Source organism: Ooceraea biroi, chromosome 12 (assembly GCF_003672135.1).
Source record: "Ooceraea biroi isolate clonal line C1 chromosome 12, Obir_v5.4, whole genome shotgun sequence".
NCBI classification, from domain to species: domain Eukaryota; kingdom Metazoa; phylum Arthropoda; class Insecta; order Hymenoptera; family Formicidae; genus Ooceraea; species Ooceraea biroi.
In genome coordinates, this window is record NC_039517.1 from 10,329,617 (window position 1) to 10,582,991 (window position 253,375).

General features: G+C 39.0%; 15 protein-coding genes and 3 long non-coding RNA genes across 35 annotated transcripts in view; 8 read left to right on the forward strand and 10 right to left on the reverse strand.

The window, feature by feature from the left end:
- The window catches only part of LOC105281448 (twitchin), a 74,591-nt gene extending 60,534 nt beyond the window's left edge, over positions 1-14,057 (reverse strand). The window contains exons 1-31 of the mRNA XM_026973992.1: positions 14,048-14,057; positions 13,529-13,582; positions 11,140-11,196; positions 11,002-11,058; positions 10,859-10,915; positions 10,735-10,782; positions 10,580-10,630; positions 10,425-10,478; positions 10,104-10,163; positions 9,694-9,747; positions 9,488-9,520; positions 9,160-9,198; positions 8,992-9,030; positions 8,855-8,893; positions 8,649-8,687; positions 8,463-8,501; positions 8,284-8,322; positions 8,131-8,169; positions 7,948-7,986; positions 7,795-7,833; positions 7,608-7,646; positions 7,457-7,495; positions 7,270-7,308; positions 7,094-7,132; positions 6,907-6,954; positions 6,708-6,752; positions 6,328-6,372; positions 5,862-6,011; positions 4,853-5,038; positions 4,657-4,671; positions 3,118-3,297 (exon numbers count right to left, since the gene is read on the reverse strand). Of these exons, the coding sequence (XP_026829793.1) occupies positions 3,118-3,297; positions 4,657-4,671; positions 4,853-5,038; positions 5,862-6,011; positions 6,328-6,372; positions 6,708-6,752; positions 6,907-6,954; positions 7,094-7,132; positions 7,270-7,308; positions 7,457-7,495; positions 7,608-7,646; positions 7,795-7,833; positions 7,948-7,986; positions 8,131-8,169; positions 8,284-8,322; positions 8,463-8,501; positions 8,649-8,687; positions 8,855-8,893; positions 8,992-9,030; positions 9,160-9,198; positions 9,488-9,520; positions 9,694-9,747; positions 10,104-10,163; positions 10,425-10,478; positions 10,580-10,630; positions 10,735-10,782; positions 10,859-10,915; positions 11,002-11,058; positions 11,140-11,151 (1,602 nt within the window). The 5' untranslated portion in view covers positions 11,152-11,196; positions 13,529-13,582; positions 14,048-14,057. The remainder of the gene's footprint in view (positions 1-3,117; positions 3,298-4,656; positions 4,672-4,852; positions 5,039-5,861; positions 6,012-6,327; positions 6,373-6,707; positions 6,753-6,906; positions 6,955-7,093; positions 7,133-7,269; positions 7,309-7,456; positions 7,496-7,607; positions 7,647-7,794; positions 7,834-7,947; positions 7,987-8,130; positions 8,170-8,283; positions 8,323-8,462; positions 8,502-8,648; positions 8,688-8,854; positions 8,894-8,991; positions 9,031-9,159; positions 9,199-9,487; positions 9,521-9,693; positions 9,748-10,103; positions 10,164-10,424; positions 10,479-10,579; positions 10,631-10,734; positions 10,783-10,858; positions 10,916-11,001; positions 11,059-11,139; positions 11,197-13,528; positions 13,583-14,047) is intronic.
- Positions 11,279-13,518, reverse strand: LOC113563009. 4 transcript variants are annotated; one of them, XR_003407288.1, is made up of 10 exons: positions 13,126-13,518; positions 12,951-13,004; positions 12,781-12,840; positions 12,427-12,693; positions 12,170-12,319; positions 12,015-12,068; positions 11,876-11,932; positions 11,729-11,776; positions 11,494-11,610; positions 11,279-11,357 (listed from the first exon to the last, which is right to left on the reverse strand). XR_003407288.1 is itself a non-coding variant. In XM_026974001.1 (10 exons), exons 1-10 carry the CDS (start codon positions 13,296-13,298, stop codon positions 11,553-11,555), a joined length of 852 nt encoding a protein of 283 aa, XP_026829802.1. In that variant the 5' UTR covers positions 13,299-13,518; the 3' UTR covers positions 11,474-11,552. The 4 variants fall into 4 exon arrangements, 3 of the variants coding, with proteins under 3 accessions (XP_026829802.1, XP_026829803.1, XP_026829801.1); XM_026974001.1 differs by lacking the exon at positions 11,279-11,357 and having other exon boundaries at positions 11,474-11,610; positions 13,126-13,176; positions 13,246-13,518; XM_026974002.1 differs by lacking the exon at positions 11,279-11,357 and having other exon boundaries at positions 11,474-11,610; positions 12,427-12,483; positions 12,556-12,693.
- Positions 14,058-15,115: 1,058 nt separating the features above from the next.
- On the reverse strand, positions 15,116-37,370 carry LOC113563007 (muscle M-line assembly protein unc-89-like). Of its 5 annotated transcripts, XM_026973993.1 has the most exons (20): positions 36,882-37,370; positions 28,460-28,954; positions 28,021-28,042; positions 25,918-26,080; positions 25,188-25,329; positions 22,442-22,577; positions 21,850-22,053; positions 20,749-21,050; positions 19,945-20,162; positions 19,145-19,550; positions 18,743-18,915; positions 18,466-18,636; positions 18,252-18,331; positions 17,863-18,028; positions 17,379-17,540; positions 16,843-16,992; positions 16,597-16,647; positions 16,181-16,198; positions 15,411-15,458; positions 15,116-15,270 (listed from the first exon to the last, which is right to left on the reverse strand). In XM_026973993.1, the coding sequence occupies exons 2-20, from the start codon at positions 28,770-28,772 to the stop codon at positions 15,139-15,141; spliced, it is 3,057 nt and encodes a 1,018-aa protein (XP_026829794.1). In that variant the 5' UTR covers positions 28,773-28,954; positions 36,882-37,370; the 3' UTR covers positions 15,116-15,138. The 5 variants fall into 5 exon arrangements, with proteins under 5 accessions (XP_026829794.1, XP_026829795.1, XP_026829796.1 ...); XM_026973994.1 differs by lacking the exons at positions 16,597-16,647; positions 16,843-16,992 and having other exon boundaries at positions 36,882-37,368; XM_026973995.1 differs by lacking the exons at positions 16,597-16,647; positions 16,843-16,992 and having other exon boundaries at positions 17,487-17,540; positions 36,882-37,367.
- An 11,453-nt stretch (positions 37,371-48,823) lies between these two features.
- On the reverse strand, positions 48,824-69,649 carry LOC105281443 (Na(+)/H(+) exchange regulatory cofactor NHE-RF1). The gene is made up of 2 exons (XM_011342692.3): positions 68,552-69,649; positions 48,824-54,368 (listed from the first exon to the last, which is right to left on the reverse strand). Exons 1-2 carry the CDS (start codon positions 68,975-68,977, stop codon positions 54,033-54,035), a joined length of 762 nt encoding a protein of 253 aa, XP_011340994.1. The 5' UTR covers positions 68,978-69,649; the 3' UTR covers positions 48,824-54,032.
- LOC105281442 lies at positions 60,595-68,016 on the reverse strand. The gene is made up of 3 exons (XR_894315.3): positions 63,450-68,016; positions 61,618-63,218; positions 60,595-61,023 (listed from the first exon to the last, which is right to left on the reverse strand). It is a non-coding gene; the product is annotated as an uncharacterized LOC105281442 (long non-coding RNA).
- Positions 69,650-72,495: 2,846 nt separating the features above from the next.
- LOC105281444 (rab11 family-interacting protein 2) lies at positions 72,496-81,695 on the forward strand. The gene is made up of 7 exons (XM_011342693.3): positions 72,496-72,803; positions 76,267-76,305; positions 77,727-77,973; positions 78,448-78,823; positions 78,971-79,254; positions 79,487-79,925; positions 80,032-81,695. Exons 1-7 carry the CDS (start codon positions 72,773-72,775, stop codon positions 80,200-80,202), a joined length of 1,587 nt encoding a protein of 528 aa, XP_011340995.1. The 5' UTR covers positions 72,496-72,772; the 3' UTR covers positions 80,203-81,695.
- A 272-nt stretch (positions 81,696-81,967) lies between these two features.
- Positions 81,968-85,832, forward strand: LOC105281445 (dnaJ homolog subfamily C member 2). Its single transcript, XM_011342694.3, has 5 exons — positions 81,968-82,154; positions 82,500-82,775; positions 83,389-83,773; positions 83,852-84,959; positions 85,251-85,832. Exons 1-5 carry the CDS (start codon positions 82,103-82,105, stop codon positions 85,299-85,301), a joined length of 1,872 nt encoding a protein of 623 aa, XP_011340996.2. The 5' UTR covers positions 81,968-82,102; the 3' UTR covers positions 85,302-85,832.
- Positions 85,833-96,067: 10,235 nt separating this feature from the next.
- Positions 96,068-96,936, reverse strand: LOC105281446. Its single transcript, XR_003407293.1, has 3 exons — positions 96,768-96,936; positions 96,410-96,568; positions 96,068-96,122 (listed from the first exon to the last, which is right to left on the reverse strand). It is a non-coding gene; the product is annotated as an uncharacterized LOC105281446 (long non-coding RNA).
- A 10,862-nt stretch (positions 96,937-107,798) lies between these two features.
- LOC113563088 (serine/arginine-rich splicing factor RS2Z32-like) lies at positions 107,799-111,880 on the forward strand. Its single transcript, XM_026974197.1, has 2 exons — positions 107,799-108,390; positions 110,803-111,880. Exons 1-2 carry the CDS (start codon positions 107,821-107,823, stop codon positions 110,803-110,805), a joined length of 573 nt encoding a protein of 190 aa, XP_026829998.1. The 5' UTR covers positions 107,799-107,820; the 3' UTR covers positions 110,806-111,880.
- Positions 111,881-112,621: 741 nt separating this feature from the next.
- LOC105280797 (ubiquinone biosynthesis O-methyltransferase, mitochondrial) lies at positions 112,622-115,875 on the reverse strand. Of its 3 annotated transcripts, none has more exons than XM_011341606.3 (4): positions 115,789-115,875; positions 114,940-115,422; positions 113,267-113,447; positions 112,622-113,148 (listed from the first exon to the last, which is right to left on the reverse strand). In XM_011341606.3, exons 1-4 carry the CDS (start codon positions 115,858-115,860, stop codon positions 113,021-113,023), a joined length of 864 nt encoding a protein of 287 aa, XP_011339908.1. In that variant the 5' UTR covers positions 115,861-115,875; the 3' UTR covers positions 112,622-113,020. The 3 variants fall into 3 exon arrangements, with proteins under 3 accessions (XP_011339908.1, XP_011339910.1, XP_011339909.1); XM_011341608.3 differs by having other exon boundaries at positions 114,940-115,502; positions 115,789-115,863; XM_011341607.3 differs by lacking the exon at positions 115,789-115,875 and adding an exon at positions 115,588-115,782 and having other exon boundaries at positions 114,940-115,502.
- Positions 115,876-123,542: 7,667 nt separating this feature from the next.
- Positions 123,543-127,048, reverse strand: LOC105280796 (ubiquinone biosynthesis O-methyltransferase, mitochondrial). The gene is made up of 4 exons (XM_011341605.3): positions 126,952-127,048; positions 126,107-126,592; positions 124,078-124,258; positions 123,543-123,959 (listed from the first exon to the last, which is right to left on the reverse strand). Exons 2-4 carry the CDS (start codon positions 126,566-126,568, stop codon positions 123,832-123,834), a joined length of 771 nt encoding a protein of 256 aa, XP_011339907.2. The 5' UTR covers positions 126,569-126,592; positions 126,952-127,048; the 3' UTR covers positions 123,543-123,831.
- A 4,206-nt stretch (positions 127,049-131,254) lies between these two features.
- LOC105286428 (alanine/arginine aminopeptidase-like) lies at positions 131,255-137,182 on the forward strand. The gene is given in 8 exon segments (XM_011351379.3): positions 131,255-131,484; positions 132,139-132,535; positions 133,168-133,350; positions 133,914-134,020; positions 134,281-134,306; positions 136,079-136,138; positions 136,854-137,134; positions 137,177-137,182. Coding segments are annotated over 8 exon segments (1,290 nt in total).
- Positions 137,183-137,269: 87 nt separating this feature from the next.
- LOC109611462 lies at positions 137,270-140,088 on the forward strand. Its single transcript, XR_002193857.2, has 3 exons — positions 137,270-137,428; positions 138,024-138,507; positions 138,593-140,088. It is a non-coding gene; the product is annotated as an uncharacterized LOC109611462 (long non-coding RNA).
- A 6,535-nt stretch (positions 140,089-146,623) lies between these two features.
- Positions 146,624-155,091, forward strand: LOC105280695 (aminopeptidase N). Its single transcript, XM_026974344.1, has 11 exons — positions 146,624-147,173; positions 147,401-147,883; positions 148,780-148,978; positions 149,327-149,432; positions 151,090-151,171; positions 151,461-151,828; positions 152,266-152,540; positions 152,959-153,149; positions 153,757-154,053; positions 154,149-154,224; positions 154,785-155,091. The coding sequence occupies exons 1-11, from the start codon at positions 146,656-146,658 to the stop codon at positions 154,917-154,919; spliced, it is 2,730 nt and encodes a 909-aa protein (XP_026830145.1). The 5' UTR covers positions 146,624-146,655; the 3' UTR covers positions 154,920-155,091.
- A 3,583-nt stretch (positions 155,092-158,674) lies between these two features.
- Positions 158,675-160,252, forward strand: LOC113563082. The gene has a single exon (XM_026974166.1). The coding sequence runs from the start codon at positions 159,119-159,121 to the stop codon at positions 159,551-159,553; it is 435 nt and encodes a 144-aa protein (XP_026829967.1). The 5' UTR covers positions 158,675-159,118; the 3' UTR covers positions 159,554-160,252.
- Positions 160,253-164,254: 4,002 nt separating this feature from the next.
- On the reverse strand, positions 164,255-226,873 carry LOC105280692 (muscle calcium channel subunit alpha-1). Of its 5 annotated transcripts, none has more exons than XM_026974418.1 (42): positions 224,993-226,873; positions 211,632-212,198; positions 211,240-211,345; positions 204,447-204,586; positions 202,127-202,449; positions 197,164-197,360; positions 196,775-196,878; positions 195,481-195,641; positions 195,274-195,376; positions 194,837-194,982; positions 194,630-194,703; positions 194,316-194,467; positions 193,970-194,087; positions 193,803-193,895; positions 193,489-193,609; positions 193,240-193,331; positions 191,193-191,365; positions 190,702-190,811; positions 190,465-190,579; positions 190,193-190,322; positions 189,945-190,111; positions 189,671-189,767; positions 181,532-181,639; positions 177,112-177,164; positions 176,468-176,614; positions 175,968-176,169; positions 175,535-175,804; positions 175,382-175,465; positions 175,082-175,273; positions 174,895-174,997; positions 174,515-174,669; positions 174,158-174,382; positions 173,826-174,030; positions 173,605-173,738; positions 173,424-173,525; positions 173,255-173,356; positions 173,066-173,175; positions 172,774-172,911; positions 171,192-171,520; positions 170,556-170,972; positions 169,186-169,274; positions 164,255-168,571 (listed from the first exon to the last, which is right to left on the reverse strand). In XM_026974418.1, exons 2-42 carry the CDS (start codon positions 211,976-211,978, stop codon positions 168,131-168,133), a joined length of 6,675 nt encoding a protein of 2,224 aa, XP_026830219.1. In that variant the 5' UTR covers positions 211,979-212,198; positions 224,993-226,873; the 3' UTR covers positions 164,255-168,130. The 5 variants fall into 5 exon arrangements, with proteins under 5 accessions (XP_026830219.1, XP_026830218.1, XP_026830221.1 ...); XM_026974417.1 differs by lacking the exon at positions 181,532-181,639 and adding an exon at positions 188,830-188,937; XM_026974420.1 differs by lacking the exons at positions 170,556-170,972; positions 171,192-171,520; positions 181,532-181,639 and adding exons at positions 172,187-172,230; positions 188,830-188,937 and having other exon boundaries at positions 169,186-169,313; positions 190,702-190,808; positions 202,127-202,279; positions 202,343-202,449; positions 224,993-226,872.
- A 4,951-nt stretch (positions 226,874-231,824) lies between these two features.
- LOC105280691 lies at positions 231,825-242,636 on the reverse strand. Of its 5 annotated transcripts, none has more exons than XM_011341409.3 (9): positions 242,523-242,636; positions 240,130-240,366; positions 239,850-240,015; positions 239,499-239,669; positions 238,789-238,917; positions 238,493-238,682; positions 238,008-238,413; positions 236,149-237,915; positions 231,825-235,984 (listed from the first exon to the last, which is right to left on the reverse strand). In XM_011341409.3, the coding sequence occupies exons 2-9, from the start codon at positions 240,345-240,347 to the stop codon at positions 235,561-235,563; spliced, it is 3,471 nt and encodes a 1,156-aa protein (XP_011339711.2). In that variant the 5' UTR covers positions 240,348-240,366; positions 242,523-242,636; the 3' UTR covers positions 231,825-235,560. The 5 variants fall into 5 exon arrangements, with proteins under 5 accessions (XP_011339711.2, XP_011339707.2, XP_011339709.2 ...); XM_011341405.3 differs by lacking the exon at positions 242,523-242,636 and adding an exon at positions 241,857-242,481; XM_011341407.3 differs by lacking the exon at positions 242,523-242,636 and adding an exon at positions 241,324-241,510.
- Positions 242,637-249,240: 6,604 nt separating this feature from the next.
- Positions 249,241-252,432, forward strand: LOC105280689 (THAP domain-containing protein 3-like). Its single transcript, XM_011341403.2, has 4 exons — positions 249,241-251,143; positions 251,213-251,374; positions 251,893-252,021; positions 252,110-252,432. The coding sequence occupies exons 1-4, from the start codon at positions 251,076-251,078 to the stop codon at positions 252,408-252,410; spliced, it is 660 nt and encodes a 219-aa protein (XP_011339705.1). The 5' UTR covers positions 249,241-251,075; the 3' UTR covers positions 252,411-252,432.
- Positions 252,433-253,375: the final 943 nt, after the last annotated feature.

Here is a 253,375-nt window from a genome sequence, read left to right on the forward strand (position 1 = left end):
AGAATAAGTGCACTCGGTAGTCGAGTAAGGTTGCAGACGAGGCATTCGCTTCGCGAGTTCCCAGCGATTTATCTCACCTTGCGCTCGTCCACCACCTCGCCGGGACGAAGCTTCCTATGCTCCTATGGACCGAAATCTCTATTAACCACTACTGCGAGGTAAACGTTGCGTGTGGGTGTGTACGTGTGCGTGTACATGTGTACGATGTACGTGCTGTAACATTGTCTGTTTTAACATGATCGTATTGTTCGGTCGACATTCCGACAGTCCCTACCGCTGGTGGACACGTCTCGAGACGCGCGTTCCTCTGCGCTTCGTGTGTTTCTCTTGAACTCAAACCAAGTCTCTCCCGAGGAAGTCTCGGGCCGAAATTAATTACATCGAAGACAAGCCGCGCGCCCGGTTAATTTTGGTAACTTTAATTAATAATGCTCCGCTATTTCCGTTCGAAACATAGTTTTGGTGGGTCTCTCACACAGAGTACCGAAACTAAAAATATTTTTCACTAAAAATATTTTACTATTGCAAGTCTCGAGACAAGGCGAAAACGTTCAAACGGAAAAGCCGTTTGACGAAAGATTCAACGTGAGATTCGATCTTGGAATAAATTAAGTATTTAACGCGCAGAGTTCACGCTTTCAGAGGAACGCTTTCGAGCGTTTTGCACTCAGCTGAAGTAATACCACACAATCGACAATTATCCGTGTTTCTTCGACGTTCTTCTCAGCAGGGGCCATTTGCCTCTTCAGGTCCTCGCTTCCCGCAAGTCGATATACACCGATATCTCGAACATCCTCGATTCTTTCCATTTCATCCCTTTTTCTTATTTTTCCTTCGGCGGGAACACCCTTTGCTGGCGTTCGTGCTCGTTGGGGAAATAACGGGACTCGATCTTTCTCGGAGGAACGTAGGAAAGAGGCAGGAATGCTTCAGAAGCTGGCCAATTGTGGATGTTTCATTGGTAAAGGGCTCTAATCTAAATCTCACGCCTTGCTGACATTGAAACGACGACGTGCACCACTCGACGACCACGTCGTCGGGGATTCACGTCGACGCGCATCTATCATTAGACCATCACGAGTACGATCACTATATCATCACTGACGTACACTAAAACTCAAAAAAAAGCTACAAAAAGATCCTAGGGCCAGCAGTAGCCATCATCTACCTACTTGTTCGTCGATTATCTTACGCGACTCGTTAATCGTCTACCTAATGGGACTCGGACGTACAACTTGCACTCTGGAATATTTGCACTTCCACATAATACAAAATGCTACAATATAAAAACAACTGCGACTTCGTGTATAATAATTATAAAATTTTATAATTTTATAATAATTATATTAAGAGTTATATAATAATAATAAGATATATATAAACTTTAATATGATTTTTCTTTTCAAAGTATTTTATTTATTTACTTATTCATCATATTCAAGAGTGCAAATTGGCAATTTTAGATCATCCTGTTTGCTACATAAATATGTCACATTCGCCGTCATGAGATGTAATTGTAAATGAAAATAATTTTATCGGTGATGCGATTACGATTTCGTGTGCATTAGATCTTATAATACTGAATCGTGATTTAATATTCTATTAAAATCCTTCCTTCTTCACCACATCCTAAAATCATTTATTTCTGGACATTGGGGATTTTGAACTAATTAAGAGAATATTTGGCAGTCGGACAAGGATTTGTCCTTCTGATAAATCAACAGGTTTAATAACAGAGCTTTCCCGTTTCTTTAAATATCAATGCAATTTTTGCAAGCTGGATGATCTTGTGAACGTGTAAGAATGCAACAGAATTTATATAACTATTTAATAATGTATATACATTATTTCCATTATTTTTTTTAGATATTACATTATATATTACATTATAAAATAAAATGTGTATATAAAATAAAAAAATAAAACTGTGACTGATCCGATATTGAATCGTACTATTTCATCTTTTTGTAATTAAAACCCGGTTTTTTTAAATTAAAAATGCCGGCTTCTAGTACATTTTGCAAAGTTGTTAAACTATTTATATATTCTTTTTTAGGTTTGTCATTTTACAGACATCTAAACTTTGAAAAATATTAATATAATAACTCTATTATTTTTCAAATATATTACGTAAACATTTGAAGTTTTATTTATAAATTTATGAACGTTTCAAATTGATGTTACTTTTGTGACTCATGAATCAAGCTCTCAATTCGTTTCTGAAATTCTAATTAATCATTTAGAAAAGTTGGATCATCAATAAACATAACTCGAAGATACAATCATATCCCATTAAAAAAACCTTACAAAGGTGAAAAAAGTACGCCAAGTACATAAAAAAATCCCACCTTGTACGCAACAAAAAATTTAAAAAACTATTTATTATAAAAATCAAAAATAAATATAAAATCAATTGTTAACTAGCCAAGCACCTAGAAGCAATTCCGTTTGAGTATTTTATCTAAATAATTACATTATATATTATATTTTCCCATGCATACCCTCTTATCGCATGACGACATTAAAGTATTTGGCGTGCCGGGTCGCATTAAAACATACTGTCAGATACAAGATATAATACAAATCAAGATACTGTACAAATTTAAGAATTTTATAAGATATTTACAAGAAGACATGTCTAATGCGACCCGGGCACGCCAAGTACTTCAATGTCGTAATGAGATAAGAGAGTATGCATGGGAAACATTTAGATAAAATACTCAAACGGAATTTCTTCTAGATGCTTGGCTAGTTAACAATTGATTTTATATTTAGTTTTGATTTTTATAATAAATAGTTTTTTAAACTTTTTGTTGCGTACAAGGTAGGATTTTTTATGTACTTGGCGTACTTTTTTTCACCTTTGTAAGTTGTTTTTTTAGTGGGATATTTTAATCGAAAGTTTGTGTGACGTGAAATTCCGAATAAGCTACTTGGTAGCACGCGACGTCTATGCAGTGGCTCTCATCGCCCGGAACCTTGTTCTTTATGTACTTGGCGTCGCGACGCTACCGCGTCGCTTGATCAGAACAGAAAATTCTGTTGCATTCTTCAGCTTGGTCCCTTATAAGGTAGTCTATATACCTTCGTGTTCACACAGTACATTCCGTAACATACCTCGTCGCTGATGATCAGGCTGGGTCTACGACCCAATTCCTCGGGTGGTATAAGCGAACCGCGTCGACTGCCAGCACCGCTTCCGGGTGCTAAAGAGCCCTTCCTACTGCCGATTGGTGACACGTCCTTGATAACTTCGATCTTTGGTGTCTCTGGTGCCTTGATCTCTGGTAACTTCGGCTACGGCGGTCAAAAATCGATTGATTAACGCTTGTCGTGCTTGTTTCTTATCAATCCAGTTGGAAAAGTGAACAGAAGAAAGTCTTATAATCTTCGATGATCAATTTAAGATCGGTTCAAACTATGGTATCATTTATCAGTAGCCGTAACTTAGTCCTCTTTCTCTTTATCAGAGAAAGAAGAAGAAAAAAGAAGAAAGACAAGATTTAGCTTCATACATAATATCAGATGATCTTTTTGATTTGATTGTGAATAAATTTGCAAGACTTCGCAAAGTGATGCATCCGATCCTCAATCGATCTTCAATTCGATCATTTACGGAACTTAATCATCGCGTACACTTTGATAATATCTCTCGGATCACAAGGATTCACGAAGAACTTGAAAATGGCGGAGGTGTCGAGGCTCGCGTTAACGCGATGACCTAATACGATCGCGTTCGTAGGGCGATTACGACTGACCCCGCAATACCAGGCGCGCATCGAATTGTAGGCCCGCCGGGGGCGGGGATCGGTTGTAATAAGGCCGAAAATAGCGATCGACGTTTTCTTCATCTTTATCTGCTACGACGACGACGGCGACAAAAAACCGATTTCACGAGAGGGAGTGATATATGAGCGTTTATCTGCCAAAATAGTTCTGTCGCGGGCGCGGCGGTCGTGCGTTGCACGGGATGCATTCATCGTTTGCCAAGGCGAGATTTGGGCCGGCTGATTATATACCTTTTTCCGCTCCCCCTCACCCTTTTCATATGCGCAACGCGGTAATTGCGATTTTATGCAGGTGAAACGAAGATATTTATGGCGCGAAAACGAGCGTTTTATAATGAGAACGGAAGACACGAGGACGGTTCTTCAGGCCAACGGACGTATCATCGCAGTCATGAGAGAAATTATGCTGATTTCTAATGCAAATAGTTTCTAACTATTATTATTAGTGGTTTGCTTTAAGTTAATTGCTTGTTTCGAAAATAGATTCTGCAAGCAAATGAAATAATCGTAAATAATTGAAATATACATAAGGGAAGTACTTGGAAATTTAGAAAAGAAAAGAATTCAGCGATTTCCCTAAGCTCTCATTATTGTAGAACATCTCGTATAGGTGTTGTATTTTTAGACGGACGATTCTTTAAAAGTTTCCCTCCGAGCTCGTGAAGCGAGATGCTCTGGTTTTGCACCTTCGCTTCTATAATTAGACCACCCGCAAATCGGGCGTAAAAATTAATTATCCCGAACGTATCGCGAGCCTCGATCAAGACGTCCTCAACCGATGTGGCGATTGCGAAACCCGCGGAAGGATTTGGCGATCTGGCAAAATCATATTTTCCCTTCGCGTTATTAATAAATGGCGAGCACTCACCTTAGAGTCGACTTTCTGCACGGCGCCATGAAAACAAAAACACATAATTAATACAGAATTCCAACATTTCAATCAACTTATTGCTAGATTTAAAACAGGAATAGTTTTCTTAACTATTATTTAATATATTCTTAATTATTTTTAAAAAATCATTACATAATGTTGCTCATATATAAAGATTTAATTGTTTTGTTACCTGTGTAACCGGTCGCTCGAGTTTTGTCTTATCTCGAGGCACAAATTCTCCAAAATCGAACTCCTGAGGTTTCTCGAGAACGGCCCTTTCGTAATCTGGAATTTCCGGGAGCTCGTAGCTCGCCTCTTTCGTCGCCTTCATTGCTTTCGCCTTTTTAACATCGACCTTCTCCGCTTTCTCAGTTTTCTGAATATTGCAAATGTAATAACAAACAATAGTAAATTACTATATCAGATTTAAAAAATTTAAAGATTCCTAGCAAAATTAAGAATTTTTCTGACTGTTGTGATAAAAAAATCTCGATATTACGAGTTTACTTTCCCTTCAAGATTCTTTTTCTTGATTATTCCTAATTCTTGTAGAAAAATTCTTGATTCTTGCGAGACGTTCGAGTTAGATCAACATAAAAGATAATACATACAAATAGATGCACAATCTTACCTGCGTCAATTTGTTACGTTAACGAATTATAATTTGGTTTAGTGTAATGTGTAAATCTTGTGTAAATGTACAAATGTTTTTTTTGTATAAATATACAAATGTCTTTTTGATTTCCCGAGTATCTTGTTGGGAAATTGACGGGAAAGGATTAAGTGTGAATCACAGATAAGTTAGAACGTATCAGAGAAAGAGATGAGAAATGAGTGCAAAAGAGTGGCGTTTGAGAGTTTGGCGCCGAAAGTGTGCGGAGAACGCAAATATTATTCACAGAGTAGATCAATTCAGAGAGTTTAATATTGTTTAACAGTTTGGTTAACAGAGAGTGTTTACCATTGTTTGAGAGTGTTTAGTGTAATTATTGTGTATTAAGAGAATGAGAAACATCTTGAAATGAGAAAATTTGCGCACAAAAATACCTTTCGATGCTATTTAATTAACTGTAAAGTTTTGTGTGCGCGGTGCAGATTGAGAAGTTTAGAGAATAAGTTTAAAGACACAGAAAAAGTGCGACATAGGAGAAAGATTGCAGCAAGATCGTTACGATCAAGATCCCCATCAGCGGGGCTACCTTTAGTTCGATCCTGCTAGCCTCAGCCTGCTGAGGCTTTTTCGCTTCTCTCGTAACCGGTTTAAGTTGTATCCCCTGAAAGCTTTCGGATTTAACTTCCTGTTTCGGTGGTAAACGAAATTTCGGTTTGGTCTGGATGGCGTCCTTCGGCTGCATGAATACATTATTTTTACCAAAAGGATCTCTTAATCTCTTGGGCTGGGGTCGACGTGATCAGCGAATTGCGATACAACAGACACACTTTTCCAAAAGTAAAAAATGCAAAACTCTAGTCTAATAATCTAATCTAATTAATATTAATTTAATGCCAAATCAAATCTCGTGATACTGAAAACGTCAAATTGCACACTAATCTAGTATTACTGAAGCTACTTTCGTTATTGCTTCTACTTCTACTTATACTTCTACTAGGACGATACGTTACTTTATACGATCGCAAATAGATATAACGGAACAACAAGCTTACCTTGAGCTCGACTTTTTCTAGAGTTTTCTTCTCCTCCTCGAGTTGCTGAAACAAACGAAAAATTGCAGTTTTGTTAATTAGATTTGTATATAGAATAATTTTAAAAATAAAAATATACGGAAAGTTTTATAATAATTTTTCTTTAACAATATGTATTTGCTATCACGCACATATATGTGTGTGTGATGCACTGATAGATGTAAGAGATTAATATCATACTTATGTGACAGTAACTACTTTTTTTATTTTCATAAAGACCAATAAAATTTATTTTATCGGTAAAAAAAAGATGAAGCGTAATCTGTGGTGCAAGTTTTTTCCATCTGACGATGATAACGTTAAGTTATACGCATGATAATGAAATGTTATCTCTTAATTACCTTGGCAGTCTTCAGGCTTCTCTTAGTCTCTTTCTCTTCTTCCTTCTGCAAACAAAAGTATAACAGTTTTTAAAAAAGCACACAATTTCAATCTTCGAACAAATCTATGTTCAATTTTTATTTTTATATCTGCACATGAATGTTAGATTGTATTTTCTGTATTTAAATATGTGTGGCATGATATGACACACATGTGTACCTTTGGTGCCTCCAATCTAGCCTTGGGTTTCTCCATGGGTTCTTCTTTCTATAAATGTAATCGAAATTTGTTATACCTGAATCTTTCTTTCGTCGTGTCGATTACAGAGTATTGTGATTCTAATGTCGCCGTGTTGAGTAATGTGTGTAATTAAAAAATAGTTTGAACAATCGTGACGTGAGTGTACCTTCGGTTCCTCAACTTTAGGTTTAGCTTTGGGTTCCTCCTAAAAGTGTATACGCACGATGATATACGGTTTATTTTTCGTGTCAATCTCGTTATAGTACGGATCAATCTATTTTGAAAGCTTAACAGCTAGTTTCACTACTAAAATATACGGTGCGACAAGTGTTTTATGTATACCTTTGGCTCGTCTGGTTTAAGTTTGGCCTTTGGCGCCTCCTAAAAGTGTATGGGTGATGTTTACAAATTGTTTCCTATTCAGCGTATATTTATACTCGTATTTGTTATATTTCAAGTGTCTTCTGTATCAACCATAATCTGTATTTGTAAAAGTGTGTGGTAGAAAATAATGTGAGTGTAAGTGTACCTTTATTTCCTCTGTTTTAGTTTTGATTTTCACTTCCTCCTAAAAGTGGACGTGTAAATTTTTATAACGCTCAGTTTTTCTCATGTTATAATAGCTAACCGAATAATTAAATTCAATAAAAAGAAAAAAATGCGATAAGTGTTTCGTGTACCTTTGGCTCATCTGGTTTAAGTTTGGTCTTTGATGCTTCCTAGAAGTGTACGAGTGATGTTTAGAGATTATTTCCTATTCTCGTATGTTTAGTTGTATTTATCATGTATGCTGTGTTTTTTCTATCGATCCTAATTTGCACTTGCAAAAATATATATTACTATAAAATGTTGTGAATGTAAGTGTACCTTTGTTTCCTCTGTTTTAGGTTTAATTTTTACTTCCTCCTAAAAGTGTAAGTTTCCATAATGCTTATTTTTATTCATACCAGTATTGTAATAGATAACTAAATAATTAAATTTAATAGAAAAAAAGAATGTGATAAAAAGTGTTTCGTGTACCTTTGACTCATATGGTTTAGGTTTGGGTTTTGGTGCTTCCTAAAAGTGCACAAGTGCTGTTTAAAAATTGTGTTCCTATTTGCTATATTTTTATTCATATTTATCCTACATGGAGTGTATTTTCGACTGTAATCTGCATTTCAACAAGTGTGTTGTTACAAAATTATGTGAGTGTATGTATACCTTTATCTCCTCTGCTTTAGGTTTGATTTTCGCTTCCTCCTAAAAGTGTAAGTGTAAGTTTTCATAACGCTCAGTTCTGCTCAGTATTGTATACTTGAATAAGTAAAATTAATAAAAAAAGGGAATGTAAGATATGAAAAGTGTTTTGTGTACCTTTGGTTCGTCTGGTTTAGACTTGGCCTTTGGCGCTTCCTAAAAGTGTATAAGTGATGTTCAAAAATTGTTTCCCACTCACTACATGTTTTTTGTGATATTTGAAATGTCTTTTTTATCTATTCTGTAATTTTCATTTGTATGTGTGTTGTTACAAACGCGTGTGAGTATAAGTGTACCTTTATTTCCTCTGCTTTAGGTTTGGCTTGTATTTTCTCCTAAAAGTGTATGTTTAAATTTTAATAATGCTAAATTTTATTCATGCTAAATACTATTACGATACTAAATAATTAATTGTAATAAAAAAAGAATGTCTTATTAATTGTCTTATTAATTGTAATAAAAATAAGAAGTGTCTTATGTACCTTCGGTTCATATGGCTTAGGTTTGACCGATGGTACTTCCTAAAAGTGTACGAGTAATGCTCAAAGATTGTGATAATTATAAAAATGTGTTCCACTCATTGCATCTTTTTACTCAAATTTGTTGCATATGGAGTGTCCGTTTTTATCAACCGTAATTTGGATTTGTAAGAATGTGTTGCTACCAAATGATATGAATGTAAGTGTACCTTAATTTCCTCTGGTTTAGATTTGGGTTTTATTTCCTCCTAAAAGTGGACGTGTAAATTTTAATAATGCTTAGGTTTGTTGTATTATATAATAATTAAATTTAATAAAAGGAAAGAAGATGGTAAAAGAAGTGTACCTTCGGTTCGTCTGGTTTAGGCTTGGCCGATGGTACTTCCTAAAAGTGTGTGAATATATTTAATAACGTTTCCTATCTGTTATGTTTTTAATAATATTTCTCATATTTGTTGTATTTTTCGTAATTGTGTTGTTGTATATTGTCAAGGTAGTGTATGTGTGAATATACCTTTACTTCCTCTGCTTTGGGTTTGGCTTTCGGTTCCACCTAAAAATGTTGAAAACGTGTTTAAACGTAGATGGAAATGTCCCAAGTCACACATTTATGGCATGTTGTTAACATATGACTGGTCAATGGCTGGCTAGATATCAAAGTATGGCACGTGAGTTTGGAGAAATGAACGTTATGTTATGTTTTAATTTTCGTTGTATGCGTGAGATATTAAATGTCTCGGTATTAGATGTGGATAACGAAACTGTTATATATATATATAATTATGACTGTTATGTATACAATTATGATGACGTAACGATGACAGTATAATTGTTTTGTATACCTTTGCCTGTTCCGATTTCGCTTTAGGTTCCTCCTAAAACGTGGAAGCGTTCTTAGAATTGTCAATCTTGTATATATTTTTTTAAAGAAATTTAACGTATAAATTATGAAGCAATATTACAATATGTAAAATAAACCAATTATAGTTGGAATTTTGTATATGTATGTTTCTATCCTTGTACATGGAGAATGTGCTTTTTCGTGTACCTTCGGGGCTTCAGGTTTTCCGAGGGGTTTCGGTTTCGCGGTCGGTTCCTCTTTCTAGAAAAATATTTGTATATCGTGAGATTTATATATTGCGAGATTGCATCCCTGTTTACATGTATAACATGTATAAAAATGTTTATAGATTTATCTATGTTTTATATATTGCGATAAAAGGCGTGAAACATTTGCATATTAATGTGATATTAATAATAAATCATTATTAATATATAATTAATATAAGTTTATATATAAGTAAGCGTACAGCACTGCTGCAGTAATTAATAATAAATGTTTTCAGTTAGATTGCAAATAATTACATATTATATTGTTTCCTGCATCGAGATATAAAATTAAAATCTTATCTATATCATGTAATTGTAACTATGTACCGATAATATGTGTTCGTGTACCTTAGATTCATCCACCGGTTTAGATTTCTTCTTCTTTGGTTTCAATACCGATTCTTTGTCCTAGAGAATATATTTATAATCAACAAAACTATAGAAATAATTTGTCAGAAGAATCTAATAGAAGAAGAGAAAGAAGAAGAAAGAGAGAAGAAGCGAAAGAAGAAGATTATCATAAGAATGACAGAAGAAAATGCAATGGAGAACAGTTTCAAAGAATATAGGAAGCGAAAAGTAAGTGAAGAATATCGAAAATTATACGACAGACAGTGTGGAGAGAGTCAATAATCAGTATTGACAGAATATATGAAGATCATTCTGTACCTCAGAACCTTCCGTTGATTTAGTCGACGATCTACGTCTAGTGGACAGCTTTTTCTAAAAAAGTTGCACAGATATAAATCAGAACTGCCGATTTCGGAGAGCGCGCTACGAGAACGCTTTAGTGTATCTGAAATGTAAAATCTACGGATTTGTACCTTGGGTACTTCCTCCTTGTCAAGTGTAGAGTCAAGTGTGTCATCTTTGCTCTAAAATGAAAAAAAAGAAAATAAAAGAACAATATCAAAAGTCTTCCGCGTCTAGTGTATGCGTGTTTAAAGGGGAACGATTGCATATGTACATAAATGTGTACCTTGATTTCGTCTCCAAGTTTTGGAGCAATTTTGAAAATCCGCGATTCCTAAAATACCGATATATTGCAATTCTCATTGTAAATACAATAAAAAATAAATATGCAAAGTTCGCGTGCCCCGTACCTCCAATTTCCTAATAGGTTTAGGCGCATCGTCCTCGGTTTTCGAAGCCCAGATGTCCTACGATCGCATGATTATTTCATTACACTGATCAGTACAAAATTATACGAAAAAAGAAAATATAATATGCGCGTCATATTATGTACCTCGATATCGTCATCGGATTCGTGTGTTTGTGGTTTAATTGTAGGTAGAGAAACGTCCTAAAAAATTAAAGATTGTTTCACAGATACGCGTCCGCCCTACAATCTAATCTATACATATGCGTATGCGTATGCGTGTACCTTGTCGATCATGATAGAGTTCTGTCCGTTCTCGGTGGATTTCGGCGCCCATACGTCCTAAAATAACACGTCAATTAAAAAAAGAAACAAATAAATTCCGTTGCACGATAGAGTCGCATGTGTACTGTCTAACTAACGTAATTGTAGTGTGTGTAGTAAGTTTTGACGTCTTGATTGAGTGGCTGTTTGTATGGTGTGTGTGTGGAGTTCGTGGCGTCCTAAAATAAAAGTGCATTTTACCAGAAAGCCTCACTAAGGTGCATGAGTGCATAATACAAAGACGTAAACTGCCTATTAATCGTAATGATAAATACTCTTCATTAATAATTATATTTAGTCAGTATAACTGTCTACCTCGTTGTTTCGCGCGGATGTGCTTTCACGCGCTTTTGGCTTATCCAAAAGTGTGTTATCTATCTCGATTTCGTCAGGTTTCGACACACGTCGCCTAATCTTAGATATCGGTGTATCCTATAATATTGATACAATTTTTATGCAAATTTAATCTTCCTTTTGCTTTAAAGCGTATTCGATAAGTGTCGTGTGTAAGTAATACTCGAGCAAATGAAAACAGTATTATATGATGTACCTCGACATCCTTCCGTGACTTATCTTCCCGCCGTTTGGACCAAATATCCTAATAATAAAATAAAATAAAAAATTATCGTTTAAAAAATACGTAAGAGAACGCTAGTAAAAGAGTGCAGTGTAACGTAACGTGTAACGATTTGTGTACCTCGATTTCTTCGTCAGACTGACGACGGGTCGGTTTATCTTTAGCTTTCGGCGAGTCCTAAAATAATATCGCATTTAGAAGACATTTACATCTGCACGAAATATACAGTGCGGAATATTTAACAAATTAATTTGCATACTCTGTCATGTTTCTTGGATTCGACGACGCGTTCTTTCGGCTTCGACCAAATATCCTACAATATTAATATTGTAAGAGTATATGCACTCTACGTCTAATAAAATATATACAACAATATGTGGGTGTAATGTGTGCGTATGAGTGCGTGCTGTATACCTCGATCTCTTCCTCAGGTTTACGTGGATGTGTTGTGTACGTGGATGTATCGTGTGGATGCGTGTTGCCTTTCGGCGCGTCGTCAGATTTATGTAGCTGTGATTTAATTGTGGGTGTGTCGTGCAGAGGTGTCTTATCTTTTGGTACATCCTAAAATAATATTTTAGACATTTCATTTGCTGGTGTAAATTCAACCCCTAATTATTCCTCGATGTAACATATCGATAATTTATTTAATAAATTAATGCTTCGCGTACTTTGTCCCGTTTCCTGATATCGGTACCGCGCTCTTCCGGCTTATTCGACCAAATATCCTAAAATTATCAACGTTTTGAAAATATGCAGCATACACCTCGTGAATGACACGGCAATATGATGTTATGTACCTCGATATCCTCGTCGGATTTTTGTGGATGTATTTTGTGCACGTCACGTGAAGGAGTATCGTCTTTCGATTTGACTTTGTCGGATTTCTGACGTGTCGCATCCGCGGGTGTTGGAGATGTGTGTGTCTCATCTGTGTCCTAGAATAATATTACATTCACACAGTGTGTTACACGTATTTCTCGCAATCAGAATGCGTGTATAATCTGTGTCACTGATTCGCATACTTTGTAATACGGCGCGGCTTCGTTGTCGCGTTCTCCCGGATTGTGGATGCTCCAAGCGTCCTAAAATTGACATCGTCGATAAAACGCGAAATGTTTTATTAAACGGTTATTCATACTGTTGAAATTCACGTAATATATGTATTTTTGTATGTGTACAATGTTTTGTGTACCTCAAGTTCGTCATCTGAATCACGAGCGCGTGGTTTAATCGCAGTAGGAACATCCTAGAAATAAATTATGTTCGTGTAATCTTTTGTATATCGCAAATATTAAAAAATATTTAAAAAATATTTTTCTCCTTTGCACTACATAAAATATTCATGTTATCGCGTGAAGAGTGTGTACCTTCGGTTTATGATCAGTTTTGCGCACGTGAGAAGTGGTCTTGGTGGTCTCCTACAATGACACTTTACTAAGTACATTACACATTTTAAAAATTCGCGCAACAAGAAATGCGTCACATACCTCGTAAGTTTTTTGCGGTTTACTATCGCGTTGTGTCGATTTGGGCGAAACATCCTAAAATTATACAGTGTAATGTGTGTATTGTAAAAATAAATAATAAATAATTGAGAGTAACGTGTATGTATTTCCTGTACCTGTACCTGAATTTCGTCGGGTTTGTGTGTATGTGGCTTAGTCTTCGGTGTCAATGTGCTCTAAAAAAATAGTGTTATTTCGTTAACAAGTAAAATTAAAAAAATAAAAAATAAAACAATTAGTGTAATTAAATTATGTTCAAGTGTACCTCGCTCTCGATTGCTTGCGAAATGACTCTCGGCTTAAATGCGGGCGGTGTGAGCTGCAACGACGACATATAAATTTCTGTCGCATATTTTCTTTATATAGGTATAATAACATTGATCTCCCTACATTTGTTCCTACATTTGTTTTTACATTGTCGTTAAAAATAAATTTCCTATTGCATCCTTAATCTCTCATCAGTCAATGATAGACTTGACAGATTGTATAAATAAATTTTGTGTCGAAATAAAATGGTGTGACTTTTGGCATTTTCATCATAAAACTTCTGTCCCTTGCACGATAAAAGTTTCACTAAATATCACAACTGCGTGCAAGAAACTGCTCGGGAAGAAACAAATACTATTTGATTAAAAGTAAATCAAGCTGGTTTGGCAAGCAATAAAATTAAACACATCAAATTTGATTAAATAATGGCACAGAATTGATTAATCAATAGTGGTATATTAAAATCCCTTCTCACGTCGATTCGGAGAAGGTAATAGTTCAGTTTTGTTATACTTACTTTTTATCCCCTCAGAAATTATAATTATTGAGCAATTAATTAATGAACTAATGACAAAATATTGTGTTAACACGTCACGTAACTAATTAAAAGTTGACATGTTCCTACCTTTTCGACGGCCGTTTTCTTCTTTTCTATAATGGAAGATCGTCTGCTTTCTACCTTGACTTCCTCCTCCGTCTAAGATAAATAAAATATCATGCATGAATTATATACAATTGCTTCAAAAAATTGTCACAAAATTTTTATCTCATAATAAATGACAGTTCTTAACAATTTTTGGTTTCAAGGATAGCTGAAGCAAGTAACAAACTATTGTGTACAATAAAATATCTCAATCTAAGTTGTTCTATTTGTTGATCAATGATCCCGAACGTTTATTTGAGGTGACAGTGTTGTACTATTATTTGTAACTGTTTTAACAATGTTTGCATGTGATGTTTTAACAATGATGCATGTATTGTGTGTGTGTGTGTGTATGTGTGTACCTTCTGTATTGAGAAGCGTCGTGGTGGTGTGGTAGTGCCATCATCGATTATCTATCAATAATAAAATAAATCGAAATAAAAGTTTATACGTTACAAAATATTTACACATAATAACATAAGAAGCTTTTTCTGTAAGAAGACTGGAAAAACATTTGCGCAGATGCGCGATGTGTAGTAAGTATAATTTTTATATTTTATAATTATACGAGATCTATACCTTTTCATCAGTTTTAATAAGCGAGCTGCGGCGGCTTTCAGTCTTGATCTCTTCCACCTGAAAGAAAAATAAAAATAAAAATAAATAAAATAAATAAATAAAATAAAAATTCATTTATAAAAATGTTTTGCACAATTTTAGATTCTTAAAAAATATCAATGCTTACCCTACTGATCGATTCTTTGCGACTCGCCACGGTCTTTTCAAGTTTAGGCGTACTTTCTCGAGATACCTATAGGCGTAAATAACAATATTTAACGTAATGCAAAATATATGAAATTAACAATTGTAACAAGTAGAATTAGACGAGACTAATATGTATCAAGAATAACTTTTTTTGTATTTACCTCCTTGGATTCGGCCTCTTTCTTCTTTATGATCTTTTTCTAGAAAAATAAATAATTAAGATTTAAATAATAATTAGAATAACTTAATAAATGCAACAGATCATATCTGAAGATAATCGTGCTCACCTTTTCTTCTTCCTTTTTATCTTCGATTTTCTCGGCAGGCTTCTTCTGTAAATTAAAATAAAAATATAATTATTTAGATGCAAAATGTATGTGCAGCAAGCAAATAGATTATGCATTATATTTTTATTAAAATATTTAATAAATTTAACATTTAATAAAATATTGATTTTAGTTGATTTTCTTACCTTAATGGATTTCCTTTCTTCGACATTATTCATGATTTCTTCGTCCTTCTGCATACGCAAAGAAGTAAAACGTTAGAAAATAATTAGAATACGCACTAATCAGATATGCGGCTGCAATTATCAACAAATGATATCCCTATTTATGCAATGCGTAACTCCGATCCTTATTTTCAGTTATTGTCACTCAAATAATTCACATTTTTTTTTATTTTCATGCGAACAGGCGAAGCAATGCAAAGGAAGAATCAAGCATGCAAAGATTTGGAAATGATAGAGTATTGGATCAAAATTTAAATTGGCATTATATCGGGCAATTCCGTAGGAGCCAGCTTCTGGGAATCGAGGAGGAATAGCGGCTTAGCTTTTACAAGCTTGCGAAACCTGCTTTTCCTAAACGAAGCAAAATAAATATCGTAGCGGCTGTTTAAGCGAGCACGTGAGATTCGTTCGAAGAAACACAGCGGATGCGCCGAAATTAAGCGGATGCTGCAAAAATAAAACAACATGAGCAAAGACGTAGTATTCATTTGCGCAATTGTAATTTCTCGCAATTACAGGGCGAGCAATTTCATAGCCGAAGAAAGTCTGAGGTTAAAAATAATTTGCGGCGATCTATAAGCATAGTTACCTCAGCGAAATGCTTTGCCAATGCTTCAAATGTAGCGAATTAGTGTAATCAAAGAAAATCGGAATTCTCGTTCGAGCGGATTGCATTTATTTTTCGAGCGTATACGTTACCGGAATCCGACTGTCCGGCATTTCACACTCACCTGAAGAATTTCCATTTTCTGAAAAAAAATACATTATGATCTTTATCTATTTTCCATTTTATTAAACTTCGAATTGCTTTCTTTATTACATAATTATTATAATATCATATATATTTAAATAATCGACGAATTATATAAATTATTATAAAAGATGTACTAATCTAACGTAATAAGCTCTTATGCACATTGTAAAACATGCAGTACACATAAGCAACATAGATGACAAAACAAGTAAACGAGATACACAAAAATAACACGATGGAGACAAGAATAGATAACAATGGTTAAACGGGATGATGCAACGTAATGAACAACTTTGATCACTGTATGACGTGTTTTGATTATGTACTGTTTGTATAAAAATATGTTATATATACTTTTTCTTAAAAAAATTAAAAGAAACAATCATATCGTACCTTCCCAAACCCTGGTTTGTCGATACCATTCGGTTTCAAATCAGGCTTATCCTTAAAAATAACAAGAAACAAAAATGATTTATCCCAAGTCTTCAAGTGTCCGTATAATAAAAATCGTCACTTGTATAATTACTTTAAAAATAAAATTAAACAAAATTGCTTGTGTTAAGAACAAAAGAAATATTTTGTTGTCGAAGATTTAACGTGACTTTGTATAATGTTGGTATATGTCGTGTATGTGTGTACCTCGACGCGAGAAATAATTTCAGAGTCGGATTCCTCGAGAATGGCTTCTGTGCTGATAACGCTGGACTCAATCACACTCACCACTTCCTCTTCTTCTTCATATTCTTCTGATCCGTCATCCTCATCATCGCTCCATACCGAACTTATTACCTTGTATATCGAGACAAATTTTCAACGATAGTTGCCAATTATTGCGTCGAGGGGAATCGAAAGATTGATTGCTTTTCTGAGATTATAGATTAACATGTAATAAAATAAGATAAGAAATTCAAAATTCAAATAAATCTTTATATCAAAAAAATTTTCTATCTATATTATAATCAATATCTTGAAATATTATTAATTACGAAGGAAAAAAGATGTAAATTTTGCAAAACGATCGATCTTCCCATTTTCGTGTTATACTCGATTTAATGTGATCAGTGTAAATATGTTTTGTTAATCACAAGGAGATACAGAACGAAATAAACAAGGCTGCTACAGAAAGCGATTGTTCGAAATAAAGTTTCGATTAATCCGCTCATTTCGGCCGCTACCTTCTTCTCCTCCTCCTCTTTCTTCTCCTCGACCTTCTTCTCCACTTTCTTCTCCACCTTCTTCTCTTCCTTCTTCTCCTCCTCTTTCTTCTCCTCCTTCTTTTCGACCTTCTTCTTCTTCTTTTCTTCCTCCTCCTCGTCTTTCTTCTTCTCCTCCTTCTTCTGAAATTTATCAAGGGAATTGCATGCAACAAGGGGGACATATCCATCATCGGAGTCGTTGGGAGAGAACAATGTTTTAAAATGCAAATAGTAACTTGATATCAAATATAGGTACTAATTTTTCAAAAGAATATGACTAGATTATTGTACAATCATTTACAATAGTTCATGTTTCAGATTTACGTAAAAAGGACGGTTATCACAAATTAGATTACATAAAAGTCCAGTTTACATAGAAATAAAAAAATGTGGTTAATGAAAGGAGTTTACATTCGCGTGAATAGTGAAATATATAATACATTAATTAATTATAATTATTTACCTTGACGACGAGTCGGGCCGACGACTCGTCCTGGCCGTATTCGTTGCTTACGACGACTTTATACGATCCTGATAATTCGGTCGATGCTGAGGTGATGGTCAGCTTCATATCCAGACCATTGAAAGAGATCATGATATCCTTTGATGCTTTGACGACCGTCGAGTCTCTGCATATTACATTAAATAACAGTAAAAATTTTATAGAGAAATTTGTCAAAAATAATAAATGCGAAATACAGTCGGATATAAAATATTATTCAATTATTAATTCAAATAATATTAACGTATATGAATATCTACAATTGAAATTTTTCATAATGTTATATATTTTTGCATTATTTGAATATCTAATTAATTAAAAAAGATATTCTTTTTGTATTAAGGACATACCTGTACCACGTGACAGTGACTTTCCGATCTTGCGTTGCGAGAATAGCGACGAGTTCGACCGTCTTGCCTTCCTCGACAGTCTGAAAATGGAGAAGAGCAAATAATTGATTAAAACAGATATTTACAGATATTTACATATTATCATTTTTTCGCCGACTTGATGTAAAAGAACTTGAGAAATATATTACATTTTAAATATAAGTGTAATACTTACGATTGATTTTAGACCAGTAACGATTTTCGGTTTTTCGCCTTGGTCCGGGATCTCCGTCACTTCCACCACTTGTGACGTAGCTTCGCCCTTTTCGTTGCGTGCTACCAACTTGTACACGCCTTTGTCTGCCGTCGACATTTGTTCGATTTCGAGTTTCACAGTAAATTCACCCTACCCGAAAAAAGTAGCTCATTAAAATCGCAATTTTTATAGATTATACATATAGTTGTCGCTGAGATATGTGCGGATACAATACAAAATAAAGTATGGGACTCACATCTTTGACTTGCTCGACGTGCAACTTGTGCCTGTTGTCTTCTTTAACAGCCTGATTCTCCTTGAACCATGTGCAGTCAGGCGCGAATTGGGAAAGAACGTGACATTCGACTATTACAGTCTTCTTCTTGACGATCTTGACCACCTTCGGCTTCTCCTTGATTACGGGTATAACTATAATCGCAAAAGATTGGAAAAATTAATGTAACTATCTTAATTTGCCTTCAGTACAATTTATCTTTCCTTATTTATATCTTACAATTACTGTGCGTATTAAACCAATTAATAGCCATTATTATGTTCTATATAATGATAATTAATTAAATTAAATTAATTTAATTAATTATTATTAATTAAAATAATTAATTACCTAATTAAAAATATATATATCATAGAAACTCACTTTCGACGTTGAGTGTAAGATTCGCGTTGAGTTCGCCGAGCTCGTTCTTGATGTTGCATTTGTAGAGGCCGGAATCCTCTGATCCAGGATCATTTAAAGTCAGTTTGATATAATAGATATCCTCCTTTTCTTCGACGATACTGATGGAGATCTTGGAGGACTCTTTCACCACCTGGCCGGCATGGGTCCACACGATCTGCGGCTTCGGCTTTGCCTTGACCTTACAATCCATTACGACGAGCTTGCCCTTGTTCTGCGACTGTATTCGTGGTTTCTCCACGAACGTTGGCCCGTCACCCTCCGGTTCCGGTTCCGCCTCGATATTTAAATTCAGATTGGCGTTGCTCTCACCGTACTCGTTCTTCACGTGACATCTGTACGTACCGCCGTCCGGTGCTGATGGATCCTGAATGAAACATTATGAATATATTATCGCTACATAATTTAATTTAATTTATACAATAATTTAAGTATGAACAAATTGTGATTTGTGAAATCTAATACTACAAACTTTATGTTTATACTACTCTTTGCAAGCTAATTTAATAAATAAACGCTACAACACATTAAAATCGGATACAGAACGCCTGTAGAATTGTAACTCGACCATCATCAAAAACCAGCGTCTACACAATAGTCAACGATTTATTTAGCACTCTTTTATACATCTGGTTATTATTTTATAAGTGTTTTATATTTTTATGACTGTAGTTTGCGTATAATGTAAATTCCATAATTCTTTATTCATGTATAATTCAAAGAAATAATTAGAGCGACTTTTAAAATGTTCGAAGAATCACCTTGATTTCCATGATCAGCTCGTAAATGTCCTCCTCGACCGTTTTGGTCTTGATCGAGATCTTGGATGATTCATTGACCACGTTGGTACCGCGGAACCACGTTACCTCCGGCTTCGGGTTTGCCTTGCATTTGCATTTCATGGTGATCAGCGTGCCGCTCTCGTTCGGTATGATGCGAGGCTTTTCGACGAAGGACGGAGCGAAACCCGCGCCTTCCTCTGCATCTTGGAAAGATCCACGGTTAGACGAATCGGCATAAAGTCGGCGGGGCGCAAACGCCACTTCCGGTGTAGTACATATATATCCGGAAACGCGTTCTTGCCGTCGCGATTCGCAGCGACGGGGATCGCGATCGCGATTTTCGTCGGTGGACTCGCGATCGCGACCTCCCGATTATGTTAGTCGTGTTGGCAGAGCTCAATGAGTTACGAAGCGAATATTACAGAGACTTCACGATTGGTTAGCATTAGCGCGGCTGTGCTTACCTGATGAACCGTCATCGTTAGCGTGCATCGATCAAAGAAAGACTTTCGTCGCCTTTATCGCGCGACCACAAAACTTGTACTTCGCACGTAGGAGACTCGAGGAAGAAAGTCGACGAAAGGGATCGTCGTGGACGGAGTCGGCAAGAGGGATCTCATTATTCCCGTAATTCGCAGCTTTTAGATGAGAATTTCAGGGAAACGCGTAGACGAGAAAGGTACCCATATATTAAATGAAGATAGCGAGAATGTAGGAGACAAACGTAATGTAAATGTCGAGGTACCAATGAGAGCCCTCCCATGTGCTTCGAGGGGGACTTGCCTTGGAAATTGAGGGAGATGTTGGCGTTACTCTCGCCGAAGTTGTTAAAAGCGTTGCAACGGTAATTCCCGCCGTCGGCCTTGGTCGGATTCGAGATCTCGAGGGTGAGGAGGTACGTGTCCTTGCCGGTGGCCTTGCGCAACATTTTTACGCGCTGGCTGTCGGCGATCGTTTTCTGACCCTGGTACCACGTTATGTCTGGCACCGGATGTGCCTCCAGGATGCACTCCATGATGAGCACGTCGCCCTCCTGACGGATCGTCGGTTTCTTCGGGAAGCGCGGCGGCTTACCATCCGGTATTCTGCGTAAATCGACACGTCAGAAAAACGCCGATCCCGCGAATTAAACGTACGCAGAACGTAAAGTTCTCCCGATGGACGACGATGTCGTTCTTCTATTCCACCTGCTATTCCGCCTGTCACGCCACGAGGATATTCCCTAGGACGCGGCGCGATGTCACGAAGTAGTATTTGTAAAAACCGCAAGCTCTCTTTTAGCTGTAATTGTCGTCTTAAATGTTAATTCGTTAAAATCTTGAATATGATGTAATTAAATAGTATAACTATATATTTTTCGAATTCAATAAGACAAAAAAAGAGCGTGTGATTTCTAATATATTTCTTACACAGGTATTTGTAGATTGGCCAGAGTTATAACAATCGTAGAAAGAAAAATTAAAGAAATCACAAATTGTTTTTGTCCAAAAATACCTGTGTCGTGCTTAATTCAACTAGTTTTAACCATTTAATACAATCGTCGGTATTTAGAACGTTTACAATGAAGTTTGTAATATTTTATAATAATAATACCAATCAAATATAGCGAACTATAGTAGAATGCAATAAAAAGTAAGAATTTTCATAATATCTATTAATTTCATTTATAATTAATATGTAAATGCCTTACATAAATTTCATATCAATATCAATAATCAGTCCACTACACTTGATGTATTACTATTGTTATTTTAACGTTGCAATCTTTATCAATATCACGTTTTCGCAATTTGTAACACAAATCTTCATCGCGCCGCGTCGAATCTAAACGGAGAACGTGGCAATTTGTGGCGTGCAGGGCGGATTCTGTCGCGCGATGCCTACTTGAGCCTGTCGCCACCCTCGAAGTTTAGATTGATGGTCGCCACACCTTGACCGTGCTTGTTCTTCGCCACGGCTCTGTACTCGCCCGCGTCTCCCTTCGCCACGTTGTCGATCCTGAGCCTCGCGAGGTGGTACAACTTCTGATCGAGTTCCAGAGATGTGTTGAACCGGCCACCCTCTTTCACTTCCTCGGTACCGTGATACCTGCGTGATATCCCGCGAACGTCCAAGTATCCGCCGATTTTATTGATTTTGCATCGCGGATCGCGGCCGCGCGCTCAAGAGTGCACATTGTCTTTCTACATTTGCTACCTTTGCACCGTCCACGTAAATGCAAATCGTCGGAAAAAAGACGTTATTAAATGCAAACTGTCTCAAATACTGTCTTTCAATTTTAAACATATCTATCTTTTTAATTATAAATCTTCAAACATGCTTAAAATCTTCTCTTTGAATTTTTGGATTTGATGCTAATTCGATATTAAGTTTTTGATAATAAATATCTTTAATTGAAATTATTTTTACGACGATTTAGCAGCAGCTTTCCTCAACATGCCTCTTCTTCGCGCGTGTCGCGGACCTCGAATCTTACCACTTGACACTCGGTTTTGGATCGCCGACAAGTCGGCATTCGAAGGTGATGGTGTTACCGTCGTCGGATTGTCTTATCACCGGTCGTTCGGTGAAAGTCGGTTTAATACCGTCCTCCGGTACGGGTGCCTCATCGCCTACGTTCGACACAAACGATCGACATGTCCAAAATTGTTCGTACATATATTTGCTTGCCTACTCAATCCTTTCGCTGCAACTATCACTATCGAATGTGCGTCGATCATCCCCATTCCCAAATGATCATCTCGCAAAAATGTCCGCTTTATATGTCCACAATTAAAAATAAACTCAACATAAATATCAACGTTAAATTAAAAAAATTGTAATATGCGAAATAAGCTTTCTTTATTCCCCCCTAGATTTATATTTCTCATTTAAAGATTAAGATCATTTAAAGATCTGTACAAAGAAAAAAGATAAAAATAGGAACTCTCGGCTATAACTAAGTTTGTTCAAATTTCCGCAAAATAATTCAGCAGCGAAAGGCTTAAATACGCGAAGCATTTTACAGTGCGAGATCGGGAGTCACGTATCGATTTGGCTTAAAAGTACTCTTCAAGTTTCCAGACATGCTACAGACGTTTCTCTGGCAAAATGAGTGCCGCAGTTTTTAATCTACATTATATATATAATTCCATCTCGACATTTAATTTCCACGTGGTCAAGTAATTTACTTTGTCCATTCGTACCGCCGCCGCAAGTAACGCTCTTAGAGATCGACGCTCAGAGATGCACGCTCAAGGATCGCGATCCTTGCCGAACGACATCCTGTAAATTAGGTTGCTTCCTCTACTCTTCTTCCGTCTATTCGCAAAGTCTCGCTCTCGTGGAGTATAAAAATCGTGTTCTCGTGGTGTCACTTGTTCCATTTCGTTCGGTTTTCTCGGACTTCGACTTCGTCGGACGCACGCGGTTAGATTAAGATAGAAACACTGCATAGTTATGCCACAAGCTTTGGTCAAACGCTGTTTGCGAGTGAGTGAGTGGTGTGGTAATCGTACGTACGACTGTCCGTGATGCGTATCAACAATTAATTATTATTAATTTTAGATATTGATCTCATCGTGTAACAGAATCAGGAAACCCGTTGCCGGCATTTGAGAGGACCGTTGTCGCGCGGTGAGTACGAGTGTATGTGAGCAATGTACGTTAACACACGGTATTAATCGGTGATCGGTGAATATGTACAGCGTGACAGAACACATAATCTCAAACATCCGTTTTGCTCAGAAAAGACGTACCTCTACGAATTAGAGCCGATGAGAGAATGGCTAGTGAAGCACGTGATACAAAAGACACATGTGAGTATTATATGTACAGTATTAGAACCGCCGTCGTTAACTACGTAATACTTTACTATTTATGAGAAATACATTTCCGTACTTGCTCCAGTCTCTTCTTTATGTGGTTATTTTTCGATAAATTTATCTGCGAAAATTCAATTGCACCTCCGTGCAATTAAAGGAAGGTGATATGATTGAGAAAATGATAAATGTGGAATCAAAGTTGGAAACAATAATACGCAAGTAAGGAAATATGCATGTCGTTAGCAGATCTAACAGATAACCACAAAAATTCGGTATAACTGTACTTTCGTGTGTCTGCGTGTGCGAACGATTCTCGTTAACGTTTACACACGACAGGCACGACAGAGTATGAGTAGAGAGAAAAGATGTCATCGAGGCAACCTAACGAAGCGTCAATAATGGCTAATCTACGATCGCATCTCGTGCAATAAAGTGCCAATTACGTGACTCGTCTGGATGATCAAGTACGTGTACTAATTTGCGGTTGGTACGCGCGAGATGCGATCCGAATTAATACGTGATTTAAGCAGCAGTACACGTTGTTACAAGTTGATTATTCTAGTCCGCTCTCTACGCAATTTTACGGTGCAAAATACGGTGAGAGACAAACGATAATGTTTGCCGTTTAGTCGATTAAGATCAAGATAAACGGGTTGTATATCGTGGCTCGCGTCGAGCCGATATCGATACGTGCTCATCGCTCGACCGAGACAAACCATTAAAAAATAAAAGTACCGCATATATACAAGAAAGTAGAAGAGAGAGAGAGAGAGAGAGAGAGAGACTGAAAAGAATGAACTGAAAAGATGAAACGGAAAAAATTAAATAATAAACTGCGGATATAGAGAGATACGTTGGTGTAGAGTCGATATGGAGGAAACAGATAAACGGGGCACAGGCCGTAGAACTGAGATGAAGAAGAGAGTTGGAAATGAAAGAAGAGATCGTCGATATACATCCCGAGTGAGAGAATGTGAGAGAAGAGTTCAGGAATGGAACCGAGGATACACTTTATGTCTTCCGCCTTGAAACCGTGGAAGAAAGAATAAAGAAGAGTAATATTTACGTTACTTCTCTCTACAAATTTCAAACAAATCAAATTTATTTAAAAATAAAAGAGATGAAAGATAACGTAGGCATGAGTGTAAAAATTATTAATAAAAATTAAATTTTACAGTAAACATTTTAAAAGCTTTGGTACAGATGGAATACAGATCAAAAATTATTTCCCACCATTTGGAATGTCAATAAATTTATTGTCATGTTTTAAACAAAAAATCTATTTTTGTATATTTGTGAAAAAAATTAAGCAGATTGCTAAAGTATTAAAATGGATCATCGGTAAAAATGTACTTGGGTTATCGTTATCGGTTATGTACTTGGGATAACTATGGTTATCGCAAATCTCAAACTACTTACTGTCGAAATTCAGGGAAATCGTAGCGTTGGACTCGCCAAGCTCGTTCTTCGCCGTGACCTTGTATTTGCCAGCATCCTCAACGGTCACGTTCTTTATTTCCAGGGTGGCGAAGTACGAGTGGCCATCTTTGTCGACAGTCAGCTAAAATGATTCAGTAATCGTTTTCAAATGGTGCTGAAAAATCTTAAATGTCTTTAATTATTTCGCCTCTCTTTTTCTTGGAACAAGATGGGATAAATTTTTGAATACAAACTTGGGAAAATTTTGATCAACTTAAACGATTCTACACAATATGTCTGAAAAATGATAGGATTAACACTATTCGCAAGTTAGAAAGTTAGAAAGTCGTAAGAATAAAGAGTGCTGGGAAATGGCAATCTGTTTAAAATCTGTTTCTTAAAATCCAGCAACTGAAATAACAACCAATCTGTTCACCTTTTCTTTGCAATCCTACAAGTATCCAAACCTTTTTGCTTTGAACAAGATAAATAATTTTTACACACAAGTGTTTGAATAGATATCAATAGTATCAATCTCATTATTTTCTAGACATATATAAAAGATGTTTGAATAATTTAACTTTATCCAGACGCAATGGATAATAAAGCATGTACGAAAAAATTGAGTGATTATTTTTCTATTCAATTTCTTTTGTACATAATCATATTTAAAAATTGTTTAATTAGAAGAATAAATGCATTTTGCTTACGATCAGGTGCATAAACGAACCTTATGCCTTGGCGAATCCTTGACCATGTTCCCGCTGTGAAACCATGTGATTTTCGGCGTGGGATCGGCTGTGATGCGACACTCGAAGAGCAGCCGTTTGCCATCATCCTCCTGTCTGATCGCGGGTTTCTTCGCGAAAGTCGGCGCGATGCCGTCAATTTGTCTGCAAGCGTGAGATTAATGCTTCGTGCGAGCCCGCCAATGAATTCACGTGCAATTATTTATCGTTCGCTAACACGTTAATCGCTGCGCCGACTGAGTCTACGATACGTGAAAATTTGGCACTTTGCATCATGTTTTCCGTGCCACCGATGACTTTAATCGCACTTCCGGCGCGACCGCGAACGCATTAGCAAACTGAAAGACTGTCACTGAAAGTCACATCTGTCATTAGTAAAACGCCGAACACACACGCATAAACGGTTGCAAAATTAGTACAGTACATTTGTGCACAGCTAATGGAGTAACAAACATTTTTTTCAACGATGTTAAATAAGAGGAGTTAAGGGAGACGGCCGCGTTTGGCAAGACGAGCGCGACGAGAGCCGCTTTACGCCGTCTTCTCTAAATTCGTCTTTACGACGGAATTGCGTGATCCGAGTTACGATCACCGGTGTTTATTCTCGCAAATTGAGAGCCAGGACAAGAGGCATGTGCTTAACACTCGCACATCTCGAACGGACCATAAGTGCATTAGCATCAGTGAACACGTTGCGGCTAAGTTTAGCGAGGAAGTAGGCTGCAGCTGTTTTCCCTCGACTTTCACTCTCATCAACCGTACGCCGATTTGTTTCCTCGCAAGTTGCGAGCTTTTGACAACCGATCGACAATCGAAACTGAATTCGTTATCTTCGCCGATGCATCGAGGTGCGACGCGTGCATGCTCCTCCGCTGGAACTTTGCAAGTTACACGACTGTTTTGCATAAATTCATTAGTCACAGTCGAACATTTTTTTGCATGCATCGCGCGACGAATTTTAGGACACGCGTGGAAGCGGAAAGGCTCGCGTTACTTTTAGAAATTCACGGGAATCACGTCTGTCGATGCGATCCGAAAATACAGCTTCTCGACGGCGTCGTCGTCGCAAGAGCACGTTCAGAGGAGACTCTCGACCCAGTTTCGAATTATCTTCGAAAATCGTTCAAGCCGCGCCGACACACGGGAATAAACGCACCGGCGGTATGCAAACGAAGATTTCAGGTCGAACAAGCGCTCTTCTTCAAGAGAGATCGCACAAAGATATCATAATTGATCTAACAGCTGCGTGACAGTAAATTGTTATTGGAATTGACTCGTTATCATTGTAACAGGTGCAGCATCTCGCTTCCAAATCGCAGTCTCTCTCCTACGATCGCAGGCATCAGCTGGGATAGAGACAGATCGTTCGCACGAGATTTTCCTCGCGAGAGAGACAGTGTCTGAAATAATTCGGCCACTTCGTGGTCGAATCGCGCGCGAGGCACAAACGGTATCCAAAACCAAAAGACCTTAATTCTATTTTCATCCGCGTTTCGCAGTTCTATCTGCGTGGGTGAATCGGTAAGGAGCTTCATCCGATCATCCAGCTAACGCACCAAGCAGCGATCCATACCACGATTTTTGTGGGATCGCGCGGCGTGCCGCGGTGCGAACACGCGCTCGAAAATAGCGGGCATACCGCGACGGTTATTCTCGGTTGGGTCGATTTAACGTGCACTCGAACGTGTTATCGAATGATAACGCAGTAGTAGGAAATGATACACCGAGCGAGTTCAAATTTTATGTAATTCTTGCAAGATAGTGTGTCTAATCCGAAATTTCACGACAGCATGTTAAATCATCGACATGCAATTAAGTCAGCACTCGCTTCAATCGTAAAACGCAGCTTAAGCGATACACTCACCCTCCTCCAATGGACTGTTCGGCAGCTAAAATCATAAATGAACGAAAGAAAGCGAGGTAAGCGAAAAATGCAAAACTAAAGCGGAAGATTTATGTCGGAAAATTAATGAAAGTGTGTTAAGCGCGCAAGCATGTAAGCAAAGTATGTGACACGAGTTAATTCAACAGAGCCTGGAGAAGCGACAAACGAGTTTTCCTCTCGGTACAAACTTCTAACTTACTTCTCTCTAGGCTCATCCATTGCTAGAAAAATAACGGTGAAGTTAATCGGGGAACGAATCAAGAGAAAATTTGAATAAAGCAAGTCGCATAGATATCTCTATTGATAGAGCAACCAATACTTGAGTCTATCGAAATTTTTCACTTCTTAAATTTAATATAAAATCAATTTGTTTTTTATTTTTAAGAAAACGGAACATTTTAAATATTATTAATTTACCAGTTTTACATGAAATGTTCATTAATGAGAATTTAGTCGGCCTTTTCCTTATTTCTGGAATCGCAAGTAGATAAAGACAAGCATAAACTGGCCTGGCGTAAATAAAATATTGTATATCGTATAAAAATTAAATTGTATAGCTTCAACGTGACATACACGTACAATTTGGCTATAAACTTGTAAAGTACAATAAGAATCAAGACTGATGGAGAAAGACTTACGACTGAAGTTGAGATTGATGGAGGCGGCAACCTCACCCATCTTGTTCTTCGCCTTGACCTTGTACAGGCCAGCGTCTGTTTCGATGACATCGTCGAGCTCGAGCACCACCAGGAACTTGTTGGTCCCGACGCTCTGCACCTTAAAGTTGGTCCTGTCATCCTGGCTGAGCTCGGTCTCGCCGCGGAACCAGGCGATGTCGGGCTTCGGCGAGCTCACCAACTGACACTCGAATATCAGCCGGTTCCCGTCGTCCTCCTGCCGCAGTTGCGGCTTCTGCGTGAAGCTGGGCGCGAAGTCGTCGGCGACCCCCATCGTGCTGGAGGCACGCCTTCGCACCTGTCCCTACACCGGGACCCGGGTAGACCCAGTCCCTTCGCCCGGCACGTTCGGTTCAAATGGCACCGACCTGCGGCACCATTCAACCTGCTTTTGCCGCGGTTTCCTTGCGAGCTCGACGTTCACCGTCGTCCGTCACTCGCAGAGCTCCGAGAGTGCTAGAATTTAAAAGGCACATGTGACGATCAGTGAATTGTCTGAGAGGGAAGAAGCGGTTTTCTAAAGCAGACTAATTGGTAGTTCCATTTAGAGGAAATAATACCGCCAAGATACGTAGCATCGTTGTCAAATATACTGTACGTAATGCTTTCCAGATAGAGGATTAAAGGATTCTTGAAAGGGGACGCGAGACCAATGAAGCTGACTGTAGTGTTTGCAGTTCAGAGTTTGTCGGGTGACGTTCATCGATTGCACGAGTCTCGTCACTGTGGTTCAGTAAACCTTGGCAGCCGCTGTCACCTGTAGTTGCCCCAACCGCAGCTATTTTTGCGCGAGTGCCTATACTTAGCCTTCTTTAGCGTTGCTTACGACCGTGGCACCGTGTAATGCGTTTGTCACTCGCGTTCATCCGGAACGGAAGAATCGATGAAAGAAGACACTTGAGATGATTTATATTAAATTTAACACGTGTCAAGGTATTTCGATTGCACCTCGAGATTATTACGAAACGCGCAGGAAGAACCAGCTACCTCTAAAGTTGTGGAAACATCAGAGATTAACTGAATTAACTGATTAACTGAAGTTTTTTGAGATGGAAACTGGTTGCATGTTTCAATTGATGTGGCGATATTAATCCCGAGCAACATTAATTTATAATAGCAATAAAATATTCGCGTTGGAATATTTCGGTTGTCTGTTCTCATTCGCGGATCTCGAAGGGAAGACCGCCAGAAAACGATGAAACGAGGCGATACCTCGCAGCCGCGACAGCGAAAAAAGGCCAGGCCAGGATGATTTATTATATGTGATAAATCCGAAATGGACGGTTTATATAATTCGCGGGAACTGTTCTCATGCGTCACGTATTCTTGCAGCAACCACGGAACAGCGGAACACTTCTTACATTTCTTGGCTGTAAGTTCGCACGCCGTCCGTCGAAAACGCGAATTCCACCGAAATAATACGACCCGGTAAATAATGCTCGCGCGTGCTGGCGCGTTTCGGTGAGATTGCCGCGATACACTTAACCGATGGCGTCTGTATTTTCAGATCGTTCTGGAACTGGCCAAAGAGCAGAGAACTATGCCGTTCGACGAGGCGACCATGCAAAATGATGTCGTTTCGAATTTCAAACTCGTTCCTCCAAGTAAAGTTGCGCGTCCAGCGTTAAAATACGCAACTTTCTCATTTTTTATTTTATTCACATTTTATTAATTGTTAGTCATAACATTAGACTGTAAAATCGAATGCCATGAGTAATACAGGAAGTAATCTAAAGGTAACTGAAAATAAAGCTCATAGTAGCGTGCCGCAACTGAAGTATATCGTGTGACGACAGTTCGTTCGGGGACTCGCACAGTCCGAAATATGAATCGTGAATTATTTTCGCATCGGTCTAATAATAATTCCGCGCGCTCCCGCGCGCAAAATACTCGGCGCGAATGAGCGACGCCTGCTTTTCCTCAAGCTGCGTTTCGCTGCGTCGAAAGGACCTCGTAATTTACGAGTGTCGGGCCTATTTTCGGCGGGTACCACGCGGTCGTCGCGGGCCATCCGAAATCCCGCCGATGAGGAACCATTAGCGGCTACGTTTAACTGCAAATTGAGCGCGGCGAACGGCAAATTTTTGCGGTATTCGCGAGTGTCGGTCCTACAGAAACGCGGGTCGTATTTTCCACGAGGCACCAAGGCCGAGGGAGCCGAGTTGGATGACGTAAGGCCACTATTATTAATGCGGCTCTTGGCTCGAAAATAGGTTGGGCCAGTTATCTTGGTAATCGGTTATTATGTTTGGCATCTACCTGTGGTGGAAGCCGCGTGCATTTGGGTCGCGATACAAGTCGCGTCGGATGTAATATGCTCGTGGCGCGATCCGGACAATCGTTTCTTTGAGCGATGCCGCCAAGTGCCAGAAGCCAGTCGATTCGGTTAGACGATCGCCAGATATGTGGCAAAACGATTTACACGTGTGACGTGTCGGTTCACGCAAAGTGACACGAGCTTTTGTGGCACCTGTTCCTTCGCGCCTTGATCGCGCACGCGGTATTTATCGAGAATATTATGAATGATGAACGCCTCAGTAAATACATGGTCTCTTGTAAACTTGTAAAATGCTACCGTTATGTGTCGCGCATAATATATAGTATGTCTGAATAATAATGGAATTGACACACTGCACAAATCGTAAACTCGAAATATTATTCAAAATTGGGCGCAAATAAAATGGTAATTCAAAAAATGAGTCAAAGTCAGTTTACAGGTTATTTACATTGCTGTTTTGTTTTTAGTTTTCGAAACGTTTGTCTCCACTTAAATACGTTTTAAATACGGAAATAAAGTAATACATAAGTATGGTTTAATTTAATCGAACGCGATTTTACGTAATATATGGTATGTTTAAAGAATGATATATCAATTTACTCATGAACTTATGAACTTTATGATACTTATAAAATTCATATATAAGAAAATAACGATAATTCTAAAACATTTTTGTTAATAATAATAAATAAGATTCACGAATAACAGAATATTATAATTTGCTTTCAAATAATCATCGTTTCTCTAATTTTTAACATGATCACCTCAATCAAATAAAATGACATATTTGCGTCTTACTAATGTGGGAGACAGATTACAATCGTGTAAGAAAACATGAATTAGTTTCGTGTAACACGCGACAGGAAAAGACTGCCAAGTGCAAGGGTAGGTAGTCGAAATGACACGACATCCTTCCGGCGATGTGATATACGCGTAATTGGTCGGTTGCCACCGTTTATGCCGCAAAATTGGGGGAAACAAATCATCGAATTGTGTTAGCTCCAGCCAGGCGATGGAAATATGATACGCCTGGCTACTTGCTCGCGTTTCTCTCAAATAGTGCCAGATAAACTGTAATGCACAAAAAGATAATTATTGATTACTTGTTTCTTCTTAGTCGCTTATGTTAGCGAAAAAAATTTTGGGAATGAGCTTTTTTTTCCATCTTTGCTTCATCAAGATTGAATAAGGACAAATAATTAAAATTGTAAACATTTATTTTTCAACGCTTTTACGAATTATATCATTCTGAAGAGATATATCGTCGACACATAATTTCGCTCAGTGGTTGATCTTTTTAGATGAGACCAAACAGATGCGTGCGCCCAAGGAGGTGCCGGACAGACCGACGAAATGGCGTACAAAACGGACGGACCGAGTGTTACAACGTCACGATAAGACTTGGCAAGTAGCCTCGCATGCATTTTCGGGATTACTACACTTCGTAATAGACCGTTCGCATTCCGTTTCTCTCTCGTCCCTCTGATTTTCACGCACGCTGTGCTTGTCATCTGACATTCGAGCTTTCTAATAAAAAACATAAAGGTTATATTAATCCCTTTACTAATTGAAAATCCCAATCTTGAAAGATTCTTAGATTCTTAAATTCTCTAAATAAAGCACGTTTTTTGAAAATCATGTTGAATATTTTTTCACCTAAACAACGTAGATAATTTAAACAGTGTTGTTATTTCACACATTGGTAATTGAAAATTAAAAAGCGCGGATTGCCGCGCTCAGGCATTTCGCAGAGTACGAGGTCCTTGCTCTTTGTTAGATATTCTCTTTTGACAGGAAGGCGTGCTTGTGCCAAGTGAAGAAGGGAATGATGACCGAAGATCAAAAGGGACTTTCGAGAATTACATCATCATGTTAAGCGGCGTGTTATCGTACTGGTAACTTTTCAGGTAACGCAAGGAGCGAGATCGTTTTCAGGAGTGCAACAGGATGATAATTGAGAGATATATAAACTGAATCGTCAAATGTGTAGGTGTATCGCGTGTGAAAAGATGGCTGTCGACATTCGGATGACCTAATATTTTGCTGGCTATGTAGAAAGCATTGCTTCACTTTGGCATAATTCTACCGGCTATATTTGTGATACAATACATATTTGATGACACTGTGACCCAATAAATAAGTAGCTCAGTGCCACTAGAGAGGCGTGTAATGGACATTGAACTGAAAAATTGAATCTGTTAAAGTCTCTCGAGGGAGAGAAGTAGAAAGTTTAACTATGGATCAGTATCATCAAATAATCAAAGACATAATTACTCCTGGCAGAGCTCTGAGCCACGTGTTTTGAAACGATACTTTCTATTTTGTCATAAATTTATATGCCAACATATTTCTAAGTATGGTTACTTAAAAAAATATAGTGCGTAATACAATTGTTCAAGTGTTATGAAATATGTAAAAACATATGATGCATTACTCTAGTTCTATTTTAATCACATTAATCATATAATCGTATTTAATCGTGACTAATGTGCTTGCATTGTGACGTACTTAATGATCATGTGAAATCATGAGTAATCGGAAAATATTTAGCACTATGCATAACATATTGGGATCAAAAGGGATGATTCACGACTTCTTGATGCTTGATGCTGACGTTAACGGAACGTACTTCTTTTTCGGGAGGAGCAAATCAAATTCTTACAAAAAACGAATTGTATTTATAATTACGCAAAAATATGGTAATTATCTCACAAAACTGAGTTGAAATATTTCAAAAACAATAATCATTAATATCATTGTTACATCCATTAAAATCCATTAACTTCTACATCATATTATTATTTATGTTTTAATAAATATAATATTAATAAACTAAATAAAAACTTTAATTCTATCGGAAAAAATTTTTAAGATAATACACTACTTAAATTTAAAAAGTTTCGGTGTACTTTGATATTGCTCAACACTCAATACTGCTTAGTTTTTGTCACACAACAATGATTCATCCCTCGACAGCTCACGAGAGAGAGTCGCAGAATCAACTCCCACTCTCTCGAAGGAATTTATAATTATTAATCAAACGCGAGAGATTTCGCGAGCGTACTCTTTCCTGTCTATACTACTGGCCGCGTTACTGGCGTCACACCGCGATCTATTTTCACCGACTGACTCAAACGAGACGACGGCGGGTGCACTAAAATCACCAATCGACGTCCTGATCTATCCGCGATAAAGCGCGCGAGATCATGTAAACAAGCGTTCCCATTCGACTTTTTGGCAGAAAGCTGTAAAACGTCCGGTCGCGAAATCAGAAATTATGCAAAATAACGTCGCGATGCTGAAAGGTCCGTTTGGCTCGTATATAATAACAATGTTATATATTATTCGCGTAATATCACCGCGGAAAATAAAATAAAGACGTCGACTGTGATTTGTACGAGCGAATAAATAACGCGGAATAATTTCAAGGAAATTATTTATCGAGTGCGAAGAGACGAGTTAAATTTGTAAGTATTAAATCCGGTGCTTTAAATCTCACTGAAAAGTAACGCGATGTTTGTCCGCTGCATTAAAATGCGATTCTTTATGAGTTGAGTGAGACACCAACATGTATTCAAAATGATTGAAGTGTTACACGAACCATTAGCTATGCCTAACACGCCGTAACAATGTTCACGAGGGTCAAGTACACAAATTACTTTCTAGGCCGAGCTTTTATTATTAGTTCACCGTATTAGCCTTGAACTATTGTCAACTAGTCATCAGCGATGATCAAAACGGGGTTGTTGATCAAAAAGAGTTGGTACCGATATGTCGATTGACTGCGACATCGATAAAAAGCTCATAACTAAATTATTAAAATTCTAAAAATTAAATAGATAAGAAAAAGACATATTTCACGATTGTTACAGTGCCAACATAAATGATTTATCTTATTATGGTACAAGAGATTAAAGATAACGTTATGACGTCGATTTATATAGCACTTGTCAAAGTTCTCATTGACATAGATAAAGACTCGCAAGGAGAACTGCCTAATTTGTCGACTGTAATTATCGGACAATGACAAACAACGCCGAGAATAATGCATAGTCACTTCATACTGATCGTGACTGAGTCTGATGATCAACAGGTGAAATGCTCTCTGCTTGGTCGACAATGCGTCCAGAAATATGCCGATATACACATGCAAACACGCTGATGTGAGTGATCAAGCGATTCGAAGTTTGCACATCAAACTTGTGGACCAGAATGTTACAATTTACTTTGTAACGGTGCAACATTGCAAAATAAACATTGCAGATACAGGAAAATTATTCTGATGAAAATGTTTCTGATCGTTTTAAAATATTTTCAGTACCATGAATTACGGACACAATTAAGCAGACACATTTAATGTTAAGCAGCTCTCACGTTCTCCAAAAGTGCATTTATCTTAACAGTTTGATTTAATGTCAATTTTCTGGACTTCTTCGCGCGCCACGATTCATCGTTTTCTCGCGTTCTCGTTTCTCCAGCTTCCCCGGATCCGTCGAATCTCGCGGAACTCGCGGTATGTGGGATATTTTTAAATCGGTCGACCATACGCGGGGTTCCCGCTGTTCGAGATTGGTGAGGAGATAACTACAGTTCTCGCCCAACGAAGATTCAACGACGATTAGAATGACGCACAACTCGCAGATTTAGAGAGACCTAGAATGAAAATTTCTGCGGACTGTAATTGGAACGAGACATGCGACTGCGCTGAATGTGGCACAAAAAATGCGGACTGTCAATTTAAGCGACACGCTGCAAGAGATGAGATAAATTGAGCCCACGTTAGCAGGGAGCTAGACGTGAAGACGAGATGGTAAATGATGCGTTAGACAAAGTGTCGGACAGCAGGGTGACGCGACGACGGACAACGGCGAGATGGACGAAATGATGGTCGTCGGAACGACGAACCATCCTCCTGCTCACGTTACGTCCTCCTAAAAATAAGTGGACTCCGAGCCTAGATACCTAGATAGTGGTGTATACGAATAGTCGCCGTCGCCACCGCGGCGGAACTCGTGGCGATTAGTCATGTAAAGTACGATCGGCGAGCGAGAGAGGCACTTCTGGACCGACAGTATATTGGTGGCATAAATCCTGACGATAGAAATGCGAAGCTGAAATGCGAACGAGCTTGAACAGCTCGCGACACTCTGCTCGACGAAATAAAAATCTCGCGGAAAAGTGATCGATGCCTGACGATGAGACTGACGAAAACGTCGGAAAAGGATCTAAAAGAAGTGCGAACGGAAATTATCACTTGTTTAAAAATATTGAAGAGATTATTTAATTATTCAGAAGAATCACCTGCTAACTTAAGAAACGCTACACAGTACAATTAATGTGGCTCGTGATAATCGTCGATCGCTATCACTTGCTCTTCGGCTCGTCGCACTTTCACTTCCTGATCCCACCTAATCTCTAACACTCACTCGTCTCCCACGACGCGTCTGTTTCCGCGGGCACACCTGATTATGTAATCGCGAGCAGAATTTGCAGAGTACCAGAATATTGTATAAAATCTCTAGATTTGATCTCTTGAAAAATAAGGAATATTAAAGAGATTGTACGTGGATTGTACGTGCGAGTCTCATTACTCGACAAATTGAAGAGAAAATCGAACGTCGTCGAATAAATTCATTGCAATTTCACTAAATATTGGCACGATAAATCTAAATCAATAACATTTAGATATCTAAAATTTCTATTCTTTTTTTTACGAGAAAAGCTGATTGTCATCGACAACAAGCGGATAAACCGTCGTGGGACCGTAACATACCTCTTTCATCCACTTGTCCCTTCAACTACCCCGACAAGTCACTCGTGTGGTGAGCGTGCGCGAAACTGTGGTGGTCCGTCACTTGTTGCTCACACTTCGGCACTGATCCACACGCGATTCTTGAGGCGACATTAACGGAACTGGACGAAAGAGACCAGGGCGGAAAAGGGAGAGAGGAAAAGATGTTAGCCGGAGTTTGAGCACTCTTGAGCGGACTAGTGAAGAAAGTCGCACTGACTCGCACCGAGTCCAGCAGTCCTCGCGCACGCTCCCTCGCAGCCACATAAAAACGCGCGTCACATCCGCATCCAACGCATCATCGTGAGACTTACTTGAAGCAGGTTGCGTCTCCTGGGCTGTTGTATTTCAGGGGGTGGAACGAGTTCACCGGCACCTGGCCGGGCTGTTTCTCCTCGGACACCTGCGACGACCTGCGGCGTAAGCAGATCTCGCCACGCGTATTTATATATATGTATTCCCGGATCACTCCGAGGCACCCCCCGAGGCAGACAACGAGACGCACACACTCGGGAGACTCGACTGACGATCAGGAGCTCGCGAACAAGAACTGGAGAAGTTAAGAAAAACTTCCTGCTTTTCCTTTCTACAGTGGTGATTCGGTCGTCTTCGTCTTCGTCTTATGGATCGTCGTAGTCGTCGTCGTCGTCGTCACTCTACTCGTGCGGTCGCTCGTCACCCTCTCGCGCTTCTTCGTGTCGCCCACGTTTCCCTGACTATCTTGACCTTACTACACGGAGTGTCTCTTATTGGCCGTCCCAATCGCCGGGGCCCCGCGCGCCAACTAAACGCGCGAGAAGTCACGACGCTGCCTCGAGCTTTGGAGTTCCTCGCCCACCACCACCGTGGCGAACCACCACCACCGGCATCACCACCACCACCAGTTACCACATCTTAATTGAAATCCCGCCGGGTCATACACGTACACCTACGTTACCGCGGGTGAGCGCCGCGACGCTAAGTATACCGTACACCAACCGTATACCACCCCCGTGCAAGGCCGCATCCGATAAGTGATAACGGCGCTACCAGGTCAGACCAGTCAGCACGCAGCTTTCCCACACGGGCGTTCTTGTTCACGTCACTGATGAACAGCTGCTACTCCGCGCTGATGAAGCTGCTACTTCGGTATCGCTATCATGGCTGCGTCATGAGATTCATTGATGCTCCCGGATTGATGAATGATGGGGGATGATTAAACTCCTCGTGCAGGTTTCAAGAGATCGGCCGGGGTTGCAATGCAAATGACAAGCCTATGAGAGTTTTAAAGATTGTTTTTCCAAATTTGCGGATTTTTTCAAATTGTTTCATGCACGTTTGTGTTTTGTAGCAAGGTCAATACAAGCAACGTGTTTAATAAGTGTGATGATCGATATTCTTAATAATCGGAGATACGAGGAGTATTTTTCACGCCACTAAATTTAATTTATTTGCTCAGTATTTATTTGCTGTTGATGCGTGATCGTTTTACGAGCTGCTGCACGATGCAAAATGAAATTCATTGCGACGATTTCGCGCGATAAAGAGTGAGGTTGGCGATTTATCCAAGGTCGGGGCGATTCGCGAGTAAGCACCGACAAACACTCGCAACCAGTGCTTCAAGCTGAGAAAAAGCGCTTATTGTATACCTACTGCACTTCTTTCGTAATCGAGAACGCGTGTGCCGAAATTCGCCCCGCTTGTCTATCTAGTGCGTCGTTATACAATAATGTTTGCTTTTACCACGAGAAAATCAACGGGAATCACTCGAATTCAAAACCGGATGTTTTTTGCAAGTTTCTCATTAATTTCATATCAAGGTATGGAGCCAGTCGAAAAGTTCGGTTCGATTTATCATTCAGTAGAAACAAATCATCAACCAAGTAATCACAATCGGTGTCTATGATCACAAATTATTGGTAATCACAAATTATTTGGTTGATGAATTATTTGTTTCAGTAAATGTTAAGATTAGGGGCGACCTTATGAACTTATTCTGTTAATAACTTTTTTAATAAACAACGAGCGATGGCTAAAACTTTTTGCAAGCTAATCAGACCCATACCCTTGACAATATATATCAAGGTCATTGAAATTGCTGAGATCGCCCTTAATCTTAATATTTACCTTTGTTTCTACTGAATGCAATAAAGTACAATCTGACGCAAAAATCGAAGCAAACTTTTTATAACATATTACGCTACTGCCTCAACATCCACGTAACACAAACCCTCCGCAACGATTTTGTATGAGATCTGCGTCAAATTGTTTACGAGAACCCACAGTTATTCGCGTCTTTTTTCGTAACGCTCATACAGCCGACAAAATACGCTTAGCGCATTGACGCGACTTCGTCATTGCGCGTTCTATTTCTTGTCACTGGCGAGTTTGTCATATGGACGCGGCCGTCGGCAACGAATCTAAAAATGAACCCGCGCTATCGACAGTGGAACTAAATGACTGCCGAAAAGTCACCGGAATGGAATCTCTCACGTTGGCGTGTTCGCGATGAAATTAGATAGCATTAGCGCAACACTGGCGCATTGTACGAGACATAGAACGTTTTCTATCGTTAATCATCTGATTAACTTTAAAAAAGAAAAAAAAGAGGAAACAAAGTCAATAATCGTCAATTAAATTACGCATTTTTAGGCCTAGGTAGAGGGAGGTGCGCAGAATCGACAACAGGAAATGAGCGACAAAGTGTTGGCGACGTTATGAAACTGAAAAATCCTAAGTGCTCTGTCTGTCAACACCGTCGTGTTTAGCACGCATCTTAAAAAAATATATATATATAAATGTTAGTGTATCTAAAAGTATTTAAAATCGCGTTAATTGGATATTGCTAGTCTGCAAAAAATAAAATATCCAAATCTACGCGCATTTTGTCTGCATTCTCGCATGTATTCGTGAGCTTCGCCGAAACGACACTCAAACTACCCCTCTTATATCCGAGAAGTGGTCTTTTATGTACAAGGAATATTTAACCGCAGTAATAAATTTTGGCTGATCTCTTCTCTTAGTAAGCGGACGTTATGGCAATAATTCAGCGTTGAGAGGCCGTGAGATGACTATGTAGTCCCGGCAACCATATTTCCTCAAACCATCCGCGAAGCATTACAACGAGCGTCTTGAGCAACGACGTAATTGAGTTACCTATCTTTTTCTCTTGCAACGCGCGATCAACCTGTCGTAGCCGGCAACGGAGTCGTGTGTCGTCAACCCTCTGCCTTCGTTACACATGATATACCGACGTCTCTCGGAAAAAAAAAGGTAACGTCACACACAAAACAGCCGCCTAAGCCTGCTAGATAATTTACTGAAGTGAAAGGACACATAACTCGGACCGCACGAAAATAGCGGTCATCATTTGACCATTGTCAAAACATGTCACGGGTCTTTATTTAAATGTCATATTCCGATGAAAATAACTAGCATTTTTTCATGCTATCTATGATATTAAAGAAAAAGATTAATTTGACTCGAGAATTAAAATTAAAATTAAAAATGAAAGCTTTTTAATAAGAATTACAGAACATATTTTATCGGTTTTTATCGGTTAACAGCGGACAGCGTCGTTTTATATGTGTGAAATTACATTTAACATATTTACGTACGTTATAAACATATAGTGTCGCGCCTTATAGTTCGTTAACGAATTCAACATTACCAGCATTGCGGTTCTGTAAAATTTTTTAATTTCAATGCAGATTCCTGTGTCCTCGACCGGCAAAATTGATTCGCCAAAGAGATATCTTACACGACTATACATTATAAATAACAACAGAGTGCACGCTTTGCGCTCATCCGGAAAGTGTTACAACGACGTTCTTGTTAAGCCGCTCTCGAGAGTAGGAGTACCACGAGATGAAGCGGGAGATGAAGAATAAGAGGAGAGAAATCACCAAGGGAGAAATCTCACGCGAAGCATCGAGATACGAGACTCTCTCGGTTCTGGCAAGCCGAGCACTTTTCTAAATATACACGATCGCCCCTCACCGGCGAATCTATCTTTACGTATTAGAATCTATACCTAACGACTACGAGTCGCGCTTTTCCACACTCGAGTCATCGCATAACTTGAAAAATTAGACAAATGCCTCGACTAAAGACAATGAAATCAGACTAACGCAAACTATTAAGGAAAAAAAGATCTATTTTCTTGTAATTATTTATATAAGATACAGGCTTAAGTTATGGATTTCCCCCTATAATTTTAATTACTTAATCGCTGAAAAATAATCGTGGCTTTCAATTTAGAAACTGAGGAAAGCTACCGATCGACGCGACAGACAAGTTCTAAAGCTGTCCAATTTACAGCAGCTCTTTTACTGTTACGCCGAAATATAGGAACATGACGTCACCAAAGAGAGAAATTATGGAAGAATTTACGAGCGATCGTTTGGGTAGCGAAAATAATCCGCTGGAGCTGCATGCGGCGGGACATAAAAAGTTCACGAATTTATCGTAGCTTCTTTCCCGAACTCAAATCCACTTTCGGTAATTTGTTGTTTTACACGTTCCTTGCCGTGTGTACCATTTTCGGTATACATTAAAACTCATTTTCAGCTAAGTGATGTGCAAGGAAATGAAAGAAATGAAGAAAAGAAGAGGGGCAAGAATGCTAAGAAGAGAAGAGGAAGATTGAGATTAAAAGGCTGGGAGCTGAAGAAGGAGGGAAGATAAATTAGCGTACAGAATAGAAAAGAAACAAAGAAACAGGGGTAAAAGAAAGAGAAAGAAGAGAGAAAATTGAAGAAGAGTAGAGAGGAGTAGAATTACTGGCCACAAGAAAGAAAAGGAAAAGGAAGTAAGGAGGTTTCAATAATAGGCGAAGAAAGAAGAGTGAGAAGCTGGGGAACAAGATAGCAGAAGAACGGAAATGAAAAGGAAGTAGAAATGACTAAAGTATATGAAGAACGAAGAGAATTGGATGCAGTAGGAAAAAGGAAAGATGATACATGGAAAGGAAACATGGAAATAAAATACTGCTGAAGGAGATTTGGAGATTTACTGGGAATTGTAAGAAGAAAGGAAGAAGTAAATATGATAAAGCAGAAAAAGGGAATAATTATAAGAACACGGTAATGTTCCCTATGCTCGGCGCAAAAGGGGAAAGTAAATCTAGGACAGGATCATAGAAGGTATGAAAGAAGAAGAAGCGAAATCAACGAGTCAGGTAGAAGAGGATATATAGAAGGCAAATGAAAGAAAAAGAAAGATGCAAGGAAACGAAAGAAATGAAGATCAAAAAGGATAAAGGATAACAGGGAGAATTAGTAATAGGTAAAGAAAGAAGAGAGAGGAGATGGAGATCAAGAAAGCAGAAGAATGAAAAAGAAATAGAAGAGGTTAATGGAAAGCTGGTGGGAATTGCAAGAAGGAAGAAAAGAGGGACATACGAGAGGACTTATGAGAGAAGATATTTTAAGGAAAGGAGTTCGACTTAGTTAAAGAAAAAAGATAATGGATCCTAAATCATGAAGTAGGGAATGTGGACGAATGTGTGTGGTAGGGAATTGATTGTAAATCAAGTCCCTTTCTAGGCGAAAGCTGAAAGTAATAAACTTGATTAATTTGATTATTAAAATCGCATAATTACCGAAAATAATTGTTGGTATCACTATTACATGCTCTATGATGATGTTATATGATATGTTGCTATGATATGTTTCACTATTTACTCTACTAAAAAATAAATTTTCAGCTCACAAAACGCAAAAAATAGATAATTTTTTACATATTTATCTATAAACTCTATAACGTGTACTATTTTTGGCCTGAAAATGACAACTACTCAAAACCGGCTTGGCAGGTAACGTGTTAAATTCATCGTCCACGAGAAAAGAATACCCCGTCGGCGGAACTGCGTTTCTGTCTCGCCGAACGGCGAAACATCAATACTGTTTTTGACGCTACGCTGATTTACGAATAGAAATACGAATAAAGCTCGTCGAGAAGAAATAAGCAGATCGCGAAGCTCGCCGACGTAAATCGCGCTTTCACAGAAGCGCGACCGAGAATGGCGCTAAGGAAGAAAAATGCCGAGAGAGGACCTTGGCAATTAGCGCGTGTGTGCGCGCGCGCGCGGGCGCGTAAATAGTGCCGTTCATTTTGCTCCACGGGTGTGTCCTAAATTCGCGCAAACGGCGAGAAACGAGGGTAAGGCGAGATTCTGCATCCATTCCAGCTGCACCTTCGGTATTGCTGGGATTTTTCACGCGAACCGCGCGATTCTGACTTGCGTGCGACGCACTGCACTCTTGAACTAAATAACATACGCGTGACGAGAGTGCAGACCAAGTGATCTTATTTTCAAGCTTGTTTACGTTCAGTTTTGATTTGAAGTCGCGATGAGGCGTGCCATCGGCGTCGCATCGAAATGATTCACCGCGAGTATCAATGATTGCGCGCTCTTCATGCATAGATTGTCCCTGCGACTACCCCCGCTCCAATTTACCACTTCGAGATTTTTCTACTCGTTCGTTCCTTTATCGCACGTTCTCTCCCGAGAGCGAGAGCGAGTCCGAGAGTGGGCGAACGGCTCGAGTATATGGAACAGCCGTTCTAAACTTAGTTGTCGGTCTGTTCTGGAAATAGATGTTATGAGTGCGAGGACAGGACGAGACACTGGCCTATTATATTTGTCGTCCACCCGAGCGACCCGAAAGGAGTGCCGAGCACGGATATCAGATCTATCTGGATCATCCACAAAGCGGACACAGGTCGATCAAATGCCGCGCGATGTCATTTAAAAGTTTCCCGCGCTCTCGTTCGCTAATGGTGTGCCGCGATTTCGGTGTCGAGGTCGGAGAAGCGCTTTTGACAAATTAAAAAGTCAGAATGTGTATAATTTTATCGATATAAGAAGCGTCATGAATCGTCATAATAAATTGTGAGAAATTTGCAGTATTAATTAACGAATTTATCGAACGTCGTGAGATTCGTTGGAGAGCGCAACTTTCTTCGCGCGGGGAGAGGGGGGGGGACTCTCGTATTTCAGACTTTTAAATATTTACTGATAGACTTGAATCGTTTCTGGAGCGAGTCCGGCCAGTTTTCATTGAAATATCGTATTGAAATATCGTAGCCGCGGAATAATATCGGTCGCGAGATGAATGGTAAACCGAAGATTCGGTGGACCGCGAAGCTGTTTCAAGAACTCAGACAGTTCTCAAAAAGCACGTTCTGCGTTCCACGAAGGGATGTGACGAACCGATTGGACTGGCGAGGTATGGCACGTGTTTCTAGAAATCTCAGTTTATGCAGAGATGCAAGAAGCTCCGGGCGGAAACCAGCCTGACCGGCGTTCGAGACGTCTGCCTTTAAAGCGCTTTTACTACTTGCGATGGCGCGTAATGGTCCGAGAGATGTTAAAATCTCCATGAGCGCGTCGGCGAAGTCGACGAATCAATTTGCTCGGCTGCTGTCAGATTTGAGAAGGCTGAAATGCTCATACTCGCATAATCAAGGAGTTAACGGCTGCCGTGCTCTAATAAAGGAATTACACAAACGTTTCTTCTTTCCATTATTCCACCAAATAAATGGAGTATAATGGAATAAATGGAATATAATGGAATATAACCGAAGGAATAAATTGATAATAGTAATAAATAATAAAATAATCATAATAAATAATAAATAATAAAATAAATGAATATATTCGATAATTGTTAAATTATAAAGGTCAAACAATTTTTTCCTAGTAAGTGCATAGTATCGCACGGTATACACGGTAACACGGTACACGCTTGGTTACTGCATTGTCCGCAAAGATAAGGAGATGAAAGACAGAATGGGCAGAGGGCACTCGACACGCGTGATTTTTACGAGATGAAATTGAAGATATGCTCGATATCGGGAATGGAGACGATCGGCACGATTCCAGAAAGCCGGCAATCCCCGATAATCTCGAAATAACGCTTCTCTCCTGCTCTCTCCGTCGTGGGCCATCTCGTCTCTCTCAGCCGCGAAACAACCGTCGGTATTTTTGGTGTCGGCACGAGGGGGACGTGCGCGAGGACGGCGTGGCGAAGAGGAGGAGACGTCGAGAGGGGAGAGTGGCGGAGGGGAGGTACCAGATAGAGGGAGGAGAGACGAGCATCATCGAGAAAACGACTAGCGCCGTCGCTAACGGCGTAACCTGAGAGCCTCGCGGACCCCGCGACCATATATGTCCGCCTGTCTCTCTCTCTCAGTCGCACCGGGCATCTCGGCGTCGCGGCATCTCTGTCGCGTGCGCGAGATCCTCTCCCGCTCGCTGGAGTACGACGGTCGCCCTCACATCTCGCTAGATATCGACGCATATGCATCAATACCGTCGGAGTATCGATGCTCCCTCTCTTTTCCTTTCTCTCTCTTTGTCATTTTCTTTTTGATTTTTCTACCGGAGATACTTGATATTTTATTTAATATTTTGCAACCTTCTACACACACAAGCGTATACATGCTGATTCTGTTCGCAACGAGCGTCGATACCTTACTCTGATAACGAAGTACTTTCGACGTGGATACTTACTTTTTTTTGATATCGTTGTTAATATGTTGTTACTGAATAATTTTTTTGAAAAGAATTTTTTGGGAAAGATTTGTCCGAAGTATAAAAGAATCTGGATTTAATGATGCTCCGATGTATAACTCCGACATAATTTAATATATCGGAGTTATGTAAGAGATATACTGTATACTGTGTAAATTTTTCTATTGTTTCTGTTCAATTACTTGTTTGTATTGTTTTTTTTCGTGATTGACGCATTCAAATGTTGCTTGTTGCGATTCGCATTGGCATCTGCCAATGTTTCATGTCGAATGTATAGATTGTGCATTGATATTCGATATCCGGGCCACACGGGGCAGTATCTAAAGTATCGGTAGAAGAATGAGTGTGTCCTAAATTTGCACCGTGTATAATATTTCCTGCCTTCTGTTTTCGAATTACGTAATGACGCTGGTTCTCGTTCCAGACTATTGATATTTTTCTGTGGCACGCACACGTGACTCCACATCTTTTATTTTATCACCGTGGAACGGAGTGCAAACTGCAAATATTTAATTTTAGAAGAGCATGTTTTTCACTACAATCTAGACCAAAATTATTATATATCGGCATATATAATTTGTACACAATGAATAACAAGTAATCTCGATCACTTTCCCATTGACTGGTTTTGCAGAAATCGTAAAATATCTATTTTGTATATTTATATAATTTTTAAATCCTTTCAAAATTTTAATAATAATTAGAATATAAAATACATTCTTGTAAAAGAACATATCTGTAATTATTTATATTTGTAATTATATTTTTTATATAATAAGTAATAAAAGTATATCTGAATATATTTCATCATAACTCTGGAAGTGATTAAAATAAAAGTCCTTAATAAAATTATGCGCTGATTTTAATTACGAGCGATTAGTTTTCTGCGATGATCGACGGAGCATATCATATGATAAGAGAGATCTTTTACAGTTTGATCAACATGTTCGATCAATAAAACAGTGCAAGCGATTTCTAGATCATGGCGCCACTTGTCGAATGTATGTACATATGTTCGTGCTTCTTCTCTCTTCATTTTAATGATTAGAAAGCTGGAGTGACTGCCGAATTGCGACGCGAAAGCGCCAACATTTAGATCAAACTGAACAAAATTTTGATTCTGATTCTATTCTAATTGTTGCAACACCATCCGACTGATACACGCTTTAAAAACATGGAAGAGGTGCAAAAATGTATCGACGATTTCATCGACCCAAAGCTGCCATCATTTTTTCGAAAGGGGATTTAGTTACCCGAAAGATGGAAAGTTGTCAAAAATGATGGCAAATTCCGAGGATTAAATATATATATTTTTTTTTCTGTAAATTAATGTTTAATTTCTTTAAAACAGGCACCGAATTAATTTGTGACCTCATAAATGCCAGCTCACGAGAAGATTGCCTCTGGCTTTATTATTCTACATACCAATCCACGAGTAGATTGCCTCTGGCTCTATTCTACATGTTAGGCCGCGAATTGACCGCCTCTGGGTCTACTTATTCTACATGTCAGCCTACGAATTGACTGTTTCTGGTTTTATTTATTATTCTGCATAATAGCACAGATCGCCGATGGTGTTATTTTTATACAATATTTTCTTACTAACCATAGCATCATATAAAGTATTACACAAACACAAGTATTACATCACACAAACTACATAAAGTATGTAGTAAACTACATTAAATATTTCTTAAAGTATTAAATATTTCTTAACTCGCGTAAGTTGTATGGCCGAAGTAATTCGTTCGAGTCATGTCGCCAAAGGAACTCGCGCGCTTTGCAAGGCCGAAATCAGCTTAAGTAGCAAATTAAAAGGATATCGCGCGAGATTCTTCAATCGTAATTCGCGCGAAATCTAACAATTTGCCTCAATCATCCAAATTTCCTTCAAAAAATATGTATCACAATTACAAGAAATTATTTTCATGTCAATTAATCTGTTATTACATATATTATATTTAATTTTGGTTGCTTTCAGAAATATTTCATCCCAGAGGCAATTTATTCATGAGCTGGTTGTTTTAAGAAATATCACATGCAGTTTGTATGTGTGCTATATAGTTATAAAAAAATATTAAACGTCAGGGGTGGTCTATTAATTCGTATGTTTGCATGTAGAATAAATAGAACCAGAAGCAGTTTACATGACAATAATATTCTAAATAACAATTCAATTTCAAGCATTACTTACACATAGCATTTACTTTTATGTCATATAAGTAAACAGTACACGGTCGGTCTCGCTGCGCGTATACTTGGCGCGAGACACTACCGTGTCTCTTGATAATAATATATTTATTGCTCGATGGTGTCATTCGCGCGAATACTTCTTGTAGCAAATAAATGCGTTACATCTCACATGTCTTGTATGCACAATCAAAGAGACGAAACAGTATATTAGTTGCGTTCTCACAGAAATGGTGGAGGAGCTCATTCTATATTCTAAGCATTTTTAATATTTTGTATATAATAATTAATAAATAATAATAATAATAATAATTAATTATTAATTTATCATTTCTTACCGACATGTCGGTAATATCAGTGATGTCGGTAATATCAATCACGATTTTTGTAATTCCATCTAAATGATGGAGCTTTCGCGTCGGAGTTCGGCAATAACTCCAAGAATCCCCTTAAAAATATAAACATTCTAACAAACACCTTTTCAGCATCAACAAGATAAATCTCATGAAAATCACGCACAAATATGGATTCCAGTATAAAGTAACTTTGTAAATTATAACCCACACAGCAAAATATATCAGCTGACATAATCGCATATGTATATGCCTACAATTTTAAGTCATATCTGAGATATTTTATTTTCAGATATTCACAGAATATCTGTAGGATATCTCATTACTCTATATCACATTTTTCTTTGAAAAAGATATCTGTGCAACATTTGCACATGACTATCTTTATTCATACCTGATCGAAAAGCATAAATATTTTTAAGACGTCTCTAAGATATCTCTACGACGTTTAAAAACATATATCCCAGGCAGCCTCTGGTTCACCAAGCGACCGATAGATGGCCAGGCCAGGCGTGACGTTCTCGCAAGTAACATTTGCGTTATCACCTTATAAATAATCCGGACAAACGATCCAGTACTCTTTTCTTTTTCTCTTCTTTTGGACTCTTTTGAAGTAAATAAGGAGTGCGTAACTTCACTTTTTCAAAAGGTGAAATTTTATTACTTTTGGACGTTTCAATAAAATGGTTATGAAACGTTACGTCAAAACGTTTATAAAACGGCTTTGAAACCTATGTGCGCTGCCTGGGATGTTGTCTGGAATATATTATTTGTCGTGATTTTTCCGTTTTGAGAAATAAATTGCATATAATACCTGCTTTTAATGAGGCATACATACATATCATCTATATATACAGAATCAGATATCACATCTGAGATGAAATTATCATGACTTTTTATAATCTTGGAGATGTCTCTGAAATATTCTCATGATATCTTGACAGTAATTTACAATCAGATATTCTGACATTTAGATATTTTCTAGATATCTTTGTGATATATTTTGCTGTGTGGGAAACAATTGTTTAATCGAAACGTATGAGTCAAACATATTGTACATTACAAACATTAGGTAATTTTTGAAAATTATATAACGCGGCTCCTGCATTCTGGAGGTATCTTAGGAAACAAAGGATGGAACAAAGGATAGTTGGAACACGTATTCGCAGGGAAAATAACTTACACATGCACGATTCTATACGTTATCTTTTTACACATATACGTAAATATATTTTCATGAGTAACGTACCAGCTAAATCTTACCTTAGTCCAAACATAATGCTTAAAGGTAAACGCTTACAATACAGTAATGTTGAACATAGAGTGCGTAGATCGTAACATGTGTACTTGGCCCTTACTTTAAACGTGTGCGTGTATGTATACGTGCGCGTGGTTATATACACTCCAAGGATCTGATGCAACGATTAGATATCGGCGAGATCGAAATCCCGATTAAGGTCACTCGTTAAGGAAAATCACGTCGAGAAAAGTCATCGTGTTTTCATCACTCCGTCCGGTAAAAAAAAATTATTATTGTCACTTTTGCGCGTCATATGACCGATACGGATAAGATAAGCTCGATACGACATCGGTGTATCGACGACATGAATAATGCGTGAACGTTTCTCGAATTCAACGTTGAGATTAAGCATTGAAAGCTCTCTGAATTTTACGTCCAATATGTGTGTGTGTATAATTATATATATTTATATAAAATTAATATATATAATATTTACTAATACATGTATCGTAAAGACTTTTACACCGCAATGAAAGCAACGCCGCCGTTTTCACTTGTCGTGAAAGGCACGCATTAATTAATTATAATCGGTCGACCTTTATTGCATTGCGTAAATTTGTTTGCACTATCGGTTATCGTCTATTGAGTCACCCGCCATTTGTCTGATCGTTGCAGCAGTCCCTATGCGCAAAAATCCATTATTTACAGAAGCCGATAGCTATTAGAGCTCCTCAAGGCTCCACGACGAGACACGAAATGTTTCAGCGGAATAAAAAATACTTATTCGCTTGTTTGCGGCCGTCAGGAAGAAACAGACAAGAGCGAGAGGGTCACAACATTCTTCAAGATCGTGCCTTTTCTCCGCGCAAATGCGATATTTTTGCTCGACGACCGAGTGTCGAGCGCGCGCGCACGCGCGCGTGATTTGTGTGCCTCGTTATTATACTTTCACCTGAGACCAAGCCGCCGAATGACATAACGGTCTACGCGTACCAGATGCAATTAACACACAATAACAGATACGCGGACGTAAGGTTTTAACGTTAATAACTGTTCTCGTCGTAAATCGCAGCGGCGGCATACCGCGGAGTATACGGAGCCTCGGTCGAATCGATTCGTTCATCCAACGAAACGATACGGCGGAAGATGCGTAGCACAACCAGGTAGCCAGGGGTCAAATTGCACAAGAGTAAATCCAAGGGCAGATCGCCGTTTCAACATTGCGTTCATTCAACGACGAGTGACATTAACGGCGTCGTAAAACTTATGTTAAAGTAACAAGATAGCGACGCCGCTCGAATCTCAGGTGCACCGATTAATCTCGCGGCGATCGGCAACGAACTGCGAATGAATATCGTACATATATCTGAACGTAATAAACATTGTCTTTCTCTCTCTCTCTCTCTCTCTCTCTCTCTCTCTCGATCTCGAAACGTTTCGTAATCCTTCGCGCAAAGTTATGGAAGACTATGGGACCTCTTCTTCGTCTACTTCTGTGCTCCGTCGTAACGCAGAATTTTATACATATTAATCTTACACGTATCGCGCAACGATGAATCAACCTGTGCGAATCGGTGCCTCGCCGACACCGGATGCGAATCTAATTTTAATCTCAATTCCACCGGCGAGCCTGGAGCCGCGATTTGTTCCATTCGGTGCACTGATGAGGCATCCTCAAGCGAAATCGTTACCAAGGAAGAGGAGACTTTTGCAATCACAACTGAAAGAAAACTGGAAACTAAAGTAACATGTTCGTTCTTGTTACGAAAAGAAAGGGGGAAGACGTTTGCTAATCTCTACTTTTGCTTTTCAGATTTCTTCCTCGTAAAATGTCGACGGAGGAAGTTTAATGCCAAGAACAGTGACTTGAGGTGATTAAGATAATGCAGGGCTTTCTCGCCCTCCGTCTCTTTCTTCCTCCTCTTCCTGATAAGCGCAAATTAAGTGAGAAAAACCTCGGTTACTCAGGATTAATCCGTTAAACGTAAACGATGTTTCGCTCATTGCGTACGCATTTACGAAGGAAGACATCTCGACAACGCAACGCGGTGCATCCGACACAGGTAAACGCGTAATGACGACAGTACACGATGACAACGACGACGACGACAACGGCAACGACGGTGATAATTGCGAGTTGCGTAACATGTCGTCGTAATATTTAGCAACGAGCCTCGAGATGTGTACCTAACTTTTCCGCAATCCTCGATGGCGAAGAAGCGCGCTGTGGTAGGCGAAGGTGGAATCCTGAAAGGCGGCTTCTCTCTTGTTGCCATTGTAACGCGACATTCCTCCGTTCGCCGATTACGTAACGCCTTCGCATTCGAGACGGCCGGTTTATCGAACGCGCACACGGGCGCGAGTTGTAAATTTCAGCCGCAACTACCTGTTCGCCGTTATCGTCGCTCTCTCTGATAATATTCGCTTGCACGCCCGTAGAAGCCGTCGCGCTTAATTAACTGCGTCCCGCTCCAAGTGAACGCCTATAAGTATGAGTAATATTCAAGAAAACCTCCTCCCTGTCCCTGAACGCGGAGAAATATTTGTTTCATCGCCGCATTCTGACTGCGCATTCCGAATAGTCGCGTAACATCGGGTACAAGTGCTCGACGATTTTACGAACGTAAGGTAGCATATTGCGTGGTCTTAAAGCTATATATTGAGCAATCAAGATTACGATCGCGTATCACGTTTTCCACTCTCAGCTTCTATACTGACGCATTAACCGATTAATATTTCAAACGCTATTACTATTCTGATATCTGCTGCGTCTCTGCTGAAGATTTTTCTTACATGTCCATTACATGCACTCTACGCGTAATACGTAAGAAATGCATATAATGATGGAAAAGTTATTCGAAGGACGTCAGTGCGGGTTCTCCCACGGGATGCGCGGCAATCAACCACCGTGGCGGTCGTTAACCGGAAGTCACAATAAAAAGAAATGCGGTAGACGAGAGGGAATACGAAGAAAAGCAAGAATCGCGTGGCAAGAAGCGAGTTAAATGCGTAATATCTTCGGAAACCGTTCTTTAACTTCTTCTTGGTGCATTCGAACTCTTGCCATCTTTTTGCCATTTGTTTTTGCCGATTTAAAAATCTGTGAAACATATCGCAAAAAGATGTTAATATTTGCAAAAAGGCTACATTACTTTCAGTGGTTACTAAGTATTAAATGCGTAGAAATGCAATATCGCTCGTTAACCGCGAGGTGATTTTCAAATTCGCATTCTGTCACCGTTGGAATAATCGAATCATGTCGTCGCGATCGCAACAGCATTTAACTGGCACGATTCACGCGATCCACTAATATTACATTAATGCATTATTAGCACGTCGATGCTATCTCTTATCGGCAGATACGTGACCGGGGGAACCATTATCTTCCATTATCGGATCGAGATCCCGTTGGAAAACAAAATCACGTCCCGACTTGGCTCGCGCAGTTCGATACTGAGCTAATTGGAGCATCGAGATAACGCGCGATCAACATCTCGCGGAGAACATATTTCGAGGAGTGAAGAAAACGAGGAGAGAAGTGCAAACTTTGCGTTCGCGTTGCTGCGCGTGTCCGTCCGAAAGTGTCCGCAGAAGCGCGCAACGTAAGAACGTAAGACTCGCGTCCTGAATTCGATAACGGAGATCAACCGAGACTACGACCGACCGTACTTTCTCCTACATCGCAGCTCGTCCTTGGACCACACAACCGACGACTGACTGACTCGGCGAGGTCCGTTGCAGCAGCGGCGCACGCGAGGAACGTCCGTCCTTGCGAGTCCTTACAGCCTCGTGCTCGCAAACGCGAGGCTACACGAATTCCGCATGCAATCGAAATTAACGTTGTACATTTCGCGATCGGTCGGTCGGTCGGTTGGTTGGTTAGTCTACCGACCGACCGACCAAATCGCCAACTCACGCGAACATTTTCCATGCCTCGTGCGAAATTGTCGAGGGATTCCGCGCGCATCGAATTCTCCGCGTATTTTGTCCGCGTCAGCTTGTCGTCCTGGCGGCGCAGCCTTAACAAAAAAGCAGTTCTTTAATAAACCGCGACAAATCGCGAGCTAGTTACCGCTCGCGGGTTGACTCAAATTTGAAACATCGTTTGCATATTCGTTGGAGTTCGACGTTGAGATTGAATGCGTCCTTTGATCGATGAACGTCTGCCGAATCGGTTTAACTACGTTTTATCGAATGCGCTGTGTGCTTCTGGTCGTAAATTCGAGTGTAAATCTTTTTAAGTGCCGATCTCCAATTTGTCGAAATATCTCGTTCGTCGGATTTTTATTTCTCTGCCGTTAACTCGCGACGAGAGAGAGAGAGGGAACTCTTGGGCCGATCTCGCCGACGAAGAATTCACGTGATCGACGTTACGTTCGGGATGATTACTACATCCGAAGACGGCGATAAATACTTGCCGGAGAAAGTCGTGGGAAGAAGCGGCAAACGGATCTCCCAAATTTAACGGACGGGACAGCACTCGGGAGTAGATACACGACGAAACAGAAATACATACGTATCGTGAACATCGTGTGAGTGATCGAGTCGAAAGAGCGAAATTTAATTATTCGCTAATGTCGGGACGCAGTTCTGGTCATTTACAACAGGAACATTTTTAAAACTAAATTGTTGCTCTGGATATTTAACGTTATTTTTGTGCCACTGTATAATACTAATATAACAATTATTATTACAAAAATAATACGCTGTAAAAGCGTAACTTTCGTTGAGAACTAATTCTCGTGCCGCAGCTCTACGTTCAAGATTGATAAACCGATGGCTCGAAACTCGCCGCAATTTCTAGCGCGGGAGCGACGAAGAGATTGCACACACGTGAGTTCGTCCGAGACGCGAGTAAATTGGCAATTAATAATATTAATTGCACGCGAAGAACGTTTTATCGGCTTTTCTTGTTCCGATACTCCTCCCGTTCTTTGCGCGCTGCGAACCAGTTTATCATAATGTTACAATCCGCGATGCGACGATCTAAACGACGCGACCTGTCGTGTATTTGTTACAATTTGATCGCTTGATAACAAGATGTGTTACATCGCTAGGGACTGGGAGCTAGCCGTCGCGTTGCACTGGATGACCACGACAACGACGAGAGGTGGAGGCGGAGAAATAATAAAGGAATGAATTACTGGCTGGTCGGGCGAGAGGTCTACAGTTTTTGCACGATGTCGAACTTGTCCTTGAAGCCGATCGACTCCTTCTTCGGGTCGTACTTCTTGCGCGCCGCTAGCTGGGCGCGCAGTTCCTTTGCGCTCATCTTCAGGTTCAGCCCCTGCGGCCGGGGTTGCTCGTTGTTGTTCGCACCACCGCCGTCCACGCTGCCGTTACCGGTGCCGTGCACGTGGTTCACGTCACCATTGCCGTTTTCCCGCATGCCGGTCTCGTTGCTGCCTCCGCTGCTGTTGCTGGCCACGGTTATCGTCTGCGCCACGGTGCTGCTGTCGCTGTGCGCCGTGTCGTTCGAGCCAATGGATTTCTGCGTGCTCTGAAACAGGACGAAGAGGAGACACTTGTGTAACAGAGATCATCGAAGAAATGCAAAGAATTTTCAAAGAAGCTTATCAGAATAAGACGGAGATCGCTCGTCTCGCGAAGCAAAAACGGAACGGCAGAAACAGAGATTTTCAGGACTGAACGACACCATGTTGTCTTTCTCTCTCTTCTCTCGAGCGTTTTCGTGCGGAACCGCCGAGCAGAGGAACGCGCGGCAAATGCGCGTAATACAGTTGGATTCACAAGCGCCTACTATGCTCGTACGAAAAGCATTACGAGTTTCCGCTCGAGTATCCGCGATGCTATCGACGAGACGCGCTCCGACGCCGAAATCTCTTCCGCGCGATATCGCGCCGTCGTTGCTCGCACCTGGCGGGTAACGCGAGTTAGCGCGGATAAGGATCGGTGGTCCCACCGCGCGCGAAGATACTCCTAGTGACCTTGGGTCCTGATGCAATTCTGAACGGTACTTAAAGGAATTCCATTACTCGGCGTCATGCGCGACGGTGGAGAGAACCGGTTCCCGAGCCGCGCGCGCGAGCCGTTTAAATCCCTTCGAAATAATGTTAGTCGGCTATCGTTGCCACGGCCGCTGCGATCCTGCATGCTGAATTTCACGAACGACTGGGCTCGCTGTATCCCGAATCGATCTTATGGATTCTGACGACGCCAGTAATTCATTTCGCCCGCGAAGGGATAATTCGTTCCCTCTGCGCGATTCGATAAGCTGATAAGTTCAAGTCGACGTATTATTGAATTAAAAATATCGAGATACGAAGAAAAGACTAATCAGATGAAATTCGCGGCGGCTCTCCAGGTTCTCTCCTGTCCGCTGCGAAGATCGCGGTATCCTTGTGAAGTTCGACGTAATTTTCTTTCGAGACGTTGAGAAATCAGGACTACGCGGTTAATAAGAGCAAGGCCTAGGCGCGGTTGCTCTTGTTTCTGCATAGAGGATTTGCGATATCTTCGCTGTCTTCTCGCAGCTCGTGGGACTTTTGCGTATGTTGCGGATGACGTTTTTACTCGCGCTGATGCAACGTCGCTATAAAACTGCAAGAATTTGTGCCACGGAGCAGCGACGACCATGAGCTTCTCACTTCTCACGACCGAGATATTTTTTTCTTTCTCTTTTATTCTTCTGCGAACTCGATCGAGAGCCAGAGTTTTATCGAGAATTCGAGTCTCGTTTAAGACGCAGGCTGAATCTTGAAATCTTCGCCAGGTTTAATCGGACGAGCGACCCCGTAAATCAGACGACATTGCTTCATCTACGAGAAGAAACTTCAGATTAAAGAAAAGAAAAAATCTTCCGGGGTAGGAGGAAGGGATAAAAAATGAAGACTAAATCGCCTGTTTGTTCGCGCGCACTACAAGGTAACTTGCGCTCTTTGAGGAAAAGCGACATGTAATTTGTTGCACGTGCGTTGACGCAAGAATGAAATCGCCGATCAAGGGGGAAGCACTCGGACGGGACTGTGCTAGCAACGCGTGTATGGAGGACTCCGACATAAAACGTGCGCTTATCGACGGGTCACGCAGACAGGTATTTAATTATACCTATGCGAAGGAACATGGTGCAATGCTCGTCGACTTTCTTTCTTGGAGGGGAATCCCCGTTATCTGCATACGTATTCAGGCGAGACGTGTGCGAGTTTTTGGCATGCTTTCCTCTAAAATCGTTCTAGAACGAGACACGGAAATCGAATAAGATCAAGTAACGGAATTCGAGATGTCTCTCTCGGCGTGGCGTTGCATCGGATTTCATCGATCCACGTGGCGGATCAGATTGTTAACTCGGAACAAATGCGTTCTCGCTTTTTGCGAAAATATCAGCTGTTGATACATTAAAAACATATATATACAGGGTGATTCAGAACAACCACGCGTCCTTGCAAAGACGTATTCTAGAAGTAATTCTGAGACGATTTTTCCTCTACTAAAATTTTGTCCGAAGTTTACTTTTTGAATTATGAAAGGAAATAGTTAACGAGTAACGGGCCGAGTATAAGAGGCAGACAGGGGCGGCGCGCGACGCGACTTACCGCGGCGCGCGACGCGGGGCGCTCAGCTGATCACTGCACACACGATACCTAAATACATACATGTGACACACACACACACACACACACTCACCTGTGCAGATGTTCGATGTTCTCATACTTGACGAATTGTAGCTTGACGGATGAATAATTTCACCGTGGATAAGATCGCACTTCACGTTTCCATCCACAAATCCAGTTACAAATCCACACCGAAGTAAAAAGCCAGAAGTCTTTTCTGTCATAAATTGTCACCACGTATCGATACGCACTCGGATTTACTGACGCACTTGAGTGATAAACGAATCTATCGATTTATTATTGCTAGTTGCTACCGATAAATCATTCGGCGACTGAAAATTATTCAAAGAAAGAAATACACATTACGCATAATCACAGTAATCAATCAGAAATTTTCTGGATACGTCTTTTATAAATTGTATCACGTATCAACACTTTCACGGATTTATTCACACACTTGATCGATAGAATGAGGCATTTACGAATGCCTCTATCAGTTCATCACTGTTAATCACTACCGGTTAATTATTCGGCGATTAAAAATTATTCGAAGAAAGAAACGCGTTACATACACAACCCGACTAAACCGGACGCGAAGATAACTCGATAACAACAATCAGACAGGTTATGTTTTTACAGTGCCTTAATTCGTCAAGGCTGACTTATCGATCGAATGTAAATTAGATCGATAAATCAGATTGATACTATGATGACCGACAGTGGGACGCTTCGAAACATTCGTACTGCCAAGTACGAATCGTAGATAATGTCTGCTTGTAACGTGTCGATTTTTTAAAAATAATTTGCGAACTCGAAGAGAATGTTCGTCGAAAATAAAATATTTGGTTGCCCTGAAAAGGGCAGATTAATTATTTTAGAACACTTCTTTTTACAGCAAGTGTTCGAAGTGTCCGCCGTCCATTGTGATGCACGCTCTCATGCGTCTCATTAACATTTCTTGCGTTTTCTCCAGAACTTCGTCCTCGATTGACAAAATGGCATGGTGAAGTTTGTCATTTAATTCTTCGATGGTCTCGGGAAGCTACCTGTAAATGACTTCCTTGCAGTAGCCCCACAAGAAATAGTCTAGTGGATTGAGATCTGGAGATCTTGCAGGCCACGGTATCGGGCCATACCGGCCCATCCAACGTCCGAGAAATTGCTGATTTAAAAATTTGTGACGATTCTGGCGTTATGTGGACCAGCACCGTTCCGCGGACGAATCGCAGACACCCGCGAGTCGCGGAGGGGGTATCAGTCCCCCGCGAAGATCATATAAATAGGATGAAGCAATCGATACTGCAATCAATCATTCCTCGATTATTAGAAGAATCCGTACCGAGCAAGACATCCCAGGCCTAGCGTTATACTTGAAGCAGCTCAAAGATTATATGAAACCGGAAGCGTTTTACCGAAGAAAAAGACACTGGTAGACATCGTGATGTGAGAAACTTACGAAACGTGGAAACAGTCGTTCGTGCTATTGAGCAAGAACCTGAAACTAGTATTCGGGACATTGCTCGAGAGCACGAATTGTCTTATTCCACAGTCCAAAAGATATTGAAAGAAGAAAAATTGCACGCCTATCATTACACTCGCGTGCAACATTTACAACAAGAAGATTATCCTCGGAGGAAGAGATTTTGCGAGGATTTCCTCAGAAGAGTGAACGAAGATCCAGAACTTCCGTCTTGCGTAATATTCAGCGATGAATCGCTGTTTACGCGAGACGGAATTTTGAACTCACACAATATGCATGTGTGGGACGCCGAGAATCCTCGACCGACACGACCCAGAAATTTCCAAGGTCGTTGGAAACTGAACGTCTGGGCTGGAATTATGGGTACACAAATATTGGGCCCAGTTATTCTTCCAGAAACATTGAATGGAAGTGTTGATACGTGATACAATTTATAAAAGACGTATCCAGAAAATTTCTGATTGATTACTGTGATTATGCGTAATGTGTATTTCTTTCTTTGAATAATTTTCAGTCGCCGAATGATTTATCGGTAGCAACTAGCAATAATAAATCGATAGATTCGTTTATCACTCAAGTGCGTCAGTAAATCCGAGTGCGTATCGATACGTGGTGACAATTTATGACAGAAAAGACTTCTGGCTTTTTACTTCGGTGTGGATTTGTAACTGGATTTGTGGATGGAAACGTGAAGTGCGATCTTATCCACGGTGAAATTATTCATCCGTCAAGCTACAATTCGTCAAGTATGAGAACATCGAACATCTGCACAGGTGAGTGTGTGTGTGTGTGTGTGTGTCACATGTATGTATTTAGGTATCGTGTGTGCAGTGATCAGCTGAGCGCCCCGCGTCGCGCGCCGCGGTAAGTCGCGTCGCGCGCCGCCCCTGTCTGCCTCTTATACTCGGCCCGTTACTCGTTAACTATTTCCTTTCATAATTCAAAAAGTAAACTTCGGACAAAATTTTAGTAGAGGAAAAATCGTCTCAGAATTACTTCTAGAATACGTCTTTGCAAGGACGCGTGGTTGTTCTGAATCACCCTGTATATATATATATATATATTGTATTTTTACAACTTGGAAAGAGAGCATTTTTGGACCCATAGTTTATATGACTTTTTCTCATCCTTACAATGAGTAAAGCATGCTCTTAAAATTTGCCCACCTATCTCTGAAACACCCTGTATATCTCAGCGTGTGAATAAAAAAATAAAAGATCATGCAAACGCGTTAAGAGACTTTTCACGTGTTTGCAGCGGAACGTGACATATTTGCTCGCATTTGAGTTGGTCGCGTTACGCAAAGGAGGCAGGAAACGTCCTATTTCGTACGAGATGGAGAACGGCAGGAGGATGATTATTAATTGTATCGGGAGTACAATATCGCAATTCGCGATTGTTCCACCGACTTCCCCGAATCCCCCATTACGCAATCGATCGGACGCGTCATTTGCAGAACTGCTGTTCGTAAGATGAAACGTATGACAAAGAGAACTTATAACAAAATGCAGACAATATTTAATTAAATTTTCTTGGAGCTTTGGAATTATCTGAACAGGAACCAACTATAAAAGAATTCACGTATTTCCGAGAGAATTTCGATCACGCACGTATAATTATTACATTCGCTCATGATAAGGGAGGATCTCTCGATCCTTTGTTTCTCCCACGCATCGCATTATCATAACTGGTATGTTATAACTTCATGAAAGAATAAAGAGCTCCCAGCGTTTACATATTCATAACTTTATCTAAAGAGAGAAAGAGAAAGTAATTACCTTGCAATCACCATCGGGACAAACAAACTTTAAACTATCCTATTATTCTGACTTATTAAACTGACTTTATAAGCTCTCAATGTCTGACTTTATAAGCTCTCAATGTTCAAAGAAATTGTAAAAGATCGTAAAGCAATCGTTAAAAAAATTATATACTTTTACAAAATAAATATTTTCATTTCTAGTAAAATAATTACGTAAAATTCGCAATCTGCTCTACACGAGTTCCTTCAACTCGTCCAGATCATTCTACGATCTTGCAAATTTTTAATGCTCAATTAAGTTCGTCATATTTCACCCGACCTCAAAACCGGTACTCGCCGCCATTAAGAAACGCACATTATTCTTTCAAAATAAATCAAATCCACGTAACAGGATCGTGATGCACGCAATCGCGCTGTGACGGATCGACGCGAACGCGGAACTTACGTAATCTCCGTGAAAATCACCGGAAGCACATCGGAGATGCAGCAGTTTGTTGAATCGGAAGGAAGAATTCTCGCGCGCGCATTTGCGCATTAAGCACTCGCCGGTATCGATATATCGTGACATCTTGCGAAAATACATTAACGCCGTAAAAATTAGCGGTGGCGTCCTCCAAAAAAAGAAAAAAAGACGCGGCTTCCTGCGATTAATGGCGTAATGGCTCGCATCCGAGCAGCGTATTGCTTCACACACGACGGCGCACACAGGTGCACTCGCACCGATAACCGCCTAAGCAAACAATCGAACAGATGTTCCTAAGCGCCAACAATTCCTAGAATGCGAGATAGCGTCAGGGAAGGGGGGGGGGGAAGGAGATTTTCGTGCTGGAAAATTCATGCGGGAAAATATTTCCGGGAACAATATCGGAAAAAGCGAGATCCGGGATATCGCGGAGGAGGCAGACGTATCGAGAAACCTGGAAGCTTATCATGATTTACGACACGGCTCGGCGGATGCATGGGAGATCGTAATTAATAGATCGGGCTTTCAATAATCTTTCGATATTTATTCGATATTTATTCGTAGGAATGATCGAGTCAGTCGCGCAACACACTAGCTAATTTATTCCGCGAGAAAACCGCGAGAACGAGTGGGTCTTGCCAGTTACGACTTTTCGTACGCCAGCAGCTCTCCGGCAGTTGAAATGACTCATTCTCTACCGCATGGCACGATAACACACGTTATAACTACTGCGGATTCGTTCCATTCGAGTGATTCTTTTCCTCCTTGAGCGCAGTTCTGCATACGTTATCATACTGCGTATCGAGACGAGAGAATTTTCGCATGAGACCGCGAGCTACCGAGATTACCTTCCCGTTCGCCATTCTGGTCTCCATAGTCCTGAGAAACAAATAGCAACGTTTACAAAAGATTACTCGGGAACTGGGAATCTATTTCTTGTCGGTGTTTAAGAAATTCTATTTCTGCGTTTCCGCTCGTTAACGCGCGCATTTTCACGGCCGAGTCGTTGGATTTTCACGAATAACTGGAGAACGGAATGTTACGAGAGGAGAAGAGCTCGTGCAAGAGCCGGCGAGATTGTAACAATCGCGGGGGCTGAGATAACGATATCAACGAGAGAGCGGGAGATACCAGCCGAGAGAAGACGTCCCTCCGCCGCGCCGGAGAAAGGAACTTTACGCGCTTCGCGTCGCTCGAGTTCTCACGTAAACGCGAGCGAATCGTTACGCGTCGTTTTATATTTACGTCGCTTAATTAGTGAAAGGTATTTCGTCACTAAGTATCGCTAAAGCTCCTACTTCCGATTCATGAATGAACGTAGCCGTCGTATTCCTTATCTATTCAATGTGTATCTGTCTGCCGTATATTTTCCAGACGCGTTACGCGTGCAAAAAGCGTTATTTTATTATAATATGTATAAGTTATATGTACAATTTCTATAAATTAAATGTCTAGAGAAATGTAGCTGATTACCTTTCAGTTCTGAAGATTAAGATCACAGAATTCGTTGTGAGTTTAAATATTATTATTTAAATCCAACGTTGCAGCACTCTGTCGCGCTTATCACGCTTCTCATTGCTCGTTTCTTACTGCGAATTCTCTCGCCAATTCCCGCCGCGACGAAATCTTCCCGGTTGATGTTCAAGGGTCAAACGAAGTGGCTAAACTGCGGTTCGCGACTGTCTGCGTCTCCATAAATGAATTATTGTCTGGACAATAACGCGCGTATATAAGCTGGGTATTAATAACGCACACGTCGTCACTTTCGTCCCCGTCCCTGCACCACTCCCCTGACTCACACGACGTGGATTTTAAAATAGCGTTTTACCAAATGCTGATTCTGATCTTTTTGAAACTTCGACTTCGAATACGACGATGATCTAATTATGTCTACTATGTAGTCACCTAGGATGCAGAGAATGTGCAAACACGCGAAGAATACCCGCTCGTCGTTGACGTCTATTACATCTTAACGTCCGACTCTCGTATTCTTCGCTGATAATGACTCGCGGATGACAAGCAGTTCGATAAATGCTCTCGCGTTATCTGTATAATGATAAAAAAATTAATTTATCACAGATGCATTTATCAAGATTAATTTATCGAAGATAATGATATAGGTGTATATAAGTGCATAGAATGGTCAAGGCTTTCTGGAAAAAATGAAAGTTTAGAAGAAAAAAACTGCGGCGATAGTGCGCCCAGCACTTGCAGCACTTTTGAAAGGTCGATTATCACGTGCGATCGGAAGCAGGAAGTATCAAATGATAATTTTTATGCTCACGCACAGCTCGACAGTACATCCGTCAGCACGTGCGAATCTGTAAAGCTTCCGCTTATTCAGCATGATTCAATCATATTTCATTCATCTCCATGGTGAGGTTACATTTGTAAATACCTTTATGATGAGCGATACAATGCCGACTGAAAATAGCGTTTTAAGCACGTGACAAGGTGCTACCAGCTCCTTTAAAAATGCATACAAAAATATCACAAAAGTAGCGTATAAAATAATATCTAAAAAATGACTATACGTTACAAAGATTTGAAAGATTATCAGTTCTCAAAAATGAAGGACACATAGTTTTTGTTTAGCAAGACAAAAAGACAAATAACACTGCAAGTTCTCCGATATAGAGTAAGGTTGCCACTATTGGACCACTTTTTTTTGAATGTCTACTAATTTGAAATTATAAGTAATAAAGTGAAACTAAGAATGTGATTTGAAATCATTTATTAAGCTTTACAATCAACAAGTCTCAGCATCTATCAATCAACATTTAAAAAAGAAAATGATAAAAAATAAAGAGATTAAAGGTTTCCATAACTGGACCCTGGCACCTTTTTTGGTCCACTTGGCGTCATTCATTGAATCATCGATCCAATAAAAGAAACTAATTATTAGTGTTGTTTTCGGTACAGAATATATTCTGCTGGCTGCATTTAAACCGATCTCTTTTTTCCGCAAAGCTTCTATGACAAGCTTCATACTAGTTTCGTTCCATGTGTAGTAATTACCACGCTCTTTCCGTATTCGATGTGAATCGATTTCATTTTGAGACAAATTTGCCATTCTGAAGAATAAAAAAACAAAGTCACTTAATAGCCTTCACTTGGACCGATCTAATCATAGTAATCGTTAGGTGGTTCAATCATAGCAATTAGGTATAAATTTTATGATGACGATTTTTTATTTTGAGGTGAGATCTAAACATTTAACTAAACGATGTAATAACAACTCAAATCAATATACTTTCGTGAGGGAACATTAAAAATAAGATAAAATCATGATTAGTAGTACATACCTGAGTGGTTATTTCATAATTTTTATTTTGTTTGGTATTTAAAACCTACTGCCACGTGTCAGTCTGCAGTAGCGGCCGCCATGCAACTGATTGTGAGCGTGAGAGGGATAGCGGAGGGACGCGTGCGTTTGCGTTCTATCTCTTTCTTTTGCCGACAGTCGTTTTAGTTTTCGAAATACCTTAGTGGTTCAATGAAGGCAACCTTACCCTAATAATCCAAGTTACGATGATACGATTTCTTGTTGATGAACTTGATAATTATAATTATAATGTTAATATCGATTAAAAAACATAAAAAGCATGAAAGTAAAGTTTCTAAACGCGCTGGAATGGGCCAGTAGCCCGCATGCCGTCGATCGAGAGACCGTCTCATATTTTAGAACGTGATAGCGGTTATTCACATTCCTTTCACGTAATAAACACGCGCTCTTACAACACCGAGAACGCATACGTGCACGATATCACCATTTGCAATTGATTAAAAGCGACGTGACAATCGCAGAGTCGCGTCGCGGTTAGCTCTGCGATTCTACGAACGTGCGAATCACGGCACACGAAACGACGTTACGACATTAATCAACATTGTAATCTCGCCTCATTAACATTCGTCACGATCTGTGATAGCTCATGCGTCGATAATTTGCTGGTGCGTTTAACGCGGGTAGAAGACGGCGAGAGGAGAGGGTAATTTAGTAGCCTAGAAATAAAGGCAAGAAATATGGCCATGTATAGCGAGCGTTTCATACGTCCTTGATCGATTCGACCTTCTATCTCCGAATCAGAAAATAATTCATTATTCTCATTTCCAAGACCTCGACTCGCTAGATTTCTAGATTCGATAGACTCGGTAGACTCCACCAGCGACGTATCTATGAATTTTTTTACTCTTTAAACGAGGAAAGAAGACCGTGACAAAAGCAACTTGCACTTCGGAGGAAAAAGATGTGGACGCTGCTTTCATGTTTCATACACGTCAGTCTTTTGCGTTTCTTTTGCCTTGATAGTTCCGAGCAAATACCTGCAGATGTTCCCGAAAGAAAAACCACAGTATCGGCATTATTAAGTCTCAGGTAGCGTTTGCTTGAATTCACATAAGCGCGATAAGCGTTTGCTCGAGCAAACGCTAAAATATCGTCGCCGATAACGATACGAGTGAAGCGCCGACAATGGTGCCACGATGCGAATACTGACAGATTATTTGCAGAGCGATAATTTACGCCAATTAACCTTCTGGTCTCTAGCTAAATCAGCTTCAGTGGAATTAATTGAAGTCACGAGAGAGCCCCGAATAATATTATCTGATTTCGATAATGATGTGACTCCTATAATGCCGTCGAAGACTGAATCTTTCAACTTCTTAGGATTACAGTATAAATCAATGCAACAAAAATAGACACGGCGTTAAAGATAAGTATTTGCAAAACGATATGAAAAGTGCCAACTTATGAATGATGGACGGGTAACGACGTACTTGAAACGTGTACAATGCGATTTGTCGGAATTTTTATCACGCGTACAGCCTTGGCTTCGAACTACACGGTATCTTTGGTGAATTGTGATAAATCTACCTTTTTTTAGATTAGAATGCGCAGTAAAGTTTTGTACTAATTCAGTTAACAGATATTGAAATCCTATCTTAACAACTATATATGTATTGAGATATTGATATACCTATCATAGATATATCCAACAGTTCATTATCCAACATTCAATAACATTTCAATAACGTCTCAATGAAACATTTCAACCTGATACTCGAAAACTGTTTCGCGACTTTTTTACAAGGACTTGCGTGATTGACGTTCAAATTATCATAATGTCTTATCTACCGATCGCAGTAACACCTTTTCGCATAACTGATAATAAAGAAAGGCGACACGATGCGATGAGAAATCCACGCGCGCGAAAGATAATCGCGCACTCTCCCCGCACGGGGAAAAAGAATGACGATTTCTTCTCGTTTTACTAGTCAGCTGACGCGCGCGACGAGACGCGTCATCGCAGAGAGAGAACCGAGCGGATCGAGGGGACCGATGAGAAAACAACTCTTGTTCGGTATCGGGACGTTGCGTTTGGCGCGATCTTTCTGCGAGCGATGAATTTGATGGTCGATCCTAAGTCACGTCTCTCATCGTTAACGTCACTCGATAATCCGCACGTAAATACTTGGTCCGGCACGCGCGTTTCTATCGCCGTGACGTCTAATCGCGTTCACCACAGCGTAAATCACGGCGAAATCGATTACGAGGTGCATCTGTGAAACCTGATTTCCGAGAGCGCGAGCAATCTCCTGTAAACATCACCGTACAAACGAGCATTTAAGGACGTTCATCGGCTAATCGATTTTCTATATATTTGCTTGAAACTTGGACCATATACTAATAGTGTTATTCATATACCTGCTCAGTTATAAGAACCGTGCCCGTACCAAAGTCGAGATATTCAATGTCAAAGTTACGAATTTTAACATGTAAGGTATAGGCGAGGCGTGTTCTAGAGAGATATTTTAATTTCTTACGGCAGAAATTGTTTATGTATTTTGTTAAAAAGTTAATATATGATTCATGACGATGTTAGGAATGACATATTACAAGATGGAGATACGTAGTGGTATCCTTTATGCGTAATTATAATTCAAAGTTCTTCATCTGACAGTATTTCGAAGCATGTCGCTATGTGGAAGGAGAGTCGCCATGGAAAAGTGTACAGTCTACGCTAAACGTCATGAAGTAAGGAGAGGGCCGCGCTATACGTGGAAAGAGAGCCGAACGTGCGCAAAACTTTTGGCTACGATTACAACCGATGAACGTCCTTAAGTGAATCGCATAAAAAAGCAAACAGTAAAATATTGAAGACTGCAAAAGTCGTACAAGTGTAAAATAAAGCACGGCATATTGGCAGATGAGATCTGCATTTTGCAGGCCGCTATTGATCTTGTGTCACGTGACGGATTATTGTATGGTAATTGCATAAGGATGAGTCGTACGCCGAACGGATGGAGGACTTTGAAATCCGCGTGCTAAATTTAACGTTGACGCGAATATCGAGGATCTATAATGCATGACTAATTTTCATCGCAAGTACCTACAGGCGGAGAGAAACCTCAGCGTATTTCTTCTGCGTGTCGTACTCTATATTTTCTAATTTCCATTCCGGCTACCTTTGCCGCAATACATCGATCATGGAAACGGCTAAAAGAGCACGGCGAAACTTCTCGCGCGGAGAAACAACTAATTGCGGCACGATGACGCACGTGCATTCAATGGAGCGCACCTGCTTATACTTTACGCTGCTGTCGAAGCTGTGCATGTAAGACGTAAAAAAAAGTAAAACACGGTAACCGCATTTCGTGCCACTAGATCTCGGTGTGTACTTCGGACACAGAAAAACAGCTATGGAACGTAATAAATATAAATCAAACTTATTTCACAAGCCGTTACAAACACTTAATTTGCGAAAGTATGCAATTCTGATTAATAATAAAATTGTATGCAGGTGGTGCGAGCTTTCCGGGAAAACCAGCGCTTATTGCGGCTTCGCTTTATCTTTGCCCAGTACCATAAATCCAGTCATATTCAGTTTTAAAAAAATTAAAATCAAAATTTCGTTACCTGCAATGAGGATGGACACAAAAAATGGAGGCATCGAGCGAAATTACAGAAATTGATAAGCCGATTCTCGTATCGCCTGATGTTTCCATTTTTCATCCAATCCCTTGTATTTGCCTTTTAAGAAAGATTAATCACTCGAGAAGACGCCAGTGGAATGTAGCAAAATATGATACATTGCTAAAGAATGTCACGTGGTGTTCTGGCACACTTGTATGCTACACGATAATAACAGTACGCTAATGATTCGGCTTTTTCAAGAGCGTCGATCACGGATCGTCGATATTCAGCATCAGCGTACGTCGCGGTGCTGCGAGCGTGCCAGACACTTTCTAGCGTGGACAGACGAACGTAAACACGTGAGCGCCGAGCGGTCAGCCACGACGGCAACGAGAATCCAACAGGTGGCCCCGTAGCAACGCGGACTCGGATGAATTCCACGCGAGTGCCACGGATTCTTTCGTCTTACGGGCGCGTCGTCGTTACCGGCTCCCGGAACTTTCCAAGTCGAGGAAAACCGGCGATTAACCGGCGCTCGTGCGTTCGCCACGAGCACTACTTCCCTGATTTATTCGGGTTTACGCACGACCCAACCTCCCCGGCAGACTGTAAAGATATAACAGTAGATAAGTGTATGCGCCTTTCCAGAGAAAACTGATTATTTATTTTATTGTTGAACGCAGGAGAAACCTTCGCGCATCTTTCCCGGCAATCTCAACTTGGGTTCATCTGTTGTAAAAAGGAAAATTGTTATACCTGTCTCTCGGCGACGCACGCGGCTCGCATCGTGTCTGCGCAGCATTTCCATTTCTGAATCGCCAATTTAAAGTTGCGCGCGCGATTCGATGCGGAATGGCGCCCGTAACTTTTACTGGCGAGATTCAAATTTTTTAACGTTCATTGTGCGAACGTGCCGCGCATCTGCTTCCAACAACCGACGCTTATCCATAATAATGAATTAGCATGAAAAACAAAAAACCTGACCTTAAATTCCTTAAATTGAGTACCAAGCCTTTTTCTATCACACGCACGTTATAAAAAAGGAAGGAAAGAGGGATTCTTCGTTTCTGCGAAGGAAGAAAGAAAATTGTCGAGGAAAGAAAATGCAAAAGTTATTCGTTACGTATATTGACGCATCCCTGACGCAATATTTGAAATATATGTACATATGTGTATATATATATATATATATATATATATGTATATATTATATTGCGTAAACACGTCATTATGGGATACATACACAAATTATATATATTATATATATATATATATACACACCACATATATATCACATATATAATGACGTGTTTACCACGCAAAAAATTAGTAAGCAGCCTTGAGGTGAATGTAAAATAACGAGTACGCGGCTTATCGTTCGAGTGACTGAAGACTGAAGAGCGCGGTGCGTAATAAATCGCGCGTTCGGTACTTTCAGAGTCGAGATACGAGAAAATATGTTAAATAACCAGGGTCCCGTCTCATTCCGCTCACCTCGTCGACGGAGCAGTTGGAGTTGCCGTCGGATCGGTCCTCGACGCTGTTCGGATTCCTCTCGGGCGTCTTGATCACCTTGAGGTTGGGCATGGTGCCCTTGATGACGATGTTGTTATCCCTGAAGTAGTCGTCCGCCTCCTGGTCGACCACCAGCAGCTTCGTCTCGTTGGCGAACGCCTTGATCCGCTCGACCACCTGGTTGTGGGTCTCGTTCGCGATGTCGATCTCGTTCACCTCGATTATCCGGTCACCCTGGCGCAGCCCAGCCGCCTGGCTCGGCGAGCCTTCGTCCACCTTGCCGATGAACTGGCCGTTCTTGCCCTTCTGCGCGTGCAGGTTGAACCCGTAGCCGGGGAAGTCGTCCCACTTGACGATGTGGCAGAGCCGGGCGCGCGGCACCTTGTCGTCCTTCAGGGAGGACATCGCGTCGGTCTCACAGAGGCGGACGACGAAGCAGATGCGAGTCGAAAACGCACACGCTATACGGGGGACCTGTTCCCGCTGATCCGCGGAATCCGCGGATTCACCCAACACACGACGCGACACGCACCTCGAGAGTCACGCGCCGATGTCGGAACGGCAGCCGCGAGACGGATGTGTACGCGCGCGGGGCCCGCGGTCTCCCGTTCTCTTCTGCTTCTTTCTCTCTCGCTCTAGTGTCGTATCTAACGACCGCCGAAACGAACCCACCGATCGCGCACTGTCACCACCCAGCCACCACCGAACGATCGTTCGAATCGACTGGCGATACGCGACGACGACGGCGGCGGCGGCAGCGAGCGCGGATCCGCGGTGAGTCGCTCGATTCTGCGCAATGGCGGACGCCAATCGGTACCGTTGGACCCGCGACTTGCCGAGTATCGAGGCTTCTCCTTCCTCTCTGCCTTTTCCTTTCTTGCCGATATCGCGCGGTTTGCGTCGCGATAACCGCCTTCGCCTTTCTTAATGTTTCTACCTTCCTAAGCAAGATTTGAATTTGCGCCACGCGAACCGGAGGTCACGAATGCGCGCGATTCACGTGCGCCAATCTCGTGCGGAGCGAACGGAACAAAAATCAGGGCTCGACACGTTCTTGAATAAAAGGCCGGTGGAAATCACGCGCGAAACACCGTCGCGGAGAACTTGCCGTACTGGAAAAGCGCGAGTAAGCAGGAGATAATAATAAATACGAGAGAATTTTGAACACGAATCGATATGGTGGCGCCATCTGTGAATAGACGCGCGATGCGCGATGAGCGGTAGAGTACGTCGGTCTACGCACATCCGACATAAATATGTTAATTTCGTCTTCGCTTTTCCACGAAATGCGAATGAATGATTCGTATTCGTGCGTGGATCATTGCAACGCGAAGGTGTGATGCAATCGCGCGGGCGTGTGCAACAATGACGATTCGAGCAAACATGAATGCACTCATCGTAGATAAAAGGTATCGTCCCGATTGTAAAACGCAACGACGCGACGCGCACCCACGATAAAGCTGCATGATCGCGCCAATAAAAGAAGGTGTGACCATGCTGGACAAGTGGTTGCTTGGAGACGTAATTAAGCGATGAAAAATTAATGACACATGATTGCGCGATTATCCTCATTATTCAAGTACATAAACATTATTGACAAAGGATGCAGCGCCCATGTAGGTTTCGTAATTAAAAAAAAGAGATTATAAATTGGTTGAAAACAGATAGAAATAACATATAATTATATCGCTTAATTACGGAGATATTTATATCGGATTGAAACTTTGATAGGATAATATGCAACCCGAAATTTAATCATGCAGTTAAAATCGTGACATAATTATGAGTTACATCTGACTTTGATAATTAATTTAATATGTTTTGATTAAATAATAGACGAAATGTGAAGCATGTAATCACGTACGCCACTAACGGAAATTAGTATTTTGATCGAAAGCAAACCGATCGTTCGAGTTGAAAAGTTCCTATTAAATGATTACGAAATAGCAAGCACGGTGATGCACGGCAATTGCGGTGCGACACGTACACGGCTATCACCTCGCCACATCCGTTCTTCTTTGCGAGATTCCTTTATACATTACAAATACACTTCAAATATAATGGTTGGTTGACCACGAGCTCGAATTGACTTGAAAAATTTATTACAGACTTGAAACATCGAAATACATCCTAATTGAGAGGATAATCGTTAATTCTGAATTTATGTCAATGTTATTCTCGTTTATTGTATTCGTTCTTGATGAAAGCCGAGCTGATCTTTTTGCTTACGAGGAGAATCCAAGATACGCACAAAGTGTTTCTCACGATTGTGCAGCGCAGCCCTTATCAGTGCAGAAATCGCAGACTGCGAGTGCTTAATTAACATTTCGTTCAGGATATGGTTAATCAGACATACGAGAAACGAACGGGAAATTTTTCACACACGAAGGCCAAGTTGCACAATTAAGACTTAGTATATGCGTGTACCTCTCAATGTCTTTAGATTCATCGCCTTGATACATTTTTCATTGTAACGACTTGCACTTCAGGGAAGCCTGTGCAAAGATTAGAACCCAAGTGTCCGAAAGTTGAATTCACGTTCTCAAACTGTGTGTGTCACGAGATTTCATAAAAATATTTTTAAAATATCAATTTATTAGCGAAATTATTATTAAATTTTTCATTCTTTCCTCATTTCCATCTCCTATTAGAAAGATATAAGTAAAAGTAGAATGCAGAAAAATTTAAACAGTATCAAAGTAACTCAACCGACGATCAACAGATTTCAAAATCAAATTTCTCTCTACCTATAGAAAACGAAATCAAAAGTTTAAAGCAACTTTAATTGACTTTAATTGAATCGGTATTTCACACTTCAGATTCCGAGTTTTTAAATTTCAAACCATTTGCAGTCTGTCTAATAAGAGCGTGGTGATATAATGTATAGAAAACTTGATTTAACAATACTTAGATACATTCTGTTCAATTAGGACTAAAATGCAATTACATTAATAATGTCTCCAATCATCAGTGGCGTCGATTGACTGACTCTTCGAAGCATGCTTTGCGCTACAATCAGTCAAACAAGAGAGCGTGATCGGCATAACTTTCAGTCCGTAAAAGATGGACCTAAAACTTTTATAAGAGCCGGTAAAGGGCGCCTTTCCTTACGATGCACTGTAAAGAAAGTTGTTGAACTTTTGGCAGGGAACGACAAATTTTGTCATGTGTGTCGCGTTTCGAAGCTATGTTTTGTGGCCGTTACAGTCGCCTGATGCTAATCCAATCTAAAATAGTACATTACTAGTATGAAAGCATTTTAATTTCAATCAAGTAGAATGGATGTATATATTCAGTTTTATATAATAATAAATTTTCCTATAAATTAAACTGAATTCTTAAATTCTTCTTTGACAGACTGCCAACCACACTCTTATTAGACAGATTATGCGTCTCTCAAAATCGAATGTCATTGCTTGTGGAGGTTCATTTGCGGTTCATTTGCAAGTAGAATTCTGTTTGTGTACTTTAAATGTCACGGATAGTACGATCGCGTGCAACAAATCGTCATTTCATGGTCATTTCATTCAGTCGTATTAAAAGAAGAAATCGTTCAAGTATAATATTACATTAAACTACTTTTTGAAAAACTTGGGGAGGGGGTGGAGCTTGCTTCGAACCCTCCACGAGTTACCCAACATTGCAATACCATCGGAAATGGCCTCATAAAATCTAAAAATAGTTGGATCATATATATAACGACATATATGATATGTGGCATATGGCTCTGGAGGCCCAGCCAATTCATCAACATCGACATCGGTCGTACAGTCGATTCCGTTTGTTCCGCACCTGGCGGAGTGGCGGACGCACGTTTAGTTAGCGGTTGTCGGACGCGCGGCAGGCAGAAGTGAGTTTGTAGTCGTCGCTCGGCGCTCGGCGCGGTGAACTTCGGTGAACGTTCGGCTGCCGCTGACGTGACAGACTCGGTTCGGTTCGGGCGCGCGCGGAGTCGGGCGACCGCGGCCGAGCGAGGCGGTTGCACGAGCTGGTACGAACAACCAGTGTGTGGGACACGGCCGCATGATGCGGTCGTTTTGTCTGTAACGCGTCGTCGCGCGTCGTCGTCGTTGTCGTCGGAAGCTTCACGTGGAACATCGTAACGTTTGAGCGCAACGAACGGGTCCCGACGAGCGACGAGGAGTAACGAACAAGCAAGAAAGACTAGTGCGGAGTTCCCGCAGCCCCCTCCCCCTCAAAATGTGGAGTCCGACGCATGTTCAAGTGACAGGTGGGTAAATCGCTGCGAACAAACACGCGTGCCCGCCCCCTTTTCGACAGATAATTTCTGCAATCTGTTCGGATGCGCCCGCGGTCGGAGCGTGCCGTAACGCGATTATGAGCCACGAGTAGCGCCAATACATGCGCACGTACGTGAGGTTACGTGTCACTCGCACGGAAACTAGGCAAGCGAAACCTCGTCGCGTTTGCCCAGGAATGTAGCCGGGCCCGTCCGAGGCCCCGCGATCCGTGCGAATTGCAACGCAGAAGACCGTCTCGCGACCTCGCCGCGCGGTTGCTACATTCCAGGCGCGTCCAAGATTTTTTCGAGATATAGCTCTTGGGAAAATTGAATTCCGTGGAATACGACGGAAACTATTATGGCAAATGTTTTTGAAGAAGTACCTTCTGTTGAAGAATCATGACCTTGTATCTTCGGCGGGATTATCATCTTATCGATAACATAATCGACTAGATTAAAGCCGTTAGGACGTGCATGAAATTTACTCCGGCGATATTTATCTCTCTTGTTATCTTGAAGCAAGGATGCAGGGAATAGAAACGACACGACGAACACATGAACGATATACCTACGCCGTTGCGCTTCTTCTCGATGTGTCATCGTATCTTTGTCGCACCACGACGTGTATTTAAAGAGATTGCTCGTCAGGAATGCACCCTGCTCGAGAGCTGTTTTCGCTTTTCATGTTCTCCGCTCGAACGTGCGAATCTCAATTCTGTCTGAAAATTATCATGGAAAACCTTCCCATACCTTCCCTTTCGCTTAAACTTTTAAACTTTTATCAATATAAATATCACGTTTACACTTGTTATAAAAAGGAGATAATGTTTCCGCGGATGCTGTTAAAAGTTTTGTCAATTTATGGCACTTTGCGCGCGTAAAAAGTTATTACATTTCGAATTCTTGATTAGTTATATCAAATATATCTTGTCTTTCTCCGCCGTATTTTCTCCTTATCTTTCTCGACTTTCTATTGACTTCCTTGAGATTGCGAAGAGACGCAAAGTCATCGCGACTCTTTTAGTGTTTGTAATAGCTTCTTGTAACAGGTTCAATTACTGCCGACAAGCAATTAAGCTTATGTTAATTATGTAGATGCGTCGTCGTTCGGACTGCAAACGCATATTACTTCGGGCTATCCTCAGCCTGCATTAACACATGTTTCGTTGCATGGAAGAGTTTATCGATATCTAAATTACATTATAATAATGCTGAAATCTTTTTCAACATATTGATTCACCGCGCGCTCTCCGTTTGGCCATATCTAATGTGACGCGTGTCATTGATATTTCAACCAATTACTCATCGATGATATCTGATGTGATAAAAAAATGTGTAGTATTTTCATATGCGCGCGTTCAGTTTCCATCAAGACTGAAAAACCCTCCGAAAAATTCCTTTCTTTTTCCCCCTTTGCTGCTTCCTTCAGCGACAGTCGAGTTCCAACGGAATTCACCGGGTCTTCCCAACTTTCAACATTAGCTCAGCAATGAAGTTTTCAATTATAATAGATTCTACCATTCACCGATCGATCGCGAGATACCGGGCTCGTTACCGAGAATGCGGTTTTAATTCGCGAAAGCGCGCTCGTGCTTAAGAACACTTGTCCTCCCAATTAGCGCGCGCGTGCGAAACTTTTACCTTCTGGCGTCGGCGCAACTACACCGGTTGTCAAATTGGGAGTCTCGCAGCTGTAACGCGATACGCGTGCACACGGCGAGGAGGAAAGCGAGACACATCTGCGCTGGATACCACATGAGCGTTTTGCTCGGCCAACGGTCAGCTGCGAGTCCGGAAAACTCGCCAGGTGTGTTCGGCCCCGAAGAATGGGTTCCCTCGGGAGACCGCAAATCAAGATCCCCTGCGTCGTTCCAGGATGAATCTGCCGACACGCCGCGAACTTTGCAGACTCGAGAATTAATGGAACGAGCTTGACGACTGAAGTTCTCGCGCGATGATGCGGATCTTCGAGATTCTCGAGATCGATGGACTCGAAAGAGACTCTTCGAGGAGATCTCGTTGTGGCAATCGTTGCGGTTAACGTCAGTGGAGCGCACGGAGCGTTGAGAAATTGCTGCTATCCGGCCAAACGGTATTTGACTGCGGCTTCCTCGCGGTATAAGGGCTCTCGAGCACGTCGGACATACAAGTCCGGGCCTACCGCGAAGAGAATGCGGCGAGAATCGGCTCTCCCGGCCGTGTTCGATGCGCGAGAAATCGGAGAATATGCCTCCTCGTGCCTCGCGCATGTTCATTACGGTTCATCGTGTGAGAACGAGGAAGTGCCTGCTTCTTCAGTTCAGTTATTCGGTAACGCTTCGCGTTACGAACTAACGGATCACGCTTGGGAGACGCAACTCTCATTTCCTTTTTTTTTTCTTTTTCTATCGCTGCCGCATTTTATTTCATGGTCGTTTTACGAATTTATACTAATAATGATACTTGCTAAAGCTGATAAAACACGTGGTAAAACACTTGAAATTATGCATCTAAGAAAGAAAAATATTGACAAAGCAACATGCAATGAAATATCATCCCGACTTTCTGCATCAGTTTCTCATTACCCAACTTGTCTCTACATGTGTAAAATCTTATTATATTATAATTAAAGATAAGCGCCCGGCGAGAAAGGTCGCCTGCGACCTGCATTTGCGTGAAGGTTCTCGGAAAATGTATGGGAACGATTCAGCTGTGTTGATATCATTGTTCAAATCGCGAATCGCGGTCAAGGTTTCGCAAAGTTGAGCTCGATTGATAAGTGGTCTGCGCACTTTTCCTTCGGTTACAATTCTCGGTGCAGGGGAAAAAATGAGCGATGAATGAAACGAGCGATTTCTCGCACGTGGAATCGCGAGATTAGTATAATGGGGCGGTACAACTCTGATATGTACGTGTCGCGTGGCTTTTACTGTGATATAAGCGAGAGCGATTACGCGCGAGAACCGTGACGTCTCTCTCTCTCTCTCTCTCTCTCTCTTTCTTTCTCTCTTTCTCTCTCCGTGAGATTCTCTCTCGTGAACACGCGAAAAGTCGAGGAAAGTCGACCGAGGCAGAAAAGTGGACAGTACTGTACGTGAGAGCCCAAAGAAATCTCCGTTTTCACGACGGATCATAGCCACGTGTTCACGACGGCATCACCATTTAATTGCCGTGCATGGAATGAACGATTGAACGCGGTTATTCGTGCACACGTGCTCATTTCTTCGGTTCGTTAACGCGCCAGTAAGGTCCATTAACGTTAACGACACGCGGCGGCTTCAGCTGCAAGATTAATCGCGATCGAGTAATCCGTCCGGTTGGCGATTTATTCCGCAAGAATATAATAACTGCGGAACGTAAACACTTAAGAGAAAAATAACGCAATATTGTAATACGCATTAATGATAGACTGTTAGAATTGCTCGATGCTTGTACCACATTTAGCTAACATTTAATTTCTCTTTGTTTGCAGTTCAGAGGGCCAAGGACTTGCTGACCAAAGGGAAGCACAGTGAGTACCACATTTTTTGCCCATCCGATCAAATGCAGATCTTTTCTCGTCGATGCATCCTGTGTTTCTGTTTGAGAATAAAAACGTCATCATGTTCTAAAATGTTTAAAAATCTGTTAAAAAATCAAATAAGTATGTGAAAAACAAGAAATTTGTTTTAAAAAATTAGGATTCAGTTACATGCAAAAGATTCCTTGATTTCTCGATGTTGGTTTGATTTTTGACAAAGCGTCACGCGTAAAGAATGATCTTAATAATCTTTCGCAATAGTTCACACAACTGTCGTCCATTCCCGTCATTTGTCGAGACGTGCGTAGTCACGTTTCTTACCTACCTACGCTTTACTCGCGTGTTCGCTCCCGATACCGAGTGACCTCGTATTTAGCGGCTATTTCAGGTCATGAATCATCCGGTTTTCGCTAGCAAAGCAAGTTGTGTTTGTAAAACACAAGTTGTGTGTGCAACGCAGGAGTTTTCGTGCGTTGCTGTTACGCCAGCCTCGAATCTCGTCCAACGCGATCATGCGATTCCGTTATGCTGACGGAATCGAAATGACACGGTTCATCGCAAAATTTTACATTATTTTACGGGTTACCAGAACCGTTGAACTGGTTTCTATCGTACCGTAATTAAGTGACAACCATGTACTGTGCTTTATGGCAAGAATGTATTATTTATTAACGATATTCTAGAGAATAAAACTTTTAATAAAGAATTAACAATATACGATGAGTATGTGTTAATTTTCTAAAATTAACTATTGAACTGTGTCAGTACGATTCTTTACCAACAAAAGAAAATAATTAACGTAATAAATAAAGATTTTAAACGTACTTTTTTTTTTAAAGAGTTATACAGCTTTCAACTGACATAACACAAGCATCTGTATTCATACGTTATCTTCTCGATTTAATAATCAGCGTAATAATGTGACAAGTTAACGGCTTCCCGATGCGCGTCCCTGATGCACGTTGTGACATTACTGTATTTATTGCCTGTAAAATGAGCAAACACAAACGCTGCTAATGAGTGAGCGTGAATTACCAGTTAATATTGCGAATTTCGCATCCGCAAAAGGACATACATTACAAGTATCGATAGCCGTTCCACACGTTATATCCGAGAAATTACGTTTCACCATCACGGAAAGATGAAATTACCCTTCGTTATTAATTTTACCCGCTTTACTATTATTTATAACCACCGGTCCAAGATAAGAGATTGAAACTGGAATTAAAAATCACATCTTTCACATGAGCGTCGTCGAGTTACTCGCGCGACAGCGTGTCTTTTTACCGAATGAGACCTTTAATTCCCGTTAGGTACGTCTCGTTAATCTTTCGACCTCGCACGCGCGGTCGACCGCTCGTCGCCCACGCGCGAAACGACAACCAGCGCTGAACTGTGAACGTGCTTTGCAGAGACCAACGACTGTTTCGTGACGATTGCCCTCGGTAAGGAAAAGTACCAGACGTCGGTGAAGGAGAAGGCTACCAAGGACGTGGAATGGCACGAGGAATGCGAGCTGCTGATCCCGGAGCAGGGCAACACCGCGGAGATCGTCCTCACGGCTTTGCACCGCAACTTCCTGGGTGTCGACGAGTTTCTCGGCACCGTCAGCGTACCACTCTCCAGCTTTGACGTGTACGAGAGACCTAGGAACAGATGGTACGATAGAGTGCTATATATAGGATAGAGTGGCATAATTGCCGTTATGTTCCATGCAAATCTCGCCTGCCGCTCATAGGAAAATTGCCCGAGAAAGGGAAACCTGCCGCGTATCGCTATTTCATCAACAACCACCCGCATTCCTCTATATGTATTGTTGTTGCGCGACATAGCAATTAACCGTTCGCCTCGTGTGGCAATAAATTTTTAACATGTCCAAGTATGCGAGCTCTCTTTAACCCTTTGTGAAGTTTATGAACGCGAGCACGTTCTTTACGTTATTTTTTTTATTTTTCATACTTTTTTTGCTTTTGCACATATATCGCTCGCGTATCTATTTCTATGTCATGCATTATTAATGAATGGAGGAACCAAAAAGGATAGTTACTTCAACAATACTTTTGAATATTTGTTTATACTACGTACGTATAAAATTGAATAAAGAAATAAAATAAATAAATGCGTTTGCGTTAGGTATACTCTTAACAGCAAACCAGGCAAGGAGAACACGAAAGAGAGAGGCGAACTCGAAGTGAAGATTGGTTTCATCGTGAAAGCTGGGAGTCTGACTGATCTAAGTAAGAAAGAGCGGCACAAGAGCTCGCTGGGCCAACTGTCAAGCGCCGCGCAGTCGATCGGCGGCAGTTTGCTCAGTATCGGCAGCCTCGAGAAGCGCAAAGGCCTCAAAAAGCTGGCCAAGTCGATCGGGAACAAAGTCAAAGGCAAGAGCAAGAACCGACTCGACGGAGATAATTTGAGCGAGAAAGCGGAAGATCAATTCAGGATCACGAGACAGGAACCGGGCGAAGCTGACCCTGGAGTGATCAGCGAGGACGAAGATGAGTTCACGGTAAGTTGAAGCAAATTATATTAGTGTGGTAATTAGTTATAAACAATTGTATTTTCTTTTTAAAGGATGTCATTAATAACCAGACTTCATAATACTTCACATTTGATAATTGATATAATATTTCATTTAATATAATACTTGTTGCAGTTTGACGATTTATCTCACAAAAGCTCGGCATCGTCGCTGAATGCACCCGTGCCGAATACCGTGAGCAGCGGCAACCCCAACGGAATATCAAATGGCTCACAGAATAACGTATCCAGTGAGGTACACCATACACCTCCAGCACCGACCAATGCTGCACCAAGCAAACCACCGCGATTTACTATGAGCGCGTCCGCTACGAATCTGTCAAAGGTCGACAATTTGACAAAGGATGATGAATGGGGCTTGAAGTTGTATGGCAAGCAGGCGAGCAGCATTCCTAAAAGGTGAGAATAACGCAGATCATATTTACGTTATCAAATTATAATCTTCGAGAAAATACGAAATAAATAAAATATAGAAAGAGAATCGTTGCGTCCAACTTCACATGGAAATGTGCTTGATGATAAATTGTTAATAAAAATAAATTGTTAATTGAATAATAAAAATGCAACAAACATGTATGTACATTAAGTAAAAAATATGTGACCGATGGCGAAATAATACGATATTCTCCAGGTGGGAAAGCAAGCCTAAGATCGTGGTGGACGAACATCAAGAAAACAAGCGCGAAAACGCGTCGCCGGCTCGTTCGCCAGTCGCTTCGCCGGTCGTTTCGAGATTGAGAGATCCACCGGAACCGCCCTGCCCGGCACCGAGAGAGATCCTCTATCCGAAGAACAAGGAGCTCGCCACGAGCAAGGAGAAACTCGCGAAGGAAGACAAGCCGAAGGATAAGAAGGACGATAAGCACGGGCCGCGAAGTCCCAAGGAAGAGAAGCACGCGAAAAAGGACAAGAAAAAGGAGAAGGAAAACAAGTTTAAAGATGCCAACGATGAGAATCACCTGTCTTCCGAAAGAATCATTATCGGCGGCGAAGATGCAAAGAACGCCGTGAATTTGAAGAGTCGTTTACCGCACGAAGTCCTCAATCAATTCGAGGGAAAATCGAGAGAGGTGAACATATTCGTATAAGTGTAGAAAATTCTGATGTTAACATTCCTGCTATTATATTTCTTTTTTTAATTAGTTTTTATAATGATTTGCGTTTTATTCATTTCAGGACTTGATAGAACTGGCGTTGCAGCTGCAGACACAAGTCACGGAAAAGAACAAGCGACTTACCGATCTAGAGGATTACATCGACGCGCTGCTGTTACGTGTAATCGAATGTTCCCCGCGACTGCTTCAAAACCCGTATCAGAGGCGACTGTCATCTCCCGGGCATCAGTAGATTGTTAATTTTCGAAGCTCGGAGCTCTCCTGTTTCTATTTAGGGGTCATGATATATAATACCTTAGTACCTTAATATCTTAGTGATACCTTCTTTTTTAGACATGACTGACAAGTCGCATTTGTTATTAATGTTGCCTCGTATTCTAATTTATTTTCTCTCGCGAGTTAACGGCTTGGAGAAAGGGATGTAACATTTTCGCGCAGCAGCGTTGCATAAATCCGACTCCCCGTAATTTATTTATGAATCTTGCGAATGTCGAACCAAGCAAATAAGATAATTTATCGAAGTCCAGGTTCATGTCGCTGCGAACGCAAAAGGACGCCTAGTAGAAAATGGTTTGTGGTCCCGTAATTCCTCGTCTTCCTCCAGTATATCGGTATCATAACGTCAGAGTACGTTCAAAGGCTTACATTGGTTCGCGCTTAAGATTTCCGTCCAGTTGATTCTTTGCCAGGAAACCAGCGAACAAACGACTGTATTTCTTTACACTATTACTTGTTATTGCATAAGCGATCTATCTCTATTTTGTAAGCTACATAAGATCCCTAATGGAGCGAGAAATTCTTCCATGCGAGATCTGCGCGCGAGATTCAATGCTCTGCAGAAAAAGAAAATACGTGCCTTGTTAACTGGCGCATTATTGTTAAATAAAGATAATATCAAATGTTCAGTATGGTGCATTTAGATTTTAACTTTTAGAATTTTATAATTTTTCATGATGCTGAATGCCTATGTAAATATATTAGATGTTATCTTACCATACTTTTACCAATTATCTACAACAATGATTAAAACCTACTGTTTTTTGGATCATCCTTTTTCTTTTATTATTTTCTATTACTATTTATATTATTACAATGGTCGATTGTTTCGTCTATTTTTTTTTATATTGAAATATAAAGGTATGCAATGCCACAAGAACTAGCATATACTATCTTATTACATCAGTGCATATAAGGTATTCTTAAACGAAATTACAATTAAATTAAATAATACTTATATTAACTAAAATTAAATTAAATAGTATATAATTATATAATTACTACATAGGAGCGTACATATGTATGGTGGTACGTGGTACACCTTGTATCAGCCAATAACAAGTTAAATCACCGACAATAAGTTAATCAAGGCAATAGCAAAATTGTATTATATTGCATACATGCATGTATGTACAAGGCACTGGCATGAAACAAAGACGTAGGATATTTTTTTAAAGATACAGACAGGACGCCCTGCGGCTTTCAAACTCGAATACCAGCATTGTCGGTAATCTTTGCTGCAGCAGTTTCAATACGCTATACATATATCGTTTATCCGGCCTAAAGTCCTATCGATCCTATAGAGACCGGTTAATCAGGAGTTTATTGTATATTGGTCGGTAACTGACATATCGATATCAATAGCTGATATTATCCAACGATTTATTTTATACATGTAAAACCGAATTTGTAAATTGCAATTTTTCAGTAAAGTACAGTTGAATCGTTTTTATGAGAAATTAATAACATTCAAATTTTAACTATTCCTCCAAAAAAGCGCTTTTGTATTTATATATTTTGAGATAATCTTGATGATTATTACGCGATTTATTTCGTAATGTAGCTGTAAAATTCCGATTAACTGCATTGTAATTTGCTCAAAGACTAACGTGCCTCTTCCATAGACATGTATATGTCTATTTTTAAAAAAAAAGAATCAAATTGTTGCGATACATTACGATAGTACAGTATCGATATATCGCATCTCTGTACCTCCTTGTCTTGCGCGCTGCTTCAGCATCAGCAATTCAGCACGGTCGGCGATGCTCGTAGCGTGGTAGACTGTGGTAGATCGTGAGCTGTCGTGTATTCCGCATGCGACTTTAAAATTAATCCCTCGTGACAATTACGTGACAATGACGGATGGCACCGAGAACAAGTATCCGGCTGCTTTTAGTTCCACATCTGGTAAGATATTGGAATTTCCGCGGTCCAACGATACACGACACCGGCCGTGGGAGGTTAGAATAGGTTAGAACTTTCGCAACGCAGCGAATTGTTCGTGTAAACTCGCGCGGTTTGCCATTCTGTCAACTGTTGAACATGGAATAATTATTAGCTTAACCCGCTCTTGCTTCTGGAAAGAAATCTCTAGATCACGCGAGAGCTTTCACATAATTTTGCGAACATATTCGTTCACGATTGATACTTTGACTCGCGCGTGTATATGTCACGCGTTTTCCTTACTCTACGTGTCATAATGGCACGAGAGATCCTTGTAACTTTCTTGCTTCTGAGAGAGACGCATTGCAGATTCAGCCAAGACCAGTACCAGCACGGCGGGTGCAGTGGTCTTATACTCAACCGCACAAGCATGGCGAGCCCAGTTCTATCGCAGTCTCACACGCACCGGCATCTCGGAATCGTCAGACGAAGAGGAGGAAGATTTCTCTCAATACCAGTTTGAAGATGACCTCAAGTATCTTAGGTCGCTCGATCCAAAGAACTGGAAAGATCAGGACCATTACGCCGTTCTAGGCTTGAAAAATCTCAGGCATCGAGCGACAGAAAATCTCATCAAGAGAGCCTGTATGTAAATATATATATATATATATTTCATAGGACGTAGATATTGTATTGATAAGGTGTCAGCTGCAAACAGTAAATAGCATCTCTATGGATTATTCGCGAACGAATGCAAACGCTTATATGCTTATTTTTACACTTGAAGAACAGCTTGTTTTAATAATAAAATAAAATCAACGTTTTTTACAATAGATAATTTAGAAGAAACTTGGAAAACTTCCATTATCTATTGTGGTGCCTAAAAGAAAAACAAGCTAGTGAACCACACGAGTAATGATCAACAAAACGATTAAACTTGCAATGATTGCAAAACCTACAAAATCGATCTTAATCTACTAAAGATTCGTTAGACAACAAAAGAGCTTTGATCGACGTGATGGACATGCATATTTTTTATCTGTTTTGTTTTCAAGAGCAGTCTCGAGCAAACAGTTTTATTGTTTTTTCACTATTGAATATATGTTTGCAAACTATTTGATTTGTTAGCTGAACAAAGACCTATTGTCGCTACAGAACCGTTATGATTCGATTAACTCTAGAACGTTAAATTAAACTTAACTAAACTTAAAGTTAAAAATTATACAATTAATTTATTATTGTGTCAATCTTAAATCAGATAAGCAGAAAATATTAAAACACCATCCCGACAAGCGCAAAGCAATGGGTGAAGAGATCCGGCCAGACGACGACTATTTCACGTGCATAACTCGCGCCTGGGAGACTCTGGGTAGTCAAGCGAAGAGACGAAGTTACGACAGTGTGGATCCTTATTTTGACGATAGTTTGCCGGACGAAAAGGATTGTCGGTGCGATTTCTATACGGTGTTAGGCAAAGCATTCAAGGACAACTCACGGTGGTCCGTGAAAAAGCCTGTGCCACAATTGGGTGGCCCGTACGCGGTGCGTGAGAAAGTTGAGAACTTCTACACATTCTGGTACGACTTTGAGTCGTGGCGCGAATACTCATATCTCGACGAAGAGGATAAGGAGAGCGGTCAAGAGTAAGTACAAATCGTACGTGATCCTTCTTTTTGAAAAAATTTATAGGCATGGTATATTTACGACGAAATTGATTGCAGTCGGGACATGCGTAAGTGGATTGAGAGGAAGAACAAAGCAACGAGAGCAAAACGAAAAAAGGAAGAAATGGCACGAATACGCAGCTTAGTAGACATGGCGTACAACATAGACCCTAGAATAAAAAAGTTCCAGCAGGACGACAAGGATAAGAAAAATGCCGTGAAAAGAGCGAAGCAGGAGGCCGCGAAGGCCAGACAGCAAGAGGAAGAAAGAATAGCGCGGGACGCGGCGGAGAAGGAAAGATTGGAGAAAGAGAAACGAGAATCCGAGGAGAGGGCGAGGCAAGACGCGTTAAAACAGGAGCGAGAGGTGCAGAAAAAGGCGTTACGTAAGGAGAGAAAAGCGCTCAGAGACTTTTGCAAGGCGAATAATTATTTCGCCGAGAATTCGACAGAAAATATCCGGCATATGGAGAGCGTACAGAAGATATGCGAACTGTTCAAACTGGTGCAGCTGGAGGAGGTGATGAAAAAACTGCAAGCCGACGGCAGAACAGCATTTCTCAACATCGTTGACGAGACGGAGCGGATAATCGAGGCCGAAAGACGCGTCAATGTAATCAACAACGATACTAGAAACACGCCCGAAAAGCAAACCAAGTCCTGCACGGCACCTTGGAGCGAGAACGACTTGCAATTGTTGATAAAGGCGGTTAACCTATTCCCCGCCGGTACTAATCAACGCTGGGAAGTGGTGGCGAATTTCATCAATCAACACAGCAGCGGTCCCAGCAGCGGAGTCACTCGCGACGCTAAGGAGGTTCTGGCGAAGGCCAAGAGTCTACAGTCGACCGACTTTAGTAAATCCAGTCTGAAGGAGCAAGCGAATAAGAAGGCCTTCGATAACTTTATTGCCGAGAAAAAGAGCAAGGACGCGATCGAGGAGAGGATGCCAGCTGTCACGGAACGTCTGGATCATCCGATCGCGAATGGCGTTACCATCGAGCCCAAAGAGCCAAAGAAGGAATCGACGCCGTGGACGCCAGCGGAACAGAAACTCCTGGAGCAAGCACTAAAAACTTATCCTACCACGGTCCCGGATAGATGGGATCAGATTGCATCGTGTATACCCAGCAGAACGAAAAAGGAGTGCATGAAGAGGTATAAGGTAAGATCTAACATATTATTGTTTTACGTTATTATTATAACGTAATTCGCGCTCATCTTTTGTAAAACTCGAAGAAAATAAATATAAAAAGATTACATAAAACTACGAAGTGGTCGAAACATGGATAAAAATAGCAAAACGGCGGAAAATAAAAGTAAAGATATTTTAGATATAATATAATATATTTTCTTGTGTACAATACTTTATGTACAATAATACACTATCACTGTTGAATACTACATTGTCGGCAAATGCAGATCCGACGTATAACTTGTTTTTCTCTGCCTGCAGGAATTGGTGGAGCTCGTGAAAGCGAAGAAGGCGGCGCAAGTGATGAAATAATATTAACTACGCTCTAAGCTCGAAATTTCCTAACTTATTCAATTCTAGGTAACTATAATTCCAATGAGTGACGGCCAAAACGTTCCTTGAGAGATTCAAACCAGGGATTATGATTGTAATGGGAATTCAAAACTAGAACAAGACGAGGGTGTTAGCTTGCTCATAGAGTGCCAGTTTGCATGCATACCTGTGCCTTGCCGATACGTGCACGAGCTAGTTGCACGGCATACGGTAAAATTCGAGAGTATTTTGTTCGACGGATTATGTGGCCACGTTTTATTCCCACATATTCTCCACTCACTGAATGTACCTTTGAATATCGTGCCGCCAGCGGTCATTACCTCTGCAATGATAAAGCTTACCGAACTAGAAGGATCTCTTGTGTATAGCTTTCATTTTGCAATATGAATTTTCGCGATCGACCTACGCCTTCATATACTGTAATAACAATAAAATAAAGAGAAGTAGCTGACAGAAGAACGGTGTGGAAGAACCACGGACTTTATAAATAAATGAGAATGTGTTTTGAAAGTCGCTTCCTTGGAGATACCTGTTCATAGTCCGTATCCTCGCAATCCCGTTCCATAAGTACCTATTCCTTGTTTATCCTTGACACTCTTTTTCCACACGAATGTTTTCAGCGAACAAAAGTATCGTTGAGTATTTCGTTAATCTCAACGAAAAGAAAGTACGTACACATGACTAAGTCATTTATTAAATCTGTGCTCAAACTTTCGGAATTTATTTTATAATTTATATAAAAATAATTTTATCCAATAAAGTTTTGAAAATATGACATTTATGATATTTTTCGGTCTCATGTTCGTTACCGAAGACTACTCTGTAAATGAATTGTTTCTCGAGGATGATACAACATGAAAGGAATTCGTAAAGACAAAGGTCACTGCTTAATTTTATTTTCCTATTTTTCTCACTAATAAATAATCTGTAAACGATGGAAACAAGCAATTGACAACAGATTATTTATATCGTTGACAACAGGTTGTCAATTTGATGGATTCTGTTGATTTTGTCCCAGTGAAATCTGTATTCAATAAATATATTGAAAAATCTTATCTTGCTTGTCGGCTTTTTGAAAAATGGCTGCTAGAGATAAATCCATCAATGAAGCGGATTTTGGTATGTATATGATTATTTAAAAAATATAATTATACATAAGTTCATTAACCAAATTTATTCAAATAATAAGTAATTTTTGTAAACGTAGTGAGTTGCAGAATTCAATGGACCGATGCCATGACGAAATTGCTGTTGGAGGAGATAAATACGTATATTAATTGTCATACACCTACTTTGAACAAACAAGCTTGTGTAAGGGAAAACGTACAAGGTTGACGAAATACGGCCCTGAGATGTTGCGCGCATATCGGCGAGTCTAGCGGATCAAAACTATGTATAAGAAAGTTCGAGAGAATTCGATAGGGCGGGCGAATGCGAAAATAAGAGCGTGTAGAGTCAGTCGTACCTTAGCCTTCGGACGATGTACAAGTATTAGAGATATAGCTGCGTTAGTAGATAAAATTGGTGCGAATTATAACTGTTTATAATAATAAAGTCATTTCTTAAATTATATAATAAGTTACTGCAAGACGAATTTACCACCTGCTCCGAAGAAATCTGTGTTTCTCTCCTTAAAACTTACACTTGGAAAACCATTGCTACAGCCATTAAGGCTGCTGTGTCCTCGCCGCGGCCATCTTTGTTTATGACGTCAGAGGCGAGAAAATCATGAACATTTACGTTGCGCTTTGTATGGAAATAAAAACACATATGCACAAGGTGACACTCGTGATTAATTCAGCATACTTGTAAAAATATCCGGCCGCTAAGCCTGAAACGGAACAATCAATACGTAGCCTCAAAATCAGCCTAGAAATTGGACTGATTTGGACAGAAAAGATGCTAACTGACTAAGTCTCACATATGATATCACACTCTAATTATAGTGGCAGGAGATTTTTGTGATATTGCTGCACACACCACATGTCACTGTAACGCACAATAACGAATATTAACGATATAAAGCGCAACGTAAAAGTGCATGATTTTCTCGCCTCTGACATCATAACCAAAGATGGCCGCTGACGTGCTGCACTGACATTTTCGGTTAAAATCGAAATATCCGCAATATAATACATAAAACTTTGTTACAAAGTGCAGCTTATATGTATATAATAGGAACAAGGTGGAACATTCTAACACATATTAATGCGTACATACTTTCGTTATGAATTGTTTTGTTGTTTGTATTTTATATGGTTAAGGTTACAAGTCCTACGGCCGGTATTCATAGTTGAATCTTATATTTAAGACCGTTTTAAGTTTATCTGAAGATGCTATATGGATCATTTCATTGGCTATGGAGTATCTGAAGATACACTTAAGACTGTCTTAAATATAAGATTCGACTATGAATACCGGCCTACCACGAACTACCGTGGCAGCACCTTCGATTCGGAGTTCTCGGCTCCGGGCCCAGTAGCCTTAAGGGGATCCTGGAGTGGCCAGTGAACTCCGTCGCAGCGTCTGTATTACCGGCGGAATCGGTGATTTTCCTGCATTTTCTTTTTATTGAATTCACAGAATGAAAAATCCTTTTCCACGATGAAAGTACACACAATAATGTAGTGTGAAAAGCAGGACTTAACTTTCCAAACGGAAAAAAATCACAATTTTTTATTCAGCCACGATTTCACAGGCATACGTAGGCACGAAATGATCACGAATCTTTCTGCACTAATTACTTTTACACTAAGCTTCTAAACTCATTTCTAAAAGCTTCCCCATATTCTTTCATTTTGTTCTGTCCTTGCAATTATCGAATTTTGGCCACACAAACTGCAAAACATTTATATTAAGAACATTAATGTACGAGGTGACGTCACAATAAGCCGATAATAAAACTGTAAATTTTGTTCGTCGTTTTTAACATAAATTCGAGTTGCGCTCAGTATATTTCTTTGTATACTTTAATCGTGGAGAAGGATTTTTCATTCTATACAATCATTAAAGAGTAATTAGTACAGTAAGATCGACCAATTCCGCCGGTAATACAGACGACTCCAGGATGAGAAGCCTTCATTTGCACACAGTACAATTGGACACGTTGCAAATGAACACCGTGATATTAGACACATAGGGTGCGTTCGTTTACGCAGTGGCTGCCGCAGTTGTTGTTCGTTTACTCTGCCTGCGAAAACGACTGCAGCACAGTTTGTCATTCGTTTATGCAGAGATATATCCCATCTGCGCAGCTACTTCAGAGGTACTGCTCTGGATGCTCTGCTTACAGTGTTGCATAAATGAACGTAAAACTGCTTCCATTTAGGCTGGTATATAAGATTCGACTATGAATACCGGCCTTAAAACGCTTCCATATTGAACTTGGGCTGCGTTCCGATTTTCAGTACTGGCAGTGAATAGAGACCTCATAATCTCACAACATTTCGTATATTAATTAAACAACATTAATTAACCAACATTAATTATGATTTTCTCAAGATGTTTGGAAATTGTTTACAGTATTTCTTAAATGATTTAGAAGTGCAAATTATCAATTGAATAATATAATTGAATTATTCTGTCATAATATTTGAGACGTGTTTTACTATTGCGTTATTGATGCTGTATTAAGAGCTCTCCATGTTATAGAGATGTTTATTATTTATTTATGAACAGACCGTTTACGAAATGTTGTGAGATTATGAAGGTCTCTAGCAGTGAATAATGGAACGCAGCCTTGGTTCTATATGAATGGGATCTGCCTTGAAAATGAGTTATTTCATAAAAATAAAGAACGAGAAAGGTGAAGAACAAGCTCTGCAAATTGATCCTACAAAATTATAATTAAAATTAAATTAAATATATTAATATATAATATACAAAAAGTTAAAGGTAGAACATTTCATTTACCACTTCCTTTACAACAGACTTTGAATAAATTATGTTCTAAACTGATCCAATAAACCTAAATCACGAATTTATTTTACTTTGAAATGTTCCAACTAAATCAAAAATTATTTGGAAAATCGGAACGCAGCCCAAGTTCAATATGGAAGCGTTTTAAAATTATAATTAAATTATTTACTATCTAACCATAAATCAGAATCTGAGCTACTATCACTGTCGATCAGTTCCATTACCGTATGATATGAATAACATTATTCAATATCACGTCCATTATTATTCTAAAAATTAAATTTTTAAATGAAATGTGCTTCAGATATTTAAAAAACAAGTAATAACTAACCTTTAAACAAAAGGGTAAATATCTTAAAAATTACTGCTGTAAAATTGCTAAAATTTACTTAACGATATGTACCGAGCCGCTTTACCGAAACGCAACTGAAAGTCCCATTTGAAGCGCTCCAAAACACTCCGCACCAATCCGCACACGCGCAGCCGTTCACGCAGGAGTGCGTTCGGCAAATTATGTCACGTGATCAGCAGATGAGATACGCAGTGGATGCACTAACTACTGCGTAAACGAATGCAGCAGCCATAAGGTTGCGCACCGTTCGATTGGACACATTACTTTTGTGCACAGTGCGTTTGGACACATAGGTTTAGTGCACCGGTCGATTGGACACCATTGCTTTTGGACACATCATATACTTTTGCATAATTTTGAATAAATATACACATTTATGTAATAGATTTATGAAACTGAATATTGTTATTAATTTTATTTTGCAAATAAACGTTTGTAATATTACAGTTCTTTCGCGCACGTATCTTTCTCACACAGTTCTTTCGCGCACGTATCTTTCGCACACAGTTCTTTCGCGCACGTATCTTTCGCGCACGTATCTTTCGCGCACGTATCTTTCGCACACAGTTCTTTCGCGCACGTATCTTTCGCGCACAGTTCTTTCGCACACGGTTCTTTCGCGCACAATGCGATCAAGCACATATACCTCTTGTCTGATAAAGTTACTACGATAAATTGTCCCCGGCGGGACCTGCGGGAAAGGGGTGTCGTACTGACGGCCCGGGCAAAGGGGACCCTGAGGGACCAGGGGAGAAGGGCGGTGCTGCTGAAGTGGCAGCGGCGACTCTCTGACCCGGGAGGATCGGGTCGGAGGGTGGCCGGGGCCGTCCAGTCCATCCTCTGCGAATGGGTGGACAGGGGATGGGGGACGCTGACGTATAGGACGACACAGGTTCTCTCCGGACACGGGTGTTTCGGGAAGTTCCTGTGTCGTATCGGGAAGGAGCACGGACCGCACTTCCACCACTGTGAGGCGGAAAGGGACACGGCGGACCACACCCTTGCTGAATGTCCAGCGTGGGGGGTGGAACGCCGTGTCCTTACGGATATAATTGGGGAGGATCTTTCGCTCCCGACCGTCATGGGGAAGATGGTCAGGAGCGAGAGAAACTGGCGGGCGGTCTTCTCCTTCTGTGAGCAGGTGATGCTTCGGAAGGAGGGGGCCGAGCGTGTGCGCCGACCAGGGGTCGGGCGGAGGGGTCCCGGCCACGGATGAAGGCGGGGGGGGGGGGCCGCAGGGTGTTGTAACGGCACCGGCGGCCCTCTTGTCGCATCCGGGACGGGAGAGCGGTGGAGACTCGGGAGGGAGGTCGGGGAGACCTCCCTCCGGAGTCGTAGGGGGTGGACCCCAACTCAGGGAGTTGGGGCGGAAGGCGCGACGACACCTGTTGGGGGTAGAGTGTCGGTGGGGCATTTGCCCGGGCGCTCGAGTGATAGGTCGTCGAGGCGTTTGTCCGGGCCATCATCATCGTGGGGTCGCAGGACACCATGACCTCCAACAGGGAGTTTTAGGGATGGACGGGCGAGGAATGACTTGGGAATGTCAGCTCTCGCCTTAAAACCTCCTCTCAAACATAGAGGGGAGGTCCCCGCGGAGTGGTGGTCTGCCACACTCCGTGGGTGGGGTTAGGGCCCGCAAGGGCAGCGCACCGGCGCAAGGGACAGTACACCGGGCAAAGTGGGGCGCGGATGAAGTGTCGTTTGACCGATCCTGCGCCTCGCACAGCCAGGACTGGCAGATGGAGGTAGGTTTAGTGAGTAAGAGTCTCACACTCCCCGCGCGTTCCGCCCAAGGAGCGCGGGGGGGGCCCATGACGGGTTCCTCCTCCTAAAATAAAAACTTTTTTGTAATACATGCAGATTAATTAACATTTAATCTAATTCTAACCAACCCTGTGGACCTCGATATAGTATGGAATCGAGGTCCACAGGGTTGGTTAGAGTTAGATTAAGTGTAATTAACTTTTTTGTAATACATGCAGATTAATTAACATTTAATCTAATTCTAACCAACCCTGTGGACCTCGATATAGTATGGAATCGAGTCAGCGAGAGATCGCGGTTGTAACAATTTGGAGCGTAGTAACTTTATCAGACAAGAGGTATATGTGCTTGATCGCATTGTGCGCGAAAGAACCGTGTGCGAAAGAACTGTGCGCGAAAGATACGTGCGCGAAAGAACTGTGTGCGAAAGATACGTCCGCGAAAGATACATGCACGAAAGATACGTGCGCAAAAGATACGTGCGCGAAAAAACTGTGTGCGAAAGATACGTGCGCGAAAGAACTGTGTGCGAAAGATACGTGCGCGAAAGAACTGTGTGAGAAAGATACGTGCGCGAAAGAACTGTAATATTACAAACGTTTATTTGCAAAATAAAATTAATAACAATATTCAGTTTCATAAATCTATTACATAAATGTGTATATTTATTCAAAATTATGCAAAAGTATATGATGTGTCCAAAAGCAACGGTGTCCAATCAACCGGTGCGCTAAAACTATGTGTCCAAACGCACTGTGCGCAAAAGTAATATGTCCAATCGAACGGTACGCAACCTTATATGTTTAATATCACGGTGTCCATTTGCAACGTGTCCAATTGTACTGTGCGCAAATGAGGCTGTCCCCTTCAGGATCCCCTTAATGGTAATGGTTATAATTTAACTACAGATAACTGCTACATCAAATGGAATAGCATGAAAAAACGATACAAAAAGATCAGAGATACAAAGAATCATACTGGTGCAGCCAAACAAACGTGGGAATATTTTGAAATAATGCATGATATGTTGAGGAAAAACCCAGAAGTTACACCACTGTCTATTCCCATATAGCACAAAATATTCGGAGAATATTCTAACAACATGATTTCCATATATTCTAAGAATATTCGAAAAGAATATTCATAAACAGTTCCACGAATGTTCTAAATGTTATTTGGTAAGTACTCAGAATATTCTAATGATATTTCAATGAATATTCTTATAATATTGTTGGTAATAGAGTTCGCTAGTACTATTTATGGGTTATTACTAGTTTTATTTATGAGAAATGTTTTTTATTGGTTGTTATCAACTCTTTTTATAAACGCGCCTTTTTGTTTTATATATATATATATATATATATGTTTGAGTCGGATAATTGCGTTCGATGGTCACGCATGCTCACGTTTCCTTTGTTCGTTTTGCAAAGAGTACAAAGTTATTTTCTTACGTTATTGTAACGCTGTGTAACCTGAGAAATATATCTCAGTTTATTTAACTCTGCTGAGTGGTGTCTTTAACCCATTTATAACAACAAATATTTTATTTCTTATAATATTTCCCACAATATTCCTAGAATATCCTATACACTCTAAAAATGGCTTCATCGTAAGTGTTTGAATTATACACATTTAAGCAGAAATGTTTGACTTATCAAACGCAAGTGGAAAAGCGTTTGAGTTTCAAACACTTTTGTATCAAACATTGCTATATATATATATATATTAAAATTGTTTTGCTAAAATCAAACATGAGTCAAATTAAACAGATATATACGTTTGATTTTTAAACGGGAACAAAATAAAACACAATTTGTGTTTGATTATTAGAAAGTCAAACAGATTTATATTTCAAACACTTTCTAATTACACACTTATGAAACAAACACAAACTTAAGCACTGAATTCTTACAAAATTTCAGCAAACCAGATGGCGCTCGCGGCGCAGTTTCTCGCGAGCAAGAGTTGCCTAACAAGGTATTTATTAAATCGCGATACACTGGGAATATCTGATAATCTGATGGTCGGACTAAGATGCAGTAATCTCTCGCTCTAGGAACCAATTCATCCACTACGCGCCACAAATTCGTTAGACTTAAAACATATAAACATTTGATTTGCAGGAAATTTCAATTAAGTAGAAAATCAAACACCTTAATAATATAATTAATATAATTAAACACCAACTACAAACCCAACACTTATAAATGTTTGAAATGTCAAACATTAATAAACATCTTGAAAACGGCGACAACGAAAGTGTTTGAAATTTCAAACACTTATTATTTAGAGTGTAGAATATCCTATAGAATATATATAGAAATAGTCCATAAACATACGCAAAATGTGCATAGAATATGCTACAGAATATTTATAGAACATTCAGAGAATGTGAGTTTTTGTCTACTTCAAATGTTCCATGGAAGGTTCACAGAAACTCTGAAGCATTATATGAGAATATTCTAAACATTCTCCGATATTATTCTATGAATGATCATAGAACGATCTTGTGCTGTATGGGTTGCATCGAGTACACGAGGTTTCGAAATAATCAATAATGAAGAGGAAAACGAAGAAAATGACTTAAATTTAACAGAATCAACCAACGTTTTAAAGAATCGACCAATAAGAAAAAGAAAATCTAAAATACCTTCCTGGATTGAAGAATTAAAAGCACAAAGAGAAAATCATCATAAAGAAAATTATAACCAAAAAGAACGTGTTTTTTGTCCTTATTAGAAAAGCATTAAAAAAATAAAGATAAGTGTAAAAGAAGTGTTTAAAACAATATTTGAAAAATAAAAATAAAGTAAATCTTAATAAGCATTGTTCATGTTTTTTTTTAGATATTAGAAAATTAAAAATATTGTTAATAGTAAATTATTTATCTCCCAGGCAGCACACATTGGTTTCAAAACCGTTTCATCAACGTTTTGCCGTAACGTTTCATAACCATTTTATTGAAACGTTTATTTAGGAGAAAAATGTCCACCAAAAAAACGTTAGGAGAAACGTTTCTTTTTCGGGAAAATAAACGTTTCAGAAACCGTCAGAAAAATATCAATTCTATAATATATTAGTGCCTCAAAGATAGATCAGTGTTAAGTAACATTTTTGTAAAAAAACTAGACTTTTATATTTTATGAATTAACTTAACATTTCCTTAACAACCTCATTCATGAAATATAAAAATTTTGTTTTTGCAACAAATGTGACTTAACACTGTCTACCTGTGAGATACTGATATATTATGCTTTCTAAATATACTCTTTGTGCAATTAATAATAATGACAAATATTGCTTGAAAATTTATCAATGATGCTTCATATAAAATTTCTTTGGCAAATTAAGAAACAACATTTGTCACTTTGGTTTTTAGTGTACAAAAATCATTTGGAAAGCTGAACGTATATCTTTTTATGCTTTATCATATAAATAAAACTTTGATATATAAAAGTATTTTAAATGATTTCTGAAATTGGTATTGGTAATATAGAAAATTACACCTTATATACTATATCAAAGAAGACGCTTTCTTTGAATTTCCCTTTACAATCATTCTACACACACACACGCACGCGCGCGCGCGCACAAACACACACACACAATGACGATAAAAAAAGAGCGACCAAAGAGGTTCCCCTCCGAACGCGCGCATGTAGAGTTTAAACATTCAACTACACTTTTTATTAAAAGTTATATTTTTATATTTACATATATATACATGTAAAATTTCAGGACCACCCTGTATATATATGTGAACTTCATATTCTGTTTTTGATAACATTTGCAGAACATAATTATATAAATAATATATTTTAGAAATACAACACAATTTAGAATTGTACATTTGTACTAAAATTTCAGGTTTTTTTTGTATATGTTTTATAAGGAAAATGTCGGTACAACTTAAAAGTACGATGTTTTTAGTATTATAAATGAGAATAAATGTGATACTTAATGTTTAAAGAGTAAATAACAACGTTAAAATAAAATAAATTAACGCATATAAAAGTTGTAAAAGCATTACACACACAAGCTACAAAATAAACTAAATGTTAATGTAATATTAAACTAATACATAATATAAAATTGAAACATTATAAAATAAAATGCTAAACTGTTACTGATATTTTTATGGTATTAAAGTATATAAGTTTTGTTATATCTTTTTACCACCGTTAAAGTATCAGGAACATCGCCAACTAAAAATGTGTAAAAGTATATAATATTGCACATTGCGTATACATATATGTACTAAGTTTTAAATTTAAGTTTTAAATGTAAGTTTTTAAACTAAAAGTTTTTATCGATTTTGGTTTTAATTTTTAATTACATAATTGTATTACGCATAACATTATAACATAAAAACTAACAGTGCTTTTATATTATCGGTCATCTTTGCGATACATTATTAGGTGGTAAAGAGATATATACTTATTTTAATGCTTCAATGAGAACACGTTTCAGTGACGAGTGCGAGTACATTGCAGAATACTATGATAATACATATTCCTAATTGTCCTGCAAATTACTAAATAATAAATCTCAAATTCTTGAAATGGAATAATAGAAATATGTAAATACAAAATAAACATTAATATCGAAACTGAAACGATGAGAAATCATACTTTTCTTGAATTTGTCTTCAATGCCCTGGAATCGGCTATATAAGGTTACACGAAGAAGTGCTAATTTGAGTCCATCTTTTATGGACTTTTCTACATCATATATTGCAGCATTTGGTTCAATAGCCTTGACAATAGCTAAAAAAGGAGATAAATTTACATATGATCAAATGCCATATATTAAATGTGATAAATGTTGATCAATACTACAAATTAAGACGATACAACAATAAACATGTGAAATTATGATTCAACAATAATACAGTTTTTGGAAGAAAATTTAATTAGAAAATAATTATTTCAGCGCAAAACTTATATGTAAACATCAATAAGAAATTAACATATGTAATATCGTATGTATATATGTCTATCATGATTAGTATTTATATAAAATTTGTTATAAAAGAAGAAAAAACAAGACAAACCTATGACTAAGTCCTTTATTTTAAGAATCTTGAAAGATTTCTTCGGTGTTCTTCCTGCCCAGTTAAAATTTCTAGCATAATTATTTGTAATTATTCTTTCCAAAGTCCTTCTACTGATCTGAGAAACAGTTGTGCACCTGATATGCTTAAAGTATTAACCTATCAAACAACGATGATAATTAATGTGTTAGTTTTATATGAAAAACATAAAGCAATAAAAAAAGATAATCACAATACAAAAGAAAGAATTTCAAATTGTAGTGTAAGAATTTCAGTGTCGAAACATAAAGTTTAACTTTAACACTATTTGACACTGATGAATAGATCAAATAAAGAGGACAACAGAAATAACAATTACCATGTACTCAAAATTTGTATTAGTACCCAAAAACCTTTCGAATTCTTCCAAATTTTCATCACTGTCAACTGGAAGTTTGGGAACACCTTCCATATGAGATACTTTCGATAGTCGGAAGTGTACTATAAGTTGCTTCACTATTGAAAGAAGTATATTCATAGTTTTCTAATGCTCCTAATTTTGTAATCATAACACGAAACAAATCTGAAAAGAACATGTAACGTTTAGACAAATAAAAGTATTGACAAAATAACAAAATCTAACTTAGTTTGTTCGCAATCGATGCTAATCCGTGCTATTATGATTTTGTAAATATAAAAAAATCCTGTCAAAACCGTACTTGAAAATTAGTTTGCAGATAATGAAATATCAGATTTAAATTCTTTCAATAATGCTAATAAATCATTTAAAGCTGATAGTGTGATATTATGAGTTAAAGACCAATTACTCAATCTATTTATAAAAGTATTAGATAATGTTTTGTCGTGTGAGGAACAAAGTTTCTTATTGTTAGTAATGTCAGGCTCTTGAATCATTTCAAAAGTGTCATCAAATTTCTCAGATGTATTTGCTGTGTCAGAAGTTTCATTGGATGATTCCTTATCTTGGAATTCATTATTTTCATGACTCTTTGTAATATTGAAATTCACATTTACATCTTGATATACATCACATTGCGCATGGCTGGTTGAATGTGATGTTGATGATTGTGACAGAATACAGTCATAAAAATCGGCATGACTACCCAGCAAACACAGTCATATAACAATGATATTGCCATAATATAACAGAATGTAACACGCAACATAACATGTTCGTTACATGTAACGTATATGTTAGTTGTAATTTCCCACTCAAACGAAATTGCAGTAATATAACAATAATATAACGTGTTACTAAAATGTTATTTAAATGTTATATAAATGGAATACTTATTATTTATTCTTTTTTCCTCTCTCTACAACTACAGGTGTATGTTTAATTTATTTTCCTAAACGTTATGTACAAGTTCGTGCATTCCTCTTATTTATTATTCGTTCAAAAATGTATCACTTCATCGTAGAAATGGACTTATGATACAAGTTGTGCCCTGCCGTGATCACCGTTCCTATATATATTTTGTATTATATTTTGCATGCGAGAAACGAAGCCATCTACCGGACAACTCGACATCTGAATGTTAAAAATGATATATAACATAGACAGAATATGCAAATATTACAGTTATATAATATCGCATATTTCAGTTATATTACTGTTATATTATTATAACCAATGTATTGGGTCGTCCGGAAAGTTCGTGTCGATTTTTAATAGATGGCGTTGGAACATATCTGAATATATCAATGTTATTGAAAACATACGATTTATATACATATGCTTAAAGGTGACATTTCAACGCATCTTTAGGAAAAAAGTTGTTTCAGATAAATTGATTCGTGTCAGTTTTGTACTCTTTTGAAGATGGAAGAAAACAAAGAACATTTTAGACACTTGATGCTTTTCTATTACCGGAAAGGCAAAAATGCCTCACAAGCAACAAATTCGATATGTTCTGTTTACGGAGAAGGCGCTTTAGCTGAAAGAACCGTACGTAAGTGGTTTGCTAAGTTTAGAGCTGGTGATTTTAACCTTAAAGACCAAGAACGCTCGGGCAGACCCTCTACTATTGATGATGACCAAATCAAGACACTGATCGAGAATAACCCGCGCTACACGACACGTGAATTAGCAGAGATATTGAAAATATCGAAAACCACTGTCCACGATCATGTAGTGAAGCTTGGTTACGTAAGTCGCTATGATGTATGGGTTCCGCATAATTTGGCCGAAAAAAATTTAATGGATCGCATTTCCATCTGCGACTCGCTGTACAAGCGCAACGAAAACGTACCATTTTTGAAGCAATTAGTGACGGGTGACGAAAAATGGATCATTTACAACAATGTAGAACGAAAAAGATCCTGGGGTAAGCGAAATGAACCAGCATTAACCACTCCGAAAGCCGGCCTTCATCCAAAAAAAGTCATGCTCTGTGTCTGGTGGGATTGGAAAGGAATCCTATATTATGAGCTCCTACCACACAACCAAACGATAAATGCAGATAAGTACTGCTCGCAACTGGACGAATTAAAGACAGCGATTCAGGAAAAACGTCCAGAATTAGCTAATAGGAAGGGCGTCGTGTTCCATCAGGACAATGCCAGACCTCATGTTTCTTTGACTACCCGACAAAAATTGTTGGAGTTTGGCTGGGATGTGCTACCTCACCCACCGTATTCACCAGACATTGCACCTTCAGACTTTCATTTATTTAAGTCTTTGCAAAATTCTCTTAGCGGCAAGAACTTCAACTCTTTGATCGACATAAAAAACCACCTTGAGGAGTTTTTCGCCGAGAAACCTAAGAAGTTCTGGGAGAATGGAATCTGCCAGTTGTGTGAAAGATGGACAAAGGTTGTGAAACAAAACGGTGCATACATAAGTCAATAAATATTTATCGATATAAAAAAATGTTGCCTTTGAATTTTCCTTCAAAATCGGCACGAACTTTCCGGACGACCCAATATAACAGAGCAATATAACAGTTTTGTAACGCAGTTATATTGCAGTTACAAAGTAAATTATGCAACTTCAACATTAATAACATATAACAGTTGTTATATTACGTGTTACTTCTGTGTTACATAATAGTTATATTTTGTGTTTGCTGGGTATAATTTAACTCTTCCAACAACTCATTTACTTGCTTTTTAATAATTCTCTTCCTTTGCTTTTCAGAGAGAAATGGTATTCCTTTTTCCTGATCCATATGTAGGCTCACTTCAAACACGTTGTATAAGTCTATGTAAAATTATAAAAATATTTCCGTTAGTGTTAATTGACACAGAAAATACAACTTCATATGCGTTCGCGCAGCCAGAATATAATGTACATAACATAATAATATATAATATATATAATAATATAATATAATATATGTTGTTATTGCAATTTTTATGTGTATATTTTTAAGGGGAATTTTTATGTGTATATAAGGTATACACGTCTTATATTTTGATATAGTGCATATTTATTATCTATTAAGAATTTTATTTATTGAAACAATTTATCTGCTTTATTTAATTTGTCTTGCTTTCTTTACAATATCATATGATATTGTTATGTCCGAAGTCTGTCCGGATACGTAACAATATTTATAGGTTAAGAATATTTATGTCGAGATAACTTGTTTCAATAAATAAATTTCTTAATTAGGTAATAAATTCTCAATCATGTAATTAGAATATATTAATAAATCAGTACACAATGCTTATACTTAATAGACTGGCTTTTCCCACCTTCTGTAGAGAGACAGAGAGAGAGATGATGATGAAATCGAGCCCGAGCCTAACTCTTCTTCTTTTTGCGGAACAGAACAGCTTTCCGTTCAAGGCAATAATGGGAAATAAGGTTAACAATTCAATTAACCAAAGCGCCAATACTCGCAAGATAGCCTAGGCACACACAAAAGAAAACCCGACTACATAATACACGAACGTGTACAAACATGTGCGTTCCACTGCGCTCGACAATCAACAGGCCAATGCTTCGACGTTCGAATGTTTAGCGTAGAAGAAAACTATATAATTTCTATTATCCCGACATAGGACTGGTTCTTGGACGAACAAAATTTTAAACGCAAAATTATAAGCCAAAACCTTTTCAACGTTTGTGTTCTGACCATTTCGCTAACATTGTGTGATAACTCGGTTAAGCGTTATTGTCATGCCGAAATATCGCCGTCGTATCAATACAGTTACTTTCTCATGTTCAAAAATCTCCTTGAACTCGAAGTAAAACAGCTTCCTTATAATACAGGTTTCTCGGTTATTTTGAATTTCTTTAATGTGAATGGCTTCGCAGAAGCGTGATTGCACGCGAATACTTTATAAACGTGACCCAACGATGTACATATATTATTCCATACTCTCAGCACTGAATGTCAATCTGGTTCGAAATCGAAGATTTTTTTTTCAAATATGTAAACCCTTGGATCTATGAAAGAGAAATTCAATATCGAATAACACTCTATCGACTATACCTGTATACTCTTTCTCGCATCTGTGGGAACAATATACCTCTCATATTGTCAACTACCTTGTTACGCTAAATGGCAATTCGTGACTATTTCGATTACGTATTCCATGCTCTCAGAACATAGAACAAACTTATTATCATTAAACTTTCTATAAACTATCCGTCACGTAGTTCAAAGTACTTTGTTCGCTTTTTTCTATTTCTCACGCAATTCTTAATTTCTCATCTTGCGTCTGCTTGAGAGCTAATACAGTTTCGAAGGTATTCGGTCTAAACGAGTATATTATCGCATCGACTCAATGCATCGACATGCGGCATCCTGGATCCGATCGGTGTTCAATCTTATAATCGTAACTTTGAGAAATAAAGCCAACGCGAAATACGTGGATTGATACTCTATTCAGCTACGCAAGACGGAAACTATTGCAATCTGTAATTATCTGAAATGCATGCCGTACAATAACATGAAAACGTTTGACCGCGTAACGACAGCCACACTCTATTCGAAGCTCGAATATTTGGACTCGCCAAGGTAGTTCGCTTACTGAATAAAAGACGTCGAAAATCCATCGCTGCTTCTGTATCAGTATTGCGCCGAAACCGCTTGCACTTGCGTCCAATGCATTCGTTTTAGATCCGATGAATATCGCCAAACCGTTTAAACTCGTAATTTATTTTTATAAACGATCATCTTTTCTGACAAACGGAATTGATTCTTCCAGCAGATCTAAATGGTTCCAGCGGAAACCTATCGGCCTGAATAACTCGCAACCTACGTACGGTACTGCCGTTAGAATTGGTCGATTCTTCCGAAATGTTAACGCTTGGATTATTGCTCTTCGTACAACGGACCTAAAATTCATGCGAAATTTTCGCTAACAACGTTCCATATCTTGCCAAGCGAAAACTTCTTAAAATAGATTTCGCTGGATTTTTTCCAAGCATTCTGCATCAAAAATAAATCATCTTAACGATCGAATTCCGACTCGTGTACCGCGGATTCTTGCCCAAAGGCATGTTGTCGAATTATACCTTCTGTGTATAGCGATAATAGCGTAAATAGCGATTCATCGCTAAATATCACACGAGAAGGAATGTGGGATCTTGTTCTGTTCTTCTTATAAAATCTTCGCAGAACCTTCTTCTCAGAGGATAATCTTCTGGTTGTAAATGCTGCACGCGGGTGTAATGAAACGCGTGCAGCTTTTCTTCTTTTAAGATCCTCTGTACGGTTGAATATGCTAAATTGTGTTCTCGAGCAATGATCCGAATACTTGTTTCGGGATTTTGCTCGACAGCGCAAACAACTGTCTCCATATTTCGCAAATTTCTTGCGCGACGATCTCTCCCTGTGTCGTGTTTGTTCGGCAGGACATTCCCTGTTTCGTACAACCTTTGCGCTGCACCAAGTATGACACGGGCCGACGGATGTCTTGGTCTATTTGGGTATAATTCGACGTATCTTCTTGCAGCAACGTTATGCTGCCCGTTGCATTCGCCGAGTGCCATCAGCATATCGTAGTATTCTTCGTATGTGTATGCTGCCATGTCGTTCTCCTAATGCTTCTTCTAATGTCGTTCTTCTAATAATCAAGGGATTATTGATTGCAGTATCGATCGCTTCATCCTATTTATACGATCTTCGCGGGGGGTCGCGGAGGGGGTATCGAATGCCAAAACACTTTTGGCATTCTGATAGTAATTGCTAGTTCACACGACGATTGAAATCTAACAGCTACTGTTGTGAAAGTAGCAATCATACTGAATCGTTTCAACATAGTGAACATGAATACATGTGAATACACATAACATAAACATCTTCGACCTTCCAAATTCTACACTATGTTCCGTTGTTACTTATCTCATATTTCTTTTCAATATTGGTTTATAACTTTGTAATAAAGCATTTCTAAGCAAACTCGATATAAGAATTTTTTCTTATTTCCACTAGTAGAATATGCTCCCGCAGTTTGTCGGTTAAAACCCGGGACACCCTGTATATATGTGAGTCATATACATACACCAATTCAGTATTTTCTATTATTTTTGAAATTATAGTTTTGTATGTTATAAACAAATTATTTTTGTATTGCTAAAATGTAATTTCTAAAATGATTTTATAATATTATAATATTATATTCTATATGTACGTATAATAAAATTTTATATATGTAATACATATATTCGGTTATTTTATCTTTTTTTCATATAAATAGTACTAGTAAATAGCAATTCTTAATGTTAACATTTTCTTGACATTTATAAGATATCAAATTCTTGTATTCCTTTAGATGTCATTTATGTGATGTCTTTTTGTCTCAAATATTGACGCATTAGAGAGCTTATTGACATCATTATGTTATCTTCAAGATGGCATTGTCAGAAGTCCAACTCTCAAACTTGATTACTTGAAGAGCTCTTTTTGATATCACAATGCTCACTGGGTTGTCTACCAATCATGCGAACGCGCGCTCGATGCCAGCGCGCGCAATAATTATGTTATTTTTCCGCGAAATGTAAATATATAAATAAAAACATAAATTTAAAAATAAAATAGGTAAAACAACTTTTTTTGTTTCACTTACAAAAGAATCATCACATCACATAAATGGACATGACATATAATACTTACATAAAAGGACGTATGATACATAAATCATTTTCAATGAAAAAAGTTTTTAAATAGCTTTCACGTAATTATAAAAAACAAAATCTCCATATATCCAACACTTTGAAATTTACCAAGATAAAATTCATAATTATTGAAATTAATCTCTGCATTTCAAAAGTGTAAAATTATGTATACTTAAGCGCGCGCACACACACACACACACACTTGTGTTGATTTTTGTCTCTTGTTCCATAATTGAGTACATTGAAACGATGTAAACTAATTAATACTCACGAATTAAAACGAAATAATTAATACTCACAAATTTAGAAGAACTTAAGAAATTATTATTCTTTCTATATTAATTATATAATTTCGAATCAATTTAATAAAATTAATTTTTCGTTTTTGTGGAAACGTGAAAAATACGTTTTTGAAATTTAGGTCTAGAAACGGTTTCTATTTAAACCGTTTCTCAAATGGTACTTTATGTTTCTTAGACATTAGATACGTCTAAGAAACATATATTACGCTAACATGTGCTGCCTGGGCTAGCATTTAGTAAAATACTTAGAAATGTATTAATACATTTATTTATTAATTAAAATAATAAAATCACATTTAGCAGTACAATTGTAAATGTTATTTGTAATGTTATTTTATTATTATTATTGTTAATATATAAGTTTATTAGAAATATCTGTATTGTACTTAACAAAATAAGTTCACCAAGATACGTTTATTAAGATTGTGTATTTAAGATATTTAATAAGATTATATGTTTATAATTTAATTTAATTTTAATAGAACACATTTAATTTAATCAAACAATTTTTTTCACAAAATACGAGAAATAACATCTCTTTTTTCTGCACCGTCCATAAATGCAATTTCGTCATTATTTTCATCATTTTGCATTTCTATTGGATCAAATGCCATAGGTGCATCTTCATTGTCTATGCATATGTTATGCAAGATGCAACAAGTGATTATAACCAACGGTATCATTTCTGTATTGTACATATAAATATATCTTACTTTTCTGAATCTTCCTTTCAACATTCCAAAAGCACGTTCGATAACCACACATGTTTTGGATAGTTTTGTGTTAAAGTTTCTTTGTAGATGGTTTAAATGACCATTATCTCTATAAGGGGTTAACATTATAAAACTTGACAACGGATATCAGTACGTAGCTAAACTTTTTTTTAAGTAAGTGCCCACACAGAACAAAATGTTCATTAAATATCTAATAAATATCTACATATCTATTTGATGTCCATATCTATTATGGACCGCCGTATAGTTAGCAGACAAATATGATAAATCTTATTTTTTTTTATTGCAATCGTTTGGGAATCATTTGCGAAAGTTTAGGAAACAACTTTTAGAGTTTGGGAAGTAATGGTTGTTTAATAATTAATGAAAATTAGTTGAGCGTATAGTTAGCAGACATCATTCCAAATAATGTTCTTTTTCGCTTCTTTCAACGCCAAATCATTTGGGAAATACGCCTGTAATGTTTTTAGAGTTTGGGAAATAATAATTGCATCTCAAAATAAAGTTTCATGTCATCAACCAGGGCATCTATCACGTAACTTTTCCCCTAGGATGGAAAATGAAAGTTTCTTCATCTCAGTAGTAAATCATAACGTAAAAGTTCACGAGAAATTTTCATTTTTCATCATTTGCATTGCAAGTACAATTAGTACGATTCCAAATAGGTTTTCAATTCATGTGAAGCGAGGTTCCATGTAAAGCAAGGTTCTATATTGTAACTTCCACGCAGTACTTTTTTTTGGTCACCTAAAAGTTTTTTTTTTTATGTGGAAGAGTACTAGGTGACGGGCGAAGCCCGTCTCCTCGTGCTCTTCCACCCAAGCATATATACTTTCCCAGTATAAAAAATTAATAATATTAAAGTAAGAAAGTTTATACTGGGAAAGTATATATGCTTGGGTGGAAGAGCACGAGGAGACGGGCTTCGCCCGTCACCTAGTACTCTTCCACATAAAAAAAAAAACTTTTAGGTGACCAAAAAAAAGTACTGCGTGGAAGTTACAATATAGAACCTTGCTTTACGTGGAACCTCGCTTCACATGAATTGAAAACCTATTTGGAATCGTACTAATTGTACTTGCAATGCAAATGATGAAAAATGAAAATTTCTCGTGAACTTTTACGTTATGATTTACTACTGAGATGAAGAAACTTTCATTTTCCATCCTAGGGGAAAAGTTACGTGATAGATGCCCTGGTTGATGACATGAAACTTTATTTTGAGATGCAATTATTATTTCCCAAACTCTAAAAACATTACAGGCGTATTTCCCAAATGATTTGGCGTTGAAAGAAGCGAAAAAGAACATTATTTGGAATGATGTCTGCTAACTATACGCTCAACTAATTTTCATTAATTATTAAACAACCATTACTTCCCAAACTCTAAAAGTGGTTTCCTAAACTTTCCCAAACGATTCCCAAATTATTGAAATGGAAAACAATGAGAAATATCAAAGATTATAAACGTTTTTCCATTATATAGCCTACAGTCAAAAAGTCCCTAGATTATACTGCACGTCTGGGTGATGTCTTTCAACTCGATTTTGAGGGGAAATCATTATTTCCCAAACTCTGAAAACATTATAGGCGTATTTCCCAAATGATTTGTCGTTGAAATAAGCGAAAAAGGAAATTATTTGGAATGATGTCTGCTAACTATACACTCAACTAATTTTCATTAATTATTAAAAAACTATTATTTCCCAAACTCTAAAAGTTGTTTCCTAAACTTTCGCAAATGATTCCCAAACGATTGCAATAAAAAAAAATAAGATTTATCATATTTGTCTGCTAACTATACGGCGGTCTATTATGGATAACATATCGATATTTAATAGATATACAAAATATCTATATCTCTAGAATAACTATTCCTTATAACATTTTCTGCAATTGCAAATGTGGTAACAAATTATGTTTGTCGGAAGGTCGCAAATGGAAAACATACTTTGTTGCAATTCTGTTAGCACACTTCCGTCAATATGCAACATTTTCACCGTTCTATTGTCAGATCTGCTCTAATGTTGTCGTCAATTTGACTGTGGAATATGTTCGTCAGATTTGGTTCACATTGGAGACCAACTGAGGACACAGTAGGCTTTGGCTTTGGCATTACAGTTCCGCTGATATTTGTTTCTCATTTGGCAACATCCCACAACCAAAATGTTTGCTGGGTAGAGGGGATATCTTTTGGATATTTATATATTATTTATATATCCATATTCACCAAGTAATTATTGAAGATATCTAGTGGATATTTACATATTATTCACATATCCATATTGTAGGCATTCGACGTTGCGATGCTCGAATTTGAAATTCTATTTATCACGTTTGTGTCTATCGATCACCTGTTTGTCGTCTTCTGTTGACATCTAACAAGGCCACAGAGGAAAGTATAAATTCGCTTGCTTGCGGAGACATACAGACATTCGACGTTTCAGTAATTTGGTAACATCGGTGAAGAGTAACCGTAACGAGAAGCCCGGAAAGTGATAATAAAGCGAGTGACCGTTCTGACTCCAATCCTCGACACTGTATTCTTCATAATAAAGAACAACGATTATAAACCAATTTTTGCCCTATAGTAAATCAGAAGTGGGATATATGCCTCGTTACGGTGTACAGTTTTGCTCGTTAATCGCCGTATTTAGATTTCGGAATAATTTTGTGTTTGTGTGAAATTTTGCTGACAATATGCCTGGCGGTCAGAAGAGAGCTTTGTGTAGTTCGACGATCTCCGAACTGAAGGAAGAGCTACGCACCCGCGACTTGCCCGTTTCCGGAAATAAAAATGAACTTCTCGCGCGACTGTTAGAAGTCGATCCAGACTTCGATATATCTGGGGAAAACGAAGAGATCGAGGAAACCGCTCGAGTCCCGTCGGTGACGGGTGAGGATCGGCAGGAGAGCGGAAGAACAAACGGACAGTTGAGAGACCATTCCGATCTTATGCAAGATGAAATGGAATTCCTTCGACGGGAGAGAGACCTTTTGCGCCGTGAAATCCAACTTATGCAGCGTGAGCGAGACTTGCAAACTTCGTCTGGTTCGAACGCACTTACGATGCAGTCGACGATCGGCATTAAGACGATTGCTGATCTTTTGGCTGAATTTTCGGGAGAGAAGAATGATTTCCGAAATTGAAGACAACAATTGGAACTCTTACAAGATACGTACCATTTGGACAGTAATGCTGTTAAAATTTTGATAAGTTTACGATTACGAGGTAAAGCATTGAGGTGGTTCCACTCGAGGCCTGGTCATTTAGAGATATCAGCTGAGGAGCTCGTGAATGCAATGAGTGGCATATTTGACCATCGTCCAAACAAATTAGCACTGCGGAAGGAATTTGAGAATCGCTTGTGGCGTAAAGACGAATCTTTTTGCGACTACGTTTTCGAGAAGACGACTCTGGCCAATAGAATCACTGTCGACCCAGAGGAGCTGATTGATCTGATGATCGATGGTATCCCGGACACCCGATTGCGAGATCAAGCAAGGATGAATCGCTATGAAAGGGTGGAGGATCTCTTAGACGCATTTAAAAAGATCACACTTTATGAGCAACCAAGGAGTGATCGAGATCATCGAACTGTTAAGAAGCCGTCATCTGTGAAGCCGACGGCGGGAGCGGATGCGACTCGTCCAAAGGAGGCTCGTTGTTTTAACTGCAACGAGGTTGGCCATGCTAAAAGGGACTGCACGAAGCCGCAGCGTGAATGGGGTTCCTGCTATTGCTGTGGCAGCCTGGAGCATCATTCGAGGAACTGTACGCAGAGTCGTCCGACGGCGAGCACTGTTCCAACGCAGGGGACATCGAGATCAACGGAGACTTCGACCCATCTCATTCAGCCAACGCGTCCTGAGGTTCCGTTTCCGATTCCAATTTCTTTTACAATTCCGAACAATGACAGTAATATTAATTTTGTTATTAGCGCGATAATTGATTCGGGATCGCCAGTTAGTTTGATAAAAGTCGGTTTATTGCCTGTCGGTTCGTACAATACAGAATTACCTCAAAATTAGACATACCTTGGAGTAAATCAATCGCCGTTGGAGATTCTGGGCATTTTCGAGAAGGTCGTGGATGTCGATAATTTTTTGATGAATATTCGGTTTCTTGTTGTTCCGGACGAAACGATGTCTCACGTCGCGCTACTTGGCCGTGATTATTTGTTGTCGCCTCTAATTAAAGTCATTTTGGGCCGTGAGTTCAAGATCGAGAAAGTAAATTCAAACGCGATCGAAAGTGAGCCGGATACTCATGTCGGTCACATTATGCAAATCGATTATGTTGATACGCCCGAAAGTGTAACAGAAAAATTAGATATCAATCCGGAAATAAATTTCGAGACATCTTCGGCATTGGAGAAAATGTTCTGGGAAAAGGACGTTCTAGACTCTGAGCCTCCAATCAGTAATGTAGAATTGGCAATTAAACTCACGGACGACCAACCGATTACTTTTCGACCTCGTCGTTTGGCTTTTAGCGAGAAAGAAAAATTACGCGAAATTTTAGATGACTTATGTGCGAGAGGGGTGATTAGACCGAGTACTTCTCCTTATGCTAATCCTATTGTATTGGTTCGGAAGAAGAACGGTGAGATACGTTTATGTGTTGACTATAGAGAATTGAACAAAATTACCGTGAAGGAGAATTCTCCGACACCGAACATTGACGATTGCATTGATCAGTTACGTGGGAAAAAATATTTTACAAAACTTGACTTAAAAAACGCGTTTCACCATGTTAAAGTTTCCGAATCTTCGATAAAATGTACGTCATTTGTTACACCTTTAGGACAATTCGAATTTTTAAGAATGCCTTTTGGGCTTACTAACGCTCCGCGGGTCTTTCAACGATTCGTCGGGTCAATATTCCGTATACTGCTTAATGGAAATCGGATTTTAATATATTTAGATGACATTTTGATAGCTACGGAAACAATCAGCGAACATCTCTATTTTGAAGGAAGTTTTCCGCTTGGCAAGGAAAAGTGGGTTACGTTTCCGTTTAGATAAATGTTCGTTTCTTTATTGTGAGATTACTTATCTCGGTTATTTGATTGACGAATCTGGAGTTCGACCTAGCCAGGAGGGCGTTAGATCTGTTCTGGAGTATCCGATCCCGCGTAGCATAAGGGAAGTACAACGTTTCGTAGGCCTTGCGAGTTACTTCAGGCGTTTTATTCCGAGGTTTTCCGTCGTGGCAAAACCATTTTACGATTTGCTGAAGAAGAATGCCACATTCCGTTTCGATCAAAAAGAAAATGATGCGTTCGTTGAGTTAAAAAATAAATTAGCGAGTAAACCGGTTTTGGCGATTTATTCATCGGATCTAAAAACAGAATTGCATTGCGACGCAAGTGCAAGCGGTTTCGGCGCAATACTGATACAGAAGCAGCCGGATGGATTCTTCCGACCGGTCTTTTATTTCAGTAAGCGAACTACCTTGGCGGAGTCCAAATATTCGAGCTTCGAATTAGAGTGTTTGGCTGTCGTCTACGCGGTCAAACGTTTTCATGTTTATTTGTACGGCATGCATTTCAAGATAATTACAGATTGCAATAGTTTCCGTCTTGCGTTAGCTGAATAGAGTATCAATCCACGTATTTCGCGTTGGGCTTTATTTCTCCAAAGTTACGATTATAAGATTGAACACCGATCGGGATCCAGGATGCCGCATGTCGATGCATTGAGTCGATGCGATAATATACTCGTGTTAGAGCCGAATACCTTCGAAACTGTATTAGCTCTCAAGCAGACGCAAGATGAGAAAACTAAAGAATTGCGTGAGAAACTAGAAAAAAGCGAACAAAAGTACTTTGAACTACGTGACGGATTAGTTTATAGAAAGTTTAATGATAATAAAGTTTTGTTCTATGTTCCTGAGAGCATGGAGAATAACGTAATCCGAAATAGTCACGACAATTTGGGCCATTTAGGCGTAGACAAGGTAGTTGACAATATCCGAGAGGTATATTGGTTCCCACAGATGCGAGAAAAGAATAAAACATATATCGATAATTGCTTAAAATGTATTGAATTTTCGCCGCTCAGTGGAAGATCCCAAGGGTTTTTACATAGTATTGAAAAAAATAATCTTCCATTTCGAACTTTACACATTGACCATTACGGTCCGCTTGAGCCGAGTAATGGAATGAAATATATTTTATCTATCGTTGACGGGTTCACGAAGTTTATTAAAGTATACCCGTGCAAATCCACGGCTTCTGCGGAAGCAATCAAACATCTAAAAGAATATTTAAAAAATTACAGTAAACCCCGTCGTATTATAAGTGACCGAGGAACTGGTTTTACTTCTGAAGCCTTCAAGGGATTTTTGACTGAGCAAACCGTCGAACACGTATTGATAGCGACGGCGACACCTCGCGCAAATGGACAAGTAGAACGCTTCAACCGAGTTATCACACCAATGTTAGCGAAATTGTCAGAACAACCAAACCGTTGGGAAAAGGTTTTAGGCGCGGTAGAATTTGCGTTAAATAATTCTGTGTGTCGTTCGGCGAGAGAAACGCCGAGTCGCCTACTGTTCGGGATTAATCAATTGGGCGAAATTAGTGATAGTTTGCGTCTTGTGTTGGAATCGGACGGAGAAGATGAAAGAGATCTGCTTGCGATAGGTGATAAGGCCTCCGAAAATATTGCGAAGTGCCAGCGGGCAAATGAAGAAAACTATAACCGGAAGCGTAAGCCGACGACCAGATATCAGAAAGGAGATTATGTAATGATTTCGAATCGAGATGTGACACCAAGTGTAAATAAGAAATTGTAACCGAAATTCAAGGGACCTTATGTTGTAGAGAAGGTTTTAGACAATGACCGATATGTCATTAAAGATGTAGAGGGGTTTCAGTTAACACGCGTACCATTTACAGGAATTGTCGGTCCTGATCAAATGAAGCCTTGGATCCGTTATTAAAATTAGTTTTCGAATCGATATTTCGGCGAGATGTAATGTGCGATCATTATTTTAATATTATACAATTTATATTTGTTACGACCTCTTGACCGAGGACGGTCATTATGTCAGGGCTGGCCTAACTGTAGGCATTCGACGTTGCGATGCTCGAATTTGAAATTCTATTTATCAGGTTTGTGTCTATCGATCACCTGTTTGTCGTCTTCTGTTGACATCTAACAAGGCCACAGAGAAAATTATAAATTCGCTTGCTTGTGGAGACATACAGACATTTGACGTTTCAGTAATTTGGTAACATCGGCGAAGAGCAACCGTAACGAGAAGCCCGGAAAGTGATAATAAAGCGAGTGACCGTTCTGACTCCAATCCTCGACACTGTATTCTTCATAATAAAGAACAACGATTATAAACCAATTTTTGCCCTATAATATATAACAAACAAAAAAAGAAAGTCGAATTAATTGCAGCAATGTCAGCGATGTATTTAATCGAAGTATATAAATCGATACATATATATAGCGATGGAAGATGCGCATGTGTGTCTTCTTCTTTTTTGTTTGGCACCTGATCCCCATACGGGTATGCACATGTGTGGATTGCAGTCTGATTTCTCAATTGCCCATGATCAATTTCGTCTTGGGCGGTAAGATGTTCAGCCTACTTGACGAGGATATCGGAGCCGTGAGCCGCCGGCTGCCGGCTGCAAATTGGTATTCCGAAGGGGACAGTCGTCAGGTGCACAACGATTGTCCCGAGTTCTTTTTTCAACTTGTTATTTCGTATTTCGTATTTAACTATCACTTTTGCAATTGGCCATATCGAACCTGAAAGGGATCGAGTGCCATTAAACATTAAGAAGAAGAAGAAAGACGAGGATATCCTTCAAGTGAAAGTATGCATGATGTTACGCGAATTTAAATTTTTATTATTCGGAATAAAAAATTTCGATGATAACATAACGATTCTCTTCAGGTCAAACAGTTCGGTAAGAAGAAGATTCTGGGACGTATTCATCGACCGTTACTATACTGAATTCGATATGAAGAACGACAGAGTGGGATTCGCGCCAGCAACATAGGAGCTTTTTCCTTGTTGTTTTTCGCTATAGGCAATAGAGAAAATGATGATTTCGCGAATGATCCAATACACTTTCTCTAATAACTTCCTATAATTTATTGCCTTCTAACTCGTGATTATGTGTGCGAGTGTATCGTTATATGTTTATGATATATTTTAAATTAGAAGATATAGATGATATATTCAATGAGAATTCTGTATATCCTTTCCTTAGCATTAATATTGTATTACAGTGAATCGACTAAATTTATTACATTAAAACGCATTCTTTTCATACTACATGACACCTGTATACATCCTCCCACCTTTTTTTATTCCACCTTATTTATTGTTATAAGTATATGGATACCACCTCGAGTTATAAAGCGCGAGTTTAATATGTACTTTTTCTATATAATAATGTGATCCTTAGTAGACGCACGTACACACTAAAGTCCCTGACACAAACAAGAGTAGCCATAATTGTCAATCGTTTAATTATGCGTCAATCTTCTTTTTCTTAACTGCATGAACTGCATAATTAATCCCTTTATATGAGGAGAGAGACAAAGTATACGACAGGGGATTGAATACTATACCCTCAATTAAGTTTGTTTTGCAGTCATCTATGACAAACAAAGATTAAAAACAGACTTTAGTCACAGCACACACAAGTATTTGCATGAATAATTGTTACAAGATTGAAATTAATAGTAGAATCATTTTGCTGCATGTAAAACTTACATTTTTCTAAAATTCGTTCAATTTCATCAGGAGCGATAAACTTACTCCAATGGTGAGTGCCACAAGGTATCTTTTTCCAGATATATTCTGCTATTATAATAGCACCCAACCAAGACGCCAGAGTTTTGTTTATTGTGGTCACGAAAATTGATCCGCCGGGTTTCAGAATCTTTACGGATTCCTGCAAAAAATACTTATAAGCTATTTTATGTCCAGTGTGTGTGCAATATATGATATATCTGTTCGATTGTTTCATTTGTTTAATAATAATTATACTCAGTTGTACCCACTGAGATATAATAATACTGGAGTAAGCACTGGCTGCCACTCTACGGCCGTAAGTGGAAAATGGCAGAGAGACAGAAAGATATATTTCAGGTCATAGTGTCTTTCTCCGATGTACGAGACGCATGAGCATATCACTCGCAGTCACTAGCGGATCCTGATGTCGATAATGGGGGGGGGGGGGGTTGACAAACTTATTTGGTTTAATATTTTTCTAGTATCACGCTTAGCTTATACTTCAGGATCAATGACGAGGACGTGGTGACACTTCTGATCCCATTTTATTTTTGATAAATTTTTTCAAACCAATTCAGCAAAACTGATTTCTTTATTTGGAAGGGGGGAGGGTAACCCGAAAACCACCCCCCAGGATCCGTCAGTGCACACACACACATACGCTCGGTTAGTTTCGGCGAGTAAGCGCCCGCGACAGCGATAATCTGTTTTAACGATTAAGGGGGGAGACCAGTATAGCGGACGGAAAAATAAGAGTTTCGTGAATTTTTTAATGAATACTATATATGTCAATGAAAATTGGGTTTTTTCTCTTTAAAGTATATCCTTTCATGTGCATTAAAAAAAATAGATAACTGGATATGTTAATTATTTCCTCTAGAGCTAACGTAAGCAGGTCCTGAAAATAAAACGGAGTCAGCTGGTTGTCAACATTTCGGCCAAACGGTTGATCTGAAATCAAAAAACCAAAAAGATTCTTAAGATATATGTTTCTGGCTATCGTTGTACGTAGCGGATTTTTGAATTTCGGAAAATTACCAAAGATATGCAAATTTTAAAAAAGAAGTTTAATTTTCATTGTTTTTTTAGTCTTTTTTTGTACTTTAAAAATCCAATTTTTAATTAAAAAAAAAATCCTACGTACAACGATAGCCAGAAACATATATCTTAAAAATCTTTTTGGTTTTTTTGATTTCAGATCAACCGTTTGGCCGGAATGTTGACAACCAGCTGACTCCGTCAGGACCTGCTTACTTTAGCTCTAGAGGATGAAATAATTAACGTATCCAGTTATCTATTTTTTTTAATGCACATGAAAAGATATACTTTAAAGAGAAAAAATCCAATTTTCATTGACATATATAGTTCTCATTAAAAAAAATTCACGAAGAATTCTTATTTTTCCGTCCGCTATACTGGTCTCCCCCCTTAATGCATTTTCTTCCTAGATTTTTCAAACAAATTCAGCAAAACTGATTTCTTTATTTGGAAGGGGGGGGTTAACCCCCCCCCCCCAGGATCCGCCAGTGCTCGCAGTGCAAGTCGGCACGTTTCATCTTGATTGTACAGGACCTGAATTTCAACTACCTCACTCTTTCCGCGCCAGCCGAGCCAGTGCCCACTCCAGTATTATTATATCTCAATGGCTGTACCTTTAGAAATAACTCAGGATCTGTCACGTGTTCCACAACCTCAGAAGCTACAACAGCGTCGTATGATTCTTTGTTATTCAGAGAAAACTCTTCTATAGTTGTGCAGAAGTAATTAACTCGATCTGATATAGTAGGATCCAGTTGCACATGCTCTTTAGCAACGTCAATCAAATCTGTAGCTGCATCGATCCCAGTCACCTGCGCTCCTGCTCTAGCCAGAAACTCGGTCAATATACCACCGCCACAGCCGATATCCGCGATTTTGATTCCGTTCAGCGGAAGAGTTGGATTCCGTGATTCGAAATCGATATCGGCCAACCCTTTTCTAATGAATTCTAGTCTGACGGGATTAAATGCGTGAAGTAATTTTGCTTTTCCGTCTACATCCCACCAGAAATGCTTCCAATCAGAGTGATGATCGATCTCCTTCGGATCCACTGTCGAAATCGCGTTGGCCATTATGTTAACGCATTTAACACTTTCCTGTGTCAATCAAATGTGTAATGTCAGAGCTTCTTGATCAGTATTGCTGACTTCTGAACAAACACTTTATAAAAATATGACTGAAAGTAATCATGATTAATTAATTTTTTTAGGATCAAAGAGGAAGCAAATACAGTTGTATAAAATTTGGACAGAATAGCTTACTGTATTGAACAATGTGATTAAATTGAAACCAAATATAATTTTGACTTGTTTTAAAAAACACTTTCTGATAATATATTGGAATGCATAGAAATTCTGAGGACTTTCATATTCGTCCTTAGTCATAAATACAATGCTGGATCCAGACAATGATCAAAATTATGATTCTGGAAATATTGATAGAATAAACTCTGAAGATGTTACCTCTAATGTAGCCACCACGCTTATGGTTGCAGATGAATAAAAATAAGTAGCAGCATGATAAAATATCAGCATGAGTTGCACAAAAAAACTTACATGTATGCACAATGCAATTTATGCTAAATGACATGAATTTTCATTTTACTTGTTATTCTTGGGATACACTAGCTATACAATAATAAATAAATAAACATACAAAGTTGTTCCATAATATAAGGCTTAAGTCGAATAGCATGTGTATATATAGAGATATTGACATATTACCTGTGTCCCTCTTTTTTCCTCGTTCTTTCGTATAACCTGATTACATAAGGTATTACATAAGGTTACACGTCGTTATATTTTAAGCGCGATTTTTTTAACTGAGTTTATAATATAAAATATTATAAGAGTTATTAACACTTAGAGTGTCGCGTCACTCATACAGTACAAAATTACCTTTTTAAAAAAGGTAAAAACTGCCAAGTATACGCGTGGTTTATGCCTCGAAAAAACCCAAGTGGTAGTATATTTTATCCTTACCTCGACAAAAAAGTCTATTTTAGTCTATTTTTAAGTATCTTTGTGCTTCCAATAAATTTTAGTAGTAGTATCTTTAACATTTTAAAATATTGTTTTCGGACCTTTTAAGAAAATTCTCTTTAAATATTATTAGAGTATTTTTTCACAAAAATGTATGAAATCTTCACATTGCGCCAATTGCAGAGAGAATGTGTTATCTCGAAAAGTAATTATTGTACAACTATTTAAAAAAACCCAAGTGATAATATCTTATCAATTACAAACAGAATATATGTATATGTTGTCTTGAACAAGTATTGTCGTACAACTACTTTTAAAAAATAAAAAATAAGTGATACATATCTTTTTATTGTTATTCAAGGATGTTGGAAATAGTAATTCCTGCACCCTCTTACGGTTTTGTCTATTCTCTGATTATGTGGAAACACGCATTAATTAAATCGGTATATATGCTTGCGTAGCGCGGCGAAGGCTCTCTCTCCCTTTAGGTAGGCCGATCGCAGGTAAGCTCATCGATACAGAAAGCGTGCAGCGTGTAAAAGATAAGTAAATTACCCTTTTGTTAGATATAAGTTCGTGTATGCGTAACAAGGAGAGAGCATTTTAGTTTGTATTCATTATTAGATATATAGTAGACTTGTTCATTAAAAACGAAAAACCGAAGTGCGAGAACATTTAATTTGTCGCCAGCACGCGGCACACAGAGCGTATGCGCTGTTGTTAATTTTTTCTATATTTTGCGTGTCGATATATTTCTTTTTGTTGCTATTGCGTGTAATCTTTGCATAAAATTATATTAAATTTCAACAAAGGATCTTCCTCTTCCAACCCAAGTGATAGTAGCTTTCATTTATCACTTGGATTTTAATTTTTTTTAAATTCTAACAATGAAAGTTATAGAAAACGTAATAAGAAAAGAATAAAAGAGGTTACACTACAAAATGTAAACATTTTATTGAAATTAAATAATATTTATTTAGTACAAAATACGTGGCGCTGCTAGACCGAGTATTATAAGAAATCTCTCTTTCTCTCTATTCATCGTTTAGTGTTAATAAGTGTGCGTTTAATTTAGGTTTATATAAATAAGCAGTTCAGCATTTAGTATTAGTAACAGAGCGGTTTCAGCGTTTAGTATTAAGTGTGTATGCGTGAAATTTTAAACATTTGATATGTAATGTAAAAACTCCCGAGTAACAAGTATCAAGCCAATACGGATGATTTTTAAAATTACGACCGCCATATTCAATTTTGCATTTTTTATTTCAAATGCGTAATTAGCGACCTCAATTTATATATAAACAAGCGGCTTGAGCTTTAGTAGGCGTGTGTGCGTGTATTAAGGAGCAGAGGCGAGGTGCTACGCTGACGAGATCTAGCAGCGCCAAGTATTTTATACTAACTAAATATTATTTAATTTCAATAAAATGTTTACATTTTGTAGTGTAACCTCTTTTATTCTTTTCTATTACGTTTTCTATACCTTTCATTGTTAGAATTCAAAAAAATTAAAATTCAAGTGATAAATGAAAGCTATACTATCACTTGGGTTGGAAGAGGAAGATCCTTGAATGACAATAAAAAGATATGTATCACTTAGTTTTTATTTTTTAAAAGTAGTTGTACGACAATACTTGTTCAAGACAATTTATACATATATTCTGTTTGTAATTGATAATATATTATCACTTGGGTTTTTTTAAATAGTTGTACAATAATTACTTTTCGAGATAACACATTCTCTCTGCAATTGGCGCAATGTGAAGATTTCATACATTTTTGTGAAAAAATACTCTAATAATATTTAAAGAGAAGTTTCTCAAAAGGTCCGAAGACAATATTTTAAAATATTAAAGATACTACTACTGAAATTTATTGGAAGCACAAAGATACTTTAAAATAGACTAAAATAGACTTTTTTTGTCGAGGTAAAGATAAAATATACTACCACTTGGGTTTTTTCGAGGCATAAACCATGCGTATACTTGGCGTTTTTTTTAACTTTTTTAAGAAGGTTATTTTGTACTGATATCATTTTGTAGTGTTAACTTATTTTTTTACCTTTTTTAATAAGATAATTTTCAGGGTTGGGTACCTTCATTTTTTTTAACTAAGTTAAGTTTAAAGTTAATGACTCAAAAATTAACTAAGTTAACGTTAAAAGTTACTTAAACAAAAATTAACTTATTTAAAGTTAAGTTAAAAAATTAAATTAACTTATTAAAGTTAAAAGTTAATTATGCAAAACTATTATATTTCTTTACGTAATTAATGTTTCAATTATAAATTCTTAGTTTAAATAATGACTGACCTTATGAAATAGGCTTCGCGAAAAATAATAAACATATACGATAAACATATAAGATGATTATTGTCTATTATAAACTAAAGATTGAGATTCGTAAGCGCTCTATTCAGTGTTGCCAGTTTTAAGACGCGGCGCACAGTGAAAGAAAAGGCTCTGTTTCTGGACAAAAATCTACCGACAGTCCAATTATCAACCGAGTTAAAAAATGTTTTTTAACTTACTCGTTATGAGTTCTTCTACAACGTACTACTGCTAATTTTTCAAGATAAAGCTGAAATTCAGAATGGCGCATCCATTATGGTGGTCAAACATATTAAACTCCCGTGATGGTGAATATATTACCTATCTTATCTACGTATATACAGACTTTTAGAGTCACTGAATACGAATCTGAAATCAAATTGTTTAAATTCAGAATAACATTCGATATGGCAGTTAAGAAAAACGAAATTTTTCTTATTCAGTAGATCTGCACAAAAATTGATATCTAAGTTTTTGGGATCGCTAATTACAAATCCGTAATTTATAGTTCAATTTTCAACGAGTGACTGAATTTTGCATTATAAAGTATTTTATTAATAATGCAATACTTAATCCCTTTTACTACAAGATATGTAAAAATGTATATGTGTGCGCACACGCGTGTGTGTGTGTGTGTAAAAGGGTTCTTATCTATCTTTTTATGCTTTTTGTGTTTTTTTTATTTTTAGATTTTTATATATTGTTTTTGGTGACCCTAAAAATCTGTATATACGTAGATAATATAGGTAATATATTCACCATCACGGGAGTGTAATATGTTTGACCACCATAATGGATGCGCCATTCTGAATTTCAGCTTTATCTTGAAAAATTAGCAGTAGTACGTTGTAGAAGAACTCATAACGAGTAAGTTAAAAAAAATTTTTTTAAATCGGTTAATAATTGGACGGACTGTCGGTAGATGGTTGTTCAGAAACAGAGCCTTCTCTCCCACTGTGCACCGCGTCTTAAAACTGGCAACACTGGCTCTAATAGCGCTGCCAACCATTTTGACGATTTTTAATATTGATGAATGATTTGTAACTTGTATAAAAAAAGTTAATACGTTAACGTTAATGCCTTAAAAATTAACTAGTTAAAGTTAAAAGTTAATATGTTTAAAATTAACTAAGTTAAGTTAAAAGTTAATAACTTTTTAACTTAACTTTTAACTGTTTAACTAGTTACTACCCAACCCTGGTAATTTTATACTGATTATATTACGTCGTTACGTTAAGTTTCTGTTCTTTCAGCTGAAAGATGAAAGATCGCTTTTATAACGCGTCGCGCCTAACAAACGTCTTTTTTATTTTGTTTTATATCCTCGATAAAGAATTAGAGTATGTGAATACAATGTACATTGTGTTATGCTAGCAACACAGGCGCGCGCTATTTTATTTTTCAATATTAATAATGTTTTCGAACAATAATATTCATCTATTATTTATTATATAATAAATAACACAAATCCTATTTTAAAAAAGGCGTCAAAACAAATTGTCAATATAACCGCACTGACAGCCACTATGACATTTTGACATTCGCAACACGAAGTTCAAGTCACACGAAGTTCGAGCCAAGCGAGAGAACCAATCAGCGTCGCGGAAAAGAGGCCTCAATATTCGATAAAAAAGAACTTCACGAAGTTAACACGCCTCTTTTAGAATAGGATATGTCGTTACGTTAATGTAATAATATCCTCGATATAGAATTACAATATCTCTGCTCGTAGGGCACGTAGGCAAAAACTAAAACACTTTTCTTATGTAAATCATACCCAAGCTATCGATTGAGCCTACTCAGAACTTGATCAATTCAGTCGTTATTGAGATCTGATAATCTCGGGTACTCGCAGTTCGCCGACTCGCGTAAAAGATTCACGGTGCGGTCCCGCGCTGCGCGTAAACTTGGCGCGAGACACTACCGTATCTCTTGATCATAACAAAATTACTTTAAAAAAAAGGTACAAAAAAGCGCCAAGTACGTGACCAAAGAACACATTCAAAAATGAATTCTATAAAACTAATGATATCAATTTGCGCCAACTATGAAAATGGATATTTATGCAAATCAGAATATCTATTACTTTATTATTATCTATACTACATACAGACACATGCATATGTACATACATGATATCGCCTATGAATGCGGGAGACTTATTTCAATACAAATAAGTATTTAGCGCGCAGACTGCATAGGAAATCGTTTCGAATAACTAAAACGCATTGATAAAACGGAACGCTGTGCAACAGTAATGCAGTTTATGCGTTTCATGCGATGTACTTGGTGCGAAACACTACAATGTCTCTTGACACACACACATACACACACATGCACGCACGCACGCACGCACGCACACAATAGGGTGAGGCAATAACTTTGTCCACCTCGAATATTTCCGTTATTTTTAGAGATATGAAAAACTTATAAGTACGAAAGTTTTTTGTACTATTAAGGGAATCCTGATGAAGTCGTCTGTTTTACCATGAATTTTATTCCAACTACAATTCTTTTTGGCTGCATAGAACAACAAATCCTTTTCCACAATTATAATACACACAGAAATGCATTGTACTTGACTAGACTTTATGTTAAAAACGAAAAAAATTTCGAAAATTACAGTTTTGTTACCGACTTGGGGCTTGCCTCCTATGATAATATGCTTATAATATATAAGGTGCGCAGTTTGTACGTACAAAATGAGACCTAAGTACAAAGAAGACAGAAGGGAAGAATATAAAAAAGCTTTTAAACGAGGCTTCAAAGGTATAGTAAAAAGGATAGGTTGGAATAAAAATTTTGAGAACATGTGCATCTCTAAAATCGTGACCAAGAGTAAAACAGGGCACAAGATTAGGTCCTTGATATCGTGCAAAAGAATTTCTTTTATCGTACGAAAGGATTTTTCATTCTACGCAACCATTGAAAAGATTTATTAAAAAAACTCATTCGTTCCGTCGGTAATACAGACGACTCCAGGATCCCCTTAAGGAGGCCATAATAGGCCAAGGTTACCTCTATTTTTTAATGGCATACTATACATTTTTATTCTTAGTGCAATAAAGTATATGTTGAGACGATTTCAACGATCTATAATAAATATGGTCATTCAGCATTACATATAGGAATAAAATAATGATTCTTATCTCATAAGAGGTGTTCGAAATGATGTTGATGTTTACATCGATGCAACACTGCCATCTTTGAATTCCTGAAGCACGTACACTTCTTAACATTTTCAGACTGATTTTTGCACATGCAAGAATTTATTGCTTCATATTTTATTGCGTGGTCGGTCTTTCTTGGTACACAATGGTTTTTAGTGTTCCCCATAAAAAATAGTCAAGCGGTGTTATGTCGGGCGCACGAGCTGACTATGAAATTGGTCCACGACGTCCTATCCATCGATTCGGGAAGATTTCATTGAGCGTAGCTCTTACACTATGTCCATAATGTGCGAGGCATTCATCATGTTGATACCACATCACCATATCAGAAAATATGAAGCAAGGAATACTAATTAGCCTTCGATCAAAAGTGGGTTACAATCTGATTTCTCAATTGCCCACGTTCAATTTCATCTTGAGTAATTAAGATGTTCACTATAACTGACGAAGATTATATCCTTCAAATGAGTATGGTCCCAGTCAGCCAAACCTGCGAAGAACAGACATTGGCAAAATCTGTTCGACAAAATATGTGAGTAGAGAGGCCACAGATTGGATACAAAATCCACCCAGTAAGCACACTGTCAGCAGTATGCCGACAGATTGGCAGCAGATATGAAGCAGAATAATGCAACAGATCCGGTACCATCTGTGTCCGCATTAAGCTTGTGTTCTGCCAGTAGATCCTGCTTATAACATGATCTGACAGCAGATTGGCAGCAGAAATAGAGCAGGATCTGCGCAGTGTAGTTGGCAGCAGATTAGCGACAGAAACCGAACAGAGCCTGCCGACATAACCTGGCGCCAGGTTGGCGGCTGAAACCGAACAGGATCTGCAGCTTTTGACACTATTCAAATTTACACGGCTAGGAATATGCGTTTTCGCTCCGCACCGCTAGGTGGTGAACATGTTGAGTTCCTACTCGACGTTAAGATTTAGCCTGACAGTTATATAAGTTAATATACGCGTCTTGACATAATAATATTAATTTTTCTAAGAATTTTTGCACTTGCGGCATAGAGGTTCTCATGGACAACGTCACACACGCCGCAAGCAATCTGAAGGCATTAAATTTGCCTATTTAATCAAATGAAGTATTGATTAAAAAAAACAGATTACTTTACAATAGTGGACCAATATAAGAAATTAATTCATACCCCACATAAAAAATTAGATTTATTTGTTAACCAATATTGCTCCAATAAATTTGTACTACTACGGCACTTTCTCGCAGAGCCTGCTCGATTTCTGCTCCCAATCTGCTGCCAACTACACTGCGCAGATCCTGCTCTATTTCTGCCGCCAATCTGCCGCCAGGTTATGTCGGCAGGCTCTGCTCGGTTTCTGTCGCCAATCTGCTGTCAGATCATGTTATAAGCAGGATCTGCTGGCAGAACACAATCTTAATGCGGACACAGATGGTACCGGATCTGTTGCATTATTCTGATTGAATCTGCTGCCAATCTGTCGACATACTGCTGACAGTTTGCTCACTGGGGTGTTACGCGAATTTAAATATTTTGTACGGAATAAAAAAATTTCGATGATAACATAATGATTTTCTTCAAACAGTTCGGCAAGACGATCTCCACGAGTGATTTTAGGGGTATGGATATCCTACCACCGAACGAACTATGGATTATGGGTGATATATTCAGTCATATATCGTTATATGTTTGTGATATATCTTAGAGACCGAAGGTATATATAATATTTTCAAAGAGAATGCTCTATATCCTTTCCTCAGCATTAATACTGTATTACAAGGTACCATTTTTCTGGATAAACTAAGTTTGTTATAATAAAACGCATTGTTTTCATACCATATAACAGTCGTATACATACTTCCACCTTTTTTTATTCCACCTTATTTATTGTTATAAATATATGGATACCACCCCGAGTTATAAAGCGCGAGTTTAATATGTACTTTTTCTATATAATAATGTGATCCTTAGTAGACGCACATACACACTAAAGTCCCTGACACAAACAAGAGTAGCCATAATTGTCAATCGATTTAGTTATGCGTCAATCTTCTTTTTCTTAACTGCATGAACTGCATAATTAATCCCTTTATATGAGGAGAGAGAGAAAGTATACGACAGGGGATTGAATACTATACCCTCACTTAATTTTGTTTTGCAGTCATCTATGACAAACAAAGATTAAAAACAGACTTTAGTCACAGCACACACAGGTATTTGCGTGAATAATTGTTACAAGATTGAAATTAATAGTAGAATCATTTTGCTGCACGTGAAACTTACATTTTTCTAAAATTCGTTCAATTTCATCAGGGGCGATAAACTTACTCCACTGATGACTGCCACAAGGTACACTTTTCCAGATATATTCTGCTATTATAATAGCACCCAACCAAGACGCCAGAGTTTTGTTTATTGTGGTCACGAAAATTGATCCGCCGGGTTTCAGAATCTTTACGCATTCCTGCAAAAAATATTTATAAGCTGTTTTATGTCCAGTGTGTGTGTGCAATATATCTGTTTGATTGTTCATTGGGTGTAGTTCCGAAAAGTACTCACCCCCGATTTTTTCGAAACTCAGTATTCCTACATATTTTGACACGCTAATTACAAATATCATAGTGAAAATTGGTGACTATTTGATTTTCATGGTGAAAAGCATGAAAATCCCATACAAATTATAGTTTTTTATGCTTATCTCAGTAAATACGGACAATCATGATAAATGTTTTAGACAAAAGTTTTAGATCTCACAGAGATAAACATGTTAGGTTTCATACATTTTCACTGTACGAATAGTAGTTTTCGAGGAAATCGAGTATAAAGACAGTAACAGCGTTATACTAAAAATATGAGGCTTTTCTTCGGAAAGGGACAACGCTCCGATTGTGATATACTTTTGTAGATATCCTCGAGAGGTCATGGTAAGGTCAATGCTCGAACGCTATCTTCGGCTTTTAAATAGTTACAAAGATATAAGCAATAGTATACCTGAGAATAATAATAATCGACAAAAGAAAACGGTAGTTATTTCGGGTGCAGTTCCGAAAATGACTTACCTCCGATTTCGATGAAACTTGGTAAAAACCTTCCTTTATGGTCAAAACGAAAGCCCTTAAAAGGATTTTGTCCGACTAATATGGAAAGATCATTTTTCACCCTCAAATACCAGAAACTAGAATTTGACTGTTATATACTCTTATTATTATGTTACATATGAAAGAAGTTATGAATTGAGTTAGATTATATGAAAGGAGGGTAATTATTTACAATAAAAGATAAACAAGACGGACGACCTTAAATAAAAAATCGGGGTTGGGTTGGGTTAGGTTATTTTTAACAGTAGTGGAGCCCCTCCGTAGGAGGAGGGAAACACACGGTATCCACGCATGTACTTTGCAAGACGAAGGACGACCTTATATAAAAAATCGGGGTTGGGTTGGGTTAGGTTAGATTTAACAGTAGTGGAGCCCTCCCGTAGGGGGAGCGGAACACACGGTATCCACGCATGTACTTCGCAAGACGAAGCAAAGTTCATTCTAATAAGTAAGTGTCAAAATTAGATGTAGAGTAAACATTGCTTTGTAAAAAAGCACCCCGGTTTGTGAGAGGCGAGGGGACTCACGGTAAAAAAACACCCCGGTTTGTGTTTTACGGGCCACAATACACTATTCTGTGCAGTTTCAAGAAAAACAGTGAGGAAGAGACTTTCCTTAGTATTATTCTCTTTATACTCGATTTCCTCGAAAACTATTATTCCTACGGTGAAAATGTATAGAACTTAAAATGTTTATCTCTGTGAGATCTAAAACTTTTGTCTAAAACATTTATCATGATTTTCTGTATTTACTGAGATAAGCATAAAAAACTATAATTTGTATGGGTTTTTCATGGTCTTCACCATGAAAATCAAATAGTCGCCAATTTTCACTATGATATTCGGAATTAGCGCGTCAAAATACGTGGGAATACTGAGTTTCGAAAAAATTAGGGGTGAATACTTTTCGGAACTTTATCCGTTTCATTTGTTTAATAATAATTATACTCAGTTGTACCCACTGAGATATAATAATACTGGAGTAGGCACTGGCTGCCATACTACGGCCGTTAGTGGAAAATGGCAGAGAGACAGAAAGATATTTCAGGTCACAGTGTCTTCCTCCGATGTACGAGACGCAAGCGCATATCACTCGCAGTGCAAGTCGGTACGTTTCATATTGACTGTACAGGACCTGAATTTCAACTACCTCACTCTTTCCGCACCAGCCGAGCCAGTGTCCACTCCAGTATTATTATATCTCAGTGGCTGTACCTTTAGAAACAACTCAGGATCTGTCACGTGTTCCACAACCTCAGAAGCTACAACAGCGTCGTATGATTCTTTATTATTCTGAGAAAACTCTTCTATAGTTGTGCAGAAATAATTAACTCGATCCGATATAGTAGGATCCAGTTGCACATGCTCTTTAGCAATATCAATCAAATCTGTAGCTGCATCAATTCCAGCCATCTGTGCTCCTGCTCTAGCCAGAGACTCGGTCAATATACCACCACCACAGCCAACATCCGCGATTTTGATTCCGTTCAACGGAAAAGCTAGGTTCTGTGATATGAAACCAGTATTGGCCAAACCTTTTCTAACGAATTCTACTCTGGCGGGATTAAATGTGTGAAGTAACCTTGGTTTTCCTTGGTTTTCATCCCACCATGAATTCTTCCAAGCAGAGTAATGATCGATCTCCTTCGGATCCACTGTCGAAATCGCGTTGGCCATTATGTTAACGCATTTAACACTTTCCTGTGTCAATCAAATGTGTAATGTCAGAGCTTCTTGATCAGTATTGCTGACTTCTGAACAAACACTTTATAAAAATATGACTGAAAGTAATCATGATTAATTAATTTTTTTTAGGATCAAAGAGGAAGCAAATACAGTTGTATAAAATTTGGACAGAATAGCTTACTGTATTGAACAATGTGATTAAATTGAAACCAAATATAATTTTGATTTGTTTTAAAAAACACTTTTTGATAATATATTGGGATGCGTTCTGGGCTTTTATATTCGCTCTTGGTCGCGAATGCAACGCTGGACACGGACAATAATCAAAATAATGACTCTGGAATTATTGATAGGATAAACTCTGAAGGTGTTACCTCTAATGTAGCCACCACGTTTATGGATAAAAATAAGTAGCAGCATGATATAATATCAGCAGGAGGTGCACAAAAAAACTTAATATGATGCACTATACAATGCAACTTGTTCCAAATGACATGAATTTTCATTTTAGTTGTTATTTCTTGGGAAACACTATCTATACAGTAGATAAATAAACATACAAAAGTGTTTAATAATAAGGCGAATAGCATATGTATATATAGGGATATTTGCACATTCTCTGTGTCCCTCTTTTTTCCTCGTTCTTTCGTCTAACCTGATTACATAAGGTATTATATAAGGTTACACGGTATATTTTAAACGCGATTTTTTATTTGAGTTTATAATATAAAGTATTATAAGATTCATTAACACTTTGAGTGGCACGTCAGTCATATTATAACAAAATTACTTATTGTAAATAAAGGTACAAAAAAGCGCCAAGTATACGCCCGAAGAACACATTCAAAAATGAACTCTATAAAACTAATTATATCAATTGCGCCAACTATAAAAATGGGTATTTATGCAAATCAGAAAATCTATTACTTTATTATTATCTATACTACATACAGACACATGCATATATACATAGATGATATCGACTATGAATGCGGGAGACTTATTTCAATACAAATAAGTATTTTGTCAAAATACTTGGCACTGCTAAACCGAATTATATGTTAATTGCCTTAGTATTTAAATCCTTATAATCTAAAGATTATAATAATACTCGGAGAAGCAATCTAGGTATAATTGTGATTTTAACAGTTATATAAGGCAATATATCATGGTTTTTTTTAATCATTTTACGGCTATGGATTGACCATTAACAGAAAAGTTTAGTTTTCTATAAGAGTATTTTAGAAGTGTTGAAGCGATCTGTAGTGTTTTTTTTATCAACATATCTTTTTATTAGAAAATGGCACGCAAGAATTTTCAGTGTGTCATTTCTCGCTTCTGACGTCATATTTCAACATGGCCGCGGCGACAACCCAGAAATCTTAAATGTTAACTAATGTTTCATTTGAGCTTTAAACTATGTATTGAAATGTTTATGAGATGTAAATTTAAACATGGAATTGTGTATGAGATGTTAACGACTACGTTTGATAAAAGTTCGGAAAGTGTTGTGTGATGTTTTCGGAATGTTGAAAACGTTCAGGGGATGTTTTAAACAGCAGTTCACAGTTGCGTTTATTACATGTTTTCTTATTGTTGTTGAAATGTTTGTAAGGTGTTTGAACTGTTTGGCAAGAGTTTAAGAATTTATTCCTAAACAATTCAAACATATATAAAGTGTTTTGAAAGTGTGCGTGTGTCATTCATGAGGTGTTTGTTCAATGTTTTGCCAAACTTTTTTATTGATACAGTGATGGCCAGCTAATTAAGGACATGTCTGTTGCGTACAAATTAATCTATTGCAAATAGATGAACTTATCTTATTGTTAGATACTTCTTGTATAAAAAAGAATATTCCGCCATCGCCGCAAAATCCGCCACCGTTGCAGAGTCCGCCGCCGCCACCAGGTCCGCCGTCATCACCTAACACTTCGAAAAATTTAATTATTATAATGTACTAATAGAAAATAAATAATTCTAAATATATTTTTTAAATAAAATTAGTATATTAAATTTTCCCATTCTTAAACTAATATATAAAAAATAGATACAATTTATTTTATACAATGAGTACACTTTCACAGTAACATTAATGCGGTTTATAGTAACAAGTAATTATAATTCTTTAAAGGTGATGTTCGCTTATACCCAAGATTTATAGTGTTAGCGTAGCGTTATTATACTTGTCATCAATAACTTCGTAAAGCATTTATACAGCATTTAACACCAGTAATTAGAACAGCAGTTGTTATTAAACCAAAATATCAAATTAACGTTTCTGGATAACCATACTTAATGTAAGATAGGCGTATACTGATCGCAACAAACTTCCGATTGCGAAACTCGACAAATATTTCCATGCAGGGATGAGTTGGCATTAAACCCAACATTTTATAACGATTGATATTATCGATAAGGATATAAGAATATTACTGTGTTAATAGAAATCACAATCAATGCAAATGCACCATTTCCTTATAATACGGCGTGAAACTAACGAAGACATAATACGAAATGTATATATTTATTCGTAATAGATGCCCCTATATGTTATGTTATGTTTAGAGCACTCCGTCTTGTTTGTTCTCAAGCGTCAGTATTCCTTTCGTTGTGGTGAGATTTAGTCACGATTACAACGCTGTAGTGTATTTAGAATATTTGAGGATTGTTTGCCAACCACAAACAACTATCAGAGTTTCTTAGTAGTTATCTAAGCCTTAAATCTTCAATATGCAGGTAACTTAATATAAAAAATTCACGTAATTTAATCGTGTAAAAATATAAGGAGATAGTACATATAAATTAACGTAATCTCAGTTTGAAAAACAAAATATATCTATTAAGCAATATAATTATTATTTCTCTGAATAATATTCTTCAACAAGCATTCTTTTTAAAATTATAGATATTATTATTCGTATTTATACAAGATATATATATATATATATAACTAAACTTTTTCTTGAATTTCCTTGATATATATCAGTCACAACATACAAGGATATAAAGTAGCTTTGTTAAAAAGTATTAATGATATTGGGGTAATTGCTTTTCTTTTCTTATTATTCAAATACTACAAAGAAGTTAAATATTTCCTATGGAAAGCACACCTCAGGATGACTTTGATATTGACACGTATTATTTGGTTCACGATCGTTACTTTAACCTTCAGTATGATAAAGTCGATGGCATTTCAAACACTACCAATAAAGAAACATAAGGAGAGATACAACCATATTAAAGGATATTAACATTTATTATTCTTTTATTATTAAATTTGTAGGTTTTTGAAATTAATAAACTGTGTATAGTCGTAGAATAACATTTTATGTCAGCGATCAGCATGGTACAGTCTAAACAGTTTGACAAATCTATCAATGATAGAGTATATCCTATACTAAACATGGAATGGAACTGTTGTAAAACTTAGCAAAGAATCAAAGCTACATGAATTTATACGCTAATTGATAAAATACTATCACTTTACTAACGAGGGAACTAACACAACTGTCCCTCACCGATTTTGATGGGCTTTGAATATGTTGTAGAGCATCGAAAAATATTAGACCCCAATTTTTTTTCTGCGTATCTCAACGTTTAGGGGTTGAAACAGCCCCTCGAAGATAGGGGTAAATTAAAAAATTTGACATTTTCGAAAAATGTGAATACACCGTTGTAAAGAGTATAAAATACTATAAAACTTTTGTATAAAACATTTTTTCATATATCTTATATTTTCAAAGATATTCGCTAAAAATGAAAAAATTCATTATCTTCAAGGGGTTGTTTCAACCCCTAAACGTTGAGATACGCAGCTAAAAAAAATAGGGGTCTAATATTTTTCGATGCTCTACAACATATCCAAAGCCCATCAAAATCGGTGAGGGACAGTTGTGTTAGTTCCCTTGTAAGTTAACGATTATATGATTTATTAAAGGTGAAAGTTTTCCAAAACATGAAAAACTTTGGGTAGCATGTTGCTTTTAAAGTTAAATCTTACGCAGGGACGTGTGTCAATTTGCGTAATACCTTCATTGGTATACAATATGATATTTGTCAATATAGATCAATTCAATTGAAGACAGCAATAACTTTCTACCGATTTAATAGGATGTTTTAACATGAAAAAGTATTTACAATTTGAGAATAGGAGAAATAAATGAAAATAAATAAATAATAACATTGACAGAAAATAAGGAATAAAAGAAAACAATTTAGCAGTATCAAGTTGCCATATCAGTATGCACTGCTTAACAATTTTATTGTTTTTAACATTTTTAAACATTTTAACATTTGTCTAAATAAGTACGGCTAACATTGTTCAACAGGTAGTTATTTAAGGTTATGACTTTAATACTGTATATTAAAGTGTAAGTCCTTTCATGATATTTCAGCAAAAGGTAATAATTACCCAATAATTAAGGAAAGAGGAAAAAGAAGAAAAAACTTTCGCATGAGAAAGATGTATACTGTATTTTGTTTATATTTTATATTTTCTAAGAATAAATCGTTTTACAGATATTTCTGATAAAAATGGGGATCCCTTTTTTTCAACTGACCTTAAGTGGTATAATATGCATCAATGTGACAGTACATATCATTAATGACAAGCTGAATGTTAATGCATCTAGTTATCAATTATCAAAAACCATAATACCGCAACATTATAAAATAAGCATGTCATTACTAGAAAAGATAGGCCAGTTGGATCTTGGTGAATGTAAAATCGACATCAAGATTTCTGAAGCAACATATAACATAAGCTTGCACTCCTTGGACCTAGACATATATAAAGAGCAGACCAGCTTAATTAGCGAGGATGGTATCGAATTTAAACCTGTAAACCACATATCCAATTTGACAATGCATATTCTAAACTTGCAGTTTGATAATGAGATGCAACCTGGGTTTTATAAGCTGTTTATAAAATACACTGTCAAAGAGTCCCTTAGAGAGAAACCTGGCTTTTTTTTACAGACTTTTGGATCAAAGAAATGAATAAAACGTGAGTAAATCTACTGCATATACAATCAATGAAATTTTGCTGATTCTGTAAATTCTGATAGAGTTAATTGTAACATAAGTAAATTCAATAAACTGAAACCTATTAAACATAATGAAGTATTATATATAGTTATTATAAAAATAGATATGGCAATTAATACAGAAACCTCTTTACAACTATTACTTCTACTTTTGGACAATTAATAATTAGCAAATATTTCATTAATATTTACTCGACACATAATGAGACATTGAAAAGTAGTAGAGATTTTATTGACCTTCCGTATGTAAGCTATTACTACATGTACTAACTTCCGCGTTATTTTAATCATATGCATATTGTAAATTACTCTCATAAATTGTAATCATCGTATTGTGTGTGTGTGTGTGTCATATGATCTCCAAACTAAAGTGCATACTTCGTAAGAGCATGAAAAACATTATAACAATATACCAAAGAAAAATTTTTATAATAAATAGGTAATAAATATAACTCATCAAATGCAACTGATGCTCTGCGGTTACGTTTCTAACATGAGAATTTTATGATAAAATAGAAAACCTAGAATTCGTAGAATGCTGATGGCAACAGCATTCCAGTCAATTGAAGCCCGTCGAGTGTTTCCTTGTTGGGACGAACCGGCTCTAAAAGTAACCTTTGAGATTAACGTTAAGCATCATAAAAACTACAAGGTCTTATCAAATGTACCGGCAACAAGCGTTAGAAGAGATGGAACTAAAGAAAACTACCTGTGGACAACCTTTAACATCACTTCCATGATATCTACTCGTGATGTGGCAATTGCTATTACTGATGCATTGGGAAATTCTAAAAACTTTGATATTATCAACCAATGGAGCAGATTTGATGTTCACCAATATGCACCTATACAATTTGCAACTGATACCATGGCGCACATTTCGATTCAAAAACGCGATTTTTTCGATTTCACAGTAGATGTCAATAAATTTCAATTAAAACAAATTGTAATTCCGGGTATCGAACATGATGTTATCGGAAAACCGAGCCTTATAATTTATAAGTAATACAATTTTTAAATAATTATTACTTTTTACTAAGAGTTTCTTAGTATCTAAGTTACATTCACTATACAAAAGCCATTTCTATCTAGAGCTTTCAACTTTTTCAAATGTTTCAAATGTTACATTTTTAATAGATTTTATTGCATATATTATACATATAATAAGATATAATAAGTTTATATTATAATACAAGAACGAAAAACCTATTGATATAGTCTAATATATCTCTTCATACATGTGTCAACATATAGCACAGTGTTATGCGGAGTAATTAGAACAGATTATTTATTTTAGAAAATATTTTTTGTTTTAAAAGGGAAGTTTGTTTTTCCAATTTTTAAAGATTTCTTCGTTTTTCCGTTTTCTTTGCAATTGAAGAACGAAGTCTAGTAAGAAAAATCCACTGTGTCATACATTTGCTTCTTAATTGAGAAATTATTGGTACATTATGTGATAAATAAATTTACTGAATCATTAAATTACAATACATTATTGCGGCACAGATATTTTACGCACTTCATTTGTCTGACTTTACTTTGCAGAGAAGAACTTTTTATATCGACGTAGAAATAGATACTGTTGCGCACAAAATGGAATTAGCACGTGCTATAACACATGGAATGATGCATCACTGGTTAGACTCTGTAATCCCACCATTCTGGTGGTTTCACCAATGGTTAAACGAAGCATTTATTATTCTCTCCTACACAGAAATTCTCAATAAGGTAATTGCTTAATTTTATAATAGAAACCGACGTATAAGATTGAAACACAATGAGATTGGTATGACAGTACAAACAAATTTATTACTTGTCATATATTTTCTATTTCCATTAGAGTAAAGATTATCTGAAGAGTAGATTATCTGAATTTTTAATTAATCATGAAATTTTAAGTCTAACAAGTAAACCTCGGGGAATATATCAGACGCCGATTTTTTTCAAAGTTTTTTACAATTGTTCCTCACGTCAAGCTATGAAGAAATCTGTCAAAATTTTTAGCTCAAATTGATTTTTTCAATTTTTTATAAATTTGTTAATTTTACGCAAATACACGATTTTACACACGTTAAAAGTTTAAAGTTGTTTTAGCAGTTTTATTTCTTATGACATAGTTGTACACTTTTTATTTTACTTATGTTCAAAGTAATGTCGGAACTTTACACTACATTTTATGAAATAAAAAAACTGAAATATAAAAAAAATAAAAATTGTTTTTTATACTTAATAGTGGTATTGTTTTCGATGCACCAAATTCATATTAATAACGTAGAAATTTTCATCTTTAGGTTTACCCGGGATGGCGAGTGCGAGACTTGTTTGCGGTTCAGATTCAACATGAAGCTTTGCATTTAGACACAGATTTCTGCCTAGAGCCTCCTTACATCTACTATTAGTACTCCATCTGAAATACAGCCACTTTTCTCTTATTTGTTTTACATTAAAGGTAAGTTTAAATCTCTTAGTAAGATTAAAACTATAGTAGAAGAGTGACTAGTAGATTTTTTAATATAAATAAGTGAAAAAGGTATGAAATATCAAACCTGATTATAATTACATGCACATTGTACTTACAGTTTTTATTCTTACAATAGAAGAAACATGTTTTCATATTAAAAGATAATAATTTTTAATCAAGCGGCTCTGTATCTATAGTTGCTGCACATTAACTCTGAGTGGTCGTAAAGATAAATTTATTTAAAATGTTATTATAAATACAGGTTCTTTAAAAAGTATGCGTCTATGTAAACTTCCTTGGGTATATTGTATGATTACAAAATTAGATTCCGTATAGAGAAACGATAATAAAAAATATGCGTTGCAGATACTTTGAATTACATTTTTGATAAAGTCGATATAAAAAATTTGCGCTTATTGAAAAAGTACTTCAAAACACTTTTCGCGCTGATATCGACGTATCCATCGATTCTACAATAATAACAATTAATTACACGTTAACGATACTTTTACTGATTTGTTTCTCCTCCCTTTTCTTGCTCTTGCTTTCCTCTAAGATTTAGAGGATTAAAGCACTTAGGTAATTCTATTTTTATATTATTATACGAGTCACAGATCAGATTAGTAGCGCCAAGTATTTTGCCAAATTTTAAATAGCTTTCATTAGCGCAAATGTCTGATTTCACTTTTTCTGTCGGAAAAGAAAATCAAATAATCCATAGTGTGTATGCATTTCGCGCTTTTCCTTAGAAATTTGTAAGATGCCCTTTATACCTTGTAACCCAGTGAAGACGACCTAGTCACAATGATATCAAAATTGCATCACTGTAGTTCGGTTTTACTAAAAAGTTTTTGGTTGCTATCTTCACTTACAATTAGTATATATATAGTGAACGTTCTTGATATAAAGAACGTTCTTGGCATTAAGAAGCTAAATCTTTGTGCTTCGCTAGACACAAACGTTCCCAACTTTCTAAATTATGACATTCATTTATTTTGGACTTGCTCTAATAAAATACCATCTCTCACAGCCCATATAGGAAAAAGTAAGACACTTTTTTAATATCAAAAGAGCTAGTCTCTAACCCCCTAAAAGTTTTAGAGATAATAGTTTTCCAGAACTAAAACTCTTCGTGTAAATGGTCTCGCTACGACCTATCGCAAAGCTTACTTTTCTCTAGCGTGAGTACTTCATTCACAAGACTACTGTGTTTTTAAAATTCCTTAAATGATTATACAGTAGTTAAAGATATTGTGTATATATATATATATATATATATATATATATATATTTAAATATATGCAATCTTTATTCTAGCACCTGCGATGTTGCGTATGTTACAACATGCAATTAGCCCTCGGGGATTCAAGCAGTTATTTACAATGTATTTAAATATATCGTAAGTAAGGCAATGTATGATAATAATTAGCTATATACACGAAATAAGACTCGAAAGTACCAGTATGTATTTTCTATATTTCTAACATTTTACTTCGTTACTCAACAATTTTGTAAAACACTATCAACTATAGAATTTTATACAAGACAAACATTTTAATGGTGCTTTTATAATCAGCAAACGTGTTAAACATAAATGTAGATTACTTTTTTATAGTTTTTATAGTTTGTTAATGCTGCATCTTGTTGGTATAAAACATAATATATTTTATAAATTTTGTCAATTTAGGTCACTGTCAGCCGATAATTTTTTATTATTTACACGTAATTTTTTGATACCCGTTCGTTTAAATATATCTGAGCATACTTATATCTCGATAAAAGATTTAATGGAGCGGTGGATAACGCAAAGGAGTTATCCTATAGTGGAAGTGATACGTACTGATAATAGTACAGTATTAATAAGGCAATATCCTTATTACTTAAATAGAGATCGTATCTTGCCCAAGAGATGCATACCTATTACTGTTACCACAAAAGAGCACATAAATTTTTATGTTACTGAACCTCATCGATGACTGATTCCATGGTTACAAGAAAATATTACTGTTCATATTAATGAATCTGATTGGATAATAGTCAACTTACAGCAAACTGGTGAGAAGAAAATAGTTAATTTATAAATCTGCTTGTCATAAATATATATATATATGTGTGTGTTACGCGCACGCGTATGTAAATTTTAGTTTTACATATTTCCAGTACCGAAATATTGTTATTTAAACCAAAATATTTTTAAGTAATATGTTTGTAAATATAAAAGTTCAATTTAGTTTGCCATACAATTGTCGTTATTAAAGAAGTCTCAATACAGAAAGACGACAACATTTGAAACCGTATTATCATTGTGTACAAGTCCTATCGTATCCAAAATAAATTTTCTTTCTGATATAGCTTGTGGTCACTATAATATATTAAGAAACACATTAAACTTTATGGAAAATGCATTATGCAAATACAAAATTTTTCAAGTTTTTCACATTTTAAAAACAATATATTCTCAGAAGTTATGGATTTCGTAATTCTTACACTTTTTTACATCTTCAAACCTTCTCTAATAAAAGCTTACAAAATTTTAATTCCTTGTGCATTACAAAAAGAGATGTTGCAACCGTTATTTAAAGGTTCGTCTACATAAGACGCAGAACGCGAGTCGCAGGTCGCAAGATTGGGTCGCAATCAAGACGTATCTGACAACTATCGACTATTTTCATTTGATACATTTGCGACCTGCGACTCGCGTTCTGCGTCTTATGGAGACGAACCTTAATTGAAAAACAATGAATTAATATAGTATGTTTGTATACAACAGGATACTATCGCGTAATGTACGATCACATGAATTGGAAACTAATTGCGAAGTACCTGAACTCTAAAGAATATACACATATAAACATACATGTTCTTAATCGTGCTCAACTCATCGACGATGCGTATCATTTTTGGGTGGCAAAGCGGCTTAATAATGAGATGTTCATGGAAATCACCCAGTACTTACACCAAGAAACAGATTACATAGCATAGTATCCCATGTTTCAAGCTCTCAGATATATATCACAATTCTTACCATTTCAAGAAATTGAACCTCTGAAGGTAAATAGTCATAAAATATTTTGCTACAAAAAATCTGCATAGGAATAGTTATTGTCGTTACAAATGAAGCACGTTATAAATAATAGTATAAGTGTGATATTAAAATAAACATTTTTTTCTAGATCCACGTGCAATACATTTTGGGAGCGCTGCTTTCTCAAATAGGCTACGTGGAGGATTCCAATGAGACGGATCTCAACAAGAGGCTGCAAGGTGGGGATGTACTTTCGGTGTTTTGGAATGTCAGGGTAATGCCACTGAAAAATTGCAGGAGCATCTGAAAAATGGCAGCAGGTAACTTCTACCAAGCACAAGTAATCGCATTTTATGTTGTTATCTCTCTTCGGAATCTCATATAAAAGTCGAAAAATTATTTTGCTCAAGTATGCAAAACTGTCTGCAACTTTTCAGAAAATTATTAGAGCATATTAAAATATGGATATAAAAATTGCAGCAGATTGTTTATTAACAACACTTTGCTTATTAACTGTAGTTCTGTTACATTCATTTGTTGCAAACTGCATTTATAAATGCAATATGCACATAATACTAGTAGAAACAGGACAAAAGCAATAATGTTTTCATAAGTTGAAAAATTCTGATTGACTTGCACATCCAATCTACTTCAACCATTGCACAGATTTGTTCAATTTGCTTTTATCAGATTTTGTTACAAAAATTTGTTAAGTTTTAACCAACATCGTGTCAATACTACGGTGTAACATACTTTGAAATTTTATATGTGAAACGTCTTCTGTTCGTCAAGTAATCTTGTAGTAATCTTATTAACTTCGCAGAATCTGTCCTTTTCCTTGTCAATTTTATTATTTAAGATATAAATTAAATGTACATGCGGATTCAGTATTTTTTTCTTTATATTATTTAATAGAGTTTCGCCAGATTGGAAAGACTGGGTATATTGCAAAGGTTCTATGGGAGCGAAGGTAGAGACTTTGAACACTATGGTGAAATGTTTGTCAAGCATGAATGTATCTTTTAATAGCATTTTTGAATATCTTTCGTGCTCTGAAACATATTCTGATTCAGTCGTGCACTACTTATATAAAGTATCGCTAAACGATATGCTAAATAATATGCTAAATGGTGTCTACGTTCCTTATCAGATTGTTGCAAGGCATGCAAAGCATCATATAGGCAATATAACAACAAATTATGAGATATACAAGTAATGAAATGATTTTTATAGATTTATCATTCAGATGCATTAAATTATTACTTATGCAATACATTTCGTACTGTAGTAGTTATTAATTATGAATCTATTTTGGTTTTACAGGTATATAATTTCCGAAAAGACTAAGCTATTCAGTATCATTATTAATCATTCGCATTCCGATGATGAAATCAACAAGGTAATTTTGATAATTTTAATGTTTGTTTTCTTGTATACATGTGCACTTGTGTAACTTTGTTGTTTAATGTTAAAATCTGTTTTAGTTAAAGACATGTGTGGAAAGCATTTCAAATAGAACAAGGACCGGGGATATGTCAAAGATATCGTATGCTATAGAGAAACGCTCGTTCAATATTTACTTTTGGAAAAACAAATTAAAATAGAATCGATGAAGTAAACAAACCTAGGATTCGCATTCGGTCGGCAAAAAATAAAGACGGAGACAAGTGTGCACTTGTATGGCTTCATTAGAAGCAATATTCCGTTCGCGCATACGCGCTCAAATTTCACATGTATGATAGTGTGAGTAATAACTAATTGCAAAGTAATAACTATTGTACATATTATTATTATTATACATACATGAAGCTGTATTAGATGTATACATATACATACACCTCGTGTATTATATATATGTATATATATGTACAATCTAGAGATGTTTAGTTATACTTGTTTTATTACTATTTTGCAATGCTTTATTAGTCATATTCTTCTATTTATTATCTATTTATTTCTATTTATTTTTCATACTTGAACATTTGTTTCCGTTGCATTATTATTTATATTCTTCTTACTATTGCTCTTGTGTGTTGTTATACTTTTAGTCTAATATTATTCTTCTCTCAATTGTTTACTTTTACGTACATTTTAGAGCCCAATTACTTTTGTTTTGTTCTCTGTGGTCTTAGACATATAAAAGAGATAACCAAGGTCATTTTAGAAAACAATTTTTTAAAGATTTCATGTATATATATTTTGTTCTGAGAATATTTTTTTAAAGAAAAAACATTAAAATATTAAATTTGAGCCTATTTTTCAAGACTTTTTGTATTGAATAACCGGTTTTCGAAAATAAAGAACTTATGACCATCCATCTTGCACCAATCCTGTATCAAGCACATATTAAATTGTTTAGACAGAATAGTTCAGTGCTTAAACCTGGAACATATGTTCTTAACCTTCAGTTTGAGAAGAAAATATGTTGTAGCCATGTATCCTGTTCATAAAACATATTTAACATTTTTCTGCAAATCAGGAAGGTTTATTTAGGGCTTTAATCACAGTTAGGACATAATACAACAAGAATAAATATTTGAAATTTACGTGCTGTACTTTATAAAAATCTTTACTAAAAATTTGAAGCTAATAAATTTTTGGTAAAAAAGAAATGATGACCTTTTTGTTAAACGTCTTGTTGGTAACATATTCCATTTGTTGTAGACTACTACTCTCAACTGTCAAACATGGTTTATTTCTTTTCAATTAATTATTAAGATCGTACCCAATACATTAAATATACATTATTCAAATATTATCTCTATTTGTGATACTGTATAACTGAGGACATTCTATAAAATTTAGCCAAAAGAATCTAACTATTTACACAACTTATTTATAAAATACAAAAGCAATATTTTAGCCACACTTGATCATATTCCATTTAATCGTTTACGAAAACGTTAGGGTTTAACGCACTTGTATATCGATTTCATTTATTTCATTTTTGCATATAGTATAGAATAAAATAATATTCTTATATTATGCATTTATGTTTTCATAATATGTATAACATACCGCAACTAATATTTCACACTCCGTAACATTTTGAAAAATTTAATTATTATGAATGTAATAATAGAAAATAAATCATTTTAAATATATTTTTTAAATAAAATTAGTATATTAATTTTCCCATTCTTAAACTGGTACATCAATAATAAAATTGATACTTTATTTTATTGTTACGTCTAGAGCTCCGTGAGCTCGAGGAAGGGCGCAACCAGACGTTTCTCGAGCTTTGTAGGCACTCAGCCGCAAAAACTCGAGTCGAGCTGACCGATACGCTCCGCTGTTTTAGGGTCAACGACCTGAGGTCAATTTTACCCAAACAGTCGAAACGGTCCGCTCGTCGGTCCCTTTTAGGTAAGGGAATTGAATCTCTTTTACCAGGGATAGGACCCGTACGATTCGTTGCGAAAGGGAAAGATGGATAGAGGTCAATCACAATGAAAATTACTCGTTTTTGTTTCTTTTTAATTTACCACATTATATTTATGAATGAATAATAATTGTGTAATCAACAATAAATTTTTGCATTATGCGAATATAATTATAAAAATGATTCTGACGGGGGAGTCGTGCTTCTGCTTCTGCGTTTTATATAAGCCACTTGAAAAGGGGAAAACGGAATAGAATCTTTGTTCGACACTATTGTAGAAATGAAGATATGAGTCGGTGAAGATGCAAAAGAAAGGGGAGAGAGAGAGAGAGAGAGAGAGAGAGAGAGAAAGAGAGAGGTAAAAGCAGTGTGCAGGTTTCGCTTACTTTCTTCGAGGCTGAGGAATCTTCAAATGTTGGTCTTGGAGTCGTTGCCTCTGTTCAAGGAGCCAACCCGTCCGGAGGTTCTTCGGATCGGTGTCTAGCACTGACTCTACGTTTTTTTAATTTACTACGGTGTTCCGTGGACGGAAACAAGACTTTCGTACGTAATGTTGAATGCCGGATCCAGAAGAAGAGAACTCCGGGGCGGATCGTTCCCTTTATATAGGGCTAGAAAGGCTTAGGGAGAGGTTATTCTGATTCTGGGAATTGTTTTTTCATGAACCAGCGTCGTTGTTGTTTAATTATCACGATATCGAAGGACAGCTTTATGGTAACTGTTTTCGGGAGTTGATGTCCGGCACTTGTGATGATCCACCTTTTGACACCCCCCCCCCCCCTAGATATGACGATCCAAACGTCCGTTTCGTTACTCTGATTTTTTTTTATGTTGAGTTTCTAGTTCGCGAGTCCCCATGTGTGTCCGGATTCTTGGTATTAAAGATCGGTGAGTGACTTTTATTGCCGTCAACCGGTGACACCTTTCAAGTGCCGCCCCAATTCCCAGATCTAGAGCGATCTCCGTTATTTGTTTATATTTTTTTTCTTCTCTGCGTACCCCAGATATATTTTGTCTACTGAGTGCTTTGGCTGAGCACAGGCGCCAAGTCTCTTATTTATTTTTTTTTTGTGGAAGAGTTTTCGTTCATCACTTTGAGACATCTTTTGCTGAGACCATATAGCCCCTGCACCCGCGCAATTGCACTTGTCGCAGCGTGGGAAATGGTTCGTTAGATTATAAATTTTTCCCTCTAGGCCTATGTATTATTTCCTTTGAAAGCAAGGAACCGTGGAGTCTCCTGGACGTAACATATACAATGAGTACATTTACACGGCTACATTAATCCGGTTTAGTAACAACCGTAGTTATAACTCTTTAAAGATGATGTTCGCTTACATCCAAGATTTATACCGTTATCGTAGCGTTATTACAATTGTCATCAATAACATCGGCGTAAAGCACTATTTATACTAGGACTGTTACTTTTGATAACTTCGAATCTTCGAAGTTTTTCGAATTTCGAAGTTAATTTCAATCAGTGGAAGAACCACTACTTGTGTTAGAAAATCCTTCGATTGGATCATCTATAGTGAAGTTGAAGCCACAATCGTCTTTGATGTTACTGATTCGCATTAACATATTTTTTGAACACATATTAATTAGTTTTTATTAATTAGTCTTTATTTTCAGCATTCCTCGAATGAATTCCCCTATTCGCATGAATATATTTTTCGAGGTGTCGGATAGTTTATCGCCGGAATAGCACACGCGACCAACACACCGAAAGAATGACTCAGATTCACTTTTCAAACATATTTAACAACAACGATACACTTTTAACTAATACACATTTCACGGCAGAGTTTAACGACGATAAATTAACGTAGGATTCGCGATTTGGATCATACCATTTTGAGTCACGAAGAACGGATCCGTACGCTTTTGACGGCGATCGCGGCGAAATTACTTCTGTTTTTTTAAAGACGATCAGGTTACTACAACGTCTATTTTTTTTCATCGATTTAACATTGACGTTTGTCTTTATTGTTCGAGCGCAATCAGCTGACCCGAGGACAGCTGACACAGCCGCGGCGCAAGAAACAAGAGCGCGCGATTTACTCCGCGCGCGTCCCCATTCACGCGCGCTTCGATTATAAAGTCGTGCGTCGCTGATTCATAACACGAGGTTTCGAAAATTCGAATCTTCAAAATTAACTTCGAACTTCGAAAAACTTCGAAGCTTCGAATATTCGAATGTCGAAGCCTTCGAGGGAAATCATCAGCACTAATTTATACGACATGTAACACCAGTAGTTAGAACAGCGGTTATTATTCCAAATTAAATCAAATTAACGTTTCCGTATAAACATACTTAGTGCAAGATGGGTGTGTACTGATCGCAACAAACTTCCGATTGGAGCTTGACAAATATTTCCTTGCAAGGACGAGTTTGCATTAAACACAACATTTCATAACGATTGATATTATTGTTAAGGATGTCAGAACATTACTTTGTGTCAATAGAACAATGCAAATGCAACATCTACTTATAATACGACGTGAAACTAGGGAAGAAATGTATTTATTCGTAACAGATGCCTCTATATGTTCCCCTATAACATTTTCTGCAATTGCAAATGTGGCAACAAATTATGTTTGCCGGAAGATCGCAAATGGAAAACATACTTTGTTAACATACTTTGTTGCAATTCTGTTAGCACACTTCCGTCAATATGTAACATTTTCACCGTTCTATTGTCAGATCTGCTCTAATGTTGTCGTCAATTTGACTGTGGAATATGTTCGTATGATTTGGTTCACATTGGAGACCAACTGAGGACACAGTAGGCTCTGGCTTTGGCATTATAGTTCCGCTGACATTTGTTTTTCATTTGGCAACATCCCACAACCAAAATGTTTGCTGGGTTATGTTATGTTTAGAGCCCTCCGTCTTGTTTGCTCTCAAGCGTCAGTATTCCTTTTGTCGTGGTGAGATTTAGTCATGATTACAACGCTGTAGTGTATTTAGAATTTTTGAGGACTGTTTGCCAACCACTAACAACTATCAGAGTTTCTTAGTAGTTATCTAAGCCTTAAATCTTCAATATGCAGGTAACTTAATATAAAAAATGCATATAATTTAATCATGTAAAAATATAAGGAGATAGTACATATAAATTAATGTAATATCAGTTTGAAAAACAAAATAGCTAGCTATTAAGCAATAGCAAGCTATTAAGCAATATAATTATTATTTCTCTGAATAATATTCTTCAACAAGCATTCTTTTTAAAATTATAGATATTATTATTCGGTATTATTATTCGTATACAAGGTAGTTATATATTTTATTTGTTACATGTAGTCTACTTCTTACATAGCTAAGGAAAAGACATTTCCAATGTCACGTAATATCGTAAATATTGTACTGACATAACATTGAACGCACAGATAAAAACTCAAGACAGAGAATTCTTTTTTTTCTTAATGTGAAATAATGTGAAAAACCACTTCACATATTCCATTTGCAATAGATAATCTGTAGTTTTTTATTTTCTTATTTATGTGAACCTTCTCTTAAAGTTACAAAATAATAAAATTTAGTATATATAAAAGTATAATAAGAAAGATTTACATATTATTTTACGTGCAAATGTATCAGAATTCTTCTACAAATCCCTGGATATATCCTGTAAATACATTTCTGTGCATTAGTATAATAGCTTCGTCACTGAAGCAAAAGTACTTATAAATATTTGAAGCAGTTAAAGCCATAATCGTATAAATTCTTCTGCACTTTACATTTGTAAATGTTCCTTGCCTAATGTATATATAACTATAATTTTTCATGAATTTCCTTGATACATATCAGTCACAACATACAAGGATATAATTAAAGTATAGGTTTGTTAAAAAGTATTAATGATATTAGAGTAATTGCTTTTCTCTTTTTATTATTCGAATACTACAAAGAAAATAAACTATTTCTTATCGAAAGGACACCTCAGGATGACTTTGATATTGACACATTATTTGGTTCACGATCGTTAGTGTAACCTTTAGTATGATAAAGTCGATGGCATTTCAAGCACTACCAATAAAGAAACAACCATATACGAGAGATACAACCATATTAAAGGACATTAATATTTATTACCCATTTAAATTATATTTGTAGGTTTTTGAGATTAATAAAATGTGTATAGTCGTAGAATAACATTTTATGTCAGCGATCAGCATGGTACAATCTAAAGAGTTTGACAAATCTATCAATGATAGACTGTCATATAATAAGAATGGAATAGAAATCTTGTAAAACTTACAATTAGTAAAGAATCAAAGATATGTGAATGTATAGGCTAATTGATAAAATACTATCACTTTACTAACAAGGGACCTGTCACAACTGTCCGAAACCGATTTGATTCTCCTTGAAATATGTTATTAAATATAAAAATCTAAGAGACACGTATTTTTTTATACGTGCCCATCTTATCTTTAAATCTCATTTTTAATCTCATTTTTAAAGGATAAAACATCCCCTGAAAGGTAATTCGGTATATTTGCTTTTTCGAGAATATCTTCGAAACCGTGAGAGATACAAAGAAATGTTTTAGATAAAAATTTAATGGGAAATAACGTTCTTGAAAATGATATGATCAAATATTGCAATAATTTAATATTTTGCAAAATATCCCCACTGCTATCACTTATTTTTGCTAAAGTAAACATTTTTGTTAGGACAGAAAGTAAAGAAAATTTTACGCCAAATTCAATCATGTCTAACAAAGTTGATTTCCGAAATGCCATTTTTGGAAAATAAGCCGCAAACAACTCACTGCCTCACTATAAGTGTGCGCAGCGTCTGTGTCCTGTTTATGCAAGGTATATTATTTTAATCTATTCTGCATCATATCGTATATTATTTTAATATTTCTTCTCTTAATTTTTATCACATGAAATCTGACTTACGAATTTCATTTTACATATGTACGTTTAGTGCTTTGATTACATAATTTTCGTAAGTAAAAAAATAAGCATTATCGCATTACCCCGTAAGATAAGCAACACCGATTGCAGGACGATTAAAAGAACAACAACGTAAATTCTATTTACTACATACGTCTTTATGACTCGTACAACTATCAACTTCTTCAGATTTCATGTGGTAAAAATTAAAAGAAGGAAATATTAAATTGATATACGATATGATGCAGACCAGATTAGTATAACATACATTGCATAAACGAGACACAGACGCTGCACACTTATAGTGCGGCAGTGAGTTGTTTACTTATTTTCCAAAAATGACATTTCGGAAATCAACTTATACGTGATTGAATTTGGCGTAAAATTTTTGTCCCAACAAAAATGTTTAATTTAGCAAAAATAAGTGATAGTGGTGGAGGGGGGGGGAGGATGCAATATTAAATTATTGCAAAATTTAATTATCTCATTTTCAAGAACGTTATTTCTCATTAAACTTAATTTATCTAAAACATTTCTTTGTATCTCTCAGTTTCGAAGATATTCTCTAAAAAGTAAATATGCCGAATTACCTTTCAGGGGGTGTTTTACCCATTAAAATAGAGATTAGGCACGCATAAAAAAACGTATTTCTTAGATTTTTATACTTAATAACATATTTTAAGGAGAATCAAATCGGGTTCAGACAGTTGTGACATGTTGTCCCTTGTAAATTAACGATTCTGTGATGTATTAAAGGTGAAAGTTTTCCAAAACATGAAAAATTTTGGGTAGCATGTCGCTTTTAAAATTAGATCTTGCGCAGATCTGATGCCAATTTGCGTAATACCTCCATTAGTATAAGATATTTGTCAATATAGATCAATTCAGTTTTAAGCAGCGATAAATTTCTACTGATTCAAAAGAATGTTTCAACAGGAAAAAGTATTTACAATTAGAGAATAGGAGAAATAAATGAAAATAAACTAATAATAACATTGACAGAAAATAAGGAATAGAAGAAAACGATTTATTCATATAAAGTTGCTGCAGGATGCAATGCTTAAACATTTTATCGTTTGCAACGTTTGTCTAAATAATTACGGCTAACATTGTCCTACAGGCAGTAATTTAAGGTCATGACCTTGATAATGTGTATTATCTAATAGGTACATATAAAGAATGAGAAAAAGAAGAGAAAAAAGAATAAAGAAGTTTCGTATGAGAAAGATATTTACTATATTTTGTTTATATTTTATGTTTTCTAAGAATAAATTGGTTTTTCAGATATTTCAGACAAAAATAAGCATCCTATTTTTGCAACTGTCTTTAAGTAGTACAATATTCACCATTGTGGGAGCACAAATATTTAACGACAAGCTGAATGTTGATGCAGCTAGTTATCGATTACCAGAAAACATAATACCGCGACATTATAACATAAGTATGTCATTACCAGCCCATTTAGAACAGTTGGATATTGGTGAATGTGCTATCGATATCGAGATTTCTAACGCAACATATCACATACGCTTACATTCCTTGGATCTACACATATATAAAGAGCAGACTAGATTGGTTAGGAAGGATGGTAGAGAATTTAAACCTATAGGACACATATACAATTCATCAATGCATATTCTAAAATTGCAATTTTATAATAAGATACGACCTGGGTTTTATACTCTGGATATAAAATATACTGTCAAACAGTCCCTTGGAAAGAAACCTGGCTTTATTTTTAAAGAATTTTTGGTCAAAGAAATGAATAAAACGTGAGTAAATGTTAAAAATGTAGGTGTGTGTGTGTGTGTGTGTGTGTGTGTGCGTGCGCGCGCGTGTGTGATAGCACCTTCAAAATACTTCATAACAGCATGAAACATATTGTAATAATAATGCAGCAATGAAAACTAATCATAATAAATATGACTAAACATAGCTCATCAATAACTAAAAAGCTCTGCAGTTATGTTCCTAATGTGACAATTTTATGGTAAAATAGGAAACCTGAAACTCGTAGAAAGCTACTGGCAACAGCATTCCAGTCAATTGAAGCCCGTCGAGTGTTTCCTTGTTGGGACGAACCGGCTTTAAAAGCAACCTTTGAGATTAACATAAATCACCATAAAACATACAAAGTCTTATCAAATGTACCGACAACAAACGTTATAACAGATGCGATTAAAGAAAACTACCTGTGGACATCCTTTAACATCACTTCCATGATATCTACTCGTGACGTTGCAATTGCTATTACTGATGCAATGGGAAATTCTAATAAATGTGATATTGTCAATCAATGGAGCAGATTTCACTCCCAATACATACTTATACAATTTGCAACTGATATCATGGATTACATCTTTAATGAACAATGCGATTTTTTCGATTGGAAAGTTGATGTCAATATATTTCAATTAAAAGAAATTGTAATTCCGGGTATCGAACATGATGTTATCGGAAAACCGGGCCTTATAATTTATAAGTAATGCAATTTTTAATTGTTATTATTTTTTACTAAGATTTTCTAAGTATCTAAGTTATATTCATTACTACAGAGAAGCCATTTCTATCTAGCTATTTGAAATTTAAAAAATGTACATTTTTAATTTTTATGTAGATTTTAAATTTGTGTGTCATTGCCAGTGTTGGGTAGTATCTAGATACAGTATCTAGGTATATTTTGTGTATCTAAGCCTGTATCTGAGATACATTCGAATTGAAATATCTGTATCTGTATCTAGATACAAAACATAATTTCTGAACTGCTTTGTCAAATACATTTTCAGATACATTTTTAGATACATTTTCACATAATTTTTGTCTGTAGTGCAAAATCTTATGTTTCTTTTTTATCTGACTATGGCCTTACTGTCGTTGGTAGGGCACAATAATAGATTTGCGCACATATCGTATCCATAGATGTCTATACTCTAGCGAGATAAATTTTAAATATATCTTATCCATCACTGGTCATTGCATATATTCAGATATAACAAGTTTATATTGTAATGCAAGAACTAAAGGAACTGTTGACACAACCAAATATATTGACACAATCTAATATATCTATCTCTTCAAAATGTTTCAACATATGTAACACAGTCTCATGTGAAATAATTAGAAGACATTATTTATTTTATAAAATATGTTTTGTTTTAAAGGCGGTGTTTGTTTTTCCAATTTTTTAATATTTCTTTGTTTTTCCCTTTTCTATTTACTTAAATGAACAACGCAGTCTATTAAGAAAAATCAACTGTGTCATACGTGTTTTCCAATTGAGCAATTATACATTATATGATAAATAAAGTTACTGAATCATTAAATTACAATGCATTATTGCTGCACAGATATTTTAGACAATCGTTTTACCTAACTATGTTGCAGAGAAGAACTTTTTATATACGATGCAGAAATAGATAATGTTGCGCACAAAATGGAGATAGCACGTGCTATAGCACATGGAATAACGCATCACTGGTTAGACCCTGTAATCCCATCATTCTGGTGGTCTCACCAATGGTTAAACGAAGCGTTTATTATTCTGTCCCGCACAGAAATTCTCAATCAGGTAATTACTTAATTTGATAATAGACACTGACGTATGAGTTTGAAATACACTGAGATTGATATAACAGTACAAACAAATTTGTTACTTGTCGTATATTCTCTATATCCATTCAGAGTAAAATAAAGATTATCTGAAATTTTAAGTAATCATGGAATTTTAAATCTAAGCAGAGTGATAAACGATATGGGATAAATTACAATGTTTAGAAGAAAATCTATATAACAGCGCATTGCAAATTATTTTAGTCACATTTAGTATCACCTTACAGGAAACAATTACTATGTACACTTTTTATTATCACTTATTTTGCTTATGATTCAAAGAAATGTCGGATAATGTTAAAATTTTTATGTTTAGGCTTTTCCGGAATGGCGGCTGCTAGACTTGTTTGTGGTTCAGATTCAACATGAAGCTTTGCATTTAGACATAGATTTCTGCATAGAGCCTCTTACATCTGCTATCAGTACTCCATCTGAAATATAGTCACTTTTCTCTTATTCGTTTTACCTTAAAGGTAAGATTAAATGGCTTAGTAAGATTAAAACTATAGTAGACTAGTAGATTTTTTAATATAAACAAGTGAAAGAGGTATGAAATATCAGAACTGATTATAATTACATGCACATTGTATTTACAGTTTTTATTCTTACAACGGAAGAAACATATTTACACATTAAAAGATAATAATTTTTAATCAAATCTGTATCTATAGTTGCTGCATATTTAAATCTTAGTGGTCGTAAAGATAACTTTATCTAAAATGGTATTATAAATACACGTTCTTTAGAAAGTATGCGTGTATGTAAATTTCCTTGCGTATATTTTATGATTAAAAAATTAGATTCCATAGAAAAACAATAATAAAAAATATGCGTTCCTGATCATTTAAATTAATGTTTTTACACAGTGTCGATATAAAAGAAATCGATGTAAAAAAGTTGCGCTAATTAAAAAAATAATTCAAAAAACGTATTAATACAAAATTCTTCGAGTTGATATCGATGTATCGATGTATCTTCCTATTCTTCACAATAATAACAATAATGATAATTAATTACACGTTAACGATACTTTTACTGATTTGTTTCTCCTCCCTTTTCTTGCTCTGCCTTTTCTCTAAGATTTAGAGGATTAAATTACTTCATTCTATTCTTATACTATTGTACGATTCACAGTTCAAACTAGTAGCGCCAATTTTTGTGCCAACTTTTAAATAGTTTTAATTAGTGCAAATTTCTGATTTCACTTTTTCTGTCGAGAAAGAAAATCAAATAATCCTTAGTGTGTAGCATTTCGCGCTTTTTCTTAGAAATGCGTGAGATGTCCTTTATACATTACTAGCATCCCCCGTCCCGGCTTCGCCCGCGATATTTATGTGTAGAATTAAATAAAAACACATTTTATCCCTTCTCACCCGTTAGGGGTGGAATTTCGGAAAACCCTCCCTTAGTGAGCACCTACGTGATAGTAGGAATATACCCTTAAAATTTCAAGTCGATAGGTGCAGTGGTTCGGGCTGCACGTTGATGAGTGAGTGAGTGAGTGGTTTTTGGCTTATATGTATATAGATAACTCAGTGAAAGCGACCTAGTCACAATGATATCAAAGTAGCATCAAAACTGTAGTTTACTACAGTTTACTACGGGTTTACTAGAAAGTTTTTGGTTGCTATCTTTACTTAGCATAGTGAATGTTCTTGATATAAAGAACGTTCTTGGCATTAAGAAGCTAAATCTTTGTGCTTTGCTATAAGACACCAACGTTCTCCACTTTCTAAATTATGACATTCATTTATTTTGGACTTGCTCTAATGAAATACCATCTTTCACAGCCCATATAGGAAAAATTAAGACACTTATCTAATATCAAAAGAGTTAGAGTATTCTCTAATCCGCTACTAAACAATCAAACTACAGTTTTAGAGATAATTGTTTCCTTGAACTAAATGCTTCGTGTAAATAGTCTCGCCACGATCCCATTTCCCAAAGCTCACTTTTCTCTAGCGCGAGTACTTCGCTCACAAGACTACTGTGTTTGTTAAATTCCTTAAATTGTATATGTAATTAAAGATATTATATGTACATATATATATATTTAAATGTATGCAATTTTTATTCTAGCACCTGCGATGTTGCGTATGTTACAACATGTAATTAGCTCTGGGGGATTCAAGCAGTTGTCTAAAATGTATTTAAATATGTCGTAAGTAAGGCAATGTATAATAATAATTAGCTATATACGAAATAAAACTCGAAAGTACCAGTATGTATTTTCTATATTTCTAACATTTTACTTCGTTTCTCAACAATTTTGTAAAATATACTACTAACTATAGAATTTCATACAAGACGAACATTTTAATGGTGCTTTTATAATTAGCAAACGTGTTAAACATGTAGATTATTTTTTTATAGTTTTGATAGTTTTTATAGTTTATTACTGCATCTTGTTAGTATAAAACATACTAAATTTTTAAATTTTGTTAATTTAGGCCATTCTCACCCGGTAATTTGTTGTTTGCGATGCACGTTTATTTAAATATATCTGAGAAGTATTACATATATTCGATAAAAGATATGGACGAATGGATAACTCAAAGCAGTTATCCTATAGTGGAAGTGATACGTACTAATAGCAGTACAGTATTAATAAGGCAATATCCTTATTACCTAAATAGAGATAGCATCTTGGACAATAAAGTGTCGGATAAGAGACGCATACCTATTACTGTTACTACAAAGAGCACACTAAATTGTTTTAACACTAAACCTCATTACTGGCTGATTCCACGGTTTCAAGAAAATATTACTGTTCATATTAATGAATCTGATTGGATAATAGTCAACTTACAACAAATTGGTGAGTAGAAAATAAGTAATTTATAAATCTGTTTGTCATATAAATGTGTGTGTGTGTGTGTGTGTGTGTTGTGTATGTGTTGTACGAGTGTATGTAAAGTATGTAAATTTTACATATTTCGATCATTATGTACAACTCCTATTATACTCAAAATAAATCTTTTTTCTGATATATGTAGTTTGTGGTCACTACATATGTTAAGAAACATATTACAAGTAATGTAAAATGCATTATGGAAAAACAAAATTTTTCAAGTTTTACATATTTCAAAAACAATATAATCTCAGACGTCATGAATTTCATAATTCTTACATTTTTTTACATCTTCAAAGCTTCTAAAGCTTACAAAATTTAAATTCTTTGTGCATTAGAAAAAGAAATGTTGCAACCTTTATGTTCACTTGAAACAACGAATTAATTTGTTTGTTATACAACAGGATACTATCGCGTAATATACGATCACATAAATTGGAAACTAATCACGAATTATCTGAACTCCGAAGAATATAAAAACATACATATTCTTAATCGTGCTCAACTCATCGACGATGCGTATCATTTTTGGGTGGCAAATCGGCTTAAGTACGAAATGTTCAAGGAAATCACCCAGTACTTACACCAAGAGACAGACTATGTAGCATGGTATCCCATGTTTCAAGCTCTCAGATATATATCACAATTCTTACCATTTCAAGAAATTGAACCTCTGAAGGTAAATAGTCATAAATTTAATAAATAAAAAATATTTTGCTTCAAACCATCTGTATACTTATTGTCGTTACAAGTGAAGTACGATTTTACATTATGACAGGTATTGTAGCAAATGTATCGGAATATTATACGCATATTATACAATAATATTAAAACTAGAAAAACAATTTTAAGATTGTAAGTATTAAGTGATAAAATGTATCAGAATAATAAATATTTCTTAATTACTTGAAATATTTATATTTACCTAAAGAGAATAAAAAGATTTCCGTATCATATTATGCTATAATTTCTTAATTAATCCAATAAACGGTAATTAGTATATTTATACACAAATACATCACCTTTCTTTTTATAAAAAATAGTAACTTTTATAAATAATAGTATAAGTGTAATATTAAAATAAACATTTTTTCTAGAGCCACGTGCAATACATTTTGGGAGGGTTGCTTTCTCAAACAGGCTACGTGGAGGAATCCAATGAGGCAGATCTCAACAAGTGTCTCAGACAAGAGGCTGCAAGGTGGGGATGTACTTTCGATGTTTTGGAATGTCAGCGTAATGCCACTGACAAATTGCTGGAGCACCTAAAAAATCCCAACAGCAGCAGGTAATTCCTGTCAAGCACAAGTAATCGCATTTTATGTTGTTATCTCCCTTCGGAATCTCATATAAAAGTTGACAAAGTATTTGCTCAAGTGCAAAACTGTCTGCATCTTTTCAGAAAATTATTATATATTAAAATACACATGTATACAAATTGCAGCAGATTGTTTATTACCAACATTTTAATTATTAAAAGTTCTGTTACATTTATTTCTTGCAAACTGCATTTATATACAATATACACATTATATTGCATTATAGATGCAATATACATATAATACTAGTTGAAACAGGACAAAAGCAATAATGTTTTCATGAATCGAAAAATTCTAATTGACTTACACATCCAATCTGCTTTAACCATTGCACAATTTGTTTAATCGTTTTTATCAGATTTCATTACAAAAATTTGTTAGGTTTTAACCAACATCATGTCAATACTACGGTGTAAAATCCCTTGAAATTTTTTCACGTGAAATGTCTTCTATTCTGTTCTTCAAGTATTCTTGTAGTAATTATCTTAATGATTCGCAGAATCTGTCTTTGTCAAGTTTACTAAGATATAAATTAAATTTACCTGCGGATTCAGTATTTTTTTCTTTATATAATAGAGTTTCGCCAGATTGGAAGGACTGGGTATATTGCAAAGGTTCTATGGGAGCGAAGGTAGAGACTTTGAACGCTATGGTGAAATATTTGTCAAGCATGAATATATCTTTTAATAGAAGTTTTGAATATCTTTCATGCTCTGAAAGATATTGTGATGAAGTCGTGCACTACTTATATAATGGATCGGTACAGAATATAATAAATGATATACCAAATAGTACCTACATTCTTTATCAGTGTGTCGCAAGTCATGCAAAGCGCTATATAGACAAGTTACCGACACATTTTGATATATACAAGTAATAAAATGATTTTTGTAGATTTATTATTCAGATGCATTAAATTATTTCTTACTGCAGTATTTATTAATTATAAATCTATTTTGGTGTTACAGTTATATAATTCCCGAAAAACTTAAGCTATTCAGTATCATTATTAATCATTTGCAGTCCGATTATGAAATGTACAAGGTAATTTTGATAATTTTAATGTTTGTTTTCTATTACTTACTTCTTATTATTGTTAATCTTATTGATATGTATATTAATATCTGTTTTAGGTAAGTAAGATTGTACAACATAAGTTAATGGCGAATGCACAATTGTGTGAATACTATGAATGTTATACAGGGTGTCTCATAATTCCGGAACTCCCCGTTAATGGCGTATAGTTTGAACTTAGCTAAGTCGAAAAGTCGTGTACCATTTTGCAATTTTCACAGTATTAACCGAGTTATTAACGATTGATAATAACGTATGAGTGTGGCTCGTCCGCCCTGTATATATATGACTATACATTATAAGAAGTCGCTTACACAATATCGAACGTATTAGGAAAACATGTTTATAAAACAGCTTTAAAATTAACAAAATATGATTTAGGATTTAACTAAATTTGTGTAAACACAAATATGATATGTGTTCTTATTGTTAATACACAAGGAAATAATCAAACTTACATTAGAATTCAATCTCTAAAATGTAAAAACGCACATGTGAACTTTGTTATATAATTTTTAAATCTGTTTTAGTTGAAGATATTTGTAGAAGGCATTTCATGGAGAATGAAAGCCGAGGATGTGTCAAAGATAGGGTTTGCTGAAAAGACACGCTTGTACAATATCAACAATGGGAAAAACAAATTAGTAGAATTGATGGAAAAATAAACAAAACTGAATTAGGATTCAGTCTGCAAAAAATAAAGACACATGTGCACTTGTGTGGCTTTATTAAAAGTAATATTCCGCTCGAGCAGACAAATTTCATTCGCGATAATGTGAGTAATAAATAATTGCAAAGTACTAACTATAGTTCGTATTTTATTATTATACATACATAAAACTGTGTTACATATATACACATCATATACTATACATACATGTACGTCATAGAGACTTTTATTTATACTTGTTTAATTATTTATAATTTTTTATTTATGCTCTTATTACAATATTTCATTTTTATTACAATTTGCACATATCAATTACCTTTTATATCTAATCGTTTGTAATGTTTATGCATATAATTATAATTCACAATTACGTTTGTTAATCTTTTTTAACTTATTTCTGATTAACATTATGATTATTAATATGTCATTATTATTATTCCATATTGAAAAGATTATTATTACTTGTCTTGTATTCTATTGTAATCTTCGCTTTAATTATTGCTATTATTCTTCCTCATTAGCTAATTATATGTTACTATTATGTGTCTGTATGGCAAAAAATTGAAGTTATGTATCTGTACGACATTAGATAACAATATGAATTTTATTTTTATTAAGTTAGTTTATGTTTGTTGCATTTTGAATAATTCATATATTTTCAATAGTTTTTCTAAATTTTCTATTTCTAGGTCTTTTAAATTTTCCACTTTCAAATAAATATTACTATACATAATCATGTACTTTATTATAATCTCTGTATACTGCTCTCCCTTCCCAGTATAGGAAATCCTTACAAAACTTACCTTTTCCATGAAAAGGGAAAAAAAGATGTCAAGTTCACGCGCTGCTTGGTCGAATCACAAAAGTCGAGGAAATATGAGATACAACAACAAAAGTATTGATATCCAAAGACCGTTCACGCGCCAAAATACAGCATCTCCAAATGAAATAAGGAATAAAAGGCTTGGCGGTGCTGTTTTAAGTTATTCTCCTTTTTTTCTGGAAATAGTTGCGCTAAGTTTTGATCCCTTATTTCATTTGGAGATGCTATATTTTGGCGCGTGTAGTATTAAACCAAAATACCATATTAACGTTTCTGTGTAAACGTACTTAATGCAAAATAGGCGTATACAGATCGCAACAAACTTCTGTTTGAAGCTTGATAAATATTCTCATGCAGGGACGAGTTGGCATTAAATGCAACATTTCATAACGATTGATATTATCGATAAGGATATAAGAATAGTACTTTGTGTTAATAGAAATCACACTCGATGCAAATGCGCCATCTTATAATACGACGTGAAACTAACGAAATATACATAATACGAAATGTATACATTTATTCGTAATAGATGCCTCTATGTTATGTTTAGAGCACTCCGTCTTGTTTGCTCTCAAGCGTCAGTATTCCTTTCGTCATGGTGAGATTTAGTCATGATGACAACGCTGTAGTGTATTTAGAATTTTTGAGGATTGTTTACTAACCACAAACTATTGCAGTATCTTAGTAGTTATCTAAGCCTTAAATCTTCAATATGCAGGTAACTCAATATAAAAAATGCATTTAATTTAATCGTGTAAAAATATAAGGAGATAGTACATATAAATTAACGTAATCTCAGTTTGAAGAACAAAATGTAGCTATTAAGCAATATAATTATTATTTCTCGAATAATATTCTTCAACAAGCATTCTTTTTAAAATTATAGATATTATTATTCGGTATTATTATTCGTATACAAGGTATAGTTATATATTGTATTTGTTATATGTAGTCTACTTCTTACATAGCTAAGGAAAAGACATTTCCAATGTCACGTAATATCGTAAATATTGTACTGACATAATATTGAACGCACAAATATTAAAACTCAAGACAAAGAATTCTTCCTTTTTCTTAATGTGAAATAATGTCAAAAACCACTTCACATATTCCATTTGCAATAGATAATCTGTAGTTTTTTATTTTCTTATTTATGTGAACCTTCTCTTAAAGTTACAAAATAATCAAACTTAGTATATACAGGGTGTCTCGCGTAAGTTGTCCAATCGCTCAGCTGCAGGTAGATCTCGTTAAGTTGAACGAAAAAGTCTTATACCATTTTGCATTTTGCACGCAAAATTTTGAGATATTAATGAAAGAAGCTGAGCGAATCGTTACGCGCGATACGGCGCGAGGCGGGTAGGCGGGAATAGTAGGCTAGCCGCGCGCGCGACGCGGTGGCTGCGAGTATCGGGTTACAGCGGCAGGCGGAACGACGCGTGGACAATAATTTCTCGGCGTCTCATTCACGCGCACGTGTTGACAGCCTCGTTCGCGCGCCGAGAATGTGTTGTCACACATTTCTTTTTTATACAGTTTTCAAGTTTTATTAATTTATTAATATTATTATTATTACTATTACTATTAATTATATTAATTTATTACTGTTATTAATTAATATGGTTAATAATATTAATTGATATTATTACTCAGTATTTTCGTGCTATCTTTTCCACACCACCTGGCGGTAGATAGCATGGCGCGTTTTTTTTAAGTGGTTTCCCCAATAGGCCTAATCCACTCTAATTACTTAATGTAATAATTGTTCGAAGTGCCGTCCTCCCTCTTGTACACAGATTTCGGCTCTTCGACCAATATTGCGCGTCGCACGGTACGCCATGTCCGGCGTGATGGTATCGAAGGCCGCAACAATAGCTTCACGGACTTCTTGTTCTGCACCATCACGCCGGTGCTCTATCGCATTTTTAATATACCCCCATACGAAATAATCTAATACATTTAAATCAGGCGACCGTGCCGGCCAGATGATTGGGCCACCTCGACCCATCCACCTGTCCGGAAAACGCGCGTCTAAAATATCTCGCACTTGCCTGCTGTAATGTGCAGGAGCTCTATCGTGTTGATAAATCAACTTCTGCCGTATGTCGAGGGGAACATCTTCAAGGAGCAATGGAAGTTCATTCTGAATAAAAGCCACGTACAGTGGTCCGTTTAGCCGCGGCGGAAGAAAAGTTGAAATAAAAGCTGAAATAAAAGATGTACTCACCACTCGATTTCCAATTACGCCAGCCCAAACATTTATGCTCCAACGATATTAGAATGCGCCTTCTCGAACGGCGTGCGGATTTTCATCTTGCCATTGCAAGAAGTTGCGTGAATTAAACACGCCGTTCGGTGTGAAGGTGGCCTCGTCCGTCCACAGGATGCAGTCGGGGAAGGAAATATTCCGCCGACACTGCGCGAGGAACCCTATACGTATTTCACTGATAATTAAGACGAATAGGCGATAAATACACTGCAAATGTCAAATAAAAATAATAGAAATACCTTCACAAAAAAAGACGCGCGATTGTAAATCGCCGGGAAGAAGCTGCTGCACCCGTTGGTAATGATACGGATGCAGTCTGTTCCTCCGTAATGTGCGATGTATTACATCCTTGGATATGCCGAGTGTATTTGCTGCTCGACGCACACTGTATCCGGGATTTCTCTCAAATTCCCGTAGAATCCGTTCCTCGTCGCGGACGTGCAGATGCACTGCTCTTCCGGGTCGTACATTTGAAAGGAGAGACCCCGTTTCTCGCAATCTTTGGACGTTTCGTAAGATTGTTCTTCGCGACGGATGTTGACGTTCGGGGAATCTTTCCGCGTATAAGCGTTCCGCGGCCAATGCATTTTCGCCCGCCATTCCATACGTGATAATCATATCCGTATATTCACTTGCGGTAAATTGGGCCATAATGCAATAAAAGCTCGATTTGCCTCGTGCGGAACCAAATCGTGCACTGCAGCGTAAGCGTCGAAGACGAGCATTTCGACAATAAACAATTGACGCTCGCAAACTGCCAGTGCCGGAAGAAAGACATTCTGTACCTTTGACTTAATTTTATAACTATAAAAAATTCTCTATAAAAACATCGAAAAATGTCCAAAGATTATGCGAAACAGGATCTGTCGATTCAAACCACGTAAGATCTAATGCAATAATGCGTCACCACGTTTCTAAAGATGTTTTTATAGAGAATTTTTTATAGTTATAAAATTAAGTCAAAGGTACAGAATGTCTTTCTTCCGGCACTGGCAGTTTGCGAGCGTCAATTGTTTATTGTCGAAATGCTCGTCTTCGACGCTTACGCTGCAGTGCACGATTTGGTTCCGCACGAGGCAAATCGAGCTTTTATTGCATTATGGCCCAATTTACCGCAAGTGAATATACGGATATGATTATCACGTATGGAATGGCGGGCGAAAATGCATTGGCCGCGGAACGCTTATACGCGGAAAGATTCCCCGAACGTCAACATCCGTCGCGAAGAACAATCTTACGAAACGTCCAAAGATTGCGAGAAACGGGGTCTCTCCTTTCAAATGTACGACCCGGAAGAGCAGTGCATCTGCACGTCCGCGACGAGGAACGGATTCTACGGGAATTTGAGAGAAATCCCGGATACAGTGTGCGTCGAGCAGCAAATACACTCGGCATATCCAAGGATGTAATACATCGCACATTACGGAGGAACAGACTGCATCCGTATCATTACCAACGGGTGCAGCAGCTTCTTCCCGGCGATTTACAATCGCGCGTCTTTTTTTGTGAAGGTATTTCTATTATTTTTATTTGACATTTGCAGTGTATTTATCGCCTATTCGTCTTAATTATCAGTGAAATACGTATAGGGTTCCTCGCGCAGTGTCGGCGGAATATTTCCTTCCCCGACTGCATCCTGTGGACGGACGAGGCCACCTTCACACCGAACGGCGTGTTTAATTCACGCAACTTCTTGCAATGGCAAGATGAAAATCCGCACGCCGTTCGAGAAGGCGCATTCTAATATCGTTGGAGCATAAATGTTTGGGCTGGCGTAATTGGAAATCGAGTGGTGAGTACATCTTTTATTTCAGCTTTTATTTCAACTTTTCTTCCGCCGCGGCTAAACGGACCACTGTACGTGGCTTTTATTCAGAATGAACTTCCATTGCTCCTTGAAGATGTTCCCCTCGACATACGGCAGAAGTTGATTTATCAACACGATAGAGCTCCTGCACATTACAGCAGGCAAGTGCGAGATATTTTAGACGCGCGTTTTCCGGACAGGTGGATGGGTCGAGGTGGCCCAATCATCTGGCCGGCACGGTCGCCTGATTTAAATGTATTAGATTATTTCGTATGGGGGTATATTAAAAATGCGATAGAGCACCGGCGTGATGGTGCAGAACAAGAAGTCCGTGAAGCTATTGTTGCGGCCTTCGATACCATCACGCCGGACATGGCGTACCGTGCGACGCGCAATATTGGTCGAAGAGCCGAAATCTGTGTACAAGAGGGAGGACGGCACTTCGAACAATTATTACATTAAGTAATTAGAGTGGATTAGGCCTATTGGGGAAACCACTTAAAAAAAACGCGCCATGCTATCTACCGCCAGGTGGTGTGGAAAAGATAGCACGAAAATACTGAGTAATAATATCAATTAATATTATTAACCATATTAATTAATAACAGTAATAAATTAATATAATTAATAGTAATAGTAATAATAATAATATTAATAAATTAATAAAACTTGAAAACTGTATAAAAAAGAAATGTGTGACAACACATTCTCGGCGCGCGAACGAGGCTGTCAACACGTGCGCGTGAATGAGACGCCGAGAAATTATTGTCCACGCGTCGTTCCGCCTGCCGCTGTAACCCGATACTCGCAGCCACCGCGTCGCGCGCGCGGCTAGCCTACTATTCCCGCCTACCCGCCTCGCGCCGTATCGCGCGTAACGATTCGCTCAGCTTCTTTCATTAATATCTCAAAATTTTGCGTGCAAAATGCAAAATGGTATAAGACTTTTTCGTTCAACTTAACGAGATCTACCTGCAGCTGAGCGATTGGACAACTTACGCGAGACACCCTGTATAAAGAAATAATAAGAAAGATTTACGATATAATATGATATTATTTTACGTGCAAATGTATCAGAAATTCCTCTAAAAATTCCCGTATACATATATATCAGCATATCCTATATCAACTAAATGTTACGTCCAGCGGACTCTACGGTTCCTCGCTTCCAAAGGAAATAATAAGTAATCTAGAAATAATTAATAAATTAACGGATAACGTGCCGCGTCGCGATAAGTTCGGGCGCATGTGGGCAGATGCTTCGGGGTCACGGTGAAAGATATCGCTGTTCCCAGAAAAAGAGATGATATAGATTGTTACGTCCAGCGGGGCGTATCCCGTTTCGATACGTAATGATTGGATACCGCACGATTGGACACGTAATATTATTAGACACTACACGATTGGACACCAATTTACAACCGATGATAAGACGCTACGACGCTACGATGCTACCATGCTTACTTTGCGCATACGTGCGATATTTAATAAATTTAGAAAGCATATGCTGAGAGTATATGAAGCGAGGTTCCATGCAAAGCAAAGTTCTACATTGTAACTTCCACGCAGTACTTTTGGTCACCCCGAAGTTTTTTTTTTTATGTGGAAGAGTACTAGGTGATGGGCGAAAGCCGTCTCCTCGTGCTCTTCCACCCAAGCATATACTTTCCCAGTATAAAAAATTAATAATATTAAAGTAAGAAAGTTTAAACTGGGAAAGTATCCACACTGTATCCACGCATGTACTTTGCAAGACAAAGTAATGTTTACTCTACATCTAATTTTGACTCTTACTTATTAGAATGAACTTTGCTAATACTTGAGTTACAAGTATTATTCATTATCGGACATTGTCTCATTTTATTTTTTTTCGCTCTGTTTTGTGTGTGCAATCAATAAAAGACTGCGTTTCGTTTAACCGAAATTGCTTTGTGTTATTCAACATAACCACGCAATAGTAATAATAGAAAATAAATCATTCTAAATATATTTTGTAAATAAAATTAGTATATTAAATATGGGAGCAGGATGGCAGATGAAATCCTGAAGAAAATTAACGTGATACTTGATGAGAAGTACGATCCGGCGGCACCCATTGACCATTGATGCCGACTGGATACGGCTCTGTCGGGCGGAAAAGACTGCGACCACGAATACGGCCGCACCACCAGCACCAGAGCCCCGTCCTGTGTGCCGAAAGTGGGCATAATTATCCGACGCCGTATTAGCGTATTTTACACCGATTGTTTAATACGCGTATTAAATAGTAAATAACTAGTAAATAGTGCATCCGTTTAGTCATTGGCTGATTAGCTCAAATGTACTATGATACGCGTATCCAACAATCGGTGTAAACTAGGCTATTAACCGGCGCAAACAAGAGTGGCTCTTGGCAACACCACCTCCGCTACCGAGACGAACCTGGCTAGACAAAGAGATCAACCAGTCCACGCTCCAACCGGCGAAAGTTATAGGACCGCTACCACCACCCCTCATCAGCGTAGAAGTTGAGCCGGGGATCATCGTCGATATACAAATTTCACTTTGGGGAATAAGTATTGGGTCGTCCGGAAAGTTCGTGCCGATTTTTAATAGATGGCGTTGGAACATGTCTGAATATATCAATGTTATTGAAAACATACGATTTATATACATATGCTTAAAGGTGACATTTCAACGCATCTTTAGGAAAAAAGTTGTTTCAGATAAATTGATTCGTGTCAGTTTTGTACTCTTTTGAAGATGGAAGAAAACAAAGAACATTTTAGACACTTGATGCTTTTCTATTACCGGAAAGGCAAAAATGCCTCACAAGCAACAAATTCGATATGTTCTGTTTACGGAGAAGGCGCTTTAGCTGAAAGAACCGTACGTAAGTGGTTCGCTAAGTTTAGAGCTGGTGATTTTAACCTTAAAGACCAAGAACGCTCGGGCAGACCCTCTACTACTGATGATGACCAAATCAAGACACTGATCGAGAATAACCCGCGTTACACGACACGTGAATTAGCAGAGATACTGAAAATATCGAAAACCACTGTCCACGATCATGTAGTGAAGCTTGGTTACGTAAGTCGCTATGATGTATGGGTTCCGCATAATTTGGCCGAAAAAAATTTAATAGATCGCATTTCCATCTGCGACTCGCTGTACAAGCGCAACGAAAACGTACCATTTTTGAAGCAATTAGTGACGGGTGACGAAAAATGGATCATTTACAACAATGTAGAACGAAAAAGATCCTGGGGTAAGCGAAATGAACCACTCCGAAAGCCGGCCTTCATCCAAAAAAAGTCATGCTCTGTGTCTGGTGGGATTGGAAAGGAATCCTATATTATGAGCTCCTACCACACAACCAAACGATAAATGCAGATAAGTACTGCTCGCAACTGGACGAATTAAAGACAGCGATTCAGGAAAAACGTCCAGAATTAGCTAATAGGAAGGGCGTCGTGTTCCATCAGGACAATGCCAGACCTCATGTTTCTTTGACTACCCGACAAAAATTGTTGGAGTTTGGCTGGGATGTGCTACCTCACCCACCGTATTCACCAGACATTGCACCTTCAGACTTTCACTTATTTAGGTCTGTGCAAAATTCTCTTAGCGGCAAGAACTTCAACTCTTTGATCGACATAAAAAACCACCTTGAGGAGTTTTTCGCCGAGAAACCTAAGAAGTTCTGGGAGAATGAAATCTTCCAGTTGCGTGAAAGATGGACAAAGGTTGTGAAACAAAACGGTGCATACATAAGTCAATAAATATTTATCGACATAAAAAAATGTTGCCTTTGAATTTTCCTTCAAAATCGGCACGAACTTTCCGGACGACCCAATAGATGGAGGAAGAGTGATGCCTTCCCCCTGCACCCCTTTCCGTAAAATTTAATCAACCCGTAACTCTTTCTTTTATGTGGACAACTGAAAATTCATGCAAAATCATTACACTCTTTTTGTTAACTTTTTAATTAACAACGAACAATAGTTAAAATCTTTTGCAGATTACTCGGGAGGATTCCCTCAATATATAAAATACAAAATAGTCAATTCAATATTTCGCTGAAATTTACCATGAAGCTTAGCGTGCAATTTACATTTTGATATAAACCTTGTTCCCAAATTTAAATGACATAAAATGATAACTATTAATAGAAAGATTTTTATCGAAAAGACATCAAGAAAAGAACTCTTGGGTGTAAAGAAATGACATACGCTATTTCGCGCAAGCACTATAAAAAGTATATACCTCAGATCATTTTTACGATTTAATACTCTTCAATGATTATATCTGGTGGAATCCAATAACGGGTTGCTTTTGTCCTGGAAATTTTTGTCAGCATCTCTCCTAGCGAAGTGTGTACGTGTCGGATGTGTGTGTGCGTGTGTGTCGAGCGTGAATCACAAGTGAAAAAGATCGATTGAAGGGGGGTTTTAATTGCTATGACAATTTTTATTCAGACATCATAAGATATATATAAACAGACTTCGGATTTTTAAATATTAGTGGTTCTGGACCGTGGCGCTCCATTTACTTTTTCTATTTTTTGTTTCCTTTGTAATCCCTTCGCTCCTCGCGTGCGGCGAGGAGAACGCGGAGAACAAACGGCGACCTATTATTATTTTACAGAGCGTAAAAAATTCTGCCGTTACTTGGTCGTGTTGCGGACCCGTAGTTCTCTGTGATTTGCACTTACTGCCCAGTATCATTCGATTCTTCTAATTTGGCATATAGCGTACGTGTATAGTGTACGTACACTAGATGCATTGCGTGCGATAACGCTCTTTTGTTTCGAGGTTTGCCACTTAAGATAAATCGAATAAATGCGAAAGAGGGGTGAAAGAAAACTCGAGCGAGATTAATCTATGAAAGCAGCAAACATGAGATAATGCAGCACAATTAACGATTATATTAACGAGAGAAATCAACAAATGGCGGTTCGAAGGAAAGAGGGATGAATCTTTTCGCAACAAGCGCAACACGCATACGAAAAAGAGACGGTAAGATCAATGCAGCGATGTAATGATAATTCGCGAAGACAGGGTGCGTGAGAGAGAGAGCATATATTTCGCATTTTTGGTCGTGGACGAGCCAAAAGCGGCTGTCGAGGAACGTAGTTCTGAAAATGTATCCCAAACTAGCGGTAAAGTGGTAAAAACGATTTGTCAATCACCCGACGTCTGCCCGAGGTCTCTCTAATTTCATTATTAGACTCTAATTGGTACTAAGCGCTCTTTTCCGTTGCGTTTCTCTCTTTCCTCTTTTTTTTTTACATTGGGTTTTTTCGACATTGTATGTACAAATACGGGAAAAATCGAAGCTTCACGCGACAAATCTCCAGAACCACGCCGATTGACGAGTACTTATAAAATTTACGAGAGCTTAAAAATTTGTCAACGACTATAGGTTTTAACATTTACGTAGTTAGTTGTCAGTGTCTATGCACCAGCGGTTCTCCAATCTCACGTTTCTGCGTACCCCGTAAGTCACTCAAATGACACACATCGATAACGCGACTTCTACTTCTATTGCGATCGGATTTAAAAATCTGAGATTGCATTGTGTTTGCGGCTGCGGTTGCGGCTGCGGCTCTCTATCGGCTGCGTTCTTTGCGAATGAACTCTTTGTGCGTCAACGAGGACCCATGCCGTTTCCGAGCGATTTACTACTCCGAAGCCCACTCCTTTGTGCTTTCAACCTGAATTTCAATTGTTACAATGTCACGTACAATTGTGCGTAAACCGACTAATTCCAAGTCAGAGTCATGATCTCGATTTCGATCGATGTAACATCGATCAGACCTTCGCGCAACATTGTAAAACGTCCAAGGAATTGACAAATTTTAAACGCTATTATTTATTTCTTACGGTACAATGTTGGCAACGGAGAACATTACCGACTTCGGACAAGTAAAGTTTTTCATTGATTCGTCGTGATTGATGCCGGAAGCTACCGCGAAATCTCTCGCAGAGCGACACGAGTCCTCCGAAGATCAGACTGCCAGGAGTATCTATAAAGTGGCTCTTCATAAGGCTCCCCATTGAGCATGCACTTGAGTGGATGTAATCGTGGGTCGAGAGAGAGAGATTCGACGATCCGTGAATCCGCGATGCAAATCTTCGCGTGCCTGACCGTCGCCACACCCGAATACTCTCACATAATAAAAATCACATATATCGTGTCGTGCGCCTCAGTCCCACCCACGTGAAGGGAAGGACATATCCACGCACGTCCTAATCTATCAAGTACCCCAATCTCGTCTTCCCGTACCCCTGCCCTTACCCTCATTTGTGTAGATTGCCATCTAGATATATATATATATATATATATATATATATATATATATCTCAAATATCTCTCGCAGCGCTAATTTATCGGCCATTCATCCTCACGCATCTCAGCGGAAATATATACGCGCAACGGTGTTATGTACACAATTACAAATACGAATAATAATATCTATATCGTCACAACATGTCGCCATTAGTGTACAACACGCATTTGACTCGCAGCTATCTCTCTCTCCTCGCGCAATAATAATTCGCAATAATAATAGTCATTTTACTTTGTCTATAAGTTGATAAAAGTCTTTCTCTGGTCCGAAAGAAGTTATAGATACTTAGGCACTTGTTATCTCATCTAGAATCCATATATACGTACGAATCGTAATCACGAGTTGTAATTATCATGCTAGATACCGGTAATCATCAGAACAAGAGTAAGGATAGCAATTAATAATGAGAGCAATAAGAACGATCATCCGCCGACGTGCCTGTCGCGCTTTTGTTCTCTTCTTTTCTTTTTTTTTTAACCCTCTATGACTCGAATTATGTATTTTAGCGAATTGCAATTTACGGTTCGCCTGTCTGTATAGAAACAAGATTTTACTTGCTTGTAAATTATGATGAATCGATGGAAAATTGTTACGCCAGGTTATAATCGCGTTCATACACTCGTGAAGGGTATATATAATAATAAATATCCCATTAAAGTGCCATAAAGGGTTAACAGGTGACGATCCTCATAAAAGAAGGTATTAGATCATTGTAAAAAATAGGCGAATTGGTATAATTTAGAAAAATCTACTTTTGCAAATTTTCATTCGATTTTCGATGTTAGACTTGAAAATATTTTGCATTCTATTATACTCTTTAGTCTCTCTTCCTGATATATTGGTATTTAACAATTAAATATCAAATGTAGAACATTAAGGCGAATATTATCTCTAATATACGTTAGTCGAAGAAGTTTCATGTTTCTTTGTTAACTATCCATTCATTAAGTGCTCTTTATGAAAAATAACTCAAATGATTAAAATAGTTTAATATAAAATATTCTAGAAAACTGAGAGATTTTACAATAAATTTCAAAGATCTCGAAGCTAATCGCTAAGACTGAAAATAAGAAACCCAAAGTATTGAGAAATCAAAATTTGTATCTTTTAATTCGCCTATTTTTTGCACGGAGTACACGTGGCGTTCGTCGATTCGTCTCTGACAGAAACGAATCGAATTGAAAACGGAGATCAACGTTAAACGGGGATAATGGTATTCCTAAAGAACTGTTCCTAGAAGTAAACTCAATTCCATCGGGAGCCCGGGTCTCGGGACTCTTTCTCGAATTTTAATCTCGAGAGACGAGACTCGGCGCCGTGACGATATCGCATTCGTGCACCATTCTCGTCATCATCATCATCATCATCATCATCCCGACCTCTCGTCGCGGCGAAAATACATTCTAATGTAAAATGTTCATACATCCACGTGCCCTTAAACGATCAGCAGCTTGTTTCGCTTGGTCGAAGATCACTAGAAACATCGAGCCGGGTTAGGGGAGGAGCAGCTCGCGTGATCCAAAGTATAAAGTGTACATCCATGCGCCTCTAGAAAATACTCGCTCAAACGAAAATACGCGTTCATCGACGCCCGAACATATCGGAAGGGAACAAACGTCCTGACGTCGCAAGCGATTACTCTCGATCACGATTTTATTCCACTTTCCTCCCTCTGAGTCTCGCGTCTAACTACAGCTATTACGGGTACTTCGAAACAGTAAAATTTAAAACCTCCTTGAGCTCTTGGAACAAGAACAATAGCGACGATCCGGGTACTCCGGCGCGACCTGACTCCATCGTGTTCGCGCGATCGATTTAAGCCTCGCCGGAATGGTGGCGATCTTGAAAAGTTGCTTCATATACCCGACGATCCCGATTCCGACCCCAATCCGACAACCAGCTTCCGGTGTAAAGATAAGTGTTCCGGGTTACGTAAACGACGTTCGCTTAGCGACGAGCTGCTTCTCGTCCTGCTAGGACGGTGGCTGTCGCTGTTGTTGCTGTTGTTGCTGCTGTTGTTGTTGTTGTGGCTGCTGCTGTTGCTGCTGCTGCTGCTGTTGTTGTTGTGGCTGCTGCTGTTGCTGCTGCTGCTGCTGCCGGTTGCTGCCACGACGGAAGCTAGTTGGCTGCAATTGATGGTAGCTCGGCTGGCCACTCGTCGGTGGATGTTCCTGCAACGGCTGATAGCCGATACCGGTTGTTGCTGCCTGATGCTGGCTGCTCCATGCGGGCTGCTCTGCGGCCTGCTGCAGCTGGTAGGACAGCGGCTGACCGCGCCGCTCCTGTAGTAACAGCTGATGAGCTGCCCGGTCCATCTCCTCACGCGTCATGTCTAACGCCTCCTGCATCTCACGCGATGTGTACCGCACGAAATCCGGGTCGCAGAACTTGCCTAGACCCTGCTCCACCAGGACCTGAAGCGACGCCATAGAAATGATTAGAATGTTAATATTGCAGAGATTGTTTGTGAAAATATCAATGATATTAAGATTAAAAGAATGTGATTTTGCCGATTCATGATTTTGACGAAAATTTGAAAAATTCGAGGAAGTCTTTGACATCGTATATCTCAACAGATTGCTAATTATTCGGATAGATCTATCCGTTTCAAAACGTGTCACTAACTAACCAAATCGGTAAATTCATTGCGTCACGTCACAATAAGCGTTTAATATAAACATTTAATATAAGCATCATAACACAATGATAATAAAACAAATATAATAGAAATTTGGAACATATAATATTACTGCGCGTGGATTGCACAAAATATGCAGTGTCTAGCAATTAGGTACAACTCAAGCGATCGGCAAAATGTTAAAAACCCTTCATTGTAAATCATGCTGCGTTCCAGGCAATTTAACGTAACATGGAGTTATAATATTTTCAATCGCGAATAATCGACAAGCTATCATAATTAATTAATTAAATCATAAGTAATTGAGTTAGGATCATAAGATTGCTACCAACTTGATAGCAGTTGCATTTTCGATTTCACAAATCAGGGATTCTTCATTTTGAAACTCACCCGACCGACGAGACTCTCCGCGCTTCCGATGACCTCGAAATTCGGCTTCCGGTCCGCGGGACTGCCGGGCATACTGTGGGACAGGCGCTCTGCGCCGACGCTTCCGTTACTCTCTGCGGCCCAGGAAACTGACGAACGAGGAGAGTCGTCAGAGTATTAGCTCGAATCAGTCACGCCCTGCCTTGTTTTCGCTCGATATGCGACCAGTAGTTTCTCGTGTTAGTACAGCGCACAAAAACTGGTGAGGACTTCTCTCAAGCATCGTCACATTATTGGTGTAGATGCAAATCAAATTGCAGTTAATGAGGGAAAGCATTAGATGTCGAAACTGTGTTAGTGGGGACGTTTAGTTCGAAAGCTGGCAGAGCGCGTGCTTCGAGCAGCGGTTGACTACCTTTTGTAACATTTTTCTCCGCGTACTCACGTCTCTCTTCGTCTACTCGTGTCGATTTCTCTTGGGGAATTCTATTCATCGTGCAGAAATTGCTCGAATGAAAACTGATTGTCTCGATCTTACGCGTCAAATCGATTCGGTAAATGCGTGTTATGTCAGATACATCTATAGTGCATGTATAGTTTTCATTCGACCAAATTACTTGGGCTATTTCTCTGCTTTAACTACTTTATATAATCAAACAAATTTTACTGAACTTATTCTTTGAAAGTAAAAATTATATAAATATAATAACTGAAATAATATTCTAATCGCCGAGCAAGTAATATACTTCAATAAATTTTTAATCGACTTCTTTGGCATATCCTGATGTTAAGATAAATTTTCAATGTACTGCGTGCTAACTAACGCTAGACTTGAAACCGCAATATTTCCTATAGAGAGTGAGATTTCACTCCAACATATAGGAATATAAATTTCCAGGATCCTGGTCATGGGGATATATTTTTCACAGCAAAAATTTATATTCCTATATGTTGGAGTGAAATCTCACTCTCTATAGGAAATATTGCGGTTTCAAGTCTAGCGTTAGTTAGCACGCAGTACATTGAAAATTTATCTTAACATCAGGATATGCCGAAGAAGTCGATCAAAAATTTATTGAAGTAAATATAATAATCCTTAGTGCAATACTGACCATGTATAAAAGCTTAGAGTAGTTATCGGAAAATTTAAATGGAAAATAAAAATGCGAATATAATTTGAAAAAAGAAATCTCTAATGGAATGAGAGAAAACTTTGTACGTATCTACGAGTGCATTGAAATATTTGATCGTCATTAATCCTTTGCGATCGACAGTCAAGTAGAAATGAGACCATATCGAAGTTGTACTCTTCTGAATTTTGTCAATTTCACTGATATTACTTAACATTCAAAGTGATCACGAAGGATTAAGTCTCAGGGTGCTTTAATCACCTCTGCCGTGGTAAGATGATGCTCGGTGCGACAAGCAGGAAGCGCAGACGCGCCATTGCCGCGAATCGACGTCAGCGAGGAAACCGGCTACGGCGATCGCCTGATTCTGCGCCATTTTTAAGCCATTGGCGATAGTGCGCGAGGTGGGGCCCGACGTCGCGGCGCCGGCCGTAGAGCTCGCCGAGGTCGTCGTGACGTCGCGCGACCGGAAACTCGCCGGAGCTGATTTGCCCCCGACGGTTGCCGGATCGCGGCGGCTTCTGTGCCGACGCTTCGACGACCGGCCCCCCAATACGGTGACGTGGGGCTTCCCTGTTGTACCCCGCGCCACGCCACCCTCCGAGTGCGGGTTCCATTTGCCGGAATCGCTCGATCCGCTATCTGTGGACGTGTCCTCGTCGTCACAGTCGTCTACGGCTGCGTGAGAGTCGGACACGGGGACAATTTATCAATGAGAAACTATCAAGTGAACTCACGATCAAAAGATCGTGAGTCATCGGGTTATCCATCTAAAATTAAGTCTACGTCTCTCAATCGCCAATTCTCTCCGTTTCGCGCAAGAACATCCGATCGGATTGCTATTACGTGGGACGTGAACTCGCGAGAAATTGACAGTTTGATACCAAACCGCCGTACCGTGATTGCTCCAGACCGCGCAATCGACGCAGCAGCCCCGTGACGCGTAGGTGTAGTAACAGTTTGTCCCGTTTGATGAGGAAGCGGGACTCGAACTCGTCGCGGTGGTCGAGGTGTTCGCGCTCGTCGTGCACGACGCGGTGATCGTCGTCGTCGCGACGCTCGACCCGCTCGCCGTGCCGGATGTTGCGGTTGCTGTTGCCGTCGTCGCCGTTGCGGCGGCGGTGTGCGCCCCGCCGATGCTCGGCGTGGCGGTGGTCGTGGGTGGTGCGTTCCGTCGCGGCGGTGGCGTGGGTGGTGTCAACTGCCGCTCGATTCCGTCCTGAAGACTGCACGAGCGTGCACGCGCGGAGAGGTTCAGAGGAAGGAAAGAAAAGCGTAAACGGCCGCTCTTAGTAACGTTAGTGCGTGTCACGCGTGACAAATCCGCGCGCGTCCGTACGCCTCTATGAGGAAATCCGCGTGTAAAATTATCGATACATTCGCCGGACGTTGCAGAACCGAGAACGTCGTGTATTTACTTATTTATTTATTAGAATAATTTTTATTACAGTAATATTATTTATTAAAATAATTCTCTAATTTAATATTGATATCGTGGCTGAATTTGTATCGAGGCGTTCGAAGGCGTTCGACAAGCGCAATCTACGATTAGTAGTAGAAACGACATGCGATCAGCCGGATACGAGCTACTATGCGCGAAACACAAACGCATCCTCCTTGCGACTGAAGATGCGTGTGCGATCCTTATTGTTTTCGCAATCTTGGAGATCGATTTCTCGTTTAACCAATTCTTACGCGCGTACATTTTATTCATGCACCTTATAGAAGAAACGTGGAACGTTCGGTTAAACGAGATCGTATCGAGGAGTGATTGAATGCATGAAGGATGCATGCAGGCGCGCAGAACAAGCAACTGGAATTTAAAAAAAAAAGGTGCAAGAAAAGAAAACGGAAGCCAGCTACTATGGTCGCAGAGCCCTAACTTGTCTTACCGTATTCGCTATTGGGATGGAGATAGTTACCGCTACCCGTTCCACTGAAACGTACGACAGTAAACAGAAAAGCGGAAAGGATAATGAGAGATGATACGAATCGCTCGCGCGGCACTAATATCTGCGAAGAGGCGAAATAAATATTTCCTAGGCGAATGGAAGAACTTAGCTAAATCGCAAAAAAAAAGAAAAAAATAGCGATGTCCAAGATCTATAGCTATAGCTATCTCGTCGACAAACGCGCGACCTGCTCGTTATTGCTGTACACGGTATCGTACATCTATAAAAAAAAATTAATTAACTAAAATAGAAATAAACAAACGAAACGCGCGAATCTGCGGTGTATCCAGATCAATTCGAGGAAATATTTTACCTCGTGATGCAAATGATATAATTAACATCCCCGAATGATATTGATGAACGTCGCGCATGCGAGTACGACGTGTGTGGAGAGAGAATGAGAGATTCGTAGGAAAGAAAGAAAGAAAGAAAGGAACCACCGATTACATTCGGACGAGGCAATGCCTAATAGAGATAAGACACTCGCTGCATCGTTATACGCTCGTGTACGCTTACTCGGTACTTACTCGACCACTTTAAACGCGTTGTCATAAGGCTGCGCCGGGTTGCCGAAGGCAGCGAGCGGTCTCAGAGGTATGCTCTCTTCAACCCCGGTCAGTCGCGGATCTCCTCCCATCTGATTCATCGCTCCGTCGCTCAGACCACTACAATCATTGTTTACAAGCCCATCAATATGTAACCAATTGGCGAAATTCAGGCAAAGCTAATTGGTCCTACTAATTGGTCCAACAAAAAGTAAATTTTTCTCGAGGATTTTATCAAAGAAATGAGTTTCATTGAAACACATGAAACACTCACCTCGCTACATTTGGCACAAGTTGATGAGTGATTTGATTGGCAACATCCGGGCGAGCAGTCCTACGTAACGAGGAATATGGTAGAAAGTCTATAGAATTGGTCGGGGAAGCCTGTGAAAGAGTATTCCTTCAATTAGAATTGTTTTTCGCGATCGATAGGATAATATATTACAATTCAATAAAGCATTACCTTCGCAGTAGTGGAATTGACCTTCAGCGATTTCGCCCTGTGGAAGCTGTGGTGTCCCTTCCGCATGCTGGACCACACGCTACCAAAGAGTGAGTGGTTTCTCTGAAAAAATATTCTTTCATATTAGTTGTATGCTGCAACAAAAATAAGAAAACATTGAAAATCTCACCCTGTGCATGGGTTCCGGATTGTCGTCGAGGAGTTCTTCTAGATTACCGGAAATCGCGCGTTTCAACTCGGGTCCAGCTTCATGTAACGTTCTCAATCCGGCCTTTTAAATGAGATTATCCAAAAATGATTTAGCATTTCTGATTATTCGAATCTCCCATGAATCTCTTAAAATAACTCACCTGAAGAGTCACGGTATTGTGACACTCCTTGTCGCCGTCCTTCATCTCCTGTTCCTTGCGTTTCTTGAACCGCCGGAAGTAGTCCTGGATGAGGAAGGTCGCGTAAAACTTGCCTACTGTTACCTCGTCGTCCACTAAAAATATTTGCGTAAAGTTTATAATTGCGCGAGGAAGTAGCCAGGAAGGACGCATCTTACTTATTTACGAAAACGCATCATTACCTCCGGGCGGTGGTACGACCTGATCCAGAAGCTTCGGACTGGTCCTCTTCCAGATCTTCTTGATCACCGCCCTGAGCTCGGCATTCGCGTCATCAATGTTACCTTCCGTTTTGATCCTCAATGACGTTCTCACAACGGCGAACAACGTCGCGTTGAACAGAACTGTGCCGTCGCTGTTTAACGGCATGTTCATCGAGACGAGTCTCTGAAAGTTGAATTTCGAAATCATATAGACTTTCTTTAGACAATTATTAATTCAATGTATTTTTCTTTTTCTCGTTGACACGATTCTTATCTGTCAATAAACCCATCGTTAGATTTTGTTCACTCACCTTGCAAGCTACTCTATGCGGACATAGTTTTCCAAAACCTAAAGGCGGTGATATCTTTCTCAGCAATGTTACTACGTCGAGATGCTTGATGCGTCCTTTGGCGTCGGGATCGTACTCGGACCACAGTCGGATAAACTCATCCAGATGATGCGGCCCGAGGATCGACCAATCTCTCGTCAAGTAATCAAAATTGTCCATGATGACGGCGACGAAGAGATTGATGATCTATTTCCCGTGATATATATTAACAAAAGGATTGAATTTCGAGAGTTGAAGTTTAGAGAATTTAAGTTAAAGAAGGAAATACGTTTGGTAATGTTAGTAATAGGGCTATTGATTATGATGAAATGCACTTACGAGAAATGAGCAGAGCACGTAGAAAGATATAAAGTAGGGGAATGCGATGTCTGATCCACAGCCGTTTTGATTGCTGGCTTCGTCGCTGTTGAGATCGCATTTAACTAGCTGTGAATTCGACGAGCAAGCCATCATAATTTCTTGCCACGCCTCGCCTACGATCATAGATATTCGATCAATCATTACTTCTTTTTTAATAATGACACGCTTATTTTGAAAATTTATGTGAACGTTTTAAGATATTATACACATAATCATCCAATTTTCTTCCAGAGGATTAAATACAGATGTGTCACTAAGCGGAAATTAATCTGAAGATCAATAGTTTTTGTTTTTATAATCTTTAAATATTAATTTCATCTCTAAGTGTTAAGACGCACCTGTCGCCGATCTAAACAAGACCAACACCGCTTGCGGGAAAGACTGGAAATTATTGTTGCGATTTATCTGCGTGTCGTCGTTTATCGCGATCTTGCCGAAGACCTGGAAGAAGAAAACGTTCGCTGGAGTTATCGACGCTCGTACGCTTTACGCGTTTGTGTTTCTCGATCGATCAACTTTACTCACCTGCATGCCTATCACAGCATAAATGAAAAAGAGCATTATAATGAGGAGGGCGACGTAGGGCAACGCCTGGAAGGACTTGATGAACGTCCATAAAAGCGTCCGGATACCTTCGCCTCTGCTTAGCAGTTTGACCAATCGCATTACGCGAAACAGTCTGAAGAAGTTAATGGAGATGATGGTGGTGGAGCCAGGCTGTAAGAATCGCAAGACCGAGTTGTACTAGATCCCACCTTAGTACCCTCAAACATAATCACGAGGAGTGTCGTACAATAAAATCGCACGCGATTTACGAATACTCACGTGAACCTCCGAGTAAACGATATCGATGAAACTTCCGAGCACGATGATGAAGTCGAAGACGTTCCACGCATCGCCGAAGTAATTCTGTAAATTAGTAACGCGAGTGGAGTAACAGTCTATGAACACGCGAAAAGGATGCACGCAGGCACGCACCTTAAATCGAAATGCAGCCAACTTGAACACAAACTCGAGGGCGAACACGGCGGTGAAGATCATGTTGAGGATATCCAAGGCCTCCGCGTATATCTGCGGTTGCCGATAGAATTTCATCGCGAGCGTCACGGTGTTGATCATGATCAGCGTGAATATCGTGTATTCGAACGGCTGGGAGGTGACGAACCACCATACTTTGTACTGTATTCGATGTTTCGGTATGTATCGGCGCACCGGCTTCGCCTTTAGCGCGAACTCGATGCAGTTTCTCTGCACGAAAAAAAGAATAGTTAAACCTTCTATCTTCTGGTGATGCCGTTTCAATTTTCTAAAAATTTTACTTTACATCTTAAACCAGATGTAACGAAGGCGAAAATATTGTTAATTCCAATTTTCGGTTTTGACATCGACGGCATCAAATGTGACGGCTCACCTGATTTTTATCGAGCTCGCAGTTTTTGTACTCTTGTTCGCCCTCGTTCTGGAAGGTAACGATAACGAAACCGACGAAGATGTTCACCATGAAGAACGCGATGATGATGATGTAGATGATGTAGTAGGCGGCCACTATCGGCCGAAAGTTATGAACTGGTCCATAATTCTCTTTGTTGGAGTCGATCGACCACTCCAGCAGTCTGTCAGCAGAGATAACTCGTTAACTCGTCAACTTCCTTCTAGAGTTACCTGTTCCTTCTCGCGGTATTTTTATAGCAGAATACGCATTTACCGAAATATAACGCACCTAAGACGAGATGTTGAAAAAGAATAACAAAACGAGGGATCTTACGAAGTATTAGGACGAGAGAAAGAAAAATATGAGGGACTTTATCGTTACGAAGGCCAAGTAAGTAGCCACCTATATCGCGGATATATTTAATTCGCGATGAGACCCTGAAGGATTGTTCCACGCGAGCACAATACAAATGTACTTACGATGGCCAACCTTCGAAAGTCGAGACCGTGAAGAGAGTCAGCATCGCCTTGGCAACGTCATCAAAATGAAAACGTTGCTGCTGCCATAATCTCTCTTTCACGACCGGCCTATCGATATTGCCGTCCTCGAACTCCAAATAAGTACCCCTGGAAAAAAGAGTGTTCTGTATTCTTCTTTCGTTGTATCGTCTGTTACATACACTCAAAGCGTGTTTTCCGAATTTCTCGAACGATCTTTTTCTTCTCGTTATGCGTTTACGCATCTTTCAATTATTAGATGTAGAAATTAATTCGGTACCTTTTCTGAAGAAATCGAGTCTTTATTACAAACAAAATAATAAACACGTCAAGAGAAATATTCGTCATAATTTTCTGATATAATACTTTTCTCCCTCTACCGGGCAGCTGAAAAATTCCCTCTCAAAAAAAAGAAAATAAGTAAAAGCTCAACTTCTTAAAAAAAACACCGAATTAATTTATATAGCCAATATATTCTGCGCCTAATCGACGTCTTATCAGTGCCTCGTTATGATGCGATTTGCAGAAGGAATTCAACGATCTATAAAAAATATTGTCGCATCGATTTTTCGATTTGTGATTGAGCAAGACATTTATGGGATTTATAATGTAATATCACAACTTACTGACACTCGTCCTTCGTCATTTTCGATGCATCGGTGCAATAGAAAAACTTGCCCTGTATAACACGAGAAGTCCGTCAGTTTCAATCATCGTTCACGTGTCCGTTAATACGGAACTAAATTTGCAACATGTTAAAAGCGGTGGACGGCGCACTGGCGTTCTTAAATAATCCAATTTAACGCCATTTACCAAGCCAAACAATCACTCCTCGCGTCTTCGCGCAAATAATTTACACACGTACCCACAATATCATCCATTCGCTAATCGCGACATTACTAAAAAGCTGCACGAGTGCAGAGTATTTCGACTTTTATTATTATCACGTAATAAAGAGACAACTTTCGCTACGAGCCCTTCAGCACTTCCAGACTTGTCGCAAATGACCTCTCGCGTAAATCGAACATGAAGATCGCCAGAGCACGTTGCACGTCAAGTTTCAACACATCAGCTGTGACTCGGCCATTCTTGCAAGAGCATTGTCAGCGGCAGCAACAGCGAAACGTGATCGAGCAAAGTAAAAGGGTGTTATTGTGAGGCAAACGTGATAAAGGAGAGAAAAGAAAGGGAACATTCCTCGCGTCGGCACGTGCATACATATGTACAACAAGGTACAACGGAGCGATGCGTGGGGTTCCTCGGCGATCTGTCCGCGACTAAAATGTGTCCGTGTATAGACAAGCATATTCTGTTGCGCATAACGTTGACCCGCTGGACATCGAGTGCGTAAGCACGCTGAGGGAGAGGTGTCGGTGAACGGATCCTCGCTTCTGGAAACCCTCGAAAATCGCGCCTTTGTGGACGGTGCGGGATGGTGCGCGATGGTTTGGCACGATTCCCGTGTCCGTACGCGCGCGAGAATCGATGCAGTCTCAACATCTGATCTGTCTACGGTCAAACCATCCTTCTCGCTCATGCGTGTCTCGTCCGATTATCCTCTTCGACGCAACGATCGACGAAGACCGTCGTGTCTCTGCGCGATCACGCTCCATTCCGTCCGTCAACATGGCGCGCCCGCTCGGACACTACATGGGAGAAAGAAGCACGAACAATGGGCCACCGTTGACGCGCCAAATTGTACTAATTGCCACCTAACGCGAGCTGGTGCGGGGGTAAAATATAACGAACGGATTCGAGCGACAATCCGCGGAGCCCAATCCCCACTCGCGCGACTGACAACGGCGGTTAGCTGGACGATTTTGCGATCCCACCGTCCCCCATGTCTCTCACCCGTCCTCCCCTCATTTTGTAAAATCCATAATTGTTTGCAAGTAAAAAAGCACAGGCGTTGCACGTTGCACATCCGCCGCTCGTGCAGAAGCAGCACTATTGCCGGACATGTGTTCGCTCGCGATACATATCATCTGTCTTCTCATTGTTATTTTCTCCGCATTGTGCCTATTGATTCGGACATTACGTTCCCGCGTTCGTCGTCAATGAAATATTCGTTTTTCTTTTCTGCCGTTGCTGGTTTTTGCATACATTGACAAGATACATTGATGGAGAAATGCTGCATGTAATGATAGCATCACGTATGTACGTGATATCTGCGTGTGAGGATACTCGTGCGAACGTTCTTGCAACCTATGGGAGAATTTTGCAGCGACGTATAATTTTAATAAAAGAACGACGAAATTTCAAGGTTCCTAACTAGCCGCGAAAAATTATCACGAATATACGTTGATCACTTTCGATACGTGACGCATTAAATTAAACATCCTACCCGATACATTGGTACTTCCGCCATCCGAATTTATCGCCTGCCTAAGGGATCACGTTCAATTGAACCGTTTTGTTTGCTTAGTTCATTTTCCGGAACGTTTGCTCTATCGAACAGTCTCGTAAGATCGATCAGACAATTGATATCTTTGCTGAACACAGTTCTTATCATAACATTGCCTTTCATGGGAAACTTATACTCTATCAAAATAACATCTCACGATATAATTCATGCGGACTTTGACTGTTTGTTCAAGGAATGATAAAGTTTCGCGAAATATAATAATTAATCCGATTATGCTGCCGCAGTGTCACCTTTCTCACATCGCACCGAAACTCGCTCGCAAACTTAAGAGTCTTAAAAAACCTTAAGAACAAAAAAAGAGAGACACAATCGTGTACCCGTTAATGGTCCGTGTCGACGGTGATGCATGAAGCAGATTTATTCGGCACATTAATAAGCGTAATTAACAAGCGTATTTCATTCGAGTCGTCTCGCGCGTCACAATCAAGACGAACGTGATTTCAATGGGATTCGCATCCTCGCGAAGGCGGTATCGATTTTAAAACGCCGCGATGCGTGCGGGTAGTCGCACGTATGCAAGTATTGTACAATACATTGTCTCTATGACGCATTCTATCTGCTAGACATGAATACGAACACAGGGCCAGGTCGGCGAGTAGTTTCGCGCGAGATGTACACGGGGAGGGTGCTTTCGAAACTTCTGTACGTGTCTAAGGGGAGCTACCGCTAATGCGTCCTGGGTCCCGATCGGACCGCGTGCCGATTACTTCAGCGCTATCTCATACTTTGTGACTGTGGAAACACAATGCTCTCTTGTGAGCACACCTCTTGCGTGATCTTTCTACGGCTCGGAAACAAATTATCTAGCTCCTTCGCCTAAACCCTAGATTTACAAGTCTACATTGCCTCATGGCACCTCGTGAGTCGTGGAGAACTGATGGTGTCTTAACCGTGGCAGAACGAGTCGCGTGACGGAACCGCCCGCTTTTGCGGGAGACGAGGGACTTGCTCGAATGATTCGGAAAAAAGAAAACTACAATTATGGATGTAAGATCATTAAAAAAAAATTACACTTCAATTCATAATTGACAATTTTCACATGATTTTTTCTTTGATTGATATTAATAAAGATAATTCGGCGCCCTTTATCGATTATGAGCTTCCGATGAATCGATGCACGAATTGCCGACGGCCTTCGTTAATTATGCACTCAGTTTTATCCCGCCGCAAATTACGATTCGCCTCGGTTACGGATTTGTACGAGCGTACATATGTCGCGAAATTTGGGTAGGGTTGGGGAGGTGGAAATTCGCGCCCTCATTCTGCCACGTTCGTCACGTGTAACTCGTGGTTTCGGTGCACGTGGACGGCCAGCATGCACTACGACTAAAGCTTCATTCTCACATATAGCGAAACTGGCATGCCTGGTTAAGGAGTGTCTATTTTTAAGGGAGAGGGAGAGTACGATGGCTATATGATATGCGTATCGTTGGACTGTGTGACGAATATAAATATATATATACATATACACACAAAATGTAGATATATATGTATATATATATATGGTTTCCATGTCGACGATAATTACACGACAATCTCGCCTGGTTTGCTCTTAATCAAAAGCGTTATGTTTTGTTAATAACATAGCGTTACCGTGCTCGAGGGTATTGTCATAAAAGAGGAGAAGTAGAGAGAGAAAGAGAAAGAGAAAGAGAGAAAGAAAGGGGGAGATAGAGAAAGAGAGAAATATCGGCAGCAACTAGACATACGTGCATATATCTGGCGGTGATCCGTCATCGGTGTCGTGTCGGCCGACAGAATCGCGCGCGATACGATGATAATTAATGATCGACGGCGCGATAATCGATATCCCGCGCGAACGATCGGATAATACCCAGTGCACAGAGCCGAGATAATTTCGTAACAAAGGGCACCATTTGGAGAGGAAGTCTCCTTCGTGGGAATGTGTCCACGATGATATAATATCGCTCGCCACATTACGGCGAGGCTTCGCAACGTGTCACTCTGATGCTCGTGTAAAATGCTGTGCTTTGTTGCTGATATATTTCTCTTCTCGTGGGGGATTTTTAGGCTCGAAACTAAAGTGGAGAAGCCATGACGGAAATAATGATCATTAATCATGAAAATTGTTCAAAAATCTTCAATAATTATTATTAATTATTATAACAATAATTATTATACAAATACTAATCGATGTGTCTGAGAGAGGTTCAACTTTACAGTTAATTAGTTATTTTCAAAAATTTATTTATTAGTTATTATTATATTTATTATTATTTGAACCCATATATCACGAACCACATTTCACGAACAAATTATCCGTTTCCAAATTGAAACACCTGTACATGTTTATTGCGCGTACATTCAACATTTCGCAATTAATTACATCTGCGCGATCGCGTCGATGGTTTCTCGTGACTCTCCATATTTCGTCTGGGAGAACTCGATCCGCCGAAGGTACTCCGTCGGAAATTCCCGTCGGTGACGGAAGTGAACGGAGTAAAGTGTGCGCAAGGAGGAAGGATAGAAAGAAAATATACGAAGGAGTAGAATGGCAAAGAAAGAAAAAGAGACAGAGAGAAAGAGAGAAAATGGTAACGCAATTCTCTCGTTCGCTTAGTAAGCTTTCTAAGTGGTGTTGTGGTTGGATGTCTCTTTACCTTAAACAGCTGTACCCCGATAACAGCGAACATGAACTGTAGGAGATAGGTGACCAACATAATGTTGCCGATCGTTTTAATGGCGACAATCACACACTTCACTACGTACTTTTTTACGTAGCGTTTTTCGGTTGCGGACGAGCAGGGCGAGCGAGCACAGCGGGGAGAACACGTGGGGTGAGAGAGTGAGAGAGAGAACAAAAAAAATAGAGTAGCATTAATTTGGGTTGGCTAGGTATATCACTCCAAAAGGGGGGCGGGGGGCGAGGGGCTCTGGGGGTCGAGGGTTGGGCGGGGGGGCTGGCAGGGGTGGGCATCGGGTGGAAAGTTCTCGCCACGATATTCGAATTTTCTTCTCGGTTTATCGTTAATCCCCCACGGTTCGTTATTAATCCTCTCCCAAATTAATCCTCTCGCGCTCTTTGGTCGCTCTTTAAGCTCGTTAAGCTCAACACTGTCGTCTCTCGTGTTTTGATGCGCGCGTTCTTATTCTACAAATTTGTCTCTTACGCGCGGCGATTACACGACTGGTCGATTCCTTCGAAGGGTGTGTTGCGCACAGCTGCTTCTCTCTATTTCTCCGTGAAAGTCTCTTGCGAGAGCTTCGGAGCCCCTTCTCTCTCGGAGTTCCTTCGGTTCCTTCCTCCTTCCTCTTTCTTTTTTTTAGTTTTCTTTTTCGTCTTATTCTATTTGTTTTTTTTTTCATCGTGAACTAAGCCCTCGCCATCCATCCAACCCATCAGTGCTCGATGTTTTTTTCTCGGCAATGCACCTATGGGATTTTGCTGTATGGGAAACCACGGGCGTTTCCACCTCGAAAGTTGATTTCGCGCCACGCGACCACGGGCGTGTTCGGTAAATCGGTTACGTCTGTGGATCGTGTGGGATATCGCTCGTCGGAGCCGTTTCTCGGTGAAATTCGCGTTGGCAGGTGCTGTCGTTAGCCATTGTCGTTTCACATGTATGTCGCGGATCTTGACAATTCAAAGGTAAAATTCTGAAGCAATCTGAGGGACTCTCTGCATGTACGAGGAATTATAATACACACGTTTTCATCTCATTAAATATAATAATTGCGTAAGTTCTCGTATTCGCCGTAGCGACAGTTTGCAAATACTAGATTTTATCATTTTAGCGTGAATCATTATTTTTTTTCTCAGATATCTCTCTTTTCGCGTGAGGAATCAAAGTCTACGTAAAAAGGAGGAAAAAGACTGCTACACTCGAATTTCGAGAATAAATTCGTTCGCATCCGGCTCGCGATGAAAGTACGCGACGAAGGTTGCGTTGCAGAAATTGGCAAAAGACTTCGCGGCTCGCGCGAAGCTAAAAATTCCACCTTGAGCTCGCAACCGCGCGACGTTTATCGTCGCTTCTCGCATTGCTCGCACGGTTGCTCGCTGCATCCGTTGATCGCAAGCGGCGCCCGCGAGCGACGCGTTTTCACCCTCTCGCATCCTCTCGTTGATCGAGAATTCGGAACCAGGCACTCGCGAATTAACTCGTGGGGCTAGCTTGGCGCTTAGCTACTTCTGTGACACCCAATACCCGCGCGTACGTATACATGTGTGTAATGTGTGCGTGCGTATGTATGTATGTGTGTGTGTTGCGTGTGAGGGAATATGTGATGGTAGGGCGATCGATACACATGAAACTACGAGCGATATATAGGTATATATATGCATATATATATATACATTTCTCTCTCTCTCTCTTCATATATGTATATATTGTATACATATGTATATGGAGAGAGAGAGAGAGAAATATATATGTATGTATGTATGTATGTATGTATATATATATATATATAGACAGAGAGACAGAGAGATAGATATATATAGATAGGTAGATAGAGATAGACAGATAGATAGATATAATGTCGGGCTGAACGACTCGTCTCCGTTTAAGATTAATAATCAGGACAAGCTGAACGTAAACGTAATCTATATAACGTCAACTATTCTACGCTATTACTCTATATCCTCCCCTATTGTACTAGTTAAGCACCGGATCTCTGTCCGCATTCCGGTCTGTCCTCAGTTCCGCGGATATTACCTTAATGCGCCCTGTCGAAAGATGTATCGTCGTATTCTTTATTTATGATAAGTAATTCTCGCGAAAAGATTGACACTCTTACTCGCGATTGCTTAAGGAGCTCTACTAATCTCGACTAGGAAATTAATGGTGCTTAGAGAGCTCCGTATGAAGAAACAGTGCGATAAAGGATTAACGATCATCGCGATAGTTTCTGCGATGCGGAGTCAAACGAAATAAGTATTGCCAAAGTATTTAACGATTGGTTCGCCTACTTGCGTCTATCGTGCTCGTCTGATTGATCGGTTCGCTATAAATTAAATCTCATCTGACGACATTAATCCGAGACAATATATCTCCCATTTCTCATTGATCTCGATTGCCCCCTTTATTAATTAATAATCGCATATACAATATTATATTTTATGAAACGTTAAATTTACAAAAATTTCCTTTTAGCAGTGATTGTTTCTATCGTCTTGATTATCAAATTTGGCTTTTAGAGCCAAGATTATTCATCACAAAGATAATTAATTGTACGCAATGTCGTTTCTAGATCCCGAATGTTTCTTATCTTCCCTCTTCTTCCTCTAATTTTCAAAATAGCGTTCTTAGGCCGGTATTCATAGTCCAGACTTATATATAAGTAAACTCAAGTTCATCTTCAGATGTTGTACGGATCATTTCACTGGAATATCTGAAGATGAACTTGAGTTTACTTATATATAACTCTGGACTATGAATACCGGGCTTAATCTCGCATTAATTGTAAGTTACGACAATATACACTAAAGCAAAGTTTTACGAGGGCGATCGAGATCGATGATCTCCAAGGCTACGAGAACGAAGGAAATTGCCGTGGTGCTTCCTTTTGCAGCAATTATGGGTCTGTGTGCGTGCGCTTGCGCACTCGCGCGCGCAGGAGGGGCCGCTTTTCGTGATCTTTTCCCCTTTCGATTGTCCGACGGCGAGGTCCCGCGGCGAGTGGAGCTTACGAGAAGTAGAAGCTCATTCTTTTTTTCCTCTTCTCCTCCACCTTTCTCTCTCATGTTAATATAGCGGCACACCACTCAGCAACGCTCCAGCCGGCACAAGCATGCAATTCTCAAACATCCTCTACTACCAGTCTCAAAAAGTCACGAAGCCTGTATGGGGTCTCTCTTTTTATTTCTGTTTTTATTTATTGGCAGGTAGAGGTATGTATCTCTGTGTGTGTGTGTGTGTGTGTGTGTGTGTGTCTGAGTATACATGTAAAAATATAAAACTTAAAGGAATTAGTCGCGTATTCTTGGGGGGTATTTTTTTCTATCTCGTGTTGTGAGATGTGTGCGAGTGTGTGTAATGGTCGGTGCATGTAGTATGTGCGTTTTCGTGTGTGCATGTTCGTTGGGAAGGCCGGCACTCTGCTCTAGCAACGTCCGAAGGATTATCTTGGGTAACCGTGAAAGCAGCTGTATACTCTTTTACGGCTAGGGTTGCCTCCGTTTTCATCAAGAATTGATGGATGCAACGGTTACGGTTACGGTACGGGATGTGGTCCAAGCAATGTAAGCGTATACCTCGGAGGAAAGCGCAAGTACTTCAAATCGGAATAACGCGTTCAGCTTTTCGCCCGATCGCCGAACCGATAAACCTGCCGCGATTATCAGCTCGTACCGATCTGCCCCTTATCTATAGTGCATTAAAAAATGTCTGTGCACCTTGTGTGTCTGCTTTGTTATATTATTGTATTGTTATATTATTATTTATTACAATAGGATCAAGCAATCGAATTTATAATATCCTTCACGTGCTTTTCGATTTCTTCAAGGTAAAGGTTGCGAGGTGCGAATAGAAAATTTCCGGATTGACATTGCACAAGAAATCCTGGCTATTCTGAGATCTCATTCAAGGGTACCTTCTTGAAGGTAATCTTTGCGGTGACATCAATACACCCTGTCCGCTACGCCTTCTCAAAGCACTCCGGGAAGTCTTTTTGTGAGACGTCGTTTCTGCTTAACGCTTAAGGCGACCGCTTTGAAGAAGATACCCGTAAATCGAAACTTTGGATTAGCCGGTGCGCCAAACCGAAAAGTTTCCATTCGCACGTCGTATGCGAAGGATTTCATCCTATTCCACTGACAATACTGAAAGGATCCTTTTTCAAAAGTAAATTTGAATAAAAAAAAAACGGAAATCGGAAATACGTACAAAACGAAGAAATGGTGAAGCGGCAATTTTTTAATGCACTGTAGACATACATGTATCTGTGTGGGTTTATGCGTGTTGTTGCGTAATTATTTTCGTGTTGTTTGAGCAGCGAATGTAGTCTATCAAGTCTTAGGAGCAGCGAAGTGATGGCAAAAAGAAGAGAAAATATAGATATATACATATATATGTACATATATGTATATATATAAAGATATAAAGGTATATCGTAGGTGTCCGGCTGATGGGAGCAAAAAACGAAGAAACGAAAGCCAATGCCGAAAGAGCAAAGGCATGTTAGGCCTTGCGTAAAGCTGCTTTCATCTTTTTTTTTTCTTTATTTACACTCGACTATTCCCAATCTGCTTTTGAGCTACCGTCTCATCTCCCCCCGGTCGCTCATCCACTACACGTATGCGCTCGTATGTATGCACTAAATATATTACATCGGCGTGGCACGATTAACTAGGACGAGATCAAATTGAGAGATTACTTCGGGTGTTTACGGTAACGTTATAGTTTTATGATTTTATGATTTTATGAACGAACACAAGAACACGGCTAATTATTATTACACGATCATCGAAATCGACGTGAGCGATCGTTTACTAGCGGCAATGTATGGAAAATTACGACTGTCCGTTGACTTTATCATCAAAAAGTCATTGCGTGCTCCGTTTTACTCAGAGGCTTTCATTTCATTTGTTGTTCTAAACTGTTTCTACTATATGGAACTGTTTTTAAAAGAGAGTTAGGTTAATATCTTCTCGCAAATAATGTTCGGTCACCAAACTGTTTTGAATCTGTTTTAATCGCGTTACATACGTAGCTAGATTGCACATCACTCGGCTTGGAAAGCAGTAGGGATTATATCGAATTGGGCATGTCGATATATTGAAACGACAAAGAATCGTATCACATATCAGTGACAAAACTGTCCCGTCTCTTTGTTGTAATAGTTCTGGACAAAATCACGTACACTCGTATCATGTAAAAAAATCGTTGTAAAGTGCGATATTTCTCGAATTACTTTTATTTTTACGAGTGACAATTTAACTATTTGTTTTTTTTCAAATTTGTCCATTAAGAAATAGAATAATAGCGTGACCTTTCTCTCGTTATCGACAAATGTTATCCGCGATGTGATTTACAGCGTATTTGCATTTTCTAGAAGCTTCATCCGATATTCAAAACAATATACACATTCGTCGAGTGAACTCTACTTGACAATTTGCCTTATAGAGTCATAATATATCTTATAAGCGGGGAAAGTGGTAAATCGCATTTCTCGCTGTTAAATATCGGTTAAATATCTGCAAAATCCATCCACACGTCACTGAAGAACTGTTTTCATACCAAACCGAAGACGCATTATTTCGACTATGTTTGAACGCGAACGGCATTAGAAATGTACATAGAAAATTTGGCTGACAATGAGTTGAGAGAATCTCGCGGATAAATTCTATATAAAATCACTCGCGCGTTCTAAAGCTTTAAGGTACTTAGGCCGGATTTGCGTTAACAGTCGTAGACACCAAAATACAATTGAAACAAACTGCCTCTCAAAGTTATAATAAATACAAATTATGAATCATTATCCTCATCAGCATTTTATTTTTGTTTATTATCTTCATTAGTAATTTTATTTCTATCAAGATTCATTTCACTTGATCTTTGATGTTTCTCTTTACGATTAAGAGATTTTCCAAAATGTTCAGTAAACGCGAGTTTCAATTGGTTCGTACATCTATATTAATCGTATTACTCGTATAGACATTAGAAATAAGGGCTGTTAAGCTACGAGACTTTCGAGCGTTCCAACATCGGGTTAAGTAAGGAATGAGCTACGTCGATGTAAAAATAGTCTCAGATAATAAAAGGCAAACACAGTGAAATTGGCCTTCGGTAAACAGGGCGCTGATACGTAATTTTATACAGAGGGAACAGAAAAAAAACACAATCTCGTGGTCCCAGTGAGAGGTATCGGGGAGAGTGTCGAGACAAGAAACCCAATTACATATGATTAAATTGCACGCAAAACAGCTTGTTTTACAGGGGAGATACCCAGAGGTGCATCTGTCAGAGAAAACAACATTCGCCTCGTGCTCGCGCCACTCGACGATTATTTTCCACGTGTTGCTGCCGCGCGCGCGCTGCCATTGATCGGTGCCGATGTCGGATCGTGACATGGATGTTCTCTTAATTGGATGACGCGTCCGTTAATTCCGCAGCGAGCCGCGAAACTTTGCGCCAACTTTCGCGAGCCGCTGATCCACGTTACATCGCGTTAACACCTTCGGAACTGGCTTTCTTTTTCAGGAAAGCTCTCTGCGACGATATAACACGGGACTTGCACGCTATACAAATGTAAAAGAAATACGCAAAATTGTGATAAAAATCGCAGGAGTCACGTGCGCGTGTTAAACATGTGATTAAAATAGGTAAATTCCAAAGAGAAAGGTGCGAAGATCTAATCAAAAAACAAAAAACCTCGTCAATTATTGGCGATAGAAAAACTCAATTAAATCGTAAAGCAAAAGCTTGTATGTACATGCCACCAGCTTCGACTGATGTTGCCCCTCGAGAAAAACGAGGCTATCGAGTCGCGTTTCCCTGACTAATTGTGGGATTATTTCGACTTGGAAAACTCTCGCGAAACATTTAATCTAAACTGATCGCGACTGCGGCATCTCGTAAGAGAACGGGAAATAATCGTCGAAGAAGCTGCCGAGATATATCGAGCAAAGGCGTACTGAGGTATTTAGAGGTCGCGTAGTAGTAGTAATGGTGAATTTGGTGATGGTGAATAATTATCTTTCTGGCTTGGTTGCATCAAAAAATGTGTGGGCAAACGAATGAGATCGGGTCTTGAGAAAGAGAAAAAAAGACAAAGAGAGAAAGAGAGAGGGGGCGGGTTAGGGTATCTGAAGTATCTCGGGGGCCGGGGGGAGTGGGTTGTTGGGTATTGACTGGTAATATTATATCACTCTAATATATACTACAAGAGGCTCGGAGGAGAATTTTCTTTGATCTTTTTTCGGGGCCGCGTTGGTGTCGGGGCCCGATAATCCTACCTTGAAGAGCTGTACGCCAATGACGGCGAACACGAACTGCAGGAGGCTGGTGACGAGGACTATGTTTCCGATAGTCTTTACCGCTACGATGACGCACTGTACTACGTGCTGGGTTCACAACATTAATCATATATATATTCGCCCTTCGTGGAGAGATGGGAATTATATGCGCCGTGTCGCGTTCACGTTTAACATGTACTTTTCGCCGGCTCAGTGAATCCGAGCACTCTCTCGAATCGCGAAAGTATTCTGCTCGTCGAGAGAAAGAGAGAGAAAGAGAGAGCGACCGGGAAATCCTTCGTACCTTGTCGAGATTCTAACGAAGGATTCAAGATGAATTCTAAGGTCAAAAAATTAATGTTTTTCGATATAATTGGCAGATTTGTCCAAATTTCTGTTTCGTTAGACCCGACACCGAGTGCGCGCGCGCTGGAAAAAATACGCCACATACGATAAATTAATAATTATATTTCAATGGTTTTCCCGTGAATAAATTCTATGAATAAATTCGTATTATTGTAGCTATCGCGCGATTATTCTCGCGTAATGAAAAATTCAGGAATAACGATGGGATAACAACTCGTTTTGTCGCGATTATCCCGCGAATTGCGCTCAGCGCTCTTCCATCATTCGTACTGATGTAATTGCAAGTGAATCGTTTGGTGAACAACGTCGCGCTGACGAAAGGCTACGGGGGCGACTCTTTAATTTAGCTGGCTGTGAACATTACGGTATATTATGGCCTCTGGCGTTACTGTTACATCTACTTCGTTGGGCGTATGCTGTGAATTGGGCCGGTTTTAGCGGACTTACAGATAGATGAGACGAATGAAAGAGATACCTTTAGTCCCTTGGCGCGATTGATGGCACGTAGCGGCCTCAAGACACGCAATACTCGAAGCACCTTGATGAAGGAGAATGCGCCTTTCGCGCCGGAACTGCAAATATAAAATAAATCATGTCCTTAGCATAAAATCAATTGAGAAATGCATGATGGAGCAAGTTTTATCTCTCAAGTAAATTCTTTCCGACGGAATGTTAGCTGGAGCGAATTTTTACATAAAAAGATAATAAAAAGTATACTTGTAATGATGCAACATATGAAGATTCCATACCTATACGTCATCGAAACGAGAGAAGCACAAACGACGAGAAGGTCGAGCAGATTGAAAGCCGACCGGCAAAACGCACCGTCGTGAATGATGAAGCCGTACGAGATCATCTTGAGGCAGATCTCGATCGTGAAGATGGTCGTGAAGAAGTAGTCAAAGTAATTTAGAATCTGCAACATGCAGGACGCACGCCGATTAATTCACGTGAGACGTTGTCCCTCGTTCCCCTGGCTGAAAAACCAAAACAATACCTGATTCCTGTACGACGAAGCTTTCAGCGGATCCTCCGCAGCCAACATGGCAGACGAAATCATGATGCAGATCAATATCACGTTGCTGAAGTAGCTGTGATTGCAGAACCAATGGCAGAAAACGCGAAACCTGCGAAATGCAATTGGAAAGAAACGTGATCCGGAGAAGACACTTGAGAAATGGGAAGGTTGAGAAAATCCACTTGTTTTTCATCTTGTTTTGACAACTGGATTGTAAAAATTATATTTCACTTCGAAATTCGCTTCTGTACCTATTAGTGCTCGAGAAAATGAAGAACGCCGAGCCCGCCGGTATCGGCTCCTTTTTATTAGCCATATTGTACTCGGACATCCTTCGCGGTCTAGCCGACACTTCCTGTCCATCATCTGGAAGAGAATCTTCTTTGTTATTCCTCGTCGTAAGTTTACTGAATTTGATCGTTTTTTTTTTTCGTTTTAAAGCTTTTAAAATATTTGAAAATTTTAATAGAGAAATACAATGAGCGCACCTTGCATTTCTTCTACTTCACCCTCTTCTTCCTCCTCCTCCGCTTCTTCGTCGGACTCAATGTTTAATCGCACCTTATGCGTGTTTATATCCTCGCTTTTTTCCGATCTGCTGAATCAGCAGATAATTATTTGAAACTCCTGAATATTTATTATGCAATCTCTCTCTTCGATTCCTTATTTATCTCTAATTCTAATTTACAATGTATGTATACACGACAAGCACGTTAATTAAAAGTTTATAGCGGTTTTTAACGAAATTCAATTTGAAATTCCAAAAATTGTTGACAAAGTTAAACAAACCACTACTCCGCAGTCCACGAACTGTGAATATCGGCTTCTCTCGGCGAGCTCTCGCGTACATTATCAACCATAATAGCGTTGCATAAAGAGAGAGAGAGAGAGATGCGTAATAACGTTCTCCGATCTCGTTAATGTAATAATGCACGGCGCCGTATCGCGACTTACGTTGCATCACGAGAGTAGAGCTTACGTTTCGGTATCGAGTGCGGCCTCGTAGTCTTCCATTGTCTCGTTAGGGTCGTGCTCGAGATCTGTGCCGCCGCCCTCGTCTTCACCCTCGATACCTTCGCCACCATCGTCGCCGGCCTCGCCGCTGACTTCGTCCCTTGCCGGTGAAGCGCTGCGAGATTTATTTTTCTCCGCCTGCGGGATTGAATAGGAGGTATATCTGTCAAGTGATCCGGTTAACATGCGAGCAATAGTTGCCTCGCACAAAAGATATTTCGCTGGATGCAAGCACAGTAAACGCACCATGAAATTTCACGGGACGGAATAGAGTTTATTGAAATTAAGTGGGAGGAATTAAAACTGAATGCGCGACGAACTCCTGGCGAAAATTTTTCTGCTACATTTCACGAATCGCAATTTGTTTCTTTATTTATTACGATTTACATGACGCACAGCTGTGTAAAAGGTGGCCATCAGGCTACGCTTAATTCAAACGATAGACGCACAATTTCACGTGAATTATTATTTTACTTGTGTACATCGGAATATATCCTCTTGGTAAAATACGTTCCGGATACATTTTGCAGAGCATAACATTTATTAACGACTGTCAGAGAGATGATCCGTTGAAAAGAATTAAATTTGTCGTAGAATTTTGATTGATGGTTTTAGACTGAATAACGCCGACCAATGACGAAACATCTATATCGGATTTATTAAATTTTATAGCTAATATTGTTTCATGGTGATTAATATCATAATTATGCAAAGCTCTTTACGCAAGCTGATAACACAGATTCGCAAGTGCACGTGTAGAATGTATGCACAAACGTTTGATTTATGATCGTTATCGCGACGCGTTTGCCGAGTTCACGAATTAATTATACGTCCGCAATTTTCGCCGCTCATTTTACAAGTTTTTCATCAGTGTTATTCGGTTGTTATCTAATACAAGCTTGGTTAACCAACTTCCAAACTTTGCCGCTCCGCGGTTTTAAACTACCTCATGAGCAAAAGTGCGTTGTTCCCACCGCGCAACTTTGTAAATTGGAACAGCTGCACATCCGATAAAGAAAGCACACGATATACGGCCACTTTTCTGGTATCTTCGTGTAACGCTCATAACATGACTCATTGTAATAGCATATAATTGTAATAAGTATGTAATTGTAATAAGGTCACTCAACACGTACGTGCTTCTCTTTTGCTTTGATGAAATATCTTAAACTTCTCATTTTAACATCAAACAAGCAAAGAGAGAGAGATTTTCTTGAACAAATCCAGAATTGTTTCTTCCTCAAGAAAAATTTTCGGCAAGGGCCATAACTTTCCTTCACTTTTTTAATTTCCTGTTCCAACCAGCTCGGCCGAAACTTTTAATCAAGATCGGAAGAAAAATGGTCCTTCAACCGCGCTCGGCCTTTGAAACAAGTTACTCCGACGTGCGACGAGTCCGATGGCTTACGCGTCACACGTTGTTGTCGGTGTTGTCGATGTGAGCGGAAGAGAGGAAATTAGAGCAGCGTTCTTTCCACTGCCATTTACGAGCGTTAAACATGATGCTCATTTACTTGCACGCGGATGAGTGTCGCCTCGTTGTCGTCGCCTTCATCGTTAATGCCTTCAAAACTCACTCGAGCGGACTTGTATTGTCTATAATATCCTCGTGATACTCACTTCTCGCGAATGCTTTGCGGGATGCAAATATGCACTTCTCCGGCAAGAGGCTATATGGCCAAATTGGCCCGATCGTTTATGGAATCCCGGAGGAAACAGCACGTTAGAGAATTATGCGGCTGTAAAGTCTTTCAGTCGACAATTTTATCGTTTTAATGATCCGTTACGTCAGAAGCATACTGAAGTGTCACATATATGTGATTCTTAATAACAGTGACAGCATTTTAATCGAACTTAATTGAGAACGAGAAAAGATGATTTTCAGATTTCAGAATTTTGTGGCTAGAAGAGAGAGAGATGAATCTAATATCGTGATATTATATTATATATAGACATTAAATCGCATTAGATCATCATCGATCCACCACATTATAAATTCAAGCGATACTCACCTCCTCTTCAGCCTCCTTCTCGATGGCAGTTAGGGACTCGGCGTCAGCGAGATTGTCGACAGCGATAGCCAAGAACACGTTCAATAGGATATCTGCGTTGCTATCTTCGTCAAGGATCGATTAAAATTTATTGAATATCAGACGAGGTCGATATCACGCGAGGCAACGAGAGCGCCTTCGGCTCGACGCTCTCGACGTCACGAGTAACAACCGTTCGTCGCGGATCGTTTTCTCTCTGACAAAGGATACAGTTACCGCATATGAAGAGAATGATAAAGTAGACGCAGGCGAGCATGCCGACATCGGCGACACCGCCGTAAGCTTGGATTCCGATGTACATCACGACGTTCCAATCCTCGCCGGTTAGTATCTGGAAATAGAAAAATCGAACGAACCATTTGGAAAACCGCGAAAATGGTGGAGAAAGAAAAAGAAACAGGTAGAAAAGCGCGAAAACGAAGCCGATGGTATCCGCGCGTATAAATCGTGAATGTGACTTGGCGAGAATGCAGAACCGCGTTCTCGCAGCTTCTCTTCTCTATTTTCACGAAATAGTTAAATACCTGGAACACGGTGAGCAAGCTCTGCCAAAAGCTGTCGAAATTGTGACGCGTCTTTTCCTCCGTGTCGCAGAAATTGAACTTTCCACCGAAGACCTATTTAAAGGACAAACTTTGAAGAATGAATGAGAAGCGCCGCTACGTCTCGAGACGCTTCACGTTACGTTTACCTGCATGCCCAGAAGAGCGAAGATGACGATGAAAAGGAAAAGCAGGAGCAACAGGGAGGCGATCGATTGTATCGAGTTCAGTAAAGAGGCCACTAAATTCGAAAGTGATCTCCAATATCTGCAAGAGAAAAAGAGATTCGCAGCATGACCTCGCGTAAATCTTCAACATCAACAATTGACGCGTTCTCTCCGAGGATATTGCAAGGATATTACGAGGATACCCATCGTGATTATCATATGACGAATACTAGTAACGGTAATTTCGTAAAGTATAATACGTTAGGCCATCGTAGATAAAACATCTCGAAGGCGTCGATCGCGGAAAGAAAGGAAGATCGGTACTCACTTCGTTACTTTAAATACCCTGAGCAGCCGGACGCAACGGAGTACGGAAACGCCAAGAGACGGCATCACCTGTGTATTTGTAAGTATCATTTCGGTGATCGAACCGATCACCACGAAGCAATCGAAACGATTGAACAACGAGACGAAGTAACCCTGTGAAACAAGTTATACCGAACGTTAAACACATTTACGTACGTAGGAAGATCCATGCTCAACAAATTGATCTTTTTTTTTATTAACACCATTTGTGATTGGAGAATATTGCAATTGGAGGATATTGCAATTGAAGAAAAAAATGTCACGATCGGCACTTACCTGAAAGCCTAAACTGTACATTTTCAGCATCATCTCCATGGAGAAAAGCACGATGAAAAACATGTTCGTAATCTCTGGCGACAGAGGAAAGAAGCTCGCATTACGAAACACATTAGCGATGGTGTCGGGGTGGTTTATAATTAAAAGCAAAGTCGCAGGTCGACTAACTTGCACCGACTAACATTTCCGCCAACCGATGGTATTTACCTTGAAAATCGTCCAACCAGTGCGGCTGATTGTAGTGCTCCGTAGCGAGAACGCCGGTATTCAAGAAAACCAGAACTATGATCAGCCAATAGAAGAACTGGGACTTGACAGCCTTCCTGCAGGCTCTTCGCATCCGTCTGTTCACTCTACGAATTCACATTACAATACGCCATGTAACCAGAGATTCCGCGTACACACAGACGCTTAGTGAGTCTTTCAGCTTGTCGAATAATTAATCGCTTTGATCTCTGCGTTGATGTTTCCGCGCACGCGAGAAGAAAGAAAAAAATACGATTCGGGGAAAAGAATCTTTAGATCGTCGATCGCGTTCAAGTTCCAGCTCAGACGAACCAGAATCTACGAAGCTATTACTTATCTGTCTATTGAGATACGATTTCGAAACGAAAATGTGGAAGACTCTAAACGACCCCAATTACCTGTCTAGGTCCCGCTTCTTCTTCTTCCAAACCGACTCCTGCTGGATACCTTCCTCGTCACCCTCCAGTTGGTCCGTGCTTTCTATCTCGTTTTGTTGCTTGACTGCTCGAATATTGTCAATTAATTAATTAGCAGCCATAATTAGCATGCCGTAAATTATATTCAAAGAGACGTTGCATTCCCTTTCTCGTTGGACACATACGTACTTTTCCCATCCTGCATCTTCGGCTCGTTGGTCTCCTCGATGTCCTCGGCCTGGGTGATCCAGTCGAGGTAGCCCCTGAGATCGTCCTCGATTTGCTGTTTCTCCCTGAGCTTATGAAAGTCGCCACGCGCCTTGGCCTTCTCTCTCTCTTTGGAGAATTCACTGTACAGCAAGCGGCGGGACAGACGCATGTAGGATCGCGTCGCGTGATTAGAGACGACGTGCGCGAGACGCGTGTAATTGGAACATTGAAAAGCGATGAAACGGAAATCGAGACGCGCGTGAAAAGGGGCCCCCGCGCTTTATCCGCCCGCGCTTCTTCGATCCCTCGCTCTCGCGGCCGAGGAGGATGGAAGAACAGGATACGCGCGCGGCCGCGGCGGTATAAATGCATCCTCGTGCGTATATCATGAAATATCCAGTGAAATGCGCACGCGACGCGACGTTATCCACCTCGTTTACAATCTCTTCTCTTTTATACGACACGCAGAATGAAAGCGGATCACAGAATGATCCGTGCCACTGATGATCTAATTATTCCAGGAGGAACGCTTTTTAATGAAAGCACGTTTCCATGAAAAATTCCTTCGGCAATCATTCCTTCGGCAATCATTCCGACGTTTATTTCGACATATAAAACTTTTTATTTAATTGAGTGGATTTTACTGAAAATTTTTTCTTTATAGAATGTAATGAGAGAAACGTACGCCGGTAACATTCCAATTTAACAATTTCTAATGATTCGATAATTTTCGAACGTTGGAAACTTCGGAACATGCTGCAACGTGTGTATCTGACCGTGCTTGGGATAATAAGAGTGTTTGCGCACTTGGCGTTAAGGGACAGATAAAACGTAAAAAGGGAAGGAAGTGTTAAACGCGCTTATCAATACCGTTTCCACGCCTCGATTAGTCGTGCATCCTTTACCGATATGCAACCAAGTGTACGCGTGTGTATACAGCAACCTAAGAAAAAGATATTTTTATCGTGTCCCCTCATCGAAAACTACAAAACGCCACAAGGATAGAGATCTCGTAAGCTGATTAACCGGGTTATATCTTTCAAAACGATCCCCTTTAAAGAACGTAAATATTCCAAGGATAATCGTTCTGTGTCATCAGTCGACGCATTCACGTGCGTATTTAAATAAAAAGTACGCAATATTTATAATCTATCTTTCTGGATATATTTTCATCAAAAAAGAGAGATTGAACGAATTCAAGAAAAGCTGTGTGGATCTCATCTTTCGCGAAAGGGTGGAAATCTAGCGAAATATCTCTCTTGATGATTCTTACCCGGACAGCACACCAAGAATTAGGTTCATCACGAAGAAAGCCCCAAGGATGACCATCGAAATGAAGTATATCCATTGCCACGAACTTCCCATCGCGTCCTCGATCTAGGCAAAATGCAATGTGCAGAAGTATTATTTCTTTTTCAGGAAACCATTAATCTTGTTCCACGGGCAGTATTGAAAGAGGCGTTCAATTAAGGCGTCGTCAACCCAATACTAATGTTTAACTTTGAACAATGCAAACTTCATTACGTTTTCGTCATCAATCATAATTATATCGATTGATATTAAGTGAATATATTTTATTATAATCTCAAATACGATATTTCAAATGAGACGTTTCAAATGAGATGTTTTACGTTCAGAATTTGTATTAAGCAGTGGTTTTACATTGTAAAGCACATCCGTCCAGCCTTCGAGGGTGATGCATTGGAAGACCGTGAGCATGGCCAGTCCGAAATTGTCGAAATTCGTGATGCCGTAATTAGGGCCCTCCCAGAACTGCTTGCTGCAGTAGTACTCGGGTCCGAGCCGGGAGCACTGGTAGCCACTCGAGCCGCATGGTACCGGATTCTCCATTATTTCATCTGCGACATAAATCCGACTAGAAATTACGTCAGGTAGGCCTTAATCTTACATAAGGATCTGACTAAGTAAGCGTAAGAGATACTCCAAATCTCGGTATACCTTGAGGTAAGAATGAGAATTGAATAAAAAAAAAAACTTTTACGCACATTATAATGATTAGGTCTCTATTACTATTCTAAAGTATTAATTTGGTGTATTATGAGTATATGCTTTACAAAATTTTAAGCAGATCTTTTTGAAACTTTTTTGGATTGTGGCTCAAAGATTACACACGCTGGCGCGTATGTAAAGAAAAACATTTGTATCTTGTGAAATTGATTTATTCCGTTAAAATCGAGGAATAATTTAAACAGTAATAAATGAGAAGTTTAATCTGGAAATACAATATTTAAATTTTTTGTTATCGTCTATAAATTTGGATATAACAATCAATACGAAAGTTTTGTTAAATAAATACATGAATACTTTTGAACATTTTAATATAATAAACACATGAATATTTTTGCACGTTCTGTAGTTAATATGTAAAAATATGCAAAAGCATAGCAAACTTGAAATATTACAATGTTTCGGCTGTTGCGTTGGTTAATGAAAGGAACCTCTGTTAGACCGAGATATAGCTAATACAGCCTTATAGGCTTGGATCCAATAAAGAAGTGGTAAGAATAATTGATATCACCAAGATTCAATTCAACAATTCGAGACAGTTTGGTGTTAATCTCATTTATTAAATAATACTTTAAAGAGTCGCAGTGAAATGCACGGGATAATCTCGATTAACTCGCAATCATACGGTGGATTTATAAGCGACTATACTACTTTCAGTTGAATGCTCACGGATTCGGCTGTCTAGCCACGCAATCGCTAAGGTGACTTAAACAAAATTTTTCTAGGAGATTTAAAGGTCTTCCTTTCTGGTGATGTCGTTCAGCTATTTTTGACTAAATCAGAATCTCCAAAACAGGGAGACAAATAGAGAAAGTATCGATGGTGTAAAAATAAGATTGTCAACGAGATCATACTTGACTTACAAACAGCTTGAACAATGGCCGATCGAAATGCAGTTAGTTATTTAATACTTTAACCAAATTTTCCGTGTGGCCTGAAACAACATATAATGTAAATAAACTATCAATTTCTTATTGCGAAACGTACTTTTCATCGAAATATATCCGTCTTTCTTTTTTATGATTTCTTTAAAGTTTCCGCATTCCTGATACGAGTTTCTGTTATTTTTCCTACAATATTTGTCTTCAGGCATCTTGTAATAACTTTTGTTCTTCTGCTTTTGAACATTTTTGTCTAATATTTCTGTTCAATTCATCCCACAAAATAACTCGATCAGATTACGGTTCGGTGACTGTGGCGGTCAAACCATTGTTTGTAAAATCCCTATTTTTATTTTTCTTTATATGTATAATTTTCACATAATTTTGAAAATTAAACTTTGGATTATAATCTTGTAAAAAATAAAAGTGCGATTAATGAGTTACAAGTCTCAAAGCATTGTAAATCTTCGGCTGTAATATTTGTGCTCTTCTTTATATAAAATTCCATCTATTTTTACTAAACCTCGTGTTCCTTGGAATGAAAAACATCTTCAAAATGAAAATAGAACCATCTACATGCTTCACAGTGAGTACAACACGTTGTGATATCATTCTTTCATTCAACTTCTGCCAAGCAGAACTTCGCATATATTAGAACCAAACACCTGAAACTTTGATTCGTCAGTCTACAATACTTTCTTCCACGTGTCCACTGTCCAATTTTAATGTTCTTTAGGTTCCATTTAGGTCGTTTCAATTTATTTACAAGTGGCTTTTTTGCCACAATTCGGTCATGTAATCCTGTCGCTAATAATCTTCGTTTAACAGTAGGCACAGGATTCTCTTTTATTTTATTTAATCGACGCAGATATCTGGAGTTGTGAGTAATCGGTCTCGTTGCGAAATTATCTCAATCCTTAAATCCTCATCATCAGTTATTAGACTTTAAGTTGTTCACATCGTTTCCGCGATTGTAAACACCGATACTTTTCTTTGCGTTTTACAATATATTGCACTGCACATGATTTGATGATTCCAATATTTTTGTGATTTCTTTAATTGATAGTTTTTCACTTCGCAATAGTTGCTTGCCTCTAGCCATGTTTATCTTGCGAGAAATTTCATCATCCAAGTCAACACAAAGTATTGATAACAAACCAACCTGTTGTCAACAAAACAAACTGTTGATTTTAACGGTTTGACGTTCGAAATCTTAGATAAAACATAGAATACATATATGTCAAAATATATCAAAATAGAAAGGCAGAATTTTCAATAAAATACGCGTTTCCCAATAAGTTAATGTTCTATTTATAATAGATTTGATATTTTAAGTTTGTTATTTTCTTGTATGTACTTACTATTATCTTTTTATTATTACTATTATACTATATTAATCACAAAAAGTGTAAAAATGTATATATTTATGTTACATATGTGTAAGATTATTTAGCATACTTTTCATACCGATTAATGTACCCAAACTTTGGACGATGTATGTGATGTATGTAAATTTCTCATATATTAACATTCAAAATATTTATTACAAGGTTAAAATATATATGATTTTCTACCATGTGGCAGTATGTATAATAATAACGTGAATGTTACAATCAATGTTGCTGTATACGCAATAGAGTCATTTCTGCGACGGTATATACTGCAATATGTATCTCGTCTTTTACATATTTCTTATTTTATTTATTTTTATACTTTCTATGATAAATATTTGTATGATAAGTATTGAAGGGACGCGAATGTGTCATGTAGAAAAAGTTATAAATATAATTTAATTCACATGGTTTTTTTAATTTGTGAATGTATTATATAATCTTGCGGCACGCGATGCATTTTCCCCAAAAGTGCATTACAAATACAAATAACAATAAAAGACTCAATGTATTATTTTGTAAATTCATGCCAGAACGTTATAATAAAGAAAATAATAAAATTACAGAAAATAATTACGGAAAATAATAATAATAAAATTAAAATAAAATTTATATAAATGGTGAGAAAATCTGAACAAAAATCTGATAAAGTTGTAACACTATATCTAATGACAGCTCGACAAAAAATTCCTCATAAAATCGTGAGTATCACGATGCATTACCAAACTGATTAGGATCTGATTCACCTGATGATGAAAAATTAAGGTCAACTCGATCGGGACATGATCAGAATCTGGGATGAATTTCTGGTTAGAAAGGAGAATCGAATTTTTTATGCACCTGAGCGCGAAGATAAAAACGCCCTTTGCATTGAAGCGTAATAAGGCCGGGGTCTTTCATAAACGTGCGGGTGCTAAAAGTTCTAATTGGTTCGAGTCAGCGGCTCGAGCAACGAGTTTAACGTTGTCGTAATATCCCGTTAAAATGTTTGCATATTTTTCTACACGTACCCCTATGCAAAGTGGCTCGGGAACTTAACGCTTCTCCCACAAACGCGATTTATCGACCTCTCCCCGGTGTACATAGGAGTCGATTAAAGGAGCCTCGTTAAGCTAGTTGTTCTGTTAAGTTCTAAATTACATCCAGCTAACATTGCTGACGTGGGTACACAGAACGTATATCTGGACCTTTTACTAAATTAAAATAATCGCCAAACGAGTGGTTATTAAAAATAATAGGACATAAATGTAGACAGGAAAGATAATTGAGAGCATACAGTTTAAACACTTAATTAATACAATCTATAATTTTAATTAGCTAATGTGTGATTTCTAATTGATTATTAAAATAAAACATTAACGCTTGCATAAAAGTTACTTTACGCGCGTGTGAAGGTAAACCCAGAATGAATAATTGAGAAGAATTACTTCTACCGAGCTCGACTGATTAATTTATAATTGAATCGAGATTAGGCGGGATCTAGATCTGCAGATAGACAAACGTTGGCAATCAGAGAGTTCTGACTTCATCCGAAAGAAGTTTGAGGAGGCGGTGCATATTGGATCCGCTGCTGTTCTCTCCCTCTCTCTTTCTCTGTCTGTTTCCTTCTCTGTCGGCACATATCTCGAAACTTTTGTATCATCCGAGCCCGGCAGCATGTACATGCTTATTTTACGCATTCCCCCGTGAATCAGCTGTTTGTCGTGCGGCATGCAAGTCGCGCGCCCCTCGCGCTAATAATAATTAGACGTTAGTTTCACGTTCGCGTCTCGGCTGAATCATATCTAAAATAGCCATCCCCGCCGGCGGAAAGTGTGTTTTGGGGCTAAGCCGGGAGTTCCCTTCGGCACCTCCGCCAAATTCCCCTTCCCCTTCCCACGGTAAGCCGCGCGACGTGTCCGATTTTTTTCACGTTCGACTCCCACCAGACGCGACCCTTAGAAGCATCTGCGAATTCTTGAATAATTTAACAGGCGTGCACGGTATCTCCTCGGGCTCGTTAATTTTTTACGATGGCGGACGAGCGACGGGCGCGGATGAATTTCTTGAATATGGACACCACAATACGCGAAAGCCTCGATGCAATTTTGATCACATGCTCTTTCTCGCAAAGATCCCTTGTGAAAATATTCGCCAAGTAGGAAGACGTATCGGGTTTCCCAAATATCTCCCGACAGTCAGTTAGACAGATTCAGAATTCAGGATTTAATAAGTCTAAGAGCATCCGCATCGATCCGCGATGCATACGACGTGAAAATACTCGTTGCCAAGAGCGTCGTGAAATTTTTATCGCAGCACGCAAGCAATCTTGGGACATGCACTTACCAGTCACGTTGTGCCTGCAAGTCTTATGCATCTTGCCGGAGAACAGCTCGAGGCCGATGATGGCGTATATGATGATGACGAAGAGAACTAATAAAGCAATGTGCAAAAGTGGTACCATCGCCCTCAAAATAGAGTTTAGGACCACCTGAAGACCTACACAGATCAATTTACATCTATCAGTTGGACGGCACGAAGTATTGCTGGAGTGTAACTTACTTGGAACACCGGAAACCAGCCTGAGAGGACGCAGAACACGAAACGCCCTTAAGGCCTTGACGTCGAAACCCTCCTTCATGAGCATCGTCAGCACCGTACTTATCATTCTACGGGAAGAAACGTAAAAAATTGTTTCTGCATGGCGGACAAATCGGGATTAACGGCTCGTGACAAAGTGGAGACTCGATAATGAAGGCTGAAAGCCATTCTCCCGAGAGATAATTTATCCCTGAAGAAAAGGGCTTTACGTGCCAAGGCTAATAGCACCACGAACGCCGCGGGATGGCATTCACGAAAATGTCTCGAGGGCACAAAAGTGAGACAGAGGAAACTTTCGTCGGATATGAGCAGAAGCGTCTTTCTCCAAAATTTTCCCGCTCCTAACGTTTCTGGTCTTTTTCTTTTCTTTATGTCTTTTTATTCTTTTCTTTTTCGGCGTCCTACGAATTACGATGTCAGCGAACGAGGTGACGAGCGAGCGAATCGCCGACCGGAAGGAAGCGATCTCGGCCTGTGGCGAGACAATTTCGAGTGTGTTACCGGTGGCTGCGTTTTCCTCCGTGCATTAAGCTCCGCGTCATTTGAATAATGGTCCCCCTGCGTAATGCTCAACTCGAAGGGGTTGGATGCGCATGTTCCCTCCCGCGAGACATTAAGACGGATCGATTCGCCGTGTCGTTAACCGTGAGCGATAAAGTTATCAGGCGACGAGCGGGAGGAAGCGCCGACCCGACAAGGATTTATGCGGGGTAACTGTGCCTCCTTCGAAACAGGAGAGATTGTCGATCGCGCGAATTGTTCGCGGAACAAATTCGCATTCGCGATGATCCACGGATCATTAACTGGCAAAACAGTCGAGAGGGTGGGTAGGAGTGGCCGACATGATCCGTTTGTCAACTCCTGGACAATTTTATGCACATACGTGTATATGTATGTGTGTGTGCGCGCGCGCGGGTTTTCGCGTCCCTTCATTCTGCAAAACTCAAAAAAAAAATGATCGCGTAAATAGGGTACCATCATATTTACGTTATGTATACATAGCATGGCGCACGGTATTGCACGATAGTTACGGATGCATACACATACAGCTCGCACATCGATGCCCGGGTCGTGTCGTTTCGTTCGCTCGGCAATCCACGTCGCGATCACGGTCAGCGATTTTTTACGCGCTCGATATTTTCATCCGCGATCCGCTGCCGAGAGTGCAATCCAGCCTTTCAGGAAAACTCCCGACGAATCATCGTCCGGGAAAACGAGATATGCGCGCGCGCGTACATAAAATTCCGAGAAATATTCTTGGAATAACAATTAATTGAATTTTTGTAATTGCGAACGCGTCCGCGCCCGCGCGGATTCCACGTGTGGAATCAATCTGCGCGAAGCATTAACTGCGGTGGAAGTTATCAGCGTCCAGCCATTGAAAAACGACGAATCTATTGGGGCATTATCGACTTAAGCGGCGCTCGTGAAATTTCAACCCTCTCCTCTTCCCCTCGGGATCGAGGAACGCTGTGTCACGTGCTGTCATACCCGGCTGGGTTTAATTTGCACGCATGAGTCGCGACATTATGTCGACCGATCGCTCGACTGCGCGCGGATTATACCGCTGATTTCCTATCCCGTCCTTGCGCCGATAATTCGACCGGTAGTCTCGCCATTTTCACCACCAGCCGACGAAGATCTTCAGGTAATATCTCCTTCCTGCGTCGTCTTTGTACGCTCGCTCGCTCGCTCACTCGCTTGCTCGCGCGTCGTCAATTTCATTTTATTTACGCCTCGCGTAATACACCGAGCTGGCTGCGCCCTCGTAAGCTCCGGGGCTTAAATCAATTTTATTTCGTAGCTTCAGACGCTCCCGCGCTTGTGTTTTTATGGAATAAATATGGCACCGCTTCCATATTTGTTCGCCGATGCATTTTATCATTTTTAGTTTGCCCTTTCCTTTGTTTTTTTTTGTTTTTTTTTTAAACTATGTACCAGCACGGAAACACGAAAATGTAATAACCGCGACGGGGGTAAGTTTTGTAAGAGCGGCTCTTAACGCTTATAAATACTCAGATATTTGTAACCCATGAACGTTAAGTTAAGGTTGACGTGCACTCACCCAATAACGACTATCGTGAAATCCAGCAAGTTCCAGCCGTTGCGGAGGTAAGCTCCCGGGTGGGCGACGAAGCCGTAAGCTATGATCTTCATCACACATTCCACCGTAAAAATCACAAGAAAAACGTACTCTATCTTCTCCTGTAACACGAGAGGAAGAATCGCCGTGAATATGAAGAGATGCATAAGTGTCTGCACAAACCCTGTGTCAGGATCCTTCAAACTAATCCTGAAGAACAAAGTGATCGCAATCTGTCGTTTTAACATCCGGAATATCACAATTATATTTAACAAGCATTCGAGAATAAGACACCCGCGTAATTTGCCTGCGGCACACGTCCGCGCGACATTAACGGGGGATAATAAAAAGCAGTGGGAACAAATTGCGGCGGATTGCAATTAAAAATGTCCAAGCCCGCGAGAAGACGGTGCTCTCGCGCGCACATACACGTACACGTCTCCGTTAAACATTTAAAGCACGAGCGTCGCGGTGCAGTTGGATTACGGCGAGTTACGACGGGAACGTGATCGTCGTTCCCGTAAAACCGCTCGGGGAAAGGGGTGTCGACGCGCGCGCCCCGATATTTTTTCAGGGACTTCGATCTGCCGTCCACCCTTATCCACGGCGCATACGAATGTCGTGTAACCTGTTGCTTTTTTTCCTCTTTTTCCGAAAATCTCCGACTTTGCTCCGATATCGGGAAGGAGACGACGAACTTGCACGGAATTTACCGCTTCGAATTTCCAAACTCTGGTCAACTTGTCCTCGTACTACGGAATTAATTAATCGTTCTAGAAACTTGATCCCCCCCTCTCTCTCTCTCTCTCTCGAATTTAACGATAAATTTTCACTAAACAAGAGATCGCGCGCGTAGAAACAAGCATCTTGTAGAACATCGACGACGAGTTTAGGGTTGACTTTTCGACCTCGATCGCTCCTCGTCTCGGCAGTGGTATCGGCAGCCTCGTCGACCATGGGTGCAAAAGAGTTAATCGACGCATGGCATTATGATTGACGGGGGAAGGGGCAGGGAAAGAGCGGCGAGTAGGCCTTGGCGAGAAAAACAGGCGAAACACAAAAGGAAGAGGCGGATGGGTTAAAAATAACGCTCAAGAGCGCTCGCTCGTACACATCAGGGGGTTGAGGGAAAAAACTGCACGGAGAAGAAGCGCGCTAGGGTGAAGGATGTTAAAAGGGAAGCCGAGGCGCGGATGCGACCATGGTCCGGACACGAGATCACTTCTCTCTCTCTCTCTCTCTTTCTTCTCCTCGCGTAGCATCTACCATGCATTTAATTTCCGAAATCGATCGATTATTGGCCCGCCGAAATAGGCATTTCAGCGCGCATTATATCTTTGGCCGCTCGTATTGCTCACCGATGCATGACACGTGGGCGCTATTGAATATATATATATATTGGGTTGGCCAAAAAGCAATTGCGTTTTTTTATATAAATAAAAGGCGAATTTTTCATGGGAAACAAAAACTTTATTAAACAATATATTGTCCATTTTGTTTGATTATCTTTTGCCATTTTTCAGGCAACTTCAAGATTCCGCGCTCAAAAAAGTTCTTATCTTTTTCAGCAAAAAACAATTCCAAGAACGATTTGATATCCTCATCAGCAGTCAAGGTTTTACTATTCAAGGCGTTTTGCAAAGAACGAAACAAATGGTAATCTGATGGTGCCAGGTCTGGCGAATATGGTGGATATGGTAACATCATGGTAACACATCCCATCCAAGCTGCAACAATTTTTCACGAGTGACCAAACTTGTACGTGGTCTAGCGTTATCATGGTGAAACACAACACCTTTGCGATTCACCAATTCTCGACGTTTCTGTTTGATGGCATCATTTAATTTATCCAGTTGACGACAGTATACGTCTGAATTAATGGTTTGATTCCTTGCAAGCAGCTCAAAATACACAGTCCCACCAGACTGACAGCATAATCTTTCTTTGGTGAATATCTGCTTTTGAAGTGCTTTGAGCAGGTTCATCACGCTTGCTCCACGATCTTTTTCGTTTGACGTTGTTGTAGACGATCCATTTTTCGTCGCCTGTTATCATACGTTTCAAAAATGGATCATTTTCCTCACGTTTCAAAAGAGAATCGCAGATGTCAATACGCTTAGTGAAATGAATTTCTTTGAGCTCATGTGCTACCCAATATCGAGCTTACTAATGTATCCAAGTCGTTTTAAATGGTTTTCAACACTCGATTTCGATATGTTAAGATTCTCAGCAATCTCTCGTGTCGTTAAACGCCGATTGGAATCGATCAGTGCCTTTATTTTGTCATCATCAATTTCGATTTGCCTTCCTGAGCGTGGTGCATCTTTCACATTAAAATCTCCAGATCGAAATTTAGTAAACGAATTTTGACACTGCCGCAGTTTTAAAGCATCTTCGCCATATACATCAGATAACTTTTTATGAGCTTGCACAGTGTTTTTCCCTTTTCGGAAGTAATAAAACAAAATATGACGAAAATGTTCTTTTTGATTTTCCATTTTGAAATCGACGGCAACAAACAATTGTTAACGAAATCGTGTACTTTCTTTTTCTAAAACAAGCTTGAACTGTGAGTTGTTAACCTACATAATGAATTTGCGGTTTAGAATGAAGTTAGTTACATTTCAAGATATGTATATCTATCTATTGGAAAAAAACGCAATTACTTTTTGGCCAACCCAATATATATATTAATATATATACGTCATATTGAAGATGCGAGGTTGTACATGAAGGGCATTATAAAATTTTGATGAGTCGCGTTTTAGCATCGTGTACTCTTTCCTTCTTGCAAATTTGCTTTCTTAAAAGCGCAAGCGTTTTTGCAGTCTGCTTCGTAATTGCTTGCTGGTAATTCATAGCGGGATATTTGAGGATTTCTGGCGAAATCAGATTATTATTCCGTATATCGTTACGTGTTAAACAATTTATTACTATTATTATTATTATATTATAGTATATATAAAAACGTGTTACTTTATCGAGCTTCAAACACGATAAAAATAAAAAAAAACTCGTGCAGCTTGAAGGACTAAAAACTGAGTGCACCATAAGAGATGGAAGAGAAACGAAATACATGTAGAACCTTACAATTCCATTTTTTATCCTTCGCTTATCAATTTCATTCTGCGGCACCGCTCCCAGGGACATAAATTAAATTGCCTTAATTAATTCTCTATCTCTCTTACGAAGCGCGCTCTCCTACACACATTCCTATTTCATTAGAGAATGCGTTGTATCACGCGGAGTTTTCTATCCGCTCGCTCTGAGGGATGATCCGCCACGTGAGTGAAATATGAGGAAGCCAAGTAAGAAAGTGAAAAGGGATGTTACGCAAATGCGCCCACATATAATAATAGATCCGTCGTGTCATATTAAACACCAGATCGCGTCCGAGTTAACGAATATTTTATCGCGCGTGAGTGATTAGGTTCCGTTCGATAAGGTTCCGTGACACAACCAGGCACACTTGAAGACTCATAGAAGCACACTCCATGCATCTGATCTACTTGTTTTGTCGTGAATTCGATCGCTCCATAAATTTCTATAATTGAAAGCTAATTAATAAGAAATGTCTCGTGCAATCTCTTCGAACTGCATTTACGCGAACGGCATCGTAAAGGAGTTAAACTTCTCCCATCGTTCCCTCGAAAGCCGATAGATATTCATAAAAATGTTTACGTGCTGGAGCTACATATACCGCGAATTTCTTATAGCTCTATAATCCTTAGACGATAAAAGATATCGAAGTTATCGAAGTTTCATCTCGATTGAGTCGAACGGAGAATGAGAAAAAAGGAACTTTTGAAGATCGATCTTGAGATTTGCGACTTTTTGGAGTTTGTGACTAAATCCGAGTCCTACCCGAAGGGTATTGTTTCTACGTGGGGGAGGGGGGGGGCTACTCTCAGAGAGTGACACCACGCAGAAAAAATAAAACTCGGAAAACACGAAAACAGGGGTGCGAAAACGTTGGCTACAATGGAGTTTAACCAAAAGAAATCTACCATTCCTTTAATTATTTTAATGCAAAGAGATCCAAGAGATGCACGCGGTGCGAGGTCAATTATCCAAGAGTTTCCGCTAGTCTGACCTATATATGCCGTTCATTATTTACTTGTAATATAATAATAGTAATAATAGTAATAATAATGTATCTCGGTATCTTTTGCTTAATTGCATATTACAATATTTTTAATTGCGATATACACGGTCTATCCAGGCTCTGGTACGACTGTACCGAAAAAAATACAAACAATTATTACCGAAAACAATTATTTTTCGTTTATATTTTTTTCTAATATTAAAAATATATTCTTTTTCAATTAATATACAAAACTGGAAGCAATTAAAAAATTCTTTGAAGCAATCACTGTATTCTATTTTTGCAATCGCCTCTAAAACCTGCGATCAAAGTATTTTGAATGTCTCTGAATAGTTCTCATAACGCTTTCCTTTCACCAATTTGCCTTTCGTCAACTTGAGTTTTGGGAATAGCCAGAAGTCGCACGGAGCCAAATCAGAAGAATATGAGAGACTTTGAGAAAATTCGAGCACCGTGATGCTTTTTTTGGCCAAGAAATCGCGTACAATCTTGGACCGGTGGATTATAATGCAGAAGCGACCAAGTCCTGGCTCTCGGTATTCAGGCCAAACTCGAAGAATCCTGTTCATCCACAAATGATTTAGAACACTTAAATAATAATCAGCGTTCACTGTTCGACCCTCCAGTATGAATTCCTTGTGGACAATTCCTTTCAAATCGAAAAAATGCTGAGCAATGTCTTGATTCAGCTCTTCTGCATCTTCCTCAGTTTTGGCTCTTCTGGGCTCTGCCATTCCGCATTCTGCTGCTTTATGAATAGTTCATATTGAAAACACCATGTTTTGTCATCAGTTACAATGTTTTACATAAAATCAATGTCGGCCGCATGTCTTTGCAATTTATATTTCCACTTCACTCTGGCGTCTTTTTAATCCTCTGTCAGTGTGTGCGATACGAAGCGTGCACAGAGTTTCCGTTTGCCTCGATCAGAATTTGATCTACAGTACTTTCAAGTATGCCAGTGGGCTTCTTGATGAGTCTTGCAGCACACAGTGGTCCGATCGAAGGATTTCAAGCACTTTTTGAACATTTTCGGAAGTACAACTTGTTTTTGGCGGCGGTGCTCATGGAGCGTCTGGGATGTCCTCCTTGCCGTCAAGAATTCGAGTATATCGGCCAAAATCGTTGGAACGATTCAGATAATCACTACCACGCACACTTTTCACGTTTTATCAGCTGTTTTGTTAAAAAGAAAACTTAATATTGGCTCTTTGTTCCATAGTGTTTCTTCAACGAGCGTCAATAAAATATTGTCACATTTGACAATGTCAAAACTAATGTAACTACTTGCAGACATGCTAGAGCCTTGAAAGTTTAGGTGATCATAGCTGAAATGTCAAGCTTTATAATGCAACCACTCATCAATGGTCCAGCAGGAAAGTTTTAAAAAATCAGTTGCATCAGAGCCTAGACATATCGTATATATGTACCTACATACTTTAAAGCCATTCGCGTGAAAGTTAAATTAATAGGCTTGTGCAAAATCGCTTGGACTTTCACGTTTTGAGAAAATTAACGAGGCTTAAGACGTCACGGTTCACTTCGCGTTTACACAGGTAACCCCCTGCGAACTTCCGATTGGCCTAATCTCGGCGAAGTTACCTCTCGGTATTAATTAGCGCAACGATGGCCCTTGAGTGACGCAGAACAAAGTCACACCCTTTGACGAGGCGCGACACTAGCGGCGCACGCGATCCTACTTTATGCAGATATATAATGTGACGTAAAACTGAATTTACGAATAGTCGTCGTCGCCTGTCGTGAGCGGGCAAGTTCCACGAGTTCCGTCACCGCAACTCGCGAACTCTTATCTGTGAATGAGCTCGCGCGACTTCCGACATTGATAACCGTAAGTGACTTTCGGGGTATCCGACGCGACGAAGCGAGGGGGTTGGGACACTCTCGATTAATCCTTGCGCTGTAACCGGCCTACATGTGAATTGTAGCTTTCCAATTATAGTGCGCGAGGGTACCGTGCACGCCGATGTCGAGCAAGATTGAACAATTATTGAACTTTCAGCTCGAATAAGTTTCATGCCACCAACCCCGCGTGCCGTCTCGGAATCGATAACTCGATAGAGGTTCGTGTGGTTCGTTGAACGGAACTACCGCTCTTGCTGTTGTTGCAGGTGGTACCCTCCGGTTTAGACGTAAGAAAAATAAAAACACTTTAATTATATAATTCGAGTACGCAGAATCGATTAAGCCTGTTCTTAACTCGATCGATCCACGCGTTATTAAGATCCGCAAATCTCGGCTAGGCTCAACTAGTCGGCTCGCGTAAAGATACACGGTCCGTCTCTCGCTGCCATGCGCTGCGCGTGAACTTGGCGCGAGACACTACCGTGTCTCTTGATATCGCGATCGGTAAAATTGCTTTATTTCACATTCGGTAAAATCGTCACAAAGGGCTTTCCGGCGGCGCCTCTCATAACGGGATGATTCGCTCGCGATTATTTTATATTTTAGCCCCTTTCGAGATTTTCGTTTTTACTCTAAATGAAGTATGTATTACGACAGCGCAATGCGTACGTGACATTCGATCTTTACTCTCTCTACTTTAGATGGTTGATACGGAACAATCATTTTATTTTTGAAGTTTTAATCAGAACTTTTAGTTTCCAAATGTCCTGAAAATTCAAGATTGTATGATAAACTGGGGATACTCACCAAGTACTGATTGGTCAGATTAGAATCACCAAAGGGATACGGCGTATAGACGGCCAAAGCGATACAGTTCGCAAATATGGTCATCAGGATGAGCCATTCGAAGGGTCTGTGAAGCGATTAGAAAGATTAAGGAAAACAAGAATGTAATCATTCATAAATCTTTTCGTTAAACTATCACACCTGCATCAAATTCAATATTATCATCATACCGAACTCTCAAAAATTAAAATTATTAAAATGATTCAACATTAACAACGTTTCTAATGTCAAGTTTGTAATTTCAAAGTATCATTGACACTGCACGCGATCTTTGAGCTGATATTTAAATTTTTTCCGAGGGTCACGACGATCTTCCAATCACTCAATAAGATCAGCAAGAGGGCAAAGGATACTTCCACTCCACGACGCTGATGCACATCTTCCTAAGAGGGTTCGTGAGGGCCAAGCAGAAGAGCGCCCGGACGGGCCTGTCGGGTGGCGGCTTACCGCCCCGTCTGACGGGCCTCTTCTGGGCCGCCTTGGAAGCGGCGCCCGTCGCCCCGGGACCGCCCGTCTGCGATTGCGGTGGTTGGTGCGCATTCGCCAATTGGGACGCGTCCGGCAGGCCACCGACACCACCGATTGCCTGTTGGCCGACGACGAGGGGGGTCGCGGTGGAGGGGGTCGCGGCAGTCGGCTGGGCCCCCGGCAGCCGAGCAGGTGGGCCCAACGCCGAGCCCCCATCCCCCCCCGCGCTCATCGGTCACTGGTGTCGAGCTCCGTGCTTCCCGTGCTACGACGACGGTCTCGCCTTCTTCTTCTCCTCTTGCGGCGACGCTCCACAGATTGCTGCCTTGCTGCCACGCAGATGGCGGCGATCGACGCCGATCGACGCGGTGTCTCAGAGGCGCCCCACCACGCGCTGCAGCTCGCCGGCATGCTACGGCACTGGGCTGCTACGAAGCTCCCTCCTGTGTGACCTACGATGAAAGGTCGGGGTTCATGAGTAGAGAAAAAGAGAGAGACAGAGAGAAGGAGAGAGGGAAAGAGAGAGAGAGAGAGAGAGAGAACCCTGTTGGCCCTAAGGGTTGAACGTGAATGTGCACCGCGTCAGCATAATTTGTATCCCATGAATTGTAATTATTCACGAAATAACGCCGCGATGCATTTACGAGCGCCGCGCGTGCAAACCGAGGTGCACTCTCACGAAAATACCTATGCCCGAAACGTAAATATTGTCTATATTACCGGAAATATACCGTATATTTAGCTTCGAGCTGATATTATAATGCGAAAATAATTTCAATATTTAAATGCAAATCGTATCGAAAAGGATGAACTGCAATTTATCATTTTCAGACTGCCACGACAGACGACTGTCGCGTTTTCATTTCTTGTGCGTCGCAACTTGCCCCTGATTGGGAGTAACGTTGCATTACGAACGCTGGAATCAACTTAACAGCAATATTTATGACGATGTCCGGTAGTATCGGTCCGTTCTAAGTGAAAAGTGGACAAAAAATGAGTTATATTTTCACGTGGAACAGAGAGCAACGCATGCAAAAAATCGACGCGATTCCTACGCGTTTTGCGCGAGGGAGAGAAAAACCGAGATGTTTCAAGCAGCTCGAAAATACACCGGTCAAACGAAGCAATTATGCCTTTAACGCTGCAAATCCGTCAAGAGAAGCAACGTACATAAAATGTATTGGGGGCTATGCAATCTGCTCCCTGCAATCCAAGAGAGATAATGCATAGCGGCGCGGCCTTTCGATCATAGGTGCAATAAAAAAAATAACAAGGCTATCGAATGAAAAGAGCTCGTTTATTCCAGGGGCAGCCTTTGCAAGATTTCGATGCTACCTATATCGACTGCAACGTACTCCCTAGAAGAGTCCGTTCATTTATTTCTCTGGATTAAGAGGAACGTTGGAGAGGCGATCGAAAGTTTGTTTTAATAGAACAGTTTAACACTAATCGACCTTTAAAGGTCTCTCAATTTTAAGATCTCTGCGATGAATTATATTTTGAATAGGTTACTGCTTCATATTGAAAATTCCTTCAAATGATTGTTCTTCGTGTTTCACATTAAATCATATCAACGTCGGTTAAGCAGAAATTTAGCGAAGCATTTTCGAGCAATCCAAATAGTGAAATATTTAAAATCTATTTATATATATGTCCCTCTCTCACTCTTTCCAAGTTTACCTGCGAAAATGACGCACGCGGTAACGTGACAGTCACTCGTGATAAAAATCTGTCGAAACGTTCGCGTTACATTACAAGCGGTCGATGCTTCCCCAAGCCCGCTATCACGAACACGATAAATCGCTCGTGCCACGAAGATATGTCGTCGCGCTCGACGATCCCCCGCGATTTAACGAGAACAGCGTCGGCTTTTCTTGCCGCGCAAAGTTTAGCGGAAGCCGCGTTCGAAGTCGGCACGATCTATCGGTTGAATTTTCTTATTGCTGCGTTATTGCACGCTGAGGCTTTCCGTTTCCGCTAAATCGTTCTCCGAAAAAGCTATCCCGGCAGCACCAAAAGATCCGATAACTTTACCGTCTCGCGCATCCGCCGCGATACACCCAAAACAATCCTCCTCGTCGAGGCGACGTGGCCGCGCGAGAGGAAAACGTCGCTACCGAGGGGGCGCTCCGGGATTTATAACCAAGTCGCGCTATATTTAGCGAGCCTAAATACTAGTAAGCCTGCACTTCTACCGGGCGAGATTCTCGCGTCGCCGTGACTCGTGTCACGACACGTGAACTTGCCTGTAATCTATAATCTCCTCCGCCTTTAAACGTAGCCTTTAAGCACGACACGATTCCTCACCGAGCGCGGAATACGCGCTAACGCGTCGCGTGGCCTCTATGCGAAATGTTCTCGGTTTCCTCGTTGGTTTCGTCGGCATCCACGATGACGTTTCGCCCGAGCCACTTTCCACGAGGCGCATTGTTCCCGAAGATGTGCAGCGCGTCTCGCACAAAACAGCTTTCCGTCTTCTCGGTGAGCGAACGTGTCATTGGACAGTTAGGGTTGTTTGTGTCGCGCGGAGGAGAATTTTCCAGGGGAAGAATACGCGCGGGTAAGATTTGATTTTTTTTTATTTATTTATTTATTTATTTATATCTCCCGGACTTCACGGGCGTGTGACGAAACTTCGTGATTCAGAATAGCGAAACAGAGTGCAATAGGCGCGCCTTCGCGCAGATTTATAGATAGCAATGAGGCACATAACTAGAGATGAGTCATACGATTTGTAGTATTTCGCGTAATCCTACGGATTCGTAATCCCACGATGACGCTATTAATTTCGGCTAAAAAAATCCTAGATGCCGTTTAATATCGTACGTTCAATGCGATGTGTTCTTCTTGATACGATTGGTTTTGTTAATGTTTCATTTATTCAACGTGTATATCATAATGTAGTATTTAAGATCTTATTCATCGTTTCATTCGAGCGCGCGTATAACACGGTAGATAAATCCAATTGTAAATATGTAAATTCAGCACGTGAAAGCGCATAATTAAATCTGCATCAGTTTAATCTCATAATCTCATTTAATGCATAATACACTTGAAAAACTACAGTCGCGTGGCCGATGAACCAATTGTACAGCGCACATACAAGTGCTTGTTACATATTTTGGAATAGGATTGCTTACAAAGTGAGCACGCTTCATGCATAACATACAAGATTGAACGCAAGTTGGAAACAGCGGCGTACATTTCTTTTACGACCGTTCTCCTAATCCTCTCCCGACTTTACTCCATTCTACGCTGTAGTGTTGGTTGGTGTGTTGTCAGGATAGAGCAGCGTCTAAACCGCAAGTCACTAAAACAACTGGAGCAAATAAAAAGCCAAAATCCAAAAACACTGTAGCCGTGGAAAAGCCAGGAGTCGCAAATAGCGTAAGACGTAAAACATAAAAATGTTTTTCTCAAGCCGATACAAGACTTTCGACTCGCGCGATCTTCCTTACTCTCTACAAAAGCTCTCTACAAAAAGACTTCTACCAAAAGAATCTCTAAATCCTTCTAAGGCTTTCTTCCAAAAGCTCTCCCAAAAACGATTATAATCCTTCCAACGACTCTTTCAAAAGACTCCTCCCAAAAGCTCTTGCTCTTTCTCGCAATTCGCGCATACCAGAGTATTTGCTCGTGACTCCCCTCCAACGCACCTCGTTGTCAACAGCAACGACTGATTATTGGCTGATTTAGGGCATCACCCTACTCTCCTCATACAGGATCCCGCCTCGCGCACTTCGCGGGCCCCAAATCTTTTAGCTTTTCATTTATTATAATGCATCATCAATGTATATATCATCTACATTTCGCCTGCAACACTATCAGTCATTAATGTAGATCCTTTATTCGCGCAATCAAACACAATACGTAATCCCGAGCGTAAAGGGCAAATCTTTAAAGCGACCTCGTTCGAGCCCCATATCGGTGCTCGTAACATTTAACCAAGATTGATCCGGGATTTCGTCCTGTTATTCCGCCTTGATACCGGCCTCGTCTATCCGAAAGATCGCGGACCTAAGCTCCGCATTGTCCGCTAATCCCATCGTCCATCCCGGCGTATCTTTCGTACGCGATGAGCACGTGTGTACGCGCGTATTCATGGATTTTTCGTTGGAAGCCGCTGCTCCGCGAACTTTGGCATACTCGATGAATTATGTAGCGCGAATCGCCGGCTGCGCGAATGAATGATGCAACGGGAATCGCGAACAATTTCCCAGTTGCCGAAACAGTTGGCGAAAACCGACTCGCAACTGTCGAGACGCGCGAATTCTCTCGCGAGCGCGTTGCATCGGCAACAGCCGAAAGCGCGAGATCAATTAATTTCATGAGCGCCAGAGCCGCTGATTACTTAATGATGAAGGACTGATAATTTGATAATATGATGAGCAAGATCAATGGAGTGGTCTACTTGTCGGAAAGAGACGACACGCGATTTACGCGGCGTCACGGCGAAAAAATCCCACGGCACGGATCGAAGAGACGACCGATCATCGATCGATGCGTCTTTGCATCCGCGAATACTCGGGATGAAATCGTTCTAGCAAGACGCTGCCAATCGCGATTGAGCATCACGCGTTATAGCGATGTACGACGGATAATTACGTACCCCTCAATCCTCGTCAATGGCCGGCCGATACATCGCATTTGGAAATTCTCTCGAAACGGCATTTCCGAAGATAGTTTTACTCATGTCTGGGCGTTTGTCAGGATCGTCGAACCGCTCTCTTATCTGTCGCTGTCAAGTGCAATGTATAATTCACCCTTTCCATTTCCCTTCCCCTCGCGCCCTCCCAGTGTTCCTTTAACGTGCAACAATCGCTCCGCACTGCTGTAATGTCGCAGTTGTGATCAACAGCACTTGCAATAAAAATTTCCATGTAGCGATCTAGCAACTCGATTTATATTTAATCTCGTATCACGTAATTTTGTATTTTGAATCCGGGGCAATTTTGATTTACGTCGGTAAAGATATTACGATGTTTTCTTTGAGCGCGGTAAATTAATTATCTATGGGCGATATAAAAATAAATTTTTCTATTCCCGGGAAATTACGTCACGCCCTTTGATACCATGGCGTTCGTTTCGCCAGTCTATTATGCACAAAATTCAATCTCGAAGTAATTGCTAATAATAAGTGTAAACTATAAAAAGCATAATAATAATAAGGTAGTATTGCATAGAAAATTACACAGCGGCTAACTGTTGTATATAAAAAACCGCTAATTTCTCTCCTCAATGTTTCGTCGATCAAAACGTGACGTAAGGTACAATGTATGATTGCATTGTATATTATTTAGATGAACAGAATAAAAAAAGATATATGGCGACGATATGTACAGTAATAACGTATCATAAATAAGCGCTGATCGCGTGTCATTTTTTCACAGCCACAAAGACCGCGCAGTTATGTATTATTCGCATTATGACGGTACATCATATGCGTATATATTTCCCGTCCTTTTATCAGAGAATTCATTCAAAGATCTCCGTTTCCCGATGACGTTTATACGCCCGAAGCGATAATATGCGTCATGCTGATATCTCATATACATATGTATGCTAAGTATACTATACACATATATACGTATACTAAGTAGCTAAACACTTTGCAACCCGATCCTCTTCCTAACGTGACAAGCTGAAATTTATTTCGCCAACTGAGGAATCGCTAAATCTTTCTCATTTTTCAAAGCGTCAGTCACGTCACTCAAAAAAATTAAAACAAAAAAAATAAATGCACCGCTAATGATTCATCTTAATAGAGCAATGAAGCCGTAGATCTGAAAGAATGAATAAAAAGCAAATCCAATGCCGCTCTTCTGAGGAAAATATCTATAAAAAGCGACAGTGTTTGTCGTGAACGGGTGAAATAACAGGATGCCGGTGGCAAAGGGGGATCGGCTGTGTGCACGTACAAAACCAAGTGGGAGGCATCTAAAAATAGTTCGAACTCTGGGTCACGGAGTCGAGATCATTTGGGACAATCTAGCCAGCGATACTCTGAGAAATGAGCATTTCGCTTTCCTGAGAGAGAGAGTGAGAGAGAGAAAGAGAGACACACGTGACGACAAACGAGCGATCGAGTTTGCGAGGGAAGCGATTATGGATATCTCAACAATTATGATGAATGTCGAGTAAATCACTGGGACACCATGAGATTGTTAGTTTTGCGGTTAATGGCGCAATTTGATATCTACTTCGAGAAGCATCCTCTGAAGAAGGTGACACACATTTCATTAGGTATATTGTAGTCATTTTTCTCACATTTTTGGTTTTTAAGTGCACAATATATGCAATTCTATCATCAAAATATTTGCCCTCGTTTTTTATAATTTTCTACTTTTTACGATTTTCTGTTTCTCGGATAAATTCCAAATCTCTTTGCGAAAAAAGTATTTTCGTATCTCAGCCACATTTCGAAAGTACTATCCAGTTAAACAGTACTGCATCGATTGGTAATCCAAAACGCCAAGTTGGGTGAATACGCCGGAAAAGCTTTTCAGCCCAAGCTGGTTTACTGAATACAAAGGCATATATGTATAGCTTTTCATTGCTCACATCACGGTTACTATTATTTTTCAACGTTATATTTATCTATATATAAGTATATTTTCAAAGTTAAATCACGACATATGTTTTACAAACTTCATTGTTACTTCTTCAAAAACGTAAAAAAGCGAGAATTAATTCGAAGTATAAATAATAATACCAGAGCGCTGAAAAAAAACTAAGCCTTTTGCATACACCTAATACACGGTCTACGCGGGCGATCGATTATTTCATCAAGCTCGAGAAGATTTCTGCTTGTGCGAGTACATGAACAAGGCGCGTTTTAGCGCGTGACGGCTCGCTATTACGCATTTTCCCGGGAATACCCCGTCGTCTTCACGTGAAGAAAACGGACTTTCGTTCATACGGAAGGCACGAATTTACTTAAACGCGCGAGCAGGAGTCGCGGACACAGGAATGCTGGTCGTCGATAAATCGGACGCAAAGTGCATTCTCCGTGCGGCTATATGAGAACACTTGCTCGCTCGCTCCCTTGCTTGCTCGGTGGTAACCGACGTTATATTTGCACTTTGTAGCGAACGTAACCGGCTTTTGGCAGTGGACATTCCCGTAATGTTGGCGCGGAATCGAATCGCCTTCGCGCAAATATACCCCTCCGCGTCTTTCGCCGCGTGCACGCCTCGCCTCGCTTATTTCAGGGTAGCTTTATCCGATTCACCGGATAAGCGTCGCATCAACGGAAAGATCCATTTATTGGCCCGCAATTCACAATGTTGACTCTTTTTTTCCTTTCTGTTTCTTTTCACGCAAGCGTCAATGTACTGCATTTACTGTATATACTATATTTGAAGGGCGCTTTAAGCCCTTCTGTGTTCCGGAACAAAGTGTCGTCGTGTTGTAAGACGTCTACGTCTTTGAGGCAATTCGTCGGACTATTATAAGCTATGTAGGATTTAAAAAAAGACAAGGGAAAACCTCGTTGCGTAAAAGGCTGCGGATCGATAGACGAAAGTCGCCGTGATGAGAGAAAGCCAGGAGATATCGCAGCACGAAATGGATGCTTTTTACCACGGGCGAATTCCATTTCTTCTGCAATTGATATATTTTGTAAAGCTTTGAGGCTTTTTTCTCTGACTTTTTCCTCGCGATAGCTCATTTTTAAGAGTTTATATATAGTCGACTCTAGCTTACCAAACGATCTGCGTGAGCTCTCTGATATCATATTTTCAGCTTTTCGTGATAAATGTTCCTTAATAACTTTTTCTTTCTCTTAACGCAAAAGTTTCTTTCCCTACAAGATTAAAGATTATACATTTGAGATGTTTATAACATGCAATGCGAATTGAAATACAGCGCATGATTTCACTTTGGCTTTAAATTAAATGGTATAGTCTTCCTATTTTGCATTTAGCTTTTTTTGGGCTTCCTCTCTACGCAAAGGTAGCCCTAACACAGTCTTCTTTCGTACTCCGTCATTGCCTATCTGTGTTTTTGTGAAATAGAACCGCTTCTTCAGTGCCACGAGAGCTTCCTTCCGTCAAAAGTCGATCGATATCTCCAAGGTAAAATGTCGGTGGTCTCGGGGCAACGGATCGCACTGACAGAAAAGGAAATACTATTTCCCATTCGATTAGAGTGGCCGGTGCGACGATGAAAGACAAGCAGCTATCCGTAATGGAGGTTTATCTGTATCGAAAATTTGGCTGACATTGAATTTTCCCGATGAAAAGTAGCAGTAAAAATAGCAGCAGGTATGCAGGCATGACTAAAACGATCTCACAAATTCTCTGTATGCGAAGATTCAATTTGTATTGTCACGCAGAATTAGGGAAGCAAATAAAAAAGATCAAAGATTCTGAGAAAAATATATCTTCACCGAGATTATGTGGTCGGTAATTTCAGAAAATTCCGTCAGAGGAGCTCTCGATATCGCATTTGATGGTACATTCATACACTGCAAGAAACGTATCAATCCGCTCGTTGCTGAGTTTGTAGCACGACAGTAAACTAACGAAGATAAACGACTTTGGTAATCTCTGTATTATAAATTTAATTGCCGCGCTTAATTTTCGACCATAGTTCGGCAACATTTAAAGAAGTCGGTAATTCTACGGCGATATTATGGATCAAGGAGGATTTCAGCTCGGGGATTATGTTAAAACATTCATCTCTCTCTCCATCCCTCTTCCCCCCCCTCTCTTTCTCTCCGCGCGTAGGTACTATATGTCCAGGATATATCCTTTTTCCATCCTTTCTCCCTCGAACATAAAGTTAAGACATTTTGACGATGCTTAATCGCCGTGGTTAGTCGAGCTATTACAAAAATCTCTCAATTAACCTTGCTCGCTTCCTTAAATCACGCTAAAGCTGAATCTGACGCGCGCGGTATCGGTTATCATCGTGATAAGCGGGGAGAGCTCTTTAGATATTGTCGCCGCTATCGCGTGCCCATCATGCAAATCTCGTCGTTAATCTCGCGCGTCCTTTCCCTGCAATTCATTATTTGCAATCCTATTTAATTAGAATCTGGTGATAAACTTGCACGTGAAGTCGGCGGAAAGGAAGTAAAAAGAAAATAGGACACACAATTAAGATTACTTCCCATGGACTCTACGGAAATAAAGATGGACAGTCTCTGCAGATGCAAGTCAATTTGTATTTCACCGCACGGATTTAATTCCCACATATACCTAAATCTGTTATGCAGAAACTTTCCATGGTGTCCGGGCGGCGATGTCGCGCCACCACGTTCCCCGTAATTAATTTTTCGAGCAACCGAGCAAAGCAAAAATCACGAAAGCTCTATCGGTCGGCTTTAGCGTGCACCACTGTGCGAGAATATCGCGCCTTTTTGCCCCGCGGACGCGTTACGTTAGCACTTTTTCAGCGATTCCTGCTGTCAGCCGCGACGATAAATCGCCATTATTCTCAAAAAAGCTCCTCTCAGCACGGGCGCGCGCCGCGTGGACGCATTTATGTGGATTCACGCGCGCAAGCACCATGGATCGCGCTTTTTGCACCAACGAAAAATTACGACGTCTCTCTCCCGCGCCGGAGAACGAATCTTTCACGTTTTTCTGCGACTTTGCCGGCATTTTTCTATATTTCGTTAATGCCGATGACGGATTACGCGGCGAATTCGCAAACTTGGCCGCGGCTGCTCCATCCGTCGGTGCCTCATCGCTTTGTCACGAATTTATTCGCGCGGCGCGTGATCTCGATTTCGCGTAAACAGCACCGGCTCGAACGTACGGAGGAACGTAAAAATCGCGGAAATGATTTCTGCCGCTGTAACAACGTTATGCATGCAAGAACGCGTTCGCGATGCGATCTACATGCATAACGCGCGCACTTCGCTGGCGCCGTATGCGGCTCGCGATTCTCGAGGTCAACACATCCCGTAGCTGCAAATGTAATACCGGGATCCTTGTCAGTATGCTGTGCAACACACGACGTTAACAATGCATTCTAATCAATCAATTAAATAGCCAAGCTAGTTACACGTATTTACGATCACATTTGCATACAGCACGCAATGTTCAATTAACTGTTTAAAAAACGATTCATTCGGTCTCTCTCGATTCGTCAATTTATCAAATCTGAGGATTCTTTTCGTTCTTTTTTCTTCGCGGTTGTTTGTTTGGAGATGTAATTCTCGTTGCAAAGTGATTAAAAATTCTCGATATCGCAAGTAAAAATGGAACGTTCGAGATTCTTGATGAAAGTAACGAAGCGATGCGGTTGACACGCGGCGATCCAGCCTCGATCCTCGAAACGGCTCAGTTGATTGACCTCGAAGCTAAATTTGTCTAGCGATCGCAACTAAACAGGCACGTACCTACTTACTAGACTATCGACACATTTTGCCTCGCTTTTGTGTCAGACAGATTCACACGTGTAGGTATTCGCCCGTTAAAATCTATATCGTGTAATCGAGAAAGTAACAGCTGTCAAAAGTCATCCACTCTCGTTCGAACGGAGGGAGGAGCACTTTCTTAAAGTAATCCTCTGGAGATAAATTTTTTCATAAATTTTTCTTCCACTTTTAGAACATATCCTCTCAATTAACTTTGGAAATCAGTTAAGTTCTCAAGTTAAAGTCACTTGAGATTCGCTAAACTGTGCTGCGAGGGTGATTAAGTGCAAAACTGCAAAGTCTACGTGCCAAGAAATTCGCAACTAACGTCGTCGCTGCCGCGTAATGATTATTATGCGAACGCATTTTATAGCGGAGCAAAGAGAGCGAGAGCGAGAAAAAGACACGAGGAGGGGAAGCGACCGATTTTTCCTCCTTTGTACGTTCCCGTTTCCCCGTAGCATTGTTAATCGAAAAACGGATGCAGCTACATTAGCGGAGCGAAATTTAGTCGGTGAATCAAAACGCAGTTTGTGCATCGGCTAAACGCGCAAATAAATGCATCGCGCGAGGCTCGCAGAGTATGTGAAGAAGTTGCTGGCATCGGACATGGTATTTCGAACGAACTGCATATTGATAGCACATACACTCTCTCTATCTCTCTTTCTCTCTCTTCGAGACGACACGTGTCACCTCGAACGCGAGACCAGTAATATGTGTCCGTCATTAAAACGTAAAATAAGCGCTATCGTCATCGTCATCTTCGGATGAAGAAGAGCGCCTCACTTCTCTTCGCCCCTCTCGATTATACAAAGAGAACAACCGAATCCGAGAGAATCGAGCCGCGTTATGAGATATGTCTGTCTACGTCCGTGATCGATCACGGGGAAGTCGAGTAGAAAGACACAAAATTTTGTCAGACCGTGGCGGTCCACATCCCCATATCCGCAGGGTTGAATCATCGTGCTCGATCGTGAGAGAGCGTAATGAAATTCGTCAATTTGTCTCGAGGCTGAACGGGATGACACCCGCGCGAAGAAGCTGACTGCTGGTCTCCGCCGGCGACTTAATGAAATTTATTAATCCACCGACGTAGAGTCCACCGGGAAATCGCTCGGAGGTCGTTTACGCGAATCCTCGAGCCCTTTTATTGATGGAGAGTTCTGTATTCAATTCTGTATTCAATGGTTCTTAAACGCGCATTCAACCTTCTTTGAAACTCCTCGAGGGGAGGGAAATACACGGACAACTTTTTATTGTGCCTAATCTTACTTTATCACACAGCGTTTCCCTCTTTTGCGCAGAGATTTCAGTGCGGCTTAAGGGCAGGATCGAATTGTGAATGGCTTTTCTTTTATAAAGCGTACCGAGAGCCAGTACAATTTAATTAAGACTGAAGGTGTTTTGTATGCGACATATTGCCACGGCCGTTCTTCTTTCTACGGGGAATCTGTTTTTGCGGTCCTGATATAACTTGATTTCTGTTATTTAATAACATAGAGCGATGACGCGTTTCGCAATTTTTAACTCGAATATTACTTTCTAATTCCCCTGGAAAATTTCACCTTTATTCCATGTGAGAGATTGGGGTGGCGTAATAATACACGAGTGCGTGTATTGGAAAATAATAATCGGGACGAATGTCCGTGTCGATAACATGTGCCTCGTTTCGTTGAAACGTCGAATTTCGCTCCGTGACTGATTAAGACTTTTACTTGAATTAATCGAGCACGCGGCGGAAGATAAAACAATCGATCTCGCTGGCACCGGCGAGAGCGCGAAGCTCGACAGTACGTTCGGCAGAATCTAGTTAAAAAACATATCTCGATGTAAATTCTGTGGTACGGTCGACGTAATCGTTTACTGTAAAACCGGCGCGCGAAACTTCGAAACGGGGCCGCCGTTCTCGAAGCTGGAACTCTTTTAAGGCGCGTTTTTGCCGCGCTGTTTATGAAACGACCGCGCTGCCTCAAACGTCTGCTGCCTGTGAACCGATCTAGTCCTGAAACGTACCCGTTTTTGCGCACTTCTTTGATCGTCCTCGTTAATAATCCGTCAGCTAAATTAACGATCGCGTGCATCGCGTGATGCATCCCAGCAATCGTGTCTTGCAACCTAGTAATAATTCATTCAAATGAAGAATTTAATTTTAATAATTCTTTTCTAAAAACTTCTTTTTGGAGATTAGAGATTGTGATGATATGTTGTATTATCTTGCGACGTGGTTGACGTGGTTGTCGCGCTGTGCAATATTCAGTAGATATAACAGTTATCGTATTAATAAAATAAAATTGATATCCACGGGAATAGAAGAATCCATGTTGCAATACGGGGATCATCGATCTATTTCGCGTAAAGAACTGCCAAGTTAAACGACCTCGCAGAACGTTAGATACGAGGACAGAATATAGTCGTCTTATATAATCTTGTCGATCTTCTTGAGACGACTCAAGAATCAAAGAAACGCGATCAACCGAGTCAAAAAAGACACTTATTGAAAGACGGAACACCCATATATCTTATGGCTCAAAATGATTGAGCAAACATCTCGACGACGTGACACTGATCTCAATTGACTCCGAAACTCCTCCCCGAACTCGCGTGCGCGACACCCTTTCATTAATCTATTACAAAAAAAAAGAAAAACAGAACGGAAGACAATTGATCACTCGATCCTTCTCAAACTGCACCAGTGCACAGTGTGTTCATCAGTAAAATTCTCAGGTCGGACAATCTCGCGAGGGTCATCTCCGACAATTTCTGATAGCGCAAAAGTCACTTTTGCCGAACCTCGGCGATGAGGGCAAAACGACCGTCAAACTTCTTCGTCGATCGTCCATCCCGGAGACAAGCAAGAGGGAGGAGGGATCCACTTACCACATATTTCTTTCTTGACGGTGGAATACGACGGTGGACTGCGTTGCGTATCACGTGAGCCGCCGGGCGTATCCGCTCGTCATATCCGCGCGCGTTCACGCACTCGCGCGCGGCCCCGCGAGATCGCTCACTGCTGTCGTTGTCGCAAGAGAGTCACCCTTTCCCTTCGCCTCCTCCACGTTCCTCGTATGCCTTCTTCTTCTCCTCCTCCTCCTCCTCCTCCTCTTCCTGGTGATTCTCCCGGTTGCGCCGGTCCCGGCCCGGCTTCACTCCCGAGAGATCGTACGCAGGGCGCAATGCACTCTCTTCTCGCGAGGAGCAACTTCCCGGCTGTGTGTTGTATCCCCGACACCTCCCTCGTAGCGCGAACCACCTTCCTGACCACCACGGCCGCTCGTTTCTCTTCCTACCTGGACACACAACACGAGTGCACCCACTGTACTACGAGGACCACCACCATCACCAGGCACGACCGGCACACAACTACGACGGAAGACGTGGGGAAAACCGAGCGCGGGCGCACCACCGTCACCACCACGTTCCGCCACCACTCCTTTTCGCTTCTTCTACCTCCCTCGCTCCCTCTTCGTCTATACGTGTGTCTCTTTCTCTCTCTCTCTCCTTATGCGCTTCTCCTTCCCACTCACACTCGCACGTCCTGTCCCTCGGTCTCTCCTTTTATCCCAGTTGCTCGTTCTCTCGGCGCGGCCTCTCTCTCTTTTTCTCTTTCTCTTTCTCTCTCTCTTTCTCTCTCGCTACGTGTAACTTATAAATAGATATCTAGGTGCGTTCTATTATATTTATATATACGCGCTCCCGCGCGCGCATATGCACACACCATATATCTATACACACCCACACGCGCGTGAATCGAGTGGGAGAGAGCGCGAGCGCGACACCGTTGCAGAGGAAGAACCGCACACGCGCGCGCGCGCGCGCGCGTGTGTGTGTGTGTATGTTGCCGTACGCTGTATTGGTCAACGAGTATGCTACGCACTTTCTCCGCGTTACACGGAACGTCTCCCCGAGAGAAGAGCACGCACCCTTGTCACCGTGTCGAGCTACTCGCGCGCAGAGATTCCCAGCGACGAAATTCCCGCCCGGCGCGCACGACCGTTTCCGGCACGCGGATGGCCGAGGATGCGAAGCAGCTGGGGGAGGGTCGAGAGGGAGAGGAGAGTCACTCAACAACGACGACGATGACGACGGCGACGATGTCGGAGAGGCGGCATCTACGTCGTCGGATCAATTCCAGTTTCCTTCCCTTCCTTGAATCACCCTCACATTTCTCGCCCTCGCACGACAACGACGAAAACGATGACGGCCACGGGGAAGATCCGCTTCGTTCTCCTCGCCAAGCATCCCTTTCTCGAACTCCCGATCCAAGCTCTTCGCCCTCCTGCTCTCTGTTTCTCTTTCTGTATCTCTCTTTCTCCCTCTGTCTTTCTCTTTCTCTCTTGCTCGCTCTCGCCCTCCTCGACCTCGCCTCCCTTCACGGCTCACGGCGAGCAACCCCGATGTCACTGCACCGCTCGCTGTCTCGCTCGAGCACCCGCACGGCCAGTGCTCCCTTTTCCTATATATACGCGCATTCCACCGCGTCGGGGGTCTCGCCCCGCGTACACGTTCCCCTTCGGTTAACGCGGGTCGGCGGAATCCCTCGTTTTCTCGCTCTCTCTTTCAACCCGTGAGCAGCTTCCTGCGAGGGGACGATGTCCTCCGACGATGACGGCAGGTAACGGCAGGTGGAAAACGTTTCTCGCGAGCACGACGCACAGGCCGGACGGTGGCGGCGACGGCGACGGCGATACGGCGCACAACGCTTCACACTCGGACGATATGCCGCCGGCTCGACGCCAGCGACGCCTGGCGTCGCGACGCTCGTCCCCGCACCCCGTGCCCCTTATCACGAGCCGGACGCCGCGGGAGCCAACGCGAACGCGTGCGAGCAAGAAGGCTGACGAGGATGGTGGTGGTGGCGAACCGTTACCAGTCCCCGAGTCGGACAGTGGCGGATTTGAAGCTGGGGGCGGATAGGTGTCAGAATCAAACCCCCGTTTACTTGTCGAAATTTAAGAAAATTGTCATTTCCAAGAGAAGAAAGATTTATAACCATAATGCACATTTTTTGTTAATTTTTAAAAAGATTTTCACGTCTTATTTCTTACACTATTAGTGATAACAGTTAGTACTGATCAGACTGGCTGGGTAGGGAAGAACACCAGTAGCACGTAGCAACTATAGTCAGACGTAATCCGCTTAATCCTACTTTGCAATCAAATCGATATTTTTTATCTTTTTCTTTCTCCAGTTTGAAATATTCAGGCGACTGATATATTTATAAAATGAATTGTTATACGGCATTAATACTCGCAACAATAAAAACAAAGTTTGAGTGTTCAAACTTTTAATTAAAAATGATACGAACCAATGTCGTGTTTCCCCTATTTATGTAGCAATGTAATATGAAACTGATTAGCAAATAGATTACATACTAGCTACTGTTATATAATTTAATACGGATTATAGTATTACATGTAATTAGCACAAATACTTCTTTCGTTCAATAATTACTATCATCGGCTACTACCGTATTAACAAAGCTATTGCATTGTCACGTTTACGTGCGGTTTGTTCCGCGCGATATCTTTTTCAAACATATATGGAACAGTCAGCAATTCTTTGTCTCAATGGAAAAAATTCACACGCGTATCGAGGGATATAAAAATTTTGTGACGCCCCGTGAGACCTTTCCAAATCCGTTCGCGAGATTGGAGCTGCAGAAAGGGCGACGTTAACGATAGTCAACGAAGTCGGAGGAAAATCGGCGAGACACGTATGTGCGCAGATCGCGTGCGTGTAAGAAAAACACTTCCTCGGCGGAAAAATTTATTTTCGACCCATTTCAGCCGACCTAGTTTCGCACACGCCGCGTGAAGGGGGGCGCCGCCAAGTTTGCTTGCCGAGGGTCGCGGGGCACGGAAGCGGATGATTTAACGAAGAACACTATGGTCTTTGTCGCGGCAGCATCCTCCGCCATTATTACGGTAGTTTTCTTCGGAAACGACCGAAAACTAAAGATAAGATTTGTATCGATTAGTGAGTTACATCGGTATCGATTGGCAAAGATAAATTTATTAGATCATGTTGACGATGAACCAAACGAAACACGTACTTATGACAGCGCAACACAGCTTGTTGTATATTAATTTTATAACAGGATAGGTAATCTTTAAAGATCCAAAGACAAAATTTTCTGAAACATCGCTACATTGAGTTGTATCGCCATCGATGCGACCGAATTATTTGATCAATGATCTAATATATATAATCGATTTATAGCATCTTTTGTAATTGTCTGATGCTTAGTCTCCGTCTTCCATGGTCATGTCAATTATTTTTATTTAGCTTCTGTGCACTCATTACTTTCCTCATATCCTTTCCAATTTTCTCTTCGTCTTCCTCTTTTCTTGTGTCCTGTGGGTACCCATTTCATTATTTCTTTCGGTAACCTATCATTATTCATTCTTTCTACATGTCGATACCATATAAGGCGAAGATAAATTTGCGTGCAGCAATTTTGGTTCATAATTCTTTTGTCGTGATGTGAAAAATTTTATATTTTTCCTCTCTCTCTCTCTCTCTCTCTCCTTTTTATACATTTATTTCACACGAAAAATATAAAAATGGAATGACTATTAAACTTTGCTCTTTATGTGTTTGCATAAACACCTTCGTTTCTCAGAACAACCATTGTTGTACCTAATGGTACGTACGAAGCGGTGAAAACATGGTAGGTTTCGTCAGGGGAAAAAGAATAAAACCTGTATAAAAGAGCAATTTTCGCTTTTTGCGCATTTTGGCTTGTTCGGGCCCAACCCATTTTAAGAGTGCAAATTCCGCGTTACACGAGAGCAGAATTTATTTACCAAGTAGGGGGATCGAAGATCAGAGAAGAGATAAGTTTGCCGCTTTGTCCTCCTCTCGTGCACCAATGCTTCTAATCTTTTTACGCCCTAAAAAGTTGCACCTATCCGAGTGTTAAGTAAAGACTTTATTACGGAAGCTCAGATTTGCAGTATTTTTTATTTCTTCAAAAATTTATGTGAGATTCGCGCACCGATAAGATTTCTAGTAGTCCCGAAAGACAGGTATCAGTAGTAATATCATTATTCTGATCGACACAAAGACAGATCGAATTAGACATACGGATTTGAATAAAATTTGATCAAATAATAATTACTGATGGAAAATTTCACACCTCAGGAAAATTAAAATGGAACGTGATGCAAAACATCGCATCCCGTCGCGCTTACCGTCGTTATTATCGCGTACGTTATCGTGTGTACAAAGCGTATTTTTACAGGATGTACGATCGATCACGAAATTACGCCGTAAAAGGTATCAGTTTGCGGCGCGCAAGTCCTTGATTCTTGGAAAGAGAGAAGGAGAGAGAAAAAAAAGAGACCAATCTTTCTTCCAACATTACATAAAGTCACATTGGAATATTATATAAAAAGGAATATTACATAAAAAGCATCGATAATACGATGATCAAAGTAAGAACTACATTGCAAATTATGTCGATCAAAGAAGTGAAAAAATCAGATATTAAAACTGAAAGTAAAATTTAGCAATCGACATGGAGCAAAGAGTCAAGATAAGAATACGAGTATATCACTCGCGATTAAAAATACGTGGCATTGCTTGAGAAAGACTCGCCTCGAAGAAATAACGAAAATAATGAAGAAAAGCATCGCGGTAATGACATTAAAATCGATTAATCAAGTGATTACTGATACCGTACTGATACCGTCGAAACGCGGTTCGTTTCGTTTTGATCAACTATTATTAATTCAGCTTATTGACATGCTGATCCGAGAATTCGGATTCGGACGATAAATTTCCCAACAACTCAACGGTGCTCAACGGTCATCGGCGCAGAGCGTCGATTATTCGGTAAAACGCGGCGGACGACCCCGTCGAGAATTCGCGGGTTCACCTCTGCGACCGCCCTCGACAGTTCGAGAACCACCAGCGTGCGGTTCTACGTTAACGGTTAAACTCCCCCGCGTTCCTCTGCTCCATAAAGGTGCGATCGGTTGACGGACAACGTTGCATGGTCGCACCGCGAACCGTAGAACCAAAGAAATAGAACTCTCTCACGCTCTCTGGCAACGCGTCCACCCACGACGCGGTACACCCACATAATGGAATCATGTAGGTCACACCCGGCACAACGCCGAGATATGTGTCAACGCGAGCGGCATTCGCATGCTGCCCGTAACTGACCGTCACGCAATAATAGACGTACCACACTGGCGATTTAATATTATCCGACGACGCGACGACGACGACGATGAAGTTACCATCTTTCCGTCATTTCGTCGAGTCGCCGCCGCCGCAATTGAACTCTCATAAATTTCGATCGATCTTGATTGATCAACCCCTGATATGCAGCTGTTGAAGGTAAGAGAAATTAATTAACCGCGTCGCGGGGAGTTCGCGATCGAGTTTGAATCTTTTGTCATAGCTTAAAAATGACTGTTAGCTAAAACATGACGGTAGAAAATATGGAGACGAGAATCGTATTCGTATATCGCGAGATCTCTCTCGCGTCGTGATATTTATCCTTCGAGACACAACGCGGTGTTCCGTCAGATCGACTCGGGAAACTTAAAGTGGACGAACTTGGGTGCGAGATGCAGATAGGCTCCAAGAAACTTGAGAAACTTAGACGCGGTCGCGCGCTACTTATTTCTTTCCCCTCGGAAGATTAGCAATACGGCAGGCAAAACGAAATTGAATAATTATACAGAGTTATACAAATGTCGGACGATTTATGCGCTGAACGTGTACGAGTTGACGTTTCTTGGGAAGCGTTCCCGAAGCGGCGTGCTTACGGCATTGCACACGCGATCGCTATTTGCAAGATGATGTGCGTGTAACGCGTTCCCGTTTGATCTGCCACGAAGGACGAAAGAGAGACTGGGAGAATCGTAGGTTGCGTTAAAATTCCGCTCCGTTACGCTCGTAGCGTATCCACAGGATGCACGCGCGGAATGCATACATCGGGATATTTTCTATCTGATGAGCAGTCAATTCCTGCGAACGTCCTGTCGACTCTTTGCCGTGCAATAATGGAGCAAAGTTGGTCGAACCGTATCGACTTTCCGGAAAATTGTGCGAGCGTGTATTTTAGTACATGACGGTACCACACATTGTTAGTATTCTCTTGGGTAAACATTATTTATTGCTTCTAGCCGCGTGCAACAATAAAACACGGCGATAAAATGAGGTAAACAACGTGTAAGTGGCGTCAGACTGATCGACGGCTCGATTGATCGAATCTAGCTCCCACCGAGGTCAGAAGAGTCGGATAAAAATGAATTGTTAATCACACCGGAGAAGCAAACAAAACGAAGCAATCCTCCTCGAAATTTTTCGTGTGAAAGTATTTTGCTATTTTATTTGCCGTGCTGATGCTCGGAAAATGCGTTCGTACGACAAGCATTTGTAAAACTTTTCGCATGCACGAAAAAAAAAGAGCCTTTTCTATAATAATTAACGTCTTTGCGCGTCGAATTTTATTATTCTATTCCGCCGAAGAAAAGATAATGCCGGGGGAGAGTTACCGAGAGAGGACCTGTTTTATTTATATAATCTACTGCGTTCGACTATATTTATATGTGTGCCGTGGACGCCGTCGACTTGAACCAATCGCGGATGAGTAAGCGGAGGAGTTAGTAACTCGGAATTCGCAAAAATCGACAAGCCATTCGCGAGAAGGAACGGGAGGAAGAGGAATCTCGAGAAAGGGGGAGGGCGCAGATTACGTTTATGTGACTCATTTATTATGATTCCTTAATTCGTACAAAATAATAATGACAATGTACATTTCTATATATCTTTCGCTCAACAAAGAAATGTAATTACAATTTACGCCGCACGCGGCCGCGAGTCTTCTATGGAGAGGAAAAAAAAAAGAGAAAAAAAAAGACCGAGAAGAATTTATCTTTTTTCTTCATCTTCTTCGTCGGGCGGCTCTCTATCGAGGACAGACCGGGTTATTTCGTCCTCCTCGTCGCGACGTCGCGTCGTACACGAAATTAGTCTATAACAATGATCGTCCGCAGCATCTCGCTCAAAGGGAGGAGAGTACGATATTACATCTCCTCTCATGTACGCTCTCGCGATTAATCGAAATGTAACACATCACTCTCCTAATGGCAGTGAGACAAAAATTCTGCCGATAACAAAGAGGGGAAAAATATCGCGCGGCGGACCCAGAAAATCGTGCGTCTATCCGCGCCCCAAACAAATTCCTATCTTACACATTCGAGACACCGCGCTCCCTGTTTTCATCGTCACTCTCCTCTTCCCTCTTTTCGGAAAAAGCGTCTCGTGCCGATCGTGCAGCGGCTCGGTTTACTGGTATTGGCACGCCGCAGATCGCGAGTGAAGAGGAAGGATACCGAATGATGGCTCTCCCTTCGTTCGCATCTCGTAGGGAATATCTTAAAATAGGCCGCTACGATCACGTAACAAAGGATCGTTAATGCGTAAATTTTGCACTGGCGAGCGCTCGTGTCATCGAATCGAATCGCTCTTCGCACGCTTATTAAATAATAATCACACGTATTTATATAAATGGTACTCGCATATCACGCATCTTTAACCCTTTCGTTCCCGCTTAATTGTTTTCGGAATATCAAAAGCAAGGCGGCACATTCAACGCGATAATGTATTAATGTGAAATTGTGATAAGGAACTTAGTATACATAAAAAAATAATTTATTTCAAAGAGAGAAATTTTCATTGAGAACCAAACAGTTAAAGAATGTATGTATGTTTTTTTTTCTTTTTGTTATCGGATGAATCAACTTGTTTATTGATTATAATCAATCTCTCTCTCTCTCTCTCGTTAATTAGTTAATTAGCCGATTGCACCAATACCTCTTCTGGCATTAATGATCGATAATTATCAATTGCTGTTGGTTAATACTGTTTCACGCTTTCCAGCTATATATTTTTTTAATTTCATATTAGTACTATGATTCTGAAGAAAGACACGCTACAGCTAATAGATAATTGTTAATTAAAGCTATCGGTGCAACCGACCGTACATGTTTCCATTGAAAACATTCGCGACTTGGCGAATTTAATTTTTTGAGTTTATTTATTCTTTTTTTACAATTTATTTTTCTGATATATCTGGCATGCGAGAAAAAGAAATAAAATTTACATCTCCTTTTACACAAATGTACAGTCTCTTTTCCCGAAGGCTTGATCCGCAAGGGGATACAGAAATTTAACAAAGTTGCAAAAACGTGATATGAAATGTTAGATGAAAATTAGAATTATATTAAATACTCTCACGCTATTTTTGTACGATTAATCTGTTATAATTACAATAAATAGTCAACGTACGGAGATATCTTCTTCTCTCTAAATTTTTATCATACCTAATATTGCATTCTGAATTTTGCATTCATAGAAAAAGAAAAACGATAGAAAGAAAGTCAGTGAGCTGTATACCTTATTGTACTCTTAGTTACAATATTACACATTTTATCATTACATACAGTGCAATATAAAATTGTTCTGTTGCAATCTTCGACAGTTGTATCCATCTGTCGATTTGCCACCTTAACTCGTCAAGTATGTAACAAGGAATTACTACCTGTTACTATTCGTATTATAATAAAAAAGAAAAGGAGAAAACATTGGACGTGAGTAATGGCCCATTCGTCAAGTCAAAATTTCAACTAAGTCTAAACGTTACGGTGAATAAAGGCGCATACGTCGCATAATTCTCAAAAGCTCCTTTCAAACTTGTGCGATATCACATTTTCAGATTTTAAGAATGTTCGACGTTTCTCACTATAGCGACATGCCAACAACATGCGGGAAATTAAATATCAGATTGGAAAAAAAATATCGTTTCATAACAATTTTACTGAATTCATTTTGAAATCGATCTGCATTAAATTAGTTTTCAGAAGGATTGCTTTTTTCGCCAAAGTTAAAAAAAAAGAAAATGATATTGTTGTCCAATTTAATAAAAGCGAAATTCACACGCACAATCTGTCATTTTTTGTTTTCCGTATTGAGTTAAAAGTATCAGTTTATCTAATATAGAATAAAACTGCAGACTAATTCTGCGTCCTTCGTGCGTTGCAATGCAATATCGAAAATGAATTTTGAATACCGCTTTTTTGTAGTTTCATTTTCGCATCTCTTGTACTTTTCTTGAGAAACAAAAAGCATCAATGCGGAATCATCGTACGTGTCGTGTAAAAAGGGCATGTCGTCTCCGAGGGATTTGGTCTGCAATTTGGGTAATACCGATCCTAATGATGACGTGTATAACATGATGAACGATAAACATTGCCGGATGACATTCTCTCTCTTATAATATTTCGTTACTACAATGAATCGTGAACGGTGTATTCCGTATACAATGGTATATGCAACACGGCGCTTGTCTGCAACGCGTCGAAAGACATTGTAATACATCGAAATACAGAGTATGATATATAATAAACTTCTTTTATATATATACATATATATATATGTGTATATATATGTATATGTATATCATTTTATATGTATAAGCAATATTTACAAGGTTTTCCATGATATTTTGACCCTTCGTTCGAGAATAGCGATTATAATATAGTGCTAACTAATATTTAACTAGATTAATCAGTTAGGTAAATTATTATTATACATAGTATAAGTATAGGGATCCTCCTCCTTCGTCCTTCTCCGTTACGGAGTATTGTACAGACGGAAAACAGCAAGTAATAAACGAACTTTGGGAACGATTTGAGAGTGCGAGAGATTTTACTTGAAAGACTTGATTCACCTATATTTGTCTCGCAAAGTATGAGATCGACATAGTTTGTTGCGTACGGATTTGTTGCATAGTTTGTCAGGAAATAGCAGGACAAAGAAAAAGAATGCGAGAAGAAAGAGAAAGAAGATGGTAAATTTTGGAAAAGAATTCAATTGGCTGGATCATTAGGTAGGATTATTTTTTCTGTACGTTAGAATGTGATCATGATCGACATTAATTCCTATGAAACTGACATGAAGTTCAGATAAAGTATTCGCATACTATACTTTAATTCGTACGCGATATTTAACTCTACATGGGCAAAGTGTGTACGTGCGACATAAAAGTTTTTCCACCTATGCATTTTCTCGCTCAAGGTCTCGGTAGGCCCTTAGAGATTCGTTGTTACAAGAATGAGACATATATGTATATATCTTTAGAAGATTTAAATAACAGGAATTACGATAGAGAGAGAGAGAGAGGGGGGGGGGAAGTGAAATGCAGCAATGCTAGTTCTACTTCTAAACCAAATTTAATCGTGAAAAGTTCCAAGTTCGATATGAACCCGCTATCACGCGTCACAGGACGAGGAGGCCTAATTTCTTGAATGATCCTTTTTTCTTTTAATTATACCTAGAAAGATAGTCTTTCATAATGAAATTGATATTACACGCGCGTCATGACGGAGGGTCGAATGGGCGAGAAAGGAGGGAGGAGCTTATAGCTGTTAAGAGTGATCGTATTGTGACGACAGATCTCTATGGTACTCTATGGTGTGTGTCTCGTTGCCGAAAATCAGACGTAATCTCTTCGGCGGCGGCGGGTCGAGATCCAACTCGCGCGATCTTTTGTGCCGTCTCTCGCGATCCCTGCTCTTATGCTTCTTTCGGCGTTTGCGTCTCTCCACGCCTTCGACGCGCAGCACCTCGTACTCGTAGCTATCCTCGCTCAGGCCGCTGGTGCCAGACTCAACGATGTCGTCCGACACTGGTGACCGCTTCATTCGCAGCGTCAGCTTGAGTCGACCGCCGATTCTCTCCGGTGTCACGGGACAAACTCGGCAATCGCTCGAACTGCTCGTCTGCCAATGGCACTCGGATGGAGTCGAGGTTGTCTTCCGCGAGCTGCCATGGTTGTCGTAGGCTGTTAATCTGAAAAACAGACTCGTTAATTGCTCAGTTCAGTTTTGGAATGAAAATAAATCGGAATTCACAATTTCAAAGATTCTCCTTAGATATGTGCCCTTGCTTTAAATCCTTTTCACGATAAAAGTAAAATTCATATTGAGAAGAACACATCTTCGTTGCATATTTACCTCTCCAAGCTCTCTTCGACATCGCAATTCTCTTCCGATTGAACACCATTGCTGGAATCTGTGCCATGCTCTCTCCGAGTCGCTGAATCGCTCGGAGGCCATGGCTCTTCCGGAACCAGCACTGGTGGCTCGGCTTTATTGTAATCGTCATTGCATTGCATTTCTTGCACAGGTGACGCAACAATCAAGGAGGATGCGTGACGAGATTCGTGCTTGCCGCGTCTAATTATGGACAGTATGCCGATGTCTTCCAGGTTACTTTCCTTCTCGCTGAACTCGTAAATGTCACCCTGGATACCCGAATCGTCGTCAGCCTCCCCGATCTCGGCCGTCGCCGATCTCTGCCGGTCCCTCCTCTGGCTTCTCGATGATTTATTCTTACTCTTCCCCACTTTGCCCTGATTCTTCGCGCCATCCATGTCGTCTTGAACACCCTCCGTTAAGCCCCCATGCTTGGACTTGGACTTGGATTTCTTCTGTGACTTGCGAGACGATCTCGAGGATGTACCTAGCGCGTGATCTTTCCGCCTAGATCTCTTTATCGATGCAATATCACGAGTTTCTTCGAAATTCCTATGGCCTGTTAAGTCGTTATAGTTCTGCACGTCACTAAAATCCGCCGTGTTACTCTCTCCTGCAATATTTACTCTGCAGTCCACCTCCGTTGCACATAATATCGTCGCAGCGGACTTGACGTCAGTCTCTCGTACGTTTGCGACGTACGCGTCGCTTTCCGTCACAATTCCCACTTTTTGGCCCGAAACTGTACTACTATGACACTTTAATAAATTTCCGGTACTAGTCTTCGCCTCTACAGCATCTTCGGTATGCAGTCCACAAAACTTGACACTATCCGAGCGATTCACCGCCATCTCGGCGACGATTCGACTCTCGCAAGCTTCACTCTCCACCTCTTTATCCTCCACAGCGTACTTGTGCACTTTTGCGGAATTTACATCGCAGCATTCGTCCTCCAGTCGAGTGTTCGCCTCGTGGAAAACGTCACTCTTCCAGAAGTCAGTCTGCCGCGAAGTCTTCTTCTCTTCTGGTGATTCTGGCGAATCGTCTTCCTCGTAAAACACATCCTCGTTCGGCACCTTGCGATCGTCCTGCTCGTCCGTCGAGGAGAGTCGCTTGTTGCGAGTCTTGGAACGTTTATTAGCGCAATTCGCGCGTTCGTTCGCATCACAGGGCTCATTCCCGGCCTCTTTATCTCGCACGGGCGGCGAGGTATGATGATGATCCCTCGAGTGACTAGTTGCGTCCTCGAGAACCAATTCCGCGGTATTTAAGCGTTGCTGCACATGGGCTTGAGACGTGGAACTTAATTGGATTGAATCACAGGCGTTTGTACTATAATGTCCCCTTTTGTAACTGGAAGAATTAACGCTATCTACTGTCTTGGAATCAACTTCCACGGTGAGATCCGGTATTGCCCGCTCCTCCTCCATCGAGTCGCCGCTTGATTCGCCGATACACTCAACCTCGGTCAGACGCAACGAACAGCCGGTTCCGATTGATGATTCTTCCGTGACGACACGCTGCTCTTCCATGCAAAACGCGTGATCCAACGCTTCCGACGCACTCAACGAATGTTTCTGCAATCGTGAGTAGAGACTCTCCTCGTGCATCATTACTCTGTCAGAGTCCTCCTTTCGATGTCCTATGTCCATCACTTCTGTATCTTTCACCACGGGATTGCTGAGACAGGGAGACGTGGATTTCACACCAATCTTCCCTTTCTTCGACTCCGTTCTCTTGTGAAGTCTACGGAAATTCAAATGGAACGTTAAAAGTAAGCATAAATGATTACATAAACATAAAGATGTTTCATCGTACAAAAACATCGGATAGATTACCTAGATGCTCTGAGCGACTGAGTATTCTTGGTGACTCCTTCACCGGTGTTACCATCAAATTTGCACATCTGTTTATTTCGCAGACTTCTTGTAACGGAGGTGGTGATCGCGGAGGGATGCGGTCGTATTTGCAGCACGTTCTCACCGTTGTTGATCGTCGGTTGTTGCTGATTGATGTCGGAGAAACGACAGCCTTGTGCGATCAGCAGTTCAGCGTCGTACTTGGTGAGTCCCTTGCGTCGCAGCTCCTTTATACTAAGGGACTGCGGCGCGACTGCCGCGTTACCAACCAGAACTGCGTTTCGCTCGGTTAGAGCCGTGTCGGCTTGTTGTTTATTCCGATTCAATGGCTGCTGCCGATGTTTAGTTCTGTTGATTCGATTATCCGTTTCCCTCAAACGATATCCTGAAAATAAATTCAGATTAATGTTAGAGTCGACAAGACGGTGCATCTGCAAACGAACGTTTAGGACAGTTCTCAATACCGGATGATAGTTCCTCGCCCGGTTTCTGATTCGCGAAAGCACCAGTTCCCCGCCTCTCACAGGTCTCACACTCGCAGTAGCAGTTCCCGTCGCCAAAGAAGTCTTCCCCGTAGAAACACGTGATCTCTTCACCCACCTCGATGTCGCGTAACACCTTGACACACGCCGTGTCTCTGCCCGTCGCCACAAACTACAGAAAAAACGTCATGTCAGGTTAGTAAAGTCAACGTTCTCGCATTGTACGCGAGTGATTCATCTCGACTGCTATCAAAATTTCGTTGATACAAAATGCGAACCTTGCAATTTGCTCTACAGTCATGGTTTATGTACGCAGCAGGCCCTAACCACAATTGAGCACAGTTCTTCCGACAACTGAACATCACAGAGAAGTCATTCTTACCGGGATGCAGTAGTAGAGCTTCCTCCTAAAAACACATGTTTATATAAATGTGTTAAAGATGAAGATGAGAAATAAGATTAAGGTGATCCTGGAGTCGTCTGTTTTACCATGAACTTTAATGCATTGCTACTGTTTTTTGCTTGCATAGAACAACAAATCCTCTTCCTCGCTTACAATACAGAAATGGTTGTCAATAGACTGGGCTTTATGTTAAAAATAAAAAAATTTCAAAAATTACAGTTTTATTACCGACTTGTGGCTTGCCTCGTATGATAATATCCTTATTTTATACAAGGTGCACATAGTTTGTACATACAAAATGAGTGACTAAAGAGACAGAAGGAAAGAATATAAGGAAGCTTTTAAAAGAGACTTCAGAAGTGTAGTAAAAAAGATAGAATGCATTAAAAATTTGGAGCATATGTCTCTTTGAAATCATGACCAAGAGTAAAACAGAGCACAAGATTAGATCCTTGATATCGTGCAAAAGGATTTTTCATTCTGCGCAACCAATGAAAAGATTCATTAAAAAGTCATTCATTTCGTCGGTAATACAGACGACTCCAGGATCCCTTTAAAATGAAACATTTTGTCATGTACTCCAACCTTTTCGCTAAGTTCCGCTATGCAACCGACGAGACAGGAGATTTTCTCGTATTTCAGCCATCTTCGGGTGGCACATATTTTGGCACCCTTCTGTCCCTCTAAGCTGTATCTGTAGCACGCCTCTATCGCGAATCCAGAGTCCTTGTCAAAAACTCGCAGATATCGCTTGATCTTCAAAAAGGAGCAATTTGTTATAAGCAATTTGTTGTGTGTGTGTGTGTGTGTGTGTGTGTGAGAGATGGTGTTTCCTTGAATTTAATCTTTCAAATGTGTCTTAAGTGTAAAGCGACTGCACATTACAAATATACTCATATTTGATTTTAAACTTACGTGATTATATTTTTAACTTACATGGTTTTCCAGATTGGTCTGTGTTTGCTTGGATTTTGTATGTGGAAGCCGTGCCCCCCAATCTCCACCCATCAATTTTTTATATGCCTTTTCATAATTTTGAGACTGGATAAATTCACAGATAATTTTTCGAAGTTCGTCCTTATTTGCCTTCAATGGTCTATATCTGTATTATATAAATTTCGATGATTAAGATACTTAATAAAGCAATTGCTATACGGACAATTTGCATCGTACATTTATTGAGACGAGTACAATCTGAATATACCTATATACGTACCTAATATTCATTTTATGCGTTGTGAATCCTAGGTAGGGATCTAACACGAGGGACGTAGCTAAGTCGTCATTGTCAGAAAGCTCTTTGGGTGCCATTCCACATCCTCCACCACCACTGTTTGGTTGCATCTTTGCACCCACTGTGTTACCAGCTAATCTTCGCTCCTGCTTTCTTACTGCAGTTGCTGAGGCCTGAATCGACAAGCAATCCACCACCATTCTGCGACGCTAATTTTCACTAGAAACAGGAAAGGAAAGAGCACAAATTACGCTTCTGTAAAATAAAACAAACTTTCAAAATTTTTTAAATAGATTTAAGTTAACGCACTCCCTCTCTTACTTTAAATAAGTATTCTGACAATTATTTAATGTATTTCTCTCAATTTATTTCAAAGTATATTTACACGAGTTTTCGAATTCTAACGTGTTTTTTAAAGTGTCAGTTTGATGTACCTTTCTACATCCACAGAACTATGTGCACTCTATTAAGTATCAGGTTTAATGATACATACATACATACATACATACATACATACATACATACATACATACATACATACATACATATATATATATATATATATCGTATTGCTATTGTTCTACTAAAACTTTCTTAAAGCTCCAATTGTACCGAACCAATCGCATTGGGAAAACGTCATTATATTCAAATCTAAATAAACCATTTCTTTGCAACTTGATATAGTCGATGAAACATAAAAATACTGCTCCATACTGGATACACAATATCGCACAATTTTGAACGAACGATCCTGTATGATCAGAAACATCCATCAACGTTTACCGCAGCGATATTGCTCGGCGTTGCTCAAATATCGCGCTTCCTTTAATGTAACCTTCTCAGCTGTTATTCAAGTGTCAAAAATCACGATGGAGCAATTCCGCTCGAGATATCCATGCCAAGTCTCGAGTGCACATATTCGATAATTCTCTCCCTAACACTATCGCGTCTTCACAGCATACGTATACGTCTACACACATACGCACACGCACACGCACACGCACACACACGCGCGCACACCCATCGCCTCTAATAATTATCGGAAGAAAATAATTGCGTGAGGACGTTGTCACACCACTGAACCTGAGAACGAGAATCAAGCCCACTGAAAAACGAGCCACTTGTCGAGGACAATCGGGGAGACCATTGAGATCGTGACGTGCGGGATCTATTCACCGAGCTCATCGAGGGCACACCGTGGATCTCTCAAATGATCTCGTTGGACGCGACGTTGCGACGGGCAGCGTCCTGTCGTGAGCGCTGCATCGGGAACGTCGCGTCGCCGAGGGCAAGTCTCCTACGGAAATTAGCGCCGCGGACGAGACGAGTCTCCGTCTCGTTGGGTCTCCTCGTATCGACCGGAACACAACGACGGCGGCGGCAGCGGCGGCGGTGGCAGCCTATAGGCACGCGTCCACATAACGGTCCTCTTTTGCCTCGCGGAGGACAATGCAACGTCGTGTTGCCGTCGTCGTCGTCGCTTGCACCGTCGACGAGAGGGGGGCGTCGATCAAACGATCCAAACGAACGACTAATGGCGGGGTACGAGGAACAACCGTACGAAGTACATGCAGACTGCACGATGTTCGATCATGGGAGAAACATGAGAGAACACGGGCCGCCGTTGCGGGGCGCCGCCGGCGTCGCCTCGCTGACGACGGCGACGGCGTCGTGGTGTGGTGCGACGCGACGCGACACGCGCTACTTACCGCGAGAATGCTCTTCCGAAAACGGATCTCTCGCATCTTGCGATCGAGTCAGGCTCCTTAATGCTAGAGCGGCGATACGATGTGTCTCTCGTGTCGCGGCGGAGACGCGTTCATGGTAGCTATCATGGCAGGTACGAGATCTATGAACGGGATCGACCAAGTACGAATGCGATGCGATGCGTTGCGTTGCAATGTGTTGCGATACGATACGATGCGATTCACAACGCACACTTTCCCTCTGCGTGCGTGCGTACTCAATGTCCATGCACTTGTGCTCCCGTACGAGTTAACTTCTTGCGGTCCGACAACGAACGACGACCACGACCACGACGACGGCGACGGAGCCGTCGGCCCGCGTCCCCGGCGACGCGCTCTCGGTCTCGCTTCTGCTTCCTCGTGCGAGACCAAAGAGGAAGAGAGGAACGACGGCGTAGCGACAACGGAGCGGACATCAATCGCGGTCGCGAAGTAGATTCATGTTTTGGGATGTAGCACAATGTCGTCGCGCACGTCGTGCCTCGGGCATAAGTGCCTTGCCAGAAACGGGCACTGCGCTACTGCCTCAGTCCGCTTAGTGATTTTTGCGTCGCGACGCTCGTGAGATCATGTACATACTCGAGCCTGCCATCGCTCAATGTAAAGACTATTCGATGATGATGTACATACCAGTACATAATATCGTGATACGATGACGATCTCGCGATTGCGGAATCGTCCGTATTGCCGAATCCAATCTAGCGATGGAATTTTCGTCTAGTGACTTATATTCTGTAAGATACTGCACTGCGTTTCCATGGCGACTCGTCAAGATTTTTTTAGCCACGGTGCATGTAAAGCCTATTACACAATGCAAAGGAACAGGCAACAGGAACAGGGAATAACCAATCGCGTTACATGATTTGAGTACGGATGACCAAATCGAGCAACGCGATTGGCTATTCCCTGTTCCTGTTGCCTGTCCTTTTCATTGTGTAATAGGGTGCGTTCGTTTACGCAGTGGCTGCCGCAGATGTTGTTCGTTTACTCCGGTGAACTCTATACATACTGGAATGAGCCTGCCTATTGTTCTCGACGTCGCCGAGAGAGAGGCGCTGGTGGGTGAATCTTTGTCTCTTTCTATCGATGTAAAATCTTACCAAAAACATCGACTCAGTGACGTCATGCTCAGTCTTGTTGCATGCAAGCTGTCAGTGTAACCTATTTCGAAGTAATAGAAGCTATATTTACACTATTTGTTATTTGCAAATTAAGAAATGGTTCATTATTGTGTGATAAAAAATCGTAAAGCCATGTGGACCCAGAATACTGCTTTAACTTTTCACCGGTAATACTACAAATGAAATAATTAATTGCAATACTGGTACTTATAAAAATTTATCTTTTAGATTTCCACCTGTAGATAGTGAAATATTCCAGATCTGGTTAAACCATATTCCAATGCATTTAATAAAGAAATATGAAAAATATACATCACTTTGTATATGCAGTAAGTATTTCGTAGAATCCGATTATTTGTGCTCGAGTTCCAAACGTCAGCTTAAGAAGACTGCATTCCCAAAAATATTTGAACAAGATCCTACATCTACTACTGAATATTCTGTTTGGGTAAGTCTTAAAACTTGTGATTTAAAGCACTTGTTGTTTCAAATAAACATTATGTATTTTGCGTGGAATTCCAACATTTATCAATTTGCTAATTATATAACATTTAATAATTTATATAAGTGAATCAATAATATGATATAAATTTTATATTATACTAGTTTTAAAATAGTATTTATGGGTACTTTCCACAACAACACAGAGCATCATTTTATCTTCTTTCAAAACCAGTGAACAACAAAGATAGAATGATACTCTGTGTCGCACTATGTCGTTATTGGAAAGCACCCTATGTATACTCATGTGTTAGTTTTATTCATTTTATGTTTGTAGGAAAAAGAAAATCTTATTTTGAGACTGACGTTTCGAAACTAGAATCAACATTGAATCAATCAAATCAAGTAAAACATGACAAATTATTAGACATAGTAAGTTATATTTCTCAATATATTTTGTATACAGTTACTACTAGCATGTATGCAGAAACTTTAAATATTTGAAATGATGAAGGACATAATGATTCTTGTTTTTATACATATTATTTTCTTTATCATGATATATTGTTATAGAATAAAAGAAGTGCTTTAATGACTATATCATTGGACAACAATGCAGAAGTTATTCTTGAAAACGACAATACATTCATTCGCGCTTCTGTAGAAGGAGATGTAACTATCCCGAAATCGCCAAAAAGAATGCCACCTTCTCCAACAAAACAGATTCTTCGGAAGAAGATAAAAAATTTACAGTCACAATTAAGAAGAAAGGAAAGCATTATTAAAGATTATCACCAACTTGTGACGTCTCTCCGAGAAAAGGGTAATTATTCGAAAGAATTGGAAGATGCATTAGCACAACAATTTACAGGAACAAAATTCAATTTAATCCTTAATGAATTTCAAAATAGTAATCGTAATAATATGAGATATACGGACAGCATGAAACAATTTGCCATGACACTCTATTTTTATAGTCCTAAGGCATATAATTATTTACGTAGTGTTCTTTGCATGCCGCATCCTGCAACACTGCGTGCATGGATGGCTAATTATGATTGTGAGGTAGGCTTTGTGACTGAAGTTTTTGAATATTTTGAAAAGAATATTTCTAACCTTCCATTTTTAAATAACGTTGCATTACTTTTTGATTCGATGTCATTACGTCAACAAATTGTTCATGACAAAAACAAAGATAAATACAGAGGTTACATTGATTATAGTAATATTGGACAAGATACAAAGCAAGAATTAGCAACAGAGGCTTTAATGTTTCAAATTGTTTCTTATACTAGAAAGTTTAAATGTCCAATTGCATATTTTTTTATTAATAAAACTTCTGGTGATATACAAAAACAATTAATCATTCATGCTCTTATAAAACTTTATGAAGTTGGTATTATTGTACATTCCATCACTTGCGATAGTGCCAAAGCCAATGTGAAAACTTTTGAATTACTTGGGTGTGATTTCTCAAATTTTGATTTTTCAAAACTGAAAACATCATTTATACATCCTTCAATACCGATTAATGTTCATTGCATACTTGATGCTGCCCACATGATTAAACTTATTAGAACCACACTTTGTGATAAAATGCTTAACTCTGAAACTGGAAAAATATCATTTGAATATATCAAAGCATTACATAATTTGCAAGAAAAGGAGGATTTCAGATTATGTAATAAACTGTCTAAAAGAACACATGAATTTTTATAATAAGAAAATGAATGTTAGATTGGCAGTTCAAACCATTAGCAGTAGTGTTGCTGATGCAATAGATTTCCTGAGCAAAACAGGAAATCCAAATTTCATAAATAGCGAGACTACTACCGAATTCATTAGAATTTTTGATCGCCTATTTGACATGAACGTAAGAAATTCGTGGGGAACGGGATTTAAATCCCCTTTCTCATTAAGTAATTTAGAATATGTAAACCAGATTTTTCATGACAGTTTTAAATATATTTTAACATTAAAAATCGAAAACAAGAGTATCCTAACACACGAACGTAAAACCGGTTTCATTGGCTTTTTAATGAATAGCAAAAGCATTTATCACTTGGCCTCTGATTTACTAAGTATGCAACAAAATCCTTTAAAATTCTTTTTATCTTATAAGTATTCTCAAGATCACTTAGGCCCAATTTCACCAACTATCTTGTAATCGGCGTTTAGCTAAACTTCGTTCTGTGTAAGCGAAGATTCTAATCGTGATTATGGTCGAGCGGATTTCACCGGTTTCACAGTAGCACAATTAATTCTAGTTTATTAAATCGAAGTTTAGGTGCAAAAGAATACCGGCAACATCGCAAATATGTGGATCTAGATGGCAATGACCATTTGACAGTAGACCATAATAATAACCTTTTACAATTTGTCAGCAATTTGTTCAGTAATAAGCCTTACTGAAAGATGTCAACTATTAGTAACAAGACTATTAGTAACCTCATCACAAAATCTATGTCGTCTAGGCTGTGGAAATGATCTTCTCTGTCTCGTATCCACCTTGGTCGACGAACAACAAATTCATCCTCATTCTCAAAAACTAATACATATCCTCTTAGCATTATTATTTCTTGTCGGTTTGATATAATGTTGGGAGTTTCCAGATGAATTTTGATGTTTGCAGTCGTAATCGCGGTTTAAATTCGTTAACCGACCAAAATCGGTCAGTTAGTTTTTAAACGTCGATTATTCCTAAACTCGATTAGTTTCTCTTGGTGAAATCCAATATCGAGGGTTAAAAACGTAATCGAAGTTTAATTTCAATTAATCGCGTTTTACGTTGTTGGTGAAATCGGGCCTTAGAGTTAACGTTTAGTTGTATTAGGAGTCGTGGTGGCTGGAATGCCAATCCAAATGCTCTCCAATTTAAATGGGCACTTCGACAAATGTTGTTTAACAATGCAATAAAACCTAGTCTCAACGCAAATTGCTTGGGTGATGATGCTGACATATGCAGTATCTTACATTCTTGTTTAAAGAAAAAGAATGTAGATAAACATAGTAAAGAAACGAATACCACCGATGAGAATGAACAGTTAACTACATTAATGGTCCTTATAGATAAAGTAGAATTGAGTGCATTTCAACAAAATATATTATATTATATTACAGGAAGTATTATTCATAAATTAGTAACCGATATTAAATGTCCAGATTGTATGCAACTATTATTAGCTGAACCTGTCAATACTGATCACATTTATACAATAGACAATAAATATGCATCGTTTACTACCTTCATCAATCGAGGAAAATTATTATTTCCATCACATGAAAGTTACTTCGTAATAGCTCAGACAGAAAAATCATTTAAAGCAGAAATTAATGCAAAAATGATGGGAACACAATATTTGAAACAAAACATAATTACGGCAGTTGTAACAAATCTGTTATCAAAAAATTTTAGATTTGAGCATTCACACCCAGTTCTATGCAATACAGAAGATGAGCCTCTACATGAAATTCAGTTAACAAAACTTTTGATATCATCTTATCTAAATATTCGCATCTCTACTTATGCAAAACAATCTACACAACAGATTTTAGGTAATCGAATCAACATGAGACAAAAATTACATAAAACAATTTTGTTTAATCACGTCTAAAAGACGTAAAAAGAATTATTTAAAAGTATATTTGACTTACCTCTCTCAAAGCCTATTTGATGTCTTACGTTTTTGATAAATGTATCATTTACTTCTCTCTACACATATCTAGATATATGTGATATATAATGTGATACATAATGTGATATATATATATATATATATGTTACACAAATGTGATAAAGCCAAAGCGTATCTATGTAATAATAAGTGAATCGATATCGTTTATTGTTAACGTACTACTACTTGTTTAATTGCTTCAGCTTAAATGTCATGTGTACATTTATTTTCTTATATAGTATATGTACAACCAGCGTTTTATATTAATTGTTGACGGGTATTTATCACATAGAAACAAAATGTGCGTAATGTTAATTAGTATATTAATGTTGATTAATATCATTGATATTCTTGTTTGGACATTATTTTGAAGTATTATATTGTGTTTTCAGTATTGATATATTTTATTTTCATTTATAATAAATTTATAATTCTTTATAATTTATAATTAGGTTATAAAATAGTTTTTTGTTTACTTCATTATATTTTTAAGTTAAGATTATAAATTGTATTAGTGCTTTATCGCACTATTGAATGTAAAAGCAATGTTTAATGCTTGTAGTATATTCTACAGCCCATATTCAGAACGTACTTACAACAATAGCGTGTTGACAAATCTCTTACAAAAGCTTCTTTTTTCCATTTCCGCTCTTCCGGTTAAAAAGTATTCTGTAGTAGCGGAATATTCCAACATGTTTAGAAACAAATGATCGAGATATCTCGACTTCAAACGCGCTAACATCGTTGCAAGCTAGTGTTGAATATGGGCTTATAACGACAACTGTACAGAAGTTTTGTCTGTTTCTTTCGAATCTGATCTGCTTTAATACTGCTTACTGTTTCATTTTGTTCATTGTTTCTTTTTTCTTCTAATAAACTGTTTAGTTAGTTGCATTTCTTATTTTTCTAAGAATTGATTCCTCTTATTTATTTGTATGTATGTAACTAACACATAAATGTTCATCATTTCAATATTATAACATGCAGTTTCTTGATTTTGCAACAACTATAATATACAATTATATCATATGTCTCTATTTTCTTTTCTTCTTTCTACTTTTTTAAATAACAATCACAATTGCATGATCTTTATTTTCTGTTATTAAATGCATAAGGTAATTATTATATTTTATTGTTTGTTATATCATATGTCTTTATTTTTTTTTCTTCTTTCTACTTTTCTAAATAACAATCACAATTGCATTAATGATCTTTATTTTCTGTTGTTAAATGCATAAGGTAATTATTATTATATTTTCTTGTTTGTTAATAGCTCCTATGCAGCCATTAATTTCCTTGATCATCACACATGCTTCCAGTCAATTATGAAACTATGATAAACTATTAATCAATCATGAGTAATTAATCATGTAATTGATGTGATAGTTGCTTTTTTATTTTATATACTATTATACTTATTGTAATAAATACTATAACAATTATACAAATATTTACTATTATACTTATTGTAACAAATGGAGTGTTTAGAGTGACTAATGTGTTTTACTCATATTATTAATGTTCAATTATTTGATCTATTTATGTTGATCTGAAACTACATTTCGATAAATTATTTTCATGTTACATATACATTTTCTTGCAAATTCTTTGGTAAAACTAAATATTCAACCTTTGAAGAATATTGATTATATGGTTTTATTTTACCTTTAATACTAATTAGGAATATGACACACTTCAAACAATTTGCACAATGCATGAGAATTATTTTAGTTATAATAAACAAAGAGAAAATAGAATATATTTTATTACATTATTTTTAACAGTTTTATTGTTTGCATTTAGCTTAAATATTTTATTTGCGGTTATTCACACATTTGACAATAACAAATAATAATATGTTCACCAGTCCAGAAATCAGCATCCACAAATGTTTTACACACGGAAAATATCACATTATCAATATGATGATGTTTTGAAGGCCCAATATTTGCAGTAAAGGTAGTACAACTGAGAGTAACGCCTTCTTTATGCGATTGACCAATCAGATAGTACTAGAAAGAGACAAAGATTCACCCACCAGCGCCTCTCTCTCGGCGACGTCGAGAACAATAGGCAGGCTCATTCCAGTATGTATAGAGTTCACTGGTTTACTCTGCCTGCGAAAGCGACTGCAGCGCGTTTGTCATTCGTTTATGCAGAGATATATCCCATCTGCGCAGCTACTTCAGAGGTACTGCTCTGGATGCTCTGCTTGCAGTGTTGCATAAACGAACGTAAAACTGCTTCCATTTAGGCTGGTATATAAGATCCGACTATGAATACCGACCTTAAAACGCTTCCATATTGAACTTGGGCTGCGTTCCGATTTTCAGTACTGGCAGTGAATAGAGACCCTCATAATCTCACAACATTTCATATATTAATTAAACAACATTAATTATGATTTTCTCAAGATGTTTGGAAATTGTTTACAGTATTTCTTAAATGATTTAGAATTGAAAATTATTAATTGAATAATATAATTGAATTATTCTGTCATAATATTTGAGACGTGTTTCACTATTGCGTTATTGATGCTGTATTAAGAGCTCTCCATGTTATAGAGATGTTTATTATTTGTTTATGAACAGACCGTTTACGAAATGTTGTGAGATTATGAGGGTCTCTAGCAGTAAATAACGGAACGCAGCCTTGGTTCTATATGAATGGGATCTGCCTTGAAAATGAGTTATTTTATAAAAATAAAGAACGAGAAAGGTGAAGAACAAGCTCTGCAAATTGATCCTACAAAATTATAATTAAAATTAAATTAAATATACTAATATATAATATACAAAAAGTTAAAGGTAGAACATTTTCATTTACCACTTCCTTTACAACAGACTTTGAATAAATTAGTTCTAATACTGATCCAATAAACCTAAATCACGAATTTATTTTACTTCGAAATGTTCCAACTAAATCAAAAATTATTTGGAAAATCGGAACGCAGCCCAAGTTCAATATGGAAGCGTTTTAAAATTATAATTAAATTATTTACTATCTGACCATAAATCAGAATCTATGAACTACTATCACTATCGATCAGTTCCATTACCGTATGATATGAATAACATTATTCAATATCACGTCCATTATTATTCTAAAAATTAAATTTTTAAATGAAATATGCTTCAGATATTTAAAAAACAAGTAATAACTAACCTTTAAACAAAAGGGTAAATATCTTAAAAATTACTGCCGCAAAATTGCTAAAATTTACTTAACGATATGTACCAAGCCGCTTTACCGAAACGCAACCGAAAGTCCCATTTGAAGCGCTCCAAAACACTCCGCACCAATCCGCACACGCGCAGCCGTTCACGCAGGAGTGCGTTCGGCAAATTATGTCACGTGATCAGTAGATGAGATACACAGTGGATGCACTAACTACTGCGTAAACGAATGCAGCCATAGGCTTAAAAGAACTCTCTCAAATTCGTGTGATCTAGAGACCCTAGAAGAACAGACTGGGCATCTATCACGTAACTTTTCCCCTAGAATGGAAAATGAAAAATGAAAATTTTGCGTGAACTTTTACGTTATGAAATTGCTGCTGAGATGCAAGAAATTTTCATTTTTCATTTTCCATCCTAGGGGAAAAGTTACGTGAGACTGAAGTCACATGGCACGTATTTTTTGCGTAACCGCGTAACCAATCACATTGTTTCATTTGGATATCAGCTTCTGCAGGCAAAGATTTGATTGGTTACGCGGTTACGCGTTACGCAGAAAATACGTGCCATGTGACTTCAGCCTGATAGATGCCTGGCATAGGTTCTAGTTGAATAGAAAATGGCGGACCTTGCAATACTTCTTCAGTAGAGTCCTAAAAGTAGAGACTGTATCACTCATCAACTGTCAGTGATTCTTAGTGCTAAACTTTCGAAGTTATTATATTTTAAGTTTGTAAAAATTACATTTTAGTAATAAAATTGTAAGATAAAATGACTCGGTATTGTTATGTATGCCACGTTGAACAATCTGTGCAAAACTCACATTTTATTTTCCACCGGTATGTATAATTATTATACACATCATGATGTCCATATTCATCATTTTTCAATACAATATCTGTTTTCAGTATTCCATCAAATCCAGATAGACGAAAAAAATGGTTGGAAGTATTAAAAAAAGAAAAGTTTAATGGTGTTGTATGCAGTCAGCATTTTAAGCCTGAAGATTATCGGAAATTATGTGATAAACAACTTTTGAAACCAGAGGCTATTCCAAGCTTAAATATTCAGTAAATAAGCTTAAATATTTAGAAATATTAAATAAATTTAAAAAATCAACATTCTTAAGGAGATGAGCTGCATATTCGTGCAAGTAGACTTTATTAAAAAATTATATAAAATTTGTACATTTTGGTTTCCGTTAAATCACCATAAGCAAAACAGTGTCAACGAATATTATAAAATACAACGATAAATCGCAAAGTAAACATATGGTTGTGTGTACATCGTGTAATTTTTCATATATCAAATATGTTGGTTTGACAAATTGTGATTCATCCTTGTATTTTATAATATTTATTGACATTGTTTTGCCGATAATGGTTGAACAGAAACCGAAACGTACAAATTTTATAGAATTTTTTAATAAAGTATACTTGCACGAACATCTAGCATTGGGCTCTTTTTATGATTTATAATTAATAATTTGAAAACATCCATTTTTTATCCCATTTAAGTTAATTAATTTATCTTAAGTCACTTTTATATTTGTGATAATAAGAACTCCAATAATTTTCATATTATTTAGATTTTCTGAACATTCTACTTCAATGGAATCTCACAAAGAAACACAGGATAATATAAGTGAAAGTGATAATGTTGAGAGTGTGTTAACAAAATCTGTAGTGTCCACTGGTTCTATTAAAAGTTCAAAAAGGTAGTACTTCTTGTAATATATTTTAATATATTGCTTTCTTTGCTAATCCCCTTTATTCCAATCATAACATTACTGAAATATTTTCTAGAACAAACGCCTCTTGTGATGAATCCACTGTCTCAGCAAAGAAACGCTGCTATGTCAACGAGTTTGGCATTTTCAGAAGAGCAGATTTTATAGACGAAAATAAATGGAATCGATTTTTAACTGCATGCCAAGAATTAAAAAAAGATAAATTACTGTTGCAACGTAAAAATAAGCGTCTCCTTAAAAAAGTTCAAATGTACAAAGATATCATGAAGGAATTGAAGGAAAATAAGCTACTAACATACTGTTGCAGAGATTTTATTAAATGTAAGATAAAAAAATTAAAATTAAGATTTAAATAAATTTGTATCTGGTACATTGCAATTTCACCGTCGTGTGATTTTACATAAACTATAGAAGTATTTTCAATATTTATAATCTTTTATAAATTTCTAAAATCACTGTTGCATGCAATTTATAGTCCATATTCTCAGCTCACTTTTATCAATAAATGCGCGTATTTATTTCTGATATTCTATAATATATGTAACGTGAACTATATACTAAATGCACGTATTTATCATAAAAGTGAGCTGAAAATATGGACCTATCTTGTATATATTTTTTGGATATTGCACTGACAACATCCATTTTTAAACAAATACTAGATAAATTGCATTGATTTCATATCCATTTGTGAACAGTTCACTTTTCAATAAATAATGATATACTTGGCTAATTGCATTGATTTCATGTATTTTTTTGAAGAAATAAATTTTCATAATACACTTTTTTAGAAAAGTTTTTTTATAATTACACTGTTTTTAGAAAGTTTGATACGTTTTATGTACTTGGCGTAAATATTTTTTCTTTTTTAAAAAAAGGTTTTTGTAGGGTTTTACTTTTCGAAGAAAATTGCAATCGAGTGATGAATCGGAACCAATCAAAAACGCTCGAAAGCGCAAAACCCGTATCAGGCTACGTAGTGAGATTGAAATATGACCAATCAGAACAAGGAAATTTTAGTTCCTTTTGATTTAGTCAAATTTCAATCTTCAATGCGAAGTAAATATGAAAGGTCATTATCAATACGATTATATGAATCAATTGACTTTTCTATCGAAATTTATAGTCAAAGGAATTAATAAAAAGCAAGGTAAAAATTCCATCATAGACGTATAAAGATAAAGATGTGCTACATACGGCTGCGCATCTGATCTGCGCAGATGAGAAACACGACGCCACCGTTTTACGGAGTGCATACAATTTTTTATTTTTTTTCAAGACAGATAAACAAACGGTTTAATTAGTTTATCTGTGATCAACA

Coding starts and splice junctions, on each gene's coding strand:
- LOC113563009 (XM_026974000.1), bottom strand. CDS start 13,298: ATGTTTCGCCCAAATCGACACAACGCGATAGTAAACCGCAAAAAACTT. Junction 12,694..12,780: donor AAGCCGCGCCGTATTACAAA/GTATGCGAATCA, acceptor ATATTATTCTAG/GACACAGATGAGACACACAC. Junction 11,933..12,014: donor AATCCAAGAAACATGACAGA/GTATGCAAATTA, acceptor ATATTATTTTAG/GACTCGCCGAAAGCTAAAGA.
- LOC113563007 (XM_026973993.1), bottom strand. CDS start 28,772: ATGGGGGTCGCCGACGACTTCGCGCCCAGCTTCACGCAGAAGCCGCAA. Junction 26,081..28,020: donor ATGGATGAGCCTAGAGAGAA/GTAAGTTAGAAG, acceptor TCACGCTTGCAG/ACAAATTGACGGCATCGCGC. Junction 16,648..16,842: donor AAATTATTTCTCGCGTCGAG/GTACACACATAC, acceptor GTTATTTTTAAG/GATAAGCCTGATTTGAAACC.
- LOC105281443 (XM_011342692.3), bottom strand. CDS start 68,977: ATGTCCTCCCTGAAGGACGACAAGGTGCCGCGCGCCCGGCTCTGCCAC. Junction 54,369..68,551: donor CCAACTGCTCCGTCGACGAG/GTGAGCGGAATG, acceptor GTCCTGTTTCAG/AGCACGCAGAAATCCATTGG.
- LOC105281444 (XM_011342693.3), top strand. CDS start 72,773: ATGTGGAGTCCGACGCATGTTCAAGTGACAG. Junction 72,804..76,266: donor GACGCATGTTCAAGTGACAG/GTGGGTAAATCG, acceptor CTTTGTTTGCAG/TTCAGAGGGCCAAGGACTTG. Junction 76,306..77,726: donor GCTGACCAAAGGGAAGCACA/GTGAGTACCACA, acceptor CGTGCTTTGCAG/AGACCAACGACTGTTTCGTG.
- LOC105281445 (XM_011342694.3), top strand. CDS start 82,103: ATGACGGATGGCACCGAGAACAAGTATCCGGCTGCTTTTAGTTCCACA. Junction 82,155..82,499: donor TGCTTTTAGTTCCACATCTG/GTAAGATATTGG, acceptor GACGCATTGCAG/ATTCAGCCAAGACCAGTACC. Junction 84,960..85,250: donor AGTGCATGAAGAGGTATAAG/GTAAGATCTAAC, acceptor CTCTGCCTGCAG/GAATTGGTGGAGCTCGTGAA.
- LOC113563088 (XM_026974197.1), top strand. CDS start 107,821: ATGAGTGGCATATTTGACCATCGTCCAAACAAATTAGCACTGCGGAAG.
- LOC105280797 (XM_011341606.3), bottom strand. CDS start 115,860: ATGCTGATATTTTATCATGCTGCTACTTATTTTTATTCATCTGCAACC. Junction 115,423..115,788: donor GCGTGGTGGCTACATTAGAG/GTAACATCTTCA, acceptor TGATTGACACAG/GAAAGTGTTAAATGCGTTAA. Junction 113,448..114,939: donor ATCCTGAGTTATTTCTAAAG/GTACAGCCATTG, acceptor TATTTTTTGCAG/GAATCCGTAAAGATTCTGAA.
- LOC105280796 (XM_011341605.3), bottom strand. CDS start 126,568: ATGGCCAACGCGATTTCGACAGTGGATCCGAAGGAGATCGATCATTAC. Junction 124,259..126,106: donor ATCCTGAGTTGTTTCTAAAG/GTACAGCCACTG, acceptor TATTTTTTGCAG/GAATGCGTAAAGATTCTGAA. Junction 123,960..124,077: donor TGAACGAATTTTAGAAAAAT/GTAAGTTTCACG, acceptor TGTTTGTCATAG/ATGACTGCAAAACAAAATTA.
- LOC105280695 (XM_026974344.1), top strand. CDS start 146,656: ATGTTTTCTAAGAATAAATTGGTTTTTCAGATATTTCAGACAAAAATA. Junction 149,433..151,089: donor GCCTCTTACATCTGCTATCA/GTACTCCATCTG, acceptor TTTTTATTCTAG/CACCTGCGATGTTGCGTATG. Junction 151,172..151,460: donor AAAATGTATTTAAATATGTC/GTAAGTAAGGCA, acceptor TTGTTAATTTAG/GCCATTCTCACCCGGTAATT.
- LOC113563082 (XM_026974166.1), top strand. CDS start 159,119: ATGGCCCAATTTACCGCAAGTGAATATACGGATATGATTATCACGTAT.
- LOC105280692 (XM_026974418.1), bottom strand. CDS start 211,978: ATGAGCGCGGGGGGGGATGGGGGCTCGGCGTTGGGCCCACCTGCTCGG. Junction 190,112..190,192: donor CTTCGTCGTACAGGAATCAG/GTATTGTTTTGG, acceptor TGCATGTTGCAG/ATTCTAAATTACTTTGACTA. Junction 174,031..174,157: donor CGCATAGAGTAGCTTGCAAG/GTGAGTGAACAA, acceptor TTCAACTTTCAG/AGACTCGTCTCGATGAACAT.
- LOC105280691 (XM_011341409.3), bottom strand. CDS start 240,347: ATGGTGGTGGATTGCTTGTCGATTCAGGCCTCAGCAACTGCAGTAAGA. Junction 238,414..238,492: donor GGGCGAGGAACTATCATCCG/GTATTGAGAACT, acceptor ATTTATTTTCAG/GATATCGTTTGAGGGAAACG. Junction 235,985..236,148: donor GTCGAAGAGAGCTTGGAGAG/GTAAATATGCAA, acceptor TCTGTTTTTCAG/ATTAACAGCCTACGACAACC.
- LOC105280689 (XM_011341403.2), top strand. CDS start 251,076: ATGACTCGGTATTGTTATGTATGCCACGTTGAACAATCTGTGCAAAAC. Junction 251,375..251,892: donor ATTCCAAGCTTAAATATTCA/GTAAATAAGCTT, acceptor CATATTATTTAG/ATTTTCTGAACATTCTACTT. Junction 252,022..252,109: donor TCTATTAAAAGTTCAAAAAG/GTAGTACTTCTT, acceptor AATATTTTCTAG/AACAAACGCCTCTTGTGATG.